Source organism: Leptidea sinapis, chromosome 46, assembly GCF_905404315.1.
Source record: "Leptidea sinapis chromosome 46, ilLepSina1.1, whole genome shotgun sequence".
Classification (NCBI taxonomy): domain Eukaryota; kingdom Metazoa; phylum Arthropoda; class Insecta; order Lepidoptera; family Pieridae; genus Leptidea; species Leptidea sinapis.
The window spans coordinates 2,767,494-3,048,331 of record NC_066310.1 but is presented as its reverse complement, the minus strand read 5'-3'; the positions used below and the strand labels follow the sequence as shown (position 1 = coordinate 3,048,331).

General features: G+C 35.8%; 8 protein-coding genes and 1 long non-coding RNA gene across 17 annotated transcripts; 5 read left to right on the top strand and 4 right to left on the bottom strand.

The window, feature by feature from the left end:
• Positions 1 to 49,365: 49,365 nt before the first annotated feature.
• LOC126977916 (uncharacterized) lies at positions 49,366 to 84,611 on the top strand. Its single transcript, XM_050826604.1, has 3 exons — positions 49,366 to 49,471; positions 79,759 to 83,207; positions 84,135 to 84,611. The coding sequence occupies exons 1-3, from the start codon at positions 49,454 to 49,456 to the stop codon at positions 84,466 to 84,468; spliced, it is 3,801 nt and encodes a 1,266-aa protein (XP_050682561.1). The 5' UTR covers positions 49,366 to 49,453; the 3' UTR covers positions 84,469 to 84,611.
• A 2,459-nt stretch (positions 84,612 to 87,070) lies between these two features.
• LOC126977932 (oxysterol-binding protein-related protein 9) lies at positions 87,071 to 175,053 on the top strand. Of its 3 annotated transcripts, XR_007732454.1 has the most exons (17): positions 87,071 to 87,264; positions 107,767 to 107,895; positions 110,080 to 110,253; positions 110,937 to 111,014; positions 114,266 to 114,316; positions 116,720 to 116,786; positions 121,519 to 121,608; positions 125,509 to 125,620; positions 148,292 to 148,395; positions 152,630 to 152,736; positions 155,383 to 155,468; positions 158,805 to 158,982; positions 159,756 to 160,015; positions 164,032 to 164,254; positions 165,501 to 165,728; positions 169,237 to 173,139; positions 173,174 to 175,053. XR_007732454.1 is itself a non-coding variant. In XM_050826625.1 (16 exons), the coding sequence occupies exons 1-16, from the start codon at positions 87,163 to 87,165 to the stop codon at positions 169,342 to 169,344; spliced, it is 2,097 nt and encodes a 698-aa protein (XP_050682582.1). In that variant the 5' UTR covers positions 87,071 to 87,162; the 3' UTR covers positions 169,345 to 175,053. The 3 variants fall into 3 exon arrangements, 2 of the variants coding, with proteins under 2 accessions (XP_050682582.1, XP_050682583.1); XM_050826625.1 differs by having other exon boundaries at positions 169,237 to 175,053; XM_050826626.1 differs by lacking the exon at positions 121,519 to 121,608 and having other exon boundaries at positions 169,237 to 175,053.
• On the bottom strand, positions 87,817 to 105,819 carry LOC126978007 (elongation of very long chain fatty acids protein). The gene is made up of 6 exons (XM_050826741.1): positions 105,771 to 105,819; positions 98,402 to 98,592; positions 94,024 to 94,155; positions 93,218 to 93,332; positions 89,711 to 89,853; positions 87,817 to 88,023 (listed from the first exon to the last, which is right to left on the bottom strand). The coding sequence occupies exons 1-6, from the start codon at positions 105,817 to 105,819 to the stop codon at positions 87,829 to 87,831; spliced, it is 825 nt and encodes a 274-aa protein (XP_050682698.1). The 3' UTR covers positions 87,817 to 87,828.
• LOC126977968 (L-dopachrome tautomerase yellow-f2-like) lies at positions 175,048 to 199,952 on the bottom strand. Of its 4 annotated transcripts, XM_050826690.1 has the most exons (11): positions 199,688 to 199,952; positions 199,067 to 199,274; positions 198,721 to 198,804; positions 198,297 to 198,365; positions 197,770 to 197,859; positions 184,852 to 184,973; positions 182,604 to 182,827; positions 179,651 to 179,762; positions 178,138 to 178,218; positions 176,856 to 176,966; positions 175,048 to 175,309 (listed from the first exon to the last, which is right to left on the bottom strand). In XM_050826690.1, the coding sequence occupies exons 7-11, from the start codon at positions 182,771 to 182,773 to the stop codon at positions 175,124 to 175,126; spliced, it is 660 nt and encodes a 219-aa protein (XP_050682647.1). In that variant the 5' UTR covers positions 182,774 to 182,827; positions 184,852 to 184,973; positions 197,770 to 197,859; positions 198,297 to 198,365; positions 198,721 to 198,804; positions 199,067 to 199,274; positions 199,688 to 199,952; the 3' UTR covers positions 175,048 to 175,123. The 4 variants fall into 4 exon arrangements, with proteins under 4 accessions (XP_050682647.1, XP_050682643.1, XP_050682645.1 ...); XM_050826686.1 differs by lacking the exons at positions 197,770 to 197,859; positions 198,297 to 198,365; positions 198,721 to 198,804; positions 199,067 to 199,274; positions 199,688 to 199,952 and adding exons at positions 193,342 to 193,545; positions 195,893 to 196,193; XM_050826688.1 differs by lacking the exons at positions 197,770 to 197,859; positions 198,297 to 198,365; positions 198,721 to 198,804; positions 199,067 to 199,274; positions 199,688 to 199,952 and adding exons at positions 193,342 to 193,545; positions 195,740 to 195,851.
• A 5,433-nt stretch (positions 199,953 to 205,385) lies between these two features.
• LOC126977873 (uncharacterized) lies at positions 205,386 to 209,464 on the bottom strand. The gene is made up of 2 exons (XM_050826504.1): positions 208,504 to 209,464; positions 205,386 to 205,495 (listed from the first exon to the last, which is right to left on the bottom strand). Exons 1-2 carry the CDS (start codon positions 209,309 to 209,311, stop codon positions 205,386 to 205,388), a joined length of 918 nt encoding a protein of 305 aa, XP_050682461.1. The 5' UTR covers positions 209,312 to 209,464.
• Positions 209,465 to 210,501: 1,037 nt separating this feature from the next.
• On the top strand, positions 210,502 to 223,157 carry LOC126978017 (RING finger and CHY zinc finger domain-containing protein 1-like). Its single transcript, XM_050826752.1, has 5 exons — positions 210,502 to 211,017; positions 213,506 to 213,667; positions 220,085 to 220,243; positions 221,308 to 221,490; positions 222,363 to 223,157. Exons 1-5 carry the CDS (start codon positions 210,928 to 210,930, stop codon positions 222,381 to 222,383), a joined length of 615 nt encoding a protein of 204 aa, XP_050682709.1. The 5' UTR covers positions 210,502 to 210,927; the 3' UTR covers positions 222,384 to 223,157.
• Positions 223,158 to 227,139: 3,982 nt separating this feature from the next.
• Positions 227,140 to 231,100, top strand: LOC126978032 (uncharacterized). Its single transcript, XR_007732458.1, has 5 exons — positions 227,140 to 227,589; positions 228,000 to 228,202; positions 228,465 to 228,533; positions 230,049 to 230,122; positions 230,893 to 231,100. It is a non-coding gene; the product is annotated as an uncharacterized LOC126978032 (long non-coding RNA).
• An 8,512-nt stretch (positions 231,101 to 239,612) lies between these two features.
• On the top strand, positions 239,613 to 258,436 carry LOC126977991 (RING finger and CHY zinc finger domain-containing protein 1-like). 3 transcript variants are annotated; one of them, XM_050826721.1, is made up of 8 exons: positions 239,613 to 239,814; positions 239,962 to 240,091; positions 241,798 to 241,959; positions 242,617 to 242,775; positions 243,718 to 243,900; positions 245,684 to 245,779; positions 248,319 to 248,404; positions 252,068 to 258,436. In XM_050826721.1, exons 2-8 carry the CDS (start codon positions 239,987 to 239,989, stop codon positions 252,264 to 252,266), a joined length of 990 nt encoding a protein of 329 aa, XP_050682678.1. In that variant the 5' UTR covers positions 239,613 to 239,814; positions 239,962 to 239,986; the 3' UTR covers positions 252,267 to 258,436. The 3 variants fall into 3 exon arrangements, with proteins under 3 accessions (XP_050682678.1, XP_050682679.1, XP_050682677.1); XM_050826722.1 differs by having other exon boundaries at positions 239,613 to 240,091; positions 252,085 to 258,436; XM_050826720.1 differs by having other exon boundaries at positions 239,613 to 240,091.
• Positions 258,437 to 262,199: 3,763 nt separating this feature from the next.
• LOC126978015 (ceramide-1-phosphate transfer protein) lies at positions 262,200 to 279,674 on the bottom strand. 2 transcript variants are annotated; one of them, XM_050826749.1, is made up of 4 exons: positions 279,495 to 279,674; positions 279,208 to 279,419; positions 276,479 to 276,654; positions 262,200 to 266,397 (listed from the first exon to the last, which is right to left on the bottom strand). In XM_050826749.1, the coding sequence occupies exons 1-4, from the start codon at positions 279,611 to 279,613 to the stop codon at positions 266,269 to 266,271; spliced, it is 636 nt and encodes a 211-aa protein (XP_050682706.1). In that variant the 5' UTR covers positions 279,614 to 279,674; the 3' UTR covers positions 262,200 to 266,268. The 2 variants fall into 2 exon arrangements, with proteins under 2 accessions (XP_050682706.1, XP_050682707.1); XM_050826750.1 differs by lacking the exon at positions 262,200 to 266,397 and having other exon boundaries at positions 276,473 to 276,654.
• Between the last annotated feature and the right edge of the window lie 1,164 nt (positions 279,675 to 280,838).

Sequence of the window (280,838 nt, the reverse complement as noted above, 5' to 3'; positions counted from 1 at the left end):
ATAAATATAAAGGTGTGTATGAGTGTATGTGCGTATGTCTTAAGTCGTTTTCAACTCTTCGATTACAGTATACTTAAAATGATTTCCTTTTTGAAAGAGCTTTTAGTATGGACGAAAATATCTGTTGGTAAGAAATATTTATTATAGCAGCTAAGGGTACGGCAGACCACCGAATTCTGTGCATAAATAGAGTGAGTAATTGGGACATTAAAAAGGGTGGTATGCCTTGTACGCTTATTCGGGATTCTAAATTGCATGAATGAAGATGTAAGCTCGGGGCAGTCAATTTTGTTGTTGCACACGTCATACAGAAATAACATATCTAGTAAAGTTCGCCGGTCTTTTAATTGCATTAATTTATGGTGGCTGCAGGATTTCTCATAACTAGAACCATAATGCTGAAGGCGATATTCTAATACCTTTACAAATTTTGATTGTATATTCTCTATTTCATCGATATATATCCTATAGTATGGGTTCCAGATATTACAGCAGTATTCTAAGACGCTACGAACATATGAGAAATAAAGAACTTTTATACACTCTAAACCTGAAAAAGGTTGACTTACACGTATAACGAAACCTAGATTCCTGTAAGCTTTTTCAGTTATTGCAGCAATGTGATCTGACATTGACATTTTTGTATCAAACACTATTCCTAAGTCCCTAATGCTATTCGTTCGTGTTAAAGGAACATCAAGTAATGTGTATTGGTATTCTAATTTATTACTTTTTCGCGTAAAGGTGATTTGAAAACATTTAGTTACATTGACTCCAATACGGTTGTCATGATAATAGTCACACAGTCTGATTAAATCACTCTGAAGGTTTATTGAATCTATTTCAGTCTTAATGCGAGCGTAAATTTTAGTGTCGTCAGCATACATAAGAAATTTAGCAAACTGGAAACAGTCGCCAATATCATATAAATAAGATAAATATAGTAATGGTCCCAAAATTGACCCTTGCGGAACTCCAGAAGGAACATCCACAAGGTCAGAACGATGCCCAGCCAAGACCACAGCTTGCGAACGATAGTACAGGTAAGACTCCATCCAACGAAGAAGATCACCACGAATCCCTAGTTCCTGCAACTTGCGTAAAAGTATAATATGGTCGACTCGATCAAACGCCTTCTCAAAATCAGTATAAATTACGTCAATTTGATAACCATCATTCATTCCACGCTGAACGTAATTAGTAAAAACAGCAAGATTGGTATTAGTGGAGCGACCATGTTTGAAACCATGCTGCTCTAGAGGTAAGTGACGAATGATTATGGGGTACAAGTAATTGTGTGCTACCCTTTCCATTAATTTACCTAACGTATTAAGTATTGATATAGGCCTATAATTTTCAACAGATGCTTTAGACCCTTTTTTATGTATTGGTACAATATTAGCAGTTTTCCATATTTTTGGGAAATATCCTTCAAGAAAGCAGCGATTAAAAATTAGTGAAAAGCACTACAAAAGGCCAAAAACAAAAGTTATCGAGTACAGTATTTGCATTAATGGCCCAATAAAGAGGCTAAGTACATAAACAGGCCAGTCAAACTAAGGGGGTGTCCATAAATAAAGAGAGGTAGGTGATTTTGGCAATCTTTTGATATAGGGTTACCATCCGTCCGGGTTTCCCCGGATTTGTCCTCGTTTAGAAGGCGTCAAGGGAGCGTCCGGTCGGGGTTTTCATTGTAGTCCGGGTTTGAAAAACCGACACACGACACCACAGTATAGTGGATTAAAGAAAGAAATATTTTCTTGAAGAAAGTCTCTGTGAAAATCTGGATTACTTGGCATTGCGTAAAGACGTTGCTTCATTGTGTGTCTTCTACCGCATTTATCACGGGGAGTGTTCCGAAGAGCTGTTCAACCTGATTCCTGCCGCCGAATTTCACCTTCGCACGACACGCCACAAGTTACGATATCATCCCCACCATCTGGAACACATGCAGCGGTCCTCCACAGTGCGGTTTTCAAGGAGCTCTCTTCCACGTACTACAAAGCTGTGGAATGAGCTTCCTTGTGCGGTATTTCCGGAACGATACGACATAAAAGTGCACCTTCAAAAAAGCGCGTACACCTTCCTTAAGGGCCGGCAACGCTGTTATTCCTCTGGTGTTGCAAGAGAATGTAGGTGAAGTATAACACCAGGTGACCCGTACGCTCGTTTGTCCTCCTTTTCTATAGAAAAAAGACTAAATTTAGTTTATAATTAATTGTATGAAAATAAATAAGCTGATTTACAACAATAATTAATGCTGTTTTTATTTTACGGAATAACTTAAAAAAATACAGTTGACATGTCCGGGTTTTGAGCTCCTAAATCCGGGGTTTTCACGCTTTTTGTCCTGGTTGCCAAATTTCAGAGATGGCAACCCTAACCCTATACTATATAAGAGTGTTTATAGACATCAAATGTCACCATTAGTAAAGTACCGAGATAATTTAAGAGACAATTAGAAACTAAATAAATGCTCCATTATATCTTTAACTCTTATTAAAAACCCAATTTTAATTGAATACAAAATTGATAATATACTACCACTTCAGCGGAAGTTTGTTCTACGGGATCTAGGTGTTGCTTTTGACTCGAAACTTACTTTTAAATATGACTATGAAGCAATAGCCAAGAAATGTAATAAGCTATCTGGTTTCATATGTAGAACTACTAAAGAATTCAAGTCACCAAATAGTTTACTGTTACTCTATCGAGTACGCCTCCATTGTCTGGTCACCTCAATATAATACATATACTGATATGCTTTAGTCTATTCAAAGACGTCTTCGCCTATTGACGATTAGGTTTGGTCTAAAAAGGGAGCTGACTATGACATATGAGGAAAGGCTATCTTCAAGTTACTGAGCCTCGAGAGTCGTCGAAAATTGCATGGCCTAACGACTTAAGGACGCGTTCTCAAAACAGAGAGGTATCGAATCGCACCACTACACTGACACCGCTCAAACACATACACGTACTTAAAGCTAATAGCGGGAATCAAATGAATTTGATACTTTAGCAAGTTTGAATTTTGTTTTTTTTAATACATATGTATTTTTGATAATTGGTTGGTGTATTCATTTAGTAGTTAAATATTGAAACTTTAGATGGCAGTTCCGTTGCATAACGTCGTGTGCAGAAAACGCAGTTTTTTTTAAATCCAAGATGGCTGCCATGAAAAATTATGATTTCAGCAATATGGGTATCGTATCCAAGGTTATCGAGGGTGCAGAGAACGATTTTGGGATCATTTTTTAAAACCAAGGTGGCCACCGCGCAAAATTATGATTTCAACAAAATGGGTATCGGATACGAGGTTATCGAGGGTGCAGAGAACGATTTTGGGATCATTTTTGAAATCCAAGATGGCCGCCGCGAAAAATTATCATTTCAGCAATATGGGTATCGTATCCGAGGTTATCGAGGGTGCAGATAACGATTTTGGGGTCACTTTTGAAATACAAGATGGCCGCCGCGCAAAATTATGTTTTCAACAATATGGATATCGTATTCGAGGTTCTCGAGGGTGCAGAGAACGAATTTGGGATCATTTTTGAAGTGAAACTTCTTTGCCCTCATGAGAGTAAATTTTTTACGGATGAAAGGGAATAATGTGTCACGAAAATGAAGAACGTTTTTATCCAAGAAGAGGGGAGGGAGATTGAGTCTGATTGAGATAGAGTGAGAAAATGCGAATGTAGTATGAAGCAGACGTTACCGCTATGAAGTAAAACAAATTTACTACTAGCATTGTATCATGTAGGTTTAGCGCGCGGCCGCGAGTAAGTAGAACATCTTCCCTACTAGCTTTGTATTGTGCAGGTTTCATGAGTAATAATAATTAGTAAAACATCTAATAATTTCTAATATTGAGAAAAATACATTGGTTTAGAGAACAGATTAGGATAATTATTAATATAAACGAGATTTAAAAATTGGTTTTCACAAATAAGTTTCAATTCTGACCTGTGTACTTTGTACGCACGCCATTTCTTGTGTTGTCTGGTGCTTTGGACGTAGCTTCCTCCCTAAGGACACCTCCCCTACAAGTGGAGTTGAAAAAATACTGGGGACTAACCTTGTGGGGTATCGTTGGATAGGTCTTTGAAAGTTAGATTCAGGTTTGATACATGACATTTCCTTTGGTCTTTTGAAAATAATGCGGGATTAAGGAAGATATACGTTACATTTATGTAATAGCTTATACCTTATGATTACAATATCTATTGAAATAACTCTTCTTGACTTAATATGGTGGTAATAATTGATAAGAAGGGTAGAGCTTCTTGTGGTTGAAAAGAGGATGAAAATTTTTTTTGCATGTAGGGTATCATTAGATAGGTCTTCCAAAATAAAATTTTGAGATTTTTTAATCAGATTGGTAACGGAATGTGTTTTGTAAATATTGTGGGTGAAAAGTCGAAACGTAAATTTTATAGGCGCCATCTTGGATTTCGATTTTGACCCGATATTCGTTATTCTTGACCCCGAAAACCATGAAAATGACACCCATTAAGAGAAATTGGTAAATTTTATAGGCGCCATCTTGGATTTCGATTTTGACCCAATATTCGTTATTGTTGACCCCGAAAACCATGAAAATGACACCCATGAAGAGAAGTTGGTAAATTTCATAGGCGCCATCTTGGATTTCGATTTTGACCCGATATTCGTTATTGTTGACCCCGAAAACCATGAAAATGACACCCATGAAGAGAAGTTAGGAAATTTCATAGGCGCCATCTTGGATTTCGATTTTAACCCGATGTCGATTTAATATAGACCTTATATTTAAACAACACCCTAACAATAGTCAACTAGAAAAAGATTTTAAAACAAAAAGAGACAACCTAGCACAATTAATAAGGAAGACAAAAGAAAAATATTACTACGGAGAATTCTCAAAATTCACAAATAACCCGAAAAAAATGTGGAAATTAATCAATACCCTTTCTAATAACAAAACTGTTCATAGTTGTGCTCCTCCAAACCTAACCTCTGAAAACGGCACTGTTACTACGGACCCAATAGAGGTATACGAAATTTTTAACAATTTCTTTGCAAATATAGGGACAAATTTGGCCAACAAAATACCCAAACAGTTTCATAATAGTAACACATACACACTACCCATAGTTAACCACAACACCAAACATCATAATTTGTCTCAATTTACTCCGTGTACTATAAATGAGGTTTCCAAAATTATAGACAACTTAGATCCCAACACGAGTACAGGACTGGATGGTATAAGTACCAAAGCCATAAAATGTATCAAAAATCTTATAATAAATAAATTAACAAAATGTCTAAATCAACTTTTGGCTGAAGGTATCTTTCCGGACAGTCTAAAAGTTGCTAGAGTTACCCCACTGTACAAAGCAGGCAATAAATCTAACCCTGGGAACTACCGACCAGTTTCAGTTCTACCGACATTCTCAAAATTTTTTGAAAAAATCATATATAACAGATTAGAGAAATACCTAACTGAGATAAACTTTATATATGATAAACAGTACGGTTTCCGGCCAAAATCAAATACAGTTGGTGCCACCATTGATCTAGTAACCACAATAAAAACCAAAATAGATCAGAGGGAAGTGGCAATAGGAGTCTTTATTGATCTCAAAAAGGCTTTTGACACCGTCAGCCACACCCTGCTCCTATAAAAACTGCAACACATCGGTATAATAGAAACCGCACACAAAATCCTAGAGTCATACTTAAAAAGTCGGTACCAGATTGTAAAAATTGGAGCTCATCAAAGCAAATCCAAGCTGGTGACATGCGGGGTTCCTCAGGGATCCCTTCTAGCACCTTTATTATTCCTGGTGTACGTAAATAACATACATCAAGCAGGTTTGCAGGGTCATCTTACCCTTTATGCAGACGATACATGTCTATTTTACTTCGGCAAAAACTTAGAAGAACTAATGGGAAATGCACAAGATGATTTAAATATACTGCAAAAGTGGTTTCAATGTAACCTTTTAACTATCAATGCCTCCAAAACATCATATATGATATTTAGTGCTAAAAATAAAAAACTACCTAACATTCCTAATCTTACCATCAACGGAGAAGTATTGCAAAAGACTTTTGAAGAAAAATACCTTGGATTGACACTCAATAAACACTTAACATGGAAATCACACCTAATAAATATAAAAAACAAACTTTCATCTCTAGTAGGCTCTCTACACAAAATAGTTCGGTGTATCCCAAAACAAGCTCGACTATTGATATATAATGCCCAAGTTAAGCCACACTTACTCTACCTCATTGAAATATGGGGTAATGCAGGTAAGACTAATATAAAACCAATCCAAACGCTACAAAACCGAATAATATAAATTTTACATAATTATGACTACTTAACTCCTACAGAAACTATTTACAAAGAAACGAAACTATTGAACATTACTCAACTTTAAAACTACTACACATGCATACTTATATATAAGATAACTCATAGACTCATTCACTCAAATACAACATTCACAACAAAACACAATACCAACAAATATGGTTTACGTCACGCCAGACACCTTGTATTACCTAGTATTAGAACCAACTATGGTAAAAATAATATAACATTTGCAGGAGCACAGCTATACAATAAGCTTCCGAAAACTGTAAGAGAAGCGACTTCGCTCAACATCTTCAAAAAAAGGCTGCTATATCATTTACAAAGCAATGAATAAAAACATCTTATCATAATAACAATAAACTATATCTTGTAACTTGGACCACCGCCTTAAAAAACCGGAAAGCAGCAATGAGCAAATTCGCCTCTCACTCACTGATTTTATGTTCTCATGTAAGTGACGACAGTCTTAATGAGAAATTAAAGTTCTTTAAACCGATATTTAGGGATAAACTTAAAAATCACTAATTCTACAAAAAATAAGAAACATAATTTTTAGAAAATCTGACTGCTTACAAAATATGTAAAGTATCAAAGACAGTATTCTATAGCTTATACAAAATATTCATGTTCGTACAGCGATCTTTTCGAGTACGAGCTACTGCTTACAACTGACACAGTGTCTACACACGACGGCGGCCGAGCGCGGACTCACGGTGTTTCGATAGATCTTTCTGTGGAATGCGTACGGAGTGACAAAATAAAATAACCCTTAATACCACACTTTAACGCTCATGCTTTTCAGAAAAATATATGAATTTTAGACGATTCATTTATATTTTTTTCCGACATTATTTATAACATATTCATTAATTTATTTCCCGTGTTTTTGAAAATATTATATCTGCATTCCTTACGTAATTTTTGAGAGACAAAATTATGTAAGTAGTAGCAGAATGAATGAATATAATGAATGATCCTGAATGAAGCCCCATTTCGTCAATTTTGTGTGAAGAGGTAACGGATAATCGTTTTTACGACATAAAATATCAAAATTTCAAAGCAAAAATTTCCCGCTAGTTGGATATAAAGAAGTAATCTATTTATGGCAATTTTTAGTATTGTTAGAATTAGTTTCATTTCATCACAAACTCTACCGAAAATTATCTTATTTTTGTCGGATTCGTAAACGCGTCCTTAATTCAAAATACTCGATGGCACAAGTTCTACTACCCTCTTGTCGGATATTCATCTAAGAGTTCCCAATCGGTCTTCAAGACATGAACAGCCTTGATATAAAAGAGTGGTAATGAGTTTCTTGCTACTTCTTCTCATTAGCTCAACCCTTTACGAAGTAGCGGTAGATTCAATAAGAAAAATATTTTATTTTTTTTTGACATTCATAAGTGTCAATTTCTTGACCTACTTGAATAAACTGATTTTGATTTGATTTGATTTTACCATTCCGTTCTGTAATAATGACGTGCCATCCCATAACCTTAATTATAGAATTGGTCGTCAATACAATTCTCTACTACTCGAAAATAGTGAAGTACCTGACATCCGCAGTACATCTGTTTGTAAATGGAAATCTTGTTTATATTAATTCCTTAATTAGTTTAAATTATTTAAAATAAAATCTTAATTTACCCTTACCATAATTATTCACGTCTATTTGTCCAAGTATTTATTTTCTCTGTGTTTTTCTTTTATAATATTACATTACCTAAAGCTAGTTTTAAAATCGCTACTTTTATTGTATTTTAAGTTATTAATTTATGCTTAACATGCTGTATACACACCCTCGTGGAGTTGCAGCCTATTTTGTATTTAGCTGATAGTTTTTTGTTAATTATGTATTTGTTGTAATTCTGTTGTGTGTACCTATTAAATAAATAAATAACGTCAGTCTGTTATTTTTAATGTCGGTGTGCGCACGCAATCTAAAAATTCACTCTCATTATTTTTTCCAAACGCGCCAAATGAAATATAAGTTGACATTAGTAATAAAACCGTTAATTATAAAATACATGGCGTTGTTTAGCGGTTACCCAATTTCACTTAATTCTTTAATACATAAACCCACCTTTAACCTTGTTAAAACAACGCAATAACAAACACCCATGTTTAGAGAAGACACCTACAATTTTTTCTATGTATTAATATATTTTGCCTTGTTCGTCAGAAGGTTTTGTCTCATTGCGTTTTATGACGGTATAATGAATAAAAATATGATAAATGTCAAGTACCTTCTGACTTGTTGTGAGATCTGTCTGTTAATTAAAGAAGACGGTTTTCATAACCAGTGACAAATAATTATTATCAAAATATCCCTACTAATATTATAAATGTGAATGTAAGTTTGGTTGTTACGCTTTCATGTCTTAACCACTGAACTGATTTTGATGATATTTGGTACTGATATAGAGCTTGTTAAAGGGCATAGGGTACCTTTTATGGTAAAAAGAGCATGAACGGTTTGAAATTAGGGATGAAAGTTTGCATGGGAATTCGTTTCTTTTTTTCAGAGATTAAGCATGAAACTTTGTATAAAGCACTGGAAAAGAAGTAGTTTATAAACATTCGTTCGAGCACTTATGAATTTTGACCTACATAGGGATGAAAAAGATTGTCCCCAATAACAAGGGATGCCAGCAGTGGAAAGAGCAGTTTATAGTTGAAAAGATTCCTAAAAAAAAATCTGCCCAAAATAACTATTTCACGCGAACGAAGTCGCGGGCAAGCTAGTTCTATTTAATTATAGGCTAGTCTGCTGATTATCTCATTTTGCGACAAACGCTACGATCCGAGTAAAATTCAATTCAACAATTTTTCTAATAAAATCATAGATTGCTTGATCAGCAGACAAAAAAAAGCAAACAGCCCCACCTTTTAAAGCCACCTTCACAAAGTTGCTGTTATATTATTTTTTCCCTATCATCTTCACTATTAAAAATATTACAAGGATATTAAAAAAAAAGTTTTGTGCGTTGTTCTTTATCATTTTCGTATACAAAAATATTTTTACTTAATTGCGAAGATCCAAAAAAAATTTGAAAGTAAATTACGTAAATTAATTTTGAACGATTGTGCACATTTGCTGCTTATTACATACACAAACCACGCGGCTTTACCGCGTGGTGTCTGTGTGTTTTGATTATTTTATAATAATGTTGACACAATTTTATACAAATTATCCTGCCCCAAACTAGTACATACATAGATAGCATGTGTTAACACACTGGGTGCTGAAACACAACAGCTGGGGCTTATCGACCTTCAGTGTGGTGTGTTGTTCAATCTTTAATCTCATCTAGCACTATGACGGTATTTTTGTCTGCATCAAACCAATAAGGACGATTTTTCGAGAAAATATGACGAAACGAGAAAGATTTCACGGTGGACCTAATGGAAAGTGAAAGCCATTACAATGCAGTTCAGACTCAGGATTATTTAATACAAAATGTTTGTACTCATCACTTTGACACAAGATGTTTTTTTTATATAGGTAAGTGGAAGCAAACGGGCAAAAGGTTCACGTTATGTTGAGTGGTCAGGCAACCGCCCATGGATATCCGCAAAACCAAGTCAAGAGATGCGTTGCCGGCCTTTAGGTTCGGGAGTACGCTCTTTTCTTGTAGGTGCCTAATTCGTATTGGTTCGGGAAAACAGCATCCGGTTGATTCCACAAGGTGACGCGAAAATGCGCGATCGTGGAATACCAGACGTCAGGGTGGTATTTTGGTGGAATTCAGCCGCTGGTATCAACCCAAACAGCACCTCTGAGCACTCTGAGCGGTAGAAGATGCAGAGAGAACTATCTCTATATCTAACCTCTACGCAACGCTAAAGAATCAAGCCGATCGGAGATGACTTTATCTTAAATTAGCTTACGGCCGTTCCCAATATTTAATCTATCTCTTACTTGAGATAAAAATCCAAAATTCTACAAATGCCCTTAAACATTCTCCATTATCAAGGATTTGTTCTGAGTACAATCGATTTTCCGCGTCCATAAAAGATTTTGATATTTTTCATGACACAGTGACAATTCTGAAAAAAAACTAACCGCACATTTCTGTTTGTAAATAATAATAATATGTTAGTTGATATTCATACAAACTATTTCTTCGTTATATTGTATCTATTATTGTTAGTAATCTGCTTAAAATCCTTGTTAAATTTGTAGATCGAACTGTATTTTGTATTTAAATTAATGTCTTGCAATGAGAGTGGTGTATGCACCAGTACCTGGCATTCATACCAGACTATAAACCTATAAGACCATAATTATTTTTTATATGTAATGCTGTTGGTGTGTCAATAAATAAATAAATAAAATCGTAACTATCGTTGACTTCTCTCTCCCAAAAAACTTACCGACGGTAACTCAAGGTGAGTTACACGCTGTCTATCAATGGGACGACGTATAGCTTACCAGCGATAGAAGTTTGTATGGAAATTGCAATTAACGCGTCCTAATATACGAGTAAGGCGATAAGAATGACTTATCGGGTATATTGGGACAGCTTCACATTACTGACAGTAGAAGGTAGTAATTTATCTCTATCTGTAGTATATTGGAAACGGTCGTTAGTAATGTCACTAGCTACGGCACCCTTCAGACAGAAACTATAATGCTTACACACGGTTGTGGTATGTCGTTAAAATAATATAACCGACAGATAGTTAGGAAATACGAAGCTAACTGACTTCACCTCGACGACATCGAGCTGTCACAGGTCAGCTCTTGGTTGCGAAACTAACACTTTGGTAATTTTCTTAAAACAATAGCGTAGGAAGGTACGTTGTGACTACTTACCTCACCTCATATTGTAACGAGTTGATGGATACATTTAAGTTGCATTCAGATATTTTCCAAAACATAATAAAAGTTTGCTTGCGTCATAGTTTCTTGTGTCAAAATGAAGGTACTGTTAAAAATATTATTAACTAGCTGTGTCCGCAATTTGTTCACGTATATTAGGCTGCATTCGTATGAATGCTTGTTTTTTATGTAAACCATTCAAACAATAACATTTTTTTTAATTTGGCGAAATTCTGTCCAGTACTTACAGAGATTAGCTTTAAAAACTAATAACTTGTAAGATTAATCAGTTTTTGATTATCTAAGAACTTTCAGTTCGACCTACGTAGGTCGGGATAAAATCTCTTCGCAAATAGTATGTAAGTATTGAGTTTGTAATGAGATCTCTTTGGCTGTACTTACTGTTGGTATCTGACTGGTTTTGATGACATTTTAAATTAAAAAAAAATCAAAACTTTGTTTCCAGCAATTCTTCATTTGTTTTCCTTTGTTTCAAAATGAGTGAAATGTATGCGAGTGTAATTGCAAGATATTAATGTACTACAAGAGACTTGATCCTGCAGACAAATTGTCCAAACAGTTTTTCGGGACTTTGTTTATTTAAGATTTTTCTGTAAATGATAGTATAAATAAATAAATATTGAGGAAATTTGCACAAAGTTGATGTAAGTCTTTTCGATCCAGGAAGTTTTGATGTCAAGGATGCATTTCGCGGTCTTCCTGTTGCGGATAAAACTGACACCATTTCTCAAAACACAGAAGCAAGATCAGAACGTCAGTAGTTACGACATAGCTGAAGAGCTAAGAATTGACTACAGAACGGTTTTGACCCATTTGAAAAAGATATCAAACACAAAAAGGTCGAGTTTTAATTTGGGTGCCTCATGCGCTTAATGAATGTAGCATAGAATTGAACCATGTACTCACGATGTGATTATTTATTAAGATGTTATGAAACCGGATAGTCTTGAAGAGATTGGTAATTGGTGATGAAAAGTGGATCACGTACGAATAGGTCGTGGTCAAAGGTCGATCAGACTTCGCAAACAGTGGCGAAAACTGGGTTAACTCGTAATAGGGCAATGTTGTTTGTATAGTAGGATTGGAAGGGCATTGTTTATTAAAAGCTCTTAGCAGCGCGGGGAACCATCGCTTCGGATCTCTACTGCCAATTTTAACAGTGGAAGGCTCCTTTGTACAGGAAGCCGGCTAAATTTTGGGTACCACCACGGTGCCTATTTCTGCCGTGAAGCAGTTATGTGTAAACATTGCTGTGTTTCGGTCTGAAGGGCGCCGTAGCTAGTGAAATTACTGGACAAATGAGACTTAACATCTTATGTCTCAAGGTACGAGCGCAATTGTAGTGCCTCTCAGGGTTTTCAAGAATACTGAGCGGCACTGCATTGTAATGGGTAGGGCGTATCAATTACCATCAACTGAACGTCCTGCTCGTCTCGTCATCTTAAAGTTTCGCTCTCATAATTTATTCATAACGCGCCTAAAGAAGTATAACTTCAAAAATAACGAATTTCGCAAACGTCAGACAATTTTAGGAACCAACTTCACCCTGTTACTGTTGTGTTACAGTGATGCACGCGATTCTTATAATTTTACTCTCATAATTTTTCCATAATGCGCCTAAAGAAGTATAACTTCAAAAATATTGTAAAAATCTTGCAACGATGGCTTTCAATATTAATTATTGAATAACGAATACGGCTGTACGGGCTTGAACCCTTTTCCTATCCTATAATGGACGAAGAAACCAAAAAAAACGAATGTCACTAACGTCAGAAAATTTTGAGGAACCAACTTCACCATGTTACTTTCTTATAATTTTTTAAATTTTTTATAACGCACCTAAAGAAGTATAACTTATTACCTACTTAGTAAACTTATTACTTACCTAATTAGGTACGGAAATATGACTTCCTTAATAAATAAAGCTTTAGGTATCTATCGGATCTAGATATTAGATAGAGACAAAACCTAGCACTGTGAAAGGCATGAACATTATATAATAGTCTTTCGAGTTTACATTTGAGTTGCCTAACAATATTATTGGCATGTCTGCTTATTATAAAACATACTTTTACTGACTGTTTCGTATTCCAATAATACCGTTATTTTAACACAAAGAACATTATCATACAGAAGACAAATTAAAAACATAACATATTGTTTACATTTACAAGAGCGACATCTCAAGTCAATTTCCTAATATGCAAATATTGGGGTTGATCAGGTTATCAACTGTAAAGTAGATCCTGTAGAATGTAGATGAAGCCACAACCTGAGAGTTGAACAAAGCAAACAGAATTTTATAACGAGGCGGTACTCGAACGGTTAGCTCAGTTGGTTAGAGCACCGGCACGGAACGCCGGAGGTCGTGGGTTCGAATCCCGCATCGTTCATAAAATTTTGTTTTTCAAATTTTATTTGTGTATTAATAATCCTAGAAGTCAGGGTTATCACTTTAAAAACATAACATATTTTTAGAATAACATCACACAAAATCAAAGTCAAAATATAAACTTTATTCAATTAGGCTTAAACTAAGTGCTTTTCTATTAATCGTTATTATAAATTGTTCTTTCAAATTACCGAATCGGAAAAAGTTGTGGTCGTGAGAAGAACATACGACAGTGAACTGTCACTCTCTTAAATTAATAAGAGTATAATATTATATGACTGTAAATTGTAATATAAGTAACGCTTTTATAACAATAAAATATATTTTTTTTTACACTATTTTCAATTTAAATTTATTTTCTATTTTTAGTTGAATTTTATATAAAGCGTGCTTTTAAGTTTTTTTAAACTATTAAGTACTTTAACATCAATGCCTTATCGACTATAGATTGAAAAATTGTATAAATTGACAAAAATCTTAGTTTGCAAATTGAATAATGGAATAATCTTATCAAATTTATGTATGGTCATCGGTCCTCGATAAATCTACAAAGTTTGAATGAAATCTGGCCGTTTAAAGTGGGTCAAAATCGCGTCTAAAGGAGTCAGTTACAAACATACAAGTGAAGCTAATATAAAGCGTATAATAACATAAATTGTAAGATCCTGCAACTAATAAAAGAATCGTGTTCGAAGTTAAAACTTAAAAATAAAAAAAAACGTATATTTTATGCAGTACCCACTTTTAGAGCTTGAATTCATTGTTTGTGTTAGGATGCGTCGTGAACATGATGGTCGTGATTATTGTCATTATTAGTAATTGCATCCAACAAATACAATGATTTATTCACTATAACAGGTCGACCTGGCACCACAAGCACCACTAGTTCCCTAGTTGACGCATGGAACAGCCTTCATTCCCTTCTCTCATATTTGTGGGAAGGAAACGACCCGGCACACGACGCCGTCGCAAGCAATACCATTTCTTTGAGTATGACGAACCGTGCTATAGCATACACATGATAAAAGCAACACATTTGGTATTCGAAAAAACATGCGGTTTTCGCAGATAATGTGTTAAAATATAGATTTACAATATACCAGTGTATGTACAAACAATGCGTGCCAGAGAGAACAACAACTCTAACGAAGATACAACAAAGAATGCTAAAGGGCCCATTATAACCACAAAAATTTGATAACCTATGTATTTATCTTTTTAGTTATTTGCAAATTTTATTTTTTGCTCCAATAGAGGATTATTAAAGCAATTTATAATATGCGATAAGAGACTCGCTTCGAGAAACATTCAAGTTGATAAACATTCTAACCTAACTATGAATATAATGTATGTTAGAAAAATATAACTGAATTTAAGCAAAAGATTTGAATTCAAAAGCTTATTAAGAGTGACCTATCTACAGCCTCAGAATGTAATACCTAGGTAGTCTTATATAATAAATTGATTGGAATACTGCATTCACAGATTTGTAATTAATATAAATAGCTCGTAATTTACTAATTTAAATTAATATTTTTTTATGATTTCTTCTTACTAATAATTTTTGCAACGCAAAGCATGCTGTGATTACCTTTAATTGTAGGAAAAGTTAAATTTTATAAGTTAATGCAATGTTATTATTAAAACTGTAACTACTATTTCTTATGTTGGTGATCCATTAAAAAAAAAATCATTCAATGCAAGAAGAAAGATTAAAGTTTAATTAGAAAGATTAAAATATTAATTTTATAATAAACTACCAGACAGTAAACTAGGACTCACTGAGCTTAAATTCAAAACATATATTAAAGCTTCTTTGACAAAGAAGGCTTACTATAGAATAGAAGGCTATATAAAGGATAATGATGTATGATTCTGCTCAGACCACCACAATTCTATTCTATAGTATTAAGTATCTATTATTATATTGACACTAGAGTGGGTCAGGGATTGGAAATAATACTCCGCTTATAGGAACGAGTCTTTGTTTGGGGTTCACTTTTTCTGAACTTGCACTTCGCCGGTCTGCCGCTGCTCCTCTTGTGATCGGCGGTACCTTCAACGCGTCACACCGCACCGAACACCAACTCTCTTCTATCTTCTGCTTCTTGGAACACTTCCACTTTTCACTACTTCTTCTTTTCTTCTTCTTTACACTTTCGAGTCAGAACTAGAACTGCCGTAGGCCATGCTTAGTACGGCTTATATACCCCTGGATCTGTTCTATTTTCAAAATGATTCCCCCATTCCATCTTTAAATTTAAATTGTACTAGAAAATTCTTTTAACTATTTTTATTCTGCTTACACATTTCCCATCCCCTTTTTTTCTGTTCGATTTGATCCTGAACTTACTAGAAATTTCCATTAACTTTACAGAACCCAAAAAATTCCATACACTGGTAGGTGTATCGAACCCGGGTCTACAGGGTCTAAAGTAATAGTTGTTTATGCAACTGTTGTGTAATAAGGGGTATTAAAACATGAATGTGGATAATAGTATCACATGAGTGTTTTAATACCTAATTATCAACAGTTGCATACAAGACTTTATCTACACCCAGAATATGAATCCTCTAAAAGATTCTGGAACAGTAAGCTTACTGCTAACATTAAAACACCAGTCCTAGTAGTAACCTAATATCATTCCTTACTGATTATATACAAATAAACTAAGTATTAATGAAACAATTATTTATTTTAGTAGTAATTTACATTTTGTATAGTGCAATAATTAAAATTCACTCGAATATAATGTTCTTTTGCAGCGTTTAAAATGAATCGCTCATTTTTTGTAAACATAACAATAAAAATATCGAAGAAAAATGGCGGGGATTCGAATAACCTTCCTTTTTTTACAGCGCGCGATGTTCTGGGAGTGTAGAGCGCAAGTAAACGAAAATGTTCTTCTTTTTTTGAAATTCATACAGCTACCACGCATCGAGCAATAAGAATGTGGCTGTATGTTGAAACTCTTTGAGCATGAAGGGATTGAAAAAAAAATAGGAGTGTTGTTATGAAATTCAGTACAACATTACAACACTTATGGATTATGTAATGGTTATTAGAACATTGGGTGTTTTAATGTTGGCAATAAGCTAACTGTTTCAGAATCTTTAATAGAGGACTTAAAGCATGGGTGTAGATAAACACTTTTACGCTAAAGCTACGAGTATTGCTGACGGAGCTGTTGAAGTTATCAATGTCTTGAAGTTTGACAACTCTAGTCATATTCGTCGAAGCGTTGCTACGCAACAATATTAAGTAGGCAAGTGTTATATGATTTAAAATATGAGCTGGGAGTTACTTATCAGTCCTCCTCCCCATCTCAAAACCCCATTACGAACTGATGTAGCTTCACAACATTGACCAAGTGTTGTTGCAATATGCTATGTTATTGTCCCTCCCATAGTAAATAGGGATTTATATGATTTCTATTCTATTATTGTTTCTTAGTTTGAGGTAGATTTAAATTCCTACTTACAGAATAACAATTTGATTTTGAATATCGTTGTAAAATGAACTTTAGATGACGCTAAAAATTGGCATTAAGTCAAACGCATCACAAATAATAGAATCAACAAAAGTTTATTAGATTAAAAAAAAAAACATTTTTAATTAAAAAAAACATGATATTCACACGTGGTAGAAGTTAAACCTTCCAAACATTTGGTTTCAAGATAATGAGACGATTGTAAAATTTCAGGAAGAAGAAAATTATTGTAGGTCGTAGTAATGAGCATAGTGATAAAAAGTTTGATAATTATTTCACAATTTATTCGTATATATTACATAGATTTGTTCAGGCTAAGAACTTCCATTTTCGATAAATGATACAAGAGACTTATGGTACTTAACTAAAGTATGTAATAAATACTTTGATTTTAATATGCTCAATATATCGTTGAAATACTGCGTCAATTACTGTTTTTGATCTTGTTGTTGATACAGTGCGACTGCTGTACATTTTCAAATTTAATTTGGCGTCCAACAACACAATCCATGGAATCGCTGTATTCAATGCAAAATTTACTAAACCTCTAAACTGCACATGAAGTCCTGGTACATGTTGCTAGAATGACACATGATTTCAACCGCTTTGAAAGACTTTAATTACTATCACCGCTACAATACTTACGTTCTCCTCCAGTAATACGATGTGCGAATGACGTTAGGATAACATATTAAGGTATACTCGCGTCATACATAAGACAACTCTCCTTCAACTATGATCACCTGGTACCAAGACACTGTATTGTGCTTCCTATCTCATTTTCTCCCACGAAATCTTATGAATTTATCTGTCTCTGTCTCTTTTTACTGTCTCGTTTTTCGTTTCATCGACTTTCTAATCACAACGATGCTAGAGAAGTTTTTACTTCAAAAAAAACTACGTTTAAAAAAACCGACTTCAAAAACTGAAAAGTATCAAATAACTAAAAATTTAATTTAATACACCTTTACCTTTAATATTAATAAAATGCTATTATTTATATGTGCTACATATTGATAGGTTTTAAGTCAGTGCCAAGCCCTAAACAAAATAAAACTTAATATTATAAATAGCTTACTTACTGTGATTAATAAGGTTGTCTGGCCACGCGTGTCTGTCCGCTTGGGTTGTTTAATAATACATTTGAATAATATTAAAGGTAAATTAAAAAAAAAAATTTTAGTTATTTGATACCGTTCAGTTTTTGAAGTCGTTTTTTTTAACGTATTTTTTTTATTTTTTACTTTTTATACTTTTTAGTGTCAGTTAATAATTATAATATATAATCAACCTGAATGAAAACTCCTAAAAAGCCGTTCACAAAAACAATTATATCATCGAGGTAAACAAAAATTTTCATAAAAAATGTTCATAAAATGAAAACTACTGGGCCAAACTATGTAAAATTTTTATGGGACCAAATGGCATCTATTCTGCATCGAACTGAAAACCATATCGAATGAAAAATTACGTAAATCACAGAGTAGTCGGTGTACATACTGTATAAAAAAACACCGATCGAATTGATAACCTCCTCCTTTTTGTAGTATATTGATCGTATTTAAATAAGCAAATCCAGTTGTACATTATAAATTAAAATGGCAACATGCAAAACTGATGCCTCTTCAAACGCTAGGAAAAGACTTTCACTTAGCATTTAGCCTCCATATTCAACGCGCGTTCGGCACAGAATTTCAATGACCATATTGGCCATACGACATAAGCATAAAATAACAATTTTAATAAAACAACAGGATTTCACGAAAGTTTGCGGCATTTTATTATCATTTTGATGTTAATAGATTTTAGAAATTTAATACTGTGTTAAAAAATTAATAGGCGATTTATTACATCATTAGGTACCAACTTAATATATGATAATATTATACTAATAGTCTTATTCGCAATGGCGCATGGAATATGCGTTATGATTTCAATTTAACTTAATAATTTATATATGAATATCATTATCATTTTACCCGGAAGACCTCATTCTTCTTAGTCGGACACTCTTGTCAGAGTGGTCGTGGTTGCGTTGACGTGGGGTGTTCGGTGGGTCGATATCCTTTCTGAGGGTAGCTCTCCTGGCGATGTGCTTCCATTTCTGACGGTTAGAGGCGGTGCGAGTACACTGGACCATGGTGGACTCAGTAGCCTTTGTGACGGCGTCTCTCCAGAGGGTTGGCGTTCGACCGCGTGCTCTCTTGCCTTCCACCTGGCTCTGAACTACCAGTCTCTCCATCGAGTTCTCATTTCTAGAGACGTGACCAAAGAACTTCAGTATTCTTAGTTGCACAATTGACGATAGTCTGTCTTTAATACGAAGCTCCTTGAGGATGGATACATCGGTGCGAAATGCCTTCCACGGGATCTTTAGAAGGCGTCTCCAGCACCACATCTCTACTGCATCGATTTTACGGCGACCCTGCAGTCTTAGAGACCAAGTTTCGGCTACATATAGAGAGATTGGAAACATAAGGCATTTCATCAATCTGACTTTAGTCTTCTTGGTAATCCTCCTGTCCCTCCAAATCTTTCCCCGTCGTTCCACTGCAGACCTGGTGATAGCGCACCGTCGTCTGATCTCATCGCCACATCCTCCAGTACATGATATAGTAGAACCAAGTTAAATATAGTTCTGTACCACTTCACAGTTAGCTATATAGCGTACGTTGGTTTCTCTAGAAGACCTCGACTGCTGAGCAAAGGCCTTCCTCAAAGATCGCCATGATGATCGGTCCTGCGCTGCCCTCATCTAACGTATGCCGGCGATCTTGACCAGATCGTCGGTCCATCTTGTAGGGTGCCTACCACACTTCTTCATCCGGTACGTGGGCGTGATATGAATATGTAAAATAAATAATATAATAAAGAGGAAAGAAGGAAAAATAGACAGAGCCTTGCCTTTTACTCTGCGTGTCACACAAATTTATAATGAGGTACCTACGTAACCAAAGCAGTCTGTATTAAGACATTAATACATATGTAATTTAATTATACTTTTTAATTTCCAAGCTGGATATTGGCCTGTGGTTGTTAGGTTAGACATTAATGTTATGATTTTTTAAATGTATATTAATATTGTTAAATTTTGCATAGCTTCTAGGCCGGTGCCTTATGTACCTAAGGCTTTTTATTGTTACTTACATATTTTATATATCACTGTTATGTTATTGATGAAGGACTAATTAAATATTGAATTGATTTTTAAAATATTATTAGAAATTTTTATTTTATTATTTTGACATCTTAGCTTTAATCTAATGATGAAATATTATTACGAAATTTTATTCAAAACAAAACAATATTTATAACTAACTATATTTACAATACTTACCTAATGATTACATGAAGTAAAAGCTACTAAACGGTACTGGCAGCATTTCCCCGTTGGATAGCTAGCGGTTTGCAGCAGTGCTTGGATTTCCAGTAGCCCTATTAATAGTAGTAGAAAGTACATTGTACATTCTTCGCGCCGTTGGGCCAATTGTCTCGACACCAAACAACACAGACTCACTGAGACCGACATATTTTAATAATAATTGTTATTTATTTCAGGCATTTAAAACCCATTACAATAAATCGAATAATATAGAATAAGATACAATAAAATGATTTTACATGACAGTACTTAATAAGATAAAATAACTTAAAACTAAAATTTCCCCAAAGGGGGATTCGTACAAAGAATAATATACTGAAAAAACTATATCCGGTTACTGTCACGATGCACCGAAAGCCGGTATTGGAGTATTCTCCGGGAACTCAGAGCATACACTAAGAATTTCATTTTCAGATTCGCGAAATAATCGGGGACTCTGGTATCGGCAAACATGCTGCATTGCAATGTTTGGGCAGTCTTATGAGAGTGCGGTATGCAGTCTGATGCTACTTCGTGCACTTTTGGTGCAGTTGACCCAAAGCTGACACGTGTAGAAGCATTGACAATAGGCTCTAAACAGAGTCAGCTTCGCCTCAGAACTGCACCGTGCAAGATTAATTCTTTTGGTGAATCTTATTATATCCCCTAATATATAATAGGATTCACCAAAAGATCCCTTTACCAGTGGGAGGCTCCTTTGCGCAGGATGCCGGCTAGACTATGTGTACTACATATGTTTATTACAACGGCGCCCTTTTTCTGCCGTGAAGCAGTTTTTGTATAAACATTTCTGTGTTTCGGTCTGAAGGGCGCCGTAGCTAGTGAAATTACTGGGCAAATGAGACTTAACATCTCATGTCTCAAGGTGACTGGAGCAATTGGAGTGCCGCTCAGAATTTTTGCGTTTTTCCAGAATCCTGAGCGGCACTGCATTGTTATGGGCAGGGCGTATCAATTACCATTAGCTGAACGTCCTGCTCGTCTAGTCCTTTATTTTCATAAAAAAAAGATTACGGCTAGTAAAACCATTTGAATTCATTGTTTTATTTAAGACTTCAGAAGTCGTCAAACCCCAATCAGTAATCAATCTTGAGTCCTATACTACACTTTGTGAAATGATGGCTTCTTGTTGACGTCACGGTTTTGTCCTTATAATTAATTAATATAAGAAAGTAAAAACAGCAAAATTTTAATATTTTATCTGCTATTTCTATGTAAAATATGGTAGTTATGCATTCAAAATTGTTTCTGTATATCCGAGTGCTTACATAACGTTTACGGAGTCGTAACATCTAAATGTCTCCATTATAAGGCTCGTCTCTTTATGCCACATAATACTAATTACACATAATTTTATTACATATTTTCTTGTCTTGTTAATTTCACTTAAACGATGGCAGTTAGCTTTTAATGAGATCTTGATAGCATATAAGTGCAGCTAGAACATCGTATTTATTAAGATGTTTTTAGCACCATTTTGATTCTCAAAGGGAGTAATTTTTATGAATGAGAAGGGCAAATAATATATCGGAGAGCGTAAGAAATACAATTAAAATAAATATTATTGTGGATTGAATCAAAACCACTAAAGCAAGTAGACTTTTCCAAAATATTTTAAGCATTTCGCTGCTAAGCATCGCAATATTTGTTGTGTTCAAATTCAGGGTTAATTTAGTACACTTAGTCGTTGGGAAAATGGAATTTGGCCACGTCTGTACAGCTTTAATCTATTTAGAACGTATGCCTTTTAGATATCTTGAAAGTTTTATTATAAATACGTCGCAGCGATAGTAACATAATGTACTTCAAACAATCCATCCATCTTTGTGTTGCCAGTGATGACATACGGAACGCAGACGTGGTCGCTAACTATGGGCCTTATGGGGCAGCTCATCGTCGCTCAGAGGGCTATGGAGAGGTGGTATCGAATCAGAAATAAGGAGATCCGTAGAAAAACCACAATCACTGACATATCCCAGATGGTTACGAAATATAAGTGGCAGTAGGCAGGGCACATAGCTCGACGGACAGATGGCTGTTGGGGCAGTAAATTCCTTGAATGGCGACCACGTACCTAAAGACGTAGTATTGGTAGGCCACAAGATGGACCCACGATCCGGTCAAGATTGTCGGAATACGTTGGATACAGCGCAGGACCGATCATCATGGTGATCTTTGGGGGCGGCCTTTTCCCGGCTGAAATGATGAAGAGGAATCCATGTGGTGTGTATTCAATTGTGGCCTCTGTTACCTAAAGGCCGTTAATGCCCCTGTTATTTCTCTGGTAATGGGTGATTAGGGTTGTCGTACTCTATTTCATGTAAAAGTTCTTCATAATCAATAAAATACAGTATACCTTAATTTTGGCAACGTATCTCTTGACAGTATGCCGCTTACATAAAAAAAAATCAATAACACTGAAATACTGTTTCACATAAACTGACTCATAAGCACGTTTAAGAAATGGTATTTATAAGTTCTGTAGTTTACAAGTTATGAATTATTAAAACTGTTTTTGCGTTCTAGTGCCAAGTTTTTATTTTTCGAGTTACGACAATATTCCTTTTCGGTGGCGATATATTTATCCTGTTTAAAATTAGACATACCTACTCTATTTCTTCCAGGAAAAGTTGAAAACCCAAGCGGTGATATCTAGCCATAATGATGTTAATGATTATATCCTTCTATCGCAAAAGGCATTAAGGCGACAACTAAATGCCAGCGACCTTGAGCGATATGAGTTCACGGCTGCCGGCCCGCCATCTATGTAACAAAGCCAATATTTTCAAAATTCTTGGGTGGAAAACAGTTTATATGCTTACAATCCTCGTTATTCACTACTAATCTGAATAAATGAACCTAGACAAAAAAGTGCAAGCTACAAGAATAACTTTTCTGAGAGAAGTACCAAAAAAATGCGTTACGCCATGCCAAAAAACTTGTTTAACTTCAAAGAATAGTGGTAGTTCAAAAAGGCTCGGCAGTGTTAACTATAACCAGCAGCAAGCATTAGCAGCCTACAAATAATACTTAAGGATATGTGTAACAGGATTAAGTAGTGTTCATAGCTCGGAATGCTATACTTTCACCACAAAACTTGTCTAAAAACACCATGTTTGCGCGTTTTCTGCTTACTCTTCCTTACTTTTATCATAGCTTTGTTATTAAATAGCAAAAATGTTTGCTTAAAGCGTAAATACCCAAAATCTACGTAAGCCGTAAAAACCCTGGATGGTAATAATGATAATCTCCCAATCAATGCGGAATTACGATTGTTATAGTCATTGGATTTCATTTTATTAAACTTACTTTTATATACATTTAACGTTATCATACAAGATTGAGTTGCCGCGAATTTAAACCGATTTTATTATACAACTAGCTGACCCAGCAAACGTATTGTCATATACAGTAACAAAAAAATTAAGTATTTAAATTTTTTGGGGTATAAAAAATAGATGACAACCGAATTTCAGATCTACCAAATATATCGAACATTAAATTTATCGTACTACAATAATTAATAGATACGTTTGCCATCTCGCAACCCTATTGCGGATCTGTGGATGGAACAGTTTAATATTAAAATCGCGATACAAAAATAATTGAAGAAAATTGTGAAAAAAAAAGTGAAAATTTGAAGTTGTATGTATTTTTTAATGCTGAATCATAATAAAATTAAAATAAAAAATGTTGTCATAAAAAAGTATTTTGGGGTGGGTCACCCTTATCAATTAGGGGTATGATAGATGTTGGCTGATTCTCAGACATACCCGACATGCACACAAAATTTTATACAAATAGGTTTAGCCGTTTCGGAGGAGTTTGGTAACAAATACCGGGACACGAGAATTTAATAAGATGCTTATATTACATACATTATTATTGCTATAATATGGATTGTCACATTATTTATATACCTAACATCACTACAGACTGTGTATATACTTGTCATAATCTACCGACAGCTGTAAAATCGTGCTATATCTATACTAATATTATAAAGCTGCAGCGTTTGTTTGTTTGTTAAAACGCGCTAATCTCTGGTACTACTGGTCCGATTTGAATGATTCTTTCAGTGTTGGGTAGTCCATTTATCGAGGGAGGCTATAGGCTATGTTTTTTTTTTTTCAAAATTAGGGATCCGTAATAAAATTGCTATTTTGTAACACAAGGTGTAACATCGAAAACCTATTTTTGCGTGCGACAATAGAACAAAATGATGTACAGGCTATAATATAGGCAATATTTTATTACTTATAAAACTATCGCGTGAATTATACTTTATATGGCAAAACAACGTTTGCCGGGTCAGCTAGTTTTATTAATAAGACCAATCTTACATCGAGATACAAAACGAATATTGTGACCATAGACATACAACATACTGGCGTATAGACAAACGAAGTGTGTGATTGAGAAGAACATCTCTAACGGAGATACAGTAAGATAGTAAAGAGAAGCGGGTCTATTGTTACTGTAACCTATTTTGATTGACAGGTCGTAAACAGTCAGCCACTCTTCATCAAAATTGGTCACGCATTGTCGGGCTGGCAGGTCGTGTATACTGTATACAAATAAGACTAATTGAGATTTATTATAAAATATTCACCAGTGGGAGGCTCCTTTGCAGAGGACGCCGTGCTGTGAAGCAGTAATGTGTAAGCATTACTGCTTTCGGTCTGAAGGGCGCCGTAGCTATTGAAATTACTGAGCAAATGACACTTAACATCCTAGGTATGTCTCAAGGTGACAAGCGCAATTGTAGTGCTACTCAGAATTTTTGGGTTTTTCAAGAATCTTGTACGGCACTGCGTCGTAATGTGCAGGGCTTATCAATTACCATCAGCTAAACGTAGCAGTTGAATTAAAATCAAAATCAATTAGATTATATTTCTTATTATGGTGGAACGAAGAGCTGAGAGAGGTTGGACTACACCTACTACTAAAGTATCACTATGTAAGAAAGTACTTAGCATTGGTGTGTCGAGTCCACGCTTACGTAAGAGCGGCCATCCTTTCACCTCACCGACCGCCGCTCGCTCGCTGACATCCGTGTGTACAATTCTCTCATCTGATACACTAGACTGGCACGAGCAAAACGATCTAATTATTATGATATTATACAATACTTTAACAGCTACTGTTAAACCATACTCCTACAATACACTGGCATATAAACAAACTAAACGCGCGAGAGAGATCAACATCTCTAAATTAGATACAGCAAGATGGAAAACATAGGCGAATCTTATCGTGACTGTAACCGATTTTGATTAACAAAGACGTAAAGAGTCAGCAATGCTTGACTTGGCTTTGACTTGATAGCACAGTATTTTGAATATTATGGAGGATATAGGCAAGGAGTATTTAGAGCATAAGTACTTTGGGCACGTAACAAGAAAACAAAACTCCATGGAATGACTCGTCGTCCAAGGACGAGTGGAAGGCAAGCGGTCACGAGGCTGGTCACCTACGATTTGGACAAATCTGATAAAGTCTGCGACAGAAACCACCACAGTCCAATGTTCCCGTAACGCTGAAGACCGTGGCAAGTGGAGGCGTTTTGCGAGGGCTGCATCATTCACCATGCGTCTTGTGTGTACCTACAGTCTCATCATGCAAACACGAGCACTCTGTCAAGAGTGAACGAAAAAGGAGGATAGGCAAGGAGAATCATCTGTGTATATGCAAAAGGCGCCACAGTGTAGCATCAGGGTAAATCTTAAAAGAAGCGCCAAATATAAAATAACTATCCGTTAATCTTATTACAAATACAATAAAAAAAATAAGTAGCCATAAACTTCGCATCAAATGGTGGTAGTTTCATGTCGATACGATCAGTAGTTTAGGCGTGATTGAGTAATAATTCTTACATTATTGAGGTTATATTTACTACATTATTTTGTACAACGTAAGTTGTTGAAATATTCAATAATGAACTACTTTAGTCGACAATAATATTATTTTATTGAACTCTGCATACTTCAATTCGTTTACAATTGTTACATTCACCATACTTCATACCATACCCTGTGCCTATACCAGCGGCAGCGGAAGCTTTTTGAACTGTTATTTACAGCATAACTTGGACACTTTTTCAAATACGCTAGTATTTTCTAAGTTTATGGTTTTAGTCATCTTGATAGCAGTGATGATAATACGTCATAAGCGAAATGTATTTTTTTCTTTATTTTTTCTGAGAGTCTATTAGTCATACGCGATGAGGTCTTCCGAGCTCCCTGTAGACTTTAAAGACTCCTGCAAGGGACACGAACGTGGTGTTTCCAGGATAATATGACATGGGTACCTCAAAAAAAAGCGCGAATACTTTCCTTAAAGGCCAGCAACGCTCATGTGATTCTTTACCATAAGATGGTCTTTCCTCCTCTTCCATAAAAAATACATCTCACATTTACAAGCGTAAAAGTCAGATGTTCAATGAACAGGTTAGTCCAGAACTGGTGGCTGATTAAGAAATTGTTCTCGAATTTGTCCCAAAATATTTTAGTAGGTACAGTAACTCTAATTAGGCACGAGCAATTACAAGAAAGAGGCCAGAAAAGAGAAAGCCTGGGCGGCTTTTGGCAGCGTGCTACGGATAAGGCTATACTTGGAATTTCTCTGAAGTATCGAATAAGAAACGAGGTGATCCGACAGAGAACTAAAGTCAGCGACATGGCCCATCGAATAAGCAAACTGAAGTGGCAGTGTAGTTGTAGAAAAGAAAACCGCTGGGGCCACGTTGTTCAGGAGGCGGCCTCCAATTTAGGAGGAGGCGAGGATATACAACGAGTAGCTGGCAGCAGATGAGAACAGCTGAGAGTGCGCTGAGAAAAGCCTGTGTCTAACGTAAGTATTGTATGTTACGTGTGGGTGAGCCCTCTTTCACGAATGGGATCACCCAAACACAATGAAACGTCGAACGTCTCTTTATAGATAGTTTATTCATATACTGTTACATATTTTTACTATCTTATATTATTTAGTATTATATTAAATGTCTCCCTTCATACATGAACTCAGTCTAGCGAAACTCTCTAAGAAAAAAGCGATTCACCCGACTGTATGAAACGCGCAGTCATTTAAAGATTGACAGATGACGGCTATAATCTTGTAAAAAACGGAGATAGCCGAAATCCACTACGTTTTAAACAACTGTTCGCTTTCAAACTTAGCCGGATTATACTTCGTCGCCCAATTGGTATAACCTTTATAACAATTTCAAACTTATGTCAACGTTTCATACTAAACTAAATTTCAATTTTTACTTAAGCAGCCTCCCGCCTCTTATTACGTAGTATTTACATACTCTTTGCATGATCTGTCTCCTTGATTGTATATGTTGCACGTTCTAAGTTTTAAATTTTAAATAATTCTTATTCCACCGTTACAGCCAACGGTATAACATTGAGATTTTATATGCTAATACAATCTTGTTACATTATCCTATCACTACTCTGTGGTCCAATCGTGCACTAATACATGCTGATTATGATGAAACAGTAAGTAATTATCAAAATAAACATTATGCAGTCGAGGTGCCATACCAGAAGGCTATGAAACATAATTAAATGTTACAAGTATTATGTATATTATGAAGTCGCTTTTAATCGTGGCTTCACTAAAAAAGCTGATTTAAAAAGACTAAGATATAAGAGCAGTAATATAGGTTATGTAATAATTTTGACAAAAATTTTGTTATAACTCATAAACGATCGTTTAGAAAGATGTTTTCGAAAGACGCCATGTAAAATTATTATCATCCGTAAATCAACTTGACAGTCAGCCAATTTTTTTTAATAAAATGTAATCTATCTCCTTTTCCGTACCCCTGACAATGTGTAGCTTAGCCGTAAAAGCGTTACAAACAAACAAACTTACATTCGCATTATAATATTACTTATACTTCCAACCGTACATTCAATTTGAAAGTAGCTTTCAATGCACTCGGAAATATCGTAATAGGTCGTCTCCGTGACCTAACTTTAACTTAATATACTTACCTTAAATACTTATTGGCAGCGTTCTTCTTATTAACACTAATCTAGTTTTAAATTAGTATTAAATTATTACTTCTATTGGCGCGTTTGGAAAAAATGATGTGAGTTAATTTTTACGAAGCGCGCGCATACCGACATCTTTAAAAAAAACAGGATGAAGCTGGTTTCGAAATGTCTCTTAAATTATTCATTAATTTACTTATTTAATGACAACTAGTTACTCTAAAAATAATCTTAATATAAGTAAGTTTCTAAATTTTCAAAAATAATTTGTTATAAATATATCATTAATTATTTATTAAAAATTTCACCATTATGGAGTGGACAGTCTCCATACTAATATTCAAACTGGTTATTCAATATTTATGAGTCTTTAACACACGTGTTCAGTATTAATGGAAATAAAAAATAAAAACATACATTATATAATAATATCATAGTTGAATTCCCAGAAAATTTATGTAAAACATAAAAATCTTTATTTTTATTGCAAGTTCATACTGCTACCTTTTTTGGCTTTTCAATAAATACATAATACTAATAGTCGAAATATTTTGCTCTGCAGCTTAAAGAAAACAAAACATAATATTACAAACATATTCTGTATATATAATAAGTTATTCAAATTCAAATTCAAATTCAAAATCTACACATAGACAATGTGAAAATAAATCAAGTGTTGAACACAATATGATGATTTTAATGATGTATAAATAAAAAAAAATGTGTAATAATAACTGAATGCATACGCTTGAAATTATTATAAATAGCAAAAAAAAAATAAGCAGAATCCATTCTCTAGCGACACTAAAGTTTTATTTCATTAAAAAATTAATATCCCGTGATTACATGAACTGAAAACTAAATAAAAATCCGTAGGAGAACCAAAGTCACTGACATAGACTAAATGATTGCGAAACTGAAATGGCCAGGGCACATGGTTCGACGACTACGAATGGCGACCACGTACCGGAATACGCAGTGTTAGTAGCCCCCCACAAGATGGACCGACGAACTGGTCAAGATAGTCGGAATACGTTGGTTGAGGTCAGCGCTGGACCGATTGTCGTGGAAATCTTTGGGGGAGGTCCAGTAGTGGACGTCTTCCGGCTGATGATGATGATACACCCGAAAAAGATCTTGCTCAAAGATCGATCAGGCTTCAGATATTGTGGCTAAACCTGGGTTAACTAGAACAACTGGGTTTGGAAGAGTATTGTTCGTTATGACCTCTTACCACTGGACAGAACCATGGATTCGGATCTCGACCGCCAGCAACTGATAAGATTAAAACATTAAATCAATAATTAAAAGAGTGTGGTCTTTCATCACGATAACGGTAGAAAATAAAATAAGAGAGTTTGTTTAGGAGGTCTTTTTGTTACCGTGAAAAAGCTGACCTTGCACGAATTAGGAGGTAAAATATATTGTAGTTTATAGAGCTTTAGTCCACGATTATAATGCTACCACTCTTATTACAAAGGTTACAAAAAAGCATTTTAACCTAACCTCAAATTATAACATTCTTAAGGGTTGGAAAGGTCCCCCCTCCCTTATTTGTAAATGGGGAGGAAATAAGGGGAAACGCCTATAATTCGGTTCTGGCACTCGCCGGCCGCTGCCGCGGCACGCTACGCTTTATAATTATTTAACTGTCAAAACTTCTTGTCGCGTTAATCAGAAGTACCAAAATTTCTACTTCTATTTTTTTTCTAAAAAAAAACTCTTGAGAGAAAAAAATGCGAATAATTTTTTTTATGAAAATAAGGGACGAGACGAGCAGGACGTTCAGCTGATGGTAATTGATACGCCCTGCGGCGTCTTTCTGTTCTGAGCGGCACTAAAATTGCGCTCGTCACCTTGAGACATAAGATGTTAAGTCTCATTTGCCCAGTAATTTCACTAGCTACGGCGCCCTTCCGATCGAAACACAATAATGCTAACACATTAATGCTTTACAGCAGAAATAGGCGCCGTTGTGGTACCCATAATCTAGCCGTCATCCAGTGCAAAGGAGCCTGGTAAAACATATTTTCGCCAACCTATAAAAATGCTAAAACCTTTAAACACACACACGGGTTTGGATCGACCGGGGGCATCGTGAGAGTAAACGGTTATGCGTATTGCGTCATCGACACTTTTTTTTTTCTTTTTCACTAATTTATACAAATAGAAAGCAACACAATGCAATAAATCAATCAAATTATCGGAAACTAATCGTTGATTATATTTACTATAGGCAAAAACATCTTTAATTGCCTCGCATCATCGCCCTCCGTATGGAGTTATATAACTATAAGCTACTCGGCCGGTTTTGATATGGTTTTGTGCATTGCTTACATAATAGGGTCAAAGTATAGATTAGCTGTCTATGTTGTAAGTTAATGTTTCATCATTAGCTGCTAAGGTATTAGTTAACTTGCATAATTTTATTAACATTAATCTTAATACAGTATAAAACATGGAAGCATTCTTGTCATACTATCTACCTTTGATTATAAAAATTCACACAATTAACTCACAGCATGCCTATTTCTGCCGTTAAGTAGTAATGTGTATCAATTACTGTGTTTCGGTCTGAAGGGCGCCGTAGCTAATTAAATTACTGGGCAAATGAGACTTAACATCTTATATCTCAAGGTGACGAGTGCAATTGTAGTGCCGCTCCGAATTGTTGGGCTTTTCATGAATCCGGAGCGGCACTGCATTGTAATGGGCAGGCGTATCAATTACCATCAGCTGAACGTCCCGTATTTTCATAAAAAAAGTGTTATTAATTTGCATAAAGAAGTGAACGCATATAAAACATGCAAGTAGTCATACTACGGTTGATTATCAGCGCCAAAAATTCACACAATTAAGTCACAATACAGTTAATTATCAATGCATAAAAAGGAGTATTATTAGTATTAAAATAGGTCGATAATTAGGATGTGCTTTGTCAGTTACTTTGTCAAGCGCCAAATGTTATTAACGTGATTGGTTCTCGCCCAGACATGGTTACGGTTACTGGTTCGCGTGCTTGACATATTGTCAATGTTTGTCAGCTTAGATCATTTATACCTCTAGATAGACTATGCCAGCTGTGAAAACGTCGTAAATATAGACTTGAGAACTAACCTCTATTTTGAGGAATACACGCACACTAACACAAAGTGTCATACAAATCGTGAGTGTAAGTAAGACGTAGCTGACACTAAACTAATATTATAACCAATATATATTTTTACAGATCGATCCCAGCGGATACTCCATAGGGAGTGCCGCTTGCGCCTCCTCTCTCTCCCCAAGAGAAGGTCTCCTACGATGTAGGCTTAGAGGGCACTTGCCCAAAGCCAACCTCAGGTGGTGTTTAGTGGGTTGGCACTTAGGTTCTTACGTGAGTCCCACATAACCAATACAGACTTATGCTGCGGTGGTATGCATGAGCATTCACCACCTCCCTCCCGTCGTTATCGCGGAGGGTAGCCCTTTCCCTTTGTCTGGGCGCAAAAAAAAATGTAATAGCAAGAGACTCTAGATATATATCTAGACGTATAAATTATCTAAGACGTGGATGATATATGCGTTATGTATGAGGGGATTAGTCATAATAAAAGAAATATATTTTTGAACCTTGAGATTAGTACCTTTAAAACAGGGCATACACTTTTCTATAAGGCTGGCAACGCATCTGTGATTATTCCTCTGGTACTACAGGAGATAGTGGCCGGCGGTGATCACTTAACATCAGGTGACACGAACGCTCCTTTGTCCTCCTCTTCCATATAAAATACCTTAGTTATTTCAGAAATTATATATACTTACTAGCGGACCCGACAGATGTTGTCCTGTATACATGTATTAAATTTGAAAAATTGGTCCAGGCGTTAAGGGGGGAGATCACTAACATACGTAGGAGAATTATATGTCGACTGTATTGAGAATCTAAACCAATCTCAAATTCACTGAAACACTCTAAAAATATCATCAAAATCGGTCCAGCCATTTAGGAGGTAGTTCAATTGTGAATCTAAACCATCCTCGAATCCACTTGAACACACACAGAAAATTTCATTCAAATCGGTCCAGCTGTTTAGGAGGAGTTCACTGTCAACACACGTACAGAAGAATTATATATATAAAGTTTTAAAAGTGTGAGATTCGAGTGTTTCTTGAGTTAAAATGATTCTGTTATTCAATATTTGTAATGTGTGATTGAAAAACTTATAAGTATTTTATTTTTAAATAATAAATGAATTGTCACTGGGATATTAAATTGATTTGTGTAAAAGTGTGTGTCAATATTGATGAAAATAATGCACACAAAACATACAAACAAAATTGATATGGTTAAAAAGAAAAATATAGAGAACCTTTTATTGTTACAACACTGAATATAATTCTATGTTTGAAATATTTGCGGGCAGGGAACGATGACTGGTCCATGCGTCAACTTGTGAACGGGTGCTGCATGTGGTGCCAGGTCGACTTTTTTGTTAGATGCAATTATTACTAATTATGACATTGGTCATGACCATCATGTTCACGAGATATTAATAATTCTTAATTACTTTTTGTAAAGTAATGTATATTTTTAAACACGACTCATATATTGTATGCAGCACCTTACAAAGTTATTTGTTATGTATATTACAGCCATTGTAAAATACTCTATTTGATTGAAAAGAGTGGCCGTTGAGTTTCTTGTATGCTCTCCTCATGAGCTCAACTTTTTACGAACATAATATGGTAAATTCAGAAATTTAAAAGTAATATTTTTAGTGAAAATTCAATAGCGCTTAGTTTAAGCCTATTTATTTTTGACTTTGACTAGCTTTTACAACTATTTTTACTAGCCTTAAATTATTAGAATTTTGCACATAAAAATATAACAAAATAAAACTTTTTTTTTATATGAAAATAAGGGACAAGACGAGCAGGACGTTCAGCTGGTGGTAATTGATACGCCCTGCCCATTACAATGCAGTGCCGCTCAGGATTCTTGAAACCCCCAAAAATTCTGAGCGGCACTACAACTGCGCTCGTCACCTTGAGACAAGATGTTAAGTCTCATTTGCCCAGTAATTTCACTAGCCACGGCGCCCTTCAGATCGAAACATAGTAATGCTTACACATTACTGCTTCACGGCAGAAATAGGCGCAGAAATTGTTGCCAGAATTAGCTATATTCAACTTGAAGTTTGAAAGCTACATTATAATTGCAATAAGCGTTAAGTTTATGTTTTTTTTTTATCTCTGTCGTTCCCACATTCAATATATGACTTCAACTAAGTAATGAAGGTGTATGTATATGGTCTCCAAGGTTTAGTTACTGTTGAAATGCTCAAAAGCTTAGTTTCACAACAAGAGAATGTAGCGTTGTGCACGCGTTACTTTAAAAGTGTTTCTCGATTCGATAATAATTTTATGTAATACTAGCGGACCCGACAGACATTGTTCTGTATAGACGTCATAAATTTGAAAAATCGGTCCAGCTGTTAGGCTCCTCCTAACAGCTTCACTAACATACACATTATAATATATGGACTGAATCGAGAATCTAAACCATTCTCAAATTCACTGGAACACACAACAAAAATCATCAAAATCAGTCCAGCCGTTTAAGAGGTAGACCAATTATGAATCTAAACCATTCTCGAATTAAGAATGAAGCCACCTGAAGACACACAGAAATTTTCATAAAAATTGGTCCAGCCGTTTAGGAGCAGTTCAGTGACAAACACACGTACAGAAGAAATATATAAAGATAATAATATAATGATACAAACGGAAATTAAATAAACACTTTCATGCTTATTCAAGTTTAAGTTATGATTTGGACAGGATGTTACATTACTTATTTAATAAGACGAAATAAAACTGCCGGTGAATTTGTGAAGTTTAATTGAACATAACATGAATACAATTGTGTCTTGCTCACTTATACGATAGTCGACAATATCATAAACGGCAAATATCTTATATCTTTAAACGAGCAATTCTTGTATATATATATATATATATATATATAATCTGAATCTCGGAAACGGCTCCAACGATTTTCATAAAATTAAATATGCAGGGGATCTCGGGGCTGATAAATCGATCTAGCTAGGTGTCAATTTAAAAAAAAATAGTTTTATCCATGTTTGAATGAGAAACAGCTACAATAACATTAGAATACAAAGGTAAATTTCGCCACTATATACAAGACTATTATAGCTCAGATGGGACATTGGGTGATTCGGAAAGCAGAAGACCCCGGTTCGAATCCAGATGTCCTATTAGTTTTTTTTTTTGTTCAAGTTTTGTACATTCTTAAAAATCCGAGCAAGGCTCGGTCGTCCGGATATTAATAATTAATTATTGTTAAAGGTTTAAGTAATAAAAGCGATAGCCACAGAACTATGGAGGGTGGAAGTAAGGAGAGGTGCATGTTTCCCTATAATCATTATTCAAGGTTATACTTACTACATTATTTTGTACAACGTTAGGTGTTGAAATTTTCAATAATTAACTACTGTAGTCGACCATTATATTATTTTTCTCAAACATGCATGGAAATATTGTCATTATTTTCGAAGAAAGAACACGCGAAGTATCGTATTTTTGGACAAAGAAAATCAAATCCATTGCAGGAGCATTTTTTGAATTTGGAACATTAAAACGCTCCTGCAATGTTGTATGAAACGGCGTGATGAGGTATATATATTAAATACTCTTTGATTGGATCTCTTTTGTCATTCTTGGCATACCTGTCTCTTTGCGTTTGCCTGTCGGCACAGATGATAAAATAAATTGGCGGCAAAGCTGAAAATTCGTTCTTGATTTGTTATTTACATACCTACTTATTAAACATAAATTTAATAATAATTAAAATAATTTTCAACGGTTCAGAGAGTGAACTGGAGATTGATTGTATTCTACCAGATTTAAGATCAAAAGCCAAATTGGCAATGGAAAACCTGCTTCCAGCGAAGTCAAAAGAAAAATACATGAAAGTATATGAAAATTTTATGAGTTGGAAAAACGAGAAAAAAGTGAACATTTTCTCCGAAACAGTATTTTTGGCATATTTTAATGAGATTTCTAAAACTAAAAAGCCATCAAAAAGGCAAAAATATTATGGGCAATTTATTCCATGCTGAAATGTAGTTCATGTTAAAAATGGGATAAACTTGAAAAATTATAGGAATTCAACTACTTTTAATGCAGGGATATATTCTGCCCTGCATTCTTTTGAGAAAAGCACTACATATGCCTCGGCGGGAAATGGCAATTGCCTATCTCGTATTTAGTAAAGTCCTCGCTTACGGCTCGCCCTCAAACTCATACTCGACCTGCAATTGCCTACTTCCCGGCTTTTGCAATAATGTACTATTGTTTTTAACTCGGCATACTTCAATACGTTTTTAATTTTCTGGGATGAAAAGTATTTAAGATGTTCACCGAGGATATAAAGTATCATCATGCAAAATTAAATCGGTCCTATAGTTTCAGAGATTAGCCCGTACAAAGAGAGAAAGAAAAAATCAGGACTTGTTCTATTTCTCTTCTTACATCCCCCTTAGTCGGTTTTAATATTTTTTTTTTCTTTGTACAAAAATTTGATCTCTACATATATATTATAAGTATAGATTGTAGTACGATAAATTTTATGTACGATATATTTGGTAGGTCTGAGAATCGGTCGTCATCTATTTTTTATACCCCAAAAATTTTAATTATTGAATGAGGAATGTCGCTTGTATTGTATTGCACTAAATCTTGATACCAACATAATCAACTAATGACGCAATATCAGAGCTGCCAATATAATAAATATATAGGGTTGGAATCAATACATAATTTTTATCGATAATTAACTAATATATATATATGTATATATAAATTAATACAAATAATGTCTAATTTTAAGGTTCTCTTTTGTTAATTTTAATATTGACCTAAGCAAAGTCTAACTAGTTTAAACTAAGGAATACGTTTTAGTTATGTCAAAGGAAAAACAATTAACATAATATTTTATTAATAGTTTTGTTTTGCGTTGTAGTGTCGGTTTAGACAGTCTTTCGTATTCGTTTTTCAGATGTTGCAATAAAGTCGTAGGCGCCCCTAATTAATAATTTAATAAATTTTTTTGCACATCATAACCATAATATTATAATATAATAAAAAGGATTTCAAAGGTTATTAATCAAACAAAACAAACTTATTAATCAAAAATATTGATACCATAAAAATGAAATAAGTAAATAATAATAAAGTTAAGAATAATTTAAAATAAAATATCGACAATCGTTAAAAAAGTGTACAACACTACAGATAGATTACAATATTATAATTTTTATTCTAGATGAATTAAATCAATACTATATCACTTTTAATCACTTTAAGCATTCTTTATTAGCTTATTATTTGTTCATAAGTGCTTACCTTTCTTTATCCAAAAATAATTTAGACATGAAAATTCTCTATAATTCCCATCTGACCAGCCAAATTTTAAACCACATATTTTATTATATAGTATAGCTTAGCAAGTCTTACGCATTTATTATATAGATAATTAAGCACATTACCCTGAATAATACACGAATAAAATAAAATAAAACGAAAATTCGTAACGAAAATTCGAATTGTTAAGTCACTTTTATTTTGAATGAATGACATGTCACATGACACTCAAACCAAAACAAACAAAAGAGTCGAATATATGTTAGAGCGAGACAGCGTTTGCCGCCATTATTTTTAGCGCAATGCCATACATATTCGAGTTTATAAGAGAGTTGCACCAGGCTGGTCCATACATAATCCATAAAAAACAAATATTGGAAATAAAAATAATTATCGGTCCCAAATCGAAATAAAAACTATCCTATCTCTCAAGTTGGACTAAACTATACTGCATGAAGTAATCTACATTAAAATCTGTTCATTAGTTGAGGAGTTCATTGCGGACAAACAACGTGACACGTAATTTATATAAAGATAAGATAAACCCTAAACGTTATGCAAGAAGCACTATATCATGCTAAAAGCTATTCAATTGTCTCAGCGACCTAAACGTATTTTGACCTCCAACATGAGAGCTTTTCACAATATACATATCCTGTATGTACTATTTCAAAATTGCAAGCGTAACACTGAGTCACTTAAGTCGTGAATCACTTTACACCGTGTCTAGTGAATTTCGACGCTTAAACGGTCTTGAATAACAGTAATTCTGCAAAATTTAATATTGCAATAATTGTCTAGTATATTGAACCTGTTGTATTTAAATGCGTTGGAGCAGTATTAGAACTATGTGATATTAACTTGTGCGTCACGTCAACAAGCAGTCGTCAGTTTGCAAACGGAACTTTAGATCCCTGAGTTTTGTAGTTTGCCTCAAATACCATGACTTTACTAAGATAGTGGCCTATCGTCTTCTTATCGCACGGCGATGTATATAAATTCCAAAATCTCACTCTTATTTTCCAAACTCATATCGTAAAGAAAATGCTTATCAAGTTATCTGTCATATTCATACAAATAACAAGTAAAATAAGTTTTTTTTTGATAAAAAGGGACGAGATGAGCAGCACGTTCAGCGAATGGTAATTTATACGCCCTGCCCAGCATAATGCAGCGCCGCTCAAGATTATTGAAAAACCCAACAATTCTGAGCGGCACTGCAACTGCGCTCGTCAGCTTGAGACATAAGATGTCAAGTCTTATTTGCTCAGTAACTTCATTAGTTACGGCGCCCTTCAGACCGAAACTTTTACACATTACTGCTCCACGGCAGATAGGCCCCATTGTGGTACCCATAATCTAGCCGGCATCCTGTGCAAAGGAGGCTCCCACTGGTATAATTGGTCCCAAGTTCACCATAACTTTAAAATGTCAAGCAGGAAATAGAATCTCCGAACAACTAATTTATGATTGCGATTTTATATAGTTGGATCTTGGATCTCTGGACTTGATACATTCATCATTGGCCATTTTCTTGTACGATATAATTGGTCTAATAAAAAATATATATCTGGATTTGGTAGGAATATATGTAAGGCCTTTAGGCCCAATGCAATTTTAATTCGATGTTTTTAGATGAGTTTACTGTTTAGGCGATCGAATATTGCAGTTACTCAGTTTAAATAAACATAAAGTCAAACTGACCTGCATTGGGTTTAAGATATTGCTATCCTTGCGTAAGAATTTCATCTAAATTTAATTCAGATGTGTCACGTTGAGTCATAGATTATGGATAAATCAGAACCTGTATTTCTACAGATATTGAAACCTTTCATTTAAATTTAAATACAGGAATAATAAAATAATAAACACATACGATTAAAGTAAAATTAATCCAACACATTAGCCAAAGTCAGTTTTCACTACAAGAAAAGTAACAAATAAGCGTTAATGAATAATAAATATAAAACATAGAAAAAAAAAACAAATATAGATGCTCATGTCGAAGTTCTAGAGATGTTAACTTAGTCTAAAAGTCCTTGAATTTATGTTTCATCCTGTTCATAGACTTATTTTGATGATAAAGAAAAGAGGGAACACCCTCTAAATGATATTTACACTAAGAATAAAATGGGACCCGAATACTTGTATAAAAAGATAAAAGCAATAAGTTTTTCGAAGTTAATGGATTGGCGAAAAACGAAATCAGTCAGTTTGTAGATGTGATCTTTTCAGAATGAGGTAAAGGTAACAGTAGGTAGCTTACTGTTAATTAGTACAGCTAAGAACAGGTTAAAAAAGAACCTGGGGTACTTTGTTAATTCTTACATTATTAACAGAGCTTACAAAGTTAATCGGATTCTTTTTACGAAAAATTATAGAATTGCATTTATTTACATTTAGTTATAGTTTGTTTTCAACACGAAATTCGTTTAAGGCATTTAATTCCAATGAATTAAGAAAGGAAAGTTTTAAAGTGGTATCATCAGCGTGAAATTACAGCCTTCAGGTATTGAAGCATTACTTTACGTTGTTGATAAAAATATTAAATGACAAGGGTCCTAAATGGGAGCCCTGAGGTACACCTAATGGTAAAGGGATAAAAATAAATGTTAGTCCATTAATAGCAATAGCTTGATATTTATAACGCAAATACGAAGTCAGTCGTCTTAGATCACCCTGGATACCACGTTTTTCAAGTTTTTTATAAACGAATTGTGTTGAAAATATGTCAAAAGCTTTGGAAAAAACTGTATGGTACACAACGTCAACCTGATAACCCTTTTCTCATGCTACTAAAACCATTTTAACCGCTTAAAATACATGATTTGATATGGTTGTTTAAGCATTATAATTTATAGTATAGAATTATTTATTGATAACTTAATTGAAAACTTGCTCTTTGCCTGGTATAGTAATTTATTCACGAGCGTTTTACCGCACATAAAGTTCGAAGTACTTTCAATCTATGTTAAGTATTGCTTCATTATATTGGTCGGTCAATAGATGATTCAATAAATATTAAATATGAGGTACTCGAAGGTTATAGAGTTTTCAGTGAATGTTTCTACACGTTATTAAAAAGGTCATTTTTATTGAAAAGGTCGGCAGTTTGCAGAGAATAGGTAAATAGGAAATATAAAAAATAAAAAATAAAGTTTTTTTAATAATTATCCTGATTTCAAAATATAAAACAAATTTCATGTACAATAATTTAGATTCAAATACAAGGGCGTATAAAATCCAATTTTTTATCTCCTATTGACATTGATAGTTTTTTGTATGCAATGTATTAGTGATAGGTTGCCTATAAAAAGTGTCCACAATTACCTGCAATTCATGTATAATTAATTTTCTGATGATTATTTGAAGAATTGAAATAAATTTGGTTGCTAGCTCTCAGTCAGCCGCAACATTAGGGTTTGCCAGGTGTAAAACAGGTACATTTTTTGTTGATTATTTAAAGTTATCTGTTTTTTTTAGTACAAAATTGAAGTTTATATTTACTTTTTACGATAAACCATGATTGCCACTTAAAAAATGGCCCCAAGCAGAGGTTGCCATGATCTCAATAAACGATTCTCGCTATAGTTAAGTATGAGCAAGTATATGTTTTTTAATCAATTTTACGTCATTGTCAAAATTTTTTTGTAAATTGAAAAAAAAAATTTTTTTAATTATAATATATCCTTATGCCTTCACGGTTTTTTAACATTAACATCGCACATAAGATATTATGTTTGAACCATTAAATCGTAAACATTATTGTCAATCATTTAACGAACTTCACGATAGTCGTGAACGGTTGTTGTTGCAACTATATTGCTATAATCTATTGAATGTCTATAAAATCAGGCTTTAACGAGTAATCATCTCAATATTGCGATACATATTACGTAAATTATAAACACTTGAATAATACTGGGCGCCGTTCACGTTAGTGGAAGGTCGATAGAATCATTAGAAGAAGTGATTCAATAATAAAATAAAATTTATAAGTGCTTGTTCGATTCTGGCAAAGTTAGTCTGTCTGTAGTGTCAGCATTGAGAACCTGACATACTCAAGGTTACGTTACTCAAAGATATGTTTTTATGACTTTTATATTAGCTTGACCTGTACTATCTATGCAACGAAACGCTCAAAACATTTGATTAATTTGAAACATTGCACTCTTATTACTGATGACAATCCAGTTATTAAAATACATAGTTTCTCCGATACTCGGTAATTTTTTTGGCAAATACCATGGCACGTGCTTTGTACGTTGCTAGAAGATTATCATCAAATTTAAGACTAAAAAAGCAATACTTACTTTATAAATGAGCCTATTCAGTAATTTAAATAGTCTGTCGAATACCCGGTAGTTTTTTTGGCAAATACCAAGGCACGTGCTTAATATTTTGCTAGAAGATTATCATCGAATTTAAGACTTAAAATGCAATAAGTACTTACTTTGAAAAATGAGACTCTTCAGTACTTAAAATAGTTTCTAACAAACAAACAAAAAAACTACCGGGTATCCCCGGTAGTTTTTTTGTCAAAGACCAAGTTGCTAGAAGATTATCATCGAATTTAAGACTAAAAATGCAATACTTACTAATACTTACTTTAAAAATGAGACTATTCAGTAATTAAAATAGTTTCTCCGATACCCGGTAGTTTTTTTGGCAAAGACCAAGACACGTGCTTAATACCTTGCTAGAAGATTATCATCGAATTTAAGACTAAAAAAGCAATACATACTAATACTTACTTTAAAAATGAGACTATTCAATAATTTAAATAGTCTCTCCGATACCCGGTAGTTCTTTTGCCAAAGACCAAGGCACTTGCTTAATATTTTGCTAGAAAATTAAAAAAGACTAAAAATTATAATTAATATACTTAAAAATTTACTCTACTTTTACCAATATCTGTCAGTAAAATATTTATAGCAATTGACATTAAGCACCCCATGCATTTAACAATAAAATTAAAATATTTTTCTTTGTTCTTTTCTAGTTTTTAGTTTGGCTGTCTATTGTAGCTTAACCTTGAGTTTTTTTAAGTCTTATTTCTTTTCTTAAGTCATAAATACTTAATTTAGAACGTTTGTTTGTCAATGAGAAATGCAACGGGCGATGCCTCTGATATGTTAAAATACAGTCCAATATCACTTGCCATAAATAAGGAGACTAAAAACTGTCATGAAATGATTTTGTTTTCTTCGTAAAATATTAGGACAGGCAAAGGGTTCAAGCCCATACTCCCATAAATTGGATGAAAAACAGTGAAATGAAATGTAATAAATAGTCTGTGACAGATTAGACGGCTTCATCAATAATTATTTTTAGATAAAAGGAAAACATTTATAAAAGGGTGCATTGTTTATGTTCATCAATCCCCAAAGCTCTATCAACTACAATTTATTAAAATTGGCTAGGTTAGGTTATGTTAGAACAGTTAAAACAACGCACGATCCCAGCGTAGCGTGCTTCGGCAGCGGCCGGCGAGTGCCAGAACCAAATTGTAGGTGTTTCCCCCTCCATTAACAAATTAGGGAGGGGGGAGGGTAGAATTATTTTTCGTTTTTTCTTGGAAACTGTGTATTACGTTGTAATAAGAGTGGTAGCACTATAATCACGGACCAAAGCTCTATCAACTACAATTCATTAAAATTGGTTAGGTTAGTCTATGTTAGAACAGTTAAAACAACGCACGAGCCGAGCGTAGCGGGCCGCGGCAGCGACCGGCGAGTGCCAGAAACGAATTCTAGGCGTTTCCCTTTCTTTCCCCCCAAAAACCTGTTCCAATCATAATTTGAGGTTAGGTTATAATATTTATAATGCTTTTTTTTCTGGAACGGTGCATTACCTTGTAATAAGAGTGGTAGCATTATAATTGTGGACTAAAACTCTATCAATTACAATATTTTTTTCCTTATAATTCGTGCTACGGGATACTAAGTTTTAACCTGGACACTTTGCTTGATAAGCATTTAGCTCAACACCTCGATCTAAATGATGCACAATACCGTTTCAAATATGGGCTTTCTACAGAGAGTGCTATTTTGTGACTCAAGCGAAGTGTTCACTGCCATGTATATACAAATAAAAAAAAGCTTACATATTTGCCCCTTACAACATTAATTATATTATGTCTAGATAGACTCTGACAGCTGTGAAATTGTCATTTTGAACAATTCACGCTTGTAAGACGTAGCTTGTCACGCACACTAAACTAATTTTCTGGCCTGTTTTCATCGGTTGTCTAACAGCAAGAGATTCTATCTAGACGTATAAATTATCTAAGATATACTTTGTGATTTTGTTTTATGAAAACAATTTCATCTAATCATATATTACTTTTTCTAGGTGTAATATCGTTTGGGCACAGGTGAAACAATTACTGTTGTTCAGTAAATAGCACTCCCGACCAATAACCGATTGAAACTGGCACTCCCGCTTTTTTTTTGCGCCCAGACTAAGGGAAAAGGCTACCCTCCGGCATTACGACGAGAGGGAGGTGGTGAATGCTCATACATACCAACGCAGCCTAAGTCTGCTTTGGTTATGTGGGACTCACGTTAAAGTCCATAGTTTCTCAACCTTATTTTGCTCACCGCCCACTTTGAGAATATGTTTTTTTCTAGAGTATTTTCGTGTATTTTTTTGCCTTTTTAGACTATATTTTTTAATCTACCCACGCCCCATCTGCGCCATCTCAATGCCCCCTTATTTTCTCTGGATCTTCTACTGCCCCCCCGAAAGTCTCAAACTCCCACAAGGGGGCGTTATCGCCCACGTTGAGAACCTATGCGTTAAACCTAAGTGCCTCTCCATTAAACACCACCTGAGGTTGACTTGGGCAAGTGCCCTCTAAGCCTTCATCGAGTGCTACCTTCTCTTGGAGAGAGAGAGGCGCGAGTGGCACTCCCAATGGAGTATCCGCTGGGATAGTATCCGCTGAGATAATCACTCCCGCTACACTGTGCATTCCTTAAATAACCCCAACGTCACACGGTTAATGTCATGACAATGACAATGATTGCTAACACTTATTTAATTCAGATTATATGTCAAGACACTACACTAAGTTTTAAGCAATTTAATAAAATATTATTCAATAATAAAAATGAATTATACTGACCCAAAGAAGCCGTCATTGTTTATGTAGCCTGATAACTTTATTTCCCAAACATTACAATAATTAATAATAGTATTACAAGATACAAATGTTTCTAAATTATATTATTAACTAGCTGACCCGGCAAACGTTGTTTTGCTATATAAAGTATAATTCACGCGATAGTTTTATAAGTAATAAAATATTGCCTATATTATAGCCTGTACATCATTTTGTTCTATTGTCAATAGTTTTTGCAGCGCACGCAAAAATAGGTTTTCGATTTTACACCTTGTGTTACAAAATAGCACTTTTTTACGGATCCCTAATTTTGAAAAAAAAACATAGCCTATAGCCTTCCTCGATAAATGGACTACCCAACACTGAAAGAATCATTCAAATGGGACCAGTAGTACCAGAGATTAGCGCGTTCAAACAAAGAAACAAACAAACAAACAAACACTGCAGCTTTATAATATTAGTATAGATTATTTACATACAATACAGGGAGCAAAGACAGCTAAACTAGTATGAACTGTGTTTCAGCTGTCAGAGACTTCTCGGTACCAGACATAATTACCTACATAGTCAAAACAAATTATCAAAATTAGATAAGATAAAATAAAAATACTGTCTTAAATAAAATTTGAAAAACAAAATTTTATGAACGATGCGTTCCTAGAAGTGAGGGTTATCACTTTAAAAACATAGCATATTGTTTAGATTTGCCGGTGCTCTAACCAACTGAGCTAACCGTTCGAGTACCGCCTCGTTATGAAATTCTGCTTTGTTCCACTCTCAGGTTGTGGCTTCATCTACAAGATCTACTTTATAGTTGATAACCTGCTCAACCCCAATATTTGCATATTAGGAAATTGAATTGAGATGTCGCTCTTGTAAATCTAAACAATATGTTATGTTTTTAAAGTGATAACCCTCATTTCTAGGATTAATACACAAATAAAATTTGAAAAACAAAATTTTATAACGAGTTGGTACTCGAACTGTTAGCTCAGTTGGTTAGAGCACCGGCACGGAACGCCGGAGGTCGTGGGTTCGAATCCCGCATCGTTCATAAAATTTTATTTTTCACATATTGTTTATACTGTCTTAATACAAAAGTGAGATTAAAATTAAATAAGGCTGAGATGTAATTAACAGATGTAGTCACACTAACAATTATTTCATTAAGTATAATTAATTGAAAAATATCTTTCTTAAAGCTGCTGGCTATTAGCCATATATTACCCAAAAGCTCGTTAACCCTGCACAAAAATTGTAATAAAATTTCGACCATTCTCGATCAACATCTGTACAAATCTTAGATTAGATTGACTTTGATTGATTAGATTAGACTTAAATAAAACACGCGTTACAATTACACGCGTTTTAATCCTTTAAAAGTGTTTTATTTAAGTCTAATCTAATCAATCTAAGTCAATCTAATCTATGATTTGTAGAGACGTTGATCGAGAACGGTCGTAATTTCATTACAATTTTTGTGCAGGGTTAACGAGCTTTTGGGTAGTATATGGCTCATAGCCAGCCGCCTTAAGAATTATATTTTTCAATTATTTATATTAAATGAATATTATTGTTAGTGTGACTACATCTGTTAATTACATCTCAGCCTCAATTAATTTTATTTAATTGTAATAAATTTTAATCTCACTTTTGTATTAAGACAGTATTTTTATTTTATCTTATCTGATTTTGATAAATTTTGCAGTGCCGCTCAGGATTCTTGAAAAACCCCAAAAATTCTGAGCGACACTACAACTGCGCTCGTCACCTTGAGACATAAGATTAGACTAGATTAGACTTGGAATATAATAGCGTATAGGTGACCTGACAGTCAGATAATGACCAATACGTGATACGTGACCAATTTTGATGTGTCAATGTGTGCGTTAGCTAGTAGTTTGATATTCATTATACTAAGGAGCTAACGCCAAACGTGGCTGACTGTTGACGACTTGTCAATCAAAATAAGTTACAGTTACAATAGATTCACTTTCCTTTCCTTCCTTTTCTTGCTTTATCTCCGTAATAAATGTTACTGTTTACCAGTGGGAGGCTCCTTTGCACAGGATGCCGGCTAGATTATGGGTACCACAAAGGCGCCTATTTCTGCCGTGAAGCAGTAATGTGTAAGCATTACTGTGTTTCGGTCAGAAGGGCGTCGTAGCTAGTGAAATTACTCAGAAAATGAGACTTGACAACTTATGTCTCAAGGTGACGAACGCAGTTGTAGTGCCGCTCAGAATTTTTGGTGTTTTTCAAGAATCCTGAGCGGCACTACATTGTAATGGCAGGCCGTATGAATTACCATCAGCTGAACGTCCTGCTCGTCTCGACCCTTATTTACATAAAAAAAAACTCCCGCACTCTTTGTTTATCTATGGGCGAGTGTATTGTAAATGGATGGATTAGATTACTACAGTTAATAATCGAAACAGACTCTGTCAGTGATTGTAATCTCCTTGACGAGTGATTAATAAGGTCTTATTGTGGAGGAGCAATATTTCACAACACACAATAATTGCGTTATTAAAGTAATTGTTACATATTTGCCAAGCGAGCCGATTTAATATCAACTGTACATTTGAAAGGACTTTAGATGGATTGCCAAATCTGCACAGAATCCAGCCCACATTCTAGCGCTCTACAAAGCGCAGGTCCTGACTCCAGCCACATACACAAAAGGAGTTTAAATGGGGCCTTATAACGAGTCCATTCACAATATTTAGGAGCCGCAGTAACGCTTTATAACATACCTCAAAAAAATAGAAAAATATTATTATTTTTACTGTTATACGTGTATGTATTTTGTGTACAATTCTAACTTATTCGCGGAACGACAAAGATTTGAAAAAACCTCACTTATGAAACAACGTGAACGAACACTTACTTTTTCAAATTAAACGTTTAAAAATGGTAAATAGTAAAATTTACAGAAACGGCTCAAAGTGTGCTCCGCCTTGCTCAATACACAACCTCGTTCGTCGGGATATGTCTTGTGTGGTATTTCGTACGATCGTCGGTGTTATTGATGCGAAAACCGATCCAACACGCTGTTCCATCTCGGCAACCGTTGGGCAATCGGAGAAATACACTCTGTCCTTCACAAAACCCCACAAAAACAAGTCCAAGGGTGTGAGGTCCGGAGAACAAGCAGGCCATAGCATCAGTCCCCCGCGGCAAAATGTGCCGGAGCTCCATCAACATGAAACACCATGTTTCTTTGGTTCTCAAAGTAATCCCAAGAGTAAGTAAGTAACAAACATTTATGAATGAAAAATAGAAAAACAATTAAAGCAGACAATGATTAGGTAAAATAGGTTCGTAGGTCTTTCTGTTTAATAATCTGCTTCCCTGACATGAAACACAGCTTACTAGGGTTGTCAAAATTTTTGGCTTTGATGATTAACTATATAGTTTTACGAGGTATTTTGTAACAGGTTGTATAAAGGTCTTTTGGTATGGCGCACCAAAGTATCAGCTCGAACTATTTGACCGCGTGCTACCCAGTACTGGTTGAATTATTGGGGTTCCAAATTCCAATGCTCTGTGAACGGTTGCCTGATGACTTGGCGTTGCGTAGAGAAGTCGTTTCATTGCTTGTATACTACGTTTATTACGGAAAGTGTTTCGAAGAGCTGCTTGACCTGATTCCTGCCGCTAAATTCCACCTTCACACGACACCCCACAAATTAGGATATCAATCCCACTTTCTGGATCTGTGGTGTTCCACCATCTTGCGGCTTTTAAGGAACTTTCTTCTACGTGCAATCAAACCATGGTATGAGCTTCCAGGACGATACGATATTTTAACACCTTTCTAAATGGCCGGCAACGCTCCATTGATTTATCTGGTGTTGCAAGAGAATGTGGGCGGTGGTGATGAATTCACATATTCAGATGACCCATACGCTCGTTTGTCGGCCTCTTTTAACTTAACTCTAACAAGCCGACTCTTACAGACACGGCATTATGTGTGTTGTATTTTTCCTTTTTAGTCGTAAAGTCTATGTATCGAATTTCTTCATAAGATTCACTCATTTTGACGGAAATAAAAGCGAATACAGAGAGGATGTAAAAACGACGTAATAAGAAGCGGATCTGCCCAAGCACAAATTGAAATTTAGTGAATTAAACGTGCAGTGATTTGAAATATTAATAACAGTATTATGGCGATGAAGTATGATCCGGCTAAGTTTGAAGGCAATGTGATGCTTAAAACGCAGAGGATCTCCGTTTTTTACATGATTATAGTCGTCATCTGTCAATCTATCAATGACTGCACATTTCATACAATCGCTTTTTTCTTAGAGTGTCGTTAGGCTGGCAAATGAAAAATAGCTGGAAACAAGTTTTTACTAATTTGTGTCTTTTTTTAAATATTTTTAAGTGTCATCACGCCAAGTGTCATCAAAACCAGCCAGATACAAATAGTACATACAGGCAAAGAGATTTTCTTTAAAGTTTATACATACTATATATTTTTTTTAATTTATTTAATTATAAAAGTATGCACAGTTGGCACTTTAATTTTACATCTTGCCAAACTGTTGCAACAGTTTGTTGGCGAATCTTCGCTCTTAGACTATACTATTATGCATCTATACTAAATTATACCTAATTTGTTTATTATTATACACTATTACTAATACACACATAATATATTACTTAGTTATTAATTCATAATATGCCTAAAATTATTATTATTAATTTTACTATGTAAAATCTTACCTCTATACATATAACAACTAAACTATACTGCTAATATAAATATAATATATAAATACTAATTAAATATTAAGGCTTACGTGGAGACGTTAAGGAAATGCTCTTATAATTTTTTCTAAAGCACTCCTTTACAGTCTTCTTTATCCTCTTTTAACCATTCTATACTGTTATAAAGTTTAGGCACCACATATTCCCTTAATCTTTCCCCGTAATAATTACATATTTTTGGTATTATATATCTATTCCTAATATTGTTTGTCAAATTGTCCCTCAATTAATGCGTACTAACTTTACCCCAACCAATGTATGTACAAAAACAAACCAATTGCAATAGAGTCGATTGCAGGCAAATGAAGTTCTCACATAAGTCAGAAGTCACTTTCATATCGCCCATAAATCTAGCAACGCGTTAATTATATCGGTGTTTTCGTCAGTCCATACTGTGAGAACGTTTTTTTAATCTCATACTGCCATCGATAAAACAATTCCCATTCGAGACGACCTTCTCCTAATTCTCGCTCCGTTTCGGCTTTACATAATTCGAATGTGAAGGTCTGGTGGGACTTTCTTTGGCGGGGAGGTTGAAGCGTCGAAGCCTTCTCGTCAGTAAGGAAGAAAGCGCGTTTGGTCGCGCTAGTGTAGTGACTGTTTTTTTAATCCACTCGAGTGCGTTTTGGATACAATGAGGTTTTTGTTTTGGGTAAGCTTTTTTTTTCTATAACTTTATTTTAAATTTGATGATACTATTTATATACAATATCTAATTATACATAAATACATTGTGACTTCTCTACTTCGGTTTGAATTCGTGGAAGTGTTGAAAAAATAAGATTTACGAAAATTTTATTTTGACAAAAAATATGATATTTTGATATGTCTACACTAGATAAACAACTGAAACTTTGTGGTTCCGAGCATTTAAAAAAGCAGGATATTTAAAGTAAGATTAATTATAAATACTACGTTATTGTATTATATAAATTCGCGTGTCCGGTAAATACTAATTCGAATGGTTCGAGAATATGTTTGGTATACGTTATGGTTATGGTATATGTTCACGAATTAAGCCTAAAAATAATAATACCTTGGTGTTTTATATCTCTCTATTCATATCAAAGATAAAATTATTAATTAATTATCTCTTATTAGGAAATAATAGGAAATCAATGATATTTTTAATGTTTTTTTAAAACAAAATTGATATTTAAAATATTGAATTCAATACGTAGATATATAAAACGCAAAATAATAACTTTTTCGTGACAAAATTCTTAAATAAGATAAGTAAGTCAATAATCTGTTATTTTCGAAAAATTGTGCTTTTTTTATTAAGTATTATGGCTAGGGTGTTATAAAACGCCCTTCATATAAACACCACACGGCGTGATTTTTAAAAATAACATTAATCTTTCCTTATTACAATATTTTATGTATATAATTTGGATGCATATGTAGGTATGTATTGTATTGTAATTAAGTTATTCGACAAAGGAGGACAACTCTTGCAATATTATACAAAATAGGCAACATTCACCAAATGTTACTGTTACTGCCAGGGATAGTCATAATATAAAGCTCATAAATATTGTTCACCAGAACATACAAGGTATCTCAAGTAAGGAATCAGAAATTGAACTGTTTTTGAGCTGCTGTAAAATACATATATTGTGTATTACAAAACATTGGCGTAAAGGTCATCAGGTCCAGTTTAGTTTTAGAGAACATAAAGTTTTATAGAAGTAGGGATACATGGAGGTACTAATTATTATTGATATAGATTAAAATGTACAAATAGAAGAGCTATTACCTAACAACGGTAACGGTAAAAGGCATAAAAAGGCATAAAAGGCATTTATTTTTTTCAAAATTGATTCCTTTACAAATCTGTTCGATGTCATTTCTAATAACTACTAGATAGGTAACTATTAGGTAAGAAGACATTGTTCTGTCCTTAGTAATAAAAAGCAGAACTATCAAACTGTACTTGGTAAATATAATTTACTGTCACATATCGATATAAAAACTGTTTAATTAAATTGTGTTTTTTTATTTATTCTTAACGATACTTAATAAACTCTAAACTATTATTTAAAATGTTACATAGGACGATTAACTTAGTGTAAATGGTTTGGGAATAATATCGCCCGAATTGCCTTATTCATTTATGTGGTTAAATACAATATTAATTTATTGCGCTATCGTACACAAAAATGACAATTTGTATTACATACAAAATTGAACACTTCAGAACTACCAACAATTAGTTTACATTAAAAAGTTTATCTCTCAGAAAAATCAACTTTTATCCATAATTTTATCGACTGTCTTACTAATTTTCAATCTGGTCACGTGTCCTGACGCGAGTTCATCATTTTATACCCGTCATCAAGAAAAGTGCTCAACGCAGCTAAACATGTTTTCACTTGAAAAAATGTCTATAACATAACAAGGTGTGACATTGTTTTTAGTTCTTATAGTATCAAAATCAGCCTGGGCAAAGTAAAGGCTGAGACTAGTACAATACACTGACATTTTAGTAAAAATTAATACATCGATGGCTCTACGGCCACACCTGTTTCATATTGAAAGTCTAAGCCGAAAACAAGCCGAAAACGTGCTTTCATAACTCGAATATTATAACATGACTAAAAGGTTACTCAATAAAATACACATCCTTTCTACGGAATTGCGTAAAGGTTGTAAGTGTGCCACTGTGAGAGTCGGTGAATTTGCGAACGGAACTTACTTTATAAAGATCGTTTCCTCTTACAGCGGAGCTCAACGAAGCTATACTTTCTCAATTATCTTATTTTTAGTAATTAATAGTAATATATTCATTGAAACAAAACTTTAACAAATATTTTAGCTATATTTACAATACTATGATTACTTTAAATTATAACTATAATTACGGGGAAGCGTACCAAGAATCCTGGCACCATTTCCGCGATAGATAGCTATCCAATGGCTGATCTGTTTACCGAAATAGCTGCCAGCGTTTGGGTTTCCAGGAGCCCTATTGAGGTGCAAAGATAGTACTTTAACCATTCTCCGCGCTTCTGGGCCCCACGGGCCAAGGGACTCAACACCAAATACCGACATATTTGCGATGCTTACTGTTAATAGTCATTTAAGCTTTAAACTTTTGAAAAGTTATTTTATAAAAATATATGAATAATATTTTTATTACGTATTCAGGAAGTAAAGGATATAATAAGATTGTTTTCTTAAGAAGTAAAAAAGAAACGGTAATAGTACTATGAAGGCTTAGTAAGTGTAATTTAATATTAACGCACATATTATTTCCATCAAGCATAGATTTTAATTAAATTTATAGAATATAAAATAAGTAAAAAATTACACATTTAAGTCAGGTGGTAAATCAGTTGAAACCTTTGATTTTTTGTAATATTACAATTTTCAACATAAAACTGCATACTTTAGATAAAAATACAATTTTTGACATCCTCTCCAGGGAGTAAAACGATTTAGGTGACGATTTTGTAATTATAAACATAAATATTATAGTATTTATTACCTCTTTAGTGCCTGCAGTGGACGAGTGATAAAAAAGTATTCATGATATAAATTAGTGATGGAACCTTGTCATTAAGTCACGTCAGTAAGCAGTCATCAGTTTGCAAAAAGTATTTTTTAGCAATCAGTCAGTTATTATCATTTATTATTTTCAAAATGCTTATAACGCCCCCATTTAAGTGCTAACCGGCGATGTAATCAATAACATGCCATAGCAATGTCATATTTAATCTTATAGCCCCTGTGCTGGACAACTACCTTTATTATAACCGACTGGACTGGTGTAAATTTTCTCTTTAGTGATGCCGAGACAAACTTGTACAGACCAGCTTTATCACATCGGCTCTCTTTTGTTTACCGCATAAATATTAACATTGTAAATGGACTAGAAAATCGTATTAGGAATACTATTAAGTCGTGGCTATTTTAAAATCGGACAGCTTGCATAAGGATTTAAGAATTGGGTTTCCTTTAAAGACAATTTTTTTTTATAATACGGAAATAATTATTTGATTTTTAAATTGAAGCGCTTTTAAATTAAATTAATAGTTTAACTTATGCTTTGATAATTTATACAACACTTATAAGCAGCCATGAAGTATTAAATTTCCATTGCCAAGTAGATCAATCAAGCTAGAGATCTGAAAATGTGGATATATCAAATCACCAACTGTTCAAATTTTTAATAAAAAATATCGTCTTCCGTGTGATAGTTATTATTGATAAATCAATGTTTAATACTTTAGTAATAGTACTCCTATGGTTGTTACTGCAGCCATATATACCACAGAACATCTGTGCACCCCTTCATTTTTTCGTGATGATGTTGTCAACCCTACTATATAATATTTAAGGTGTCAACCTACTATAATTTTAAAAATATAATATAGTAGATGAAAGTACTATATCTTATCAACATACAGAGCGTAATTTTTCTGTGATGAACAAAATAGAAAGATGAGCACAATAGAGTCAGTATCCGCAAAAGTATCTATCTGAGAAAAGTAGAGTAAATGGTGTTTTATACCTACAATTATATTGTAATAATAATAATAATAAAAACCTATTAATAAAAGCTCAATGTAGTACAAAAAGCATATGAATAATTGAAAACTATATATATTATACAGTTATCAAGTAATTCATTGTCTACAATATTTTTTGGATACTGTATCCAAAAATACTATAATAATATTCGGTTTGAAAAAATTGGCAGCCCTGGCCCTTTATATCCGCGATAAGCCCCATGCTTTAGGCCTTCTTTGATGATAATCTTCATTTCTCGTAATATACTTACCCAACCAGCGATAGAAGATAAAAACCGAATGACCATTTATAATTAAACCACCGCTAAGCGAATTTTGGTTTCAATTTACCTTATGCTATTGCATGCACGATGCAATATACGTTATTTTTTATTATTATTGCATAAAAACGACGTTATTTTTTATTGGTATTTGATGTGTGGGCTCCAAATACAATAAACATTTCACGCTCACATGTCGATTTCTAAAATAAAACAATTCATAAAAGTTTATTTGTAAAACAACATCTCTTCCGGCGTTCTTCGTTTACATAAATGTCTAGATGTTAATGATGTAACTGTAATTGTATATAATTTGAGAGATGTTTTCGAGATGGAGTAATACAAATTGATGTTACGTGTGCTGTGAGTTATGACATACTTTAAAATACTTTATACATGTTGTTGTGAGATGTTGAGCTAAGTTCATTAAATTCATTTAACAAACGCAGGAACGGATCATTTGGGATTTATCAGTGTGGCTTCTATGCACAGGTACCACTACGACACCTATTTCTGCCGTGAAGCAGTAATGTGTAAGCATTATTGTGTTTCGGTCTGAAGGGCGCCGGAGCTAGTGAAATTACTGGGCAAATGAGACTTAACAACTTATGTCTCAAGGTGACGAGCGCAGTTGTAGTGCCTCTCAGATTTTTTGGGTCTTTCAAGAATCCTGAGCGGCACTGCATTGTAATGGGCAGGGCGTATCAATTACCATCAGCTGAACGTCTGGCTCATCTCGTCCCTTATTTTCATATATAAAAAAATACTTTATGTGAAGTGATCACCACCCGCGACATTCTTTTGCAACACCGGCGCCGTTGCCGGCCTTTTAGAAAAGTGTACGCGGTATTTTTAAAGGTTCCCATGTCGTATCGTCTTGAAAACACCGTACAAATAAGCTCATTTCACAGCTTGATTGTACGTGGAAGAAAGTTCCTGGTAAATAGTAAATAGTGGCGTATCATGCGAAGGTGCAATTCGGCGGCAGGAATCAGTTCAATCAGCTCTTCGGAGCACTACCCTTGATAAATGCGGCAGAACGCACAAGCGGCGTCCTACGCAACGCCATGTGATCTAGCCGTTCACAGAGCATTGTATCCCTAGCAATTCGAGCAGCTCTGTGTTTCACGCGTTCAAATGGTTTTAGCTGATACTGAGATGCGCCAGACCGAGATAACAGCAATTCTCTATGTGGCCGGACTTGCGCTTTATAGATCGCTCAAATGTGGGCTGGCTTGAAGTATTATTTATTATATTTTATGACTCCCAGCTTTTTCGAAGCCGATTTGACTTTCCCTTCCAGATGACCGCTGCATTTGCAGTTGCTCAAGATTTCTAGACCCACTATTCCGATACTTGGCGGGTGTTTAAGGGAAGTGTTGTTGATGAACAATATTGTTTATAATGGCGTATGATTTCCCGCCGTTTTTAATCGAACCATACTACTTAAATTTTAACCTTAAAAATTTCTTGTAAACACGTGAGATAAGATATAGGATATTATATTTCATTATAATATTATTGATTTTAATGGCCTTTCACGTGACCATGAAATTTTACTTCTTGAAAATTCATTAGGGTGTAATAACTTGTACTTTTTACATCCTAATGAATATTAGTAAATAAATAACTTTTGCCACGATTTACTTTATAACTTAACCTGAATATAAAAACATTAACTTATTAATAAGTAGTTTGGCGCTAAGTTTAAGTTAACACAAACACGTGATCCCTTCACCTGGTGCTTTAGAAGTTAAATATTACCTAATACTTAAATTAAGTATTGGTGAATGGATTTTATCTTTTTTTTTTCATTTAAGGAATCCAAAAATAGTCGTAAAATATATTAAAATTTAAAAGTATAGTTAATTTCGAACTACAATAACTATTAAATTCCATTTGATGAAACCCTTCCGTGTGAAAATCTTACGAGTTCTTTATAAAGGCTCTTTCATAGTATTCTTTTTGAAGCATGTTCAAATTTGTTTTTATTTTAATGAGCCAAGTACCTGTAGGCAGTGGCAGGAAGTGAAACAGGTGCGTGACGAAACTCCTTGATCACTTTTACCGCGTTTTTTGTCCCACTTTATAACGAAAGTTGTTGCCAGTTGAATTGGACGACCTCACACGATTGAACAATGTTGTATCTGTGTTAAATTTTGATTTAATCAACAATTTTTTATCCGAATATTTATATATATTTATTTAATTATTATGTATGTTTCATTTATATATTGTATACTAAACAAATCTTATAATTATATTAACAATACTATGACTACATAAAATTAAAACTATTGTTACGTGGAAACGTACCAAGAATACTGGCAGCATTTCCGCGTTAGATAGCTAGGCTGATCCGTTGACCGAAATAGCTGCCAGCACTTGGGTTTCCAGTAGTCTCATTGAGGCGCGAAGATAGTACTATGAACATTCATCGCGCCTCTGAGCCCCACGGGCCAAGTGTCTCGACACCAAACGGCACATTGATGTATGACTCACTGAGACCGACATATTTGCGACGCTTGCTGCATTCGACAGTCAAAGCAGCAGCCCCAGCACTAACGTAACTTGGACATGAGAAGGAGCCAGAGAGTCCCACACCAGCGCCCTTCCTCGTGCCTAAGCCACCAGGGTCATCACGTCAGGACGCTTACCATCGCGACGGGTAATAATACCATTTGGCCCTAAAACAGCTGGTATATTAAGAGCGGACATCCTTGTGGATGACTTCAGAATATTTATATAAATCTCTCTCTTTCTCTCTAATTACATTAATCTCAGATTTAATTACAGAATAATATCAAATTATACCTAAATTCTAATATATATAAACTTCTCGTGTCATGGTGTTAAACATTGGACTCCTCCGAAACGGCTCGACCTATTCTCAAGAAATTATGAGTGCATATTGGGTCTGAGAATCGGACAACATCTATTTTTCATCCCCCTAAATGTTAAGGGTGGTCCACACGAAATTTTTTTTTTAATTTGTTTGATTATGAGTCAGCATTAAAAAAAATACAACTTCAAATTTTCACCCATCTACGATCAACAGTTACTTTTGTATCGCGATTTTAATATCGGCAATACAACGTTTGCTGGGTCAGCAAATAATATAGTAAAAATAGGTTGTTATTTTATGAGTGTTTATGGATTGAGCTTTTCACGAGATTGTTCGAAAGATATCTATTGAAATTGTATTATAGTTACTGGAGGATAAAGTCCAAGATCTTGATATTATTTCAACTCAATTAGCTGACAGTACTTAGGACTACTTATAGTAGTTTTTGACGTTCAATAAGTGAGCTAACTTGGCCACTCGTTATTGAACTGTATATTCTAACCCCCTTATTCATAATGGTCCGCTAACTTTAAACAGCCGCTTAGGAGTGTTTTTTCTTATTCTGACTTAGGTCAATAGAAGAAGACAGAGTGAGAATTAGCAATGCTTTAAGTTAGCAGACTATTATGAATAAGGGGGTAAGGCTATATATTCAGGTATATTTTGTCTCTTTTATGCACAACTATGAGGACAGGGACAAAACACGCTTGATGCATTTTATTTATTTACTTTATTTCAGGCACATTGACATGTTAGATACAGACCTAAGACTGTGGAATATTGAGTGTTGGTACACAATGCCGACCAAGTTCTAGAAAGTAGACAGGGAAATGGTTTTCAGGCCAATTTGCTATTGCCATATTTTGTATGATTTAAGTTGCGGTCTGCTGTTGAGGGCCCCAAACACCTAATATTTTAGTTGAACAAATATTTTTAACTTTACGACGACCGATATAGCCGAATTTAGTAGCCGTTAGTGACCCTGACTACTAAGCTAGAGGTCCCGGGTTCGAATCCCGGTAGGTGCAATCATTTATATGATGAATATGGATGTTTGTTTCCGAGTCATGGATGTTTATATGTATTTATGTATGTTTAAGTAAGTATATTGTATTAAATATATCGTTGTCTTGTACCCATAGTACAGGCTATGCCTAGTTTGGGACAAGATAATTTGTGTAAGAGTGTGTCAATAAAAAAAAAAAAAATACATAGATAATTAATTTTTTTTTTGTATCTTATGTTTATGATAATTATACTTTCTTGCGTAGGTAAGAATAAGAATAAGAATAATTTATTTAAATAGATCTTTTTACAAATGCATTGTCATTAAATTACATTAACTTTAAATATTTTACAAGCTTATATATAAGTATGACTAAATTATGATTGCCATTGAATCACCACACTAGTCGGAGACTGTATCGTGGGATCAAATAAAGGTATGATTAACAGTAAACTATTATCTTGGTAGTCATCATTGGCATTACTATTACAAATTTTGAAGACACTATATACAACTGTAAAATAATAATTTAATTAAAAAACTACAAATTTATCAATACTAAATTTAAAAGAAAGTAAAATAAAATTAAAGTAACAACATGTGTGTGTGTGTATGTGTGTGTAAAATTAAATACAAGGGATCAAAATATTTTCAGTTTTTTCATAATCTAATTCTCCTAGGTATTTACTGGTTTTTATTTTCATATTTTTTGTACTTAAGTCTAATATACCCAACATGTTTATGCATAAAATTATATAAATATTTAGGTATATAAGGTGCCAGTCGTTCCGAAAACTTGGTATTAACTCTTGGGCGAGTTATGTTAAACGTGCGTTTCATTTTTTTAGTGGCAAAACCCGGAGTATTGAGAACATTTTTGTGCTCCTTCATTACACTAGCCAATATGAATAAGTGTCGAACTCTTAGCACGCCGCATTCCTTACACAAACTGCCCGTAGGGTGTCGTCGTGGCTTCCTGCCATGACTTTTCGAAAGGCTCGTTGAGCTCTCTCTAATATTATTAGATGAGATTTTGCAATAATTATAGGTTATAGGTAATTTTGAGAAATAATTTTTAATAGTTAATAGTTAATAGTTTTATTATACGTCGAATAAACATACATATGAATTCAAAAACCGAAAACACAGAAGCACGTATCGGGTGAGGATCGAACCGGGGGTTCCGTGGTGAGAGTCAACGTTTCAACCTTTTGCACCAACGATACTTAACAGCCTTAAGCGTAAATGTTTACACTTTTATAATAAAGTCCCAGCCACTGTTGAGGCATTATCTGTAAGTAAATTTAAATGTTTCATTAAAAAATGGCTGTGTCATAAATCCTTCTACTGCACAGCTGAATATCTAAGTGGTCCGATAGCCTGGGACTATATTATGATTATGATTATTTTTAGCCGACTTCAAAAAAGGATGAGGTTCTCAATTCTTTTTTATTTAAAAGCTGGTGCTTCCCGTGTGGTCCCATTGCAATTTGGTCCAGATCTGATAATGGAAACCATGAGATCAAAATAAAAGTCTTTAATTTGCTATAAGTATGTGCCCGACACGAATAACTCAATATCGCGCCAACCGATATCGATAATTCTTTTTTTATTGGAAGAGATATACTCAAAGGAAGTTTGGTGAGAGTTTGGTTAGGTTATGATTATGGCATCCATGACAAAGTAACGGAACTCTTCAATTCTTAGGAGCAAATTAACGACACGGGCCAAATCTTTTTTATGCTATCCGGATATTTGGGTCACCTACCAGAACGTCTAATTTAACGTATATTTCATTAAAAATAGAGCAAAAAATAATGCTGGGAGAGTTTCTTGCGCCGCTTTTTCTCTCTCAGAGCGCCATTTGTTTCCGAAGCTGTAGTAGTGTCTAGTATATTAGAAATGACATCAAAAAGAATTGTAAAGGAATCAATTTTCAGAAAATGAATGCCTTTTAACGAAGCTTTCAAATAGTTAAGATAAAGTGTATGATTGCATTTTCCTAAGTAATCAACAATTATAAAATGTGAAAGGCAAATTAATGTAAGTTTCCCTTAAATACAAAGATTTAATTAAACGCTTTAATAAATAAATCATACCATCGCTGCTCCGTTCAGTCTATTTATATATCCGCTATAAAGTAGGCGAAAAGTGAAACAGACTTGACATTTCTCCTAAGTGGGTCTAACGTTCCGTTAAATTGTGATTACGTGCTATTGAAGTCCGACACACTCCAATAAATACCATGGCATTGGCCAATGTCAAGGCCGAAAACAGAAGTATTTGCCTGTGGATTTCCTGTAGTTATTGTTTATTTAAAAAAATATGAACCACAGAGAAAGTATGAGGCAGTTTGGTGTTTATGTAGTCTGTGGTCATTCTTTAGTGGTTTTTGCGGCTTACAAATAATCGACAGACTAGTCATTAGACCGCAGAGGAGCCATATTCCATAACTTGTTGCGACTTACGAACATGTGCATTGATGAAATTAGAAAAAAATTTTTACTTAAGTAGATAATTTATACGTCTAGATAGACTACGACAGCTGTGAAAACGTCGAAAAACATTATGTTTAGAACTAACCCATATTTTGAGCAATTCACGCACACTAACACAAAGTGAGTGTAAGACGTAGCTACGTAATGACAAGCTTGTCATTACACACTTAACTAATATTCCTGGCCTGTTTTTATCGGTTGTCTAACAGCAAGAGATTCTATCTAGGTGTTTTTTTATAAGAGGTAGTGACGATACGAGCAAAACGTTCATCTATGGTACGATGGTGATACATAATACGCCCAGAGACTTGCAATATACTAGCGTATAAATAAACAGATCGTGCGAGGGAGAAGAAGCATCTCTAATGGTGATACAGCAAGATATAAAAGGAAAGCGAATATTTTTGTACTGTAACCTATTTTGATTGGCAAGTCGTAAACAGTCAGCAACACTTGGAATTAGCTCTTTAGCATTATGAATATTGAACTAGCTAACTCACACATTGACAAATCAAAATTGGTCATGAATCTAACGAACGAAATCTTCTAAGAAAAAAGAGATTCACTCGATTGTATGAAACGTGCATTCATTGATAGATTGACAGATGACGGCTATATTCCTGTAAAAAACTGAGATAGCCGGAATCCACAACGTTTTAAGCATCTGTTCGCTTTCAAACTTATCGAAGGCACGAAGTATTATACTTAGTAAGATACTGTAATTACTACTATTTCAAAGTTATGTCAAATCACTGCACGTTTCATACTAAACTAAATTTCAATTTTTACTTAGGCAGTATCGCCTCTTATTACGTAGTATTTACACCCTCTTTCACCATTAAGATGATAATTCAACTGAAATACAAATAATAGTTACTTGCTTATAACTGTTGGAGGGCAGAACGAAGCACCGCTATGGTATCCATCTAACTGACATCCCGTGCTAAGAAACTGGTAAAACAGAAAATCCGAATGGCCATTTCAATATATTCCAAAGAATGATCAAATCATTATCTACATTTTATATATAACAATGTAATCAAGAACTTAATATCGGCGTTTAAAGTAAAGCTATTCCTTTAAAGTAAAGTTCCATAAACCATAGAAAAACAAAAAAAACTGTAGTCTTATAGTCTGTAGTCAATAGTACGGTCTTGATTGTAGTGGTTGATTTGATTTTATTTGTATTTATCTCTGTTAGAGGTCATTCAAGGGCACTCATACACAGGACAGTAGGTTTAATTTGGTTCCAACGCATTGTTGACCTTCCGTGGGGTATTATGCCCTCCCTTTTACCTTAGACGAACTGGCTGCACCCTGGAAATTCTCTCCACGATACTCCAAGCATCATTCTTCAGCGACATGTGCCAAACGACAATCTTTTTGTTTTTATCCTTTTGCAAGTTCCAAACGATAGGTTATTATTATTATTTTATTAAAGAAATTAAAATTTGATTTATTTAAAAAAGTTACGAGACGCATAGATGTGCTTAAAATTATGTTCGTTTCTTTATAAATTTACAATAAACATACTGAATTTGAGACCGCCAAATTATTATGTAGCGATCTCAATTTTTAATCCTAATACAAAATACGTTGCATTTGCGTCGTTTTGTACGTTAAAAGATATTTAATAAAATCTAACAAATTATAATAATTATGAATTACATAATTTTATATTTGGTTTGAATTTAAAAAATAAGTAGTATTAAGTCAATTTCAATATTCTTTATATATCTGTCTAATATCATAGTAGATATATAAAGTATATTCAAATGAGCACGGCACCACGTCAATAAAGTAATTAACGAGATAGATATGAGCTGAATTTTGATCAAAATGATATAACTAGATTAGATTCGATTAGAAAGTAATATTTAATCGGACTGGTTTCCGAAAGTAAGAGTAAGTAATGCAATTAATGGAATTTATTAATAATTAATTAGAAATTGCTAAAATAGGCTAATATGTGAAAGTATTTCGTATTAGTAAAAATATTCATGTAATACGCATATTTTAATTTGTCACTGTCGACCTTGGTAATAAAATATCTGTATTATAATACTGTATTTATGTGGTAACTGTTTAGTAATCTGCGGCTGTATGGAGGTCGACCAATAACAGGTAGGTTCGCTGTAGAAAAATATCTCTACTGTCAACACAATAAATTATCCAACCAGGTTCGTGAAGGGGCAAGCTAATCACCAAATTACACTCAGAAACTAAAAAAGTATCTAAATTCTAATGTAACATAGGCTCTCGTATTCTGTGTTTTCTACTCACAAAAATATAACAGTTTAAGACTTTAGGTTTAAAGATATTTATTTTCTCATTAAAAACATAATATTGTCACTTAAATGAGAACATAATATGATTTAATTTATTACTATTATTAATTTATCTACCGTGTTCATACATATCTAGATACTAACCCCCTTATTCATAATGGTCCCCTAACTTAAAACAGCCGCTAAGGAGTGTTTTTTCTCATTCTGACTTAGGTGAATAGAAGAAGACAGAGTGAGAATTAGCAATGCTTTAAGTTAGCAGACTTATGAATAAGGGGGTTAGTATATTCTTCTTCACATAATAATAACAATACACTTTTACAGGTCACTGTCGTATAACAAACTATGACAGACATGTTTTTTATAAAAACTTTGAAATAATGTAGTCTGATAGCTCACATTTAAATGTATGAAACGACTTACCCCCTTATTCATAATGGTCCGCTAACTTCACACAGCCGCTTAGGAGTGTTTTTTCTCATTCTGACTTAGGTCAATAGACAGAGTGAGAATTAGCAATGCTTTAAGTTAGCAGACTATTATGAATAAGGGGATTAATCTTTTTAAGAGATGAAGGTATTAAAAAGTTGTGCACCCTCATAAATAGACCTTAGACATGACATGCGTTAAATTTTTTTTCTGGAGGGGCACAGTTGGTCGGCTGCTTTTAAAAGTATATTAATCTCATGGCTCCTCTGGCGCTGTTTTTTTATTTCCCAGTATTATAAAATTCTAATATCTATTATAAAATTTAAATCAACTTATCATAACAATAAGTATCAGTAAAAGGAAGTGCCGGTAAGACTTGTACACCAATTATTCTAATACCATAGCGGCGCCTCTTTCTGACGTGATTATAATGTGCATGTAATATTGTTTCGTTCCTAACTTTGAAGGTTGTAACTAGTGGAACTACGGGTATGTTCCGATATGCACTGCGAGCACTGCACAGTGCTATCACTGTAGAAAAATTCGTTCGTTATGGACTGCTAGTATACTGCCGCAGTACCCTAGGGAAATATATAACTTCATAAATCGCCGCCATATTCTACTGTGAGCACTGGCGTTTTCGAGGTAAGGTACTCGCAGTACTTTTATCACGTGGTCATTCAAAACCACTCGAGGGCCTAATGTTTACGCTTAAGTGGCTAAACAGACTTAGCTATTTTCTTACTTTTTACTTATACTATTATTAGTGGCTAAACAGACTTAGCTATTTTCTTGCTATTTACTTATATATTAAGGCTATTTTCCGATATGCACTGCGACCACTGTACAGTGTGACGTCAATTTAGTATATTGTGAAGTCGTTCCTTTATAGCCAGTTATATGGGTTACTATTTCAAACGGAACGCAATGCCGTATACTGTCAGCCGCCATTTTTGACGCAGCATTCAAATGAGTGTATTAAAGTTTTCTAGTTCATTAAAAAAAACTGTTATTGGAGTACTGTCAAAATAAAAATATTTGGATTAAACTGTAGGTATTGTTTATAAAACGTTAGGCACTCGAGTGGTTTTGACTGATCACGTGATCAAAGTACTGCGAGTACCTTACCTCGAAAACGCCAGTGCTCACCGTAGAATATAGCGGCGATTTGTGACGTCATATATTTCATCGTGCAGTGCTCGCAGCGCATATCGGAACATACCCTATGTCTCAAAGTGATTCAACCACGAATCATGGAGCTGTACTGCACAAAGAGGATGTAAATACTACGTAATTAGAGGTGGGACTGCCTAAGTAAAAATTGACATTTATTTTAGTACATACAGTGATTTGACATAAGTTTGAAATAGTAGTAGTAATTACAGTAAAGCGTTTAGCGAAGAAGTAATCCGGCTAAGTTTGAAAGCGAACAGTTGCTTAACGGCCCTTTTCAATGACTTATCTCTACTACGGATACATTGCTGTCACCGTTTAATGACATGATCTGATCAATCCATAGTTATCTCCAATATAGATAAAAGATCAATGCTTTATGACAATAGGTTATTGAAATGTAAGTAAGCGTAAAAAGATAGATTTATCTACCTCTAGTAAGTTAAACTAAGGATAGATAGGTTATTGAAAACGGCCGTAAAGCTTTGTGGATTTCGGCTATCTCCGTTTTTACAAGATTATAGCCGTCATCTGCCAATCTATCAATGACTGCACATTTCATACAATCGAGTGAATCGCTTTTTTCTTTGAGAGTTTCGCTAGGCTGGAACTGCAACGTCTTGATCGTCTCGTGAATAATTCTCACAAAACAAATACTTGATTTCTTAGATAATTTTACGTGTAGATTGAGCCTTTTGTTGCAAAATTACCGATGAAAACAGTCCAGGATTATTACTTTATTGTGTGTTACAAGCTACGTCTTACACTTGCGATAAGTATGTCACTTTGTGTTTGTGTGCGTGAATTGCTCAAAATAGAGGTTAGCTGTCAAGTTCAAGTTCTGTCAAGTTTTTAGATGATTTCACAGCTGTCACTGTCTATCTAGACGCATAAATGATTTAAGCTTGATTTATTATCAATCGTATGAATTCTAAGACAATATTTTTTATATAAATTTCATCTTACTATCTCCAATGTAAGAAAATGAATTTGTCTATTTAGCTGTTTGGGCATTCAAAAACCGTTATGAATTTTCTGTTATAAATAGTTCCAAAAACGATTTATAACAATAACATATTACCTAACCCACATCAAATGAAGACATTCGGCCCAACGAAAGCGAACATGATATTTGTGATGACTGTTAGCGGTTACAAAAAAGTAAAAGTCCCATGAACCGCGGTCCATATCACCATTGCGTAAGGTTCATAATGGTGTTATAATTCATATTAATTCACAATTATGTGCGACGTCTTGTGGCAAGTGATTTTGGAATGTACTTTCTCGGAAGCCACGTCAGGGTTACGTAATGGCGGACCGCAAATAATAGCTAATTGTAAACGTTGATAATGCTGGGAAGAACACGAATTATATGCAAATAATGTAATTATTTGATGATGAGTACTGTTTTGGAGTTTTAGTTCTAATTACAAACTACGAAGTGAGTTTAATAAAACTTAGTTTTACTTAAACCAGTTCAAATGGCAGTCTTAATCTCGATTAAGCCGATTTCACACTTAAGTTTTAATCGTGTGCACAAAATCCGAGATTATATGTCATAAACAATTAAGGAATGTATCAAATAGATGTATCAAAATTATTATATTACAATATAATATATATATTTATATATATATAAGGTGAAATACTTGTTGAAATTTTTACTCGTTTAGAGGCGTACACTTAGTTAAAATGGTTCTAATCGCGATCTACTACCATGGTAAAATCAGCCCTTATACATCAAATCTAATATAACTAGTATTTCCCTTTATTTACGTAATATATGCCCGGATACTCAAATCAAACATCAGTTGACGGCCTCTTAACTTTTCACGCCCTCTTATTTTCAAACCAAATACTCAAACGTCATATTGAGATCTTGATCAACTGAGATGCTCTCACGCAATTTCGTAATGGCAACATTTACGGAAAACAATGTAAAAACCTAAATACTCGGTGGTAAAACGAAAAGTTTTACAAAAAAAAATTCTATGTGTACAACGAAAAAAAAGTTAATAAATATGTTGTAATATGTTGTAAATATTATAAGAGAAACATGCACCTTTAAGTACTCCCAACATACCTGAGCCCTGTATATAGGGTCGAACGTCCAAGGCATAAGATCAGATTAGTAGAAAAATCGTTAGAAAAACTCGAGTGGGTCTAATTGAGGTAACCTTAGTTAATTACATGCAGTAATGTGTGCATTTCAATAAACAACAATTTGAGCGTGATGTAAGGAAATCAGAAAGTACTCCACTCAATTGTCATATTATTGGTCAGGACGACAAGGACATAAAAATGAACCATCTGTATGATAATCTCACGCCCCGTATTTCATGGTCACGATTTTTTTTGCATTCTCAAAAACCAGTCGTAACTTTTGGTCACGTCCAAATCATCAGTCTTTTTGAATACGAGCTACAATAAGTTCAATGACTCGCTGTATAAGATTTTTTTTCTCTTCTCTGCCCCTTCGAATGGCCACCCCCACCATGCAAACTGGCAGACTAATATTTCTCCGTTGCAAAAACACATGGGGCGTATACACTATCAATATCTTAACGCATAAGAATCATTACCGATACTAATATTTTAATCTGTTACCTACTCTTGGTATATCAATAATCGTTTTGAAGGTTTGGGTGAACTCCTTTAACAATCCATCTATGGAATTACGTATTAGTATTTTCAGGTTGGTATTTGTATAAATGTAAGAGTTTATCTAAGAGGATTTAAAAAAAAATTGTTGTACTAATTGAAACACAGATTCTTAATCGATTATCGGGTTACGTAAACCTGGATTTTAAATAATCGTTGCTTAGAGATCTGATATTGGAACAGGCTCAGAGAATCCGATAAAAGCTGTTGATGTGAACGTAGGGCGAGGGAATGAGGTCAGACGATATTACGGTAAAATTATACAAATTATGGTGCGAAGCGAAATTTCCTAGTGACATTACTTATACTACGGAGTAGATTATAATTATTTTGTTGCGAAAGCTGTCACCACAGCACCAGTGGGCTAATTTGCACAGGAAGCCGGCTAGATTATGGGTATCACAACGGCGCCTATTCCTGCCGTGAAGCAGTAATGTGTAAGCATTACTGTGTTTCGGTCTGAAGGGCGTCGTAGCTAGTGAAATTACTGGGCAAACGAGACTTAACATCTTATGTCTCAAGGAGACGAGCGCAATTGTAGTGCCGCTCAGAATTGAGGTTTTTCAAGAATCCTGAATGGCACTGCATTGTAATGGGCAGGGCGTATCAATTGCCATCAGTTGAACGTCCTGCGCGTCTTTCCTCATAAAGAAAAACATAAAAAAGCTGTATGGCTTGACAACGAGTTCAAATACATGTTAATTCTTGATAAAGTTAGTTTAAGTTTGCTAAAAATATGTTTGATGGTTCATTCGATTTGGAATGACCTCTAGAAAAATCAAAAGTATTTGTTAGGATATCAAAATAGCATTGTTATTAACAAATAAAGATGAAAAATATAGCATTTAGAATTGTTAAAAAAATTGTCAAATTAATATTTAAGGAATTTTGAAAAATTATCCTTCAAGAAGAGACATTTATTTCTTTTATTTATAATTTTAATTCATTGACGAAAACGGGGCTTCGCCCAGCTGTAACTACAGGGGCCCACGACCGCTAAAGACAATGTAACACAAAATAGTTTATTTTAGCAACAAATATTAATTTAAAAATTTGAATCAAATTCCATATTATCCAGACACTTGAAAGAATTAATTCCCATTGGCAAGTAAGTTAAAGAAAAATAACAATTTAAATTTAATTCAAAGTTCAAGAAGTATATATATATATGCTATTATTTTTTCCAGTCTCTGTTACCTTAAGGCTTAAGTCATTATTAAGTTTAAAATTTAAATAATATATAAATTATTGGCTTCGTGGAGGCGTTCTTATACATATATTTTACAATATCACGTGATAGAAGTTAATTAAAGTTTATTATTTTGTTTATAATATTATTTTAACAATAATGTAATTATTCTCATTTAAAAAAAGAGCGCTAAAAATAATGCTGGGAAATTTTCTTACGCTGTTTCTTCTTTCTCATACTTGACATCAAAAAGTATTCGGGAATCAATTTATTATATAAACACCTTTTCATTACCGCAGTTGGTAATCTTCCCAGCTTGAGCCGCAACGGGCCTTAAATAATATTGTCCAGTATATTAATAGTCCAAGCAGTCAGTAGGTATGTGAGGGCCTTTTCACTCTCGCTCCAAAACAGCTTTGGACTTGTCCATCCGGGGACCGGAATGCTGTAGAAAGCATCGCATCATAATAACTGGGTGTGTTTCGGACGTACAGACACCGAGGCGCTATTTTAAAACGTTCATAAATCTATTTTTATGAATAACATTAAAGCCTCTTAACTCTCACGGTTATGTATTTTTTTATTAATTCACTAAGAAATATTTTATGTCCTCTTAACTGGTTTTGTAGCTCCGTAATGTTTCGAATGGAATTTATTATATTTATGTTCGGTTAAAGTAAACCTCGTGAGAAGAACATACAAAAAACTCAACGGCCACACTTTTAAATTTATTTAAAAAAATAAATAAATATAAAACAATAATAATTATATACTAGTCTACATACATTGTAGTCGTAAGCCAAACAAATCAAATCAAATCAAAATCACTTTATTCATGTGGGTCACGGAAATGACACTTATGAATGTCAAAAAATATTTTTTCTTATTGAATCTCACGCTACTTCGTAAAGGGTTGAGCTAATGAGAAGAAGTAGCAAGAAACTCATTGCCACTCTTTTATATCGTGATTTTACATTTTCTTAGATTTACAAATCATTTCAATTACTGTATAATATGTAAAGTGATGCAACAAACATACTCAAACGTCAAATAGTCAATGGGTTACAAGAGTAAGCCAAAAAAGTAAATGTAAAATAATACAAAAGTTAATAGTACAGTAGCCGCATAATCCACACACACCGTTAATAAATAAAGGTAAAACTTAGCTGGGTGTAAGCTTCGCATAAACTTTGATTTCGATTTTATAGTCATTTGACAGCTGAATTTACGCTAAGACAGGCCGATGCAAAAGTCAAGTTCACGTGCTATCACAATATCACTTACGTACACACGTACGCTCTATAGACTCAGCCTTAGACTTAGAATCGCTGCTATAAATACCACTGCACAGGCTGTTCCATATGTTTGACAGAAAAAAAATTGTGCCTATTTGAAGCGCCACTCGCGAGCAGCGTCCAGAGAACTAATTTTGACGTATAATACAAATAATGACTGCGAAGGAACGTACAATACTCTGAAGTATTTTTGCATTTTGAATTAATATCGATCGCTTCCAGTGTTATTTAAACTTCAGGAATCAACGTAGTAAAGTACACATTTTTTTTTGTAAATAGTTTTCCTATCTATGTTTGTTTAACTGATGTTGTCATCACTAGTTTTAGTGCCGCAGACTCTCGCTATGGCCAACAGCGCCAAAATGGCGAATATCAAACAGGCACATAAGCACTTTGACAGCCGCCAGACCAGTGACAGCTAGATAATGCGAGACCTATTTTGATTTGTCAAAAATTAGATATCTGTGCACTAGTTAGTATTAAAAAAACGAAAGAGCTAATTCCTAGTTTGGCTAACAGTTAACGACTTGTCAATAAAAATAGTTTACCGTAACAATAGATTCCCTTTTCTTTTTCATTTTGATGTATCTTCGATAGAGATGTTATTCTCTGTGGCAAGCTTTGTATGTCTGCGCTAGTATATAATAACTCTTTGATGGAAAGTAATTAAGAATGAAGCGGCGGCCATGCCTGGGGACTAGCAGCAATTGGATTAACAGAAACAGGTTTTTATTATTCCTTGAGCCGCCACCCAGCCGCGGTCACTTCATAAACCAGAAAGGTTTATTATCCGTGGACTTATGTTTATGTAATATAACGTGTTGGGCTCAATTGATGGTAAGAGGAACGCCCACGTAAAGGTGCTCTTATCTTAGGAGAGATAAAGTGAGGCCGAAAAGTGTAACGTATACTTATAAATTTTTTGTGTATGTTTTGTTTTTGTGTATTTGACGTACATGAAACAACGAGATTCACAATCAAGTTCAATAATTTTCTGAAACTCTGCCTACGAGTTTATTAGGCAGAGTTTTCGTTCAGTTGTGTTTCGAGCGCATTTTGAATACAACGCCAGGCAACGACTTACAACATTATTCATAATGGTCCGCTAACTTTAAACAGCCGCTTAGGAGTGTTTTTTCTCATTCTGACTTAGGTCAATAGAAGAAGACAGAGTGAGAATTAGCAGTGCTTTAAGTTAGCAGACTATTATGAATAAGGGGGTTAGTGTTTAGTCTAAGTACTGTCCAAATATCAACATATCCAAATTTAAAAAGGATAGAGTATCGTATTTCAGGTAATTGCCCCTTTAAATTAACAAAATAGTGTTACTAAATTAAAAGGCAAAAAGGCATAAAAGGCATTTATTTTCTCAAAATTTATTCCTTTAGAATTCTTTTTGATGTCATTTCTTATACTACTAGATACTACTACCGCTTCGGAAACAAATGGCGCTCTGAGAGAGAAGAAGCGGCGCAAGAAACTCTCCCAGCAAGTTGACGTTATTAACCATTTTCCTAAATAATTTCAATTCCTAAAACAAAATGTTCTTGCCTCGTGGTCGCGTCAGTTTAGATAATGAAAGACATTTTAATAGGTGATTTAGTTGTTTATATTACGTCAATGGGTTACTTCTAAAAATAAATTCTTTTTTTTTCGAGACGCGGAAAATACATTTACGTATTCACCCCGAAGCGGGGCCCATCTGTCGGGCTCGGGTGTAAACACCCCCTACCGACTAATAACCTCCTCTGTGCTGATAGCCCTAAAGGCTTTTACAGCGAAGCCGGGTGGGGGCCTTGGAGGCCGAATTCTTATTGTTTATTAGATTAAGATAATTTGATGACAAAGTTGATCTGAGTTGGAGTAAGATCTTCTAAAAAATCTAATGTTAATAAGGATGTAAAATCTCGCTCGTCACTTGGTCATAAGATGTGAAGTCTCAATCAGGTAATGTTATAAGTCACATACTACAGCGCCCTTCATACATAGACACAATTAAAGGTTGAACATTTCTCTTTGGCAGCTGAAAAAAGAGCCGCTGTACCTAGTAGACACCTAACTGAAATCCTTTACAACGAGCTTGCCACTAGTAAAAATAAAATATGAGGAGTTTTGAGACATGATATGTGATCGTTTTGTTATTTATAGATATTTTCTTTCAAATTCAGATTTATTTTACATAGAAACCATTACTCCCGACATCTGGTTGAATAGCGTTCCTCCACAACGTGGTTTCAAAGAACATCCACGCACAACCACTTATAGAATGAACTTCCTTGTACTATAATTGCACTACAATACACGCTACAAGTTAGGATATCATCCTCACCAACTGGATGTGTGGCGGTCCTCCACAGTGCGGTTTTCAAGGAGCTTTCTTCCACGTACTACAAAGCTGTGGAATGAGCGGTGCGGTGTTTCCGGGACGATACGACATGGGTAACTTCAGAAAAGCGCGTACACCTTCCTTAAAGGCCGGCTACGCTCTTGTGATTCCTCTGGTGTTGCAAGAGAATGTGGGCGGAGGTGATCACTTCACACCACCCGCACGCTCGTTTGTCCTCCTATTCCATAAAAAAAATACGAGATGGGTACCATCAAAAGTTCCTCTGGCGTTGCAACATCAGGTGAACCGTGTACTCGTTTGTTCTCCTCCATACATTGATATTCTCTTACCCCTCAAACCATTCCTCTTATGACTTAGAGCAGTGTTTTTTAATCTATGGATTGGAACTTGAAAGACCACCGGCAGAAGGAAAAACGGCAAGAGAGACTACAATAAAAAAGCAATTGTAGTGAGAAGGATTGCCTTATATAATCTTCAAAAAAATTTCAAATCGTGGTGCTATTTTTGTTAAGTTATCAAGAAATCATTTTCTAATTGAAATCTATATTTTATCTTCAAAGTTTTAATGTTCCTCCAAAGTTCCACCATTGAAGAGAATGTCAGTTTACAAAGATATCAAATGGCAAATGGTACTAATAATTATTGTAGAGCTTCCGTTGCCAGCTCTGGTTATTCTTGTTTTCTTTTCATTCAAAACATTTGGACACGTTGTGCATTAAATGACTATCGTAGTCTTTTAGAATTAAATTATAAATTATTTATCCGACTGACAAGGGGGTCGCCAGCCGTGAAACAGTAATGTGTAAGCATTACTGTGTTTCGTAAATTACTGGGCAAATGAGACTTGACATCTTATGTCTCAACGTGGCGAGCGGAGTTGTAGTGCCGCTCAGAATTTTTGGGTTTTTCAATCATCTTGAGCGGCACTGCATCAATTACCATCAGCTGAAGCGTCCTGCTTGTCTCATCCCTTGTTTTCATATTAATAAAAATGTGTAAATCTGTAATGGGGTCGTGAAATAGGTAAATAAGGTTGAAAATCACTGACTTAGAGGACATGAACATGGCCTCGGGTGCCATCAACGATATTTTCTCACAGGTCGGTTAGAAAGTTCGCTCGATCCTACCTCACGACTTGCATGCGATATTTCATTGCATAAATAATTTCCTTTAAGCGCAATACATACAGTAAAAGTTCCGCAAGCCTTTTAATACCTGGATATAATTGTACAGGTAACGGTAAATCTATCGCCCGTTCTGAAATTTATATTCAAGATCATGACACCATGTTAAATGGATAACTGGTGAGCTGGTGTATCACCAGCTTCTTCTTCACGTGCACCTCTGACTAGCGAAGGTTGGCAGTCAGCTTTGTAATTTTAACTTTTTGTTCTTCGCTAGGCGAAAGAGTTCTGCGACACTTGCGATTCCTGTGCACTCTCGGATGTTGCGCAGATAAGACTTTTTTCTGCGACCTACACCTCTTCTTCCGGTGGTCCAACTGGTGGGAAGATCAACACAGATCTAGCTCCTTATTACACCTGAGGAATCATTTAGTTTGCCCCCTCTTAGTAGGAATAAAATCTTAGTAGCACAGGATGCCTGCTAGGTGAAAACCACAGCGCCTTCTACTGTCGTCAAGCAATAATACGTTTCGGTATGAAAGGCGCCGTTGCTAGTGAAATTACTGGGCTAATGAGAATTAACAGCTTATGACTTATGTCTATAATGTCATATCAATGTCAGTCATTCTGAGCGGCACATCGTTGTAATGGACAGGGTGTAACATACCATTAGGTGAATGTCGTGCTTTCCCATGTGATTTTAACAAAAATATCTGTGTTGTCACTAATTTCCGAATCTATCGACCTAACTGGTGACCGTATAAGGATACATTTATCCAAATAATGTTTATTATAAGAATACATTGTCATCTAAACTGAACCAAAAAAAGGACTAGAGATAGTTCTAATTCTGGTTAAGCTTGCAAGATTTGATCTAAACAAACGAATACACAAATATTGCAAGGTCGATAAAAACTTATAAAAACAATATTGGAATAAATAACATTAACTCTAGTTTTATTCAGTGTGTACATGGCATTATAAGTAATAGTAACCTTAACATATCTCTACTTGTTTCTTGCTGAACTTGAAATAAATCGTACTATCGCTACATTCTGAGGACCGGATTTTATTTAATTCAAATTAGGTAAAATAACTTGAACATAAATCTAATTACCCGGAAAATGGAATAGTAGTTGCACAAATATGTATATTTAAACGTAGAAAATAATACACAAAATAATTAGTTCAGCAGTGAGATTGGACTATAAAATGACTTATTTCCGGAGTGAACGAAGACTTTGTGCGAAGACTATTGTTAACAGATACTAATAACTTTTGCCGCCAATTATCACCTTCACTTTTAACTGTGTGAAAAGTGCGTAAAACATTTTTTATATACATTCACGATTAATGATTGATGAATTGCGGAAGTATTGAGTTGAGGATTAGAAGGAAATACGCGAGATGAAGATAAAAATTTAACTATTGTTACTGCTAATCATGTGCAAGTACTTATTTATGCAATGTTTAGTTGACCTCAGACCCGACTCATTTATCTATTTGCTCGGAACTGCAATAGTTTTAATTAATATCTACTTTAAATAATAAAAGGGCATTTAATTAACAATATCATCCGATATTTTCTGTAACCATCTTGCACAAGAAAATGTCCTTAAAATCATCTTAATCTAGATCTATGCTAGAAAGCTTTTTAACTGTTAGATTTAATAATTGTATAGGTTCATAAATATATTAGGTGCGCTATTACTTTTTTTTTTGTAACAAATTCGTAAACGAATGAGGAATGCGTCGAAATAAATATCAAATTTCATTTCGACAAAATTCTTAAATGCTTAAATAAACATGCATGTTACTGTCAATAAATTAAGTATTGTAATAGCTTACAATACATTAGTTATAACATTAATTAGGTCAAGAGTCTGCATTATGTTTCTATATTATTATCTTAAGTAACATATCGTTTCCCAATGTATTTTATAAGTAGACGTAGGTATATTTACACAGCCTTGGTTGCCAAATTAACACCAGATACTTTCAAAAGTAATAAAACCGTGACAATGTGTATTTCATGTATTTGTAAGATGATACTAATGTTGTAATACAGGTGTGTTGCATACCGCCATATTGGATTTCTGAATGCACTTAGATATTTTCTACGCCACAATATTATGTATGTATTTATAGTATTAAACTAAGTAATATTTATGTTCGTAAACGTAACATATTTATCTGTAAGAACTTATTTTTTGTATGTAAGGTTTTAATTTTTAAGTTATAATAGAGCCTTAGATGGATTGTTCCGGGTGGTCAGCGAAATATTGCACATATTTTAGATAAAATATTAGCATCATTTTTTGTTGAAGAGAAAACATCCTTAGCGGCGTTGATCACTTTTCTTGGGATGGGTATAAAATGTTTAACTAGCGTCAGTACACGTGGCCTGATCGAAAATTCGTAAGACAGTCGTTGAAATTACGGATGAAAGTTGATTTCTCTGAGAAATAAACTTTAAAATGTAAAACAATTGTAATAGTTCTGAAGTGTTAAATTTTTTATGTAATATAAATTGTCATTTTTGTTTACGATAGCGCAATAAATGAATATTGTATGTAACTAGATAAATGCTAGTATTATTCCCTAACCATGCCAAAATATTTAAAAATGCACAACGTTAATGTTCCAGTTTTCACTTCTGCCGGCACTCCCGGAGTGCAACCCGTATTTTTATTTGTTAGTGATAGATTACTTCAATAACAACTTTAAAAGGCTTTATGATGCATGGCTTAAATACAAATCTGACAGCATAAGCGGAAAATCAAGAGTCGGAATCAGAATAATTACTACCCAGTCAATTTCCAAAATTTTATTAATTTGGATTCGTTTTGGAGGATGACATAATCGAGAATATGATTTTCAAGTTTTCTATTCATGATTTTAGTCGTAGCTGCAGTAATTGTCCATTACTTACTGATATATTACTCACCCGCGTTTACGGGCAAGAAAAAAATATTCAGAATTGTTAAATCTGAGAATGGCTTGAGATAATCTTCAATATTCGTGACGAAAGCTACATAACTAAACTATAAGAAGATATTATTTGAACAGCAACCTAGAACATACGAGAAACAATTCGCTTTTTTTTTAACTAATAATAAACTTATGGGATTAATTGCACAAATTTAATTTCAAGATTTTTTTAAGATGAAGCCACAATCTGTGGGTTGAATTGAACAAGAGCGCTCGAAAGGAATGCGAGAGGTTGCGGATTAGAGTCCCGCATCGTTCATAAATTTTGTTTTCAAATTTAATTTGTGTAACACACGAGAAATTTCCTAGTTCATTAATAAAGCTGTGGATAACTGCGTAATAATTGAAAGCATAATAAAAAAAAAAGATATATAATGAGGTATGTGGGCGGGGCACATAGCTCGACGGCAGGTGACCGTTTGGGCAATAAATTCCTCGAATGGCTACCACGTACCGGAAGACGTAGTGTTGGTAGGCCCCCCACAAGATGGACCGACGATCTCGTGAAGATCGCCGGAATAGGTCGGGTGAGGGCAGCGCATGACCGATCATCGTGGAGATGTTTGGGGGAGGCCTTTGTCCCGCAGTGGACGTATTCCGATTGAAATGATGATAATGATAATGATTAATTAAATTCTCATTTCATCATTATGCCTTAAATAGAATAGCAACCAAATCACTTTTAAACAATTATCAATAATGTTTAAAATCCTTTACCTACAAAATGTGAATGTATAGGCGAATAAGGTATAATCAAGTTTGACTCTTTCATAGCTGAACATATGATTGAATTTTGCTTAAGCCCACGGATACATTTCTCTTGTAAGGTGCCAGAGGTTATGCAAACTTTGTTTTTGCAGCGGAGTGTGAATGTCTGTGAGATAATAATGTTATCAGATAGCTAGCTAGCTGCCCGCGATGTTACCCGCGTGGATGTTATGGAACAGCAAAAATGCAATTACTGAATCTAGCATTACAATATATATTGTAGTCCGTACCTTCGCACAGGATGCGAGCTAGATTATGGGTACCACAACGGCGCCTATTTCTGCCGTAAAGCAGTAATGTGTAAGCATTATTGTGGTTCGGTCTGAAGGGCGCCGTAGCTAGTGAAATTACTGGGCAAATGACACCTGATATCTTATGTCTCAAGGGGTGTCTCTTGTTCCGTCCGAGCGCTGAGTGAACTGAGTTGAACAAAAACATAATAACAAGATTTATGAACTTTACGCTGAGAGTTGAACAAAAATATAGACAAAAATTTATGTCAATCGAACGGTTGGCTCAGTGGAAGAGCGCTCGCACGCAACGCGAGAGGTCGCCGCGCGCATCGTTCATAAATTTTGTTTTCAATATTAATTTGTGGAAGTATAATATTTTCTAAGAATTTTAAATAAGTTTGAGGTTTCATGTTAATACAAAACAAAGATCGGCCGAGACTACAATAATAGTGTTATTGACCTCGTAATATCAACTCAAGTGAAGTAACGAAAGATCGCTCTTATTATTATTGGAAACTTTCACATTATGAAATAGATAAAGATGAAATATTGGATAGATTGTGAGATGACTAATGTGTTTTACTACAAACAAACTTATTATCTCGCTTCATAGAGCTTTTAGTCTCTGTAAAGCCACGTTTTCACTAGGGGACATTTGTCCCGCGACTCTGTCGCTCGACACGAAATTCACGTGTCCCGCGCGATGTCGCCCAACGTCGCGTCGCTTGGGACATTTACGGGTCGCGCGATTTGTCGCTAGTCGATGCTTTGCGAGCGTCGCGTAGAGGCGCGCGACCTTCATGTGACGTGTCCTTCGACACTCAACAGTCGCCGGACATCCTTTGAGTGGTGAGAACGTGTGTCGCTTTGTGTGTCGGGCGACATACTGATCACGACTGGCCAATGTGAACGAGTCATAAGTCGCGGGATTTTGAGCATTGTCCCACAACTTTTGCAGAGACAACGTGAATGTCGAGCGATATGTCTCTGCGACATGTCCCCTAGTGAAAACGCGGCTTAACTTGATACCATTCTAAACACAGATATCGCTACACGTTATTGTTGTGTCTATATTTCTCCGTTTTTAGAGCCAAGTACATGTGATCGCGTTAGTAATAAGTAAGAAGTATCCTTTTTGAAGTCGGAATATTTTTTTTACGAAACCCATGCTTTTAGTCCTCTATTAAAGATTCTAAAACAGTTAGCTTATTGCCAACATTAAAACACCCAATGTCCTACTAACCATTACATCATCCAAACGAGTGTTGTAATGAAATTCAGTACTACATTATATCATCCGTTTTCTTAATAACACTCGTTTGGATGTTATTATGGTTACTAAGACTGGCTTTTTTAATGCTAGCAGTAAGCTAACTGTTTCAGAATCTTTTATAGAGGATTCATATTATGGGTGTAGATAAAGTCTTGTATGCAACTGTTGATAATTAGGTATTAAAACACTCATGTGATACTATTATCAAACCCACATTCGTGTTTTAATATCCCTTATTACACAACAGTTGCATAAATAACTATTACAGTATCTCAAATAAATACTTTTAAAAATTAAGTACTACGCAAAAAAAAATTAAATATTGGTACGAATGTAAATTATCATAGTTACACCCTTACCTACACTACAGTGCTTTTACAACATGATAACATTACAGTGCTTTTACAACATGATTCCAGAAAATGTACAAAAAAAATGTGTTACGAAATTCAAAAGAATTGTATAACACAATAAATCACCCTCCTAATGAAACCACCATGCACCTTCAGGCTATTTTCAGGCGATTTAAATTTTCGGAAGAAAAAGAAAAAGCCCACTGAGTTGTTTGCGATCGTTCTTCTCAGGTTTGAGGCGTAAATTTAAGAATGAGTGGTAGATTTCTATATAAAATCCTGAATAAATGTTTGAATTTGAATATTTTAAATAGGAGAGATATGTTTGTATCTTTGTTCATAATGAATAACACACATATTATAATACTTTGAATGAGTTTTCTTGCGATATGACATAGTTCAGGTAACCAGAAAAAACCTTACCGTACCTACAACTTCTTAACTATCCGGCAACGCTCCTGTGATTCCTCTGTATTTGCAGGAGAATGTGGGCAGCGTTGATCACTTGACACACGCTCGTTTGTCCTTTTTTTATGACAATAAGGGACGAGACGGGCAGGACGTTTAGCTGATGATTGATAATTGATGATATGCCCTGCCCATTACAATGCAGTGCCGCTCAGGGTTCTTGAAAAAACGTAAGATGTTAAGTCTCATTTGCCCAGTAAAATCACAAGCTACGGCGACCTTCAGACCAAAACACAGTAATGTTTACACATGACTGCTTCACGGCATAAATAGGCGCCGTCGTGGCATCCTGTGCAAAGGAACCTTCCACTAATAAATTACTCTTCCATAAAAAATATTCGACCGATTTTAGTCATTATGTTACCAAGAGAATGGTGTGGGTAAATTTCATATAATACTAAGTAAATCATCGTATCTAATTATGGTTTACAACACTTCACTGTTAAAAATAGATTTTATATTTAATAGTATAGAAATCAGGCAAAGCGAGGTCAGTGCGAGGAACTAGTATGTAATTAATTTAATACAACTGCAACACTTAATTAGTATCTACAACATATATTATATATTCAAGGACTCTATAGGACATTAAACGAAAATTGTTCCAATTTTAAAACTTCAAATGTTTTCTATGAAAAAGGTATGGTATGAAAAAAATATATTTTTTTTCAAAACTAGTTAACGTGTACTAAACACTGAAGCAGGATTTTTAAATTTACTGTATTTTTTTATGGTGAAACAAATTTCTGAATATGTTTGTATTTTAATTTCGTATGCCAAAACACTAAAGCATTATTTAAAAAAAAAAACAAAAACCTAATAATTTTTAAGCAAATAAAAATCCAATAAAAATATAACTTCGCTGGAATTCTCAGTGCCACCGCGCTCTCATTTATATAAAATATGAAACTAAATTGCATTTCTGTTGTGCCATATGAATCCTCTTAATTAGTTATGTTCACTTAAATAAAACGATAAATTATCAAAATTAATAACCAACTGCCTAACTAACACGACAAATTATTACTAACAAGCCCACAGACTAGAGTAAATATATTTTGTAAGCATTCGAAAAAACTTTCACCTTGTGCATCTTACATACACATGTCACGTATGCTATGCTCGTAGGCTAAGATTTTCAATATTTTCATTCCACATTGTACTGTATTCAATATTTACTTATCCCTTCTTGTTTCCTTTCAGGTCACAGCCTTGGCTGTGCTCAGCTTATCCTACGCGAAGAATTCGACAACGAAAACGAAACCGAAAAGACAACTAGATAACATTAGAACGCCGCAAAATCTGCAATACTCCTTGGTTCTTCCTCATTCAAGAGTATCACATTTTCGATCCATATCTAGTAGCCGAAGAATATCTAATGGATCGCCACGGGGCCGATTACCTCCGTATGCCGTACAAATGGAACCAGTCGTACAATACTCACAGAAGGATCCACTTTATGATCCAAAACTTGACAATTACGACGATGCCGTACTTCATAAAAACGACATTGCTCAATCGAAAATATTGAACATAAATGATCAAAGTGCTGAAGGTTCTTATGGACCTCCTTACGGTAGCTTACCAACCGCTCCTCTGTACAGTAACGAACATTCTCATTACATAGAAGCCCCAGAACCAATTATAGAAATTATCATCAAAGAATCAAATGAGTCATTACCTGCACCACCTCCCGCACTTATTCAAAAAAAGAAAAAGGAGCCTGTTCAAGTATTTTACGTTAAATACAGCAAAGATCCTCATTCTCATGATAAGGTTATCTATGAAAAGCCAATACCAGCTATAACTCCTCCATCTAATGACGAAGATGACCACCACGACTACGTAACAGTAACACCAGAACCATATTATGTGCCTCCTCAAACAACAACACTTCGAGCAATTATAAAACCGGAGTCTGAAATATACCACACGGACAGTAACGTAAAAGTAACTTTTGGTAATGAAGGCCGTCATTATACTTATAATAGACGAGAAGAAAGTCCGACTGAAGGCCATGAAGAAACTGCTCCTAGACCAGCTATTGCTCTACCAAATTCGCAACCCACTCAAATACCTTTGGAACGATCAATATCATCGAATTCCCAATATCAAGACCATTCGCAAAGAATAGTACAAAGTTCCTCTCAAACCTATCAACCTGTTCAAGGAAACCAAAATCGTTTCCAGCAGCCCTATTTAAACCATGAAAATACGTTGCCCCGGCAAAGGCCACCGATTGTACAATTTAAATCAGAAACACCAACACACAGGCAAAACACTTTTGGACCCCAAACATCCCCAAACCGCGCCGTTTTTTCAAATACTCCACCTACATCTAATAACCACTATTCCAATACTGGACCACCAATACCTGGCCCAATAGGTCCAATTCTACCTACGCTTTCTAGACCTAACAGCCCACCTTCATTCCATACCAGATCTAACAATCAGTTCTCACAAAGACAACATTTTAATAGTCCTTCTCGAACTACTTTCCACTCCGGGCCACAAAGGCCAATACATTCTCAACCTCAACCATATTTTGATGAAGCTAAATATCTTCAAGAAAATTATCACACTATAACTACTGACAATGTTGAGCCATCCAAGCAACAATTACTACCAGCAAAACAAACTCAAACATTTAATCTTGGTGCTAAGGCTAGTAATCAAAATTCCAATCCAATTATATTTAATGATCGTCCTCACTCCCTTATCCCGTACAACCAGCAGTTGCCACTGCAACGACCTTCTCAACACTTTGATTCATCAAACAGAGTCACATTTGGTGCTGCGCCAACAAGGCCTACATTCTTTAATCTCAAGCCGTCGCCTCCACAAATTGACAACAACCGGCCTCCGTTCAACCGTCAGCCACAACAACAATTCAGTTTTCACCAGGGCCCCCAAAATGTCCCAAGACCTTCAAATCCTGATCATAATCAAAATTCCTTTTCAGCGCACAATGTAGTATCACCATCTCCATCTCCAATCCCTCAAACACAATTTCTTCCTCAACCATCTTCACCTCCCTTGTTTAGTTTCCATCCTCAGCCATCATCTCCACCTCAACAATCTGGTTTTCAATCATCAGAAAGGCCGTTAAACCAAGACAATCTACATCAACAGCACATATCTCAATTTATTCCACAGAACGGTGAACTTGTACCTGCCGTATCAAAATACGAACAACATATAACAGTCAGTGACCCAACTGCACAACCTAATTATAGTGGATTTTCTGGTTTTCAAGCATCAACCAATCCTAGTCAACCTCAACTACAATTTTCACAGCAACAGTTGCAACAACAGATTCGTATAGAACAACAACAGCAAGAAGCTCAGACACAACAGCGTCAACACGAGGCTCACCTTCAGCAACAACATCAGCAAGCGCAATTACAACAACGTCAACACGACGCTAACATACAACATCAACAGCAACAACAAGCTCAATTACAACAGCACCAGCAACAGGCTCGCTTACAACAGCAACAACAATCTCAACAAGAACAACAGACACGTAGTGAATCTCAGCAGCAATACGTTGATGCTGAACAAGAACAAGTAAGACAACAGTTAGCTCAGAATGTTCGCAAGCAACAAGAAGAAATTAATCGGCTCCAAAATCAGCTAGCACATGCACAGCAACAACACCAACAGTATCAAAATAATCAGTATGAGAATCAATACAGTCAGCAGCAATCTAATTCGCCACAGACACAATATGTCCAAGAGAGGTCGAGACCACAATCTAATTATGTCACTAGCACACCTGCATCTCCTTATTATCAGTCTACTGCCAGAACCGTAGAAATCAAACCAACTCCAAAATACATATCTTCATCAACAGCAAATTCAATTAGCACAACCCCTGCACCAAAAAGAGACGAAAAGAAAAAGCCGACGATTGAACTTCCCGATGAAGTGCCAGATGATCTACGTCAACAGTTGTTATCTTCAGGTATTTTGGATAATGCTGATATCAGCGTGCTTGACTACGATAAAGTTGGCGAAACACCTTTAGAGTCGTTACCGCCCGACCAACTCGCTAATTTCTTCAGTGCAGGTGGTGGTCAACAAATAGCCGCAAGTGAACACAAACCAATAGTTGTTGCCCCAAATGGAGATCAAATCGAATCGCGAATAGATGAGGATTCTGACAGTGACGACCAAGACTTATCAGCATCTGAAAATGTGGAAACATATGCCGAGCTGCCTGAGAACAAAGATGTTGAAATGAAAGTGGTACATTTTGATCCACACTCGGCAGAAGGACAAAAAATTGCGAGTGACTACGTTAAAGAAGATGCGACTCAAGTAGATCCAGTAGCTTTGAATGATAAGAAATATAACCGGTATTTACCACTTAAAGTTAGTGGAAATCAGTTCCCTATTCCCGATATTGTTAAGGGTAGGAAAGTGACGTCTGTAGTCGTATTAGCACCAGTAGAAACGGAAAATCTAAGTAAGGATCACACCCGAGAAGAAAGAGCAACACGAGATGGTCTAAGAGGAATTAAATTTATTGCTGGTGACAGTTTACACAAACTTTTAAACCAACCTTCGAGAGATAACTTTAAGAAATGGTTGGATGTTGAAAAGAAGACAGTCACAGATCAGCAATCAGTTGTTCTTCTGGTAACTGAGTAAGTAAATATATAATATTCCCGTTAGATTTTTATCATATATTATGAACCTGAAATTAAATACAACATCTTACATTACAACTTAATAAGAAATATGCTCTTATATTTAGTCATAGTAAAAACTATAAATGTTTTATCAGAGTTGCCCTACGGGGCAGCAACTAATACTTACAATAGATATATATATTTTTGAGCCGGCTCGTATTTTGCCGAAACTTTTTTAAGATTTCGTAGTATACAAAGATCCTTCATATTTATGCCACATATATACGTCTGTGTCTGTCAGAACACTTAACAGTTAACACAAAGTCATCAATTCGGGGATCCGTTTGAGATCTACAAGCTGAAATGGTTGCTTTTGGTCAGCTTTAAAGATAAAAGGAGAACTGTCCCACCCAGGTGGACTTTACAAGTAAAAGTTAGTAATCTTTCTCCTTTGATAACTACGAATCTATATTTGCGTGATGGAACGAGCTGACGTGCCACCTAATGCAGAGTAGTATCATCTGCCTATATAACAGTTATTGTATTACGATACGATACACCGCTCACATCACATGGCGCTCGTCATACTGACACTCAATACAGATGGTCTTATATTTTGCTTGATATTTTATGGGCCCGTGTATAGACGATAGTAGCGCCTAGCAAAATGAATTTGCTCAGAGTAACTAACAGAGAGCTCTGTTCTAAACAATCATAAACTAGCAATTGTAAATTGAGAGCGGCTGTTAATCTGCATGTTTTTACGAACAATGACAAACACGTATTCACATCACGTGGCATAAAACATATATCGATTAAATGTAATTATTTTATAGGATCATTGTGTTATTACCGTTAGTAGTAATTAACCTGTTTTATGTATATTATGTATTAAAAATTACTAAAATTTTATAAAATTCACATATTTTGTAAACATTTCAGAAGTGAAGACCCTAAGGAAGAGAGAGAAATATTCATGTACGACATATCGTCAGGCAGTGTCAACAAATTAAACGGAGAACTTTCGAATGCTTTTGTTGAGGCAGCAGAGAATAACTCACTAAGTAAGGACATAGAAAAATTGGCAATCGAAGGTGATGGCACCCCAGAAGACTTTAGGAAAGATAAGAGTGATATAGAAGCAGATGGATCAGAAAATGTGCCATTGTTTGTTGATATTTCTGGTCTAAGCTTAGACCAAGAGAGTAGCCAAGTATCAATAACATCCGGGTACAGTAAAACGAAGCATGGAAGGGAGTTAAGAAGACGTATTTAATTTTAGTTCAGCTGCGACTGACGTTTGTAAATAGATAGTGTTAGTATTACTAAATTATAACGACGTGATGTTATGTATGTATGTCGTAACTTTTTCTAGAGAAAGTGATAATCGAGCTGTATATAAAAGATATACCTAATGAATATTTTTTGTTTTATTTCTAACTTAAAATTTTAATTAATTCAGTATACATCGACAGACAGTGACATTAAATAAACACACGGGTAGACATACTTAACCGTTATCATTAAAAAAATATTTAAAAAATAAAATACATAATTCACCTAAATAAATCATCCATAATATAATTTCGGAACACCTGTAAGAAATCTATCAGCCGCGCGCTAGCGTAGGCACTGACACCTACTTTGTGTCGTCTTATGCGACCACGTAAGGATAATTAAAGTTTTGTTTCCAAAATATACAATTTGTTTGTTTGAAAATTTCAATTATATACTTACATTTTAGAATTATTTTTTTACAATTAAGGTTAGATTGCTCTACCCGTGTGTTCATTTAGTGTCGCCACTATAGCGCCACGCTGTATAAATTATAAAATATTTATTAAATGAAATAGAATTATTTCCAAAAAAAATCTAGATTATGTACAAGTATATAATATTATTGTTATATTTAGAAACATACCAAACCTACTATATATGGAAAGTATTATAAGAATAAAGAGGAGTTCTTATAATGAATAATGTAGGGAAAGGAACACGTTATTAAACCGTCTCAAAAAAGAAGTTCGTTTATAACATGGCAGGAAAATAATATGTGGTCAACATCTCCATAATCATATATGACATTCACATAAAGAATTGTATATTAAATAAAACTTTGCAAGTTGGGCTGATCAATTTGTATGTCCAAGGCGCATTCTTAACAACATGGTGATAACGATTTAATCAATTTTACCTGACAGAGAACCATGGATTTTAAGGAATTTGCTGTTGAATATTGAAATAATGTTTGCCTTTAAATAAGCTAATTTCTGCTCTCTAGGAAAAATGGGTTTCGGTCTGAAAGAAATTTTCAAAAGTTTACTCCTCGCATCTTTACAAAGTACAACATATTCTAATGCATTAACGATTCCAAGATATTTAGGACTATTTGACCATTGAAGTAGAAGGCGACTAGAACATTTTAAGCTAAATTTAGACCTGTTAAACGAGTTTACAGAATCAATTGGAATTCCCAACCCGACAGTCATAGCCTAAACGCGCTTAAAGCCTAAACTTCAACCGACTGATGAATTTCGGACGCTTGATCGCTCTCAAGAGCTGTCACTGTCGTTATCGTATCAGAAACGTTGACATTAATTTTGATTTGTTTTGTTCTTAACGATAATAGTTTTCACAGCTTTCTGATCATCCTATTGCTTCAAGTTTGCGCGTTCACCACTAAAAAAGCCCATTTGTCGTATCACCCCTCTTCGAGGACACTTCCCATAATGCCACGCCTAATATCGGAATAATAATGTCTCGAAAGAGTGTTAGTAGGATGCAAAAAAATACCGCATGTCATCTCACCCTGCTGACCTATAGTGCCACACATGGCGGTAACCAAAAAGGAGGGCCGTTTTAGGCACGTGATCGGCACAATGCTCCAGATCAGGCAGTGGTCCGACGAACCCAGAGGAGGTGTATGATCTACCACGTCTGGGATTCGCGTTGGCGCAATAACCAGATTATAATAAGCTAAGGCGAAGAATCTCGTGCACAGATCCCCCTGCTTGATAGCCGTTCGATGTTGTGGGCGTTAAAATCGCCAAGAAACACGATCTCTGCTGTGGGGATGTGCTCCAACTCGGTATCTGTAGCCATTAGGATGTGCTCAATGAGCCGGTCAGTCTCTGCGTCCGCTATGGGACATATATAGGCATGCGGATGCGGATTCGCGGATAGTCGTCGCAGTCTACGCGCAGCCAGATGATGGATAGGTCCTGCCTTCAAGAATACTCAGGCGTCGAGAACAGATATCCTCCCTGACCTAAACGCCCGTGGTATAAAGGAATGTTCCAGATTATACCCCGGGTACATGGTAAGATGTGAAGATGATGAGGCCAGAGAGGATATCTGTGTTTCGGTCAAAAAAAGGGCAGCGCCGGCTTCGCCGTTTCAAGGTGGAAATGAACGGCATTTAAATTTGAGCGAAGCCCCTTGTTGTTGTTGTGAGAGCCTCTTGCGGCAGAGCCGCAATTTCACTCTGGTTTAAAGTGGGAGAGGTTATTCTCCGGGCGTGCCTGCCTAATTCGGTTGTGTCCCTTAAGACCCAACATGACACATAAGACTAGACTAGATTTCATGGCTCCCGCAAGTAATGTAATACCTTTTGATATATGTAGTTTCCTAAGACTCGCAAAATTAAAGGGCTCTACCAAGGATCTCCCCAAGGAAGTATACCCCAAAGTACAATATTACTATTGTAGTAGCTTCAAAGAAAACGGGTGTACATTACAAATTCAAAAAAAAAATGCGATAAAAACAACCAATTAATTTGACGTTTCTCGAGCTTATCTCATGCAGTTGCCACTTGTCAATTATTGACAACAATCAACAGTCACCGATAAATGAGCCGTCATCACAGCTGTCAATGTCATTCGTATGGATTCCTGCGGTGGCTCGCCAGCCGCTGAAAAAAATTCTTCGTCTTTAGTTTTCATGAATTTTTAAGTTAATTTTGGTGTTAATAATGATGGAGGGGTCTCTAAGTAAATGGACAAATGTGATGAAGGGGTGGCAGTATCGCTGGTTTGTGCTGGACGAGAATGCTGGTTTACTCTCGTATTACACGGTAAGTTTGTGACGTTATCCTGCATTCGAGTAATTGTTTTTTTTTTTATTATTATTATCGTTTTGTAAAAAGATTTGTTTACATTCAACCCTGCCAAGAAGGTAAACATACTTCTTACAACTATTATTATAAATCTTTTACATAATAATATGAAGTTATTTAACATTCAAGAAAAATTTATGATAAGACACAGGACCCATTGAAAATGAATAAGAGCAGTTTATTGTGGATAGAAAGATATTTAAATTAAAACAACAACAACGGCTTATGTCGCTACACAAAGTAATTATAGCTGCTTATAATATTTGGTTATTAGGTTAATTGTCTATTGACTTGTGCTTTTTAAATCTAATGCAACAATCATTAATGCATAGTTAATTTCATCAAAATCTTTTGAAATCTTAAAATAATACACGGTTTGCTGTTTTAGTAATATAGAATATTTTCTTTTTAATCTTAAGTTTACTTACATTTATGTCCAAAAAAATCTGTACATTTATTTTAATACACAATTAAAATAATACTTTTTTTTTTGGATTTTATGGCCTGGTAATTAAAATAATACTATTTAAAATGTTTACTCTTTAAATTGATGCCGTTAATTTCATTCCTTTTGATGTAATTATTTTTGAAGAATTCATAAAACATATAGTACACAAAAATAACATTAGGAAAATACAAATACGCAATGCCAATAGGTGCAGGACAGCTTGGCAGAAATACTGGTGCACAGTACACCAAAAATATTGTAAATTGGACCTGGAAAAGAAGTTTCACCTTACTATACTGTTATTAATTATATTAACAACTAGCTGACACGGCAAACATTGTTTTGCCATATAAATTATTTCTAGTGTTAGACCTTTTCTTGGACCTTGCAACATTCCTTTATTTTTCTGAAATAATAGATTTTTTCTAAAATAAATGTGCCTAAGTTACTCCTTATTACATCAGCTACCTGCCAATAAAAGTCCCATCAAAATCGGTGGTCCAGCCACTTCAGAGATTAGCCGGAACAAACAGACAGACAAAAATTGTAAAATATGTTATTTTGGTGTATGTACCATTTATATATAGTCCAGTCATTTAAGCTTAAATTAGGTATGAATCTCGGAATTCGAGATATCCAGCTGTAAGTAAATACTTGTATATTGACACCCCAAAAGTTGTCTCAAAACCTACATATAGTAGGAAAGGAAATTGTATTTAGCAAATCATGTCAATCAATCAATGCATGAAGAAAATGATAAAATATAATATAATAGTTAATAAAAATTCACAAATATTTATAATTGATTTATTGATAGTTCATCAAGTATATATCGCCACTGGTTTACCTGAAGTGATGCTGTGAGCGGGCGCTCTCCGCCCTCTATCTCGAAAACGGTTCACAGTATAAAAAATTTTTTTAAACAAAATTTGTAGAGAATTTTGGGTTCTACAATATTGATAATATATATATATATATATGAATTGGTGTTCGTTACTCTCGCTAAAACTCGAGAACAGCTGGACCGATTTGGCTAATTTTGGTCTTGAATTATTTGTGGAAGTCCAGGGAAGTTTTAAAAGTTGAATAAATATGAAAGTGTTCGGAATTCAATAAAAACAACAAGTTTTTCCTTTTCCTTCCGTCGTTCAGAAATCAAATCGAAAGAATAGTTTAAAATGAATAACTAATTAGAATCTTTATATTGTTCGAACTTTCTCCGGATGTAAACAAAAAACTTAATTTTAGCTACCTATAGTTGGTAGATTTTATGTACGATTAAATATTTGGTAGGTCTGAGAATCGGTCGTCATCTATTACCCCAAAAATTTTCATTTTTTTTCTTATTACTTTATATGGCAATATAACGTTTGCTGGGTCAGCTAGTTGATAATAAATACAAATAGCAAAAAACGCATAGGAAATGAGATATTTACAAAAAAAGCGCAAAAAAATGTAGGGTTTGAGACAATTTTGGGGTGTCAACATACAAGTATTTACAGACTTACAGCTGGGTATCTCGAATTCCGAGGTGAACTTGCTATAATGACTGGACTAATATTCATATACATGAAGTAAAAAATAGTTATTTCAATATTACAAACAGACACTCCAATTTTGTTTATATGTATATACTAGCTGACTCGACAGACTTTGTTCTGTACATAATAAATAAAATACTGTTTTTATGAAATCTGTCAAACCATGTGTCAATAAATTCTCTTATACAAAATATGTCCATACAAAACTATCCTATCTCTCAAGTTGGACTAAACTGCACTGTATGAAGCAATGCCCGATTTTCATTAGAAACGAATGAATTCATTAGTTTAGGAATTCACTGGAAACAAACATCAGGACACTAGATTTATATAATATTAAGATATGGTATATTTCCAAGTGTCTTCAACAAAGAAGAAATAAAGTAGAACTTCAATAGCAGCAACCATAACATACCATTTGTAAAATAGTGAGCCACTTCTTATAACGAATTAGAAAGGCTTTCACTGTGGGGCTTCCTTCGGCTGATAACAAGTAGTAGCTGTACATAATGACATGTACTGTATTGTTTAACATTGCCGGAAATGATGTTAGCCCACCTGAAAGTTAATAAAATAAATCAATTTATGAATATTTAGTAGCAGCGTATTTCTTATGATCAGTAAGGCACATTTGGTAAGACATCAATCAATTACTGGGAAATGAGACTTGACATCTTATGGCTCAGGGTGACAAACGCAATTGTAGTGCCACTGAGAGTTTTTGGGTTTTTCATGAATCCTGAGCGTCACTGCATTGTACTGGGTAGGGTTTATCAATTACCATTACTTGAATGTCCTGCTTCTTCAAATATATATATATATATATCAAAATATATATACATATTTATATATATATATATATATATATATATATATATATATATAATATATATATCAAAAAAAATATCACCCAAGCGAATACATGCATCACTAAAGTAAACGGTCTCTAAAATCGGATTATCTAGTCAAATGTTTGATCACAGAGAGCAGTTCATATCATTTCCGTATAAGAAAGTGTTATGCTACTAATTTTTCAATTGCTTTTGAGACTGGAATTGGTCAGACCGACTGTATCTATAAAAGTGACACAATATTCCAATTTTGAATTCATTAAATTAATTATTATGTAAAACTTCAAAATGGCTTTGCAAATGTATATTATGTGTTGTACCTTCCCAGTAGGTATTGTTTTTTTTTTTTTGTTTTTTGAGGGCTAGTTGTGGGAGATTGTGTTCTTTGGGCACATGATATTTAATCCCAAGTGCTAAAGAGGCAGACAAAGTGTGATGATGTGATTAGGATTGTAACGACTCAAATTGGAAGGTGGTGAAAATTATGTAGATAGATTGTGTTACAAAGAGAACTTAGAACATGCCCCGAGTAAGTAGAACATCATCCCTACTGGGATTGATTGACGCAGGTTTAGCTCTTTATTTATTTATTTAAGATTACCTACAGAAACTACAAGATACATTCCACTATAATTACAACATACTTAAAAAAATGATAATTAATTTTATGACGATTGTTTGTCAACAAATTATATAAATGTAACAAATATTTAACATTTACTTCTACACATATAAGAAGAAAAATATATAAGAACAAATTTAAATTAAATTAGTAAATAAAAAAACACATACTTTTTTGACGTTAATTGTCGGCTAGATACTAATAACGTATTATATAAATCTAAAACATATTCTACAACTATTTCTACACAAATAAAAAGAAAAGTACACTTAAAGAACAAATTTAAATTAAATTATTATTTAAAAAATTACAAAGCCTACGCCTAAATTCATTTTGAGAATTATGGTTGTTGTCTAAACCCTCAATCCTTGAAGATAGATAATTGTATGACCGCGAAAGCCTTACTAAAGTTGAATTGGCCTCGTTCTGCAGAGTGGGATTTTAAACAATGCAGTTGCCTTACGAGGTGGTCGATGGGGAATATTGATGTCAAACAAACTCAACAGAGCAGAGCAGCAGCAACTCTTAAATATTAATTCGATAATTTTTGTCCTTAGCTTCGCGATCTAATTTCTTAATTCTAAGACACAGGTATACTTCTGTGAGTTTTTAATAAAAAGTCAAAACTAACCTAATCTAAGTATTTTAAAATTATTATTATTAAATTATCATATTATTAATGTAATTAAAGACACTTTTTAACAGAATATTCAGGGTGAGACATAGTTTGTATGTAGGTAAGTTGTAACTTCCGTCCGACAAAATGTTCAAAATACAAAAAAAAAAAAACAAATGACGAACGCGCGAGACGTGGATTTTCATAAAAGCTTCAGAGAGTGAATTCAGTTCGAGTGAACGTGATATTTTAATCTTGTGTAATTATGCAACACTCAAACGAGAGACATCCTAGATGCTTCTTTCTTTTGTACAGAGACGCTTCACTTTGAACAAATGTGCTTCTATATTTTCACATGTTGACTGTAGTATTGCTCGCAGGGATTGTATATAAACCATAGGGTTACGATATAATAGCGTATAGACCACCTTACAGCCCGATAATGTGTGAGTGTGACCAATTTTGTGTGTTGTATTTATTTATGGTGTATGTGGATGATGCAGCTACTGTACTCAATTCTATTCTATTCTATTCTTCCTACTGTGGCTTCTGTGGAAGATATACCACAGATTTGCCAGAATCACGTTAGATTAGACTACCAAGCTTTGAGTATGTGTCTTCTAAGTTTAACGGTAATAATCGGTGTTCAGATTACATAAAGTTTAATTTTCTAATAATATCTGAAACTAATGATATACATGCTGACTGTACTCAATAACTTTTGTAATAATTTAAATTTACTTTTTTAACTTACTCGTGTAAGACATTGACTATTTGACGTTTGAGTGTGTCTGTTGCATCATTTTACATTTTACATATTATATTGTAATTTGAAATGATTTGTAAATCGATGTACTTAAATGTAAATCTTGATATAAGAGTGGCAATGAGTTTCTTGCTACTTCTTCTCATTAGCTCAACCCTTTACGAAGTAGTGGTAGAAACAATAAGAAAAATATTTTATTTTTTTTTGACATTCATAAGTGTCATTTCCGTGACCTACGTGAATAAACTGATTTTGATTTGATTTGTGCGTTAACTAATTTAATATTCAAAATACTAAGGAACTAATTCGAAGCGTTGCTGACTGTTTACGACTTTTCGAACAGAATCAGTAACAGTATGATATAATATTTTAATTACATGTTAATTTTGTTAGTATTTTTATTTAGTTCAGTATGATATAATATGTGTACAAAATTAGTTCGCCTAGGTCTAGGTCTCGCCTAGACCTAGACCTAGGTCCTACGGTCCCTACGGGAAAGAGGCGTGATTTTATGTATGTATGTACAAAATTAGTTGTAAATGTTGATTTTAAAGATTGGAAATTAGTTTCTTGCCGCTTTTTCCGAAGTTATGTTGAATTGTCTAACTTTTGACATTTGTAAGTGTTTTTTATTTGTGCTAAATGAATAGTGATTCTTGATTATTTGCCGTTTGCGCTGTATTTAGACAAGGCCGAACGCGACGTTTTCTTAACCGTTTCAGTGGGAGGCTCCTTTGCACCGGATGCCGGCTAGATTATGGGTACCACAACGACGCCTATTTCTGCCGTGAAGCAATAATATGTAAGCATTACTGTGTCTGAAGGGCGCCGTAGCTAGTGAAATTACTTGGCAAATGAGACTTGACATCTTATCTCTCAAGGTGACGAGCGCAATTGTAGTGCCGCTCAATCTTTGGGGTTTTCAATAATCCTCATTCCTGAGTGGCACTGCATTGTCCGTCATCTCGTCCCGTATTTTCATTGAAAAACCGTTTTACCACAAAATAACTTGAGTCAACTTGAAGGCTGAGTGGGTCTCCTACTTCGTAAAATACGGGTAAACTTACCCCCAACGTACTTGACAGCCGACCAGATAATAATGAGCGTGCTGACATGGTGGTACACGTGCAGGAAAGATGCCTGGCGCTCCTTCTTCCTCAGCAAGAAGAAGACCGTCTCCAACTGTGATAATCATAATGTTAACACTAAAAACCACTGGCCTGTATAAATACCACTGGACAGGTTTCCATATGTTCGACGGCAAATTTTTTGTGCCGGTTCGAAGCGCCACTGGCGAGCGTCCAGAGAACTAATTTTGACGTCCAATACAAATGGCTGCGAAGGAACGTGAAGTATTTTTGCATTTTGAATTGATTTCGTTCGTTTTCCGTGTTATTTATACTACAAGAATCATCGTTATAAAGTTCACAATTTTTTTGTAAATAATTTCCCACCATCTATAGATGTTTGCTGAGGTTGTCACAACTAGTTTTAGTACCGCAGACTCTCGCTATGGCCAACAGCGCCAAAATGGCGAAAATCAAACAGGCACAAAAGTACTTTGGCAGCCGCCAGTCCAGTTGTAGGTATATAGTAGAGGTAGTATACTAAGTGTTCAACAAGACATACCAAGATTTACGATCAATTCATCACTCGAACGGTTGGCTCAGATGGTAAGACCGCTCGGAGGGAACCCGAAATAGTTCATATTTTTTTTATTTGTATAAAAATAATTAAGAAGCCCGCTCAGTTTCTTGAGCCCATTCTTTTCATGTCGGAGGAGATAAATTTTCCAATGTGTGGTAGTTTTTGACGTTCAATAAGTACTCTTAAAACCTATATCTGAATTAAAACATTTGAATTTAAATTCTACCAGTTCCAACATCTTCAAGATGATCGTCCACCAGAGGAAACGCAGCATTCGCAGCGCTTCCGGGTTATCGGAGAAATCAGGAAGAATACAGCCGTAAGAGGCATAGGTAGTTGTCCAACCCGATGTCAGTATCTGTAATCAGATATATATTTTTTTCATTTAATAATAATGATACAAGAAAATTTATTGAATTAGGCGTTACTTTGCGGAAATCCATAATTATACAAATGATTTAAGTTTTCTTTAGTGTTAATTCCGCCAATATTCTCTCTCTCTCGTGCCAGATTTTGGCGAGACAACACGTCCTGAGGATGCCTCGTGTAGAGGCGATACACGTGTCGAATTGTTTTTAAAACAAATATTGGCGGAATTAACACAAAAGAAAACTTCAATCATTTGTATAATACTGACACGCTCTTACAGAATTATCTTAGCCAAACTAGGCATAGACTGTACTAGAGGCAACGATATATTTAATAAAATATATCGTTGTCTTGCACCCAGCAAATGCAATATACTTACTTCATCATCATCAGCTGAAAGACGTCCACTGCTGGACAAAGGCCTCCCCCAAAGATTTCCACGATGATCGGTCCTGCGCTGTCCTCATCCAACGTATTCCGGCGATCTTGACCAGATCGTCGGTCCATCTTGTGGGGAGCCTACCAACACTGCGTTTTCTGGTATGTGGTCGTCACGCGAGGATTTTACTGCCCCAACGGTCATCTCTCGTCGAACTATGTGCCCTGCCCACCGCCACTTCAGTTTCGCAATAATTTGGACTATATCGGTAACTTAATATACTTATACTTACTTAAACATACATAAATACGTGTGGGTGTGTAACTGTTCCTTCAAGGAGGAAGCTGCTTTTATAGGAGTCCCATTTGTGATTTATTTTTTGTTGATTTGAGCTTTCTAACATTTACTGGCTTCCATACGCGAGTGTTACACATTTTACCAGTGGGAGGCTCCTTTCACAGGATGCCGGCTAGATTATGGATACAACAACAACAACAACGCGACTATTTCTGCCGTGAAGCAGTAATGTCTAAACATTACTGTGTTTCGGACTGAAGGTGGCCGTAGCTAGTGAAATTACTGGGCAAATGTGAATTAACATCTTATGTCTCAAGGTGACGAGCGCAGTTGTAGTGCCGCTCAGAATTTTTGGGTCTTTCAAGAATCCACAGCGGCACTGCATTGTTATGAACAGGGCGTGTTAATTACCGTCAGCTAAACGTTCGGCTCGTCTCGTCGCTTATTTTCAAAAAAAATTGTTTAAATATTTAAACTTTATAAAGAATTGCAATGCATGTAACTGTATTTGTATTTTTTCATCAGACGTTGTAACGTTACATTTTTATTGTCATTTACTTTAACCACGACCTTTGAGGGCTCGCTTAACAATTCCTCGCCATGTCTCGCCTACCACAGCACTCCTAGCAGATTCATATCGTATCGTATCAGGCCATCAAAACTGTTTTTTTCCCCACCTCGATGTAAAGCTCACTTTTAGTCCCTGCTAGGAGATAGAAAAGTGGCCGATTCTTTCTCAGCAAGACGACTTTTGTCCCTCGTACCAGGGACTTAAAGCGAGCTTCTCATCCAGGTGGGAAAAAAATCGTACACGCACCACGTGAGATAAGTAGGACATTACCACTCGCGATTGTCAATATTCCAAGGGTGCGAATGGCCTACTTTTCTCCCTATGTGCGTAATATACTATTATTTGGTCAGTCCATCACATTCTAGTATATTCTAAACCCCTTATTCTAGTAGTCTGCTAACTTAAAGCATTGCTAATTCTCACTCTGTCTACTTCTATTGACCTAAGTCAGAATGAGAAAAAACACTCCTAAGCGGCTGTTTAAAGTTAGCGGACCATTATGAATAAGGGGGGTAAGTCTTTTTAAATAACACGAGTACCAAGTCCCCTTCAGGTATGTAACGAAAGTTAATCAAAAATGTTTACGAGATCCTTCGTAACTCGTAAAAGAGGGCACTGTGTCGTGTGAACCTTTTGATGACGCAATAATGTTTATTTGTTTCCTGTTCCGAAAGATTAACGGCCGTTCCCAATATACTATCTGCAGATAGAGATCAATAACTACCTTCTTCTGTCAGTAATTCGCTGTCAATAATCTGAAGCTGTCCCAATATACCCGATAAGTCATTCTTACCGCCTTATATTGGGACGCGTGAATTGCAAATTCCATACAGAATTCTATCGCTGGTTAGCTATACGTCGTCCCATTGACAGACGGCGTGTACAGCTAAGGTGAGTCGACAAGTTTATTGGGACAGAAAAGTCAACGATTGTTACGATTTTTATCTGAAGTATAAGAGATAGGCTGACTATTGGGAACGGCCGTAAGATGCCATTTGAAAGTGAAACGTCATCGCGGGAAAGTTTCAGCTATGCCATCTGTTAATATGTTTATCTTTGTGGAAGTTTACGAGTGAGTGACCGATATTATTATCGGGTGAGGTCACCAAAGCGTGTTATCTTGGTGCTTTGATGTATTTAGAGTTTCGGCGAGAAAGCTTTGATCGCGATGCTCGAGGAGGTCGTTTACCGATTGCGAAATTTGGATTCATTGCCTTTCTTTTTATTTACTAGCTGACCCGGTAAACGTTGTTTTGCCATATAAATTATGTTTTTGAGTTAGACCGTTTCTTGGACATTGCAACATTGCTTTATTTCTCTAAAATAAAGGAATTTTTCTAATTATAAAATAAACATAGCCTAAGTTACTCCTTATTACATCAGCTACGTGCCAATAAAAGTCCCGTCAAAATCGGCCCAGCTATTTCAGAGATTAGCCGGAACAAACCGACAGACAAAAATTGTAAAAAGTGTTATTGGGTGTATGTACCGTATATATTCATATACATGTAGTAAAAAACGGTTATTTCAATATTACAAACAGACACTCCAATTTTATTTATATGTATAGACTAGCTGACTCAGCAAACGTTGTATTGCCGATATTAAAATCGCGATACAAAAGTTACTGTTGATCGTAGATTTGAAGTTGTATTTATTTTTTAATGCTGACTCATAATCGAACAAATTAAAAAAAAAAATGTCAAAAAAATTGGCGTGGACCACCCTTAACATTTAGGGAGATGAAAAATGTTGTCCGATTCTCAGACCTACCCAATATGCACTCAAAATTTCATGAGAATCGGTCAAGCCGTTTCGAAGGACTTTACTACAAACACCGCGACAAGAGAATTGTATATATTAGATATGTATAGATATATTGTTCAATTAGCACGGCAGTGCCACTTACACTAATTAGGCGAAACACAAAAAGGAAGAATTATAAACAGAAAAGGAATATTAAAGAATAATTGAATTAATTATACAATTTCAATGCCCTCCGCGTACCTTAGTATATCAGAAGATAGGGATGTCCACCCATCATTGAATGAATCCCGTTGAGCATTATTGTCCAAGAGCGCGTTGAAAGATAAATAAGTGAGTTTATTTAAATTTTGATATATTATTTTACATCTTATATCTATAAACGAGCAATTCGTGTATTGTTTTATTTATTTATATATTTATAATATTAATCATTTACAGAGAGAATCTTAAAAGCTAACATAGTCCCGCAAAACTGTTTGGACAGTTTGTGTGCAGGATCAAGTCTCTTGTAATACATTAATGCTTATTAGAACATTGATTTTATACATTAACAAATATTGATATATATGTGTATATATTATATATTCTGAATCTCGGAAACGGCTCCAACGATTTTAATGAAATTTAGTATACAGGTGGTTTCGGGGGCGAGAAATCGATCTGGCTACCTTTCAAATTAAAAAAATGTAGTTTTTTCCGTGTTTTAATGAGAAACTGCTACAATAACATTAGAATACAAAGGTAAATTTCGTCACTACACACAAGACCCCGGGTCGAATCCAGAAGTCCTATTAGTTTTTTTTTTTTTGTTCAAGTTTTGTATATTCTTAAAAATCCGAGTAAGGCACGGTCGTCCAGATATTGATTTATAATATTAGAAGACCAAAACGGGCATGCTAACCTTTGTGAAACGCCCCCTTTGAATATATATGCCCTAGCGTAAAAAAACTCCTGCAGACTGCTAAAAGCCTTAAAAATATATATCAATAATAATATTTCACACACGTTTACACAAATTATCTTGCCCCAAATTAGGCATAGCCTGTACTATGGGTACAAGACAACGATATATTTACTTAAACATACATTTGAACATCCATGACTCGGAAACAAACATCCTTGTCATCATATAGATGTCTGCACCTACCGTGATTCGAACCTGGGACCTCTAGCTTAGTAGGTAGGGTCGCTAACCACTCGGCTATATCTTCAATAACTTACCCCGTATGTGACGACAGCGTTGGCAACAATTTGCAATACGTTGTACCATCTGATAATACTGCGCAGGTGGTAGGGCCGTCTGTTAGCCATGTACGGTGGTAGCACCAGCTTCACCAGACACAGGTACGTGGCTATGATCCAGAATAAAGGCCATGGTGACGTCATCAGGAGCCAGTCCTTGACTCGAGGATCTAAAAAAGATATTTTTTGATTTTTTTTTTATGAAAATAAGGGACGTGACGAGCAGGATTCAGCTGATGGTAATTGATACGTCCTGCCCATTACAAACAATACAGGGCCGCTCAAGATTATTGAAAAAATCCCAAAAAATCTGAGCGGCAATACAACTGCGCTCGTCACCTTGAGACATTAGATGTTAAGTCTCATTTGCCCAGTAATTTCACTAGCTACGCCGCCCTTCAGACACAGCAATGCTTACACATTACTGCTTCACGGCAGAAATAAGCGCCGTTGTAGTACCCATAATCTAGCCGGTATCCGGTGCAAAGGAGCCTCTCACTGGTAGACGTTATTTTGCGGAAATCTATAATAATTATAATAGTTAATAACATTTGAATAATTATTAACCAAATGTTTCGAGTTTTTCTTGAGTGTTAAACGTTTCCGCTAAGTTATGCCACCAATTCGAGACTCGTTTTTGTCTATGTCTCGTTTCAGTATTCGGTGAGTCAACATCTCATGAAGACGCCTGGTGTTGAGAACCAAAACACGTCTCAAATTGGTGAAAACAACTTAGCCAAATAACCACTCAAGTAAACGTATAAAAAATGTTTAGATTTCAAAGAAATCTTATTTATAACGAGCGGCGACAGTAACTCTCGTAAATTTTGCTTTTTTTTTAAAATATAATATTGACGCACTTTTAGACAAATTATCTTGCCCCAAACTTGGAATAACCTGTACTATGGGTAAAAACAACGATATATATAATAAATATACTTATAATTTCTAAGGTTTTATTTTTTGTGTGAAACTAATTTAGTTAAGTAGCCTAGAGCGGGGTTTTCACTGTCTGTCTGAGTTCATTCGGACCGAGTGCACTCGTTAAGGTAATTCATTATAAATGCAGTTAAACTACGAACAAATTCGAACAAAATTATTTTTGGTAAGGTGTTTGGAGCATTACATATTTAATAGCTTTACCTTTTTCTATGGTATTATAACTTTTTTACCAGCCTTCTTTGCAAAGGATGCTGGCTAGATTATGGCAGTGGCTAGTACCACAACGGCACCTATTTCTGCCGTGAAGCAGTAATGTGTAAGCATTACTGTTTCGGTCTGAAGGGCGGCGTTGCTAGTGCAATTACTGGCCAAACGAGACTTAACATCCAATGTGTCAAGGTGACGAGCGTAATTGTAGTGCCGCTCAGAAGTTTTGGGCTTTTCAAGAATACTGAGTGGCACTGCATTGTAATGGGCAGGGCGTATCAATTATCATCAGCTGAACGTCCTGTTCGTCTCGTCCCCTATTTTCATATAAAAAAAGCTTTGATGAATATATTCTAAATAAATTGTATGAAACGCTAGTCGGTTCGAATATGCAGTATATAGACTGCCTATTAAAGGGTTTTTGCGTAGTAGTTGTGTAGTAAAATTTGTGAAAATAATACTACAAGCAATAAGAAAGACACTCACATATCATCAGTAAGTATTTTGTATTTTATTTATTTCAATGTAAAATAACACGAAGCGTATGTTACAAAATTTGAAAGATGCCATTGAGTGCCAAGATACCACGCAAACAAGCATCTAATAGTTGCCGCAATAAAAAAAAAACTATTGTTCTTAGGTAGTGCGGTATCTAGTTGAAACGCAGCGACAACCGATCCTTAATCTAAGTATGTACTATATATATGGGGACAAACAATAGCTAATTAAATACCCCATGGCGATTGCTTGTAATTAAGTATCGAGATAATACGATTCGATTACGATTATGACTCGATACAATCGATCGTACCGGACTTTTGATTGAATTTCACATCGAGAATTTACACTGGAGAACAGCACAGGTCAATGTATTATAATCGCATTAATAATTTACGCTCATGTTAATGATCAGGTACGAAGTGCATTGAACGGGGTTAATAGATACTTTATACTAAGACTGGCCATAAATACTACAAACTGTTACAATTAAAAATAAACAACATGTTACATTTGAATTTGGAATCTGTCATTTTTATATGATTGTTCTTTGAGTTTTTTTAGTTTGGCGCCAATACATTGTACAATTTATCAGATCAATACATATTAAAAAATCGTCACTAATGGCTGTCTGTACATTGAAAATGAATAAGAAAAACTATTATTGGGGGCCTTTGTGAACGTAATTGAACACAAAACAAAGATTTTTAGAATTTTTGTCTGTTTGTAGGTACGTTTGTGCACGCTTATATCAGTAACGGCTTAACCTTTTGAATGCAATTTTCACTGGTGCGTTGCGGTTTGTTCCACATAAGATTTAGTGTGTTTCAATTAAATCGGTTCATCGTGAAAGTTATATCAATATAAAGAATCGCATATAAAATGCAATAAAATAACCAATGATTTGAATTTAACGCCAATACATTGTACAATATTTAGCGACATTAAAATGAGAGTGGGGTGATAAAGAGAACCGAATCGCTGTGATTGTATTACTCAAAGTACGTAAGCAAAAGATTTTATCTCGGGAGATGAAGATAGCACCTAGAATCATGTCGCGTATTTTAAAAGATGACTTAGGACTTGCAACCTATAAGAGACGCACTGGTCATTTCTTAACTGATAATTTAAAAAAGATAAAGTAAACTCGAAACAACTACTGAAGCGCTACGCAAAGGCAGGTCACAGAAAAAATTTGTTTAAGAATGAGATTTTTTTTACAACTAAGCAACATTTTAACAAAAAAAATTACCGTATTTATGCTCAAAGCTCCAAGTAAGCTTCCCAATTAGTTGACAGAGTTCAACGCATCAGTGAAAATTGCATTCAAAAGGTTAAGCCGTTACTGAGATTAGCGTGCACAAACGTACATACAAACAGACAAAAAATTCTAAAAATCTTTGTTTTGTGTTCTAATACGTTTACAAAGTCCCCCAATAATAGTTTTTCTTATTTATCTTTCATGTACAGACAGCCACCAGTTAATATTTTATTATATGTATTGATCTGATGATAAATTACGCTGCTGACAGCCCTTTTGTCATCATCATAGCGCTTTCCGAGAGAATGTAGTATGTTTTTTGTAACTAGTTAATATAGATTACCAGTGGGAGGCTCCTTTGCACCGGGTGCCGGCTAGATTATGGGTACCACAACGGCGCTTATTTCTGTCGTGAAGCAGTAATGTGTAAGCTATACTCTGTTTCGGTGTGAAGGGCGCCGTAGCTACTGCAATTACTGGGCAGTAGTAGTGCCGCTCAGAATGTTTGGTTTTACAATAATCTTGAGCGGCGCTGCATTGTAATCGGCAGGCCGTATCAATTACCATCAGCTGAACGTCCTGCTCGTCTCGTCCCATATTTTCATTAAAAAAAATGTGCATTGTAGTTCCTAGTTCGTATTCGTTGAGTAACTTATTATTATAAAAAAGCTATAAAAGTCCGTGTTGTACAACTTTTATCTCGCCACAATCGCTGGCCAGTCTATTCACAAGAGCTTCGAACTTCGAAGCTCACCGTAACTGATCGAGCTCAGATTCTATCTGGTGCTTAGCTTGCATGGCCCGTACTTGTTAGCTCACTCGCCCACGTCGACCGATATTTCGATTTAATTCTTTTAGGTCAGATATTTTGCATTATTTTCGTTTTTGTTCTTTTAGGTTAAATAATTTTCATGATTTTCGTTTTTAGTTCTTTTAGGTTGCATATTATATAGCCGAGTGGTTAGCGACTCTACCTACTAAGCTAGAGGTCCGGGGTTCGAATCCTCGTAGGTGCAAGCATTTATATTATGATGAATATCGATGTTTGTTTCCGAGTCATGGATGTTTATATGTACATATACAATATATGTTAAAGTAAGTATATTGTATTAAATATATCGTTGTCTTGCAACCCATAACACAGGTTACGCCTAGTTTGGGGCGAGATAATTTGTATAAAAGTGTGTCAATAATATTTTTCAGTACTTTCGGTTCAGTTCTTTAAGGACAGATAATTTTCAATTTTTTCGGTTCAGTTCTCTTAGGTCTGATATTTTAAATTTTTTGGTTTTTCAAATTTACTTATTATATCTTAAATTAAGATGGCAAGATAGATTAGATTCCACGCTGATGTTGTAGCGGGCACAGCCAGTATACCTATAATCACTTTCTCTGTAAATAATTAATTTCCTAAAATTCCTGGAATTTCCAAAAATTTGCGCTTAGAAATTATCTACACGGGAAACTAAAGTAAGACGTTTAAAATCAAATGGGAAATGATTAGGAATTAGATAAATTCGAGGTATAAATTATAGACTGGTCAAAGTTTATATTCCTATTAAATTTCAAATCAAATGCCGTTATATAATTTTGGGTAAGTATCCTAAACTGTGCTGCAGGTAGACGTAAAACCCAGTATCTCGAGGTTTTTAGTTGTAAAACGTTTATTTTTCACAAAAATATATAAATATACAGAATAAAATAAAAATAGAAATAATAAAAGCAGTAAATTTTGGGACCCCATGCTTAGAACTGAAACTCATTTTTTTTTTATCAAACCCACACGTGTGTATAGGTCTTCAAAAATGATATTCAGGTTTCTAATACAATTTTTTTCTAAATTTAATTGTTTGCGCGAAAGACACTTCCAAAGTGGTCTTCCACCAAAAATTAGTTGGAACGAAATCTAGTAAGAAGTTTTTTTAATACGTCATAAATCGTAAACCTACCAAAAAAGTTATATATTTTTTTTATATTTAGGCTGCTTTTTTCGCAATAAATGCACTTACTTTCGGCCCAGTTGTCCTATAAATATGGAGGCATTTTTCGGGAATGTGTAGTATTAATAATTCATATTGATGTTAGTGCCAAAGTTATCTTGAGGTGTAGTTAGCAATACAAGTTGTCATCGCATAACGTCTCGTGTTTAGAAAGTACTCGTGTATCGCGATTGTTGATGAAGACAATCGCGGCTCGGTGACATGTTGTGTGGTACAGGGTCCGAACTTCAGGGCTGTCACCGTATACATTCACCTTCAAATAATAATTATTGTAAAGGTATTCATTATTCACTTTATACAATAATAAAGGATGGTGTGATTTTTATTCTTTATGTATTTGTTGCAGTAAAATTTTATGAAGCAAACGATTAAGTTTTTTTTTATATCATTCTTAGGATTTTTTTAAAAAAGTAGTTGAAATATTATGTATATTAATATTATTTATTGGAATGTGTGATACTTGCGTTGATCAAATAAAATCATTGCTCGGGAAATATTATGAACTGAGTCTGAAACGTACAATCGGTAATACATAACATTTTCACAAACTAAAAATACTCTATTATCATTACAAGTACAACAAGCGTAGAGTATTTAGCCCGCTGGGATAGATTTTTGCTTAATAGCTAATAACTCATAACATTTGTAACAAGCGAGAAGGTGTACAAGCATAGTACATGCCTTCCACAATTAAAAAGATCGCAAAAAATAATGCTGGGAGAGTTTCGTGCGCCGCTTCTTCTCTCTCAGAATTTGTTTCCGAAGTATGATAGAAATGACACCAAAAAGAATTCTAAAGGAATCAATTTTGAGAAAAATAAATGCCTTTTATGCCTTTATCTCGTGTCTATTTACATCGAAGGAATTTTTTTGGCTGCTACCGTAAATGCATTACATTGAACTCGAGCGGTCTTTTACACTGTTTGCTGCATATGTATAGTGAAATAAACAAAATCCTATGACTAGTTAAAATTAAAAATCGTTTAAGTGAAAAATTCTTGCACTCGCAAGAAGATTTTATTTAATACCAGAGCATTGAATAATAAGTCTGACTGCGAACACTTTTATATTGTAAGGAAATAGCGAATGTTTAATGAATTTGATGATGTAATTAAAATAAAAAGTAAAACGATCAATACTGATAAATCACGCTCAAATTTGAACAGATCTAAAATAGTTTTAAGTAGTGTCATAATAATAGTTTTAAGGAAATAGCTAATATTTAATGAACTATTCTGGGTCAAAATGCAACTATTTCTAGGCTATGTAGGTCATATAACTCACTGGCCATATCGCAGAACATTGATTTATTCACTCCGCTTGCTCAATATAAAAAGAAAATACTTAATTTACACACGTGACTTACAAACCTTGTTTTCATATTTCATTTTTATTTTAAACTAGCTGACCCGGCAGACTTGGTACTGCCTCAATCGATAAATAGAAGACCTAAACTTTTGTATAAAATAAACTTAATACAAATAAAAGGAATTCTTTTTTATTAAAACAAATAAAAGTAATTGCTCGCTATGAATGAAATTTTATTATTATTTTCGATTACACATGATGTTGCATACTTTCAAAACAGAGTTTTCATGAAATACTAGCTATTTATAAGGTTTCAATTTGATATTGACAGACACACACAGTTATGATACAGTCTGGTAATCAATTTAAAGCTTTCTGATAAACTATATTTTTTTTTGTTTTGTGGTGCGGTTACATTCAGAAATTTAATTTTTGACAAAACTTAAGATTTATCAATGTACATAAAAATAATCTGAGAAATAGTAAACAGCTGTACTTTTCTACCAACTATAATATCTAAAATTAAATTAATTTTTTACCTCCCGAGAAAGTTAGAAAGATATAAAAATTCTAAATAGTTAATAATTTTAAAATATTATTTAACTTTGATTTCTGAACGACATCAAAGGAAAATCAAAATCGTTGTTTTTATTTAATACCGATCATTTTCATATTTATTCACCTTTCAAACTTTCTATCGACTTCCACAAATATTTCAAGACCAAAATTAGCCAAATCGGTCCAGCCGTTCTCGAGTTTTAGCGAGACTAACGAATTCATTTTTATATATATAGATTATACATTACAATATTTTTATATTTTAGTTTATAAATTGATAAATTACTGTCCTGTTAATAAATTAATTATAAATAAGCGTAGTAAAAATTTTGAATGCTGTGGTAGCTTATAAGTGAATTAACTCTTATCCATATTATTATTATATTTTCAGTTTAAGCATGTAAAGAGTGTAATATGTTAGTTGCCAAAATCTATAAATAAATAAACTTGATGATATTATCAAAATAAATAGTAAAACGATCAAAACTGACAAATCACACAAAAATTTGAACAGATCTAAAATAGTTTTAAGTAGTGACAGCCCTACTTCCGTAACTTGTATTAATATAATTACCTGCTCTATCGTAGAACAATATGCGGTACGCTCTCCGGATAGTATCCATTGCGCAACGCGGTCCGAGCTCACCAATACACTGATAACGAACATTGTATTTCGATCAACTATAATAATCGTGCGTCGAATTATGTTAATGATTGCATTGTGAGTCGGTAATGTATGCGCGAACCTGATGGTGGATTAGGTTCCTGACATAATATTCTAATAGTGTCGAGCGTGGACTTTAATCTGTCTACAGATAGATATAGATTTTATCAGTGGGAGGCTCTTTTTCGCAGGATGCCGGCTAGATTATGGGTACCACAACGGCGCCTATTTCTGTCGTGAAGCAGTAGGTAATGTGTAAACATTACTGTGTTTCGTTCTGAAGGGCGCCGTAGCTTATTGAAATTACTGGGGAAAAGAGACCTAACATCTTATGTCTCAATGTGATGAGCGTAATTGTAGTGCCGCACTGCATTGTAATGGACTGGGCGTATCTATTACCATCAGCTGAACGTCTTGCTCGCAAGGACGAAAGAGAAAAGAAGGAGAAAAGGACGAGACGTCCTTTATTTTCATAAACAAAGACATATTTTCAAAATCGTCATACTTCCCCACCTATTAATAACACGTCTGCCAGTCTTAGATATATTTTGAAACAATAATTGGACCAGTGTAAAACACCAATTTTTTTAATTACCTATCCTTTTCAAAAAATACCCTCAGGACATGTTGTCTCGCCCAACTCTGGCACGAGACTCAAGCCGAGTCTCGTGCCTCGTCTAGAGGCGAATTACGTGTCGTGTGTGTTGTTTAAAGACAAATATTGGCGGAATTAACACAAAATAAAACTCTTAACAATTGGATCATTGTAAATAATTTATAGTTAACTGTTTTTTAATTTTAATACAAAAATAAAGTTTAATATTTACGATAAGCCAGAAATATGGCCGCAAGCAGAGGCATAAAATAAATCAGTTAATATTGTTGTTAGTTTTTATAATAATTTAATTTAGTACTGCACGTTCCTATTAAGAATGTATCGTGGGAACTGTTTTGTTTTCCGTAAGAAATAAAATAAAAAGCATAACATAGATTTTTTCGAGACTACTATTGTATACTTGAAAAATATTCCAATACAATAGAAATCATCAATAACATAATTGGTCTGTCATAAAACAAATATTTATCACATAATTTGAAATTGTATCAAACATACAGACAAAGCCTACAGATTTATATATTAGTATAGATGAATGAGGAATTAACTACCTTGTACGGTGTTTCCGAGATGTTACAACATGGGTTCCTCCAAAAAAAGCGTGTACACCTTCCTTAAAACCCGGCAACGCCCCTGTGATTCCTCTGGTGTTGCAAGAAAATGTGGGCGGCGGTGCTCACTTAACACCAGGTGACCCGTACGATCATGTGTCCTCCTTATTCCATAAAAAAAATAGATTATTGTCATAAGGTACACCAAGACCCACCGAACCAAACAGCCAGTAAGCAAAATTTAATACTAGAGTTTGTCTTCAGTTCCGCTCTTGCGTTGACCTAAAGATGCTGTGTTATTTATAACTGTTTTTTTCTCAAACAGTTCTGCCGCGTATGTGGGTACAGATAACAATAGAGAATTAGTAAGACAGTGATAATCTATTGGCTAAATAAAAAAAAACCATAACATATTGTTTAGATTTACAAGAGCGACATCTCAGTCAATTTCCTAATATGCAAACATTGGGGTTGAGCAGGTTATCAACCGTAAAGTAGATCCTGTAGATGAAGCCATAACCTGAGAGTTGAACAAATCATACAAGATTTTATGGTGATACGTCACTCGAACGGTTAGCTCAGTTGGGGGAGCACTCGCACGGAACGCGGGAGGCCGTGGGCTCGAGACCAGCATCGTTCATATAATTTTATTTGTGTATTAATCCCAGAAGTGAGGTTTATCACTTCTGGGATTTATTTAACATAATAAATTGTTTAAATATTTTGTCTCTGGTTTCAGTCAAAGGAGAAGATGACGCGCGGCGTGAGGCGTGGCTGCGTGCGGCTGAGGGCAGCGGTGATCGGCATCGATGATGAGGACGACTCCACCTTTACCATCACCGTTGACCACAAAACCTTCCATTTCCAAGTAAGTCTTTGATGTTGAGATTTGCCGCCTGATGTATTGCGGACACTGACGTCTACTATAATAATAATAATATAATAATATTGACACACCTTTAAACAAATTATCTTGCCCCAAATTAAGCATATAGCCTGTGTTATGGGTTACAAGACAATGATATATTTAATACAATATACTTACTTAAACATACATAAATACATATATACATACACATAAACATACATAAATACACATAAACATACATAAATACATCCATGACTCGGAAACAAACAGTTATAGCGATGTTGGCCATGTAGCGAGAGTCTACGGTACTAAAACTAGTGATGACAATCTCAGCAAACATCCATAGATGGTGGGAAACTATTTACAAAAAAAATGTGTGGGTACTTTATTACATTGATTCTTGAAGTATTAATAACTCGTAAAACCAACGAAAATTATTCAAAATACAAAAATACTTCAGAGTATTATACGTTCCTTCGCAGCCATTAGCTTTATTATAGCCTAGACGCTCGCGACTGGCCCTTCAAATAGGCACAAAAAGTTTGCTGTCAAGTATATGGAACAGCCAGTCGAGTGGTATAACTTGAAAGTCCGTAAACCACTTACCCGTTTGATTTCTCTAAAACAGAAGTTAACCATAATTATATCAGGGTCGCCCATGTGCAGAGGCAGATTAGGGGCAGAAGAAACTGCAGCCCATTTCTGCTAGAATGCAGGGTGTAGTGCCTGAGCTAACCAGGCGTTCTTTGGATGGTCTTCGGCAACGATAAAAACTGGGAGACTTCCAGGAAGAGCTTGGCTGGTCGTAGTAGCCTCTACCAAACTCGCACGCAAAATAGGCGCATATGGCGACGAGTTACAAGTTCCCGTACTATTATGAGGCTTTTTACAAAAAGCCGAAACGCCGGGTTTTGTTCGAAGACTGACCCGGCGGGGGCCGGACCCGGAGTGCTTTTTTTTATATAAAAATAAGTTACGAGACGAGCAGGATGTGGAATTGCTGGTAATAGATACGTCCTGCCCATTACAATGCGGGGCCGCTCAGTTTGCTAGAAAAACCCAATAATTCTGAGTGGCTTTACAATTTCGCTCTTCACCTAGAGACATGATGTTAAGTTTTGCCCAGTAATTGCACTAGCTACGGCGCCCTTCTGACCGAAATACAGTAATGTTTATAAATTACTGCTGAAATGGGTGCCGGTGTGGTACCCATAATCTAGCCGGCATCCTGTGCAAAAGAGCCTCCCACTTGTAAATGGCTTCTCTAAGCAGGAAAAAGTTATAAGACTGCAATAAAGGTTGCACATATTTATAAGAGTACGAAGATCATGGTCTCGACCATCTATAGGTGGATATATGCATAACTAATTGTATAGTACAAAAACATGACCCAAAAACTTAAATATTCAACATGATTCATACCTTTCTCCTCTCGCATGTCCATGTTTTTACAAGACAACGATATTGTACACGAACCATGAATACTAATGTATGGAGATGCCTCTCCGCGCCCGCTACATCAGTTTTGGCACAAAAAGTTACTTTCGATTAAAGTTCGCTGCATACGTAATGTGATAATACCTCGGACGGGACATGAACGGGACGGAGACGTAACTGAAAATGTGGTGTTAATAAATGCATGTGTCGATGACTCGCATTTACCGTGCTAATGTTGTGAACAATCATCGTCTATCTACCGAACGAGCGGAGTGACTGAAACGATATTTTCAAATCTTCCAGTCCCGTCTCGTCCACTTATGAAAATACTGCCACGTGTGTAGCGGCCTTTATTGAATACTAGTTTTTACCCGCGACTTCGTGCGCATACAATAGTTACTGTGGGCAACATTTTTTATTTTATTTATTTTATATTTACTGTTTATGATAAACCATGGTAGCCAGATAAAAAACATATTTTGTCAGTGTGACTATGAAAATACGAAACATTGTGAAGATTTTTTTTTCTTTTATTAAAATAAAGGACGAGACGAGCTGGACGTTCAGCTGATGGTAATTGTTACGACCTGCCCATTACAATGCAGTGCCGCTCAGGATTATTGAAAAACCCAAAATTTCTGAGCGGCACTATAACTGCGGTCGTCACCTTGAGAGTTGAGACATAAGTTGTCATGTTTCATTTGCCCAGTAATTTGCTGTATGATGAGTAAAGAGTGTGGGTTGCAGGCCAGGGACGGTTCAGAGCGCGAGCGCTGGGTTCGCGCGCTGGAGGACACGATATCCCGGCATGGGCGGCGGGAGCGTTGGTCCCGCTGCGTGCCCGCGCCCCGCCACGGAGACCTGGAGCGACGCATCTCCGAGGCCGACGCCTACCTGCAGATCATGATCGAGCTCGTCAACGTGAGTCCACTTGTCTCACCCGTCATCTAAGTGACGTCATTTTACGACGTGAATTAGCGACTTAGCCACTATGTTGGATGTCTCTGGGCTATCCGGAGAATACTCCAGGACGGGCAATCCGAGGTCCAACTTGTTGTTCAGCCGTCATGAGAATCGCACAGGCCGCCATCTTAGTGACGTCATAGTACACAAAACTTCCTACACCAACGTGAAATAGCGACTTTGTCACTATGTTTCATTTGGTGTTTAGGCTGTAGACTACTCCAGGATGGCCATTCCAAGCCCTTGTAATCCCAGCGCGGGTTTGTCAATTTCACACACAACCATTGAATACCTCCGCAGATATGTATAGGTTTCCCATAGGAATTCGATATACCAAAAAAACATTATTACGTGCTTGACCTATTTCCATAGGACTTGCAGTTTTGCCGGAAATTGAGATAAACCGTTTCTTACCCTTAATCACCCCCCCCCCCTTTCCACTGCGGGCGATCGAAGGTCGATCATCCAATTTACATGCGTGAGTGTATGTTCGTATAGGTGCGTGCGTGCGCTTGCGTTTGTGTGTGTGTTTTATGTGATAACATTAGGTATATGAATGCTAACCTATTGCGATCCTATCATACAAGTTATTTGGATACTTCACATTAGATTTTAATACATAATGGTCTATTTCCTTACAGAAAGTTAACACGAGAGTGACAGAGCTGCAAGATCCGCACGAGAGAAACAAAGGACAAGTTATACTGGACCACTCCAACGTAAGTTATATTCGCAGGAGATACTCAGATGTACTCACACAATATAGCGGGGTGGTGCTTTAAAAATAATAATTGATAATAAATGACCCACTGACAGGAATTGTCCAACATGAAATTAGGCCACTGACCTCTACTATATACCACTGGACTGGCGGCTGTCAAAGTGCTTTTGTTCCTGTTTGATATTCGCCATTTTGGCGCTGTTGGCCATGTAGCGAGAGTCTGCGGTACTAAAACTAGTGATGACAACCTCAGCAAACATCGATTGATTGTGGGAAAATATTTACAAAAAAAAATTGTACTTTATTAAAATTTGAAAAATAAAATTTTTTGAACGATGCGGGATACTCAGTTAGTTAGAGCACCGGCACGCAACGCTGGAGGTCGTGGGTTCGAGTCCCGAATCGTTCATAAAATTTTGATTTTCAAATTTTATTTGTGTATTTATACTAGAAGTGAGGGTTATCACTTTAAAAACATAACATATTGTTTACTTTATTATGTTGATTCTTGAAGTATAAATAACACGGAAAACGAATAAAATGAATACAAAATGCAAAAAATGGTTCAGTATTGTACGTTCCGTCGCAGCCATTTTTTTTTATGGAATAGGAGGAGAAACGAGCGTACGGGTCACCTGTTGTTAAGTGATCACCGCCGCTCACAATCTCTTGCAACACCAGAGGAATCACAGGAGCGTTGCCGGCCTTTAAGTAAGGTGTACGCGCTTTTTCTGAAGGTACATTTGTATTATACGTCAAAATTAGTTCTCTGGACGCTCGCGAGTGGCGCTTCAAATAGGCACAAAAAATTTGCTGTCAAACATATGGAACAGCCTGTCCAGTGGTATTTACACAGGTCAGTGAATTAGGCGCATAGCCTGTATTCACCATAGACTAAGAATATACTAGCGTCCTCTACACGCTAGTATATTCTTAGTATGTTCTACCAGGCAGCCCGTATAACGAATTATTTCCCCGAGAATTCATTTTGATATCAATGTGTGATAATCGTAATGTTGACACTAAGAATTAACATAAACTTGTTATATCTACCACTTGAGTTAGTTAGTCTGATGTGGGCCATATGATTTTACAACATCATCCCAGAATATGTTCAAAAACTTACTTACTTACGGAATTAAAAAGAATTGTATTAATATCTTTATGTTAATTTATTGAATTTGGCGTTATTTTGCGGAAATCCATAATTATTCAATTGTTGTGCGCCTTGAGTGTAAATACCGCTAAGATGCGTCTTCAATTAATTTGACGCGTGTTTCGCCAGAATTTGGCGAGTCAACACCTCCTGAGGATGCCTCGTGTAGAGGCGAAACACGTGTCTTATTGACTGTAGACGAATCTTGGCGGAACTTACACTCAAGAAGGCTCACAACATACGAATAATAGAAAACGAATAGACCTTTATGTGGTAAGGTTACTATAACATAAATGACTTTATTAATTGCGTGGGTTGATGTAGAATGCTATTATTATATTTTTGTTGCTAATATAATAAGTATTGTGCCCTGTACTTTCCCCGGGGCGTAAAAAGTACAGTTCAGACAGAAAACTGTTAGGCGAGCTCTGTTTTCGTTGGACGTCAGGAAGTCGAGCGGGCCGGATGGCATTTCTCCAATCGTGCTTAGAACGTGTGCCCCTGAGTTGACGCCGGTGCTAACGCGTTTATTCCGGCACTCTTATTCCAAAGGCGTAGTCCCTGACTCATGGAAGTCAGCCCTTGTCCATCCGATCCAAAAAAAAAGGAGACAGTTCGGATCCGGCGAACTACAGGCTTATTGCTATCACCTCCCTGCTCTCCAAAATCATGGAGAGCATAATTAGCCACCAGCTTTTAGTATACCTAGAGGGTCACCAGTTGATCAACGACCGACAGTACGGCTTTCGCCATGGACGGTCGGCAGGTGATCTTTTGGTATACCTAACACATAGATGGGCGGTGGCTATTGAAAGCAAGGGGGAAGGCCTGGCAGTTAGCCTGGATATAGCGAAGGCCTTTGATCGTGTATGGCACAAGGCGCTCCTCTCAAAACTTCCATCATTTGGGCTTCCCGAGAGCTTGTACAAGTGGACCTCCAGCTTCCTCACTGGGCGTAGCATACAGGTCGTTGTCGGATATTGCTCGAACCCGAAGCCCGTGAATGCTGGAGTGCCCCAAGGCTGTGTGCTATCTCCTACGCTGTTTCTTCTGCATATCAATGATATGTTGGACACCTCCAACATGCATTGCTATGCAGATGACAGCACTGGTGATGCCGTATACACGGGCCATGCAGGTCTCTCTCGGGAAATCGTCGACCAGTGCCGGGAGAAACTTGTGTCTTGTATCGAGTCCTCTCTCGAGAAGGTCGCGGAATGGGGTAAATTGAACCTTGTCCAATTTAACCCCCAGAAGACTCAAGTTTGCGCGTTTACCACTAAAAAAACCCCATTTGTCGTATCACCGCTCTTCGAGAATACTTCTCTTAAAGCCGCGTCTAGTATCGGAATACTGGGTCTCGAAATCTCGAGCGATTGCCAATTCCGTGGCCATCTGGAGGGCAAAGCCAAATTGGCTTCGAAGAAGCTGGGCGTCATCAATAGAGCACGGCAATACTTCAAGCCGGCCCACATTCTAGCGCTCTACAAAGCCCAGGTCCGGCCACACATGGAGTATTGCTGTCATCTCTGGTCTGGTGCACCCCAGTATCTGCTCGATCCATTTGACCGCGTGCAACGTAGAGCAGCTCGAATTGTCGGGGACTCAGTGCTCTGTGAACGGCTGGATCACTTGGCGTTGCGTAGAGACGTCGCTTCATTGTGTGTCTTCTACCGCATTTATCACCGTGTTCCGAAGAGCTGTTTAACCTGATTCCTGCCGCCGAATTTCACCATCGCACGACACGCCAAAAGTTAGGAAATCATCCCCACCATCTGGATGTGTGGCGGTCCTCCACAGTGCGGTTTTCAAGAAGCTTTCTCCCTCGTACTACAAAGCTGTGGAATGAGCTTCCTTGTGCGGTGTTTCCGGGACGATACGACATGGGTACCTTCAAAAAAAGCGCGTACACCTTCCTTAAAGGCCGGCAACGCTCTTGTGATTCCTCTGGTGTTGCAAGAGAATGTGGGCGGCGGTGATCACTTAACACCAGGTGACCCGTACGCTCGTTTGTCCTCCTATTCCATAAAAAAAAAATATTATTATCAGTATCACGTTGTGTAATAATTAATAGTATTTGTTTTGTTTCGCAGGCCATGTTGGATAACATTAAGCATTCCATAGTACTACTTCAAATAGCTAAGGTAAGAGACACGGTAAGAATCTCATTATAAAACACAGATTATCTTTTTTTAAGGTCGAGCCAGTAAAACGTCGTCTTACAATAAGCGGTTTATTAGAATTTACATTAACTCCTTATATTACTTCACTTAATGTACGAATATGGTATTAGAAGGCAACCATTCCATGCGACTGTTGTAGCTCGACTGGCTTGATGAGCGTTTGCTTCGTCTGAGGCATTCGTTTTGGAATGGGTGGTAGTTTTTTGACATTCAATAAGTGATGTCACATCCTATTTTGAATGAAAATATTTGAATTTGTGTTAAACACGTTATTAGTAACCGATTGACAGCTTACTGAACAACGATGAGGTTAAGTTGTAAGGAGGCAGATTAGAGAGAACCAACATTGTCTATGGAATTAAAGTAAAGTAGACTTAGGGCCTCGTTCACCATGTCCAAGTAAAGCTGTGATAAGTAACTTCTCAATTAACGTTAATTGGAAGCTACATGTTATGAGTATCTTTTGCCAATTTCACAAGCGAAAATTATTATGTGTTGAGTTACTACTGATTGGTTTAGTGAGGAATGAATCTATCACACGTCATATTCGTTCAATTTTTAGGTGAAATATCACTTTTCAAACGTCATTGCAGATTGTCATTTATGATTTTGTTGAATGTTGAGCGTTTGAACGCAAACATCTGGATGTTTGTTTGCTTTTGAAACTAGTAAGCATCTGGAAATAGTATAATACAGTTTTTGTCATTTAGTGGTTATTTGTGTGTTGATAAAATTAAAAGAGAGAGAAGTGCATACTTTACACGAGAGGGATATTTTGTTATTATTAAGTAGAAATATGGTGATATCTTGGAATTTAAATATACGCATACTTGGTATTTGTTCCATGGTAGAATAATCTAACTCGATCAATTGATGGTCAATCAAATCGAATAAATCCATATCTAATATTTTATTTTTATGCTACTACCTGTGAAAAGATGCACAAAACAACAAATGATAATAACAGTAGGCACATAATATCATGTAACTGTCAAGTAACCGTGCTAATTGGCAGAAGATGTGGCAAGTTAGTTACGGGACAGTTAATCTTAAGATTAGTGTTACTTTAAGGTCGTGAAATTCGCATGCTATGTTACTATTGACTTTACTCAGTTACTTTAGATAGTTTACTTGAATGTGGTGAAAGAGGGCCTTATGGTTTTAATATTTGTAACACTTTAAAACCGTTCGCCGCTACACAAGTGTGTATGCACTACTTGTGTTTCGGTTTAACAGGTGCCGTAGTTACATTTAGAACAGGCTGGCTGACCCGACAAACGTTGTTTTGCCATATTGTATTAATTATTTTTAGAGTTAGGCCGTTTCTTGGACATTGCAACATTACATTTTTTTTGAACTCTTTTATTTTTTCTAAAATTTTTCTAAAAAGCTATGTTACTCCTTATTACATCAGCTTTGCACAATTTTGGATATTTCTAGTATGCTGAGCGGCACTGCGTTGTAATTGTCTTTTTCAAAGTGAAACTTTTAATAAGGTTCCAAAACCACACCTGGCATAGATTTTTTTATAACATTATATTTTTAATTCATGAACATGTGAGGCATCTATCATCTGAAGGTGTTTGTTACCTAACTCCTCCGAAACGGCTGAACCGATTTGTATGAAATATTGTGTGCATCTCGGGTAGGTCTGAGAATCGGCTAACATCTATTTTTCATACCCCTAAATAATAAGGGTGACCTCTAAATATATTTAATTTATTTTTTTATATATTTTTTATTGTTCTTTTATTATGATTCAACATTAAAAAATACATACAACTTCAAATTTTCGCCCTTCTACGATCAACAACTATTTTTGTATCGCGATTTTTATATTATTCTGTTCCATCCACAGATCCGCAATAGGGTTGTAAGATAGCAATTGAATACAATAAATTTTATGTATTTTTTTTGTTACTTTATTTGGCAATGCAACGTTTGCTGGCGCAGCAATATATAGAATTGTTTTTTCTTCTTTGCTGATATTAATATGCTATGTGTCATAGAACCACTTAATTTATTTTTGTGTAATGAATTGTACTATTTAAAAAGTTTAAGTGTCTGTTTTGTGTGGTGGTACTTTATTATAAACAAATTTTCTGATTGAAAATAATTAAAAGCCGCTTCGGAAACAAACGACACTCTTAAAGGGAAGAAACGGTGCAAGAAACTTTACCAGTAGGTATTCTGTTATGCGCTCTTTTTAACTTGACTTAAAATGGATTGCTTTTGCGTCTCATGTGGAAACCTTTTATTATGTTTGTAACCAGTAAAAATATTAAACAAATTATTACTTTAAATCACCGACACACCCTTGAAATGTTTTCACAAAATGTTAACATTATGTAATGTTGTCAACAGAACACAGTAAACCCCGTGAACGGCGTGTACCAAGGACCAACAACGTTATCACAGTCACATATTAAAGGTATTATTTTATTTATTTCTGTCAATTTAATTGTATAAACCTGTATATATATAAATATGTGCTCCTGTGACAGCTGTCAAAAAACTACCAATATCTGCTTATCCGTAGACAAAAACACCAGAGAGAATTTTTTATCGGAAGTAAAAGCCATAAAACAAAGCGCAACGCTTTTGAAGAAAAATATATTCGTATTTATTTGAATTTAGCTGGCGGCGGCCATTTTTGTTTATCCAAATGTTTTAAATTTTCTTTAGTGTGAATTCCGCCAATGTTTGTCTTTAAGCAATGTCTCGTGTCAGAGTTTGGCGAGTCAACATCTCCTGATGATGCCTCGTGTAGAGGCTAAACACGTGTCGAATTGTTTAAAGACAAATATTGGCGAAATTAACACTAAAGAAAACTCAAGAAATTTGGTTTATTATGGATTTCCGCAAAGTAACGCCTACTTCAATAAATTTTCATTTTTGTTTAGCATACAACGGGAACATTATTTTGTGAAATTTTTCTAAGAAAAATAATTTTTTTTTTTAAATCATAAGATCATATTATAACGTGTCCACTATAGTAAAAATAAGACAAAAAATTCAATTGCATATACAGGGTGTCCCGTAATCAGTGGACCAACGGGATACCCGTGATAGGGGTGGTCATCATCTATCGAAAACACCAAATTTTACTGTTCTAGGGCCAGTAGTTCAAAAGATATGATTTTTTAAGCATTATTTTGAAAATTCTACCCTTATCAACACAAAAGTTGAAAAAAAATATTTTTTATTTTTATTTTGCCCTGTTTCTTAACTTAAGGTGGCTGAGGAAACATGTGTCTTCACAATTAAATCCATTTTTGTGAATAAATATTGCCAAATTAAAAATTAAAAACCAAAACATGCGCAAATATCAAATAACTAAATTTGCAACGTGATGTTTGAAGCAAGCTAGTGCAAAAAAAATGTATGACAGCCTTGCGGACCATTATTTAAAAAACATCTGCAGTTCATACTGATTCCAAAAAGGTATAATTAATCATTATTGTGAAACAATAAAAGACAATAATTATTTTAAATCAACATTAGATAGCAATTTCTTGGCGGAATTTACAATAAAACAAAAGTAAATAGTTAGAATTTTTTTATTTATTTCTTATAATAAATGTTCGAAATGTCTTCGTCTTACTCTAAGGCATAGCCGGCATCTTCTTATAAAATTTCTTTTTAAACTTTTTAACGCCCTTTCATTATTTTTGACTTTTTCACTCACCACATTCAGTTTTTGTCTTAGCTGTCTTTCGTTATCGTTAACGGTTTCATATACGGATTCTTTAAAATATCCCCATAAAAAATAATCCAATGGATTAAGATCAGGTGATCGAGCTGGCCATGGGATTGTACCTCCTCGTCCAATCCACCTACTTGGGTAAGACTCGTTTAAATATTCCCTCACTTGTCTGCAATAATGAGCGGGTGCGCCATCATGCTGTAACCACATCCTCTCACATACCTCCTGTGGTACATTTGCTAATAAATTACTTAAGTCATTTCTTAAAAATTGCAAGTACCGAGCACCATTAAGCCTCGGTGGGAGCTCAAATGGACCAATAAGTTTACCATCTAAGATTCCAGCCCACAAATTGACTCCAAACTGGTGCTGGAATCTATCTTCTCGTACAATACGTGGATTCACAACAGCCCATTCATGTAAATTATGAATGTTAAACACTCCAACTCTTTTAAAACACGATTCATCGCTCCATAATATTGAATTGAAAAATAGTGGATCTTGTCGGCATCGGCGAAGCATCTCTGCACAAAAATCTATCCTCCGTTGATAATCAGCAGGTAATAGTGCCTGCACTCGTTGAATATGATAAGGGTATAAACTGTTTCTTTTTAAAATGCGATGTACTGTTGTTTTTGCTATACCAGTACGTCTTGAAATACGACGAACACTCGTAGAAGGTTCTTCTGTCACTTCGGCCAGTATTTGAAGTTCATCGACTCTTCTAGGTCTTCCCACGTTGTTTGCAGCTCCGGGAATTCTGCCTTCTAAATACGCGTTATTTACACGGAGAAAAATTCGATGATCCGGATAGCGGTCGCGATTAGGATAGCGCTCACGATACGTACGGGCTGCTTGCCGAGCGTTTGCATTACACAGACCGTAAATAAAATACATCTCAGCATATTCACGAGGAGTATAGGTATTAGGCATTTTATAAAATCCGGGCAAACAGTATCCAAATCACAAAGACAAACAAGGTCCAATTCAAGCGTCAGTCACCAAAAAAAAGAGTCGTAATGGTAGCGAAGTAAAAAACACGTGTGCAGCTACGAGCTATGAGCAAGTCTCTGATGAAACTAAGAATAATTTGAAAAATTAGGGTGTGGGGATCATAGGCGTCGGCCAATAGGACCCCGTAAACGAAAAAGGTACCTGAGCGAGAAAGAGATAGCATATTGTGTTATCTCTCTCTCGATAACAAAATAATTCTCAGAATAGATAGCGCTTAAATGTTTCTCGCAATTGGAGTCTAAAATTGGTTATTAAGTTATTTTTTTTGTAAAATGTAATATTGTTATACCTTTTTGGAATCAGTATGAACTGCAGATGTTTTTTAAATAATGGTCCGCAAGGCTGTCATACATTTTTTTTGCACTAGCTTGCTTCAAACATCACGTTGCAAATTTAGTTATTTGATATTTGCGCATGTTTTGGTTTTTAATTTTTAATTTGGCAATATTTATTCACAAAAATGGATTTAATTGTGAAGACACATGTTTCCTCAGCCACCTTAAGTTAAGAAACAGGGCAAAATAAAAATAAAAAATATTTTTTTTCAACTTTTGTGTTGATAAGGGTAGAATTTTCAAAATAATGCTTAAAAAATCATATCTTTTGAACTACTGGCCCTAGAACAGTAAAATTTGGTGTTTTCGAGAGATGATGACCACCCCTATCACGGGTATCCCGTTGGTCCACTGATTACGGGACACCCTGTATTTTTATTTTGACGCGTTTAGCAAAATAGACACAATTTCTTATACAACTCTGAAAGAGCGATCACAGCACGAATCTATCATAAATCACGTTTATTGTTTACAATAACCAAGCTTGTTTATCTAGTAACCCGTAACATGAACCGCTTAATGATACCTCGGCTAATGTAAACACAAGTGGCTATAGCATCTAAATAAAATTTTATTTTTGTTTAGAATAGGTACAACGGGAATATTATTTTGTGATTTTTTTTTTAAGAAAAAAAATTATTTTTTTGATTAAAATCATAAGATCATGTTATAACTTGTCCACTATAGTAAAAATTATACAAAAAATTCAATTGCAAATATTTTTATTTTGAAGCGTTTAGCAAAATAGACACAATTTCTTATACAACTCTGAAAGAGCTGCGATAACACAGCACGAATCTATCATAAACCGCATAATGATACCTCAGCTAATGTAAACACAAGTGGCTATAGCATCTCATGTAACCGCGCTGGGTTTGGCGCCAAAACATCTGAGCGGGTGGCGTCTACGGGCGCTTGACGTGACACCATAGCTTAGGTTGAAACTGAAGAGCATAAGTTGCCACCTCATGGTACTTATGTAATCACCGCTATCTTAATAACAGAGCAAACACAAGAGCGTTGTCGATCTTACAAAGTGTCAAATAAACATATTATTATGAATTTGAAAACTTAAAACACGTTGATACATGACGGGTGAAACTCGACCGGTGACGAACGTTGTGCCTTTTTTTTATGAAATAAGGGATGAGACGAGCAGCACGTTCAGCTGATGGTAACTGATACGCGCTACCCGTTACAATGCAGTGCCACTCAGGATTCTTGAAATGCCCAAAAACTATGAGTGGCACTACAATTATTGCGCTCGTCACCTTGAGTCATAAGATATTACGTCGCATTTGCCCAGTAATTTCACTAGCTACGGCGCCCTTCAGACCGAAAATAGTAATGTTTACACTTTACGGCTACACGGCACAAATAGGCGCCGCTGTGGTACCCATAATCTAGCCGGCATCCTGTGCAATGGAACCTCCCACTGGTGTTTCTATTTTGTATGTGATTGTATGTTGCAGCACATACCTACTGTTGTCGCTACTCATGCAATGCATAATAAAGAAATTCACGATGAAAAAAGCCTCATTGCATACACCTTCACTACCAGATGCACAAGTCCCTCAATATCCGGAGCGTTGCAAGCGTACGTTCTGCGTAGCTATGTTATGTATAGGCGAGATTCGTACAGATAGCGTGAATGGATAATGGACTCAAATAATTACATTTCATACCACCCGATACCCTAGCCCAGTTAAAAAAACAAAATAGGTGTTCCACATTCGCACGACACGCCACAAGTTAGGATATCATCCTCACCATCTGGATGTGTGGCGGTCCTCTACAGTGCGGTTTTCAAGGAGCTTTCTTCCACGTACTACAACGCTGTGGAATGAACTACTTGTGCGGTGTTTCCGGGACGATACGACATGGGTACCTTCAAAAAAAGCGCGTACACCTTCCTTAAAGGCCGGCAACGCTCTTGTAATTCCTCTGGTGTTGCAAGAGAACGTGGCAGTGATCACTTAACACCAGGTGACCCGTACGCTCGTTTATTATCCTATTCCATAAAAGGTGTTCTGATCGTAAACAATAACAGAGGACTTTCTACAATTATTATTATAACGAAGTGATAAACTGTACCAACATGTTGGCAGGTATTGATTTGTCTCCCCGCGTCGAGCTGGGTTCAGAATGTCGTGAGCTGGCAGCACCGACGATGCCGCTATCGCCCATAGATTCGGCAAGTATGTAATTTATAAACTAACTCTTGCGATCCATGTCACAATTCAAATACAAATATTTTTATTCAAAATAGGATTCAAAATCACTTATTGAACGTCAAAAACTACCAGCCATTCTTCTCATATCTCCTTCAGTCAGCAGTCTTTGAGAAGAATGGTCGCAAGAAACTTTTTTTAATATAAAAATATGGATTACAATGTGATATCGTACAATAAACATTTATAATTAAAGAGCCTGAGGGTGTTCGCTTCAATCCCAGTCAGTGGTGTCATTAAGAAAATCATTTATGCTATAGTAACCTTTCCCGCACACACGTTTTTTAACAATTCTTTTAAAGTTCGTAATACATTTGTTTTGTACATTTTCTGGGATCATATTGTAGAAGCATATACATCGCCCAACAAAAGACTTACTAACTCAATCCAACCGAGTAGTAGGCATAACAAGTTTATGTTTGTTCCTAATGTTTGGTACAATAGACCAAAGACTTGGAGACTATAATTTGGAACCACAGGCTTCTTTGCCAGGAGCCCGTTGGTTGCACCACAGCGGTGCCTTTTCCTGCCGTCAAGCATTCCGGTTTGAAGGGTGCTCTTGCTAGTGATATTGAGATTGAAAATATATTCAATAAATTAAAAGTAAAGATTACAGACCATCGGCCATGTTGAGTGATACATGATGACGTCACACCTCATCATCACCGCTTCGCTTGAAGTTTTGGTTTCTGTATTTCGCGTTATCCGCACCAAGTCTTGCAAAACCAAACCCCCGGAATAATGGACACTAAATAATGCAGTTTAATATAATATGTATTTCTTGTGAGATACATTGTGTTGTAATTTAAAAAAAAAAACACTGTGTTTTAACGCGAATGGCTGATTTTTAATATTGATATTGTCGCTATCGCGTTGTAAGGTAAGCTTATTACATAATTTCGCAATACAGAAGGACCATTGAGTAGGGACTGAATAAATTAACTGACTTGGTATTACATGGATCTCACGACTTTTACGGTAGAATAACTGAGCTGCGAGACTTGGTTTTTTCTACAAGTTATGTTTTTGATGGCATCATTGTGTTCTGAAGCATGAGCGTGTGTAATTCGTGTGTGTTTTCTCTTAAAAATACGTGTCTTTCCACATTGTCAGGTCGGAGATACCGCCATATTCTATATACCCCGGATTTGAAATTCGGTTAGTGTTTAAGAAGTATCAAGCTAACACATTCACTGCTATCTTCAGATATATCTTCTGTGTGGAGTATCTGCTACTCTGTTTTAGAGTTGCTTGTATCGTCGACATCCTAGTTAGGGTTCTCAGATGGTGGACTCAAGCTTGACGTTGGGAAGACAGTGATCGGCTTGTTCTGGACCCTGATGCCTTCTTCCAAATTCGCACCACACTCAACAAGTGGGAGGCTCCTTTGTACAGGATGCCGGATAGATTCACAACGGCGCCTATTTCTACCGTGAAGCAGTAAAGTGTAAACATTACTGTGTTTCGGTCTGAAGGGTGCCGTAGCTAGTGAAATTACTGGGAAAATGAGACGTAATATCTTATGTCTCAAGGTGACGAGCGGAATAATTACTACAATTATTGCGCTCGTCACCTTGAGACACTCAGAGTTTTTGGGCTTTTCAAGAATCTTGAGTGGCACTGCATTGTAATGGGTAGGGCGTATCAATTACCATTAGCTGAACGTCCTGCTCGTCTCGCTTATTTTAATAAAAAAAAAAAACAAACTTAACTGTCATCCTCGCGATCAGTTGGATGTTACGCGTTCTCCCATAGTGCGGCTTTCAGGGAACCTTCGTAACAATATACAAACTTTAGCATATATAAATAAATACTCATAAGCATGACTCAGAAACAAACATTCATATTATTTTTTTTATACAGCGGGGTTCGTACCAAGTACCTTAAAATTTTCGTAATGAATGCCGATTTTGTGAAAACTATAATGTAAAAATCTGCAAACAAACTCCTACGATTAACCTACGAGGATAGCCTCGAGAAAAACGCCCTAAAAAATTATTTTGAGACGTGCTCCATCACCTAGAACAGGTGATGGTAATTCAATAATGCAGTTAAAATATTAGGACAAACTCCTGATTGTTTTCTATGTAGAATATTTAAATGTATAAAGCACCTAACCACAATATAAATTTTCGATAGGAACCCCAAATGTGTCAAACACTCACTCTTCACATGGCACTCCATCTCGGACAGTTTGCCATCAGCCCGAGGATCTCTTACGTGCTACATGCCAACTGAGATCGACATCCCCCAGCGGTGACCCTGATCAAATCCTGAATATTGCGCAGCCAAGATCACATCCTACTAGCAGCACGCCTCTTTCCTTCCACTCTTCCCACCAACCCGAGGAGTTGGTACCTGACATGTCGCACCATGTGGCCCAGGTAACCAATCTTTCTTAATATCATCTGTCCTTAAACCAATTAAGTCCTAAATCAACATTTCACATCCACGGTACATCTGCTATTAAATATGCACGTGCCTTGAAATGCGTCTCTACGCCTAAAGCTGGCGTTTGTCACTCTGCTCTTTAAGTACGAAAACATGCCTACGGGCGCGAGGGAACCTCCAGGTAGATAAGCGGTAGGGTTGTCAATCGCTCGAAGCAACGCGCGTGCTGCCCTTATTCAAGCCATAATTATTTTCTTTTCGTTGTTTATTTGATCGGAGAAAAAGTCTTCTCAAACATGGAAGCATAAAAAAGTTTTAGGAAAACAAAATAAATGTACACAAGGTAGTTCTTTCTTTTGTCAACGTACGAGTTGGTAAGTACTAGTAGATCGTGGTGTGCGTAAAAACGCTAAACTAAACAAAATTATCAATGTGTTACTAATCCCACGCATTTACGAACGAAGTACGATTAAAATAAATCTTATTGGCTTGTTTCTATAGTAGCTATTTCTTTAAGAAGTGTATTTAAATGAAACTTCTACAGAAGTAGGTACAGTATAAAGAGTAATAGAAAACTAATACTCTTAATTCTGTATAAATTTTTTTAGAATATTAGAAACAATGATGTAAAACAAAAAAATGTTTAAAAAACATTCTCTATCTTGGATTTCCTCCCCGAGTCCTAATGACTGCCTCCATGCCAACAAGTTTAAGATTTTCCTTTTTATTTTCATAGCCGAATATATATTTTTGTAGGCGTTGAACACGAGAGCAAGTAAAACACAACCTTAAAAACGTACAACAATTACAATTGTAGTGGTAGGTACATTTCACAAAGCCTTATGATAATGTAATAAGAACGCGGCGCTCCCGGCATGCGCGTGCGACTCAACCGCCACGCTCGATAGTTCCTAACTGACTGCCTGCTCGGCGCCCGATCTCGACCGCCTTTGCACCGCACGCCACCTGAGCCAAGACGTGTAGTCTGAAGGGCGCCGTAGCAAGTAGAAGTAAATATAACATTCAGTCGCTTGTTGGACTCTCAAAAGAAGTGTTCCGTATCATTGCATCCAAAGAAATCTAAATAAGAAGGTACCAGTGGGAGGCTCCTTTGCACATGATGCCGGCTAAATTATGAGTACCACAACGGCGCCTATTTCTGCCGTGAAGCAGTAATGTGTAAGCATTATTGTATTTCGGTCTGAAGGGTGCCGTAACTAGTGAAATTACTGAGCAATGAGACTTAACACCTTATGTCTCAAGGTGACAAGCGCATTTGTAGTGCCGCTCAGAACTTTTTGGGTTTTTCAAGAATCCTCAGCGGCACTGCATTGTAATGGGCAGGGCGTATCAATTACCATCAGCTGAACGTCCCGCTCGTCTCGTCCCTTATTTTCATAAAAAAATATACATAAGAGCAGTATACCGATCATTAAGTTATTACGTGTTGAAGGCTAACAATGTGTTTGTGTACAGGACAACCGATGTCGCTCCTGGTACCAGACACATCGTACTCATCGTCGGAAGGTGAGGAGGACTTCTACGACGCTGACGAGGAGCCCAATACGCACACTGACCCAGCGCCGAGGTAGGTCTATCTTATACTGGTGGAAAACAATGCCGGATGCAATAGATTTAATACCACGAAGAACTAACCTCTATTTTGAGCAATTCACGCACGCTAACACAAAGTGTCATACAAATCGCGAGTGTTAGACGTAGCTTGTCACGCACACTAAACTAATATTCCTGGCCTTTTTTTATCGGTTGTCTAACAGCAAGAGCTTCTATCTAGACATATAAATTATCTAGGGGTTTTGGTTTAAATTAAAAGGCGCCGTAGCTATAGTAGAAACTGGAGTGTAGTGGCTATAGTGGAAACCACAGCAGTATCATAATATATGTCAAGGGGACGATTGCCACAGTAGTTCCGCTCATAATCTTAGGTTTAAGAACGCTTTTTTATTGTAATAGGGGGCAAATGCGCAAGAGGCTCACGTGATGGAAAGCCGCCCTTGGACATCCGAATCATTAGGGGTCAAGACATGCGTTGCCGGCCTTTTAAGCTATAAAAAGCCATTTATTTTCTCAAAATTGATTCCTTTAGAATTCTATTTGATGTCATTTTTAATATTCTAGATACTACTACTTTAAAGTGGGAGTTTATTTATGGAATAGGAGGACAAACGAGCGTATGGGTCACCTGTTGTTAAGTGATCACCGCCGCCCACAATCTCTTGCAACACCAGATGAATCACAGGAGCGTCGCCGGCCTTTAAGGAAGGTGTACGCGCTTTTTTTGAAGGTACCCATGTCGTAACATCCCGGAAACACCGCACAAGAAAGTTCATTCCACAGCTTTGTAGTACGTGGAAGAAAGCTCCTTGAAAACCGCACTGTGGAGGACCATCACACATCCAGATGGTGGCAATGATATCCTAACTTGTGGCGTGTCGTGGCGTATGCTCTAATCTTGAAGGTCCCTAAGTCATATCGGTTCGGGAAAATAGCAATCTGTAATTGATTCCACAAAGTGGCTGTGCGAGGCCAGAAATTTCTCGCCTTGCAACCCCTCGTCCACTACAATGCTGAGCGACTCTGCATTGTAGTAGACGAGGGGTATTACTAACCACACACTATCCTAAGCGCGTTGGCATGCAGGTGGGACTCCCCACTGCTGAGGCATTGGATAGGTTTGCATGCGCCTCTAGCTAGGTGCAACTTATTGTGAAAATAACTAACCTTACTAACATAATTTTTAAGAAAAATTGTAACTAACATACAATTACTAACACTACCACTAACATTACTAACCTAGTCTAAGAATAATTGATACTAACTTAATAACTAATACTTATGGATGTATAGTGTCCGAAATAAATGATTATTATTATTACTGTGGTTCTAACTAGTCGTAGTTGAGCCTGGAGATTGTTTACCGTAGCTATTTAAGAAAATATATGAGTAGGGGTTCAATAGAAGCTTGGTTTTAAAATAACGGAGCAAAATCAAACTAAATTAACTTTAACGCTATATTTATTTAGTTTCATAACGAAGTAGGCACTGCCTGATTGCTTATATGATATGCACGGCCCTGCGACACCAGGTTTTTTTTAAAAGAATAGGCTTTAAGGCGAAGGGTTAAACAAAAAACACACAAACAAGGTGTTTTTAGACAAGTTTTGTGGTGAAAATATAACATTTGGAGCTATGAACACTACTTTATCCTGTTACACATACCCTTAAGTCTTACTTGTAGGTTGCTTATGCTTTCTGTTTGTTAAAGTTAATACTCCAGAGCTATTATGAACTACCAGTTTTCTTTGCAGTTAAACATGTTTTTCTCGGCACGCTGCATTTGTTTAGTATACTACTCTCATAAAAATTGTTCTTAAAGCTTTTAATTTTTTTGTGTAGGTACATTTATTCAGATTAGTAATCAATAATGAGTATTGTAAGCAATTGAACTGTTTGCACCTGTTAAAATGTTACATTTTCGACGCAAGAATTTTGAAAATATTGGCTTTGTAACCTAGGAGCCGTGAACTCATATCGCTCAAGGTCGCCGGCATTTAGTGTCGCCTTAATATCAAATTTTTATACAACAAGCATGCCCGTGACTTTAATCGCGGTAATTTCGCTTTTGGAATGAAAGAAAGACAAGATGTTGCGTTTTGGTCTCGCTTACACATAAGTTATTTGTATTTTTTTCTTACGACACGGTTATCATATTTTTGATTGTTTGGCGACACAAAAATAATGATCGGCTTTTTAATTTATTATTTATATAATAATAATTTGTGTTAAAAATATCCGATTAGCCTTCTGGGAGAAATGTTTACGCAAATCAGACTCACTTAAGAAGATTAATTATTGCAAAAACATGGACCCCCTTCCTGCTCGCTTAAATGTCACTGCTTGTGGCGGCGACATGGGACGGGTCGTCCCCTTCACTAAAATATGGTTGAGGGAGGCGATGGCTGGCTCATGCATCATGCTCGTGAACGGGCGCTGCTTGTGGTGGCGAGATGATCCTGTTGCCGGGGACTCGGTTTCAGATTTTTTAAAGTTATTATGTATATATATGTATGGATATATACATGTTTATTTATTTATAATCGCTTATAAAATGCTCACAGAATACCTTTATTGATTTATGGTGTATGTGGATGATGCAGCTACTGTACTCAATAACTTTTGTATTAATTTACATTTTTTTTGACTTACTCGTGTAAGATATTGACTATTTGACGTTGGAGTGTGTTTGTTGCATCATTTTACATATTACATTGTAATTGAATTGATCTGTAAGTCTTGATATAAACGAGTGGCAATGAGTTTCTTGCTACTTCTTCTCATTAGCCACCCTTTACGAAGTAGCGGTAGATTCAATAAGAAAAATATTTTTTTTTGACATTCATAAGTGTCATTTTCGTGACCTACTTGAATAAACAGATTTTGATTTGATTTGATTTGTACCTTGAGAAAAAGATGTAGAAATTTGTCATATCCCAAGCGAATGCAATACATTTCACACTAAAGTCTGTCTTTCTCTCTCCATAAGTAATTCGTGATCAAATATATTTCGTCTCTTTTATGCTGTCTATGAAAAAAGTGACAAAGCACACTTTCGATGACGTTTTGGAATTACTATTATTACCGTCTGGAATACTGGATTTAGTATAGACTCCTCCTGCAATCGGCAAGTCGGCAATGTAATTGTAGCCTTCATGAAAGAATTGCATAGATGAGGTGGGTAATAAAACAAAGGATAACAGTGTCTGTAGAGTGTCCTCTTTGCCTTCATAAATAAGTAAATAAAACATTCAGTCGCGTGTTGGACTCTCAAACGAAGTGTTCCGTACCATTGTATCCATAGAAATCTAAATAAGAAGGTACCAGTGGGAGGCTCCTTTGCACATGATGCTGGCTAAATTATGAGTACCACAACGGTGCCTATTTCTGCCGTGAATCAGTAATGTGTAAGTGTGTTTCGCTCTGAAGGGTGCGGTAACTAGTGAAATTACTCAGCAATGAGACTTAACATGTTATGTCTCAAGGTGACGAGCACAATTGTAGTGCCGCTCAGAATTATTGGGTTTTTCAAGAATCACGGGCGGCACTGCTTTGTAATGGGCAGAGCGTATCAATTGCCATCAGCTGAACGTCCTGCTCGTCTGTTACTGTCATAAAAAAGAATACTAGAATTAGTGACATATCCATGTTAAACATGTCGCGTCACAAGTCACTCATAAACCAGCAGCGAGTCAGTAGGGATTTGGCAGTAATCGAAACGCCGGAACTTTGAATAAAAATATTTGATTGTGAAAATGAACACCTCACATATTATTTATCTTAAGTTTATATATAGTAGCCGTTTCGGCCCGAATGGGCGAATTTAAAGATTAAATTTTATTCATCTTATTACAAATACAATAAAAAAAAAATAAGTAGCGATCAACCATCTAGGATAAATTTCGGATCGGATGGTGGTGGTGGTAGTTTCATGTCGATACGAACAGTGGCTTAGGCGTGATTGAGCCTCAAACAAAGACCATTTTCATCTATCTATATATATATATAAATGAATTACTGTTCGTTAGTCTCGCTAAAACTCGAGAAAGGCTGGACCGATTTGGCAAATTTTTGTCTTGAATTATTCGTGGAACTCCAGAGAAGGTTTAAAAGGTGAATAAATATGAAAATGCTCGGAATTACATAAAAACAACAATATTGTTTTTCCTTTGATGTGTCCTGCGTCGTTCAGAAATCAAATTGAAATAATAGTTTAAAATGAATAACTAATTAAAATCTTTATATCTTTCTGTCTTTCTCAGGAGGTATAACAAACATAATTTTCGCTACCTGTAGTTGGTAGATTTTATGTACGATTTAATATTTGTTAGGTCTGAGAATCGGTCGTCATCTATTTTTTATACCCCAAAATTTTTAATTCTTGATTTTTTCTTTTTACTTTATATGGCAATACAACGTTTGCTGGGTCAGCTAGTTATATATATAGAAGATATAGGTATGGCTGGAGCTATATGTTTATAAACCATCAAATAATCGTAATTTATCCATCCATAGACATCTATTAGACACAGACATCGAAGGGTTATGTTATTGGGTTTAATTTGAACCTTTTAAATATACTAAACCCAGAAAAACATTATTTTAAAATCGTATAATACCGCCACACTTGTAGAGTTTGTATCGACCGCCATTCAACCCCATGGAAATCGTTTATATTGTCCTTGAACCGGCACAGCTTTTCCAAGGTAATCAGACTAATGGTTGGTATTAAGGTCATACGCCTGTCGTAAATATGAGAGATGTTAACTGCGGCGAAATACTCAAATCAAATCAAAAACATTTTATTCACGTAGGTCACGGAAATGCCACTTATGAATGTCAAAAAATTATTTTGCTAAGGGCTAATGAGAAGAAGTGGCAGGAAACTCACTGCCACTCTTTTAAATCAACATTACATATACATTTTCATAGTTGATCGTTACTCGTCGATGAATTATAGAACAAAAGAGCTATAGTGTGGTTTTATGAAATCATGACGCAAATGAAACTTTGTTTTACAAATAACATATTAATATCAGCATAATAATAGAAAAAACACATTTGTCAGGTGTGGGGCTCGTACCCACACTCCCCCTCAGGAACCACAGCTTAAATCTGGCGCCTTAGACTACTCGGTCCACCTGATTTGAAAATTGTAGTTTAAATAAATGATTCAGCTCCACTTGTATAATACAACAGACACTCCAATTTTATTTAAATATATAGATAATTCACACAATATTTTTATAAATTATAGCCTAAGTATATGTTATTCTGGTGTGTAAGCTATATTATTGTAAAGTTTCATCAAAATCCATTCAGTAGTGTTTGCGTTAAAGACGTTCAAACATACATCCAGACATACAAACTTTCACATTTATAATATTAGTAGGATAATGCTAGGCTTACACTCCGCTTAGTTTTACGTAACTAATGTCTGAGCAAAGTCTAGCTATATAGAATTCATGGTTGTTTTGGAAGAAAGGGCGATTATAGCCCTCCATAATTTGAATTACACATAGGTATTGTAGCGCGTGTCCTCCTCACACGCGGGATCGTTGCAGAATAAAACAATCATCTTCTTTTAAATTATATTCTTATTTATACACTCTTTCACTTTGTATTAAGGCGAAGAGTAGGCAGAAAACACGCAAACATGGTGTTTTTAGACAAATTTTGTGGTGAAAATATAGCATTTCGAGCTATGATCATTACTTAATCCTGTTACACATATCCTTAAGTCTTGTTTGTAGGTTGCTAATGCCTGCTATTGGTTATAGTTCGCACTCCCGAGTCTTTTTGAACTACCACTTTTCTTTGCAGTTAAATAAGTTTTTTGGCATGGCAGGACGTATTTTTTTAGTATTACTCTCAGAAAAGTTATTCTTATTGCTTTTACTTTTTTGTGTAGTAACATTTATTCAGATTAGTAGTGAATAACGAGGATTGTAAGCAAATAAACTATTTTCCACGCAAGAATTTTGAAAATATTGGCTTTGTTACATAGATGGCGGGCCGGCAGCCGTGAATTCATATCGCTCAAGGTCGCTATCATTTAGTGTCGCCTTAAATATTGGGCCGAAAGCCGACCGTTCTTACTTTACTTCATTCTCTATTCTGTGTTATACGATTATTTTCTCATCCGCGTCAATGTTCAAATTTTAAATAAAATATTATTCTTTAGCTTAACGGCCAACCTTATAATAATGAGTTCTTATGTACGTATAAGAACTCCTTGTTACAGTATTCTTACTAATCAACCCAATTCATTTATAATATATATGGATAGTTTATAATAGATGGAATGAATACATTCGAAATTATCACTATTCCAAAAACGAGACTTGGTAAAATACAAAACTCATTTGTATACATGTCTCAGTGTGTAGTTCTTTAATAAAATTTCATATGATGTCAATATTAAAACTTTCGTGAGTAATTATTAAATTATTTACTAATACGGCTTTACTCCCATTTTTCTCGGTTTCGATTCCAACTAGTTTCGGACCATTCGGAGGTTCTTCATCAGGGTGAGTGTGGTGGGTTCGCGATAACGTCCCACCTCTTACTGCGGACTTGGGCTCGTAGGGCGCGGGGTGCGCCGGTAATGACGAGCACGGTATCACTGACACTACGTCACTATTGGTGTCCACGGGTGCACAGAATGTACTCACAATGTCCACTACGTGATCATCGGCACTATGGGTCTTATTGCGATACGCGTTTTGTACTCTGAATGGTCCGAAACAAGTCGGAATCGACACCGATAAAAACGTGAGTAAAGCCGCATTAACAAATAATGTCTACCTCCTTCTAAATTAAAAAAATATATATAAAGAATCGCCTTATTCAAAAAGCCTACTATACGATTAAATAATAATATAGAGGATAAAAAAGTATGGCAAATAGGTGGACCAAGAAGATAAATGTAACATGAATACAATATATTCTTTTGGTTTATATAAAATTCACTGTAATTGCATTACATACAACCATTTTTTGGGCTTGCCTTGCAAGCATTCTTTTTATAATTTTGTAGCTATCATGCGTATGCGTTAAGTATATTCTTTATTAATAATAATAATAATATAGCCTTTATTCAGATCTTAACTATCATAAATAACTAACAATACTCTAAAACAAACATAAAACTTTAGAAACAAAATAAATTATTCTAGTATTTGTATTTTTTGTGGATCTGTTTGCCAATCCGCAAAGGCCTCCTCCAACCGTTTCCATTCGTGTCTTTCTTGAGCCAATCTGTTCCACGGCACTCCTGCCACTGCCCTGATATCGTCATCCCATGTTTTCTGGGGTCTATATCTTTTTGTTAAACACTCATTTGATTTGAAAGAGTGTACGTGGAGTCAAGAGTATAAAAATAGTCTTGATAACATGATTCATAAACTGCTTCTACGGAAACCAGAAGCGAATGCTACTTCCTCTGTTTTGCACTTTTTAGTTCTGTGTTTTTACACACACAATTTTCAATGTTGTTCGTTTGATTCAGAACATAAAATTTATTATATTAAATGTTTTTATCATAAACAATGCGCGAAACAGTGTCGGGAACATTTTATAGAGATGTGACGGATTGCTTATGAAAGTACGTTTAGATTTGGCAAAGACTATGGATATATCGTAGATACGGTTAACAGACAATAAATCATTTGTTGTTAGGCAACCACGGCAGTTTTTATTAATCTCATCGACAATTCACGAAAAGGTAAAGAACAGATCTATAGGGGCACTTACCGTCTTTTCTAAACGATTTTCTTATTTTTAAGATGAAATTTATTAATACTGGAATAATATTGTAAACATCAAAACAGGGAATATATATTTATATAAAATATTAAAGGGCTCGTTTGACAGGCATCCAAATATAATATGAAACATTGTACTCGACAGTAGATAAAAACTGGAAATATTATTGCTATAAGATCCCTTCTTAAATTAAACGAGATACATTCTCAATGAGGTTTAACGTTTGATATTGTAAATCTACGTATATCGACCGATGCGTACGTATACAATTGATAATGTTCCACTAAACATCTACTGCCTCATGTCATAAACACCGTTGCTTCAGTTTTGTGTTCATGTATCATGGGAGGGCAGGACCTTAGTTACGAGTCAGCTGATATCTATCTGATGATTATCAATGATTATTTTAGAATTAGAATCACATAAGCTTTGTCGACCCTTTAGAGTTTAGGGTGTACTCCTTAATAAATCTAATGTGTATTTATTTATTGAAGTCTGAGAAATAAACCAAAAAGAATTATATTCATAATCATAACGCTTGGTTTTAAATGCAGGCCTTTATTCTGTCTGGCAATAAATCTATGGATTTGGAAAATTTTGTCACTGCTTCTGCTAGCTAGTGATTTCTTTAGCTACCCAATGTTTGCGTCTCATTATGAGCAGGCAATGTCTTCAGTTTTTATAAAGTCCGGAACGTTGACCTTTCAGCCTAGATTAGGTAGTTCTTGTATTATGACCAGATGCAGTCTTGCTGGAAAGACCAAGGTATATTTTTAAAAACCGTATTACTCAGAGGGATCTCAACGCGATCTGAGACAGTCTCTTCATACACCTCAGCCGAAGCTTTTAACTAATAAAAAATAATAGTAAGTAATAATAAGGTAAAACCAAATTATTTTTGAAGTTGCACAATAACTTATACCATTTGTATATTCACAATGAAACATTTACATAATAAGGTATTACTGCTTTCCGCTAACCGCTAAAACATGGTTAGTGTCCGAAATATGATGGCTTATTGTACAAAGAGCAAATGCAACATCTGTTTTATTAATCAATGACTCCCGTCCCACGCGAGCGCCTCAGTTTGCGACGGAATTCGCCGCGGACCGCACTCACCTCGTCCACGGGCGCTGTGCGACCGATCAATAGTAAACGTTCTGCCATTTCAGTGCGTGTTTATGTGTAAGATACGTGTTAAGTTTCATTACGGGTCTGCGCTTTAAGTTTATCTTTGGTATAAACTGCGTTGAATACATATTGATAGCAGTATTGTTTTATAAATTGAGCCTAAAAGCTGAGGAATATTTTAGCAGGTTTAACCGTGGTCTACATGCGTAGTTCAAAATTGTGAATATAATGCTGATTTGTTTTGACTTGCGTATTATTTACTTATAAATTAGGAGCAGGCAAATACTAATTAACTGAAATTGTTTCCTTTAGCTTTATACGTTATAGATGTTATATTTTACGAACAATTTTAATTATATTAAAATATTAATCCGGTCAATTTAGACATTCGAAGGTGCATAAAATCCCAACAAGCTGAAAATCAGTAAAATTGTTCAAAACATAATCATAAACAATATTTAAAAGTTCCCCATCATTCCCGTGTATGGAAAAAAGATATTCAAGGTCAAAGGTCACGAAAATGAGTTTTTCGCGATTTTCAGCAAAATGGTAAGTTTTCTCATAAAAGTACTTCAGACAAAAATTGTAGATCATAAAATTATCTATAAAAATGTATCAATACTTTTTTTCTATGAGCCACCGTTTCTACGATATAACGATTCAAAAAGTTGTTAACGTCTTAATATGCACGCGTTTCCACGCCACCTATGAAGTAGTGTACTAAGCGCGCTGAACGACGTCGTTATAAGTTTTTGAATCGCTATATCTCAGAAACGGTGGCTAGTAGGAAAAAAGTATTGATACATTTTTATAGATAATTTTATGATTTACGATTTTTGTCTGAGATACTTTTATGAGAAAACTTACCTTTTTGCTGAAAATCACGAAAAACTATTTTTTTTTACCTTTGACCTTGAATAAATTTTTTTCCATACACGGGAATGATGGGGAACTTTTAAATATTACCTTCACTCTCATTTATTGGTCTAGATTGACCGGACTATATGTAATTTTTAGTTTTTAGTAATGATTGACATAATTATTCCTTCAACTAAAGGAACTAACATAATATCTTTGAAAATTTGTATTATTTTGTGGAGTCAATGAATCCTGAAGGTATTCCGTTTGATAGAGAACAAATTTGTGGATCCAGTATTCTGTTAACAGCCGATTTCCTTTGGTAGAGTCGCTCGCTCTATTCAAGCGCTAGTATCATGGGTTTCCGAAGAGCTATTTGATTGATTCCTTACGCCGAACTCTAACATCGCATGATATGACTCAAACATAGAGTGAGATACTCAGAAAGAGAAACTTTTGGGGAGTGTCTTCTTTTTGAGAGCGCAATTCGGTAACTAAAACGGTGGTAGTGATTAAAATTGTTTTTTTTTTTAATTAGGAGGTGATAACTGAGAAAGTCTCCTTTGCACAGGATGCCGGCTAGTTAATGGGTACCACAACGGAGCCTATTCTTCTAAGTTACGTAGTTTCCGACTTGGCCATCACCGCCCTTCTCAAAAATACATCCTGTATATGTTTATAGCGTAGTTCCAACTCCGCTCCCTTATTTTTGACATGAGCTTTCCAGCGGAGCTTTGCGTCCCATGTCATGACCATGATACTTCTCTGAAAATTAGTGATGTACATGACTTAAAAAGGGATTCTCAATAATTAATCACTGTTGAAGTAATACACAACTTTTATGTCTTCTTAATAATAATTATATACAGTTTTCTCCGCCTCCAAGGGTATGCCCTGTCTATTTTGCGTTTGTTTTACGTTTACCAGTTTGGTTTGATTTCTGATTGTTGTTTTTCTTATTTTTAATGCTTTATGTCTTTATATTATCTATATATATAAGAATGAATTGCTGTTCGTTAGTCTCGCTAAAACTCGAGAACGACTGGACCGATATGGCTAATTTTGGTCTTGAATTATTTGTGCAAGTCCAGAGAAGGTTTAAAAGGTGAATAAATAGGAAAATGCTGCTAAGTTAAAAAAAAAACAACAAATTTGTTTTTCCTTTGATGTGTCCATACATAATTTCTATGAGAGAATTTATTGACGCACGGTTTGACAGTTCTGCTGTGAAACAATTTCATTACGACAGCAGGGTGCATATTTTACGAAGTAATTTTTGATGTTATGATATATTCTTGACAAATTCATTTTAAATATATATTATGTGTATGTTATTACAGTTTATAGCTGAAAACTTTACAAAGTGTCTATTGCTATATCCGCTATAAAAAAAAATAATAAAAAGAAAAGTCGTAAGTCAGAAGAAGATAAAAACTAATGAAGTAAAATGATAGACACAACAATAATACCTTTTTTTCATGAAAATAAATGGTAATTGATACGCCCTGCCCATAACAATGCAGTGCCGCTCAGGATTCTTGAAAAAACCCAAAAATTCTGAGCGGCACTACAATTGCGCTCGTCACCTTGAGACATAAGATGTCAAGTGTCATTTGCCCAGTAATTTCACTAGCTACGGCGCCCTTCGGACCGAAATATAATTATGCTTACATATTACTGCTTGACGGCAGAAATAGGCGCCGTTGTGGTACCCATTATCTAGACGGCATCCGGTGCAAAGGAGCCTCCCACTGGTAAAATATGTAAGATAAGGTCGGCAACGCTCTTGTGACTCCTTGATAGTGCACATATTCCATCAGGCCTATATGTATATGCACATTGGTCCTCTTTCATAAAAAAAGTTTGGAGTAAAAGTTGCAAGAAATAAAAATTATTGAAAATAATCCTTCACAATTACCTACGTAAGGAAAATAAAATTAGGCAGATGCATTACGCTATTAACTATCATAAACAAAAGACACATAATATTTTAATTAATTATCTATGTATTTTCTAGCTGGCATCCTGTCTGTGCAAAGGAGCCTCGCACCTTTCATCAATAATCGATTATAAAGTAGCAATTGATAGTATTCGAAGTAGCTTCTGTGATCTATTATGTGGTCAGGCCGCGCCTGTTTGGGGAGGCGGGTCGTTGACCTCGCGCGTGATACATAGAGCCCTTGAGAACAAGTTCGATACTAAATACTAATCCAATACGGACAATAGCGTGACAGCATGCGGTATAATATGGAATGTTTGAATACTTGAATACGTCACTATATCAATGTGCCTTCGTCATGTCATTGTCTTGTGTTTTTGGGTTCCGTATCTCAAAAGGAAACAACGGAACCCTTTTCATAATATAATTTTTTAACCGAAAACATATTTATTATTTAAACACTGTTTTACTATTTATAGGAACCCCGAACTAAGCATAGCCTGTTCTATTGGTGCAAGACGATGATATACATACTTAAATATACGTAAATACATAATATTATGTTGGTACGTTGCGGGCGGGGCTCGAACCGGGGCTCCGTGGTGACAGTCAACTGTCCAACCTACTGCGCCACCAACGCAACATATTCATTTGTGATTTTTATTAATTATTCGTTACAATTCTAAGCAACTCCACAATGCTAATAATCCAGGTAATCCAGTAAAAAAAAGAGTCCACTTTTCCTTTTCGTGCTTTTGGGTTCGGCAGGATTAATTATTGCTTTTAATGTGTCATTATTCTGTTATTTACTTTTATCATTATTATATTATTATCTTTAAAAGTAGGTCAAACAAACAAAAATATGATTGCACTCGTAATTCTAATCTTTATCGATTCGGGTGCAAACGCACTGCGTTATGTCATTTGAAAGTAATGCAGATATAGTAAAGATAATAGATAGAGCGAATGCATAGCATAAAACGAAAAAATCGCCATTACAATGGGTTACAGAAAAAAAAATCCGACATATCGAAAATACCTTTAAAAAAAAGTTTTGACTTAACTTTACTCGTAGGACTCCTTAATCAGGTCAATGCAGAATTAACCTATAATCATTTCATTTATTATTTACACCTATTTATCTGCGTAGTGTTAAAAGTGTGATTAATGCATAAATAAATTTTAAATTTGCTTATGAGCAACGAAATGCTAGGCATGACAGCGAACGAAAGCTAAAAATAGTCTGCCATCAGATTTCTAGTTACTAAGTTTTTTATTGGGCTATGTAAAAAATATTAAGAAAAAACGTTTGTGTTAAAGGTTCTTACAACAAACCCAGCGACCGACCTCAGACTATTTAAATTATAAAGTTGATTTTAAATTAGTTTTATAAAAAAAAAGAATCCCGCTGAGTGACTGTTCTTCTCATTTTCGAATGTGTGGGTATTTTTGACGTTCAAGAAGCGATTCCATGTTCGTTAGCTTACTTTTGCCCTCGTTCATTGTAATATTATGAGAACTCGGCCTTAATTGTTTGTGTCTTTTCACTAGATTTATTTATTAATAAAATATTTATACAGACACAGGGAATTTCAGACGTTAGTTGATCAAATCTACCGCCACCAGTATGTTATCACACAGATTATCAACGAAAAAATCCTATTTCGATTAGATTTACTTTAAAACAAACCCCTTTCTTGTAACAAAGCTTCGTGTAAGTTGTGATATTGCATTTTTGTGAATACTTTCGTTTTTGATGTTACCGGTTCCAATGAATGAATGAAAATTTCATCACTGAATATCACGACAAAATGCGGTATATCACCCGCTTTTTGCCTCGCACAGCTAGATTGTGGATTAATTGGCTGTTCAATTTCAGGGATCTTCATTTCTTGACCCTAAATAAACCTAGTTCCATTTCTCATCAAATGAGCCAATTGACCGTTTGCCTCCTCTAATAGAATTAAAAATTAATCGCATAAAATACACATAATATTATATATAAACGCTATAGTAAGTGTAAGCCATGGGTCACAATAGAAAAAATACAATACAAATGATTTAAGTTTTCTTTAGTGTTAATTCCGCCAATATGCAATCTCGTCGAGACATGTCTCGTGCCAGATTTTGGCGAGACAACACGTCCTGAGGATGCCTCGTGTAGAGGCGAAACACGTGTCGAATTGTTTTAAAATAAATATTGGCGGAATTAACACTAAAGAAAACTTAAATCATTTGTATAATTATGGATTTCGGCAAAGTAATTTAATAAATTTTCGAAAAAAAACAAAACGATTGACGATTTTATAATCTCGATACACACTCTGTCTATATTTTATTGTTCTGAACTAAAAGGAATGTTTATCGTAGAGTAGAAGCGCGGTCGTGTTTATTAGTTCAGCACTGATTGATTACGTGGGGTTTGTTTGATAACAACACTACCTAAATAATTACGTAGTAGTTCATTAATTGTTGTTCAATGTTTTACTTGTTTGAGCATGTTATCAACTTCTGGGTAGTTTACCAATAAATTACTAACAGTGTTACGTAATTTACTAAACAGTTTACAAAAAGGTTAGAGAGATTTTTTTAAATATTTACTATCTTGCAATCTGCCTAATCACTTGGCATTTAGCTATAGGTTACACAGTTCTAATTATTAGACTTGGAATGGTATATATATATGTTATGCCTACTACTCGGTTGGGTCGAGTTAGTAAGCCTTTTGTTGGGCGATGTATATGCTTCTACAATATGATCCCAGAAAATGTACCAAACAAATGTGTTACTTAACTTTAAAAGAATTGTTATAAAACCTTTGTGTGGGAACGATTTCCTTAATTACACCACGGACTGGGAATAAAACGAACACCCACAGGCTCTTTAATTATTAATGTTTATTGCACGATATCACATTGTAATCCATACTTTTATATTAAAAAAAAGCCCGCTGAGTTGCTTGCGCCCATTTTTTTCAGGTCAGTCAGTCTCTTTTGAATGAGTGGTAGTTTTTGACGGTAAATAAGTGATTTTGAATCCTATTTTTAATAAATATATTTGAATTTGAATATTAGTCCAGTGATCAATCCATTTTTATAATGCCAATATCTTATACAATATTGAGGTCTTGAGGGGCTTTTCTCTTCAGTCTGTTGAAAGTACTTCTACTCATCAAATTAAAGGCGAATGTGTTTGGTTGGGCTTTAATATGTTTTACGTAAGACTTGAGTTTATTAAGTATTATGAGTATAGTGAGAAAATTTGTGGTGACCAATCGTGTGTGGTGTCCAACATTGGCTTTCCGTCGCGATAAGCACTGTGGATCTTACTAGTCGCGCTTAGATAGATAGCTAGAAAGCCATTTCTTATGGCCGTTCCCAATATTCAGTCTATCTTTTACTTGAGATAAAAATCGTAACTATCGTTGAATTTTCTGTCCCTAACACGACATGGGTACCTTCAAAAAAAGCGCGTACACCTTCCTTAAAGGCCGGCAACGCTCCTGTGATTCCTCTGGAGCTGCAAGAGAATGTGGGCGGCGGTGATCACTTAACACCAGGTGACTCGTACGCTCGTTTGTCCTCCTATTCCATAAAACAATAACAAATAACGCAGTAAGATGGTACGGCCCACGTGCTTAAAATTATACCGGCATATCATATTATACTACCTCGTATAATGTAGGTGACGAATTACCACGCTACTGTTCGTCGAGGTAAACGATCTTATCGGTAAGGCTTCGCAAGCCGACTGGGCTATTATTTAACTATGGCATAATGAACTTACACGCACAAAAATTTATACACTTATTTCCGGGCTCAGTTAAGAAGGGGTCAAATGAAACCGTATTAGTGATGCTTCAATATATATTCTTATCATTATATAAATACAATTTTTTTTATGTAAATAAGGGACGAGACGAGCAGGTAGTTCAGCTGATGGTAATTGATACGCCCTACTTATTACAATTCAGTGCGGCTCAGGATTCTTGAAAAACAAGATGTTACGCCCTTCAGACCGATACACTTCTTCACAGTAGAAATAGGCGCCGTTGTGGTACCCATAATTTTGCCGGCTTCCTGTGCAAAGGAGCCTCCAACTGGTGGCTCGTCTTAACTATTTTAATAAATATTTCATGAAAGGAAATACGATCCTGAAATAGTCATGATTGTCATATCATTGTAAGTATTACAATTTATGATTTCCTCGTCACAATAGAGAATAGTAATAATATATGAATAATGTAAAATAGCCTTTTGACGCAGGAAGCAATTGACGTCACAAAGAGTTCGCTTTTCAGTAAATTTAGGTCATCTGAAAATTGTATAGTCGCACCAAGCTTACAGCTTGGGGTACTCGAATTTTATACTGGGTCAGGAACAATACGAAACGGTGTTTTAGGTTTTACGATCCATGATTCTCACTATTATGTCCGTTAATGCGTATTTCATGATCATGACTGTTCTGACACTGTTTTAATCACTGATTACGTATTGAAACGCGTTCTGAAAACGTGTACTTATAACTATACCTACTCGCTACATGGTCGAGCCACAGAGTAGGCCTTAAAATATTATCTTCTAAGTGCAACCAGTGGGAGGCTCCTTTGCACGGGATGCCGGCTAGATTATAGGTACCACTACGGCGCCTATTTCTGCCGTGAAGCAGTAATGTGTTAACGTTAGTGTGTTTCGGTCTGAAGGGCCGCCGTAGCTAGTGAAATTACTGGGCTAAATGGACTTTATTAATTCTGAGACAATCCCTTAATAATAATAATAATCTCAAGGTGACGAGTGCAAATGTAGTGCCGCAAAGAATTTGTTGGTTTCTCAAGAATCCTGAGCAACACTGCATTGTAATGGGCAAGGCGTATCAATTACCATCGGCAGAACGTCCTGCTCGTCACGTCCCTTATTTTCATTTAAAAAAAAAAACAAAATTTTATTACTTCTGCACCTTTTCCTAATCCATATGACAAGCGATTCTCTAAAAATAAGTGCAAGCACACCCCTTGTGATTCTTTTGACCAGCAAACTTGTTTGACTACCTTTGAAATAAATATAAACGAACTTCAATTTTTTCTTCTGTCATCGTGCGTAAAAGATGTTAACTGAGTGAGTTCAATTCAATCCTTGTGTGTGTGTGTGTGTGTCTATGTTTTTGATATATGTGTCACACCTATAATTAATCCAACACTTAGAATTTATTACTTACTAGCTGATACCCTTATGAATCTTTATTTCTTATGACAAACCCAAGATTCATCGTTCATAAAAATTTTGTTTTCAAATTTGATTTGAGCTAAAATTAAGTTTATATTTTACCACCTGAGAAAGTTGGAAAGATATAAAAATTCTAATTAGTTATTAATTTAAAACTATTCTTTCAATTTCATTTCTGAACCACGGGGGACACATCAAAAAAAAAAACAAAATTGTTGTTTTTATTTAATGCCGAGCGTTTTCATATTTATTCACCTTTTAAACCTTCTCTGGACTTGCACAAATAATTCAAGACCAAAATGAGCCAAATCGGTCCAGCCGTTCTCGAGTTTTAGCGAGACTAACGAATAGCAATTCATTTTTATATATATAGATTGTAATAATTATATTATTCTTTTGTTAGTGTTTGTCTTGTTGGTATTAAATAAATAAATAAACAAATAAAACTTCTGAAATTTTCCTGTTTACTCTGTGCCGTAGCCACATTACAAAGTTGATGAGGAATGACCTTGACCCGACCCTCGTGAAAAACAGATTGCGTGAACGAAAACAATACGCTTTTATTCCGAATTCATACTTGGATTGTAACTATTATAACACTGTATATTCTTTTGACTTGGGTCATATTTGAAACATCGCTTTTTTATGAAGATAAGGGACGAGACGAGCAGGACTTACGACGTACATTTTTCTCTGCTAGTAATAAAAGAACCTTATTTATAAAAAAAATGCTTTAATTTCCACCTACATCGGCCGTGTAGTAAGAAAAATACATGTTAGGATATTTTTCTATACTTAACTGATTATTTTTATCAGAACACAGGCTATAATAATATTAATAAATTAATTCAAATTCTTCTTAGTCGGACACTCTTGTCAGAGTGGTCGTGGTTGCGCTGACGAGGTACATGGTGGAGTGTTCGGTGGATCAACATCCTTTCTGAGGGTAGATCTCCTGGCGATGTGCTTCCATTTCTGGCGGTTAGAGGCGTTGCGAGTACACTGGACTATGGTGGACTCAGTAGCCTTTGTGATGGCGTCTATCCATCGGGTTGGCGATCGACCGCGTGCTCTCTCGCCTTCCACCTGGCCCTGAACTACCAGTCTCTCCATCGAGTTCTCATTTCTAGAGACGTGACCAAAGAACTTCAGTATTCTTAGTTGCACAATTGACGATAGTCTGTCTTTAATACGAAGCTCTTTGAGGATGGATACATTGGTGTGAAATGCCGTCCACGGGATCTTTAGGAGGCGTCTCCAGCACCACATCTCTAATGCATCGATTTTACAGCGGTCCTGCAGTCTCAGAGACCAAGTTTCGGCTCCATAGAGAAAGATTGGAAACACAAGGCATTTCATCAATCTGACTTTAGTCTTCTTGGTAATCCTCCTGTCCCTCCAAATCTTTCCCAGTTGTTCCACTGCAGACCTGGTGATGGCGCACCGTCGTCTGATCTCGTCGCCACATCCTCCAGTACTTGATATAGTAGAACCAAGATAAATATAGTTCTGAACCACTTCACAGTTGGCTATATAGGGTACGTTGGTTCCAATTTGTTCGGCCCGGTCTACTATCATCACCTTCGTCTTGTCTCGGTTAATAATAAGTCCGAATTGGAGACTGGTACTTTCTAGACGGTTTAGAAAATTTTCCATATCTTCTCTAGTCTGTGCGAGAAGGGTAGTATCACCAGCGTATCTGAGGTTATTTATCACGCGACCCCAACAGATATTCCTTTGTTCCAATCTTCCAAGACAATGCGCATAATATACTCTGTGTAGATGTTAAAGAGTAATGGCGATAAGATGCATCCTTGTCGTACACCGGCCTCAGTCTTGAATTCGCTTGAAAGGGTATCATCCACTCGTACTGCTGCAGTACCGTGCTCATACAACCTCCTCAATAGAACTATTAAATGGGGTGGTACACCCATTTCCGCAAGTATCTTCCAAAGGTGTGTCCATATGACCGTGTCAAATGCTTTGCGAAAGTCCACAAAGCATATGTAAAGGGTTGTATTGAATTCTCTGGCCTTCTCAATAATCTGACGCAGTATAAGAATTTGTTCGCGAGTGCCTCTTCCCTTAACAAATCCGGCTTGCTCGGGTGCAATCTGCCTTGAGAGGTAGGCCAACAGCCTTGTATTAATTATGTGGAGCATCACCTTACTTGCATGAGATATCAAGGATATGAGTCGGTAGTTGATGCATTTCTTGGTGGACCCTTTTTTGCAGTGGAATGAAAATGGATTTTGACCAATCGTCAGGCCATATTCCAGTCTCCCATATTTTACAGCAGATGGTATATAAAATATCAACTCCAGGTTCTCCCATCGCTTTGAGGACTTCTATTGGGATCTCATCACAACCTATGGCTTTATTGCATTTGAGGTGTGTAATTGCTGCTCGTACTTCATCCCGCATGATGTCGGGTTCACGGTCAAGTATATTGTGGGGAGAACATGTGAAGCTTAGTACCAAATTATTGGAAAATAGTGATTGACAATATTCCTTCCACACATTCACAATATCCTTTATCTCCGTAACCGTATTCCCAGCAGAGTCCTCAACAGCCCACGTCTTAGGTTTAAATTGGCGTGTTATGTATCGCACCTTATCATGCAGATCTTTGGTTTGATATTTGTCGGAGTGCTGTTCCAGTTCATGACATATCTTACTCTAGAATTAATTCAAATAGAATATCCTATTTAATATAATAAAAAAATAAAACTTTTGAAACTCTAATAAGAATTCAATCTTTTTAGTTTATTCTCTTTTTGTACTATTTTTAGACGGTCACTTTTAAGACCTATAACAAAAGGAACCGTGTTGTCTACGGCTGCTGTCAACAGGTCGACTTGGTAGGTACCTACTGAAAACCAGTGTTGGAATTGGGGTGATCCTTATTTCAATTCCAAAAACGCAGAGTGGGTGTCCTTTTGATGAGATCCTATTTTTAATTTATTAATTTTACTATGTATATAATATGTTTTCTGTTGTCATGAATAAATGCTTAGGTACTTTACTTTATTATATTACTAGCTGACTCGACAGACGTTGTTCTTATATATACTATATAAAATACTCTTTCTTATGAATTTGTAAATAAAATTTCATAACATCAAGAATTATTTCGTAAAATATGCTCCCTGTTGCTATAATGAAATTGTTTCACAGCAGAACTGTCAAACCGTGCGTCAATAAATTCTCTCATATAAAATATGTCCATACAAAACAAATATTAGAAATAAAAATAATTATGGGTCCTAAATCGAAATAAAAACTATCCTATCTCTCAAGTTGGACCAAACTGCACTCCATGAAGTAATCACCATTAAAATCCATTCTTTAGTTTAGGAGTCCATCGCGGACAAACAACGTGTCACGTAATTTATATATATTAAGATTATATAGTGCGAGTGATGGACACAGTACTACATTATATCTAAACTATGAAGTTGCTTCGAATGAAATAGCAGACTAAATTAGTGTTACATATCTGAGTGCTAATAATACCGGTGATGCGTTACTTAACGTCGTGTGACGAGTGATGCTAACAAGTGACAATAACAGCTTTTAATGTGATGACTGATGGTGTAGTTATGTGATACGTGTCATCTGGTGTGATGTGAACGCGTGAACCATGTTCCGGGCACTCACTTCGAGGAAGTGGTCTCTGCGAAGGGACAGCGAGAGGTGAGATCAATGTCAAAAACTAGATGCCCGCGAACTTTAAATCATCATTATGTATCGTTGGTTGTCATCATTTTATGCTGGTCAGCTCCACCCATTTTGAAGTGAAACTTCTTTAGAATCGTTGTGATTTCAAACCGGATGCAACGGAAAAAACGACAGGTAAGAGACACAAATACAAAATGTGTAGGATGAAGCCGGCAAAGAATGAGACAGAAATATACATACTATTTTATTCTTATGTATGACGCGAGTAGGTATACCTTAATATATTCTAATGTCATACGCACAACTTATAACTGCATAGACACCAGGAGAACATAAATATGGTAGCGGTGTTAGTAATGTCTTTCATAGCGGTTGAAATCATGTGTCATCCTAGCAACATGTACCAGGACTTCATATGCAGTTTAGAGGTTCACGCACAATGCAGGTTTCACTTCTGACATGTGTACTTTGTACACACGCAATTTTTTTTTATGGAAGATGATGAAAACCAAGCGCATGGGTCCACCTGGTGTTAGGTGATCAACGCCGCCCATTCTCTCTTGCACACCAGAGCAAATAGAGAGATGCCAGCCCAAGATAGCTAGAGATATATTATGCGCATTTATAATGGTAAGGGTGGTCATTTTTAGGTGGTAGTATTATTAAACTTATAGTCAAATATCACAACCAGTCACTACACCTAATGTTGCTACGTAATCATAATAAAAATATTTATATACTTTATACGTAAATATCTTGCCGCATACGATATATGATCACGGTCGCCAATGGAACATCCATTCATTATCATTTGGCATCTCAATTTATCAATAAACTAGTAAATAATTACCTTTTGATATTAATGATGTGTTCATCTTTAATAGTTACATATATCAGAATTGTTCCCAGCATAAGTTTATATAAATGTGTAATATATGTAATGATGATGATCCAAATAAATAAATAAACAAAACAAAAATCTTGTCTTACACATTCTAAACATGAACGAAATTCAATGAGCCATCAACATAAACACAATACGAGAAAACATGCTTATTGTTAAACAATACGAGAAAAAACACGCTTATTGTTAAATAAACCGAGAAAAACCATGCTTATTGTTAAATAATACGAGGAAAACCATGCTTATTGTTAAATAATACGAGGAAAACATGCTTATTGTTAAATAATACGAGGAAAATATGCTTATTGTTAAATAATACGAGGAAAACATGCTTATTGTTAAATTAACGACAAAGAAATGCTTATTGTTAAATAATACGAAGAAAACATGCTTATTGTTAAATAATACGAGGAAAACATGCTTATTGTTATATAATACGAGAAAAGCGTCCAACTACTGTAATAATGCCACTATAACTATTTTTTTAGATTTATAAAGGTGTCGATAATTATCAAACCATTTTATTCAGACCTCTGTATTAATCCTTATCTTTTTACCTTATAATAATCCATGCATTTGCAATTGGATCATTTGACTCCACAGATTAATGTGATTGATATTGTGATTTGGAAATATTAAAGTCTTATTACGAGTAGTTCCATCACTAGGTGCATTCGCATTGTTCGTTTTTTTAACAATAGCTGAGTTTTATCATCTGATTTCACGCTAATAACAAAATTTCACAAAAGAGCGATACGTAATTTTTTTTTAAATAAAGAGATGAGACGAACGGGGCGTTTAGCTGATGGTAATTGATACGCTCTGCCTATTACAATGCAGTGCCGCTCAAGATTTTTGAAAAACCCATAAAATTCTGAGCGACACTACAATTGCGTTCGTCACCTTGAGACATAAGATGTTAAGTCACATTTGCCCAGTTATTTCGCCGTTGTGGTACCAATAATCTAGCCGTCATCCTGTGCAAAGGAGCCTCCCACTTGTGAACTCTTTGCATGCACAACAACTTTGTTGAATCATCTGTCTGCATACTCTCACGCCGAAAAGCGTGAACGCATATTTAAGACCTCGGGTATTGATAAAGCGACTGGCCCGTTTTCCCCTCTACCATAGTAACAAGCTGGTCTTTTCAAATCTTTCTGTAATCTTCTGTAATTGTTTCAGTGGCAGTCGAGCGTGTAGTGCGGCAAGTGCTGCAGAAGACGCGTCACCTTCGCCGGGGCCGGTCGATCTTCCGCGCACCAGGGATGGGGAGATCGATTACGATGGTGAGTGAGAAAAAGAGATATTATCAGGACTTGTTCTTTAACCTTAACACATCCAACGTTGGTCGTTCTTATTTCTGTCCACTTTTGAGTGTAATTGTGCCATCGAGTATTTTGAATAAAGTCGTTAGGCCATGCAATTTGCGACGATTATCAAGGCTCAGAAACTTGAAGTAAGATAGCCTTTCGTCATATGTGGTCAGCTCCCTTTTAAGACCAAACGTCAATACGCGAAGAAAACGTTTTTGAATAGACTCAAGCATATCAGTATAATATTATATATTATATTGAGGTGACCAGGCAATGGAAGCGTACTCGAGTTGGCTCAGGATTAGCGACTTATAGAGTAACAGTAAACTATTTGGTGACTTGAATTCTTTAGTAGCTCTACACATGAAGCCATTACATTTCTTGACTTTTGCTTCATAGTGATTTTTAAAAGTAAGTTTCGAGTCAAAAGCAGCACCTAGATCCTGTAAAAACAAACTTCCGCTCAAATGGCATATCATCAATTTTATAGTCGTTATGTATAACTCCACAAATTATATAAATGCAAAATTCCACCCGCATCATGATGATGTCTGGCATTCTAAATCCGCGCGTTTTGCGAAATTTCATGCCTTGCACAGCCACTTTGTGGAATCTGTTACCGGCTACAGTTTTCCTGAACCGATACGACTTAGAGCCTTCAATAGTAGAGCATACTCCCAACATAAAGGTCGGCGACACATCTCTTGTCCCCTGATATTGCAGATGTCTATTGGCGGTTGACTAACCACGTAACCTCTCGTGACCCTATTGCACATTGCCTATTGTTGAATAACAAATAGAAGTCTAAAAAATAGTGTGACTATAAAATTTGCAGGTTTTTTTGGGGTAAGAGTTCAATATTATTTTTCTACGGACTCTGCGAACCTCGAATCTATTGTGTCCTTGCCTTTGTGTATTCAAATTAAAAAAAATGGTTTTTAATTTGAATTCAATGTTGCGTGTCACCATTACAAAATTCGGAAAACACCAGTTTAGTTTCGTAAAAATATAATACCTACGTGTCAAAACAGTCAGCAGTAGGTATACTTCTAACTAGGTAGGTGTAGCTCGCCTTAGTTTAACTTACGGATACGTTGCTGTCACTGTTTAATGACAAGATCTTATCTATCCATAGTTATGCGCAATATAGTTATAGTCCAATGCTATCTGTCAATAGGTTGTTGAAATGTAAGTAAGCTTAAAAGGATAGATTTGTCTACGTCTAGTAAGTAAGCGGCCGTAAATAGAACACCAGTAGTTGCGTCGCTTGTTTTATCGCACAGAATGTTCACTTTGGTCGCCCAGCTACACTCAGTATAAAGAATTAAATGCGCTTCTATATATTCACCTAATTATTATTTATTAATGTTATCTACCAGTGTCTTAAAATGAAAATCAAGAAAAAATAAACAATTTAATAGTTTTAAATACAGGGATGCTAACGGCAAAAAATACCATGAATAGTTAACAACAAATTGTATTTTCTTTCGTACTTGTAAAGGTTAGAATTTAGCTTTAGACGTGTTTCTATTGAAAAACGAGTGAAACAGCGAACTCGATGCTCGACACCGTCCTCGACCTGTTAAGTTATTTTGTTACTTTGAAGTACGGTTCCATTTCTATTAATAATACTTTGTCTCACAGTAAAAGAGATGTATAATAAGGCGAGATAAAAGCTAGGTATAGAAATAACGAATAGAGTGAGTGGCGGTATGAATGAAGATAATGTTAAAGAAATCAAATATAGATGCGTGAAAGCGAAAGTTAAAGAATTTATAAGGAAGAAGAATAATGAGACAAAGCTGAAATATGAAGGACAATTCGGCGCAAGTTTCTGAGATAATATAAACTGTTTTCGAAACTAATAAGCGCGGGGCGAAAATATAAATACATCGATGAAAGTGATTAGGAATGAACGAGGTGAGGTCATAAATGAAGAAAGTATCATACTAGAGTGCTGAAAGAATTATTTTGAGAGCTTATTCGAGAAAGATGTAAGTGAAATAGAGCAAGAAGAAACGATAGATTTGTTTGTAGACCCGAGTGAGGAAATTGGAATGGATGATATAATGAAAGCTTTAAAGGGCATCAGGAATGTCTGCTGGCTGTGATCGAGTGACGACTGAAATGTTGAAGGCTTGCGATGGACTATTAGGAAGCCTGCTGCATCGCCTTTCTAATCTGTGTTGGAAACAGGGTCAGGTGCCAGATGATTGAACGAAGGCAGTAATTTTCCCAATTTATAAAGGCAAAGGTTCGCAGCGGGAATGTCAGGTAATTCGCGGGATTCTTAGTGTCGGTGGATAAGTGCATGCCAGAATATTGATTGAAAGAGTAATAAATGTGACTAACAGCAAGGTATGGGATATGCAAACGGGATTTCGGAAGGGAATGGGTGGACGGATCAAGTAAATTCCTTACGCTGCATCACTGAAAAAAGGCTGACAAAAAACTTGAAGGTATATTGCGAGTTCATAGACTTGGAAAAGGTTTATGATAGGGTGAATAAAAAGAAAAGGTTTATGAAAGGAATTATGGAAGTGTGTAGGGGTAAGTCGATCGCAGGAGACCTCGTAGAATATTCATCGACCAAATTGGGGACGTTTTGAGAAAAGGAAGGTCTGAAGCACCCGGAGCATGTATAAAAAGAGTAATGAATGTAGAGGAAGTGCGTGAGGTTTGTAAGGATAAAAGCAAGTGGCATTCTATTGTCTCTGCCTACCCCGACGGGAACAAAACGTTTAGTATGTGGGTGTGTGTGTTTGCGTTGTCTCAAATGAAGTATGCCGTTGTGTTTTGCTGATTTATTAAAAGGCATTTATTTTCTCAAAATTGATTCCTTTAGAATTCTTTTTGATGTCCTGTCTTATACTACTAGATACTACCGCTTCGGAAACAAATGGCGCTCTGAGAGAGAAGAAGTGGCGCAAGAAACTCTCCCAGCATTCTTTTTTTTGCGCTCTTTTCAATAAAAATAAACAATATTGTACAGTCGCTATAAAATAATCACAATCTAGTCCCAGGCTGTCCGATCATTTAGATATTCAGCAGTGGAGTAATAGGATTTACGACAGAGCCATTTTTTTTATAAAACATTTAAATTTATTTATAGATAATGCCTGAACAGTGGCTGGGACTTTATTGTAGAAGTGTATACATTTACCCTTAAAGCTATTATGTATCTTATGTTATTGGAGTTTACTCCTTAAGATTCGATTTTAATATAAGGCGCCTGGTATGAGAAAAATATGGAGAGTTAAACCTACTCATCAAATGGGATAGTAACGTTTTCCTCATTTAAATAAAACTTTGTCTGCTTACAAATCAGGCAACAATTAGCATTGTATTTTCCTGTCGGCCACCTAGCGATACTTTAAAATTATTTTATTTTGCAATAAGAAGTGTTGTGGCTAATGTACGTTAGTTTCCTAAACTTTATTAGATGGCGTTGAACCACAGACACCCCATCTAAATTCAAATTAAAAACAAATAATACTAGTCATCGAGTGCCACTTTCATAAACTATTTTGTATTTCTAAATCGAACACTGAATCTATCCAGTAATACGACAATATATCGGTTTTCGATAGATGGCGCTGATCACAGATTTTAATAATTACGTACCTGGCCATAAGAAAAATCGCTATTAACTATGAAGTTATTTTATTTTTTTATTATCTATTATTATCTATATTTTTTTAAATTAATACGCTTTTATTAGCTTCTGCTGTATGTCTGTTTGTAACCGACTCCATTGGACTTAATTTTGTTTAGTACCTACTTGTTCAAAGAAAATCGTTCTTTAGGAGTAAACTCAAGTCGTGCGTCGGAGCTGACACACACACTTTTTTTTTGCAAAGGGAGGTAATAGTAACAAAACCGGATCATGATTGGAACGTGGAAGAGAAGAAACGAGCGTATGGGTCCACCTTTATTACAAAAGAAGGGGCAAGACACGTGACAGGTAGTAGTGAGACGAGAGGTGCTCTAAGCTGAACTGTTATTTATACGCCCAGATAAACTGCGACAGCTGTTGAGGTAGACAGTTAACCTCAATTTCGAATGACGTGATGCGAAATGCCACCTGATGATAAATGATCCCCGTATTTTCCGACAAGGCAAAGTGCGTTTCCCCATAGATTATATTTAAATAGGTTCGACAATCAGCCATCTTCTAATAATTTGTAATTCATCACTGCGGTTTCAGCTCTGTATGAAGATGACTCGGACAGTGACCTGGGCTCGATGGAGAACCACGGCTCGGTGGTCACACACCTCCTGTCGCAGGTCAAGATCGGAATGGATCTCACAAAGGTAACGATTTCCATATTACTCATGTATATATTTATTATCTGCCTATTTTAACTCCTTATTTAAATTCAAATTTTTTTATTCAAAATAGGATGTGGTATCACTTATTAAAAGTCAAAAACTACCACCCATTCCAAAACGAATGCCTCAGACCTGAGAAGAATGGGCAGAACAAACTCAGCGGTCTTTTTTTTCATCGAAAATAATATGTTTGCAAAGTAATATTGTAAAATTAAACTTATTATTTAATAGCCTGTGGGCGGTCGCTCCATTCCCAATCTGTGTTATCATTAAGAAAGTCATTTATGTTATCTTTATCACACAAACGTTTCTAAGAATTCTTTTGAATAACGTAATACCTTTGTTTTGAACATTTTCTGGGATCTTGTTGTAAAAGCATATACATCGCCCCACAAAAGACTTACTAACCCGACTTAGCCGAGTAGTAGGCATTATAAGTTTGCCTTTCCTGGTCTTAACATTATGGTTATGACAGAATATATTTTTTGTGACTATACGGTCGATTCGTAAAGATGCACGTGTTTTTTTTTATTAGAAGGGGCTACTGCTTATGGATAGCTTGAAGGTCGTATCGCTTCGGGAATCTGGAACCGATAAAAGGTTCCACATAATGGCTGTGCGGTGCAAGAAGTTGCTCGCAAACCGCGCGATTTTAGAATGCCAGACGTCAACATGGTGCGGGTCGAATGTCCGGCGAAGAAGTTCGAAGAATCGACAAAAAAGTTATACATACATACACACACTCACGCCTTGTTCCCGCCGGGGTAGGCAGAGACAATAGAATGCCATTTGCTTCTATACTTTCAAACCTCACGCGCTTCCTCTACATTCATTACTTTTTTCATACATGCTCGCCGGTTGCGGGTGCTTCGGACCTCTCCTTTTCTCAAAACGTCCCCAATTTGGTCGACGAATGTTCTACGAGTTCTCCCGCGACCGACTTGCCCACACACACTTGCCTTATATATTTGATGCGTCATTCTTTCTTCACTCATTCGCTCCACGTGTCCAATCCATTTCAGCATTCCAAAAAAGTTATGTGATCAAATTAAAAGCCGTTCTGAACTGGTTTATTCAACACAACTATAGTCAATAACCGTAAAATTGAAAGGTCAAACGCTATAAAATTTAAAACCGAATGAAAAATTTTTTCGGTTTCCATGCCTTTTTTTGCGGTTTATTTGTATCATTGTAACTCAGTATATTAAATGCTGGTATTTGTCTATTTCTTGTCTTAATTATACATTTGCTTTAGAGCCTCAATGTGGATTCTAATCAGACGAAGTCGCGGGCACTAACTAGCACCATATTCTAATAAAACTTTCGCGTTCGTTCTCTCTGGTCGTTATCTCGAGCCTTGTTGCTATTTGCTTTAATCCTTCACCAGTGGGAGGTTCCTTTGCACAGGAAGCCGGCTAGATTATGAGTACCACAACGGCGGCTATTTCTGCCGTGAAGCAATAATGTGTAAGCATTACTGTGTTTCGGTCTGAATGGCGCCGTAGCTAGTGAAATTACTGGACAAATGAGACTTAACATCTTATGTCTCAAGGTGACGAGCGCAATTGTAGTGCCGCTAAGAATTTTTCGGTTTTTCAAGAATCCTCACTGCGGCACTGCATTGTAATAGGCATGGCGTATCCATTACCATCAGCTGAACGTCCTGCTCGTCTCGTCCCTTATTTTAATTTAAAAAAACTCAATGGCGCCACAGATTATCATCAGTTATTAATATATACATTAATTGGAACAACATAATCCATTTTATATGATATTGTTTCGTAATTACTGAGATACTTTTAATTGATTTTGGTTGCAATATCATGATGTGTATTACTATTTTGTGTACAATTATTATCATAATTATTAATCTGTCGCACTCTATGCAACAATAATAAACAATTAAACGGTACTGAACTTTTAATTAACAGTAAAGACTGCTTTATAAGGAGTGTTAATAAAAATCTAAGGGAAGCTCTATGACTAGTAAAAAAAGGAGGACTCCGCGCCGTGATATTAGCAAGTGAAGCACCTTTATGCTAGTGTGTGTGCGGTTACGGGGTATACCAGATACACAATTTTTTCTCCCTTTAATAATCATATATCCACAAATACTTATATATTATTGTTTTTACACGTTTTCACAACGCACGACGGCATTTTTAAAATATTTTGTTGCGACACAAACTGATCTGTCACAGACGAAGTCAAATCTCATAATGGCGCCCAAGCGGCTTGTATTAGTGTAAGTGTATGCGTGGAGCTATGTATTTACACGTTTACCGGCTTGTTTTGGTGCCTCACTGTTATGTAAGGTGACACGGACTCCTTATTTTTTTTTTTCTCGTCTGTGAGGGAAGGTATAAATTAAAAGTAATTTACATACACACACAACACAAACACGTACCCACACCAAACCACACATGTGCAAATACCACGTCTTATTAATATAAAGATTGTACCTTAATCCATTATTAGAAGTAAGTTCTAGAATAGTATTATTATAACCTAACTTAAGTTCTGTGGATTTTGTGATGTTATAAATAAATAAATATATCGGTTACGGCTAGTTAGTCATAATGTATAAACACAGCTGATGACCAGGTGTTAATGTGACGCTGTTCGCAGGTAGTGCTCCCGACATTCATACTGGAGAGGCGGTCACTGCTGGAGATGTACGCGGACTCGTTTGCACACCCCGACCAGTTTGTTAAGTGAGTATCACACACAAACATACAACATCTTAGTAATCAATTTAGTGTCTATTCCTCTCCTCCTCGCGTCGGTTTAGTCAGTGCTGAGGGTCATGATCATCTCGACGGAGTACTTTTTTGCGTATTATTTGCCGCCATCTGCCCCTGTCGGAAGCAGAGTGTAAAGCGTCGTGGACAGTGGTTTCAAGGGCAGTGCTAATCTGATCGGTCCATCGCATGGGGCTCCTTCCACTTGGTCTTCTTCCCTCCACCTTCCCTGTTACCATCAGTCTCTCCAGGTTGTCTTCATCCCTTCTGGCGATGTGGCCGAAGTATTCTAGGACCCTACGCAAGCAGATGGTAGAGAGCCTAGTCACAATGCCCAGCCGTTTCAGGATCGACACATTAGTTCGGTGTGCTGTCCAAGGTATGTCCAACATCCTTCTCCAGCACCACTGTAGTGTCTATTCTGTGTAGTGTCTATTAGTCTCCTGAAAATTGAACCACGTTTGAAAAAGTATTTCTATCGTTAGTTTTCTGTGTTTTAACGTATATTAATTAGAAATATATTGGTGTCGTGTTCTGTATAAGATTATGTTTTTACATTTGGCACCAATCCAACTAAAGAAACATTTCGCAGGTAGATACTAACCCCCTTATTCATAATGGTCCGCTAACTTAAAACAGCCGCCAAGGAGTGTTTTTTCTCATTCTGACTTAGGTCAATAGAAGAAGACAGAACGAGAATTAGCAATGCTTTAAGTTAGCAGACTATTATGAATTAGGGGGAATTTCTGCAATACTACTTTCGTGATGTTTATTTTCGTAGAACATAACCACTGTAATACTAAATATTGCATTATAAATTCGCAGTAAACACCCTATTTTCAAAAGATTATATTAATTGAAAAAAATTGTGTTAGAAAATTAAATATTGTACACGTGAATATGACGCCGTTTATCAATATTTTCATAGGGATTGATATAAAGCATAATACTACACATAGTCCGGTCAATGTAGACCAAAAAATGAGAGTGAAGGTACATAAAATCCCAAACAAGCTGAAAATCAGTAAAATTGTTTAAAACATAATTATAAATAATATTTAAAAGTTCCCCATTATTCCCGTGTATGGAAAAAAATTTATTCAAGGTCAAAGGTAAAAAAAAAGAGTTTTTCGTGATTTTCAGCTAAAAGGTAAGTTTTATCATAAAAGTATCTCAGACAAAAATTGTAGATCATCAAAATGTACTAGTACTTTTTTCCTACGAGCCACCGTTTCTGAGATATAGAGATTCAAAAAGTTATAATGTAATATTGTTTATGATTATGTTTTGAAATAATAATATTTTAGTCTAGCCGTAATGAGGAGAGTGTTTGTCTATTACGCTAGTATTAAATTTATGGTTTTCACACAGATGTAATAAATTTATTTCGAAGTAAGAAGGTAATTATTGCAATGGAACTGAAAAACATTTCTCACAAAATATGAGCTTATACGTGACTAATTATTTCAGTTTGAGCACGTCCGTTCAACTTACTGGCGCCGCGTGGTTAATTATTGTTGAATTTATTAGTTTCAAAATTATTATTAGTTAATTCAAACCTCTGTTGGAATACGCTCAAGCGCTTTATCGCCACAACTCGTAAACATACGTAACAAACAACATTTAACTAAAAAAAAAACTACTTTCAATATCTCGTTCAAACCAATTTTCGGTGGAAGTTTGCATCGTATACTTTTTTTAGTTTTATCATTCTCTTATTTTAGATTTTAAGGGGGGGGGGGGGACATTTTACAACTTTGGAAGTGTGTCTCGTGCAAACTATTCAGTTTAGATAAAAATGATATTAGGAACCTCAGTATAATTTTTGAAGACCTATCCATAAGTAGTATTTTTTTTAGTTTTGGAAAAAAGTGGCTGTGACATACACATACAGACAGACAGACAGTTCGGATTCGGCAAACTACAGGCCTATTGCTATTACCTCCCTGCTCTCCAAAATCATGGAGAGCATAATTAGCCGTCAGCTCTTGGTATACCTAGAGGGTCACCAGTTGATCAACGACCGACAATACGGGTTTCGCCATGTACGGTCGGCAGGTGATCTTCTGGTATACCTAACACATAGATGAGCTACGGCTATTGAAAGCAAGGAGGAAGGCCTGGCAGTTAGCTTGGATATAGCGAAGGCCTTTGATCGTGTATGGCACAAGGCGCTCATCTCAAAACTTCCATCATTTGGGCTTCCCGAGAGCTTGTGCATGTGGACCTCCAGCTTCCTCACTGGGCGCAGCATTCAGGTCGTTGTCGACGGATATTGTTCGAACCCGAAGCTCGTGAATGCTGGAGCGCCCCAAGGCTGTGTGCTATCTCCCACGCTGTTTCTTCTGCATATCAATGATTGTTGGACACCTCCAACATTCATTAATATGCAGAAGCTTTCCATTCCATTGCTATGCAGACGACAGCACTGGTGATGCCGTATGCCGTACCGCTCTTCGACAACACTTCCCTTAAAGCCTCGCCTAGTATCGGAATACTGGGTCTCGAAATCTCGAGCGATTGCCAATTTCGTGGTCATCTGGAGGGCAAAGCCAAATTGGCTTCAAAGCCCACATACTAGCGCTCTACAAAGCGCAAGTCCGGCCACACATGGAGTATTGCTGTCATCTCTGGTCTGGCGCACCCCAGTATCAGCTTGATCCATTTGACCGCGTGCAACGCAGAGCAGCTCGAATTGTCGGGGACCCAGTGTTCTGTGAACGGCTGGATCACTTGGCGTTGCGTAGAGACATCGCTTCATTGTGTGTCTGCATTTATTACGGGAGTGTTCCGAAGAGCTGTTTAACCTGATTCCTGCCGCCGAATTCCACCTTCGCACGACACGCCACAAGTTAGGTTATCATCCTCACCGTCTGGATGTGTGGCGGTCCACAGTGCGGTATTCAAGGAGCTTTCTTCCACGTACTACAAAGCTGTGGAATGAACTTCCTTGTGCGGTGTTTCCGGGCCGATACGACATGGGTGCCTTCAAAAAAGCGCGTACACCTTCCTTAAAGGCCGGCAACGCCCCTGTGATTCCTCTGGTGTTGCAAGTGATTGTGGGCGGCGGTGATCACTTAACAACAGGTGACCCGTATGCTCCTTTGTCCTTCTATTCCATTAAAAAAAAAAGACATGACGAATCTATAAGGGTTCCTTGTTTTTGCCCTAACCCTAAAAAGGTAAATTTTATCTTTTACTCGCGTCCGGCGACATACTTTTTCTCTTTTGTTCTTTAGCATTATTTTGCCGTCGTTCGTTATATGTAGATCCGTTTTTAGGGACTTCAAAGATGGCTTCTCATTCCAGGATAGTGGATATGCCGACGCCCCGCGAGCGCATGGTACAAGTAGTGCGGTGGTACCTGAGCTCGTACCACGCCGGCCGGAAGTCGCAGGTCGCCAAGAAGCCCTACAACCCCATCCTGGGCGAGGTCTTCCGCTGTCACTGGGACTTAGATGGTGTGGAACCTGTAACTGAGAACAGAGTAAGTTATCTTATACGCTTCTATCTATCGATATTCATCTTCGATCAAATTTGGTTTTTAAAGGAAGCGGACGTTAAAACAGCACGAGAAATATAGCGCTTCGTTAAATATGGAAAATTTCCACTTTTAAGACACAAAAAGTGTCCGAGTTTCTTATGTATGGCAAATAATATCTAATTAGCTTTTTTATGCCGTCAAGAAGTAATATGCAGGCATTGGCATTATGAACGTTGGTGTAAATGGCGCCGTAGCTGGCACTGACCTCTACTATATACCACTATACTGGCGGCTGTCAAAGTGCTTTTGTGCCTGTTTGATATTCGCCATTTTGGCGCTGTTGGCCATGTAGCGAGAGTCTGCGGTACTAAAACTAGTGATGACAACCTCAGCAAACATCGATAGATGGTGGGAAACTATTTACAAAAAAAAATGTGTACTTTATTATCTTGATTCTTGAAGTATAAACAATACGGAAAACGAACTAAATTAATTCCAAATGCAAAAAAACTTCAGAGTATTGTACGTTCCTTCGCAGCCATTTGTATTATACGTCAAAATTAGTTCCCTGGACTCTCGCGAGTGGCGCTTCAAATAGGCACAAAAAATTTGCTGTCAAACTTAAGGAACCTGTCCAGTGGTATTTATAGAAGTCGGTGGTAGCTGGGACTTAAAATATCATGTCTCAAAGAGCGCAATTATTGTGATGCTTATTTTGTTGATGCGGACAGTTTCAAGTGTAAAGCCGATCATAAATTATGAATTTATTTTTAAAGGAAGAAGTCGGCGACGGGCCCGTGCCGTGGTGCAGCCCGGACCAGCTATCGTTCGTCGCCGAGCAGGTGTCCCACCACCCGCCCATATCCGCCTTCTACGCGGAGCACGTGAACAAGCGCATCCAGTTCGAGGCGTACGTGTGGACCAAAAGCAAGTTCCTGGGCCTCTCCATCGGAGTTCACAACATCGGCAAGGGTGTGGTCACTCTGTTAGACCTGGGAGAGGAGTACACTCTTACATTCCCTAATGGTTACGGCAGGTGCGTATTCTTTAGTTTTTTTTTTATGAATATGAATACGTCTTATTGCTTCATTAATTTTTCGTTCGTTTGGTATTTATTCATTTGTTGTGGTACCCATAATCTAGCCGGCATCCTGTGTGAAGAAGACGGCTGGATTATATCCCACCTCCCACTCCTCCACAGGAAACTTCCAGAGTTGTGCCCTTTGGAGGAAGACTTGACAACTGTTGATTAGTATAGGACGATCTGAAGCTTTAGTTAATTGATGTATCGAATGTTAACTAGTTGATTATTAATGTTGTTATAATTATTGGATTGGATAGTTATAGTCATTATATAATAGAAGTTTATCTCCCAAATTATTTATGGCACATGTATACCCAGAGTGACTGCGGAATTTGGATACCCAGAGAGCTGGGTATCCAAATCGATGCTCAGTTTTCAATGAATGAGCACGTTGATAAAGTAGCAAATAGAGCTTTCAAACAACTGGGTTTCATAAAACGAGTGACCCGTTCCTTCAGTAATGTATAAAAACACTTTACTTTGCGTACGTCCGGAGTATTCTTGAATACGCATCTAATGTCTGGACACCGCAATATATTATACATATCGAAAGGCTTGAAACCATACAGAGACAGTTTATTTAATACTTAACTTTTAAAGATTTTAAAGAATTCAACAGTTATGAGGAAGCGTGTTCTCACTATGGTATCGACACACTGGAACAAAGAAGGAATCAAAGTGGCTTTATGTAAAACCTAGGTTAAGATTGTAAAGATAATTGTTGTGTACGCTATTGATTACATTAATAAATAAATACTGAAAAAGCCATAAAAGGCATTTATTTTCTCAAAATTGATTCCTTTAGAATTCTGTTTTATGTCATTTCTAATATACTAGATACTACTACCGCTTCGCAAACAAATGGCACTCTGAGAGAGAAGTAGCGGCGCAAGAAACTCACCCAGGATTCTTTTTTTGCGCTCCTTTTAATGAAATATACAATATTGTACTGTCAAATGCTATTGCTATAAAAAAATCGTAATCTAGTCCCAGGCTGTCGCTTCATCATTTAGATATTCAACTGTGAAGTAGTAGGATTTATGACACAGCCATTTTTTAATAAAACATTTTCCCTTAAAGCTATTATGTATCTTATGAAGCCTACTAGAATTAGTTACAAGCAATACCTTATTTATACATACATACATACATAAAATCACGCCTCTTTCCCGTAGGGGTAGGCAGAGACCACTTCTTTCCACTTGCTACGATCCTTACATACTTCTTTCGCTTCGTCCACTTTCATTATTCCTCATACATGCTCTCCGGTTTAGGGTACTCTTGACCTGGCCTTTTTTCAAGACGTCCCTGATTTGATCTTGAAACGTCCGCCTAGGTCTACCCCTTCCAACACTTTCATTCACACTGGCCTTATACACTTTCTTCGTCAATCGTTCTTCATTCATTCTCTCGACATGTCCAAACCATCTCAGCATACCTTTCTCAATTTTTGTCACAGCATCTTCTTTCAGACAACAACGTTTTCTTATCTCACTATTTCTTATCCTGTCACTCAGTGTAACTCCTATCATACTTCTCAACGCTCTCATCTCAACTGCATTTATTCTGCTTTCATGTTTCTTCTGCCATACCCAACTTTCACTTCCGTACATGAGTGTTGGAACCAACACCCCCTCATGCACAGCCAAGCGAGCCTTATTAGACACCTTCTGACTGTTCATAAAAGAGTGCAAAGCTCCATTCACCATGTTTCCTGCATTCACTCTTCTTTCAATATCACTCTCATACTTTCCATCTCTTGTAAAATTAGAACCCAGATACACAAACTCATTCACCTGTTCAATTTTTTCATCTCCAATCACGATATTGCAGTCTGTCACTACCTCATCTCTTTCAAGCACCATCACATTCGTCTTCTTTACATTCATCTTCATTCCCTTTCTACCAAAAGCTCCATTCATAGCAGTTACCATCTCTTGCAACTCCTCGGCTGAAGATGCAAGTAATACTTGGTCATCAGCATAGAGAAAACATTTGACGAGTAACGAATTCATTCTCAAACCACTGTCATTCTCTTTTAAACCTGTCAAGCAATTGTTCACGAACAGATTAAACAGCCACGGTGACGCTACACATCCCTGCCTAACACCTTTTTCGATATTAAACCATTCAATGTATGCCCCGTTTATTTATAGTGTTATAAAAATGATAATCAGTATTTAGAGCAAAAAGGTGACGATTTTTGTGAACGTATATTAAATTTTCATAAATGTACTGAGAATGAACAGTCATAATATTTATATCTTTAAGTTTTTCAACTAATAGCAAATGATAATAAATGTAAACAGGTTCACCCGCGGATAATATTTGTTTGCAAAACAACTATTGTAATAAGATACCCATCTTATGGTATCCCGAAGTATATTTTACGTATGAACGTAGTATATGAAAGAATAACAATCAAAAGAATAAAGTAATAAAATATATTAACATATATAAGAGAGAAAAATGTATTGTTTAGTATACGATAAGACGAGTGAAGGAAGGGCTCACACTTTACAGTACTATACGTATCAGTGGGAGGCTCCTTTGCACAGGATGCCGGCTATTTTATGGGTACCACAACGGCGCCTATTTCTGCCGTGTATATGAAAACATTACTGTGTTTCGGTCTGAAGGGCGCCGTAGCTAGTGAAATTACTGGGCAAATGAGACTTAACATCTTATGTCTCAAGGTGACGAGCGCAATTGTGGTGCCGTTCAGAATTTTTGAGTTTTTCAAGAATCCTGAGCAGCATTGCATTGTTTTGGGCAGGGCGTGTCAATTATCATCAGCTGATCGTCCTGCTTATCTCGACCCATAAAGGACTTTTTTTATGGTAATAATATCATAAAAAAAAGTATCACTAACCGTAATCCAAAGCACGCGAATAAAGCGAACTGGAGCGCTTTTTCACCAAAATCAATATTTTATTTTTCCTCATGAATGCAGCTATCATGTACAAAAACAATAATCAAAATTAAATTTGTATAATTATTGAAATACCAACGGATTTTTGGGTATTGCTTACTTATGGGTGTCTCTCATGCAACGTCAGGAATTACACGAGGAATCAGGTTAAACAGCTCTTCGGAACTCGCGTGATAAATGCAATCTTACCAGTTGGAGGCTCTTTGCACAGGATGCCGGCTATTTGGGGTGGCCACAGCGGTGCCTTGTGGCACTGCATTGTAATGGAAAGAGCGTATAACTTACTATCAGGTGAAAAACTTTCAGGGCCCTGCAGCAGCGAAAGACTTTTCGGAAGCTGGTCCCGTTTGATGCCTTAACCCGGCTAACTGCCCAGCCTTCTCCGTTGCTTTCTTTAGCCGTCGCTCACCATAATATATACCAGAAGATCGCCAGCCAAACGCTCATGGAAAAGGACCTACTGTCAGTCGTTGATCAAATGGTGACTCTAGAGTCCAGGTATACGAAGAACAGGGAGGCAATCGCAATAGGCCTGTTGTTAACCAGATCCGAGCTATCACCAGGAGTCGGATGAACAGAGCAGTTTAATTTTGATTGGCATCAAGAAAAAAATATTTTTTTAACGATATTTTACATTCCATTTAACCAAACTACACTCGCTGCACATAAAGGACTTAAAGGAGATCCTCCGTGAATAAAAAAGCATACGGCTGCGAGCGAGTATCGGTAGCTCATCGATAACTTACGTCACGGAGGATATTCTGTAACTGTCTGTGTAAATTTTTAGACAAAGCTATTAGTGAATATCGTTCAAGAGAGTTTTTTTTTAATTGGAGGCTCACATGACGGTGAATGAATAAAACCTCTGCACAAAGATTCTTACACCACCACAGGTATCACAGGATCGGTGCCGGCCTTTTACAACGAAACATCACAATATGGAAACACCACTTAAGTAGTCTCTTTCCACATTTTTTCTTCAGAGCGTCGCGTGTAGTGAATATATGTGACAGTGTGTACTTTTTTTGTCTTTCAGATCAATACTGACAGTGCCCTGGATCGAGCTGGGCGGGTCAGTGGTGCTGGAGTGTGTGCAGACCGGCCTCAGAGCCAACGTGGAGTTCCTCACGAAGCCCTTCTACGGCGGCAAGAAGCACCGCGTCACCTGCGAAGTATTCGCCGGCACGGAGAAGAAGCCCTTCTACAGCGCGCAGGGCGAGTGGAACTCCAGGATGGAGGGCCGCTGGAACGATACCGGGGTAAATAACCGTAAATTTATCTTATTGATTCTTGCTGAATTTTTTTTGATTTCAATCTATACACTACTTAGGTTGGGAATTTAATCGCGCAGAGAGGGAGGCTATTATAGCATTTAAACGCCCATGTTTAAATGCTATAATAGCAGCTTACACTTACAACTTACTAGCGTACGACAAATAAAGCGTGTGAAGGAGATAAATCTATATACGGCGATACAACAAGACAGATTAGGAAAGCGAATTTATTTTACTGTAACCGATTTTGATTGAGAAGTAGTAAATAGTCAGCCAGGCTTGGAAAAGTGCTTTATTTTACTTGGTAACTTTGCTTGAAAAATTGGTCACGCATTATCGAGGTTTCAGGTTGTCTATTTGCTTATATACTCTTATGCTATTGACCTACCGTTGTTTCGACTGATTTTTTTGAAAAATTTTTTTTTTCGAAAATTTGAATTTTTTTCAAGAACGATACGGGACTCGAATCCACGACCTCTTGCGTTGCGTGCCAGTGTTCTGCCAACTGAGCTCACCGTTCGAGTGACGTATCATCATAAAATCGTGTATGCTTTGTTCAACTCTTAGGTTGAGGCTTCATATACAGGATCTACTTTACAGTTGATAACCTGCTCAACCCTAATATTTGCATATTAGGAAATTGAGTTAAGATGTCGCTCTTGTAAATCTAAACAATTTGTTATGTTTTTAAAGTGATAATTCTCATTTCTAGGATTAATACACAAAAAATGTCGTTTATATCAATTATCCTAATCTATTCTAAGCCAAATGTTTTTGTCAATATTAGAAATTATTATTATTCTTACTCGCGGCCACGCGTTAATCCTGCACAACACGACGCTAGTAGGGAATATGTTCAACTTTTTTGTATCCGTGCGTTAAACCTAAAGGCCGGCAACACTCCTGTGATTCCTCTGGTGTTGCAAGAGAGTGTGGGCGGCGGTGATCACTTAACAACAGGTGACCCGTACGCTCGTTTGTCTTCTTATTCCATTAAAAAAATAAAACCTGCATGATACAAAGCTTGTGGGGAAGATATTCTAAATTGTATTATATATAGTCCTCGCCTGCGACTCGGCCTTCAAACTCATACTCGACCTGCTATTGCCTATTTCCCGTCCATTGCAATAATGTTCTATTAATTAAAAATAACAAATTGTTTAGATAAAAAAAAATATACATAATAGCAGTGAAGTGATGGAAGAAATTATTTGAGCATGTTGTTCTGCAGCGGACTGAAGTAGTATTCGACGTGACGGCGATGAGAGCGCGGCGCAAGCGAGTCGCTCCGATCAGCCGGCAGCCCGCCAACGAGTCGCGGCACGTGTGGCGGCACGTGACCGCCGCGCTCAGGGCCGCCGACACCGACGCGGCCACGGCGGCCAAGCGGCGTCTCGAGCAGGCGCAGCGGGACTCCGCCAAGAGACGACTGGACAACGAAGAGGCCTGGAGCACGCAGGTACCCAGCTAACACGACGGCGGCCTTATAACCTAGTTGTCTCCTAATACTTATCATTAGAAACCGGATTATATGCTACAAAGAAATGGCCAAAATATGCAAGTAAAATAGCTAAAATATGCACGGAAATCCATAAAATGGGACAAAATAAGCATACAATTAAACAGGAAAAAATTAAAAGTCATATATTTTAATTTTTTTTTTGTACTGACAATCGTATTTGTGAAAAAAACTTTTACAATATATACCTACTTAGGTAACAATGAAATTTAAGATTTACCTTTAAAAATATGTACTACTAAGTACTGTTCTAAATGTTCTGTAGACAAATTGTGTATACGATTGCTTAATAAATTTTTGTAAGCGGAAAAGGAGCGTAGTACGTTTACTGAAGTTACTGGACAGAATTTAAATTTGAGTGCAAAGTTTGAGCGTACTATAAAAAGCATCGAACGATGAGCGAGATCGAGCGTAAATATGCATAATTTTTTTTTCTATAATATGCAACTATCTCTGAAAAGATGCTAAATATGCAAAAACATATGCAATATGCATTTGCATATAATCCGGTCTCTACTTATCATATATTGGCAATTCAAACAATGCGTTTCCTTGTGCTGTGTTTCCGGGACGTTACGATATTCGTCTACTCCTACATAAAATCACTGAAAAATAACAACAATGGGTATCCTGTAAAACACACGTTAGGACAATCTACATACTCCGATGATATCTCAGTATGCAATGGCTTTGAAAGCGTATTCGTAAAACCAGCGAATTCGAACGATACCCCAAATTTCACAAACATTACACACAACGAAACGATATGGAAAAAAAAATTATTCGAGAAGATGAAACTCTCAAATTGCTAAATTCGTTGGATACAAATAAGAAAGCCGGTAGCGATGGCATTCCCTCAATTTTTCTACATAAATGTGCTTCTTCCTTGGCTAAGCCCCTTTCCATAGTCATTAATCTATCCCTTAACGTTTTCTGCGCCTTCCCTGATAAATGGAAAAAGGCCCCATTCATAAAAGTGGATCAAAAACTAAAATTGAGAACTACCGGTCAATATCAATTCTTAATGGGATAAGCAAACTATTTGAGACAGTTATCTGCAAACGCATAACCCCAACAATTGCTAGGTCTATCCCCTTCGAACAACATGGTTATATGAAGGATCGTTCCACCATGACTAATATTCACCGAATACGTATTAAAGTACATGGATGAGAGGTATCAGGTATATGTGATCTATACAGACTTTGAAAAAGCATTTGATCGTGTGGATCACATAATATTACTCCAGAAGTTAAATGCACTCGGAATTTGTGGGAATCTGAATAGATGGTCCATCTCATATATCACGAATCGTATGCAGGCTGTTATGACGGGTAGCGCCAGAAGCGACTTCGTGTCAATACCATCGGGTGTGCCACAAGGTTCTTTCCTAGGCCCGCTTTTGTATAATGCCTATTTATTCGACATAGGAAGCTGCTTTACTCACAGCCAACATTTAATGTTTGCAGACGACAAAAAAATCTTCCTCAAAATACGTGACATTGATGACTGTTACAAGTTGCAAACAGACCTGAATTATTTGTCTGAATATTATAGTAATAATAGGATTGTCGTTAACATTAAAAAATGTCACTCCATAACATTGACACGTAAAGTAAAACCAATACTTTTCTATTACAAGATAAATGGCGTATCAATATCTAAAGTGAGCTCCGTTAGAGACTTGGGTGTCAAAATGTATACTAAACATTCTATGAACGACCAGGTTAATATCGTAGCAGATAAATCATATAAGCAGCTGGGATTCATCAAACTAAACTACGTAACTAGTAATTTCAGCAACATAGAGTGCATAAAAAGTCTGTATTACAGTTATGTTCGCAGTGCACTTGAGTATGCAAGTAACATCTGGTTACCTTACTATATCATACACACACAAAGGATTGACTCCATACAAAAACAATTCCTAAAGTTTCTAGCGTTCAAACAATTTAAAAATTTTCATGCTATGAAGAAGCTTCTATCTACTACGAAATTGACACTTTAGAGAATCGAAGAAAGCTAAGCGATATGCTGCTATTGCAACCAATTCTAAATGGTAAAATTGATTGTCCCTCCTTATTAGCGAGTTTTTCATTGAATGTCCCATCATTTAGAACTCGTCACACGCACCTTCTGGCTGCACCAAAAGCTAACACCAACTACACACAAAACTCTGTTCTGCAACGTCTGGCTCTCACCTACAATAAAGCTTATTATAATTTAGATATGTTTTACTTGTCCAAAGTACAGCTAAAAAAGAATTAAGAAATATACATCTACTGCAATGATTATCAAAACACAAACACACACACACACACATACTGTATAAACCCTCAATTACACTACATTACACACAACCTTACATTCACACACACACACGCCTGTAACCTTATTTTGTTAAGCTTATTTTCTAAGTAGCTGACTATAGTAATTGTAAATATTTTGTTACCTGATTCTGGCGTTTTAAATCATAAAATGTATGTAACATTTGTTTTATGCCTATATATTGTAATCAGTTTTGGCCTTATTTTTTTTTTCATTTATATTTTAATTACATTGTATATAAATTGTGACGCTCTAGATTACATTAAAATAAATAAATACGATATGGGTACCTTAAACAAAAGCGCGTACACCTTCCTTGAAGGTCGGCAACGCTCTTGTTATTCCTCTGGTGTCACAAGAGAATGTGGGCAGCGTTGATCACTTAAGACCAGGTGTTTGTCCTCGTTTTTCATAAAAAAAAAAACAATTCAGTCATCCAATTGAGGTAAGCGAGTGCGTGGTGAATAGTTATTGGTAAGGTCAAAGGCATTTAAATTAGTCCAACTATATACTATGGAGTCCGCGTCAACCATTTTTGCGAGGCATATGGGCGTGGCGTTCATGAGGCGATCAGAATTAGCCAATCACATCGCTTCTCTCCGAAAGCGGTATGTTTCTTGCTCAACAATGTGCACTGAATATTATATAACGTTCTATGATAATTGTGTTGTGTTAATGCCTAGTAACAGCAAATCTCATGATTTTTTATTATTTCCGACTCCATGTTCGTTTTTAAACTTTTGTGACATAAATTATAATTTTATTTATTAAATTAAACTGTCAGACGCGTCAACCTCGATTCAGTTTTGATATTTCGAAATTTGCGTGTGCCAAGTATATAAGTAATTTTAAAATGGGCAAACGGCTCTTTTTCAACCGCAACAGCGAGCGCCGAGATACTACTTTTCCCACATGAGTAATACAAAATATTTTTTATTTACCAAATGAAAGAAACACCTACGTTTTTGTGTTTAAGAAGCGTGACTATATTTAAAGTTTAGCTATCGCACGTTGCCTGTGGTTCGACTACGTTTTTGTGCTTATTTCTCCCCCAGAATTTTCCCCACTTGAGTCAAACACTACAACAACTATCAAATAATCAATTAATTGTCAATTACAGCTATTCAGTCGAAAAGGAGAAGATGAGTGGGAATATAACACACCGCTAAGAAAACGTATTGAACCCAAATCAACGCCACTCCGCGCAGCCGACACCGAAACTAGATAATGTAGCCCCGACACCCCCAAATTGGACTTTATCACACATAGTTTAAGGTAGAAATTTCTACGAAAGTTTAGATCTATTTATTATTTTTCAAGATGCACTATCGTTAGACGCTTACGAAATTTTTGTGAGTAAATTTCAGTGGTTGATAGTTGTAACTAAGTAAAAAAATAAAGATATCGCAATTTACGTGGATTGAGTCAGATCTTGAGTGAATGAGTATGCAAAATATCGCTTCGCTACTGTTGTAAATGGGAGATTGGGACATTTATTTTATTATAAGTGTATTTTAGAATACTAAAAGTGATCATGTGGTTATCATTTATTAAGATCTACTAAGGCAATTGTCCATGATCTTAAAAAGCACCGCAGATGTTTCTAATGTATACGCGCTTTTACGGACACGTACAATACTGATGCGTGCGCGTCCATAACAAAGTGTCAATGACATTATTACCTATCTTTGAACATAAATATTAAATAGGTCTGTAAGACGTCACAAGTTACAAATCATTGGCTTGGTGAAGTCACGGACTATGGAAGCCTTTAAATAAATAATAACATTAAATCAAAGTTAAGGACGTTAACTGGTCTTTGTACCAGTACTGAGGTAAAACAATATGAAATATTCACTTTTATTTATCCTCTTCAAGAAATACAATACTAATAATTTAATAATATCTGAACAAAGTAATATATACGAATCAATTATAAACCGGCTCCATGCTTGATCTGAATCGAGACCGTACCACCCTAATGGTGAACTTCCGTACAACTGTTAATAAGGGTTTAAAAAACACTCCGTTGTCAGTTAAAGAAAGGGCGCCATCTTGTTAAAATATATGAATTAACTTATTTTATTTTAAACTAATTTAAAATAAAATAAGTTAATCTGTATTTCTCGCAGTTTTACTTTATTTTTTATCTTCTGCTGTGGTGTTCTACAAAAGTAATATTATTTATTGTATAGTGATAGATCTCCCGTACTGTACAAATAAAAAAAACAGCTTAATATAATGAATGTGTGACATATTCAAGCTTCTTAAAAGAGATTTATTAATGTGAGTCTCAGTCCATCTCAATATATTTAAAGATCACTTGCGAAAATAATAAATGTTAACCTTAAAACAAAAACTAGATTTTAATTTTACATTTTTACTTAGTTTATCCGTCTAAATTTTTTTATTATATTATTGTGTACAATTTGTACATGTATATGAAATGAAACGTATAAACACGAAAAATAAATCTGTGAATGATCAGTATATTTTAATTTTTTATTGATAAAGCTGGAAAAGTAAAGCAAAATGGTTATCTCATCAGGTTATACTTCCAATGAGAAGATGTACTATGAAAAAATATCTACATGTACATGTAGTAACATTTTAAGTTCTGATATCGGTTCGAAGGACCAAAAATTTTATGATTCGAACTTTTTACTTTTAAGCCTTGTTATAATTTGACGTGAAAAGCTGATGAATTTCGATGTTTTTTTTTACATGAATTCTTATTTTATTCGTACATTATTTAGAATGCATAGTAAAAAATTCTGTCCAAAGGAACTGTGAAACTGTTTAAAGCCCTTGTTCACGATACTGCGCCAATAAAACTGTAGCTCCAGTCCCGATCATTGGTATCATTAAGAAAGTCATTTATGTTATAGTAACCTTTACCATACAAATGTTTATTTACAATTCTTTTGAATTTCGTAATACATTTGTTTTGAACATTTTCTGGGATCTTGTTGTAAAAGCATATAGGTACATCGCCCCACAAAAGACTTACTAACTCGACTTAGCCTAGTACTAGGCATTATAAGTTTATATCTGTTCCTGGTGTTAACATTATGGTTATGAGATTTTCTAGCAAATTCACTTATCTAAATTGTTTACATTGCCTGGTATGACATTTGACTTCAGTCATTCTTATTTGAATTATCAAATCGACCCATAGGCGGGATGTGAAATTGTCATATTAACGTGTGTGTGACGTCACCGGCAGTCGAAAATCAGCAATCGGTAGTACTGGTGATTTATGAAATGACTGCTTGGAGTCTGACGTCACCAAGATGGCGCCCTGTCCCATTCTCATATACCAGCGTATAGACAAGAAACGTGCGAAATATAAGAACATCTCTAACGCTAATCAGCAAGATAGAAAATGAAAGCGAATATTTTGTAACTAACCGATTTTGATTGATAAGCCGTAAACAGTTGTTTTAGGAATTGCTGTTCAGCTTCAATATGTTCCAGTGGATGTCGACCCAGTATGGGATCATATTGTTATTGCACTTATTTCCTTAATGGGAGCACTTTTTATAATTATTCTACTGAACAACACTAATTATTTTAGTGATTTTTTGTCTTATTTTAATGCTGAACACGATGGTGCAAAAGTTCCAACCATCGGAACCGTTAGACGAAACAATACACTGATAGAAGCTGATGACCAGTATAAAACAAATCAGTCTACTTATTGGCAACATAACAATAACAACTCCAATATAGAACTTTATTTTGATGATAACAGTGATTTAATACAATATGAAAATTGTGAAGATGAAAATCTCGTAAGGGAGATAGTCGATGAATTGAAGAAACTAATAAACGAAAGAAAATCAAGTATTAATTCGTTTGAATTACACAATATAGTATCTGATTAACAAGACACAGAAAATAATCGCAGTAGTAAAGTATTCCTAAAAAAAATAAGTAAAATAATTTAAATGGAGGAGAGAGTAAATAAAGTATTGAAGATATTAAAGCTTACATCACTCTATCTATCATTAAAGAAACCATAATCAGTCAGCCACGCTTGGCATTACCTTCTTAAATATTTAACTCAAATTTGTCACGCAACATCGGGTTGTCCGGCAGTTTATTTCTTTTAAGATAAAATTGTCGTCATCTGTATGTGTTTTAAGTCGACATAGCCACCTAATAATATTAAAGGTCAAATACACACTATGAGAGAATTTGTGATTGTGTGAACGAGACGCACTCATGCACGTCGACTGTTATTTTGTTAGTTAGTTAATAACTGATTAATATAGAATAGCCTGACGGCAGAATCATTTAATATTAAAAGTGCGCAACAACCAATACCTAACTAAAAAGGAAAACTGAATTAAGAATATCGTAAAGTTTTTAATAAAAGGTGACAAGTTGTAGTTTTTGTATCGCCGGGTATTAGAGTTCGAAGTTTAAAATGAATTCAATAGTGAAAATAACGACACCATAGTCACAGTATATATATATCAGCTTAAGCAGTATGGAAACTACGTACAAATGTGAGATACGTAGGTCACACTAAAAGATTTGCGTAACTTAAAAAAACAACATGTTATAACCAAAATATTATGTTTATTGGTTTTCAAAATACTCTCCTTTACATTTTAAACATTTATTCATGCGATCGGACCATTTCTTAAAACAGGAGGACCACAGCCCTTCACGAAATTCGTCATGTAAAGAAACCCGACCTCTCTCAAATTCTGCAAATCATCGCCTCACGGTCCACAAGCGAGGCGCTTCTCTCCCAAAAGCATTTCGAAGACGAGCGGCACAGTCTTGCGGAGAGAGAGAACTTTTAAAATCATAAAAAATCATCGCTCTAAAATCTCTTCTACTTAATTCCATTTTCGTTGGGTACGTAAAACTTTTATGTGTGATAAAAAACAACTGACAAATGATTTCCCGCCATATGTTCTTTTATTACTAAGAAGGTTGCGACGTTTCAAAAAATATGACATTAGAAATTCAAATAGTTCCGATTTGCTAGAAGTGCAAAACTTTTAGTGTGCCCCATGTATAACGCACGCACACATAAGCAGGTGTCATGCATGACTCAACGCGGCACGCGCAGGGCTCCCGCGAGTAAAAACACTGTGATGTCCGCTTATTGCATAGACCAAGTATAGTAACTAGACTAATTGATAGCTTCCGTCTCACTCACACGAGAAAAAGAAAAACTTATGCGAGTCTTATGTAAAGAAATGAGATAGAGTGATTAGATTTTTTGTTTCGCCATGCGTGCCGGTTTTTTTAAGGTCAGCACACCCGGTGTGCTAAACAAACTTGACAGCGCTGCACAGAAAACTTGTGAAACGTGTGAAATATCAACTATTTATTCAACTTCAATGACAATTTTAAGTAGAATCGAAGGAAATATGGTGCGATGTTGTGTTTGTTTGTGTTATATTATGTACCTATATATGATATTATCTGTCTCATGTTGGCCACGTCAAACCGATATCTAGTTACTATACTTGGTCTATGGCTTATTGGCCTTGTTTAGACCTGCGTCTGTATGCGTGCGTCGGTTCGAACGTTTGTGCTTCGTTTCTTTACTGCTTTAGCGTATAATATTATATATATACTGTGCCATAGCCCAAATGAAATCATCAATTTATTATCAGCTTGGGTATTTGGTAGTTAACAGACACTCTCAATCATAATTGTGGCTGTGTTTATAGAATGCGCTGTTAGAGAATCAAAAACAAAATGGCGGATTAGTCGTGTTTCATTTATGGTTGTATTCTTTACCAGCGCTGTCGATATAATATATTTGTTATAAATTATAAGCTAATAGCAGATTTTAAATTTGTAAAAATACTTTTAAGTATTATTTATCTTGGTTTTATATTTGAACAATTATTATAATGTATGTTTTAATTATTGTGAATTATGCTGAATCATAGAAGTTTTAAAGTTATGCACGCCGTTTTTTGGATAAACGTCCTCCTTGAAAAGCTTATTTTCTTTGATCATTTATACATCTAGATAGACAATGACAGCTGTGAAAACGTCGAAAAAAATTGACTTTAGAACTAACCTTTATTTAGAACAATTCACGCACACTAACACAGTGTCATACAAATCGCGAGTGTAAGACGTAGCTTGTCACGCACACTAAACTAATATTTTTGGCCTGTTTTTATCGGTTGTATTACAGCAAGAGATCTCTATCTAGATGTATAAATTGTATAAGTTTATTTCAGTTCAATCATGTTACGGCTTGTATGTTATAAAGCATTCATGTCACAAGTATTGTACAGTGTGAGATTTTTTACCTATTCGATCGCGCAAAAGTTAACTACGATTTGTATGGCATCAAAAGAGCGCCATCTAGTGACTGAGGATATAATCATATCGCTCTTTCGCGCGTAGTTTTCTTTTACGCCTTCGAATAGGTAAAAAATGTCAGTATATTTTCTGAAAAGTATACATACCACGCGTAAGAGTTCTCAAACGGGCCGTGAACAATAAAAGTAAATTATTTCCACGTTCCGTTTTTTTTTTCTTTATTTACTCTATGGTGGTATTGCTAACCAGACAGTGTACATGATACAATATACTTATTTACAACTCTTCAGACTTCATGTCACATTATGCATTTTTATATTCACGAACATTGAAAGCTAATAGTCGTATTATTGTTAGGCGACTATAAAAGCGAAGCACATAAATTTGCGGTCAATGACCCGTTTCGTTTTCTGTTTGTTTTTTACTAAATAATAAAAACTTCTATGATTCAAACAAAAGTGTATTCTATAACTAGACGCACGCAGTCCAATTTGCAAGACACGTTTCGTAAAAAGACTGACGCAACACGATAGTTTGACTGTACACCAACACCGCAACGTTATACGAAGACACAATCAATTTCCATGTTACATTACGTTGAATATTTAAATAAAAATCTAAATTATTTTACTTGATTTTTATTTTACCTTGTAGAAGTGGTAATTTTTAGTCGCCTTTATGTGCCAGAAAAATGTGGGTTATGTATTTTTTATAAAACTGATGGCTTTCTGTATGGGCGACATCTTCTCGCAGGGCGTCCCTTTGATCAGGGTCGACGCTGGCGCCTTCAGTATCCTGAAGTTGACCACGCTGTGGTTTAAGGTGTCGTACAGGAAGCGAGATTGTCTATTACTAAGTATCCATAGGTTATTTTCGTGATCAATCTGGAATATTTAGATGAAAATTACTCGCTGGTTCAGGTGATCACTAAGGTCAGTGACTACTATTTACCACTGGACTGGCGGCTGTCAAAGTGCTTTTGTGCCGTTTTGATATTCGCCATTTTGGCGCTGTTGGCCATGTAGCGAGAGTCTGTGGTACTAAAACTAGTGATGACAACCTCAGCAAAACAAACATCAATAGGAAAACCATTTACAAAAAATTGTGTACTTTATTACGTTGATTTCTGAAGTATAAATAACACGGAAAACGAACGAAATTAATTCAAAATGCAACAATAATTCCGAATATTGTACGTTTCTATCGCAGCCATTTGTATTATACGTCCAAATTAGTTCTCTGGACGCTCGCGAGTGGCGCTTCAAATAGCCACAAAAAAATTGCTGTCAACATATGGAACAGCATGTCCAGTGGTATTTATACAGGTCAGTGCAAGTGATAGATAATAAATAAAACACAGCCAGCTTAGTATGAGCTGTATCCTTATAAGATTCAGCTTCGAATTCTGGATTTAACAGCATTTTTAGTTCTGACAGCATGTGGTAGCCTCGATCTTTTATGGGCTTCAATAGAGGAGGTGATTGGTATATTTATCAATAGCAGTTACGATATAAGAACATACAACTGATACCCATCTTTTAAATTGTCTTCAAAATGGCCAACAGCTCTATACCCACTCAGTGCAATCCCTGCGGTTTTGTTTTCTAAACCCCCATTCTTATTATATTTATTTATTATTAACCTCGAAAAAAATATGTCAATGGCGGGAAATGATTGTTTATAACATGATAACAGTTCCAAATTCGTATTAAGAAAGAATAAAATTAGAAGTTTTTAATTGTGACAATGTTTATGGCCAGACTAGTTAGTTCCTTTACATTTTTAAAACAAAAAATATTTGACCAACAAATATCCCAAGGACAAGAAGTTTGAAAGAGTTTTTATATCATTTGGCTTCTTCGTCGAATGTTAATTCGCACGTACAGTCAACGTCAAAAAGATATTGTCACCCATTGTATTTTAAAACACGGCAACACCCATATAAAATTAATATTAATAACTGAAACATTGTTCTGTCTTCATGTTTACAGTCAATGTTAATATTATGTCAAATGAACTTAAGTTTGTGGACAATCAAAGTAATTTGAATTCTGTAACTTTTCAACGAAAGTTCATTTTCCACAAATGTATCGATATTTTTGAACACTTTGGGTGGATCTATATTTTTCGGTGCTTTGATTATGACGTTAAGGTGTCCCGTTATATTTGACTACTTTGGATGACTATCTATTTGGTCACTTTCGGTGAATCGATGTATATGGTACCGATGGGTGTTGCCATGTTTTTAAATACAATGGGTGACGTTATCTTTTTGACGCTGACTGTATATATTGCAGTATATTTATCAAGTGCATTGCCTTCCCCTATTAATATCCCCTATATAATGTCCAACTATAGGCACTACTCCAATTTAAGCCTTTAGAAAGATTGTAAATTTCTCCAGTAAACTAGATTCTAATCTGTGTTTACCTTAACATCGTTGGGAAACTCGAGTAGCACGCAGTCGCTCAGAATAAGTGGTACGTTCTCTTTGGTCATCGCCTTTTCAGTATTCCAGCAACTAATCCCGTTTCTGCTCAGCTGTAAATATCCAGGAATCATGTAGTTAGTTCACTTCGTACAACAAATGTAGTGGGACGGTGCGTATGTAGTCTGGGGCGTTATGACGTTAACGTACTTTGCTATTTTATAATGAATTAAGAAGATATAGTAAGTAACAGCTACATCCATAAACGAGTACGGCTCGTCAATGCTGATCAAGGATTTGATCAAATACGACTTGAATCATTGGCATTATCATCGCCGTCTGCTCTTTCTTGCAATCACAGACAGAAATAAAAAGAAAATTCTTACTCCCTTTGGACATGGTTTCATATCTTTTAACATTTACCAGCTCCTATAAATATCAGTGAGAGGCTTCTTTCCATAGCGACTTCAGAAGTGTTTGAAGAGCGCCGCAGCTAATACTGGGCTTAGGAGGCTAAAGTCTAAAAGCTATTTTTTATGAAAATAAAGGACGAGACGATCAGGAAGTTCAGCTTTTGGTAATTAATACGCCATGACCATTACAATTCAGTGGCGCTCAGGATTCTTGAAAAACACAAAAAATCTTAGCAGCACTACAATTGCGCTCGTCACCCTAAAACATAAGATAATAAGTCTCATTTGCTCGGTAACTTCACTAAACGGCGCCCTTCAGACCGAAACACATGAATGCTAACACATTACTGCTTCACGGCAGAAATAGGCGCCATTGTGGTACCCATAATCTAATCTCTAATATTTATTTTATTTACCAATGATCTGGCATCCTGTGCAAAGGAGCCTCCCACTGGTAGTAGTTGTAATTACTTCTCCCTTTCGTGTAATTCTGTATTAATAAAGATAAGATAAAGACAAAAAGTTTTAAATTTGGAAAAAGTTTACTTCGCGTTTAATAATAACACAACTTCTCTCATGGTGATGAGCGCAACTGCGATGCCGCTCAGAAAATTGGAGTTTCCAAGAATCCTGAGCGGCCGATCATTGTAATATTCAGAGCGTATCACTTGCTCTCTCTATCTGGTCAAGATCGCCGGGATACGGTGGATGAGGGTAGCGCAGGACCGATCATCGTGCAGATCTTTGAGGGAGGCCTTTGTCCAGCAGTGCACGTCTTCCAGCTTAAATGATCACTTACTCTCAGGTGTAGGTTTTGCTCGACTGTCCACTTATATCATTAAATAAAACCCTATTTTATGTGAAAACTCACCTGGGAATAGAACATAACATTGTGCACAAGGTCTAAGTCAGCCGCGGTAGCTTGGGAGAGTGGTCCTCTGTCACCAATAACCTACGAAAAGAGACTCCGTTATACACAACTAAAAATGATTTATTTTGAAAAGAGCATAAGACAAGTAATCATGATAGACATTCAATTAAATTTGAAAACAAATTTTTATGAACGATGCGGTACTCAAATCCGCGACCTCTCGTGTTCTGTGCGAGCACTCTCCGAACTAAGCCAACCGTTCGAGAGGCGTATCGTTTATAAAATCTTGTATGCTTTGTTCAACTCTCAGGTTGTGGCTTCATCTACAGGATCTACTTTACAGTTGATAACCTGCTCAACCCCAATATTTGCATATTAGGAAATTGACTTGAGATGTCGCTCTTGTAAATCTAAACAATTTGTTATGTTTTAAAGCGATATCCTTCACTTTGGGATTAATTACACAAATAAAATTTGAAAACGAGTCCCGTATCTTCATAAAATTTTGTTTTCAAATTTTTTATGCAATCAATCCCAAAAGTCAGGGTTATCACTTTAAAACATAACAAATTGTTTAAGATTGACATATATTTTACTAGTATAGCTTCACTACAACACCATGTATCGAGGTAATCAATTAAGTATCATTGACGTACAATAAGTAACAGCTAGACTCCCAATCGTCTTAAAAATGTCCGAGCAGAGTTCTATATACGTATCTTATACAGATAACATTAAAACATTCATTCAAATTAACACCTTATTTCGTGGCAGTAATGTTCAGAGTCTGTTGTATACAGACGCGAACACGAGGCAAGAAGATTTTGTTTTAACAATTCAAATTATTTAGAAAAATGGTTAAAAACGTCAACTTAGTCACATAATTTTGTTAATATAAAGGGGCACTTACCTGAAATTCGACTCTCCATCCTTTTTACGTTTGTATATTATGCCGTTGGACAGTTTTCACTGTACACTTTGTCATTGCGTGGTGTTGTATTTAAAGCGCGGTCGAAACTGAACAGAACGAAAACTCTGCCTAATATACGCGTAGGCAGAGTTTTGCTTCAGACAATTTTTGAACGTTATTGTGAATCTAGTTGTTTATTGTACGTCAATGTTGAAATTAAAGAGCATTCATAAGCAACAATATTCCGACATTGTTGTCTATGCTGTATCAAAAAAAAACGATACTCGATAACGTGCCACAGTACTAGTGGCATAAAAGGCATTTATTTTCTCAAAATTGATTCCGTTAGAATTCTAATCTAATATACTAGACACTACTACCTTTTCGGAAACAAATGGCACTCTGAAAGAGAAGAATCGGCGCAAGAAACTCTCCCAGCATTATTTTTTTTTTACGCCCTTTTTAATCAAATACACAATATTGTGTGACTCCTAGTATCCCCCCCATCTATTGCACCCCAGTATTAGCTCGAACCCCAGTACCTACGCAGGATGTTACGATGAAACATCTAATAAACGTTAATAGAAAGTCACTCAAACTTACCTCAACTGCGCCGAATAAAACTTCTCTTGGTATATTCTTGTCCTTCAGCAGCTTGCTGGAGACGCGGAACTGTTTAGTACTTGATGTTGGGTGAAAGTAAATGTCACGATGTCTAGAAACAAAATTCTCTGTCAGATTAAGCATGGCGCACTAAAAAATCTGTTCTATTTTACCGATTTGATCCAAATGGGTCAATATTGTGGGTAGCATCAATCTATGCCGCTGACTCCTCGGTAGTTCACAGTCATTTGATCAATAGTTTCCTTGGTGACTGTCTTCCTCTGAGTTTGTTCTTCAAATAGTAGTATGTATGGAAACGAATATACCAAAAACGCGCGGTGCGTTCATAAGCCGTATCCTTTCCAAACACAGGATTGATTAGTTAGTTAGTAAGCTAATCCATCTTTCATTTAAAACCAAATGGAAAGACAAACAGACCAACGTTTTCTCTTTAGGTTTCCGTAGCATAAAGGCATAAAAAGGCATTTATTTTCTCAAAATTGATTCCTTTAGAATTCTTTTTGATCTCATTTCTTATATTACTACCGCTTCCGAAACAAATGGCGCTCTGAGAGAGAAGAAGCGGCGCAAGAAACTCTCCCAGCATTCTTTTTTTGCGCTCTTTTCAATAAAAATATACAATATTGTACAGTCATTTCTATCGCTATAAAATAATCACAATCTAGTCCCAGGCTGTCCGATCATTTAGATATTCAGCAGTGGAGTAAAAGGATTTACGACAGAGCCATTTTTTTATAAAACATTTAAATTTATTTATAGATAATGCCTGAACAGTGGCTGGGACTTTATTGTAGAAGTGTATACATTTACCCTTAAAGCTATTATGTATCTTATGAAGCCTACTAGAATTAGTTACAAACAATCCCTTATTTCTAGTGTTATAATAATGAAAATCACTATTAAGAGCAAAAAGGTGACGATTTTTGTGAACATATATTAAATTTTCATAAATGTACTGACAATGAACAGTCATAATATTTATTTATTTAAATTTTTCTTTGAGAGACTGTCTATAACCAAGCTGATATATAGCACGAACAGCTCTCTTTTGCAGTGCAAACACTATATCAATGTCAGCAGCATGACCCCATAGTAATATACCGTACGTAATGATGCTGTGAAAATAAGTAAAGTACACTAATCTAGCGGTCGCAACATTCGTGTGCTCTCTAATCTTTCTAACTGCATATGCGGCAGAGCAGAGTCTATCTGCTAGATGGGTAATATGTGGACCCCACTGAAGCTGTTTATCTAACGTGATACCCGAGAAGACCGTGTCCACAAGTTCCAATCTCTGGTCATTTATAAGTACGTTGGTTTGTACCTCCGCTGTGTTTGGTGTAATGAACCGTAATCACTTTGTTTTTTTACTGTTTAAGTGCCGATTATTCGTCTCAAACCAACGCACTATCTTTGAGAGTGCATTGCTTACCTCGTCATCAATATCCGCACGTCGCTTCTCTTTAAAAATAAGTGAAGTATCATCAGCAAACAATAAAATCTCATGGCTATCATCTACCACAAACGGTAGATCGTTAATATATATAAGAAACAAGAAAGGACCGAGAATAGAATCCTGTGGAACACCTATTCCCACAGGTTTACCCGAAGACCGTTTGCCATTTACATCGACTATCTGAACTCTTTCGCTTAAATATGATTTTAACAGATTTAGGGCTCTATTTTTCACTCCATAATGCTTTAGTTTTAGGAGTAAAGTTTCATGGTGGACGCAGTCAAATGCTTTTGACAAATCACAAAAAATGCCCAATGCATCCTGTGACTCTTCCCAGGTGTCAAAGATGTGCTCAATGAGTCTAGTACCCGCATTAATTGTTGATAAGCCCCTAGTGAAACCAAACTGATTTTTGTGCAAGATGGCAAGAAACGGAATTCTTATGAATTCGTCATATCTGTCCGTCCGTATGTCACAGCCACTTCTTTTCGAAACTATAAGAACTTTACTGTTGAAACTTGGTATAAGTAGACGTATTCTGTGAACCGCATTAAGATTTTTACACAAAAATAGAAAAAAACTATAAATTTTGGAAGTTCCCCATACATGGAACTGAAATTATTTTTTTTTTTCATCAAACCCGTACATATCTATGGATAGGGCTTCACAACTTAATAGTTTGTACGAGAGACACTTCCAAAGTAACTTGAGAATGATAACACTAAAATAAATATATGATGTACATTACCATGCAATCTTCCACGGAAAATTGGTTTGAACGAGATCTAGTAAGTAGATGTACGTCATAAATGACTTGAGTTAAAAAAAAATACACTATTATTAAAATCGATCAAAGTTACAAAGAACTTTTACATTATGTTACTTACTGCTACGGAACCCTTCATATTCGAATCCGACTCACACTAAGCCGATTTTTTAAATTTACATTTTTCTATCAATCATGCAGGGCCGGATTTAAACCCTATGCCGCGCCGCCCCTGGGCACGGGACAAACTCATACTTTATATATTTTATTTTTCAAAACTAAAATAACTAATTCATTGCAGAAACTATTAATGTTTTTGTAATATAAAATATAATTATAAATTTTTACTAAACGTGCCAAAATATAATTTACAAATAATGGATAAATTGAATTTCTTGAATTATCAATTAAACCAAAAATTATCAAGTAACAGAATTAATTAATTATATTGAGCAATCTTGATAAGACTAAAAAAATATTTTTTCACTTTTAAAATTTTGCCGCCCTAACAAATTTGCCAACCTGGGCACTTGCCCCAACTGCACCTAGTGTAAATCCACCGCTGCAATCATGTGTAAAAGATTTCATTCTGAAATCTAACACCAAGGAGATTTTATTTTTATTCTAAAACGTCAATATCAGAAGTACTTAACGACGTAACTTTTTATATCGTTGAAATCGTTATTCAGAAATAAATAAAGCTTACGTACCCTTTTCTGGGTGGAGATAACACCGCTGTGGAGATGCCGTCGTTCCAGTAGAACTCCACTCCTCCCACGTTATAGACGCTTGAGTGGGGATCGAAGTGGAAGTATTGGTTCTCTATTCTCCAGGCATCGTTCTGTTCTAAATTATAAACAATGAGAGCGTTGGAGCCCATGTCCGGGATGTACGCGAAAGAATCGCAAGGACAGGGGCCAAGGTTTTCCACGACCTAGAAATAAAATTATATGTAAGTACAAAGCATGGTCTAAAAAATAAAAATTAAACATAATGGAATAATTGAAATTTTCAAACTTTCAAACAAACTAATTGTATACTATTTAAAAAGAACCCCTTTCATTACTAATTTATGTAGGCGCTACTTACCTACAAGTTCTGACAGGCGCCGCGTGGGACAAGTAGGTTATTCCGAAATAATATTATGGAAAATTGATTTGTTTAAGTGAAATATTTTTAAATTTTTGTGTCTACCCGTGCATTCATTTTATAAATAAAAGTCATTGGAAGGCTCTAGGGTGAGGCTTCTTTGCACAGGATGCCGGCTGGATTATGGGTACCACAAAGGCGCCTTTTCCGCCGTGAAGCAGTAATGTGTAAACATTATTGTGTTTCGGTCTGAAGGTTTCCGTAGCTAGTAAAATTACGTCTACGTAAATTATGTATGTCTCAAGGTGACGAGCTCAGTTGTAGTGCCGCTCAAAATTTTTGGGTTTTTCAAGAATCCTAAGCGGCACTGGGTTGTAATGGGCAGGGCGTACCAATTACCATCAGCTGCTCGTCTCGTCCCTTATTTTCATAAAAAAAAAATTTCAAAATGCTTCCCTTAGAATTTTTTTTGATGTCATTTCTAATACCTACTACCACCGCTTCGGAAACAAATGGCGCTATAAGAGAGAAGAAGAAGCTCTCTCAGCATAATTTTTTGCGCTCTTTTTAATAAAATATACAATATTAATATAAAAGGTAGGTACGACCTACTGAAATATACTGTAACCGATTAATGTTTTTAGGGTCCCGTACTCTAAGGGTTTTGTGAATTATATTAATAAGACCTGGCCGTCTTTCTGTCTATCAGCTGGCTGCACGGAGCGTTTTTTTTTATATAAGAGGTAGCAAGAGACTCACGTCATTGTAAGTGGTAAGGAAACTGCCCATGAACATACGCAAAAAAAAAGAGAGATGCGTTGGCGGTCTTAAATTTGGAGTCGTATTGGTTCGGAATAACTACAGCGGATAATTAATCTACAAAGTGGCAGTGCGAGGCAAAACGTTCCTCAACGTTAACAACTAACGTCATATTACGTAGCTTTCTTCCACGTACTACAAAGCTGTGGTATGAACTTCCTTATGAGGTGTCCGGGACGATACGACATGGGTACCTTCAAAAAAAGCGCGTACACCTTCTTTGAAGGCTGGCAACGCCTGTGATTCCTCTGGTGTTGCAAGACAATGTTGGCGGCGGTGAAGCACTTAAGGCGAACAGTAAGCAGAAACACGCAGACATGGTGTTTTTAGACAAGTTTTGTGGTGAAAGTATAGCATTTCAAGCTATGAACACTACTTAAACCTGTTACACATATCCTTAAGTCTTATTTGTAGGTTGCTAATGCTTGCTGTTTGGTTATAGTTAACACTGCCGAGCCGTTTTGAACTACCACTTTTCTTTGAAGTTAAACAAGTTTTTTGGCATGGCGTGACGCATTTTTTTGGTACTTCTCTCAGAAAAGTAATTCTTATACCTTCTACTTTCTTGTGTAGGTCCATTTATTCAGATTAGTAGTGAATAACGAGGATTGTAAGCATATAAACTGTTTTCCACTCAAAAATTTTGAAAATATTGGCTTTGTTGAATAGATGGCGGGCCGGCAGCCGTGAACTCATATCGCTCAAGGTCGCTGGCATTTAGTGTCGCCTTAACCCCAGCTGACCCGTACGCTCGTTTGTCCTCCTTTTCCATAAAAAAAGAGTATAGGCTGTGATCACTTATTACTACCGGGAGGCCCTTACGTTTATATTACTTCCTACGCATGTCTCCCAAAGCAAAAAGGACATCAAAGACCTAGGATACGGATTTCAAATTGTTACTGTTCAAATATACTTTCACTGGCGTCAACCCTTTCCTACAAACTCTATTATTCAAGATACTTACGGGGCGGTTAACTGCCTCTCTGCATGGCAAAATAATTAGTTTTTTGTAGTAGTTATTATTGGTTTTCGATATAATTGGTTACTCACAATTCCTGTTAGAACTGACGATTCTTTGAGGACATCGTCATTGAATTCGTGTCGATGCAACAGCTTGTTTTCATGCAAATCAAATACCAATATCGCTGGAGCTCCAACCTGTCTCACGTTGGCTAAAAAAAATTATATTTTCTTTGATTAACGCGAGTGTTACACATTTAAATAAAACACTTTTAAAGGATTAAAACGCGTGTAATTGTAACGGTTTTACATTAGATGTTTGCGTAAAAAGTTACATTTTCTCTCACATCTCGTTTTCAGGGGGACAAATCTGGAAAGTTCTTGAAACTTCGGGTTAACTAAAATAAAAATGTAACTTTTTACGCAAACATCTAATGTAAAACCGTCACAATTACACGCGTTTTAATCCTTTAAAAGTGTTTTATTTAAAAAAAAATTATTAAGACAACACCTATCGCCTATTGTTTCGTGTTAAAATCATCGTTAAACATGTACTGAATTATTCCTTCGTATTGTGTTAGGTATGGAATTAATTTCTTTTTTATTGCAATCTGTTGATTTTATCTCAATAAAATATTTTTGACTTTGACTTTGTTAGTAGGGGGAAAAGGACCGAATATGGTATACTTAAACAAATTTTAAAAATATCAGTATATGAGTGTTCTTTTTATCAGTCTCATGGGTTATAATTATATGCAGTAATAGTCACTCATAAAAAATAATAATTAAATCATATAAATGCTAAAAGGATGCCTCGTGTAGAGGCGAAACACGTGTCGAATTGTTTTAAAAACAAATATTGGCGGAATTAACACTAAAGAAAACTTAAATCATTTGTATAATTATGGATTTCCGCAAAGTAACGCCTAATTCAATAAATTTTCAATAATTAAATCAACAAATAATAGGCACTTTCTCAAATACCATTAACTAAAATAAATCGACCAAAAATGTGACCCTATTATGGAATATAGTAAGTATTCCATAATAGGGTCTAATAAGTCTTATCAATTAGAATAAAATAATATAATTAACCCTGCAAGCAAAAATCACAAATAAAATCTGCATATTCTGCTCCCGAACCCTGAACGTGGCATCATTGTCCACAGGCAATGCACTGAATCCAATCTTTTTCAGACAAAAGTCTTCACTGACAAAACCAGAGCAGTACATGCACTCGGCAGCATCAGCATTGGGATCGTTAGGTTGAAAAACAGAGGGCTTATCGTCACAATAATCGCTAGATTTTAGATATGGTGGATCTTCATCAGAACATAATCCAGACTCCAACACTGGTTTTCGTGGTCTTTCGTTTGTTTTTCTTACAGCTACTCGTTTATTATACTAACGCTTATGTTCAAAACAGAAAGAGGTTAGTCCGAGATATACTACAGATTTGCGCAGTTTTCTTATAACCCATTGTTTGGGGATTTCACGGCTTCAAAAGCATTTTTCAGATTGGCACTGTCCAATGCTTTTCGGTTTTGTATCTGGTGGGGCAATGTTGATTACGAATATAATATCTTCAAAAGAGAGACATAGTAATCATTAACCAATATAAAAACATGATTATGATATAATATCAATATAATATAGTTGATGTCCTAATATGGAATTAATTCTCAGTATGGGGGTACCACAAGGGTCTATTCTTGGACCCTTCTTCTTCCTTATCTATATTAATGATCTTCCTAATCTTATAGAGAAAAAACAAGGTAGTATTGTTTGCGGACGACACTTCACTGATTTTCAAAGTGAAAAGAAACCAAGCTATTTATGACGAAGTGAACGATATTCTATCTGACATCGTGTACTGGTTTAGAGCTAATAACCTATTGTTAAATAGCAAGAAACATAAATATATTAAATTTACCGTACCAAATGTCAAAAATGTAAATGCAAATGTTTTGTTAAACGGAGAGGTGATAGAACCGGTGGAATCTGCTATATTTCTTGGCATAACTCAAGATTACAAATTACAATATTGAAGGATTGGCGAACAGACTTAGTTCTGCAGCATACGCGGCTAAAAAGATTAGACAATTAACTGACATAGATACTGCGCGACGAGTATACTATAGTTATTTCCATAGTATTATGTCCTATGGTATATTGCTATGGGATTCCGCTACCTGCGCTTGAACGGACGAGACGTGTTTGCGCGCTGGTTTTTGTGGAACTTATTGTCGCAATTCCGAGTATTATTAATTACACGCGCCCCTTTGGCGCGCTTTTTAACGGTTTCGAAGCAGTTGATTAATTAGTGTGTTGTACTCTGTGTCGCAGGACATGAAGAGGGGCTGCCCTAGCGCCGGTGAGCAACCCGCGGCGAAGGTGATCGCCGAGATGGATATGGACAGCCCGGCCTCGCCGCCGGAGCGGGAGTCCGGCCAGCGGCTGCACGGCGCGCGGCCGGACTGGATCGCCGTGAGGCGGCGGCGTGCGGCCAAGCCGCGCCCGGACAACGGACGCCCCAAGCCGTTGGCGACGGCCAACGTATTTAAGCCGCTCCCGGTACAGGAGACACCGGGGGCCAAGGTAACGGCCAAGCCCTCACAGGCGAGGCCTACTCCAATTATTATCTCCAAGGAGAACTTTGATTTTGAAAGGTGCCGAGCGGCGCTTCTCGCCGCGGGCATTAAAAATTTTAATTTCAATATCCAGCCACATATGGCACAGCTGTCCTGCAAGACTAAGGCCGATAAAGAATCGGCCCTTGCAGCGCTCAAAGGTGTGGAACGTTTGCAGTTCCACACATACACTGACAAGGACGACAGAGCTCACATCTCTGTCGTCCAAGGTCTGTACTACAGCTCCGCAGAGGAGCTAGGTAGTGCACTCCTGGAACTGGGGTTCAAACCCACAAAAGTGGTCGCCTTCAAGGGCGATGCACTGGTACCAAGGTACCAAGTGACGCTCCCGAAGTGCACTGATATCGGTGCCTTCAGGAAAATTAAATATATTTGTCACCAATCGGTGCGAATTTATAAATATAAATCCAATAATAAATACGGCACCATGTGTTCCAGGTGCCAGACATTCGGACATGCAGAATGGAACTGCAACCGGGCCGCCCGCTGCGTCAAGTGCACGGGAGCCCACCTCACAGCGGAGTGCGACCGGAAGGAGGAGGCTCCAGTCCGGTGCTGCAACTGCGGCGGAGAGCACGCGGCCTCGTACCGCCAGTGCCCCCAACGCCGCATCTACCTTGCGGCCGTCAAGGAGCGCCAGGAGCGCTTCCAGACCCGCCAAAGCGCACCACCACAGCCCCGCCTGTTCAAATCGAACATGGCGAACGGCCGCGGGTGGAACTCAGTAATGACAGGGAACGCCCCGTCACCGTCAGGCCTTCAGCCACCCACAACGCGGTCCACTGTCGGACCGCCGCCCCTCACGGGCACCCAGTCCGGAAGACAAATCTTCCCAGGCCTTAGGCCCACTGGCCCTTTGCCAGGTGGCTTTAAAAGAGTCGAGACAGACTCGGCCCCCTTTAAAACAACCGAAGAGCCAGACTCTGAGGAAATGTCAACCCATGAAATTATAAAATTAATTAAAATCGCAGGTCAGCTGAAGCCTCTGCTCCGCCGCAGCATGAGCTACGAGGAGCAAATCATCACAGTATTTGAGTTCCTGAGCATCCATGGATGAAGAGACGGCGACCCCTCCCCCGACTGGCACTGCTCGTCCTCTACGAGTAGCGTCGCTTAACATAAACGGTATTGTGAGTAGGAAAAGAGAACTCATACATTTCCTAGGTACACACAATATCGACATTACACTCATACAAGAAACACACCTCGTTCCCGCACGACGTTTTTCAATTCCCGGTTACACCTGCTACAGACGTGACGGACAGACAGACAACCGCGCCCGAGGTGGCGTCGCAATTTTTGTCAAGTCAAATATATCGCATCATTCACTTCCACCGGTGGAGCATGATATATGCGATATAATTGCAATTAGATTAGAGTCTCACCGCGGACAGACACCCGTCACAATAGTTAACTTTTATTGCCCTAAGCAAGACAGTAGAATCACGACAGCCATCGCAAAAGCTCTCTCTCTCGGCAACACCGTCATCTGTTCCGGAGATTTTAACGCCCGCCATAGACACTGGGATTGCAATCGAACAAATTCCAATGGATCGCGTCTTTTTAATCACTTTGCAGGTCACGAATATAATATTTTAATTCCGGACAAAGCGACCCACCTCCCCTCCAACCCTAGGCACTCTGCCGCTAAATTACAACTCACCCTTGCCAAAAACATCACAAACATTACAGACCCACTGACTTATGACGTTATCTCGGACCATTGTCCCATTATTTTCGAAATTAATAGCCTCATCCCGCGCATCTCGCGACCTATCTTTAAATACGGTAATGCTAAATGGGACACTTATAAAAAACATATTAACGAAGCCCTCCCCTCCCCCGGCTCCTTAAAATTACACCGACCCGAATTAGTGGACAACGCCATACAAACACTGACTGACGCTATAATCAAAGCCCGTAACGCGAATCCCGACGTTCACACCGAAACAAACAAACAAACTTCCACACGACATAACAAGACTTATCAAACTAAAAAACCAATACCGACATCACGCACAGAGACTTCATACGCGTCGGTTTAACACGATTATTAATTCACTTCAAAACCAAATATCTTTTAAAATAAAATCTCTCACTTCCAACGAATGGAACAAAATGCTCGAATCGCTTGACACCCGCGACAATTCCCTCTGGCTTAATACTTCTAAAACACCTCCCTTCAAAAGCAATAGACACCTTAGTTAATATATTTAATGCGTGCCTTCGTCTTACCTATTTTCCCTCGTCCTGGAAAATAGCAGTAATCACCGCGATACACAAACCGGGAAAAGATCCCACCTCCCCCGCGAACTACAAACCAATTAGTTTACTTTGCACACAAAGTAAAATATTAGAAATTTTAATTAATAATAGAATAAACTCACTTATAGAATCAAACCTACCTGAGGAACAATTCGGTTTCCGAAGGTCACACGCGACTACTCACCAACTGGCGCGCGTAGTCGAACATATAACACACCAATTTAACTTGAGACACCAGACTGGTATGGTTCTACTCGACCTTGAGAAAGCCTTCGATACCGTCTGGCATGATGCCTTAGTTCACAAATTATTCGAAGCACAAGTCCCCTTTGAATATTGTAGAATAATAAAATCATTCCTTACGAATAGATTTCTTAGAGTTAGAGTCAAAAATAGTTTATCCCCCCCACATCCAGTAGTAGCAGGTGTTCCACAGGGCTCCATCATCTCACCGAGGGCATTTTTACTCTATATGAGAGACATCCCAATACCTCCGAACACGGTCCTCGCCCTGTACGCTGATGACACAGCTTATCTGTACAGCAGTAAGAACATCAAATCTATAGTCTCCCACCTTAATACAGCCCTACATTGTGTAAGCAACTACTTCTCTAAGTGGAAGCTTAAAATCAATGACACAAAGACCGAGGCGGTTCTTTTCTCATACAAAACTTCCCGTAAACTCAATATCTCTTTAAAGCCACATATTAATAACCACCCGGTCGAATGGCAGTCACAGGCTAAATACCTAGGACTTATCCTCGACCGGAAACTTTTCTTCACGCCTCATATTAATTATGCCCGCACTAAGGCACTTACTGCCTTGAGCCTGTTGAGACCCATTTTCTATAGGAATTCCACTCTCTCAACTAGTAACAAGCGTCTACTATACCAGTCGTACATACGCCCGGTCATGACATACGCAAGTCCGGTATGGATTAACACAAATCAAAACAACTATCGTAAACTACAAACTGTGCAAAATAGATCCCTTAAAACCATCTACCGGACCCACCCGGGTACAAATCTTAAACGACTTCATGTAAAGAAAAACATCCCAACACTAGAACAACACATACAAGAGATATCTCATAGCTTCTACAGAGGGCTACGCCGACTGAAGGACGGAATAAACCCCGCCCTCCGGTCGACTTGTAGTCGTAAGTCACAGAGTACTGCCTCAGCATAAAACGTTATAAACATGCATTACCACATCACAACTGGTTAGAGCTCACAGAACACTAGCGTATACACAAACACACACTCACGCACACAGAGTTCTAGCTAGGTCTGAATAAATGTAAAACCAATATATTGTAAATTGGTTTAGTTATAAGAATTAAATAACGGCGAAAACTGGCCTCCTATTCCCTCTCCCTCCTTCCCTTTCCCAAGATCCCCCCCCCCCACCCCACACCCCTCTTATATTTATATATTATATATGTATGTATACATATCTATGTATTTATTTACCTTAGTTTTTAAGTTAGTTTTTAAGTTCTAGTCATTAGTCTTAAGTTAGGTTAAGTGATAGGTTAATATTACGTTATATCAACAGCAAATAGACAGGTTTTCCCAGTTTCCTGGATTCCCCCCCCCCCCCCCCCCCCACAAACCTCATGTATTAGTTTTTTAAGCATAATAAAGTTTTATCCCTCAATGCGTAGATAGGGTTGTAGAAATAAGTTTTCTGATACCTACATATATAAGGCTTAATTGTAAATTGCTTTAATAAGTAGATTTAAGTAATTTTGTATATATAATTTAATACCAAATATAGAAATTTTGAATTTGAATTTGAAAAAAATTTTTTTTTTTTTTTATATTGCTATGGGGCAACGCTGCCCATATTAATACAATATTTGTGCTGCAGAAGAGATCTATTCGCGCTATTTATAACCTAGGTCCTAAAGAATCATTGAGAGAAAAATTCAAAGAAATTAACATCTTGACTGTTGCTTCTCAATATATTTTTGATAATGTAATGTATGTTCATAGGCACATAAGTGAATTTGCCAAAAACTGTCATAACCATAATGTTAACACCAGGAACAGACATAAACTTATGATGCCTACTACTCGGCTAAGTCGAGTTAGTAAGTCTTTTGTGGGGCGATGCTTTTACAACAAGATCCCAGAAAATGTTCAAAACAAAAGTATTACGTTATTCAAAAGAATTGTTAAAAAACGTTTGCGTGGTAAAGGTTACTATAACTTAAATGACTTTCTTAATGATACCACAGATTGGGAATGGAGTGACCGCCCTCAAGCTATTAAATAATAAGTTTAATTGTACAATATTACTTTGTTAACATTTTTATTCGATGAAAAAAAAAGCCCGCTGAGTTTGTTGCGCCCATTCTTCTCAGGTCTGTTTTTTGACTTTCAATAAGTGATGTAACATCCTATTTGGAATAAAAACATTTGAATTTGAATAGACACTAACGATAGGTCACCGACCTGTATAGTATCACTGAACAGGCTGTTCCATATGTTTGACAGCAAACTTTTTGTGCCTATTTGAAGCGCCACTCGTGAGCGTTCGTAGAACTAATTTTGACGTATAATACAGGCTGCGAAGGAACGTACTCTCTGAAGTATTTTTGCTGAGGTTGTCATCACTAGTTTCAGTAACACAGACTCTCGCTACATGGCCAACAGCGCCAAAATGGCAAATATCAAACAGGCACAAAAACACTTTGACAGCCGCCAGTCTAGTGGTAAAAAGTAGAGGTCAGTGCGATAGGTTAGTGATTTAAAAATGATAACCAAGATATTATCTTAACTAGATCCCTCAAAATCTGCTGGTCCGGATGGAATTAGTCCATTACTCCTTATTAAATGTTCCAAATCAGTAGGAATTCCACTTGAATAACAATAAAACATTAAAAATAATTATTAATTTACTCTTATCAAAGTTTGGTAATGTTTATGCAACGCATTGTCACCGCACTGTCACGGATTACAAGCTAATCGTGGGGCGCGGACGTCCTAAGCGACAATGGAGACACACGGACCTGTTGACGCTTGCGTTTAACTAAGGTTTAACTTTAGCACAGGGTGGTTGTGTATCCACACTTCATTTATTTACAGTGGTGGTGACTGAGAAAAAGAAAAAAAAAAGCGTGTGTACAAAGTACACATGTCAGAAGTGAAACCTGCATTGTGCATGAACCTCTATACTGCATATGAAGTCCTGGTACATGTTGCTAGGATGACACATGATTTCAACGTCTATGAAAGACATTACTAATACCGCTACCATATTTATGTTCTCCTGGTGTCTATGCAGTTATAAGCCGTGCGTATGACATATGAATATATTAAGGTATACCTACTCGTGTCATACATAAAAATAAAATAGTATGCATATTTCTGTCTCATTCTTTGCCGGCTTCATCTCACACATTTTTGTATTGGTGTCTCGTACCTGTCGTTTTTTTCGTTGCATCCGGTTTGAAATCACAACGATTCTAAAGAAGTTTCACTTCAAAAACTTTTGCCATTGGTAAATGACATTATTGGAGCTATATTTACAAAGTAATTTTGATTTGATTTGATTTAATCATGCAGACATAAATGATAATTTAGGTAGCAATCACAATACGCGGGAGCTATAGAACTAAGCTGAATTAGATAATGGATAATAAATATAGCTTCTTACTTAACATATCAGCGACCCCATTATCAACTACCCACAGTCTGTCACAACTATCTACATGAACTCTGAACGCTGAGACCACCGTGCTATTGGACCTGGTGCGCCTGGCTTTTCTTGATACGAAGGCATGCTCCCAGCTGGGGTACGGATTGAGAGGCTGCGACTGGCTGCCGTTCAAAAAAATGTAGTTTAAAGATGAGGGTATTCCTAAAAAACATTCATTATTTATAAATTCATTTGCTTGCTATTATGTTTAAAAATGTCGAAGAATCTAAACTATTTTTTAATCATAAGTACCCACCGGCGTAAGGTAATCTCGACTTTATCACTCACAAACTAAGGTTAAGTATGACATAAATTATTGCTTTTACAAAAGCAATGTGCACCAGTTTATACTTTCTTGTTTATTAGTTATGACACTGTTCGACATCATTTGCGAATAATCCTTATGTGAATAAACGTATATAGACTCAATTGATCAGTTTATTGTTTTTGTAACTGAGCGATAAAGTGAATATTCAGTCCAGATAGTTCAATTGCTAGTGTGTTATTAGTGATCTGTTTATTTGTAACGAGTTACTGGTACCTATTTAAAAGGACAGAATTAACTGCTGCGACGAGAAATAAATTATTTGCGGAATTATGCTGGTCACCTTACACGCAACAACATATTTCAAGTCTTTTTACAAGTTTTTGACAAGTTTTTTTAATATTTAAATATCTTGTACGTGAGCTATACTGAAAGTTTCTGGTCTGGTCATGTGCAGGCCTGTGTCACTCTCCGTGTAGGTATCGATATCGCAAGTACGTGAGGCGACCTCTACAGAGTAGGCCCGCTAGTAGGGATTTACGAGTAGCGAGCAGTGACGCACAGGGGGGTGCAACTTCCCTACATTGGCACATGAAAAAAATTTTCATTGAAAGTGCTGCCACCTATACTATTAGGTACGCTGCAACTTCACCACGATGGCGATAATTTAACATACATGATAGATGGATAGATGCAGCTAGTGATAGCAAAAAACTCACTTAACTTACTTATTAAAGACTTGACTATGTTGTTGTAATCATTAATGGCTCTCCTTCCTTCCGACGATAGCTCAACACTTTAAAGAGATCTCGCGACGCATCTTTGACAAGGCACCTAACCATCCCAACATCTTGGTTAGGAAGGCATGTGGGTACTCCCCCTTCACCATAGTCTCAACCTACATTACACACTACTTACATACATACAAACACACATACATACAATCATAAACACATACATACACACTTACATACATTACACAAAACATCACCACACTCGCCGGCGAGTGTGTTCTTCTCATCTTTTCATCTTCATCTTCATTCTCTCTCCTTCCCACAAGCACACAGCCTGTCTGAGGTTCGAGTCTCCTTAGGAGACGCCCCGCGACTGTTGTTGCGTAGTCTTTGCGTCTCCACGGCCCACGTCCTACTTCGCTGTGAACGCCAGGGCTAACAGCACAGAGGAGGTTTTAGTCGGTATGGGGTGTCCGCTTACGCGGACACTCGAGTAGGCGTAAATACGTAACAGTATTTCCTCCTCTCAAAAAAAATGCATCTCCTTATATAAAGGTGACTGCTGAACTTAATTAACGAATAAAAATTTCCACCCACACAAAACAAACATCAATATGTATTCAATATGGTCTACAACAATAGTAAAACTAAAAAGTAAAAACTATAAACATAATTAGCGCCATCTAGCGACGGTACGCTAAGAGCGTAAAAATAACGCAGCGCCATCTCTTGGCCTGGGTACACTGATTTTACAAAATAAAAACATGAGTTGCACATCTATCTCTAGTATATAGTGTATTATCATTATCTATGGTGACGCACGCGCGAACTTTGTTGTCATCCACTTCACAGATCTGATTGATGTTTTAAAAATGGAGGAACATAAATTATACAAAGTATATCAAAGGTCATTGCAATCATTATTTCAATTTTTTAAGCTTCTAAAGACGGTGATGTAATTTAAAGTGATTATTATTATAATGAAATAACCATTCATGATAGCTACCTGTTTATTTCCTATATAAGTATGTTTGACTATGTCGTGGCCTTCCATAACTATCTGCAACTAATATAGGTTTGACAACGATAGAATATTGATTTAAAATTACGATTTCAAACCTATTTATATTACAGAAAAAACTGAGCTATTTTTATAAGATGACCTCAGACGATGTAGGTACAGTTTTAGGTAAAGAAGTCAATCCTAGTGTCGTCAGAAGAGTATATATATTCTTTGTCATGTGTAATACAATTCCCCTCCCCCTGTCTAGTTTGTAAATGGGGAGGAAAGGAAGGGAAACGCCCATAATTCGGTTCTGGCACTTTTGACTTGTAAATCATAAACGTTACCTCGTACCTCCTAGTTTATCTTTAATTTTCGGTAATCGCGGAAACTTGGACCAGCCGTGGAAGACACAGTCTACCATCCCACCGTGTCAAATCTGACGCGCAAGTAAATTCTAATATCATTCTCGGTCTCCCCGATTATTAGTTTAAAATGCATCGTCACCTTCTTTCCATCGTGGTATAGTAATGAACAACTTATCATGCCATCTTGCAATACCAGCTGGCATATTATTTTCAGGTATGTAGTCCCCTGAACTAACTGCTGCCTCTCGCGTGTTGAACTTCCATGCGAAATCTACTGCCTTCCATTGAAATTCAGGAGGCACTAAGGCAACTGATAAATGAACTATGATTACTAAAACGAACCACAGGAGCTTCATTTTCTAACTAATGTAAGGTAACTGAGTAACTATTATTTACTTATGATTTTTCGGCATTTTATTAAGTTTGGTTGTTATAACAAATATAAATTGTCTAACTAAATCAATGACAGTCACAGACTCATTACAAGCCTAGCCCATAGACTTACAATATGCTAGCGTAGAGACTGACAGACCATGCGAGATAAAAGAACTTAATTAACGAACATACACCAATATAAGAAAAGAAAGCGAATCCATTGTTACTGTAACCCATTTTGATATTTAGGCATCCAGGACATAATACTTTTACTAAACAGGACTGATTACTGAAATGAACAGTACTATACAAAGAGTATAATAATATATAGGGAAAAGAGAGCCCTCTCTACGCATTATGAGCTGTCTATTTGAAAACTAGCGCCATCTGAATATTGGCCCCGAAAATAACTATAATATATTAGCTCAAAATTATGAAATTCATTTTTAATGTTGTGACACAATTAAATAACTAAGTCTATATTTTAATGTAGGTATTGCAATTTTTTACCATGTTGAAATTGCGCGTAGAGTTAGTTATTTAATTTTGCCACAACATAGAACATAAAGGATAGGATTTAGTAGTGTTGGTATGAGTAATTGAAGTTATTGGGTGGGAGAAATAAAAAGCAATGTTTGCATATTATTTTTTATTTTTATAATGTTTATGTTTATCATAATATTGTTGGGCAGCTGTTTTTGTTTCGTCTTCACCCACATATGTTAATTTTCCGGACAAAATTCGATTGATCGATCTGCACCACCTAACCTTTAACCTTGCTTTGAAAGATTGTCCTTTTTTTCGCAAGCGCGATATATCTGCTTGAAGATGCTTGATCTTTGTGCACTGCGGAGCCATTAGATTTGTGAAAGAATGTTTAATTTACAAATTGTATAGTATAATATATGTATTATATGGTATTAAATAAATGGACAATATGAAAAGGGATTCAGTCTTAAAGTCTATATATAAAAATGAATTGCTGTTCGTTAGTCTTGCTAAAACTTGAGAATGGCTGGATCGATTTGGCTAATTTCGGTCTTGAATATTTGTGGAAGTCCAGTAAAGGTTTTGATAAGAAGTAGAATTTAATATGTACAGCACGACGTCTGTCGGGTCAGCTAGTAATGAATAAAAACATATTCAAAATTTCATTCCTACACGGACATTAGCCGTTCTCAATCCTATCAGGTACCAATGCAGCCTTCATCAAAAAAGGCATTCGGCTCAATAGTCTTATGTCATTTCATGCATTAATCTGCTGTTATAAAATTACTGTCACATTTATGGTTAATGTTTGTTAAATAAAGACCTTTCGAATTTCTTATTATGTTTAATTTCTTGTGAGTGTTGTAATATTACATCAAAGCCCGCCATTGTCAGGTGTGCTACTTCCTAACTTTGCTGACTCACATACTACAAAATAAATGATGGGCCATTTACAAGAATCTTGCTGATTTTTGACCCCAGCTCCGGGACTATGAGGGAACTACTTTGCCCACCTAGACAAAAGATCATAAACTATGCCAAATTTCATACAAATTTATTCAGCACTTTTTGGATAAAAAAGTATAAAAACAATATGTTCAAAAGAAATCAGAATCTTTCCCATTTGTAATATTAGTATAATAATATTAATACCTTTTCAAGCTGTTCCTTTAGGCTTGCTAATAAAACTATAATTATGTACCAGCATCAAGCACCTTGCTGAAATAAATTGTTGAGATCCATCTGAAATTGGAAATAATACTTATGTAGTTTGTTGCCCACTTTTTCAGAGTGAATTTTAACTATACTTTTCAAATCTTTTCAATCAGACGATAATGGAGAAAAATAAAAATAAAACCAAAAATCAAATCATAATGAAGTAGCACTCAGAAAATGTAGAACCAGGGCAGCATTTCTTAAGAGTCTAGAGCTCAAATTAAATCACAAGTTGAAATAAGCTGTCAAACAAAACTATTATAGAAAAAAAGACATACCAACACTACTCACAAAATTTAAAATAAATTTTGTTTTTATTTATGGTTTAGTTGTGTATAATATATAGAAATATATTATATTATATAATATTTTGGTATGTGTTCAAAACAAAATATAATCATTAATTTATATATTTATTATTATTGATAATAGCCAACAAATTGAAAAAAATATGTGAATTTTACCTGCAGCCACAGGTTCGAATGTTGTTGAAGTTGATGCTTTTTCTAAAATAAAGTTGCTCACATATGGCTCTGTAAATAATAAACATAATAATAGATTAATGATTATTTATTATTTGTGTGCCACAGAGAACCGGAGAACTTTTATTGTGATTTGTAAATGAAATGAAATTATGAAGACTATATTATATGAAAACATGACATTAAGATCAAGATCAAATGTGGGATTTTCAATCAATAACATTTTATGGGCGGGCTTCTTTTTTTTGCATAAAAATATGGTTACAATGTTAAATCATACAATAAAATTTATTATTTAATACCCTGAGGGTGGCCGCTCCATGCCATTTCTGTGTTATCATAAAGAATGTCACTTATGTTATAGTAACCTTTACGACATTGTAAATAAGTTTTAAAAATTATTTACCTGAACTGTCTTGCTGTATTATTGTAGGCAGTAAATGTTGTGTGGATGAAGCTTGTTCTAAGATTACTTGACTCTGTAGTTGTCCTGAAAAATAATGTGAATATGTAAAGATTATGTTTCATTATAAAATGATTATCATTGATAATGAACCAGTTTCAGCTAGAAATGCAACCATTGAATTTTGTAATCACAACTGTGTAAGAAAATCAGGTGTTTCCAGAATGATACAATATACCTTCAAAAAAACCATCAACTCAACAAAGATTCTTAGTGGTGTGACTAAATCTGACAGAATAAGGAATAGAATCGAATATTAACTCAATATGTGTTAAATTAGGGGACTTACCAGGCAGATGAAGCATCGGAACTGCCAATGTGCTTAGCCGTTGTTTATGATTTCTGTGTCTGTCAGAAAAGTGTATATCACAAATTCTCTTCTTATTACATTCAAAATCAGATGTTTAAGGGTTTCCACTTTCCACCAACAAGACTGACCCAAGTTTTAAACTGCTCAGGAAATTTGACAGCATCTGGGAAACGATGCATTGGAATCTCTGAAAATAATAAATAACATTATTAAATAAATTGAGTGACTATTAAAGCCATCAGATAAATTGTGATAACATAGTGTTATGACCATTGGGCTAGTATTAGATTTTGGACTCATATATTGACTTTTCTCTTGATAAAAATGGTGTTAGAAGCCAGCACAGCTGTCAATTATTATTAAACCATATGAGTCAGGGGGAGTCTGAAGTCTGACATAAGGTGATTTGAGGGATTGGAGTTTAATCTTTGGGGCAAGAGTAGAAAGAGTAGAAAACCTGTATGTTTATAATAGTTTTAACCATGATTGCAAATTCAATCTACGGACCGGTAGTAGAACAAACCTTAATATGATACTTTATTTATCACAAGATTAGTCAATAAACTATACTGTTAAGATTTAAGAGAATAATTTACTTACCACGGAGCGCACAACCGAAAGCACAACGTCTCGGCATTACACCAAAGTTCATAAATTCCACAAACAAGTGTCTCTATCACAAAAAGCAGAAATTCACAGAATAAGGAGATTTTTGGAGTGAATTCGCAACAGCAAGGCGGAGGAACACAAGGCTCGACTCGACGCACTTACACTTCGATTTCAATACCAAAAATATGCAAAATGGAACACGAGAGCTACATACATGTGCAAACTGCAAACGCTAGAAGTAGCCGCCATTTTATGACCAGTGGGCAGGTTTCAAAGCGAGTGACAGCTGGCAAAGCTTTAATTTTGGGGTCAACTATCAGATGGCACTACAGTTTTCTGAAAACGTCTCTATAAGGCGACTGTCCCACCCCTGGTACTATACCTATTCTTTGCACCTTACAGATCTCGTTAGAGTAAAAGTGTTCTGTGTTACAAATGAAATTTATCCGAGCCAACTCCTAAAATCGATATTCGATATATCGTGGCATTACTAGTGTCGAATCCTACTCTTAGTTACATCGTATTCAATGTCGAAACGATGATTGAACGAACGAAACATTTTTCGATATTAACGGTCTAGCCCTACTCTTAGTTGAAAATGACAGAGACGAATAGTCGTATTCGACAAACAATCAAACGTCACTTTTACGATAATCTCAACGACACCTTATAAGCTGTCGTTGATATCATCGTTTTGTTGTATAAATATATTTGCCATACAATATACATACTTAATAAATATAATTAAAATAATTATATATGATTTAATATTCAACAGGATTTATTTACTACCAAGTAATTTAAGTCATTTTGTTGATCGTTTATGCGTAGAAAGTAATGGAAATGGCTGCCTGAGAAATAGGAAATCAACGAGAAGGCTTGTTACTTTTTTTTTTTAATTTTATTATCCGCCAGTTTTGTAATATTTTTTCAATTTTAAATGGTCATATTATATTCATTACATAATTTTTGAATATTTACATTTTGTGTAAATGATGCAAATTGGTGGTGCAGAGTCTGGCATGGTTCTAAGCGCCTAAGCTATGTTTTGACTTTTGAAACTTAGCAGCGACATAGCACAGATTATACATAGTTTGCGCATAATTCAGCATTCAATATTAGTCTATGGTTACGATGTTGTTAATATAAACGATATGGAATCCGAACATATTTAGTTAGAGTAGGGTAGGTGCGATATATTCGTGTTATTATTGTATCGTTCCGAATATATCGTTGTCGATTTTGCGGGTAGACCTACCACAATGTTTAGCGTTAATATTCGAAGATCCGAGCCGAGATTGATTTCCATAACTGCCATAACATTTTTAATGGACACTAAAATGACATTCAATGAACACCTATCAGAAATACGTCACCAGGTCATACAAAAATTTGGGATTTAATCTGCGCGTCAGTAAACCTTTCTCAGACATAAAATGTATTAAAATACTATATTATGCTTACGTAAGAAGTATTCTTGAATATTACAGCAATATATAGCTGATGATATGAAGATATATAAAACAATAAGTAAACCTTCGGATTGTAGCTTATTACATGATTTGAATGAATTGTGTAAATATTGCAATGATAATCTCTTACAACTTAATATTAAAAAATGTAACGTAATATCTTTTTCTCGCAAAAAAAATGCTATTAAATTCAAGTACACTTTAAATAAAAATCTTATTGAACGGGTTTCATGGGTGAGAGATTTGGGCGTTCACCTTGACTCCTCGTTAACCTTTATTCACCACTATAGATGTGTGCAAAAGCCTATCGCATGCTTGGGTTTGTTCTTAGAGTCAGTAAAGATTTTAAACATATTACCACCTTGATTCTTCTATTTAATGCATTTTTTCGTTCTTTACTTGAATTCGGCTCGGTAATTTGGAATCCTCATTACAATGTCCAATTGATTCCCATTCAAGAAATAGAGAAAATTCAAACGAAATTCTTAAAGCATTTAAAATTTAGGTGTTTCGTTATCGATTAATATGTTCCTAACTTAATCCCTCTGAAAAAACGTCGTAAGGTAAAGGAACAAACATTTCTGTTAAAATTACTTCATAATATGATTGACTCTCCACTTCTTCTTAATTGCCTTAATTTCCGATGTCCAAGACAATCTTCGCGAATTAAATCTTTATTTAATTTACATACTACACGCACTAACTATGCACAAAATGCCTTCATTCATCGTTCTTGTTTAGTATACAACAAAGAATTCTGTTCAATTGATTACTTTTCAGGGTCGATACAGAAGTTGATTGAACAAATTGGGAAAATGTCTTAGTTTTAATTAATTCTCATTAGTATTATATATAATAAATATTGCATCTCTTTATTAACTTAAAAATGTATGCTATTATTATTAATATTATTACTAAAATCATATATAATTTTCTATAAATATTTTGTTATTTTCAATTCAATATATTTAATTAATATTTATTATTTTCATAACAAATAGGTACTTTTAAATTGTAATTAATTTTGGTCTCCTTTTTCTATGTACTATTTAATTGTGGAAACTTTTATTGGTCAGTGATTTATATTTTAAGTTTTATTTTTTAAGTGTATTGAGTTGTACTGTTTGTTTCCCGAATAAAATAAAATAACAAGAAATTTAAAACTGAAGAATATCGGGTAGTAGCCTTTCCGCATCGGACGTGCCCGCGGGCACTGGTAATTCAAAAAACAATGAGAGCGGCTGTGTCGCGGGGCACTCTTTTACCTCATCCAGTTTTCACCCTTATTAGGTGTACAAGATGGTTTATTTGCCTACGCAGTTATGAACGAGTGAAGTCCCATACACATTTCGATCCGATACGATTCAAGGTCACCAATATTCGACGTCATAGCTTTACGGACAAAGCACTTATGTGTCCACTTGTTCCCGGCCGGCGCAGCGAGCGGTCGTTATCAAGACTTTACACGAAGATCGTTCTTTGTGGAGATTTAAGCTTTATTTTTTAATGAACATATACTATTCATTACAAAAACATAAAAGGAAATAAATAAAACAAGTAATTAACAATAATAACAATATTTATTTTAAAATATACCTATTTTTACACTTTTTTTCGAATGAAAAGTCTGTGTGAAATAAAAAAGAAAGACAATATGAATAATTTATACATGGTCTTATAGCTTGTTTCAATAACTTTCAGTGACAGTCACTCAAATCACCCTAGTTATAAGCATTTTATAACTACACGTAAAATAATACGCACGGGGAAAACGCTGCGCAAGCGCCGAACACTTGCCGATCTAAGGTGTACATCGAGCGGCGGAGCGCGCCGATCCGGAAAGGGTAGTAAATAAGACACGGCCTTCCGTAACGAGGTTTTAATTGTGACTAGCAAAGAGAATACAATCACTACGTTCTGGAGTTGCGTCAAGTGTGATCTACAATTCTATACATTATGATAATACCTTTAAGTACATACATCACACCTCTCTTCTAAATCAACACTAGGCTAAGTGATCCACCTAAGATTACAGCTAACAGATTGTGTACGTGTTATTAATCTAATCACATTCATTGCTTACTTAACTATGCCACCACCAAATCTAACTTATTACTACGATTAACAATTTAAATAGGTTACTACTAAGACACTGTAGCCGTTTAAATGGCTATCTACTTATACTCGTATGTATGGGTAAGTACAAATTTATATTATATACTAACTTATTCCTAGTCATCGTACCCCAGTCGCTGTACTGGTTTCCTATCCCTTAACGGCCGGCGGCGACCCACAGGGGGCGGTGGCATGACACACGGTGGCGGCGAAACCCGGGGTGATTGTAGAGGTGAGGTGACTACCCTAGAAGATTCTGAATCTTCATTTAACTGACTTCTCCTCTCCTGCACATCTGTTCCCACACCATACCACCGTAGGTTTGGTCAGGATTACGTCCTCACCCCCAGTCGAAATGGCATCGTTAGACTCTGAGCAAATTATACTTGATGGTCGTGCTCTGCGCCTTATTTGATTTATATGTTTTGATACTAATCGACCGTCACCGCTATTAACAACGTAACAACTATTTGTACTTTCCATATCCTCTAGAGTTCCCCTATTCCATTTCTCCTGATTACCGTAATCGCGATACCAGACAGGGTCGCCCCCTATAAAGTTCCGCTGTGTTCCACCCGCGTTTGTTAGTTGTCTCTCTAGTGCTGTGCGTACTTTACCCTCCAGCGTTTGGTTGTTTCGCAGCAAATCTAGGCGATTCCTCAAGGGCCGACGTTGTAGCAACATCGCTGGACTTTGACCAGTCGTGCTGTGAGGTGTATTCCTGTACATAAGCAAAAAGGCTTGTAACGCGGCGTCTAACGTCTAACTAAGAATACTTTATTCTTTATAGGCCCTAAAAAATCAATATGTACTCTAGACCAAGGGAGTGCAGGGAAGGGCCAGGGCTTAGGCGGCGCGCGCGGCGCGCGCTCTCCCTCCACGTCCTCGTCGATGCGCGGCCACCACACATAGCTGCGAGCTAAGCCCTTCGTCTTTAGGATGCCCATGTGACTACTGTGCAGCTGACGTAATACTTGCTTACGCAATGACGTAGTGATTACCATCCTATAACCCCACATAATACAACCGTTCTCCACGTACAGCTCATTCCGTCTTTGGAAGTAAGGTTTCATACTTTCATCATCGCATACTGAGGGCCAACCTGATTATATGTATAACATGAGCCTACTCAAACTAGGATCTTTCGATACCGCCTTACTGACATCGCTATTAGTTATCGGTAAGAACTTTTCGACATAATTGACGTACGTCGTTTCTTTGATCTTACTATCCTTCTTGTCTTTACTCGGCATCCGGGATAATGCATCGGCACAATTCTTACCGGACGGAACAAATTCTATTTGGTAGTCATAACCGGTTAATAACACTGCCCATCTTTCTAAGCGTGACGCGGCCATCACCGGAATCCCTACCTTGCTACCTAGTATATAAGTTAAGGGCTTATGATCTGTTCTTAGCACAAACTTCCTACCATATAGGTAATGATGAAACTTGCGCACTCCGTAAACAATAGCGAGTGCTTCCCGGTCGATCTGCGCGTAGGCACGTTCAGCCGCCGTGAGAGAGCGCGAGGCGTACGCGACCGGCCGCTCGCCTGCCTCCGTCAGCTGCGACAGTACGGCTCCCACGCCCACGCCGCTCGCGTCCGTCGTCAGCATGACCGGCAGATCTAGAGAATAATGTACCAATACTTCGCTCGAGCACAATGCCTCCTTCACTTTTAAATGCCGATTGGCAATTATGACACCAATGAAATTTAATATTAACTTTTAATAAATTGTACAATGGTGCCATTATAGTACTAATATTTCTAACAAACCGCCCGTAATACATTACCATGCCTATAAAAGCTCTTAACTCTGTTACGTTCGATGGTGCTGGTGTATTTCGAATGGCCAAGACCTTGTCAGGGCACGTGTGTACGCCATTTTTGCTAATAACGTATCCCAGATAATTGATCGTATCCTCAAACCGTGCTAGCAAATCCTCAACGCGGGGCAATGGGTAACGGTCCACCAGTAAAACTTTGTTTAACGTTAACTTAAAATCTGCACAAATCTTTATAGTGCCGTCTTTCTTTACGATGGGTACGATGGGAGTAGCCCAATCCGAACGCTCGATGAGGGTGAGCACGCCGTCACTTACCAACTGTTCCAGCGCGCGCTCCACTGGGGCCCGCAGAGCGTCAACGGCCGCGCGCGCATGAACACTGGCCGCGCGCCCTCGCGCAGTTGAATACTCACCAGCCCGCCTGTGAATCGCCCCAATCCGTCTTCAAACACTTTAGAGTATCTGGAACTGAAATTACAAAAATTGAATTTCTCATTAGTGCTCAGCGAGTTACATTGTGCCTTAGTTATCTGTAAATTAAGTTCTAATATCCACTGTCTGCCTAGTAACATTGTTTTAGCTCCCTTAATAATAAACAACTCCAATTTCTTTGTTCCATTTTTATACTTAAGGACGCGTTTACGAATCCGACAAAAATAAGATATTTATCGGTAGAGTTTGTAATGAAATGAAACTAAATCTAACAAAATTAAAAATTGCTACAAATAGATTACTTCTTTATCTCCAATTAGCGGGAAATTTTTTCATTGAAATTTTGAAATTTTATGTCGTAAAAACGATTATCCGTTACCTATTCACACAAAATTGACGAAACGGGGCTTCATTCAGGATCAGTTTTCTGCCACTACTTACATAATTTTGTCTCTTGAAAATTACGTTAGGAAAGCACATATAATATTTTCAAAAACACGGGAAATAAATTAATGAATAGGTTATAAATAATCTCAGAAAAAAATAAAAATGAATCGTATAAAATTCATATATTTTTCTGATAAGCATGACTTTTAAAGTGTGGTATTAAGGGTTATTTTATTTTGTCACTCCGTACGCATTGCACGGAGAGATCTATCGAAACAACGTCAGTCCGCGCTCGGCCGCCGTCCGCGTCGTGGGTAGACACTGTGTCGGTTGTAAGTAGCAGCTCGTACTCGGAAAGATCGCTGTACGAACATGAATATTTTTTATAAGCTCTACAATACTGTCTTTGATACTTTACATATTTTGTACGCAGTCAGATTTTCAAATTTTGTGTTTCTGTATTTTTTTTAAGAATTAGTGATTTATAAGTTAATCGAAATCCAAGATGAAATTAACGAACTTCTCTTCATGGGTGTCATTTTCATGGTTTTCGGGGTCAACAATAACGAATATCGGGTCAAAATCGAAATCCAAGATGGCGCCTATGAAATTTACCAACTTCTCTTCATGGATGTCATTTTCATGGTTTTCGGGGTCAACAATAACGAATATCGGGTCAAAATCGAAATCCAAAATGGTGCCTATGAAATTTACCAACTTCTCTTCATGGGTGTCATTTTCATGGTTTCGGGGTCAACAATAACGAATATCGGGTCAAAATCTAAATCCATGATGGCGCCTATGAAATCTACAAAATTTTCTTCATGGGTTATATTTACATCGTCTAAATTAGAATTCATTCATAAACGTAAATTATATTATAAAAGGCCTGTCTATCAATATCCCACATGCTAAATTAATTCTTCATTCCATAAATGTAGAAATATATATATATTTCGACTTTTCACCCACAATATTTACAATACACATTCCGTTACCAATCTAATTAAAAAATCTGAAAATTTGACGTTGAAAGACTTATCTAATGATACCCTACATGCAAAAAAATTTTTCATCCCCTTTTTAACCACAAGAAGCTTCTTATCAATTATTACCACCATATTATGTCAAGAAGAGTTATTTCAATAGATATTGTAATCATAAGGTATAAGCTATTACATAAATGTAACGTATATCTTCCTTACTCCCGCATTATTTTCAAAAGACCAAAGGAAATGTCATGTATCAAACCTGAATCTAACTTTCGAAGACCTATCCAACGATACCCCACAAGTCTCCAGTATTTTTTCAACTCCACTTTTAGGGGAGGTGTCCTTTGGGGGGAAGTTACGTTTAAAGCAACAGACAACACAAAAAATGGCGTGCGTACAAAGTACACATGTCAGAAGTGATACTTATTTGTGAAAACCAATTTTTAAATCTCGTTTATATTAATAATTATCCTAATCTGTTCTCTAAACCAATTGATTTTTGTCAATATTAGAAATTATTAGATGTTTTACTAATCATTATTTCTCATTAAACCTGCACGATACAAAACTAATAAGGAAGATGTTCTACATACTCGCGGCCGCGCGCTAAACCTGCATGATACAACGCTAGTAGTGAAGTTGTTTTACTTCATAGGGGTACAGTCTGCTTCATGCTACGCTCGAATTTTCTCACTCTATCTCAATCAGACTCAATCTCCCTCCCCTCTTCTTAGATAAAAACGTCCTTCATTTTCGTGACACTTTATTCCGTTTCGTCCGTAATAATTTTACCCTCATGCGGGCAAAGAAGTTTCGTTTAGAAACTTCAAAAATGATCCCAAAATCGTTCTCTGCACCCTCGAGAACCTCGGATACGATATCCATATTGTTGAAATCATATTCTTACGCGGCAGCCAATTTGGATTTAAAAAATGATCCCAAATCGTTCTCTGCACTCTCGAGAACCTTGGATACGATACCCATATTGTTGAAATCATAATTTTGCGCGGCGGCCATCTTGGATTAAAAAAAACTGCGTTTACTGCACACGACGTTATGCGCCAGAATTGCCATCTAAAGTTCTAATAATTAACTACTAAACGAATACATCAACCAATTATTAAAAATAGATAGGTATTAAAAAAAAACAAAATTCAAACTTGCCAAAGTATCAAAGGCATTTGATTCCCGCAATTAACTTTAAGTACGTGTATGTGTTTGAGCGGTGTCAGTGTAGTGGTGCGATTCGATACCTCTCTGTTTTGAGAACGTGTCCTTAACTACCTGCTTAATCACTCCCACCGGTTGAACGATTTCTCCCATATAATACCTTAATAATAATTTACTAGGTTTCATTTCTAAATCGCTTAACTGATTTTTATATAGTTCATAACTTATACACGACACGGCACTGCCTGTGTCGCATTCCATTTCAACGTCTTTTCCGTGCACATTAATTGTTATTAAAATAGGTTTACACTGCGTTGCTGATAAGGTATAAATACCTACACAAGTTACCTCCTCGCTGCCGTCGCTGTCTGACCGTATTGACGATGGACTGCCGCCGTAGTGCGCGCCCTGTGGCCCATCGTGGTGTGATGTACCGCTGCCATGGTACACATCTTCTTCAAGTGCCCCTGTTGGTTACACACCCTACATACGTATCTAGCGAATTTACACGTGGTCGTGCTGTGAAGACGTCCACACGCTTTGCACTGCTCCTGTCGCTGCTGATAGTTTTGGGGCGGTTTGCCCCAGGCCCGCGTGCCCTTACTGGCCCCTCGTGACGTCCCTGCTCCGCCGGCGCCCGTGTATGCGGCCGCCTGCCGACCTGCACTCCACTTGCCACGCCACTCCTTGCCCACTGCCATGGCATGACAATGCGCCGATGCCGTCACTTCCCCGTGTACATCTTGTCCCTCTACTACCGCTGCATTTCTTTCCGCTGCTTCTGATAAGATGTATGCTTTTGCGAAGCCCAACTTTTCCTCAGCGAATAAACGCTGTCGAATAGCTTCACTCCTGACCCCACACACTAACTGGTCCCTCAAACTTTCTTCTAAGCCCTCTCCAAACTCGCATCCGATCGACATTTTTTTAAGTACCGCTACGTAGTCTGCGATGCTCTCACCGTCCTTTTGTTTCCGGTTACGTAACTTGTATCGTTCCGTTAATGGGCTGGGTTTGGGTTGTAAATGTTTTTGCATTATTTCCGCTATTTGAGCAAACGTATTTGATTTGGGTTTATCTGGGGTACATAAATTAACTAGTAATTCGTACCCTTCTGCCCCCATAACGGTAATTGATGTCGGTACTTGCATATCCGCCGGAATCTTATTCACCACAAAGTACTGTTCTAGTCTTTCTACATATAAGTTCCAATCATCACTATGCACTTTGAACTCGTTCATTTTACCAATTGACATTATGAAGACTGTTTTATGTGTAAATTGCACACGTAACTTTAGTTTATCTCGTCGCCACTGAAGAATATCGGGTAGTAGTAAATAAGACACGTCCTTCCGTAACGAGGTTTTAATTATGACTAGCAAAGAGAATACAATCACTACGTTCTGTGAGTTGCGTCAAGTGTGATCTACAATTCTATACATTATGATAATACCTTTAAGTACATACATCACAAAAACATACAAGCAAAATTTTTAAAACATATCAACTATCGCGCACGAGACAATTATGTGGACTACCCCGAATCTTGCAGGTTTCACAATATAATGACACTTGAGGACAGGTGCAAGGTTCTGGATCTCTCTTTCCTTCATAACATAGTTCATGGTAGGATCGACAGTACAGAGCTAACTGAACTATTCATACAATTACGAGTGCCGTCAGCTCGCACTAGACACACGCCTCTATTCCAAGTCCCGCTGAGTCATACTAATTATTATGAAAATTCGGTAGTCTGTCGCACTCTATGCAACTATAATAAGCAATTCAACAGTAATTAACTTTTTAATAACAGTAAAGGCTGCTTTAAAAGGAGTGTTAATAAAAATCTAAAGGAAGGTTAAATTTAGAGTAATTCACAAACACAGACACACACGCATGCACACACACACACCCGCACTCTCACCAAACCCCACACGCACAAATATCATGTCTTATTATAAATATTATAAATCCGTTATTAGATGTAAATCCTACAAAATAGTATTATTATAACCTAATTTAAGTTCTGTGGATTTTGTGATGCTTTAAATAAATAAATGAATAACAGAGACCGTGTCTCCATGTCGTCTGTGTGTAGTAACTTAGAATGTAAGACTCCGCGCCACCTTTACTGTGGTATCATTAATACAGAGATTCTGATCATAGAAATCATCACCAGTATAAATAATAAATCGGCTGACATTTTGGTAATTATTAAATCTTCTCTAGGTAAATGAAAAAATTCTTGACCATACCAAGGTCGAAAAGAAAATGACACTATTGTGTACTTCATAATGCACTTTATTTTATTGTAAATTCTGTAGGAAATGTGTTATTTGTTATAAGAGGACTACTAAAGGACTTGCAGCCTGTGAAATTTATTAAAAAAAAATCAATGCGCAATGTCAATTGCCAATGCTCATGTTTTAACTTTCAATGCACTTTCATGTTTCACATTTTGCAATTTGCATGATGCATCTGTTAGTTCCATAATCCATTACAGTTAACTTTGTGCTGTACAGCATATAAATTTTCATTGTAATATTTGATAATCTATCTTTGTACATTTAGTGTATTGCTCCTTTTTCATTATATATGAGGTGAAATAGTGTACGATAATAAAGTGCAGTTTATTAGTTCTTTGTTTACTTAAGAAAAACGAAATACCAGTGACCAGACTTTACATAGAAAATATAGTGCTAAATTAGTATTGAATACTTGTGAATTTGACTAAAATCAGTCGTTGTGTAATGTGTTTAAGTAGCTTATACACCTACCTACTACCTACTATACCTACTTGATTGATCAAAGAGCACACGCCAACCATTTAACTTTCGAAGACACTGATAATCAATAGATCGATTCTAGAAAAATGTCAATTATAAAAGAAAAACCCGCAATGCCCGAACCTATCGTAAAACATGTTGGTTGCGCTCATTATAAACGTCGTGCAAAGTATGTTGTAAGTATATTTGCATGTTTTATTGACGCGGCGAACACAAGGTAGGCTATTATTAAAACAACCAACGCAGTTCTGCAATGATACGATGAACTTTGTAGTATTCATTGACATATTATTTGTTATTATTTTGTAAAATGTGTTGTAGACTATAATTATAATATGTTCCAGGGCATTTTACAAAAATCATATAGGTTTGCTTCATTATATTAAACTATCAAACTTATTATTTGTTTCTAACTATCTGTTAAACAATTCTTAATTGATTATTGCAGACTTTCAAATTTTTCATACTTTTTTTTCACCGGTTTTAGTTTTTAACTCACTTTTAGATTTGTAATAATGTATCGAAAAGCGAAATTAGCATGTAGTGTTTGCCTTTAAATGATTTTGCATACCCTGCACATGTAATTTAAATTGTTAAATGTTTAAGAAATATTTTTATGTAAAATCGCTGATAGACCAATAAATAAATAAATAAATCAATAGTTCTATAATATTATCTATATAATATACAGTTAATCATTATCTAAATAATTGAATAACTAATTTCAAATGCTAACAAATTGTGTAAAAAAGAGAGCAAATTTTTACACAATATGTGAATGTAAAAGGTTAAATATTGTAAATTGATCAAAATTGTGTTAGTTGCCAAATGGATTTTTAATTTTCCCACTAGTTTTGACAAGCAGAGATTTTCTTTTCATTCATAATGGAGTTGTGTGATATAATATGTTAAAGAAAAACTAATGTTTGTTTGTTCATATTTTATGTATTGGTACCATTCTACTGGCTTTGCCAACCTATTGCAAATTTGCAAAATGTTCATAGGAAAGCCCAAAATAAAAAATCTGATATATAAACATCAATCATATATTTTAATGTGATTTTTATGCAAATGGTTATTCTTTTTCTCAGTGAAAATAAACCATATAACATATTTTGTTTAGTAGGCTATATTTTCCAAACACTTGCAAAATCTCAGTATATCATGATATAACTATGTGGTCCCCATAGGGACCATCTCTTTCCATTCTTTCCTATCTGTAGATTTCTACAGATAGGAAAGAATGGATGACTATTTAGTCATCCATTCTTCATACACTTCTTTCCCCATTGCCTATTGCTCAAATAGCCCAATATAGCCTATTTTGTTGTTTTCAGAGTTTTCTCTTATTATTGCTGGCAAAATGTACAATCCATCTCCATTTGCTATAAATAAATAAAGAGCAGGGCACCTTGTAGGGAATCAGTTTGAATTTCTGTGTTTCTTGTAAACTTCTGAGCTTGAAAATGCTTAAAGAAACATTTGGAGAGCCATTGTATGTTGCTTTATACTTAGCTTTTCCAGAGTTAACATATTCCATATATCAGAGTAAATCATGTAATATGTAACTCTACCTGCCATTGTGTACAGGCTAGTGCCAATAACTTATTGTTGAATATCATGAAAACATAATATAGAAAATTTACCTAGTTCCAATGTAAAAGTAGATGCATGTGTTTTGTTACAATGGGGAGGAGATAAATCCGGCAGAAGCTACTATCTTTCTTGACTATTATCTTGATTCCAAATTACAATGCAGTCCCCATGTTATGCAGTATATCCAGTTTACAAGATAAGACAATTAGAAGAAGAATATTACGTATGAGGGTAATATCATTGGGCAATGCAACTAATATTAATAAATGAGCCCACATCCATTGTTCTACCATCAATGCTCACTAGATACAAGCTCTGCATGATGTATTGCTTACTGCCAGATGCATCTCTGTGGTTTCCACAGCAAGTCCACTGCCTTTATATACTTAACTAGCTGAACCGGCAAACATTGTTTTGCCATATAAAGTATAATTCACGCGATAGTTTTATAAGTAATAAAATATTGCCTATATTATGGCCTGTACATCATTTTGTTTTATTGTCAATAGTTTTTGCAGCACACGCAAAAATAGGTTTTCGATTTTACACCTTGTGTTACAAAATAGCAATTTTATTACGGATCCCTAATTTTGAAAAAATACCTAGCCTATAGCCTTCCTCGATAAATGGACTACCCAACACTGAAAGAATCATTCAAATCGGACCAGTAGTACCAGAGATTAGCGCGTTCAAACAAACACTGCAGCTTTATATATTAGTATATAGATATACTTCTCTGGATAAATTTATGACTTCATTGCATAGCTTTTGAGGCCAAATTGTGGCACAAATTTGTGCCAATTTTATTAGCAACTGATTGTTTTCAGTTGTTGTATAATGTAGAATGTATCATACAGCAATTTTTATCACTGTGGTTCTAGATGATCAGATACCAATGCCACTAATTTTTGTTTTCCTCAATTCTGGTGTCAATGTTTGGAATACATGAAAGAGTCCCAATTTCCCAAAATTCATTATGAAAATGCAATTCGTAGACATAGTAACATAATTATTGTGAATACACTGCACCCCCACTGAATCCCCATTATAAAAGTGATCAACTTTCAGACACCATGCTGCAATAAGGTCTACATGTGCCTGTACTGCCACGATGAGAATGAAGTGCACTACTTCAACAAGAAGTCTGTGACAGAGCTGATCTGCACTGAGTGTGACACAAGGCAAAAAGTGCGGGAAGAGTGTGAGAGCTGTGGTGTAAGATTTGGAAAGGTACAAAGAATGCTAATTATAATTGCAGGAAGCCGGAGGGGGTGAAGGGGAATGGAATTCAGTACTACACTAAAATTATACCACCACGGGTTCGCTTTAGGTAGAACGTCAATTTATTGGATATTTAATTATGTACTTACACATTTGCATTAAACACCAATAGTGTGTCTTAATAATATTGTACATTTTAGTACTAGCAACATCTAGTCATGGCTATGGGAAGTAGAATTTAACTGCGGTTACATATATGAATGGTTAAATTCAACGTTAACATACCGCCCACCAAGGGCAAAGTAGACTTTGTCCCTTTACCTATGAAAAGTGAACATACATGCCGCCCACCATGATCTAGCTTATTTCTTATTCAACTACTTATTACACAGTTGATTACACAAGACATCTTAAATCAGAATTTTACATAAAATAGTTGAATTTTTTGATCTTAAAAACAAATATATATAGGAACACTTAAAATTTTAAAACATATATCTTTAAAATTACAATTTTCTTAAAGTTAAGGTTATATTACTTATTGATAGGTAAAAAACACAATTTTGAGAGAGGCCTTTTCAGAATGCCATTTTTAGTTTTGAGAGTGACTACTCTAACAATATTGTCTTCACCGGGATGGGTAGCAATTATTCGTCCGTACAACCATTTACATGGAGGTAAATTGTCCTCCTTAATCACTACTACATTCCCGTGATTAACTTGAAAGTCTTGATGAGTCCATTTATGCCTAATTAATAATTTATTGCAAATTGTTTCATCAATCTTATCAAAATGTGCTTTTACCACTTCCAGATCTTCTATGGTTTTTGGTTTCCGTCTCTTTTCAGCTATGTCTTTTGAAGCTGTTACTTCTGAGTTCACCACTCCAGATAATATACAGCCCAGATTGGTTGCTTGCCACAAGCGTACCAACTGGACCTTTTTTCACTCCTTCCTGAAGTATTTGACTATACACTTCTGCACCTAACAGAAGGTCAATACAGTTAGGCGTATAGAAATCTGGATCTTCAAATTCTGAAGTTCTTCCCACTCCAAGGCTACTCTTCTTGTTGGAAGAAGAGAAGTTATATTTTTTAAAACAGAAGCCTTCACCGGTATGATTATATTGGAATCAATCCGGGACTGTATGTCGATGCTAACCATTGTCTTCGACACTACATTTTTGTTTCCTCCTAGGCCAGTTATTTAGCTCCTTATTGGCATTTTCTTTAGGCCTAAGTACTGAACTGTTGATTCAGTTACGAAGGAACACTGTGAACCTTGATCTAAAAGTGCACGAACCTCATGACTGTCTCCGTGTCGGGACATAGCCTTCACAATCGCCGTGGCGAGTAAGACTTGTTGTTGTACCTTGTCCGTAGAAAAACAGGAGACTATTTGCGTAGAGTCGAATGTATTCACTTCTGAAGCAGTGGCAACACTCCCACTCGTTTCATTTTTATTTATATTGGGATTGTTACTTCCCGTGGGATGTAATATCGTGTGGTGCCTTCGCTTACATATGCGACATTTAACAGCGATTTTGAGCGACAGTCTTTGACCGAATGGTTGCTACCCATACAATTAAAACAAATATTATTTTGTAAGACAAACTTGCGACGAGAATCTACAGTTAAATTTTGGAATTTTTTACATAATGGTATATTGTGATCAGACTTACAGAATGGGCAAATCGACATAACGTCACTTACATTTCTAATATGCAGCGATTTTACCTTAGCTAATTGGCTATGCCCTGACGTTGGCTTGGTACCAAAAAATTCAAGCGCTTTAAATCGATAAGTTAAAAATTCTTTAAATTCTTTATAAGAAGGCAAATCATTAGTCACTTTAGTTATGTTAAATTCCCATTGACGCCTTGACTCTGTGTCCAATTTTAGTGTTAAGATGTGAATAATTATAATATCCCAACTAGATGTATCAATGCCTATATTATTAAGGGATGCCAAACAATCGTTTGTGGTATTTATTAAATCTTTTAGCCCATTTGCAGACTCCACTAATAAATTCTTTTGGCTAAACAATCGTTTCAACGCGTGGTGAGAAATATGTCTTTTGTTGTTGTACCTCTCAACCAACAATTCCGAACACCTTTCAAAATTACATTCCTGTATAGGAATGTGCCTTACCAATTGTTCAGCCTCGCCCAGCAACGAACTTTTTAGGTAGTGCAATTTTTGAACATTGCTTAATGTACAGTTATTAATAATAAGTGAACTGAACAAATCTTGGAAAGAAGACCATTCAGAGTAGGTTCCAGAAAAGTAGGGATATTAATTTTTGGCAATTTCACAAAACTTTGATTTTTACTAGAGCTAGAATTACATTAAGATTCTTCGATTTTTGTATTAAAGCCTGAAAGTGTTTGTTTTAAATCAGTTTTTATTCTATAAACACGTCTTCTGTCTTGTCGTATACATCATCCGGATTATAATTTTTAAGTTTTAACTCTTTTGAATTATATTTAGAGATCAATTCATTATGACCTTCTTCGAACTTTAACCATAGTGAATTTAAAGCTTCTAATCTCCCTTAAAGGTATTCCTTAGATATCCGATCTTTAGGAGATTTTTTAAAGTTACTGTGAGCCCTATATACTCTTGATTGTAAATATATTTGTAGATTCCAATGTACACAAAAAATTAAAAAGTTAAAAATTCAAAAAAATATTCTAACTGTCAAATAAAATTGATGAAATTTTGGTGTTGTGTTTGAACACTCTTTAACCGGAGAAAAATCGAGCATAGGTTCCCCGTATCATCAGATTTTAGAAAATTATTCTAAGTCTAAACTAACATGCAATTAAAATTAACTCCTTATTGCTAAAACTTAAAGTTAACACACGAGAAATTATAAGTTCAAGAACACGAAGAGAAAAAAATTGCAAGTTCCAAATTGGTAAGTTTTATAGTTCAAAATTGCAAACACTAAAAATTAACAACACGAAAAAATTACAAGGCCCAGAACACAAAGTAAATTTTCAAAACAAATAATTCTAAGTTCAAACAGGATGTAAGAATAGTTAAAGTTCCAGAACGATAAGATTTAAAGATCAATATTGCAAAGCAAATAATATTCTTTCAACCTTTCACTTCACTAGTAGTGTAAATATAGCTTTTTACTCACGATTTCACCACACCAAACACTTATCTCGAGACCTTCCAAGAGTAACTTCCTCCCGGATCCTGACGTTGCTGCAATTCCACCACGTCCCTTTCGTCCAGACACGAACGCTCCCGGCTGCTTGCTCACCAGACAGTCTCGTCCCACGAGGATACTGGCGGACACTTAGCCGGATGGCTAGTCTCCCACTTGCGATTGCGGCAGCAACCCACTGCCCGCAAGTATCTCACAAAAAGCTGGCTCCGTCTATATGACAGATCCGGCTCGAAGGACCATGAAGGAAGCCAGAGGGGGTGAAGGGGAATGGAATTCAGTACTACACTAAAATTATACCACCACGGGTTTGCTTTAGGTAGAACGTCAATTTATTGGATATTTAATTAAGTACTTACACATTTGCATTAAACACCAATAGTGTGTCTTAAAAATATTGTACATTTTAATACTAGGCTAAAAAGGCATAAAAGGCATTTATTTTCTCAAAATTGATTCCTTTAGAATTCTTTTTGATGTCATTTCTTATACTACTAGATACTACTACCGCTTCGGAAACAAATGGCGCTCTGAGAGAGAAGAATCAGCATTCTTTTTTTATGCGCTCTTTTCAATAAAAATATACAATATTGTACAGTCATTTCTATCGCTATAAAATAATCACAATCTAGTCCCAGGCTGTCCGATCATTTAGATATTCAGCAGTGGAGTAATAGGATTTACGACAGAGCCATTTTTTTATAAAACATTTAAATTTATTTAAAGATAATGCCTGAACAGTGGCTGGGACTTTATTGTAGAAGTGTATACTGAAAAATCTGAATATTTAACACAACATGGACTGTCTCTATCAACATCTAAAAGTAAGGTAGTTTTATTTACAAATAAAAGAATTCTTCCACCTATTAAAATTTATAATGTTGATCTACCAATTGTTAATAATGTTAAGGTTTTGGATATTTGGTTGGATCACAAATTATCTGGCGTCAAGCATTTTGATTATGTCTCACAGAAATGTGAGAAAAATATTAATATTCTTCGCTCATTGTCTGGTGTCTGGTGCTCACCCCGTCACTCAAAAATTACTATACAATGCCATAATTCGCACTCATTTAGATTATGGCACTATTTTCTTAATCCCAGCAAACAAAGTGGGTCTAAATAAATTGGACAGAATTCAGGCTAAATGTTTACGTATAGTACGGTAGCTATGAAATCCAGCCCTATTAATGCAATGCAAGTAGAATGTGTGGATCCTCCCCTCTCACTACGTAGACAATTCCTTGCCAATAAATTTTTCTTTAAACTAGCTGGCTGCCGAGCTCATCCCTTACTCCAAAAATTAGAACAATTAGCTGTTTTATACAATGATAATAATATTGTACCTGAAGACAAAAGATCTTGCGTTATAAATAATTTTCTCAGCTCTCTAACCCTCTCTTTCAATATTCTAAATTGCCTTTATTTTCTATGCCTTTCAATGCTCTTAATTTCCAACCCTCAGTAATTTTAGACTTAGGTGTTGAAAAGTTTTCTATAGAAGCAAATAAAACTTTTTCTCATATTTTCTCTCAGATTTTCTACATTGGTATAAAATCTACACGGATGCTTCAAAAACAGACATGAGTCCGGTTGGGGCTGCAGTATGGATTCTCTCAACAAGAATTATACTGAGTTATAGCTGCCCACCTACCACTTCTGTGTTTACAGGGGAATCAATGGCCATACTTGAAGCTATTCTATTTGTTAAGTCATGAACAATTCTATTATCCTTTCAGACTCTAAAAGTTGCCTCCAATCAATTCTCTCAAATCCGTTTAAGTCAAAAAGTCAGTTTCCCATCATTCGCAAAATAAGAGAAACTTTGAAAGAGTGCTATGAACTCAAAATTAAAATTGTTTTAGCTTGGATTCCAGGTCACATGGGCATCTCTGGTAATGAAAATGCAGATGCCTGTGCTAGATCAGCTGCTCATTCAGGTTCCTTTCAGTATTCTGAAATATTCACTCATGACTTGTGCTGAAACCCAAGATGTATGAGAGTTGGTCAAACATTTGGCAAGTTTCCAAAACTTTAAAAGGTAAATTTTATGGAGAACTCCAACCAGAAATTCCTCAAAAACCTTGGTTCTCAAAATTTAGGATTCATAATAAAACAATAATCTCAACTATATGCCGCTTACATTTAAACCATGCCTGCACTCCAGTCTTTCTAGCTAAACTTAGAATTAGGGATCATTCTCTATGTGATTGTGGCCTTGATGAGGGATACATGGATCATTTATTCTTTAGTTGTCCCTTAATGCAATCTTCTCTGCACAATTATATACCCACTGAAGTCCCCCGTCCAACCTCCGTTAAATGTCTCCTCTCCCTAGTTTACACTCCTTTTGTAAATATTTTATGTAAATATATTAAAATAAATAAGATTAAGTTGTAAATATTATTTAGTACTTATATTAATTAATTATTTAAGTATTTCTATTTGTGTATGTCATTTATAGTCTTACAAGCATGTATATTATTTGTTTCATATATTATTAGAAAATTAAACTTTATGTAATCTGAACACCGATTATTACCGTTAAACTTAGAGAAGACACATACTCAAAGCTTGGTTCTCTAATCTAACGTGATTCTGGCAAATCTGTGGTATATCTTCCACAGAAGCTACAGTAGGAAGAATAGAATAGAATATATCGTGTAACGGTCCCAAATCTGGCGCTGTCGTGTAGCGCGTGGAGCGGCCCGAACGTCCGTATAAAAAGTTCGCTTCGAAAAATATTTATTGCCTTCAATTAAAATTACACATTATACAATATCAACTTTGCTTATGATCCTTGAAATAATATTTCATGACGACCTAAAACAGACCAAGCTTGTGTGATGCGTTTTTTCTGCAAACTTTTGCTGTTTGTTTCTTTAATCCTGGTGTCATGAGGTAACACTCCGATGACGCATTATTTACTTAAAGTCAAAGTCAAAGTCAAAAAAATCTTTATTCACTGTAAAACTTTATAATTTATTATATTTAGATGTTAATTTATTTTTTACGATACATTTAATTTTTTTAATAGGTAACATTTTAATTTCATTTGGGAGTTTATTATAAAATACAACACAATCCACTTTAAAAGATTTAGCAATTTTACGGAGGCACTATGAAAGTAGCTGAAATATACAAGTCTAGCCGTTTCAACATCTGTCAGCTGCCTAATTTTTTTTATCGCAAATACTTACGTGGACAGTACCTATCGAGCTGGATCACAAATATGTTTGATTGTTCCAGTACACATGTCTGATCTGCAAACTGTTCGACGATGAGGACAAGGAGCACTACCATTGCGAGGGTTGCGGGATCTGTCGCGTGGGCGGCCGCGACAATTACTTCCACTGCGAGCGTTGCAACATGTGCCTGCCTGTTGAGCTACAGACAGTTGGACATAGGGTACGTATGAGGGATTTAAACTAACTATATTATCAGAAACCACACCAATCTATACTATGGGTGCCCGACATATAAATTATACATGTTTGCACCTAACCCAATTGGGGTACTAAGTTAGTATCCCGTAGTAAGTAGTAGGGTTAGTACTACTAACCCTGCCATGTTGGAGGGGACTTACCAGTGCGAGGCACCTTTGCACCGGATGCCGACTAGATTATGCGTACCACAATGGCGCCTCTTTCTGCCGTGAAGCAGTAATGTGTAAACATTACTGTGTTTCGGTCTGAAGGGCGGCGTAACTAGTGAAATTACCGGGCAAATGAGACTTAACATCTTATGTCTCAAGGTGACGAGCGTAGTTGTAGTGCCGCTCAGAATTTTTGTGTTTTTTCAAGAATCCTGGTGTAATGGGCAAGGTGTACCAATTACCATCAGCTGAACGTCCTACTCGGCTCGTACCTTATTTTCGTAAAAAAAAAACACTGCTATGGGTTAGATTTAGCGTGTGGTTACTAAGTCACTAAGCTATGTGGTCAACGCCCCTCTGACATCTGGTGTTGCTGATGTCCATGAGCGGCTTTTTTTTTCCTCAATCAGGTAAACCTGTTTATATATATCTCTATATAAATAACGACTATTATATATTTCGTTATCCATATCATCTATATACAGGGTGTTTTTAACTGGGACAGTATGGGGATGTCCTAATCCAGAAGACATACAGAAAAAAAATATCAGGCACCGATGCTCTATTTTTATGAATACAATTTTGGCGTAGTTAATCTTTTGGTCAAGCGCGAGTTGTGATGAAACGTTTTTTAATGCTGTTCGACTCAGTTTCTCGGAGGTAATTTCATTGTATTGGAAGAAAAAAAAATCTGTGCAGCAGAAAAATGTGACCATACTTCACTCACTTGTTATGTTTTTAATGTGATAACCCTTACTTCTGGAATTAATATTTTATGAACCTCATAGAGTTCTCGCACCTCGTAGAGTCTGGGTTCGAGTCCCGCATGGTTCATAAAATTTTATTTTCAGTTTCATTTGCTACCATTGTTTTCTAGTGCGTGGAGAACGTGTCGCGCGCCAACTGCCCGGTGTGTTTGGATGACATCCACACGTCCCGGATCCCGTGCCTCATCCCGGCCTGCGGGCACCTGCTGCACGTGCCCTGCTTCAAGCAGTTGCTGAATTTCGGCCACTACGCCTGCCCAACCTGTCAGGCCAGCATGGTTGAAGTTTCTATAGTAAGTTTTTTTTATGACAATAACGGACAAGACGAGCAGGACGTTCAGATGATGGTAATTGATACGACCTGCCCATTACAATTTTTTACTATTACCCTCAGGATTCTTAAAAAAACAATCATTTTGAGCGGCACCACAACTGCGCTAGTATCCTTGAGACGTAAGTTGTTAAGTCTCATTTGCCCTGTAATTTTACTAGCTACGGCTTTATCATGATGTAGAAAAAGACCTAGGCGAGGCCATTCAGGCCATGAAACACAAAATTTAACATTTTGTATAGTGCAGTGATTAAAATACACTTGAATATTATGTTCTTATGCAGCGTTTAAAATATTAGGCGGTGTGCTGTCAAAACTTGAATCGCTCATTTTTTGTTAACAAAACAATAAAAATATCTAAGAAAAATGGCGGGTATTCGAATAACCTACATTTTTTTACGGCGCGTGACGTTCTGGTAGTGTGGAACGCGCGTAAACTAAAATATTATTTTTTTGAAATTCATACAGATACTATGCATCGAGCAATAATAATGTGGCTTTCTGTTGAAACTCTGTGCATGAAGGGATCGAAAAAAAACAAAGGAGTGTTGTTATGAATATCAGTACAACATTACAACACTCGTTTGGATGATGTAATGGTTATTAGAACATTGGGTGTTTTAATGTTGACAATAAGCTAACTGTTTCAGAATCTTTAATAGAGGATTTAAAGCATGGGATGTAGATAAATTAACATTACCTCACTACGTAAAACTTACTTTAAGTTACATAATACATCTGACATTGTTGTGATCCATCTCCAGTGTTATTTTTAATTATAATAGAAATGTGAATTGATTATACCAAAAGTAATTTATTTGTAACTACTTACAGGAATCTGAGGAAGTGTCGTAAAAGAAAGAGATGTTTAAATTAACAAAGGAGACAGATAAATACCCTTTCATACATTATTGGGCCAAGATGTAAAAGGATGAAATTAGTGTCACTAAATAGCTTATAAATTAAAAAAGCATCACTGAAAATTTGAGGATTTTTGGCAATCTGAAAGCTGAGTTATAAAAGGTTTTGTAAAATTAAGGTTATGCAATATATGGGCAACAACCTATATTAAAACAGCAGATTTTTTATTTTGTTGTATGATAATGATTCTACAAGTTTTGCAATATCAGAAGTCAAATAGAGAGAAGGAAAATATCAATAAAACAACGGGAAACACTCAAATGACAAATCGCGTAGTTATGAAACGAGTGATTGACAATTGACGTTCAAGACAATTCTGTGGCTGTCACTGTCAGCACAGATAAAAAATACAAAACGAGATTCTGGTTCTCCAAATTTAAAACAACAAGTCAGTGATATCAACTATTTGTCGTTTACGTTTTAATCAGTACCCCAGTAATTTTGGCTACACTAAGAATAAGGGACAACTCCCTTTGTGAATGTGGTCTAGATGAGGGAAACGTGGATCATTTATTCTTCAATTACCCTTTAACGCAACCTTCTTTGTACAATTTTATACCTCCTGAAATTCCCCGCCCAACTTCCTTTATATGTCTCCTCACCCTAGTTTTCACTCCTTTTGTATATATTTTGTTTAAATATATTAAAGTAAATAAGATTAAGTTGTAAATAGCACTAAGTAATTATATTAAATAATTTAAGTAATTATATTTGTGTTTGGCATTTATAGTCCTAACATGCATATTTGTATGTATGTATATTTGTTTCAGGTATAAGAAAATAAAACTGTTTCAATCTTAAGCACTGATCACTACCATTAAAATTAGTAAAAGAAAACTCTAAGCTTGGTGATCTACCTTAACGTGACATTGGCTAACTTGTGGTATACCTTCCACAGGAGTCATAGTAGGAAGAATAGAATAGAATTGAAACGAGATTCAGAATAGACTTTTTCTTCTATCGATTTCTTTATAATACTAAGTTGATATTTATTTTTTTATAACGAAAGACATTATGTTATGTTAATTAAAATGTAATATATTTACTAAGGTACTCTTATTGAATCAATCACCTGGTGCACTTGGTTTTGGGTTGAATTGTATGACCTCATTCACATTAATTGATTATAGTAATTGATATCCCATTCTAATCGTGAATTTTAAGATAATGAAAACTTAATTTTAAGACTTCTCGTTTTCTAGATTGTGAATTAGGCTAATTTTGTATATTTTAAAATAGAAAAATATAACAATTTTTTAAAACCATATCTCAACTTATTACATTTTGGCCCACCCGTCTCCTTTAACTATGTTCCAAGAATCAAAAATATTGCAGATGAAGAAATGCATGAAAAAGCAAATGAAAAGTACTCAGCAGTGCAATTTGAATGATTGCTGAGAAATCTTAATATAAGTTATTACTTAATTACCCTATAAGCATTTCCAGAATTTTGTTATTGGCTGCTCCTTAGCAGAGACATATTTACTCAATGTGAATTTTTATTACGATACAATTATATTAAACAACTACTTAAAAGTCAGCAACACTTGTGTGTTTAATCGGGTGTTGCAAGAATATGCGAAAGGTGGATATCATCATTGGGTTATTCCACAGAAATAATGCGAGATATAAAGGCCAAGTGGGCGTAGTAAACGTGCCAAACGTTATCTAAATATTGCATATCATTCTTAACATACACTCATAACATAGTTAAAATGCCATATAATACAGTTGAAATTTTTAAAATCAAAAGTGTTGAAGTTAATATGAAGAAATGACATTTTATATGATCGGTTAGTATTTTATTTTCAATAAGAAATTAGTTTAACAGGAATCTAGAAACATTCAATTTTTACTATGCTCATCAGAAATTAGTTCCATTATCTATCTAAGTCATTGTTAAGAAACCAATCCACTCCATTTTCTATACATTAATTGCACAAATAACCATACAGACGCAATGAATTGGTGTTAAGTACACAAATGGAAACACTCAAAATATTATTATATCAACAACAAATTACCATGACTCATTCTCCGTCTTGGCTTAGCTGTTATTGGTTCTTGAGTTGGTGGTGCTAGAGACTTACACTTACAAATTAATGTTTGCAGTGCTCATTTAGATTTATTATTATGACTAAGTTATATTATTACATTTAGAGCAAATATAGGTTACTTACAAAAAATTAATATTATTTTTCTATGTTAATATGTAACAAATATAGCAATAAAAATAATATGTAGCTTTCTGAAAAATTCATTGGAGATTTTAGTCCTGTACGTTAACTAAGATCCCGTTCTCGATCTTAAATGTTCATTGTACAAAAATGGCTGAGCACATCTTAATGCAATAAGTCATATACATAGATATCCCACGGATGAGCCTTATGCTTATCTTATAGGCTCATTGTAACATGTGGGAGAGTAGTTAACTATGCAAAATTTTGCAATAGGGTGGAGCTCGTAAAAAGGGTTTATGAAGGGTATTAACGCAAGAATTGACATTCACACTATACTCGAACGCTCTGTACTTAATGCAAATTATCACATACTCTGAAGAAAATAAATATGATCATGAAATTAATAATAATAATTAATGTGAATTAATTTTTTTTATATGAAAGGGGGCAAACGGGCAAGAGGCGAGAGGGGAGAGGTGAGGCAACTGCCCATGGACATCCGTAAAAACAGGTGTGTCAAGAAATGCGTTGCCGGCCTTTAAGGTGGGAGTATGCTTTTTTCTTGAAGGTCCCTAAGTCGTATCTGTTCGGGAAGACCGCTGCCGGTAGTTGATTCCACAAAGTGGCTGTGCGAGTCAAGAAATTTCGAACAAAACGCGCGGTTGTGGAATGCCAGACGTCTAAGTGATGCGGATGGTACTTTGCACGTAATGTCCACCAGAACAGCTCCTCTGAGCACTCCCCGTGATAAATGCGCAAGAAATGATCAACGCATAATGCAACATTACAAATTTCACATACGTATTTTGAACGTTTTTCTTGGTTGGGTGTACTGCAGAATCTGCAACGTTTGAACGTCGTCAATTTTAAAAAATGTTGTCCTCGCCGACTCAACCTCGTCAGGCCCTCCAAAAACTCCGCCTTTCTTATTTTTGAACAGCACTGGATCTTGTTTTTTTAATGATAGATGTGCTGACTTCAGACTTCTCGTCAATCGCTATCTAAAATCCCGGTGTATATTTTGTCGGGTTTCATAATTGTGCTTATACAAAATATATGAATTAAATACAGCGCTCTCGAACAAGAACCAACAAATCCTAAACCAAGATTTTTTTATTAGACCTACGACCAATGCTATAGGAGCTGCGGAAGTGATCGAAATGATCTACTCTACCCATGTGTCTGATGTATTCTGCAATTGCAGATGGGCACATCATGTCCTTTTTTTGTCCGTCCTTTTGGGTTCTTTGGATTATTTCAGTCCCTTTAGGATCTACTGCAGTGGTAATTACATAAACGTCTTTTGTGTCTCTCCATTTTATAACCGCTGAAGGAGGGCAAACGCGGAATGTAAATTCACCTGGTGCGAGTTTATTTTCTTTGATCTGTTGTCGCTCTTCCGGAGTTTGAGCTTTTTGAATTTATTCAAATTCTAGGGAAGACCTTTACGCTGCATCCGAACAGTTGCAATCGCGAAAAGTCCTCAGTTATAAAGGTATTCCATGAGAGCTGCGGATGAAATAAATTGTCAAATACCAATAGTTTAATTCTTGGTAGCCCTTGACTTAATTTGTTTATGACTCTATAACCCAGCCCTTCTTCGGTGGGTTACATATCTTTGCCTACGTATATTTCGCTTTGATAGAGATACCCAGTTTCTGAATCACAACGGCACCATGCTTTGAACACCCGTTTTATAGGCTTATTTGGCATATATTGTTTTTTGCTATCATGCCCCTTGAATTTAATCATGCTTTCGTCTATAGACTGCCTTTGTGAATTTATTGCATACTCCTGAAACGTCCTGTTTAGTATGGACAGCATAGGTCTTATCTTTTGTAGTTTATCGTGATCTCTGTGATTACGGGGTAAATGGGTTGTGATATCACATGCGTGTATGTTTTCCTGAAGTATTGTGAATCGTTTGCAAGTCATGGTACTACTAATTTCAACATTGTTGTAAAATGGATCTGAATTCCAATATAGTTCAATATCTGGTAATGGGTTTAGGCACATGAGAATTATTATAGCAAGAAATGCTTCAAGTTAGTGTCTTTCCAAAATTTACTCCGCTTTACTGCTGCATATTTATTTGTATACAATACAATCATTTCAAAAAGTTCTTCTGGAAATATGTTATTGAAATAATGAATAGGAGTACTTCTATGATCATATTCTTTTGTCACTTCTAAGGCTTTGGTGAACTGAGGTTCCATCCAATTTTATGCATTGGTGGTCCATATTCTGTTTCGGGATTGTAACTGAGAATATGTTGGAAATACAAAAATATCACGTACTGCTAAATCAGCATTAGCAGACAAAGAAGGCAACATTTCCTCATCAGCAACAGGGCTTGATAAGGACCAGGTAAAGGCGGCGGCATCTCTTCATCGGCGGCAGAAGCAAGGGCTTGAGAAGGACCAGGTAAAGGCAGCGGCATCTCTTCATCACCGGCGGAAGCACGGGTAGTTTTCAGCAAAAAAAATATTTAAAAATCACATACACCGCCGGGTTATTACAATATATTTTTACAACAGTATAACACATAATAAAATTTGCCGCTAGACTGTTATAATCAGGGGTGAGTCAGTCGCCTTATAGAGACGTTTTCAGAAAACTGTAGTGCCATCTGATAGTTGACCCCAAAATTAAAGCTTTGCCAGCTGTCACTCGCTTTGAAACCTGCCCACTTGTCATAAAATGGCGGCTACTTCTAGCGTTTGCAGTTTGCACATGTATGTAGCTCTCATGTTCCATTTTGCATATTTTTGGTATTGAAATCGAAGTGTAAGTGCGTCGAGTCGAGCCTTGTGCTCCTCCGCCTTGCTGTTGCGAATTCACTCCAAAAATCTCCTTATTCTGTGTATTTCTACTTTTTGTGATAGAGACACTTTTGTTTGTGGAATTTATGAACTTTGGTGTAATGCCGAGACGTTGTGCTTTCGGTTGTGCGCTCCGTGGTAAGTAAATTATTCTCTTAAATCTTAATAGTATAGTTTATTGACTAATCTTGTGATAAGTAAAATATTATATAAGGTTTGTTCTACTCTCAGGTTCTACTACCGGTCCGTAGATTGAATTTGCAATCATGGTTAAAACTATTATAAACATACCGGTTTTCTGTATCTTGCCCCAAAGATTAAACTCCAATCCCTCAAATCATCTTATGTCAGTCTTCAGACTCCCCCTGACTTATATGGTTTAATAATAATTGACAGCTGTGCTGGCTTCTGACACCATTTTTATCAAGAGAAAAGTCAATATATGAGTCCAAAATCTAATACTAGCCCAATGGTCATAACACTAGGTTATCACAATTTGTCTGATGGCTTTAATAGTCACTCAATTTATGTAATTATATTATTTTCAGAGATTCCAATGCATAGTTTCCCAGATGCTGTCAATTTCTTGAGCAGTTTAAAACTTGGGTCAGTCTTGTTGGTGGAAACCCTTAAACATCTGATCTTGAATGTTATAAGAAGAAGAGAATTTGTGATAAACACTTTTCTGACAGACACAGAAATCATAATCAATGGCTAAGCACATTGGCAGTTCCGATGCTTCATCTGCTTGGTAAGTCCCCTAATTTAACACATATTGAGTTAATATTCGATTCTATTCCTAACTCTGTCAGATTTAGTCACACCACTAAGAATCTTTGTTGAGTTGATGGTTTTTTTGAAGGTATATCGTATCATTCTGGAAACACCTGATTTTCTTACACAGTTGTGATTACAAAATTCAATGGTTGCATTTCTAGCTGAAACTGGTTCATTATCTATGATAATCATTAAATAATGAAACATAATCTTTACATATTCACATTAATTTTCAGGACAACTACAGAGTCAAGTAATCTTAGGACAAGCTTCATCCACACAGCATTTACTGCAAGACTGTTCAGGTAAATAATTTTTAAAACTTATTTACAATGTCATAAAAGTTACTATAACATAAGTGACATTCTTAATGATACCACAGAAATGGCATGGAGCGGCCACCCTCAGGGTATTAAATAATAAATTTTATTGTATGATTTAACATTGTCACCATATTTTTATGTAAAAAAAAGAAGCCCGCTGAGTATCTTGTGCCCTTACTTCTCAGGTCTGAGGTATACTTTTTCCAATAGGTAGTACTGACTTTCTGTAAGTGATATTATATCCTATTTCAAATAAAATATTCAGAAAGAATATAAAGTCAAACTCAGTCAAAGGGCATTGACAATTTGATTTTGTTGTGCTTTGAATCCCATGTCTTTTATGTATCTTCTTAAAATTATTGATATTTATGGACATACATATACAAAATTTTGATGTATTTCTTGGTTGTAATTTTAAAATCTTGGGCCCATAAAATGTTATTGATTGAAAATCCCACATTTGATCTTGATCTTTATGTCATGTTTTCATATAATATAGTCTCCATAATTTCATTTCATCACAATAAAAGTTCTCCGGTTCTCTGTGGCATACAAATAATAAATAATCATTAATCTTTTATTATATTTATTACTAGCTGACCCGGCAAACGTTGTTTTGCCATATAAAGTATAATTCACGCGATAGTTTTATAAGTAATAAAATATTGCCTATATAGCCTGTACATCATTTTGTTCTATTGTCAATAGTTTTTGCAGCGCACGCAAAAATAGGTTTTCGATTTTACACCTTGTGTTACAAAATAGCAATTTTATTACGGATCCCTTATTTTGAAAAAAATATATAGCATAGCCTATCTTCAGCCTTCCTCGATAAATGGGCTACCCAACACTGAAAGAATCATTCAAATCGGACCAGTAGTACCAGAGATTAGCGCGTTCAAACAAACACTGCAGCTTTATAATATTAGTATAGATTTACAGAGCCATATGTGAGCAACTTTATTTTAGAAAAAGCATCAACTTCAACAACATTCCAACCTGTGGCTGCAAGTAAAATTCACATATTTTTTTTAAATTGTTGGCTATTATCAAATATAATAAATATATAAATTAATGATTATATTTTGTTTTGAACATATACCAAAATATTATATAATATAATATACTTCTATCACACTAACTACTTCTACTTCTACTACACAACTTCTTCTACTACACAACTAAACCATAAATAAAAACAAAATTTTATAATTTTAAATTTTTTTGAGTAGTGTCGGTATGTCTTATTTTCTATAATGGGTTTGTTTGACAGCTTATTTCAACTTGTGATTTAATTTGAGCTCTAGACTCTTAAGAAATGCTGACCTGGTTCTACATTTTCTGAGTGCTACTTCATTATGATTTGATTTTTGGTTTTATTTTTATTTTTCTCCATTATCGTCTGATTGAAATTCACAATTGATAGTATATAGTATAGTTAAAATTCACTCTGACAAAGTAGGCAACAAACTACATAAGTATTATTTCCAATTTCAGATGCACCTCAAGGTGCTTGATGCTGGAACATAATTATAGTTTTATTAGCAAGCCTGAAAGAACATCTGGAAATGGTATTAATATTATTATACTAATATTACAAATGGGAAAGATTCTGATTTCTTTTGAAAATATTGTTTTTATCCAAAAAGTGCTGAATAAATTTGTATGAAATTTGACATAGTTTATGATCTTTTGTCTAGGTGGGCAAAGTAGTTCCCTCATAGTCCCGGAGCTGGGGACAAAAATCAGCAAGATTCTTTTAATGGCCCATCATTTATTTTGTAGTATGTGAGTCAGCAAAGTTAGGGAGTAGCACACCTGACAATGGCGGGCTTTGATGTAATATTACAACACTCATAAGAAATTAAACATAATAAGAAATTCGAAAGGTCTTTATTTAACAAACATTAACCATAAATGTGACAGTAATTTTATAACAGCAGATTAATGCATGACATGACATAAGACTATTGAGCCAAATGTCTTTTTTGATGAAGGCTGCAATGGTACCTTATAGGATTGAGAACAGCTAATGTCCGTGTGGGAATGAAATTTTGAATATATTTTTATTCATTACTAGCTGACCCGACAGACGTCGTGCTGTACATATTAAATTCTTCTTCTTATCAAAACCTTTACTGGACTTCCACAAAAAATTCAAGACCGAAATTAGCCAAATCGATCCAGCCATTCTCAAGTTTTAGGAAGACTAACGAACAGCAATTCAGTTTTATATATATAGACTTTAAGACTGAATCCCCTTTCATATTGTCCATTTATTTAATACCATATAATACATATATTATACTATACAATTTGTAAATTAAACATTCTTTCACAGATCTAATGGCTCCACAGCGCACAAAGATCAAGCATCTTCAAGCAGAAATATCGCGCTTGCGAAAAAAAGGACAATCTTTCAAAGCAAGGTTAAAAGGTGGTGCAGATCGATCAATCGAATTTTGTCAGGAAAATTAACATATGTGGGTGAAGGCGAAACAAAAACAGCTGAAACATAAACATTATAAAAATAAAAAATAATATGCAAACATTGCTTTTTATTTCTCCCACTCAATCAATTCAATTACAGTAGAACTCCAATTATCCGAACTCCGACTATCCGAATCGCCGATTATCCGAATCACTTTCAGAAAAAAAATTGTCCAAAAAAAGTCTAAGTGCGCTATTATTCTTCCCTCCGCGAAGTCAGTGTAGGCACAACACGTGGTAGAGGTGGGCAAGAGAATTTTGCTAAACTCAATGTATTTTTCACTGGTTTTAAATAACATCTGGAAGAATTGGAAAAGGTTTATTGAAAAAATGTAGGAGAGTGGATGGCTTGTGACACGTCTGACCCTGGTTTTCAAATTCTCAATGACGATGAAATTGTTGAAAGTGTGAGAGAAGATGTTGAAGTGGAAGTGGAAGAAGAACTTTCTGCTGATGTTGAAGTAGACGCTGGACCATCAGCTAGTGAAGCATTTGCCGGCCTCGAGACTGCTTTGAAGTGGATGGAGCGTCAGCCCGAGTGTGACCACTTGCAACTGCTCACCGTCAAGCGAATGCGTGACCTGGCTGCCCGAAAACGGATGAAGACCGCAAAACAGCTTACATTGACGGAGATGTTTGAAAAACAATGATTTTTATTTCTAAACTTGTACATAAGTATATTTTATTTATATTTAAAACATGTGAAAATATCATGTTTCTTTCATTTAATTCAATAAAAAATAGTGCAATATCAAAACGTAGCTTTTTTTCTCTCCAATGGCAATTTTTAAAAAAAAAACTCCGATTATCCGAATATTTGATTATCCGAATGGGTCCCGGTCCCCATTAATTCGGATAATTGGAGTTCTACCTGTACTCATACCAAACTACTAAATCCTATCCTTTATGTTCTATGTTGTGGCAAAATTAAATAACTAACACTACGCGCAATTTCAACATTGTAAAAAATTGCAATACCTACATTAAAAAGTAGTGTTAGTTATTTAATTACGTCACAACATTAAAAATGAATTTCATAATTTCGAGCTAATATATAGTTATTTTCGGGGCCAATATTCAGATGGCGCTAGTTTTCAAATAGACAGCTCATAATGCGTAGAGAGGGCTCTCTTTTATATATATTATTCTTTAATTCTATATATTATTATACTCTTTGGTTATAATATATATAAATGGTTTCCGTACTAATAAAATTCGTTTGAGATTTAATTACAGCGCCATCTATGTACACGAGCGGAAAGTGGTGCGTTTCAGCTGTCACTCGCTTTGAAACCTTTCAACTTTTCTTTATTTGTGTCACTGCCGACTGGTCATAAAATGGCGGCTAGTTCTAGCGTTTGCGCATGTATGTAGCTCTCGTGTTCCATTTTGCATATTCACACTACTAAATCTATCCTGTATGTTCTATGTTGTGACAAAATTAAATAACTAACTCTATGCGCAATTTCAACATGGTATAAAATTGCAATACCTACATTAAACAGTAGAGTTATGTATTTAATTGCGTCACAACATAATAAATGAATTTTATAATTTGGAGCTTTTATTTTCGGGGCCAATCTCCAGATGGCGCTAGTTTTCAAATAGACAACTCATAATGCGGCATTTCCCTGTGTATAATATACTCTTTGCTCAAATGGCTGCCAGTGTCAAATACTTTCGGATACACTGAGTTTGCAAAATCGGAACCACAGAGTAAATATTTATGATCAAATTATGACAGATTGTGGGCTTTACGCTACCATAACCTGGCTACGGCATCGAAAAATCTATGTGGGAAGCATTCGTCCGCGGCTTGTTAAAGGGTTAAACTACTGAGCAGTGCAATTTCAATTATTGCTGAGAAGTCCATAAATAAAAACCTCAGGAAAGGTGGACAGTAGACAGCAAGGCTTTTGCTATAAGCATTTCCAGAATCTCGTTATTGACTGCTAAGGAGATTAACTCACTGTGAATTTTTTTTACAATACAACTACTTAAAATTTGGCCACACTCCTGTGATTAATCTGGTGTTGCAAGAGTATGTTGAAAGTGGATATCAATATTGGGTTACCCCACACAAGTACTTCGAGATACAAAGGCCAAGTGGGCGTAACACTGCGCCATACGTAAGCGATATATTGCACACCATTAGAAACTTACGTACACGCATAACATAGTTAAAATGCCATATTACTCAGTTGCAAACTGTAAAATCAAAAGTATTGAAGTTAATATGAAGCAAGGGGGAATGTCGTATCATCGGTCAGTATTTTATTTTCAATAAGAACTTAGTTTAACAGGAATCTAAATAAACATTCTATCTTTACCATGCTCATCAGAAACTAGTTCCATTTATCTAAAACATTATTAAGAAATCAATCCATTCAATTGTACAAATTAGCATTTTCCTTGCGACAAAATGGCTGAGCACATCTTAATGCAATTAGTCATTACATATCTCATGAATGAGCCATAAGGATAAGCTCTTATCATCCTTATATCATGTGGGTGGGTAGTTAATATGCCAACTTTTGCAATATTGTGCTGCTGGTAAAAAGGGCTTATTTTGGGTATTTACACAAGAATTTACATTTCACTATATTCAATGCTCTGCACTAAAGCAAATTATCACATAGTCTTAAGATAATTAATATGAACACGAAAATAATAAATAATATGTCACACGCATGAACAAGCTCAGAAGATGAGGTTATTTTAAAGTATAAGGATTCCTGAAGTTCCGGTTCATGGCTTTTACACAAGAGCAATAAGGAGAAGAATGTAGAAGACTTATTTGTGTCACAGCGGCACTGGGAAGCTGGCTCGAATTGTTTGAGACCAAGAGAAATACCAGAAGGTAAGATTTTTATGCTTGGCTTTATAAGTTCAGTTTCAGTCACCGCACGGTCTTTGCTGTGTGCGCACACGTACAGGTGCTCCGCGTGGTCGGTTCATCAATATGGATATCGTGAAGTGTAAGAACTGTAACATAGTTATTTGTGAGCTATTGGCTTTTGTGCAAAATTAAGCTGATGTAATGGATGAAGACAGTATACTTCGTCTGTGTTCTACTGCGTTCACGACGGATGAAATCACACAGGCCATAAAATTACTTTTCGAGTCTGTACAAAATACAAATCGAAAGGTAAATAGGAAAGGTGAAGGAAAAAGTAAGCGGAATATCGAAGGTATGTGTGATCAAAGAAACAGACCCTGATTTGGTACCAATTTTTGTGGCAAGGGACTTACAACGTCTTCCCCCTGTCATATTTGACTATGTAGATGCCACGAGATTGTTAAGGGACATTATTAAACTGCAGGATAGTGTGTCGTTTATAAAAGGAAACTATGCAACAAAAGAAATGGTTTTAAATCAAATATCGGAGATTTATGTAAACAAAAAGAGAGGGGCTCCTAATTTACAAGATAGTTTTGAGTGCAATAGTGGTCCAATTGGTCTTCTGCATATTTCAACGGAAGAATTTCAAACCGATTCAATGGATGTAATTTATACTTCTTGCATTGACAACACAAAGGTTCAACGCCCGGTGGCTCATTCAATGTTATCTGATTCGCTCGCACGCAAGGTAACTTGTCATAGCGGCCTCTCATTTTCGCGTCCAACCGAGCGGCCGAGAAACGGGTTCTAGAGGTAAACGACCGGCGGTGTCGCCTGCACGTGTAACATTGTCAATGAGTCTGCCTAGTAAGAACTCAAATGCCGAGGCGGCTGCGCGCGTGCCTCGGGCTTCGGAGGTTTCGGGTTCGAGTACTAGCGCGAGTAATGGGAAAAAGCGGGTAGTCATTATAATACATTTAAAGCGGCAAATACCAAATTATATATATATAAAATATTGATATTAGTTGCGAGACTGAAGATATTTCTAATTATATTAAGACCAAGACCGGTGTTTACATGCAATTAGAGAAAATAAATATGAAATTTAAAAAAGATTACGGAGGGTACAAGTTTATGATCCCTTAGGATAAATTATTGATATTTATGGATGAGAATTTATGGCCTTGTTGGGTATCTTACCGCAGGTTTGTACAGTTGAATAACCATTGGAAAACAAGTGATGAACAGAAATTAATTACCCAAAATGGATAAAAACAACCATAATTCACATAAAATTGTGAGTTTCAACTGTAAGAGATCTATGGATTTCATACGGCTACTGAGTAAGCAGGTGGATATAATAGCACTCCAAGAAACCTGGCTATTACCAACTGAAGTACCTGATTTGGGGTTGGTAAACAAAGACTTTTCTTATTTTGGTAAATCGGCGATGGACATTAGCAGTGGGTTATTGCGCGGCCGTCCTTATGGTGGCGTAGGCCTGTTATGGAGAAATGATTCATTTCAATCGGTGTCTGTGATCCCCTGTGTGAGTGAGCGTATTGTCGGGATCAAAGTGTGTACCGCGCACCGGTCTATGTTATTTTTTAATGTGTATGTATATGCCTACAAACGAGCTTGATAATTTATGTGAATTTGTTGAATGCCTTAGCGAAATATCTGCTATAGTTGAGAATGAAAATATTGAATCTATATATGTGTTAGGAGATTTTAATGCTCATCCTGGCAAATTATTTGGAAATGAAATGTTAAGCTTTTGTGCGGAGCAGAATTGGCTATGCGCGGACATTGAGAGACTAGGTATTGACTCTTATTTATACACTTACACTAGCGATGCGCATGGTACCTGTTCTTGGCTCGACCGTTGTTTAACTACTATGGCCGACTGGCGTTAAATGTAAAAATACATTACGCTGTCTTCTGGTCAGATCACTTTCCACTGGAGGTCGAATGTAATATTGAAAGAGTTAGACCCATGACTATTCCGCATAATATTAGTAATGTAAATAAAATTATATGGGGTGAACGCACAGGAGATCAAATTGATATGTATTTGAAATATTGTAATGATAAATTAAAATTAATTGATTTTTCTCTAGACTTAAGCAAATGTTGTGATAAAATGTGTATTAATGTGAATCATCAATCTGAGATAAATAATTTATATATGTGTATTATTAATGTTTTAACTGAAGCCTCTGTTAATTGTTATGAGAATTTTAGTAGTAAGTGTGGAATAACCCATAGGAGTATTCGACCATTGATGGGATCGAACAAGCACGTCCGCAGTGCTCACCAGGATGCGAGACAAAAATTTCTTTGGTGGGTGTGGAACGGGAAACCTCGGAAAGGAACTGTTTATAGGGATATGGTGGAATCGAGGAAACTATTCAAAAAAAGAAGGTTAAATTTTGTCAAAACCATCAGGAGCAAATAAAAATGAATATTCTTGCCACAAAACATGAGCAAAAAGACTTCCGAGGTTTCTGGAAACAAACAAAGGAATTGAGTCCGAAAGCTGGTATTCCGGTAAGCGTTGATGGCGAGTGTGAGCCTGTTTTTAGTTTAAGAACCATTTCAGTTAAGTGGAGGTGCTGATGCTGGGGTGGTGGACCCGAATCGACCCTTGCAAGTACCACCTCCGATAACAGCGAAGGAAATAAGTAAAATAATATAGAATATGACCTAGGGTAAGTCTCCCGGTCATGACCACCTCAGCATTGAGCACTTTCAACACGCTGGTCCGCATTTAATTCGATTGCTGGCGCTCTTGTACACCTTCTGTATTAGACATTCGTATCTGCCAGGGGCGTTAATGAGAACGGTTGTTGTCCCGATTTTAAAAAACAAAATAGGCGACCTATTGGATAGTAACAACTATCGGCCGATCTCCCTGGCAACCATAACTGCTAAGGTACTCGATGCAGTACTCGAGCGGCAGGTGAGTAATCATCTTAAATTAAGTGATGCTCAGTTCGGCTTTAGACTGATGTTATCTACCGAGTGTGCAATCCTGTCGCTAAAGCATGTGGTAGGATACTACACGAAAAGAAATACGCCTGTTTATGCAGTGTTTCTCGATCTTTCGAAGGCTTTCGACCTAGTCAGATACGACATATTGTGGGGTAAGTTGAGGCAAACGGGAGTACCGTGACCTTACGTGGACTTGTTCATCATTGGCATCAGACCAATCAGGTAAGATGGTCAAACACACTGTCGGGAGTACAGGTTGGAATGCGGGGTGAGGCAGGGGGGTTTAACCTCATCGGCCGGCGCTTTTCAACCTGTATATAAATGAGCTGGTCGAGGAACTCGGTGGCGCACGTGTTGGCTGCTCGATTGATGGTCACTGTGTCAACAGCATCAGTTACGCTGACGACATGGTGCTGTTGAGCCCATCGATCGGTGCTCTCCGGCGGTTGTTGTCCATCTGTGAGAGGAACGCGGAATCTCACGGGCTCCGCTATAATGTTATAAAAAGGGAACTGCTCGTCTTTAAGGCAGCAAAGAAAAAGCCGACTTATGTGCCACCAGTAACGCTCGGAGGTGTTACTGAAGAGGGTTACTGAGTTCAAATACCTTGGCCCAAGACATATCTTGATTTTTTTTTGTTATACTTTAAACAATCACAATAACAAAACTATTCGGAGTATAAGGATAAGGAGAATAGGATATACTCTTATAGTATCAGCAAAAATTTTATATATTATGTTAATGAAAAAATGTAAAAGGGTCAATGGAGTCGAATAACATTCAATGTATATGAAAATGTATAGTCCTGGGGGCCTACTGCTAAAATCGAAATTCGATAAATCGTGGCATTAGTCATGTCGAATCCTACTCTTAGTTACGTCGTATTCAATGTCGAAACGAAGATTGAACGAACGAAACATTATTCGATATTATCGGTCCTAACCCTACTCTTAGTTGAAAATGTCATAGACGAATATTCGAATTTCACAAATAATCAAACGTCACTTTTACGATAATCTCAACGACACCATCTAGGCTGTCATTGCTATTATCGTTTCAAGTTGTATAGATATATTTGCCATACAATATACATAGTTAATAAATATTATTAAAATAATTATATGTGATTTACTATTCAAGAGGATTTTTTTACTACTAAGTTATTTAAGTCATTTTGTTGATCGTTTATATTTTCGTAGAAATAATGCAAATGGCCGCCTGAGAAATAGGAAGTCGACGAGAAGGGTTGAGTTACTTTTTTTTACATTTTATTATCCACGAGTTTTGTATTATTTATTCAATTTTTAATGGTCATATTATATTCATTACATATTTTTTTAACATTTACATTATGTGTAAATGATACCAAATTGGTGGTGCAGAGTCTGGCATGGTCCTTAGCGCCTAAACTATGTTTTGACTTTTGACACTTCACAGCGACAAAGCACAGATAATGTTTAGGTTTGAACATATTATATTCACACTAACATCGTAAAAAAGTCAAAATATTAGTCTATGGTAACGATAAACGATAAGGAATTCGAACATTTGTTAGAGTAGGTTAGTTGCGATATATTCGGAGTATTATCGTATCGTTCCGAATGTATCGTTGTCGATTTTGCGAGTAGAACTCCTGATACAGTAGTTTTTCCATGATTTCACCCCAAAAAATATGACATGAGAAACATAAATAGAACAAAGTATATTAAAGGACATTGCGATCCTTATTTAAATTTTTTAAGCTTCCTAAAAATGCTGAAAAAATTAAATTTAAAGTGATTATTAATATAATGAAATTACCATTAATGATAACTACCTATCTATTTCCTATATAAGTATGTTTGACCATGTCGGGCCCTTCCATTATTATCTGCCAACTAATATAGGTTTGACAACGAAAAAATATTGCTTTAAAGTTACGATTTCAAACCTATTTATATTACAGAAAAAACTGAGCTATTTTTATAAGATGACCTTAGAGGCCGTGTCTCCATGTCGTCTTGCCAGCCTATAAAAATGATTTTTGATCAAAAATTTTGCTAAAAGAACTTAATTGCAACAAATATTTAAATATTTTTTTATCAATTTTATATCACCATACTACTTACAATCGCTTTTTCCTTATAAAAGGTAATATATTTTTTTTTGTGTATTATTTTTATTTCTTTTTCTTATCAGTAATATTATGCGGCATTGTCTTCTCTTTATTTACGTCAAATTCGTTCTTAGTATATAGTAATGTTATTACTCGAAATGATGAAAAAGCGTTGCGTTTAGCTTTTAAGCAGATAACAGAAAGTGAAAGAGATACCTATCACCAGCATAAATAATAAATCGGCTGACATTTTGGTTATTCTTAAATCTTATGTAGGTAAATGAAAAATTTCTTGATCATACCAGAGTCGGAAAGAAAATAACATACACACTGTACCTAATTTGTAAACCATCAGCGGATTTAGAACAAAATAAGATTATGAAATGTCATTTGATTTGCCCATAACAAAATGCCCATGCACTCTACTTTTGAAGACGTATTGTGTACTTCATAATGCACTATATTTTATTGTAAATTCTGTAGGAAATGTGTTATTTCTTATAAGAGGACTACTAGAGGACTTGCAGCCCGTGCCATTTAATAAAAAAAAAAACAATGCGCAATGTCAATTGCCAATGCTCATGTTTTAATTTTCAATGCATTTTCACTTTTCACATCTTGCAATTTGCATGATGCATCTGTTAGTTCCATAATCCATTACAGTTTATAACTTTGTGCTGTACAGCATATAAATTTTTATTGTAATATTTGATAATCTTATCTTTGTACATTTAGTATACTGCTCCGTTTTCATTGTGTATGAGGTGAAATAGTGTACGATAATAACGTGCAGTTTATTAGTTCTTTGTTTACTCAGGAAAAACGAAATACCAGTGACCAGACTTTACATAGAATATATATGGTGCAAAATTAGTATTGAATACTTGTGAATTTGACTAAAATCAGTCGTTGTGTAATGTGTTAAAGTTATACATTGCTTGTACAACTACCTACTTGATTGATCATAGAGCACACGCCAACCATTTAACCTTGAAAGACACTGATAATCAATTGATGGATTCTCGAAAAATGTCAATTTTAAAAGTAAAACCCGCAATGCCCGAACCTATCGTAAAACATGTTGGTTGCGCTCATTATAAACGTCGTGCAAAGTTTGTTGTAAGTATATTTGCATGTTTTATTGACGCGGCGAACACAAGGTAGGCTATTATTAAAACATCCAACGCAGTTCCGCAATGATACGAACATTTGAGAGCATCGAACATTGTGCCAATGAACTTTGTAGTATTCATTTACATATTATTTTGATTTTGTAAAATTGTGTTGTAGACCATAATAATATGTTCCAAGGCATTTGGAAGGGTTTTACTCCATTTTATTAAACTGTATCAATAGTATAATATTATTTATATAATATACAGTTAATCATTATCTAAATAATTGAATAATTAATTTCAAATGCTAACAAATTGTGTAAAAAAGAGAGCAAATTTTTACACAATATGTGAATGTAAAAGGTTAAATATTGTAAATTGATCAAAATTGTGTTAGTTGCCAAATGGATTTTTAATTTTCCCACTAGTTTTGACAAGTAGAGATTTTCTTTTCATTCATAATGGAGGTGTGTGATGTAATATGTTAAAGATAAACTAATGTTTGTTTGTTCATATTTTATGTATTGGTACCATTCTACTGGCTTTACCAACCTATTGCTTTCGCTTGCAAAATGTTCATAGGAATGACCAAAATAAAAAATCTGATATATAAACATCAATCATATATTTTAATGTGATATTTATGCAAATGATTATTCTTATTCTCAGTGAAAATAAACCATATAACATTATATTTTACATATTTTGTTTATTAGGCTTTATTTTCCAAACACTTCTCAAAATCTCAGTTCCCATCTCTTTCAATTTTTTCCTATCTGTAGCAATAGTCATACATTCTTCCTACACTTTTCCCCATTGCCTATTGCTCAAATAGCCTATTTTGTTGTTTTCAGAGTTTTCTCTTATTATTGCTGGCAAAATGTACAATCCATCTCCATTTGCTATAAATAAATAAAGAGCAGGGCACCTTGTAGGGAATCAGTTTGAATTTCTGTGTTTCTTGTAATCTTCTGAGCTTGAAGATACTTAAAGAAACATTTGGAGAGCCATAGTATGTTGCTTTATACATAGCTTTTCCAGAGTTAACATATTTCATATATCAGAGTAAATGATCTGCCATTGTGTACAGGCTAGTGCCAATAACTTATTGTAGAATATCATGAAAACATAATATAGAAAATTTACCTAGTTCAAACGTAAAAGTAGATGCATGTGTTTTGTTAAAATGGGGAGGAGATAAATCCGGCAGAAGCTACTATCTTTCTTGACTTTAATCTTGATTCCAAATTACAATACAGTCCCCATATTATGCAGTATATCCAGTTTACAAGATAAGACAATTAGAAGAAGAATATTACGTATGAGGGTAATATCATTGGGCAATGCAACTAATATTAATACATGAGCCCACATCCATTGTTCTACCATCAATGCTCACAAGATACAAGCTCTGCATGATGTGTTGCTCACTGCCACAAGCCTCTCTGTGGTTTCCACAGCAAGTCCACTGCCTTTACATACTTAATATACTTCTCTGGAAAAATCTTCTGGACTTCATTGCATAGCTAGATGATCAGATACCAATGCCACTAATTTTTATTTTCCTCAATTCTGGTGTCAATGTTTGGAATACATCAAAGGGTCCCAATTTCCCAATATTCATCATGAAAGTACAATTCGTAGACATAGTAACATACTTATTGTGAATACACTGCACAATCTCCATTATAAAAAGTAATCATCTTTCAGACACCATGCTGCAATAAGTTCTACATGTGCCGGTACTGCCATGATGAGAATGAGCAGCACTACTTCAACAGGAAGTCTGTGACAGAGCTGATCTGCACTGAGTGTGACACGAGGCAAAAAGTGCAGGATGCATGTGAGAGCTGTGGTGTTAGATTTGGAAAGGTACAAAGACTATTCATAATATTAATAATAATGATAAATCCTTTATTTTCTATGATTACCATGCAATTCTAATAAGGAAAAAATACTGAGGTTCGTTTGCACAGGATGCCGGCTAGATTATGGGTACCACAATGGCGCCTATTTCTACCTTCCCACTGTCTTTTGGGTCTACCTTGACGCCTTTTGTCACCAGGTCTGTGCCACATTATTGTTCAAGTTATCCACCACAATTGGGATAACAATTATCTGTGTAATGTGAAATGTGGCCTGCCCATTTCCATTTCACTGCCAGCACATGTTGAAGGGCATCCATAAGATTTGTAATAGACTGAATAGTTTCATTTTGTATTTTATAGCTTTTGCGTACATAATGCAATATTGTTAAAAATCAGCGGAACTCGTGGTTTACAATGCATGTATTATAATTTTTAGAACTCATAATCGTAAATCGCATTCTTATATAAAAAGCAAATAAGTACATAAAAAAGTAAAATTTCTATGTTTTAAAAATTCAATCACAATTAAATTGAATTACAATACATACATAATTAAATTATTAATTAAAATTAACCCAGTAAAGCCAGTGTCATAAGGTGACACTCCAATTACATGTTATTTACTTACATGCACAATTATAAATATGTTTGATTGTTTCAGTACTCATGTCTGATCTGCAACCTGTTTGACGATGAGGACAAGAAGCAGTACCATTGCGAGGGTTGCGGGATCTGTCGCGTGGGCGGCCGCGACCGTTTCTTCCACTGTGAGCGTTGCAACATGTGCCTGCCTGTTCAGCTACAGAGAGTTGGACATAGAGTACGCATTTGAGATTTTAACTTACTTAATTATCAGAATCCACACCAATCTATACTATGGTTGCCCAACATATACATTCATATTAATTATACATGTTTGCACCTATCGGGATTCTAACCCTTAATATAGAAGACCAAAACCCAACCGGGTACTAACCCTGCTATGTTGAAGGGGACTTACCAGCGGGAGGCTCCTTTGCACAGAATGCCGGCTAGATTATGGGTACCACAACGGCTTGGTCAAGCGTGAGTTGTGATAAATTTTTTTTAAGCTGTTCTACTCAGTTGACTCAACTCATGTGAGGTTCATTTCATTGTAATGTAAGAAAAAAGATTGAGTAGCAAAAAAATGTGGCCGTGTTATTAGAAAAGTGCTGCCATTAATGATTTTCTAAACGAAACATACGAAAATAAATAAATATTTGGGTCTCTCTACTACAGTCGTGTTGTTCAGACCAAACAGCGACACCCAAACTGGGTAACCATGATACTACTTTGTACAATCATTTACTCCAAATGTTTTTTTATGACAATAAGGGATGAGACGAGCAGGACGTTCGGCTGATGGTAATTGTTACGCTCTGCCCATAACAATGAAATGCCGCGCAGGATTTGAAAAACACAAGAATTCTGAGTGGCTCCTCCATTGCGCTCGTCACCTTGAGACATAAGATGTTAAGTCTCATTTGCCCAGTAATTTCACTAGCTTTGGCACCCTTCAGACCGAAACACAATAATGTTTACACATTACTGCTTCACGGCAGAAATAGGCGCCGTTTTGGTACCTATAATCTAGCCGGAATTCTGTGCATAGGAGCCTCCTATTGGTATTTAAGGAATGTATTTATAGAATTGCAATAAAATTGAAATTAAAATGTGACCGTACTTCTCGTACCATTTTAAAGGCCATTTGCTACTATTAATACAGATATTGTTTTCCTAGTGTGTGGAGAACGTGTCGCGCGCCAACTGCCCGGTGTGTCTGGAAGACATCCACACGTCCCGGATCCCGTGCCACATCCCGGACTGCGGGCACCTGCTGCACCGGCCCTGCTTTGAACAGATGCTGAAGTCCGGCCACTATGCCTGCCCAACCTGTCAGACCAGCATGATTGACATGTCTCATGTAAGTTTTTTTTTATAACAATATGGGACAAGACGAGCAGGATGGTCAGATGATGGTAATTGATACGCCCTGTCCATTACAAGGTAGTGCCGCTCAGGATTCTTGAAAAAATGAAATGTTCTGAGGGGCACCACAACTGCGCTCGTCTCCTTGAGACATAAAATGTTAAATCTCATTTGCAATCGTACGGGCTATGTCGGTGACTTTGGTTCTCCTACGGATCTCCTGATTTATGAATCGATCTCGCAAGGAAACTCCGAGCATAGGCCTCTCCATTGCCCTCTGAGTGAATGGCCATGAAAACAATTTAAAAAATATAAAAATCTTATGGTGTGGAAGTGAAAACGTGGGTGGCGGTGATCACTTAATAACAGGTGACCCGAACGCTCCTTTGTCCTCCTCTTTCATAACAATAATCTGAAAACCCCTAAAGATAAATAAAATACCGAAAACAATTCTCAATATATATAACTATTACTAACATTAACCAGTTAGAATTATGTTTCGGTTTCCAACCCTTATTTATAAAGAGTTCTGACAATATAATAGATTAATACTTAAATTTAAAAACCAAGTTAAATACTAAAATATTTATACAGGGTGGACCAAAAGTCCGTTTATAATTGGAATGATGATTAAAAAAAACTAATTACAGTTGATCAAAATTGTTGAAAAAAATACTGGGTTGGTGTCGTAAACTTTAGCCTTAAGATATCCCCAAAGAAAAAAATCCATTGGTGATAGATCCGGGCTACGAGGCGGCCAGTTAATGTCCCCTCTTTTCGATATCACTTTTGGGCCAAAAATCTCCTGCCCTTAACGAGTCATTACATGTATGACAAGTGGCTCCATCTTGCTGAAACCATGAGCGTTGATTAAGACCCACAAAATCCTGCAGCGCGGGAGCGAAAAAGGTTTGTAACTTGGTGATATACCGCTCGGAATTCACTGTAACCGCACGGCCTCTTGAGTCTTCAAAAAAGTATGGACCAATAATGCCTCTTGCTGATAAAGCAGCCCATACTGTGACGTTGGGTGAATGCAGGGGTTTTTGATGCTTTAATTTCGGATTAGTGTCACTCCAATAACGACAATTTTGTGTATTAACATGCCCATTTAGGTGGAAGTGTGCCTCGTCTGAGAAATAAATGTTTGTAAAACTGGTGAATCGCTCTACCATTTCGTTCGCAAACTGCAACCTAGTGGCATGGTCCTGAGGCCTTAATTCCTGCACCATTTGGATTTTATAGGAATGTAGACTTATATCTTTCTTGAGAATGTGGTTAAATGATGTTCTTGGCAGGTTAAGGACAGCAGACCGCTTTCGTGTTGAAAGTCCAGGTTGGTCACGAACAGACGATTATACTCGCTCCACGTTTTCGGGGTCCCTCGACGTTCTAGGCCGACCAGATCGAGGTAAATCCATTGTTGAACCCGTCTTCTCAAACTTGAGCACCGATTTTTTAATTAACACACCTGATGGAGCTTGATTTTTTTGACGTATATTGTAATGATTGCAAAACTTTCGTTGAGCTAAGGTCGCGGAATCGTTGTATCGATAGTACTCGCGAACACAAAACGTACGTTGACTACCGCTGAACGACGCCATGGTACTAAATTCCCATTAACCGCTCTTGCAATGCGTAACCCCTCCACCCCCTTCCGCCGCCGTTGCTAGACGCGGCAACCGATTCAAATGTTAACGGACTTTTGGTCCACCCTGTACTATCCTTACAGAAGGGTTAGTTGTATTCTAATATGATTGTCATATTTTTTTGTTTAGCTGTGGCACTATTTGGACTCGGAAGTGGAAGCCACACCGATGCCACCAGAGTACTCCGACTACAAAACCACTATACTATGCAAGGATTGTCATAAGGTAAAAACTTATTAGTAGGTAGCATTTTTCTTAACCAAAACAAATAAACATTTATTCACTTGGATCAAAAAATGATACTTAAACACAAGTTGTATTTCACGAGTGTGACAGATAGACTACCCAAGGTTCCCTCGCAGATTTGTTAAAAGGTATTTATTTTCTCAAAATTGATTCCTTAAGAATTGACCTTGCTGTTATTTCTTACGCTATAACGGCTTTGGGTACAAATGGCGCTCTGAGAGAGAAGAAGTGGCGCAAGAAACTCTCCTAGGTTTTTTTTTTGCCCTCTTTAGTTAAAATTTTCCGTAAGGCAATCAATATAATAATGTCGCGTAGCAACGCTTCGACGTATATGACGAGAGTTGTCAAACTTCAAGACATTGATAATTTCAATAGCTCCGTCAGCAATACTCGTACCTCAACGGAAAAGTGTTTACTTTAGACGCTGTAGACCCGGGTTCGATACACGTACCAGTGTGTGGAATTTTTTGGGTTTTGTAAAGTTAATGGAAATTTCTAGTAAGTTCAAGATCAAATCGAACAGAGTAAAGAGGACGGAAAATATGTAAGCAGGATAAAAATAGTTAAAAGAAAAATTCTAGTACAATTTACATTTAAAGATGGAACGGGAGAATCATTTTTGAAAATAGAACAGATCCGGGGGTATATAAGCCGTACTAAGCGTGGCCTACGGCAGTTCTAGTTCTGACTCGAAAGTGTAAGGAAGAAGAAGAAGAAAACAAGAAGTAGTGAAAATTGGAAGTGTTTCACGAAGAAGAAGATAGAAAAGACTTAGTGTTCGGTGCGGTGTGTCGCGTTAAAGGTACCGCCGCCGACAAGCGAAGTGCATGTTCATAAAAGTGAACGCAAATAAAGACTCGTTCCTATAACGGGAGTATTATTTCCAATACCTGACCCACTCTCGTGTCAATAATATAATTAAAATCCCAATTCTGGCCGGAGTATGGAGTATTGCTCTCATCTCTGTTCAGCTCGAACCAATTGACAGCGTGCAAACGCCGAGCTCGAATTCCCCAGGGCCCTATGAACGACTCGACGTCGCATAATGTCTTCTAACGTCGCGCGGGTAACTGTTTCACCTAATTCCTGCCTCCGAATTCCACCTTCGCATGACACGCACTTGAATATTACTCTCATTAACTGTGTGGTTTTAAATAAACATTGTTCACGTACACCCAAACTACACAATGCTCCCTTTCCCGATATTTCCAGAACGATACGACATGAACCTTCAAACAACCGCGTTACCTTCGTAAAACCTGGCAATGTTCCAATAATTCCCTTGGTGTTATTTGCGAATGTGGGCGGAGGCAATGATATTATAATATTAAAAGAGGTAGATATGTCACTAGTGCGCCGAAAATGAACGCCTTAATCGAGCTAATTGGCGCATGGGCTCGTAGTCGCTCTCTCGATACGAAAACGGTACGCACGCGTTTGTTGTTGACAGAATTGCTTACAATTTGATATAGGTACACCATTAAAATGCCGTCTTGTGTTATAGGAAGCTGCAGTAATTACAAAAGTAAAAAGAAATCATAGATTTACATACCACAGTTAAGAAATCATGAATTGTAACATTTTATTTGATTTCATTAATTCTCTAACAAAACAAATATGACGACATGACATCACCGATCGCTGCCAAGCCGAGTCAAGCCGAATGCCGCAACGTGACTCGAGTCTCGAGTGCGGGCATAGATTTATCTCTTTCTCGCTTGCGATAATTATATCATGCTATGCTTCTTTCAGTATAATTGCAATGTAGTGTGCTATTGAAATGTTAAATGATTAATGTGTGCGTAAGTGAATCATTTTTAAACATCGAATTAAGTCTAGGTAACCTATCTATACTTTTAAATATCATTGGGCGGACGTGATAACTTAATAACATGTGACTCGTACGCTTTTTTGTCCCCTTTTTCCATAAAAAAAAATCCGGTTGTGAGATCAATACGGGAAATTCTGGCACGAGACAGTCTCGAGAATTTGGCGAGTCAACCTCCTGAGGCTGCCTCGTGTAGAGGCGAAACACATATCGAACTAACTAAAAGCCAAATCTTAGCGCAATTTACATTGATGAAACCTCACAAAATTTGGATAATTAGATATGGATTTACGCAAATAACGCCTAATTTAAATTAAAATATATAAAAAAAAAGTGTGTGTATGAGTGTGCGGGCAAGTCGGTCGCGGGAGACCTCGTAGAACATTCGTCGACCAAATTGGGGACGTTTTGAGAAAAGGAAAGGTCCGAAGCAACCGGAACCGGCGAGCATGTGTGAAAAGAGTAATGAATGTTAGAGGAAGCGAGTGAGGTTTGTAAGGATAGAAACAAGTGGCGTTCTATTGTCTCTGCCTACCGCGACGGGAACAAGACGTGAGTGTGTGTGTGTTAAAAAAAATCTTACAAGAAAACTTTATTATTTCTATGTTGTTTCATTTTTGTTATTTGTGTGTGTGTATAAATAAATATTTTTCTTTCTTTCTTAGCATTAATTGTATTAAATAATTGTAGGTGTCAACTGTGAGATTCCACGTGGTTGGACTCAAGTGTCAACACTGCGGCGCCTATAACACGTGTCAGACCAACGGAGTCCGCAAGTACCTATTTATCTATCTTCAATCTTTTATTAAATACATGTGGGAGGCTCCTTTGCACAGGATGCCGGCTAGATTATGGGTATCACACGGTACCACACGGGACATGGGTATTGTGTTTCGGTCTGAAGGGCGCCGTAGCTAGTGAAATTACAGGGCAAATCAGACGATATATATATATAACATCTTATGTCTTAAGGTGATTAGGGCAATTGCAGTGCCACCGCTCGGAGTTATTGGGTTTTTCATGAATCCTGAGCAGCACTGCATTGTATGGCTCAGAACGTCCTGCTTGTCTTGTCCAGTGGCGGATTTACAGATTTGCCGCCCGCAGGCTATTCAATTTTTGCCGCCTCAAAATTTTGATATCTTAGTCCACAAAATCATATCAATTTTCTTTCGATAAATTTCCAACTTTATGATTTGTGCTCCATCACCCGCGTTACATCAACTTTTCCCGTATGGTTAGTATCATTGAGAACTATGGTACCGTGTTAGATCATTAATTTTTATAATAACGCAATAGCGATTCGATATTATTTCAGGGTGAACACATTTGTCGTTGCCATAGATAGACTCATATCGGATTTAACGAGAAATTGTTAATTTTAATTAATAAAGCGTTTAGCAATTGTTTATGTAGAGATACATACTTTATAGCATATTATTTAGTTTATAGGACTATATTTAGATTTTTGTGAAATATTATTTCTCTCCAATTTTCGAAAATCGTATTTTGTGAACTAAATTTGCCGCCCTAGGCTCCAGCCTACTCAGCCTGCTGGTAAATCCGCCACTGGTCTTGTCCCTTATTGTCATAAAAAAAAAAACACTTTTACAAATTGAGAGCTGCAGATATTACCATTCTATTGATTCACTACTAACACTTCTCATTAAAATGGATGAGAGAGTTTGCACTAGAAGAATAAATTTCACAAGATACACCCGTAGTACTTATTTGTCCTGTGCATATAAAAATAGCATTCATACATTTGTATTTCTGTCATCGCGAAAAGATAATAATTTTGTCCCAGACTGTCTGGTTGTTTTGATATTCTTTAGTTGAGCAGTAAGATTTATATCAGAGCTTTTTTGTTAGAAAGTTCTTACACAAATTAAATTTGCAAAAAAAAAAATATGAACGGTGGGGGCTCGAACCTACGACTTCTCGTGTTCCGTGCGAGCGCTCTTGAGAGTTGAACAACGCATACATATTGTTTTTCAAATTTTATTTGTGTATTAATCCTAGAAGTGAGGGTTATCACTTTAGAAACATAACAAATTGTTTAGATTTTCAAGAGCGACATCGCAAGTCAAATATTGGGGTTGAGCAGGTTATCAACTGTAAAGTATATAATAGATCCTGTAGATGAAGCCACAACCTGAGAGTTGAACAAAGCATACAAGATTTATTGACGGTACGTCACTCGAACGGTAGGCTCAGTTGGAAGAGCGCTCGCACGGAACGCCAGTGGTCGTGGGTCCGAGTCCCGCGTCGTTCATAAAATTTTGTTTTTCAAAATTTATTTGTGTGTCAACGATATGTCACTCGAACGGTTGGCTCCGTGGAAGAGCTCTCGCGCGGAACGCAAGAGGTCGCGGGCTCGAGTCCACTAGGAATTACTGAGCACAAATTTAAGAAAAATTGTAGAGATTATTTGACAAAGAAGGCTTACTATATATAGTATATTCATATTTATTTATTTGCTATTAAATAGGGTGGTATAAATTTGGTCTTACGATAGCTTAAAGTTATTTAACGATTACCAAGCATGCAAACTTGGTCTTGGGCAAAACAAACAAAATTATAATTTGATATACTTAATATAAAAAAATATTAAAGTCAAGATAAGAATAATCCACTTAGAATGCAATGTCAAAATCCTTTACTCTTTGTGGTCAAAAAACTCTTCTATAGAATACAATGTGTTTTCAAGAAGCCAACTGTGTAAGGATACTTAAAATATGATAGCAATGCCATGATAGCCAGATACTATGGGCAAAAATCTAGGAAGTTCATAATATCATTGTTAGGAATATACGTCCTACCGGAACGACTCTAGTCACTAACCTATCATCTTTCCTAAGTATTCTAGTAGTACTGTGGGTCATATGATTTTGCTGTAAGTATAGCACTGTGTAATATATCAAATCAAATCAAAATCAGTTTATTCACGTAGGTCACGGAAATGACAGCTATGAATGTCAAAAAAAATTTTTTCTTATTGAATCTACCGCTACTTCGTAAAGGGTTGAGCTAATGAGAAGAAGTAGCAAGAAACTCATTGCCACTCTTTTATATCAAGACATTTAAGTACATCGATTTACAAATAATTTCAAATTACAATATAATATGTAAAATGATGCAACAGACACACTCAAACGTCAAATAGTCAATTTCTTACACGAGTAAGTCAAAAAAGTAAATGTTAATTAATACAAAAGTTATTGAGTACAGTAGCTGCATCATCCACACACACCGTAAATAAATAAAGGTATTCTGTGAGCATTTTATAAGCGATTATAAATAAATAAATATGTATATATCCATACACACAATAACTTTTAAGAATCTGAAACCGAGTCTCCGGCAAAAGGATCATCCTGCCACCACAAGCACCGCCCGTTCACGAGCATGACGCATGAGCCAGCCATCGCCTCCCTCAACCATATTTTAAGGAACGGGACGACCCGTCCCATGTCGCCGCCTATAGAAGAGAATGCATGATTCTTGACTAGTTCTGTAAAGACCACTTTAATTGGTATACTATTACTAGCTGACCCGACAGACGTTGTTCTTTTCATAATAAAAGAAACTCTTGCGGGTGGAATTTCGTAAAAGCTGACCTCTACTCTGCGAAAGGAATATTCCTACCAAATTTCAAGTCTCTGGGGCTAATGTTTCGAGAGATACGAGAATGTATTTCACCCGCAAGGGAGGTTGTGGGGTTATTAAAAAAAAAATCTAGCACTTAAAAACTTAGGGCGGATTCGACCAACCTGGAGTAAGTTTCTACTCGCGAGTAATTACTGCTAAGATTGAAGCTAATTTTGTATTTTTCTAACCTAATAATAATATTGTTAATCGCGAAAAATATTTTCACAGACGATTTTAGCGGTATAAAAGGTTAAACTAAGAATAAAAGCTGTCAGAGGAGAGATGTCACTTGTCAAACATTTAACATCATCTAATATATAAAGTTTTCGTGTCGCGGTGTTTGTTAGCAATCTCCTCCGAAATGGCTGAACCAATGTGTATCGGGTAGGTCTGAGAGTCGGCCAACATCTATTTTTCAAACCCAATTTTTTTATATAGCAATACAACATTTGTTGGCTCAGCTGCTTTCACTCTATCATCCTACAAAATTGAATTGTTATGGCGTTACATGTCACGTTAGAAGAAACAGTGGAACATTGAAATTTGTCGGTTAGTACATTTGTTGATCATTCACTTTTAAACTATAGGATAACAATACCTTCCTAGGAGTAAAATTATCCCCGCATAGTTATCCTCGTGTAACATTTTGTTTGGTCGAATCCGCCCATACAGCCTACATATTATCTCGATAAATGCAGGCAAAGTATGTTCTCATAAAGCATGCGTATTCATAATATGTGTTAACCATATTGCATCATTAACACTTACAAATTAATTTCAACATTTAGTCCACATTATATGGCAGAGAGAGCGCGGGGACAGAGGGAGACTCCAGCTCTAGCTCGTCGAGCGGCCGTGGCATTGCCCCGTCTCCATCCACGTCCGCACCTGCAGCTTCGTCCACGGCCTCAACCTACGAGGACGGGCGTGGAGAGCTACCGCGTGCAAACCCGCTCGATGAGCCGCCGCAGGCCTGACCCTTGCTAACTCACTGTATATCGTACATCATATTACTACTGAGAAGGATTCATGTTATGGCTAAACAATTCAAATAACGCTGCTCTAGTGTCTACAAAATTAAATTCTAGGAAAGTAAATTTTATTCCAAAATAATAATCCCGTATGGAGCTGACTCGAAGTCAGAAATTAAAATAGTCAGATTATTTTTTTTTTAAGTTATACTTCTTTTGGCGCGATGGAGAAAAATGATGAGAGTGATTTAATGCGATGCGCGCGCATGACTGACACCTGAATTATTCTACATCGTGAAGTGAGTTCTAGGTGGCGTGAAAATCGATAACTATGTTCAAGTTGTATATTCTAGTATTTTTATATTTAGAACACGTGTTTCGTAACAGTACAATTAAACATTGTGAATAAATAAATATTATTTTGTGTTTTTATTAATTCAATTTCATATACGACGGTGATAGTATATCTATATATATTGAATATTAGTGATAAAACTGATTTGAATAAACTGTTTGGAGTGCATATTTGAGGTTAATTGTTGGTATGTATAATTTATTTACATCGTTAATTAAAAATTCATATTATCTGAAAAATATTTTTATTCGTTTTGTTTTATTTCTGGTATAAAAATTAAATTAATTTTCCTTAAATGTTGAGTGTTTATACTATCTTTGATCTTAACTATTTGTTAAAATTTGATTTATTTTTCCATAGGCCAAAGAAGTATAACTTGTAACGCGTGTACATAAGTACACTCACTCTTTTTTTCATCATGAAATAAATTTGTAAGTCAATAGTGTTTAGTTATTAGTAGGTAAGTACATATTATAATCTAGCATTGAAAAAAAATATGCGTGTGTGTGTACACAGGTAGGAAGTGGAACTTCTTTAAGACAGGTTTTTTTTTTCTATTTACAACTTGATATAAATTGTGTTGGTAAGGCTTAAGGAAAAAAAATCCGCATTAAATTAAAGCTATTTTATTATTATATACATGCATACAACTGTCTTTTATTTTATCACTTTTAAACTAATATATTATTCCTTACGTCACTGGTCTGAACTTTGATAAAACAAAAACAACATGGCGCGTAACCGAAAATCGAGACGACATTGCTGTAATATTTCTCTCAAACGTTTATAGAGAAGTTTCACTTCAAAAATATTTTATTCATAATATTATGTAATCCATAGAACTAAATGTTTGTGTGTAGTTTTAAAAAATATGACGATTCGTTTAATGTCTTATAGATTCCTCTTAATAGACGCATTCATAAGTTAATTCACTTACGCCCGTTCTCTATAGGTGTAACACTCCTGTCAGCCAGCAAGTGGTCGCGTTTTAATTCGTTTGTATTGTGTTACGTAGTTGCCCAAATAGCATGGACGAACCAGTCAAAAGTGGACCCCCATACACTTACAATATACTAGAGTATATACACACAGAGTGTAATATGGAATAATTAAAAATTGAAGTTTTTATTTACTATTTACGATAAACCATGGTTGCCAATTAAAAATGGCCATTTAAAATCAGTTTTATCAAAAAAAAACATACCTGCAGAATTCAGCAGTGGGTTCTTAGACTATCAAGTCAATATAGAATATTTGGTTGAAGCTTTTGACATTCAGCGACATTTAACATTAACTAACAATAGCTTTAACCGGTGAAGGTTGGACGGCTTCGGTTAACAGTTAATGAGACGTCATTTAAAAATTGCCAAACGGTGCAACATATTTTTTCTTAACCGGTACTTTCACATGTTTGTTATTGCTAAAGTTAAAGCTAAACCCAGCTGTAGTATTTTGAATATTAAACTAACTAACGCACACATTCACAGGTCAAAATTGTTCAAACATTATCGGGATGCCAGGTTGTCTATTCGCTAGAATATTCTAAGTTTAAGAGGATTCTTGACCAACATTAATTGAACGCGTGGCAACCTCTGTCTGGCAGGACCTTTAAAGTCTTTAAACCCCTTTCTGTTTCACACGATTTATTTATAATAACAAACCTTCATTTCTTGTATAATAATTTTACATAAGTGTTGTATTTTTAAGTCTAGCGTAATGGGTGTATTAATAGACATAAAATTGTTTTTTGTAATCGTTTTTCGAAATGTATGTGATGTGTTAACAGCTTCTAAGCTAAACTAATGACTGGTCACTAATCTAATTCAGCCATAAACATAATCGGCCTTACAAATAAGATTGGCATAAAGCTATAACTAAGCATAAACCTAGAGTATGTAAAATGTTTACAAATTGACATTTTGCTTACGAATGATTTGTTCGGACGTATAACGCTTCCCGCGTTTATTTGCAAGGCAGCTTGTCGTTAGGAAAACTTTAGAATTATCATTGTATTGACAGTGTTGTCAACGATGTAGATTTATATATTATTAAATAATGTCGCCAACATACCAAATTATGTTATTATTTTAACAAGGAAACGGTAATAGCTTGAATTTAAATACCTAGGTATATGTTTTTAAATTTCCATTTGCGCAAAATATCAAAATTGATGTTCTCCTTTTCTACGTCATCTGATCTGCAATAAAACATTCAGCAAACATGATAGTGGTGAATTAGCTTAATTTTTAAAATAATTTAGTCGCATTATATGTACTAACCAAAGGTGGTGTAGATCCAGGATAGAGCCCTTTTCAGACGTTTTGGTGGATTGCCATAGAGTAACACATTCGGGTGAGTCCTAAATCTAGATTTTTATTTGGAGCTGGTATATCTACATATACAGGGTGGTTTTTTTGAGAAGGGTGGTGATGGCCAAGTGGGAAACTACGAGACTTAGAGAAAAGTCGTCAAAGAAGTCATGCTCTCGATTTATAAGAAACCCATAACTGCATATTTAGTTTTTAAAACATTCTTGAAGATAGGTATTTGCTGTTTTCAAATCTTTAGGCTATCATGCAAATAAATAGCTGCATTAAAGCTAATAAACAAGAAAAAGAGACGATACAATAACAGCATTTTGTCATGGCTGACATCATGATATTAGAACTTTACCACTGTCCATATTTATTTATTCATTCGGTACCACCATGAAATTTATGCATATTATAATGAAATCATAAGCTAGGTACTAGTGCTGTGTGTTCTAACAGCTTCACGTAGCGGCAGCAGCTTGTATACATATAATACACTCAGATCATTTATACGTCTAATGGCCGTTCTCAATATTCAGTCTATCTCTTACTTGAGATAAAAATAGTAACTATCGTTGACTTTTCTGCCCAATAAACTTATCGACGGTAACTCACCTTAACCGCACACGCTGTCTGTCAATGGGACGACGTACCTATAGCTTAACAGCGATAGAAGTTTGTATGGAAATTTCAATTCACGCGTCCCAATATAAGGCGATAAGAATGACTTATCGGGTATATTGGGACAGCTTTAGATTACTGACAGTAGAAGGTAGTAATTTATGTCGTACATAGTATATTAGGAACGGCCGTAACAAGCTGTAAACAAGTCGAAAAAAATTGTTACTGTAACTGATTTTGATTTACTAGTCGTAAATAGTCAGCCACGACTGACATTAGCTCCTTGCTATTTTGAATATTAAACTGGATAACGCACACATTTACAAATCAAAATTGGTCACGTATTACGTGTTTTCAGGTCGTCGTTACTATATTATAGCTAGTATTTTATATAATAGATACTAGCTGACTCGACAGACGTTCTGTATATAATAAATAAAATGTTTTTTTATGAATTTGTCAATAATATATCATAACATCAAGAATTACTTCGTAAAATATGCACCCTGCTGTCACAATGAAATTGTTTCACAGCAGAATTGTCAAACCGTGCGTCAATATATTCTCTCATAGAAATTATATATGGACACATCAAAGGAAAAACAAATTTGTTGTTTTTATTTAATTCCGAGCATTTTCTACATATTTATTCACCTTTTAAAACTTCTCTGGACTTCCACAAATAATTCAAGACCTAAATTTGCCAAATCTGTCCAGCCGTTCTCGAGTTTTAGCGAGACTAACGAACAGCAATTCATTTTTATATATTTAGATTAGATATGTGACTTCGACGACATAGACGTAACATCTTGTAATTATTTTCTAGAAATATTCATGTAATGTTGTATGTTCACTGTGACAGCAAGACGCTCTTACGAAAAGAAATGTTTAATCTATTTCCATCTTTATATATGATTTGTAAAATAATATATAATAATTGTGTCTACTATGTGTACTACAACAAGTATAATTTATATTTTAAGTATGTGTAAAATATGGCTTTCTTTGTAAGATTTGAAATAATATTTCAATATTAATATTAGTACATTATTAGGTTTTACATTATTTTAGGAGCCATAGCAATGCTTACAAAAGTATACCATCATATGGCTTGTGTTATATCTACCGTGATGAGAGCTTATTCGCACGAGGATTCACCGTGTTTTTTACTCTTTTCATCACAATTCGTGATTTTTTTGCACTTGTCCTGGCTAGCACTATGTACAACGAAACGTCACAAAGGGACGGGTATGTCTTCAAATCTAAACAGACCTACAGACTTACAGTTCTCGTTCGTTAAAAAATATGAATCGCAGAAGGTTATTTTGTCCAAGATTGAACTGTCAATCTGGAACCAAGTATGAAAATCTCGTTGTATATTTTGTGGAATCGCGAAAAAACTCAATTCCTTGTCAATTGTCGATTATGGTCCTGTGTGAATGAGTCCTTAGTATTTTTTGTCAATTCTCGAAGATGCATGCATCCAACATGCACATGCATGCACATTCATGCACGGTTAGAATTAAATTATTTCATCTACACCCATGCTTTAAATCCTCTATTAAAGATTCTGAAACAGTTGCTTATTGCCAACATTAAAACACCCAATGTTCTAATAACCATAACATCACCCAAAAGAGTGTTATAATGTTGTTTCATAACAACATTCCCTTCATGCTCAAAGAGTTTTAACAGACAGCCACATTCTTATTGGTCGATGCGTGGCATCTGTATGAATTTCAAAAAAAGAACATTTTGGTTTACGCGCGTTCCACACCACCAGAACGTCGCGCACCGTAAAAAAAAGTAGGTTATTCGAATCCCCACCATTTTTCTTCGATATTTTTACTGTTTTGTTTACAAAAATCAGCGATTAGTTTCCAAAAGAACATAATATTCAGGTGAATTTTAATTATTGCACTATATAAAATGTAAATTACTACTAAAATAAATAATACTTAGATTATTTGTATAGAATTAGTAATGGGTGATATTAGGTTACTACTAGGACTGGCTGCTTTAATGTTAGCAGTAAGCTTACTGTTTCAGAATCTTTTAGAGGATTCATATTTTGGGTGTAGATAAAGTCTTGTATGTAACTGTTGATAATTAGGTATTAAAACACTCATGTGTTACTATTATCACACTCTGCTTCGCCTCGTGAGATAAATCCACATTCGTGTTTTAATACCCCTTATTACACAACAGTTGCATAAATAACTATAAAAGTATCCTCCAAGGATTTTATAATATAAGTGTAGATCACTTTTTTTGATATATTATTATTTTAGTTACACTTTGTTTAGTATACTTGCTTGTTAAGCGTGCCAACTAATATCGCGATATAACAGACATGGATTTCCAAATGCAGTTGGCATTGTGTCATCGTAATCATTATTATTAATGAATAAATCATAAAATCGAAAATAATCTTATAAAAAATTTATTCATTTAATAATATCATTATTAATAAATAAATTATATGTAAAGTTTTTCTGCTGCTCATTGTTTTACAATGATTTTTATGAAATTACCTTAAAAAGTCTATGTATTTTGTTTTAATTACTTGTTAAGAATGTTTTTAAATAAACAATCATGGCAACCCCGAACTTCTAATAGTTATTCACTTTATACGCTATAGTTAAGTATAACTTAAGGTTTTTTTTATGAAATATATATATATAATAGAAATATAGATTGTAGCAGTCAATACCGCGATTGCGGTGCGCAGTAGCGGTTGACCGCCTGCTAGTGTGTACTCACCTTAATTTATTGTATTTAAATGATATTGCTTTGTAGTAAGTATACAGTGAGCTAATGTAGATTTCATATTATATTACATACTTTTTTATGGATGTCGGCATCCATTCTTTTATAAAATAAATATGAACGTCATGACCTTTGTTTTATTTCAACGTCATTAATTTGCTGCACTTACTTTATGTAAATTTTGTATATTGGCCCTGTATTGCTTATAATTTTAGAAGGTTGGATCTGCATCGTCGTGTCCTTGCGGTGCGACGGGAACTATGGCTAGTCATATTTTGGATGCAAATAATTTGTTCTGTATATTAAAGCTATTGTAAAATACGTATTTACAAGCGTGGCCGTTGAGTTTCTTGTATGATGTTCTTCTCACGCGCTCAATTGTTTCCAAAAGACCTTGAACTTACTATTACTCACACCGTTGCTAGGACTGGTGCCACACTATCTGACTGAAGCTTGACACTGTAACCATGTTCTTACCTTTAATCTTCGACGGTGGCAACCTAGGTACACACTCGTATTGGAAGATATTTTGTGAAATAGCTACCTACCTAGTTATGTATGTGACTATATTTTTATGGAAGAGGATAAAACGAGCGTACGGGTAACCTGATTGAGTGATAACCGCCGCCCATGTTCTCTTGCAATGTTTGATTTTGAACTGAAGTATTTGATCTTAATAGGGACTTCCGAGGCCCATAGGTATCGCGAAGCAACTCAGGGAGCCTACCCCTAAAATCGATATTCGCTAAATCGTGGCATTAGTCGTGTCGAATCCTACTCTTAGTTACATCGTAATCAATGTCGAAACGATGATTAAACGAATGAAACATTCGATATTATCGGTCCTAACCCTACTCTTAGTTGAAAATGTCAGAGACGAATATTCGAACTTCACAAATAATCAAACGACACTTTTACGATAATCTCAACGACACCTAGGCTGTCGATGCTATAATTATCGTTCAAGTTGTATAGATATATTTGCCATACAATATACATACTGACACGGGAGTGGGTCAGGAATTGGAAATAATACTCCGCTTATAGGAACGAGTCTTTATTTGCGTTCACTTTTTCTGAACTTGCGGTTCGCCGGTCTGCCGCTGTCCCTCTAGTGGGCGGCGGTACCTTCAACGCGTCACACCGCACCGAACACTAAGTCTTTTCTATCTTCTTCCTCCTGAAACACTTCCAATTTTCACTACTTCTTCTTTTCTTCCTCTTGGAACACTTCCACTTTTCACTACTTCTTCTTTTCTTCTTCTTCTTCTTAACACTTTCGAGTCAGAACTAGAACTGCCGTAGGCCACGCTTAGTACGGCTTATATACCCCGGGATCCGTTCTATTTCCAAAATGATTCTCCCATTCCATCCTTAAATTTAAATAGAACTAGAAAATTCTTTTAACTATTTTTATCCTGCTTACACATTTTCCATCCTTTTTTTTCTGTTCGATTTGATCCTGAACTTACTAGAAATTTCCTTTACAATACCCAAAAAATCCATTCACTGGTAGGTGTATCGAACCCGGGTCTACAGCGTCTAAAGTAAACACTTTCCCGCTTAGCTACGAGTATTGCTGACGGAGCAGTTAAAATTAACAATGTCTTGAAGTCTGACAACTCTCGTCATATACTTCGAAGGGTTGCTACGCAACAATACTTAATAAATATTATTGTAGTAATTATATGTGATTTACTATTCAACAGGATTTTTTTACTACTAGTCATTTTGTTGATCGTTTATGCGTAGAAATAATGCAAATGGCCGCCTGAGAAATAGGAAGTCGACGAGAAGGGTTGAGTTACTTTTTTTTACATTTTATTACCCGCAAGTTTTGTATTATTTATTCAATTTTAAATGGTCATATATTCATTACATATTTTTTTTAACATTTACATTATGTGTAAATGAAACCAAAATGGTGGTGTAGAGTCTGGCATGGTCCTTAGCGCCTAAACTATGTATTGACTTTTGACACTTAACAGCCACATAGCACAGATAATGTTTAGGGTTGAACATATTCCATTCACACTAACATTGTAAAAATATCGAAATATTAGTCTATGGTAACGATAAGGAATTCGTTAGAGTAGGATAGTTGATATTCGGAGTATTGTCGTATCGTTCCGAATGTATCGTTGTCGATTTTCGAGTAAACTTCAAGGCTCTTGGATGTTTGAGTCCTGTGACGACAGCATGAACGAGTCTGACTAGACCGGATAAGTTGACACACTTCGATCGAGTATTCTCTGGAGACGGTCGCGGCATGGGGTAAAATAAATACGGAGTCTTGAAATCTCGTGGAATTACCAATACTGCAGTCACCTCCAGGTTTACCTTACAAGAATCTGGGGGATATTAATATTATGAATTACTACTCTCATCATTCCTCTGGTGCATCCTTCATTAGTTCGTACTACCGCGTGCAACACAGCGATTATCTTTTCTTTCTGAAGATTTGTTTGACCTGATTAAGACCCACTTTGTAGGTACGAAAAAATATTTATTAAATTTCCAAAACAAATAACAGAGGAGACAGTGTTAAATAGATTTAAATTATTAATGCTATTAAAAATATTGTTTTTTACTCAATACATGAATATTATCAAACAAGGTGGCTACCTGGCACATAATTCATATTATTAACATGTTCGTCAATACATCTGCCTACTCCGAAATTTGTAACATTTGATTGTAAGCTCATCTTTGCAAATAAAGAACTTTGATTTTTCTCGTCAAACCCCAGCTTCCAATCGCCATAAATTGGGATATCAAACTCACCATCTGGAGAAGAGAAACGACACCGATCGGTTTTCAAGGAACCTCTGGTAGTGGCCGAAGTTATGTGCTTCCTTGTTGTTGTGATTGTTTCCGGGACAGAGTTGTATAAAATAAATTGTGTCTAAAGCCGGTATACGGTTGCTATTTCTACATGTTGAAAATATCACGGGTTAAAGTATGAAGTTGCCGATTTGTACTGAAATATTGAAATTCCTTTTTTTTTTAATTTAAGATATTTATTTTATGAAAATAATTACCACTATCCATACATTGCTGCCATCTAATAGAAAGGTCAATTATGCCTTTGCGATAGAACTGTGGTGATCAAGTTTCGATAAATGGGGTGAAAGCAATTAGTACTGCCTTCTGAGACTTTTCACGTAAAAAATTATCCAAATCACGAAAAAAATGGTAGGTAGTCCGTTGGAGCAAGGTCTGGCAAATACGGTTTCTAATTGCAGTTCCTGTAGAGTTACAACGGTTCCTCGTGCTGTATGAGGTCTCGTTATCATGGAGCAATTATGGTGAAGATCGATTCATGAGTCCGGACTGTTTCACTGCTTGTTTTGCTATCATTAGTAACGGCAGCAGACATCTGCCCTTATTGCTTGACCAGATCGGAGAAACCTATAGTGAATAACACCATGCTGAGACCATCAAATAGTTACCATTACCGTTTTATTTGTAAGCTTTGTAGCACTGTTGTGGCGTTTGACCTGGGGTCAGCCTTTGAATTTTTCATGTACGGTTATCGTAAAGAACACAAAGACACTTTTCATCGCATGTCAGAATTCGATGCAATATTCCTTTATTTCTGTATCGATTCAACAAGGCAACACGCGTTTCTTTTAGTTCCGCGTCGGAACGTACTCGTATACGTAAAATCTCAAACCATTAAGGTTCTATGTCAATTCCAAGTACCTATTACAATAAAAAGACAATTTAATACTTTAACCCCTATTATAGTTATTATTTAACTGCCTGGCACATTTATATAGGCTTCTATAGAAACTTGCTCTTTTCTGTCCATCTGGGCCTGTTTTAAACTAATAACCTTGTACCTGACAATTGCTAGGACGGGAATTCTGACGAAAAATAAAATACCAGACAAGCGAAAAAAACATTTTAATGTACAAATAGCTTTCTAATCCTTAAGGATTTAATACGGGGAATGTTCTCAAACACTTACTCTTACAACTAGCAAAACTAAAACAATACTTGAACCAAATATAAACTATTCGCCATTTTAACAAAGAACCATAGCCTTACCATATCACATAGACAGAGCATACACAAACAACCGAAATAGCAATACAATAATTACAAAGCTCCTCTCAGTTGTTTTGCAGAAATGGCATAAAAACAAAACACAGATGTTTATACATATTTTATCTGAACACATCCTTTAAATCCTCTATTAATGATTCTAAAAGTCAGTTTATTGCCAACATTAAAACACCCAATGTCCTATTAACCATTACATCATTCAAGCGAGTGTTGTAATGAAATTTAGTACAACATTATATCAGCCGTTTTTATAATAACACTCCTTTGGATGATATTATGGTTACTAGGACTGGCTGTTTTAATGTTAGCAGTAAGCTAACTGTTCCAGAATCTTTTATAGAGGATTCATAACATTATAGTTGTAAATAAAGCAACTGTTGATAATTAGGTACGTAAAACACTCATGTGATACTATTCCCGCGGCCCACAACCCACATTCGTGTTTTAATACCCCCTTATTACACAACAGTTGCATAAATAACTATTACAATAAAGTACTGTAAAAACGGTAATACTTCTTTGGCGTAGAAAAACAAAAGTAACTTTAAAACTTTAAGATATATAAATGAAATGACGAATCGCTATCTAGACCAGTCGCGACAACGCAACAACGACTGCAATCAACAAAGTGGGCGAGGCAAGAACAGAAGATCCAGAGAGAACCGAATCTCTACGCAAAGCCAAAGAATCAAGCCGATCAGAGATGACTTGATCGTCGATGATTCGAGCCGTTCTTCGTTGTATGCGGTCAAATGGAAGAAGCTGGTACTGGGGAGCACCTGCCCAGAGGTGAGAACAGTACTCCATGTGAGGCCGAATTTGCACTTTATATAGTTGCGGCTTGAAGTACTGTCTCACCCTACATAGGACACCAAGTATTTTAGAGGCCAATTTAGCCTTTTGTGTTAATGTGCCATAAGAAGTAAAACTTTGTTTAAAAACTTGTTGAAGCCACTCCAAAAACTGCGTTTATAAATTTTTTAAAGTATATAAACACTTTAAGGCGCATTTTACTAGCGTTTTGCTTATAATACATTATCATGTTTAAACTAAGTATGAAATCAAAATTTTATTGGTAAATAAAACTCTACTTTTCACTAAACTTACACTAAGACATGATTTTTTATCCAGCTGTATATAAAACTAAATATCAAATATGTACTATTAAAATGTTGGCTACGATTATAAAATGCAATAAATGTATCTAAATTCACACAATAATCAAATTATGTATTCTTATTCTGAGCTTTTATGAGCAACAGTTTCATAATTGAGCTCATAATAAATAGTATAAAAATCTACACTTACGACTAATCAAAGTGTTATCTAAGCTGGTATGCGATATATTAACAAAACATCTAAATTAATCTTACGTTTCAATATAACCACTGAAAAAAACTAGGAACTCGGATATACAAAAACATATACATAACTTAAAGTTAATACGATAATATATAATTTGTTATATAAACTGCTACTTCTGAAGGCTATGTTTTGAATGATAAGTTGAAAGACGCAACGCTTATCGGACTTGAAGTAGTATTGCCGATATTGCGCTCTCTCTCGCACTTGCGAAAAATTCTTTAAAGCTCTTTGCAGACTACGCCATAATATAATAGCATATAGTTCATAGCACAACAATATCGCGCACCACACATTAGGACACGTTCACACTTCACTGTACGAAATATTATTGGGTTACTATACTCAAGTCCTTATTTGCTATACTATATATCACAATTATAGCATAGCGTAGCCTGAAAAGGGCTTTAGAAGGATGCAGTGTTGCGAGATATTATTATATTTTAAGCCCCCTGTAGTATAATTAATCTTTTTCCTTTTTTGTAATATTTGTAGCAGTTTTAAATATTTCAGAATCCTTTGTTTAGCTGTATTTTAAGGTAATTAATGTAATTATTATGTTTACGACTAGAAACTCACATTACAAGAGATAACTAAAAAAAAATATGAAATAAAATTTCTTCAGTGAAAATTAACAAGAATGTAATATAAATTTTCAGTTATATGTTACTAACTAACTTGAATTTGTTTATATGTTAATAACTAGCTTGTAAGTACTCATCAATTTTAGGTACCGCCTGCAATTTCTCATTGTAAAAAATTAACTACTTAATTCTATTCTGCATCGATAGATGGCGTGATCATGGCCTTCTAAATTCCCGCGTCAGTTGACTATTTATTTAAATACCTACGATTTGGGCGTTAAATATTACTTATTTTATTTAGCGATGTAAGCTATCGATTAGAAATGTAGAGAAATTACATGCATATTCATTGAAAAATTATTAAACTGGGTACCTAATTAATAATCATGTCGCATTTACCTTACTTATCACAGGTACTATCGACAAAATTGAATCGTGTGTCTTAATGTCATTTTCCTAAAGTCATAATCGAAATTCGCTTGAAACTTAGATTAATGATTGGTAACTGCTGCGCTCCAACTATATACCGCTTTAAGAACAACAGGTTTTTTATTACGGCAACTATTAGATGCACACAAGCGAGGATTTTCGACACTCAATGGCATCTTTCAAATTTTGAAACATACGCTTCGTATTATTTTACATTGAAATTAATACTTAATACTCACTGATGATATGTGATGCCAGTGTCTTTCTTATTTCTTGTGGTATTATTTTTTTATTTTAAGTTTTACGATGCAACTCAGCATTTTAGTTTCAATTATTGGCAAAGTTTAACAGAATGTGGCACGTAAACGTCACACATTGTTCGAGGCTGGCTCGAGTACGCCCACTTGGGCATAGAATTAGTTGCCGCACTTTGCGACTACGCCTGGGGTATATAGTTGGAGCGCAGCGGAGATCATTCCTAAATTTAAGTAACTGTTATTATTTTATAAGACAGTGACAGTCCACCAATTAATTATTGTCATACAATCTTTTTCGTTGGAAAATAAACTGTTTTTATGATTTTAAAAGACTTATCAGCAAATTGGGTCTTCAATCAATTTTGTCGATGGTACATGACACATTACAATAAACTGTTACATTTATATTTCCGGAGTAGACTAACCGAAAAGTTCTATCGACGGTATTTAACAATGAAACACAACCCTACTTCATTGTAAATAATGCGTTTGTAAGTTGTTTGGAGAAATGATTCGCTGAAGATGATCTCATGAAGAGTAACAACGTATTAATATAAAGATAGGGTAAGTTATTAATTAAAACAGGTTTCTTGACGGCCACAGTGCTATATAATAAGGTGGAATCATGTTTCGCGATTCACACATACATATTTATTTCCAGAAGCACTTTATTTATATAAATCCAGTGTCCTGATGTTTGTTTCCAGTGAACTCCTAACGCCAATGAACGAATTTAAATGGGGATTACTTCATGGAGTGCAGTTTAGTTCAACTTGAGAGATAGGATAGTTTTTATTGCGATTTGGGACCCATAATAATTATTTTCGTTTTCTATGAGAGAATTTATTGACGCACGGTTTGACAGCTCTGCTGTGAAACAATTTCATTATAACAGAAGCATATTTTACGAAATAATTTTTGATGTTATGCAATACTATTGACAATTTCATAAAAACAGTATTTTATTTATTATGTACAGAACAACGTCTGTCGGGTGAGCTAGTATATTATATAGTTTCTGCAGTAGAATAATTTATTATGACAATTACAACATAATATTATAAATTATCATATTATATAATAAATTATACATTTACTACGTTTGGATAAACCGTCCAAAATATACGACGTACCATAAATCATCATATTTATCACTTAGGTACGATGGAGTTGAATTATCTTATGGAAAGTTTATACCGGTATCATACGATGTCCACTAGGGGCTTTGGAGCAATTCTCAGGTTTGGCAACACTCGGCTCAGGGGAGGTCGTGGAAAGCGAAGTCCGCATACAGTTGGTGGACCCGCTGGTACACCTCGTCACAGGACTGCAGCGTCTGGGGCAAGATCGACATCGCTTCCGTCAGCTTATCTTCCGAACCGAATATCTGCAACGTGGCGTTCAAAAGTCTGTTAACTTACCTGCGGTCTATGGTCAATACACTGCTAATATCTCTACTCTGTCAAAGAATATGTAATAATACAAGTATAGAAGTCTCACTCAGCAAAATCAAAGAAATAGGGACTCTTGCAGCCATAAAATAAGGAGGGATTCAGATCGCACAGCGATATTAACCTACATTTTTATTCACCTAGAAGTTGCCTCTCTTTCTATCGCGTGACTCTTACCTCTTCTGACGACATTAGGGTTGTCTTCTTTACCTACAACTGTACCTACCTAGTATAAGTTCATCGTATAAAAATAGCTCAGTTTTTTCTATGATATAAATATGTATGTAACTTGAAATCAATATTCTTCTTTTGTTAAACCTACATTAGTTGTAGGTATGCGTTGGCAGACCACGACATAGTTTATTATTCCTATAAAAGGGGGAACCATTTAATTAGATAGGTAGGTAGGTACATACGAGTTTGAACAGAACCATGACGTCAGCTAGTCTTGTACACGTCAATGACATGACACTTATATAGACAGACAAACATCCGTGACACACCCACAGGCAATATGCGTTGTTTCACGTCCGCCGTTCCGAATTATACTAAATCACTACTCACCGGCTGGTGGTCTACAGCACACCTGTGAATCGACATGTTTAACGCGCCTACGTCACTTCTAGTTTTCTAGCTACTCACTGGAATTTTCAAAGCTACACAATTCACAAATAAAATTTGAAAACAAAATTTTATGAAAAAAGCATACAAGATTTTAACTTGATTTGATTTTTAAGCCACAACCTGAGAGCCTCAGGTTTACTCAGCCAATATTAAGTTTTATTTTACTTAGGGCTTGGCACCGACTTAAAACCTATCAACAGTTAGCACATACAAATATATAATAGTATTTTATTAATATTAAAGGTAAAGGTTTGCATAAGAGGTGTATTAAATTAATTTTTTAGTTAATTGATACTTTTCAGTTTTTGAAGTTGGTTTTTTAAACGTAGTTTTTTTTATTTTTTACGTTTTAGTGTCAGTTAATAATAATATATAATCAACTTGAATGAAAACTCCAAAAAAAGCCGTACACAGAAAACAATTATGACATCCAGGTAGACGAAAATTCTCATATCTATAAATGTTCATAAAATGAAAACTACTGGGCCGAACTATGTAAAATGGCATCTATTTCGCATCAAAAAAAAGAAGAATTATGTAAATCGGATCATAAATCTCAGAGTAATCGGTGTAAATACATAAAAAAATACCGATCGAATTGATAACCTGCTCCTTTTTGAAGTCGGTTAAAAAAAATAAATGCCGTCGAGACAAAAGCCACTGTGAACAATACAAAGCCTTTCGTATATCAATTACACGGTTGAGACGTTTAAAATAAAAATAGCAAGAATTATAAATGAATTACTATCAGTGTGATAAATAGATCACGTAATCATTGAGTTGGGACTCGCGTCGTTTACTATTCATTAGCACACAACTAGTTCGACCTTCAATGTAAACGCCATATTTGCGGATCGCGAATTTAAAAGCGAACCTATTGCAATTTCTTCTGCGTGCGCAAAACGATAAGGTTATGTACTAGTTATTCATATAACTAGCTGACCCGGCAAACGTTCATTTGCCTTATAAATTATTTATAGAGTTAGACCGTTTCTTCGACAATGCAAATTTGCATTATTTTTCTAAAATAAAAGAATTTTTCTAATATAAACAAAGCCTAAGTTACTCCTTATTACATCAGCTACCTGCCAATAAAAGTCCCGTCAAAGCCACTTCAGCCATTTCAGAAATTAGCCGGAACAAACAGACGGACAGACAGGCAGACAAAAATTGTAAAAAATGTTACTTTGGTGAATGGTTAGGTACGGTTAATTCAATATTACTAACAGACACTCCAATTTTATTTATTTGTATATTACATATAACGATACAATGTTATGATTAAAGAACGAAAACACTTACAACGCTATAATATGGCTACTGCAAAACGCCCGTTCAAGCCTAGAGCGCATTCCTACCTTAAAGACCGGCAAAGCATCCCTTTACCCTGGTGTAGTGAATTGGCGGTTTCCTCACCCCGTCCTATCACGTGAGCCTTACACCCATTTGCTCATTCTTATATATAAAAAAAACATCAACAACTTCGTGTTTCTATAGTTCCGTACCTCAAAAGGAAAAAACAAAACCCTTATAGGATCACTTTGATGTCTGTTTGTCAAGACCCTTTACCTCGGGAACGCGTATAGAGTTGATATTAAAACTTCTATACTCTCATTGAAGCTGTGAAAATATCAAACCTATAAGTTAAAACGTAAAAAAGACACGACCGTTTATGCTGCAGTAAACGTATGTATATTTCGACACTCTAATCAAATCAAAATATTTTATTGCAAGTCACATTTTACAATAGGGTGGTACACTATATAGGGAGACAATATGTGACGCCGTGCAAGGGCACAACAATTTTTTACATAATATAAATAAGTCTTATACATTTTATACATTCTTATGATATTAAAAATACAGACAATACCACTATTATTATAACTAATTATTTCTATATAATAACTTATTCTCAGACTTAGTGTACTTAAAAAAATCGGGTAAATCGTAGAAGCAATTTGAAACTAAGAACTTTTTAAGATGTCTTTTAAATAGAGAAGGCTTCTCTTTATTTTTAATTTCGGGATGTGATTATAAATTTTTATTGCCATGTGGGCTCGATGACACTAATGACATACTTTTTTTGGGGTATTTTTTATTTGTTTAAATTTCTATTATTTCGCTTGTTATTTGGTAGCGTTGAGTATAAGTCTGAATGTTTTTTAACAAATGCTTCTAGAATCTAAATTGAAGTAAGAGTTAAAACTCATAAGCATATGTAAATATATACGGAATTTTCCAATGACCTGGAACTATGAAATTTGGCAAGTAAAAAAAAGTAATGGTACCGTCTTATACAAAATTCTGAATCCCATTACTTAGCGAGGCATTAAGGGGAATGTTTATGAAGGGCGGTGATACTACAAATTAGGTTTTACAAGTGGTTACCGTATAAACTTGAGTCTTCTCGTGGTTAAATTGAACAAGGTTAATTTTATCCCATTCCGCGACCTTTTCAAGAGAAGATTCAATCAATTCAATGTATGTGGACCGGGCCATAGCAGAACATCTTTTGGGGTTTTGTGCACCCACATATACTCAACTGAGGAACACTATATTCAAAGATTAGTTCAGGAGGCCATTGAGATCTGGAATTCTGTTGTGTAGGCGGAGAATTATAACAGTACCTCCCGTATATGTCATTACCGGTACTCATCGACGTTATACCCTTACGGCCGTTCCCAATATACTATCTATAGATAGAGATAAATTACTATCTAGAAGGTTATTAGCTGTCAATAATCTGAAGCTGTCCCAATATACCCGATAAGTCATTCTTATCGCCTTATATAGGAACGCGTCAATTGCAATTTCCATACAAACTTCTATCGCTGGTAAGCTATACGTCTTTCCATTGACAGAGAGCGTGTACGGATAAGGTGAGTTACCGTCGATAAGTTTATTGGGACAGAAATTTATTGGCGGCGACGTGGGACGGGTCGTTCCCTTCCCTAAAATATGATCGAGGGAGGCGATGGCTGGCCCATGCGTCCTGCTCGTGAACGGGCGCTACTTGCGGTGGCAGGATAATCCTGTAGCCGGAAACTCTACCTCATGGTTTTAAAATTAAAAATTATATTTCTTATAATTGCTAATAAAATTTTTGCATCTACTGTACCATGGCCTAGTATTATTGTTGATACAGTAGTAGTCGGCCGTGACTGTACTCAATACACAGAATACCTTTATTTATTTATGGTGTGTGTGGATGATGCAGCTACTGTACTCAATAACTTTTGTATTGAAATAATTTTTGACTTACTCGTGTAAGACATTGACTATTTGACGTTTGAGTGTGTTTGTTGCATCATTTTACATATTATATTGTAATTGAAATGATTTGTAAATCGATGTAAATGTAAATCTTGATATAAAAGAGTGGCAATGAGTTTCTTGCTACTTCTTCTCATTAGGTCAACCTTTTACTAAGTAGCGGTAGATTCAATAAGAATTTTTTTTGACATTCATAAGACGTGTCATTTACGTGAATTAACTGATTTTGATTTGATTTGATTTGAAAGAAAAGTCAACGATAGTTACGATTTTTATCTCATGTAAGAGATAGACTGAATATTGGGAAAAATAGATCTTATTTAAATATCCAGTTGTAATTGTTTGCGATATATTGTGATTATTACCTGACCTATTACAATATGCCGTGATGGCTGGACCAATGACCATTGCATTGAGTACGCCGTGCCCGCTCACCGCAGTTGGTTAACTTAATTGTTTGCAATGCGAATAAATTATTACTAGGATATTACTTCGTAATGTCGATGCCCGTAGTAGGTAATCATGATAGACTCCGGCGGGAGGCTCCTTTGCACGAGATGTCGGCTAGATTATTAGTACCACAATGGCGCTTATTTCTACCGTGAAGCACTAATGTGTAAGCATAACTGTGTTTTGTTCTGAAGGGCGCCGTAGCTAGTGAAATTACTGGGCTAATGAGACTTAACATCTTATGTCTTAAGGTGACGAGTGCCATTGTAATGCCGCTTAGAATTTTTGGGTATTTTAAGAATCCTGATCGGCACTGCATTGTAATAGCCAGGGAGTATCAATTACCATCAGCTGCTCGTCTCGTCCTTTATTTTCATAAAAAAAAAACTTATTAAGAGACTGACAAAGAAAGTGGAAAGATACAGTTTATGACAATAACTTCAGCTGGTTTGTGATAATGACGCTTTTATCAACGTCATTAAAGAAATACCGGGAAACCCGAATATCCTCAATGCATGATAAAAATTATCAATAAGTTCTATGGTTGTTTTCAATTATATTCAAGAATGTTCGATAAATAAGTACCTAATGACTGATTAAACAGAGTTAGGGTTGATAACCTCATCAAAACCACTACTAAGTTATCCTTTAATTAGCATCCCTTAATTAAAATAACTTCGACCGCGTTCGACGCAGAGCAGCTCGAATTGTGAGGGATCTAGTTCTCTGTGAACGGCTGGATCCTTTGGCGTTGCGTAGAGACCGCGTCGCTACATTGTGTGTCTTCTACCGCATTTAACACGAGAAGTGTTCCGAAGAGCTTTTTCACCTGATTTTTGCCACCGAATTCCACCTTTGCACGACACGCCACAAATTACGATATCATCCTCACAATCTGGATGTGTGGCGGTCCTCCACAGTGCGGTTTTCAAGAACCTTTCTTCCACGTACTACAAAGCTGTGAAATGAGCTTCCTTGTGCGGTGTTTCCGAGACGATACGACATGGGTACCTTCAAAAAAAGCGCGTACACTTTCCTTAAAGGCCGGCAACGCTCCTGTGATTCCTCTAGTGTTGCATGAGAATGTGGGCGGCGGTGATCACTTAACACCAGTCGTTTGTCCTCCTTTTCCATTAAAAAAAAAACATTTTGTTCTATAAAAGTAACTATTTTATTAATATTATTTTTCTGTTCACTTATCGCTATTATCAAATGATCATAATTTAATCAAAATTATATGATAATGTACATTTTATGTATTATGTGTATTATAGGTTTAAACGATAAGATATGAACCTACATCACACGTAAGATAACAATCAGAAAGTAATTTTATAATGCAGCATATTATCCTATTTTATTATGTATACAAGGTGGTTTTTTGAGAAGGGCGGTGATGGCCAATAAACTACGAGACTTAGAGGAAAGTCGTGAAGGGAGTCATGCCCTCGATTTATAAGAAACGTATGACTGAATATTTAATTTTTTAAATTTCTTTAACTTTTCACACGGACGAGTAAAAAAAGAAGGACAAAAACAAAAGAGTGATATTAGCAAGTGAAGCACCGTTATGCTAGTGTGTGTGCGGTTACGGGGGATACTAGTTACACAATTTTTTCTCCCTTAAATAATCATATATGGCCACAAATACTTATATAGTATCGTTTTTATACTTTTTCACAATGCACGAGGGCATTTTTTTAAATATTTTAGTAAGACACAAACTGATCTGTCACAGACGATGACAATTCTCATAATGGCCTATCGGCCTGTAGTAGTGTAAGTGTGTGCGTGGGGCTATGTATTTATACGTTAATCGGCTTGTTTTGGTGCTACACTGTTATGTAATCTGACACGGAGTCCTTATTTTTTTACTAGTCCGTGACTTTTCACAATAATCGACCCGAATGATTTTTCAAAAAAAAATACAGCCTGTATTATTTAACCAATATACTCTGTTGCTGATAAGGATCAATCTTTGCAAAAATATGTATCACAAAAATTAAAGCTAATAGAAATTTTGTACAAATTGCTTTTAATATCTCACTTTTACCTAACTAATAAGTTGCTCAAAATGGTTTCCGTTGACTCCAATGCATAAGTCTATATACGTCTCTATGAAGACCTTACTGCATTTTTTACCACGACAGAATTTATCCTCGACCATAGCAACAAAAAAAGGTAAGATTTCTAACAAAAATTCTGAATCGGAGGTGAGTTTTCTTCCGTGTAAAAATAATAAAACAGAAAATTTGGTATTTCCTTTCATTTTTAGTAATACCTTTCTTTGCAAAAGTTAGGTTAAAAAAGGCTAGTTGCATATCACTTCTATAATAAAGTCCCAGCCACTGTTCAGGCATTATCTATAAATAAATTTAAATGTTTTATAAAAAAAAATGGCCCTGTCGTAAATCCTATTACTCCACTGCTGAATATCTAAGTGATCGGACAGCCTGGGACTAGATTGTGATTATTTTATAGCGATAGAAATGACTGTACAATATTGTATATTTTTATTGAAAAGAGCACAAAAAAAGGATGCTGGAAGAGTTTCTTGCGCCGCTTCTTCTCTCTCAGAGTGCCATTAATTGTTTCCGAAGCGGTAGTAGTATCTAGTAGTTATTAGAAATGACATCAAAAAGAATTCTAAAGGAATCAATTTTGAGAAAATAAATGCCTTTTATGCCTTTTACAGCGGCGCCTTTTTCTGCCATCAGCATTAATTTGCAAGCTTTGTTTTTAAGGTTCCGTAGCCAAGTCCGTGTAAGTCACAGTAACTTTTTTCCACAACCATAAGAACTATACAGTTGAAACTTGGTACGGATTCTGTGAACCGCATTAACATTTTTACACAAAAACAGAAAAAAAAAACAATAAATTTTGGGGGTTCTCGATGCTTAGAACTGAAACTCAAAATTTTTTTTTCATCAAACCAATACGTGTGGGGTATCTATGGATAGGTCTTCAAAAATAATATTGAGGTTTCTATTATATTTTTTTTTCTAAACTGAATAGTTTGCGCGAGAGACAGTTCCAAAGTTTTTTCACTTGTAGGACGCCGTAGCTAGTTAAATTACTGGACCAATGAGACTTAACATATTATGTCTCAAAATGGATAGTGAGATAAAATAAATAAATAAAAAACGACCTATATAGCCGAGTGGTTAGCGACCCTACCTACTAAGCTAGAGGTCCCGCGTTGGAATCCCGGTAGGTGCAAACATTTATATGATGAATATGGATGTTTGCTTCAGAGTCATGGATGTTTATATGTATTTATGTATGTTTAAGTATATCGTATTAAACATATCGTTGTCTTGCAACCCACAACACAGGCTATATATGCTTAACTTGGGGCAAGATAATTTGTGCCAATATTAATATTTAAAAAAAGGCGTAATTAATGTGATGCTGCTCAGAATTTAGGGTTTTTCAATAATCCTGAGCGGCTCTACATTGTATTGGATAGGGCGTATCACTTACTATCGATGAATGTCTAGCTTGTATCGCCTCTTATTCTAATAAAAAAATATCCACATCTTTAAATACACAATTTCTCAAAAGAGATCGTTACTTGTGGTAAGAACTTAACTTCCATCAATCATCATCAAACTTAATTATTCGTTCAAGTTTTTAAAGCTAATGTTTGTCAGTACTATTGAAAATTACATAAATGTTTTTTTGTTACGTTACGTTACGGCACTCGAACGGTTAGCTCAGTTGGTTAGAGCACCGGCACGGAACGCCGGAGGTCGTGGGTTCGAGTCCCGCATCGGTCATAAAATTTGGTGAATTTCAAATTTTATTTGTGTATTAATTCAATTCGTATTGTCATCGTTTTGCACAAGTCCCCCAATATCCGGACTGTTGCAAGCGTTAAGTTAAGGTTCTAATTAAGTTGTACTATTTATAAAAAAAAGTTTACACAAATAAAATTTGAAAAACAAAATTTTATGAACGATGCGGTATTCGAACCGACGACCTCCGGCGTTCCTAGCCGGTGCTCTAACCAACTGAGCTAACCGTTCGAGTACCGCCTCGTTACAAAATTCTGCTTACATTGTTCAACTCTCAGGTTGTGGCTTCATTTACAGGATCTACTTTACAGTTGATAACCTGCTCAACCCCAATATTTGCATATTAGGAAATTGACATGAGATGTCGCTCTTGTAAATCTAAACAATATGTTATGTTTTTAAAGTGATAACCCTCACTTCTAGGATTAATACACAAATAAAATTTGAAAAAAAAAATTTATGAACGATGCGGGATTCGAACCCACGAAAAAAAATTTAAACTGATAAGGAAGCAGACAGTTTGACATAATTAGGGCTGAACAATGTTTCCTAGCGAAATTGAAGTGGCAATGGGCAGGGTGCATAGTTAGTAGCAGTAAAGTCCTCGACCACGTACCGGAAGACGCAGCGTTGGTAGGCCCCCCCACAAGATGGACCGACGATCTGGTCAAGATCGCCGGAATAGGTTAGATGAAGACAGCGCAGGACCGACTGTCTTGTAGATCTTTGGGGGAGGACTTTGTCCAGCAGTGAATGTCTTCCGGCTGATAATGATGATGATAAATGTTTCCTTGCAGTGTTTTCGCTTACACATCGTGTATCTACAATAGTGACATTGAATGTACGCACGGGTACTTAACCGTAATCATAAAAAAAATACAATCACCTAAATAAATCAATTTTAAATACTATCTATAATACATATATATTGCTATGGGGCAACGCTGCCGATATTAATACAATATTTGTGCTGCAGAAGAGGGCTATTGGCGCTATTTATAACCTAGGTCCTATAGAGAATCATTGAGAGCAAAATTCAAAGAAATTAACATCTTGACTGTTGCTTCTCAATATATTATGTGTATATATATGTATGTTCATAGGCACAAAAGTGAATTTGCCAGAAACTGTCATAACCATAATGTTAACACCAGGAACAGACATAAACTGATGATGCCTAAACTACTCGGCTAAGTCGAGTTAGTAAGTCTTTTGTGTGGCGATGTATATTCTTTACAACAAGATCCCAGAAAATGTTCAAAACAAAAGTACTACGTTATTCAAAAGAATTGTTAAAAAACGTTTGTGTGGTAAAGGTTACTATAACATAAATGACTTTCTTAATGATACCACAGATTGGGAATGGAGTGACCGCCCTCAGGCTATTAAATAATAAGTTTAATTGTACAATATTACTTTGTAAACACATTTATTCGATGAAAAAAAAAAGGCCCGCTGAGTTTGTTGCGCCCATTCTTCTCAGGTCTGAGGCATTCATTTTGGAATGGGTGGTAGTTTTTTGACTTTCAATAAGTGATGTCACATCCTATTTTGAATAAAAATATTTGAATTTGAATTTATCATTTCGGAACAACCTGTAAGTAATCTAGAAGCCACGCTAGCGTAGGCAACGACTCCTACTTACCTACTTGTCCCACGCCAAACCGCAGCCGTCCAGAGCCCGTCCAGGAGTAGAACCTCATCATCAATCATCCTCATCATATCAAACTATACATTCGAAATAGCAATTCTGGAATGATCTGAGCTGGTTGGTATAAGAAGACGAATGAACGCGCATAATGGCCCAATCAAGAGTATCAGTGCATTAATAACCCAGGTAAACTATATATAAATAAAAAAATTATCATACCTTTTTCAATAAATCAGGTCTTGAAGGAAGAGCATGCATAGCTAATGTAGCTGCCTTCCGTATGTACCACGGATGAAATTCAGCCAGTGTCTCGTTGTAAGAGCCTTGGCATGTTGTACAAGTGTTTACTGTTTCTTCAGCATCACTGATTCGCTTTAAGAACAAGCGAATAAAGTCTACAAACAGAAAATCATTTTTGAATTTGACATTGTATCTGTTTCTGAATAATCAATAAATAAATTTAAATCTTTTATTAAACGCAGACTTATGTCGAAGGCTTATTACAGTATTGAAGATCACGTAAACAATATTACAATGTGGAATTGAATATGTATTATAGTTGTTTTTTTTTTATGGATTTTATAGTTCAGCCTTGTATTGTTTTACTGGTTTGCATTATTTTAAAAATATGTATATGTTTAAACTTTTATATAATTAAATAAACAATTCAGATACATAATCTGAATTGTTTATTTAGTGATTGATTTAGATAACTTTGACAATATTTATGTCAGTAAAATATTTTTGACTTTGACTTTAAAAATTGTTCAAATGCATGAAGAATGAAGTACCTACCCACTTATATCCCATGATAACCAAAGGGCAAGCTACACTTAATAAGTAACTATAAAACTGACGATCTTCACTCATTTACTAGAAACAGCCACTGAGCTTCCTTGTGTGTTCTTCTGGGACAATATGACATGGGTACCTTACAAAAGTATACAATGCAGGTGAATGTGGTTGGTGGTAATCCATATGCCTTGTTTTTTCTCTTTTCGATAAGAAAAATCGTACGGGTTACATGTTGTTAACCAATCAACGTCGCCTCCAATACCAGAGGAATCACAGGAGCATTTCCGGCGCTTTAGTCCCAAATATTATCGAGTTCAAACCAAGGAAGGTCATTTCACAGTTTGGCGTACATGCTAAAAAGTTCCATGAGAACAACACATGAGAATGTACAAGGCATACAAACCTTTGTTTCTTTTCCTCTTCTATTCAGTAAAAAGTTTACCCGGAAATAAATTTTCAATATAAAATGTATTGTAAGTATAATTTTCGTCACTAATAACTCGATATTCATTTTAGAAAACTCAAATAATTTTTTACTTTCCACAATAATATAACGAAAGAAAAGCTAATTCATCAATCATTTGCTTGAGTCACATTTTTATAATAGGCTAGCAGGGGCACAATAAGGCTCTATTAGTGGTCCAGTTTCAACCAACAAGCTTTTCATAAAATCATTACAGAAAACCTTAACCTGTTAAAAAGGCTTTCATTTTCATAGAAATTACTACACAACCAAAGGTTTTATATATTTCATTTTTATTTGATGGCATAGACTTGATATGTTAAAATTATTTTTCGATGTAAAAAAAGCCACTACCATAATTGTGTTGTGTTGGTACTAACAATGTATTGATATAAATTAGAACAAGCGAATAGTAACAATCATTATCCTCACATATTATTGGAGGAACTGGCTTCTATCATTATTAACCATAAACATGAAAACAAACTTAAACATATTATGCCCACTAATTGACTAAGTTGTGTTTTTGGGTATGTCTGTGGGGCGATGTAAATGCTTTAACAAAAAGATTTCACAAAATTATTACGAAATTCAAAAGAATTTTTAAAAAATGTTTGTATGTAAAGGGTACTATAACATAAATGTTATTCTTAATAATACCACAGACTGGGAATGGAGTGAATATCTTTAGTCTATTTAATTATAAATTTTATTGTACTATATATAACATATTGTAACTAAACTTAAAGAAAATGCCCACTGAGTTTCTTCTTCATACTATTTTGACAGGGTGGTAATTTTTTACTTTCAATAAGTGATTTTAAGTCCTATTCTGAATATAAATATTGTAATTTGAGTTATGATATCAGTGATGTGAATTCAAACATTTAATTTTATGTTATTGTTTTGTTTCTAATGTTGTTCTTCTCTTTCTTCATTTGCTTTTGTTATTGATTTTTTTATATATACAACATGACCTTGGTTTTGTTGCTGAGTTTTGATAGTATTATGCTATGTATAGATAAAAATGAATGGAAAAATAAGTGTAAGGCTTTCTAGAATTGGTTAAAATATAGCAATAAATGTTAATAATTATGTAAACATTTGATTTTCAGGACATTTGGTAAAAATCTAATATTGTTTGGCAGGAGTTGGAGTGAAAAGGTATTTAAGCCAATAGGCGTTATAAGAAGATACTGTGTATTTATGGAGAAATTTCAAAACCAAATCTTGTGGCATATGACCCAAATGGCATGATAATTATGTATAGTGGGGAGACTTTAAAATTTTTCAAAGACGAAGCTTAGACTTTGATAGATTAATAAATGAAAAAATTACAATTATTTTGTGGTTTTAATAATTTTAACAGCAAATGGGCTCAGAAGAAAGTTAAGTTCACCCCCCACTGATTGCATGTGTACAAAAGGCAGTACCACTACAAATCATAGGTACTTGTTTTACTACAACATCCTATCCCAATTTCTTACACGATTTAAGTGAGTTCTTGACAATAATAAACTAAAATTAAATTTGTAACCAAAACTTATGAAAGATGCGCTACGAATTTTGTTTACAAATTTAATTTAATTAATCAGAGAAGAGAGGGATATCACTTTATAAATAACAAATAATTCATTGGAAAAATAAACTTAATGTCCTTAAAACAAAGAAAGTAGTTTACTTAACATACCTAATCCTCTGTGTAGTCGCAACATTGTCCTTGATCCAGACACAAAATCATTCTTTTCATACAGATTTGTCTCTTTTTCATACTTCATCATTTTCTTAAAAGATTCATAATAGATTGAGGCCTCTCCCACTCTAAGCTTCTCCATAATTTTAATTTTACTCCTTACATCGCTACTTACGAAGGAAAATACTGTCCCAATTAAGTTCAAGAATCTAAACAAGAGAATTTGTATGAATACTAAAAACATATGGGACACATAAACTGATTAACTATAAGTTTATACTTACTTTACTAGTTCATTGTAACCATCTATATATGATTCAATTTCAACGTCATCATCATCCTTTAAGCTTTTTTTAAAGCTTTCGTGTACATACAATAGATCTAAGGTGTTCTCATTTGACATTTTCCTTTAAAATTTTGTTTAATTTCCACAAACACAACAAACCAACACCTCGTCGAACACCTCTTGCCGAACTGATGCAAAGAGAATTTAAACACTACGTTCAAACTGATTTTTTAAAATTATTTTGACATTTGAAACATAATGTCAGATGTCTTTTTACGAACGTTTGTCACCAATTATCTGTTAGGTACACGTTGGCATTTGGCATAAAAGAGGAAGCAAAAAAATATATTCTTTTCCTTTTCTGATACTGCACATTTTAAACATTATTGATATAATGTTTATTTTGGTATAATCATGGTTGATTCTTCAGCCATTATGTAGATTCTAGTTCTTGAATAAATCTGTAAATATATTACGTTGTACAGTTATCATCTTAGAATATTAACACTACTGAGTATTGCTGTCATCTCAGGTCTGGCTCACCCCAGTATCAGTTCGATCCATTTAACTGCTTGCAACGCAGACGAGTAAGAATTGTCGGGGACCCTCTGTGAACTGTTGGATCACATGGCGTTGCGTAGAGACGTCGTTTCATTGTGTGACTTCTCATTTATCACGGGGACTGGAGAGTGTTCCGAAGAGCATTTTCACCTGATTCTTGTGAGAGAATTCCACCTTCGCATGACACGCCACAAATTAGAATATCATCAAATCATAGAATGTGTGGCGGTCCTCCACAGTGCGGTTTTCAAGGAACTTTTTTCCACGTACTACAAAGCTGTGGAATGACGATGCGATATTACAATACCTTCAAAAAAGCGCGTACATCTTCCATAAAGGCCGGCAACGCTCCTATGATTCTGGTGTTGCAAGAGAACGTGGGCGGCGCTGATCACATAAGACTAGGTCCTCCTTTTCCATAAAAAAAACGAATGTCGCTAACGTCAGAAAATTTTAGGAACCAACTTTACTTTCACTCTCATCATTTTTACATAAGATTTTTTTACACAAGACAAGTGCTGACCCGACAATACCCCGCGCCCGCTCATTGTATGATTGAAATGTCATGGAATGAATTAGTTGTATTGCTAATTTATAGGCATTTCTAGGTAAAAATAAGTCACCAACATTATATACTAACTTAATAATCTTCTCCGAAACACGCTGCATATAATGGCACAAGAATTATTCTGATCGGTTCAGTAGTTTTCGCAGTATAACCGAAGGAAAACACCAGCCATACATTTAGTAGTACAATATAGATTCTTGGGATAGACTCTGA

Coding starts and splice junctions, on each gene's coding strand:
- LOC126977916 (XM_050826604.1), top strand. Junction 83,208..84,134: donor GTTGTTCTTCTGGTAACTGA/GTAAGTAAATAT, acceptor TAAACATTTCAG/AAGTGAAGACCCTAAGGAAG.
- LOC126978007 (XM_050826741.1), bottom strand. CDS start 105,819: ATGGATACTATCCGGAGAGCGTACCGCATATTGTTCTACGATAGAGCA. Junction 98,593..105,770: donor ATTGTTCTACGATAGAGCAG/GTAATTATATTA, acceptor TATCTTTTTTAG/ATCCTCGAGTCAAGGACTGG. Junction 93,333..94,023: donor TCTTGAAGATGTTGGAACTG/GTAGAATTTAAA, acceptor TGATTATCACAG/TTGGAGACGGTCTTCTTCTT.
- LOC126978015 (XM_050826749.1), bottom strand. CDS start 279,613: ATGTCAAATGAGAACACCTTAGATCTATTGTATGTACACGAAAGCTTT. Junction 276,655..279,207: donor GCGACTACACAGAGGATTAG/GTATGTTAAGTA, acceptor TTCTGTTTGTAG/ACTTTATTCGCTTGTTCTTA. Junction 266,398..276,478: donor GACCTGATTTATTGAAAAAG/GTATGATAATTT, acceptor GCCACGTTGCAG/ATATTCGGTTCGGAAGATAA.
- LOC126978017 (XM_050826752.1), top strand. CDS start 210,928: ATGTCAATTATAAAAGAAAAACCCGCAATGCCCGAACCTATCGTAAAA. Junction 220,244..221,307: donor TACAGACAGTTGGACATAGG/GTACGTATGAGG, acceptor ATTGTTTTCTAG/TGCGTGGAGAACGTGTCGCG. Junction 221,491..222,362: donor GCATGGTTGAAGTTTCTATA/GTAAGTTTTTTT, acceptor AACTACTTACAG/GAATCTGAGGAAGTGTCGTA.
- LOC126977873 (XM_050826504.1), bottom strand. CDS start 209,311: ATGTCAATTGGTAAAATGAACGAGTTCAAAGTGCATAGTGATGATTGG. Junction 205,496..208,503: donor GGGGCACTTGAAGAAGATGT/GTACCATGGCAG, acceptor GGCGATTCACAG/GCGGGCTGGTGAGTATTCAA.
- LOC126977968 (XM_050826686.1), bottom strand. CDS start 196,109: ATGAAGCTCCTGTGGTTCGTTTTAGTAATCATAGTTCATTTATCAGTT. Junction 193,546..195,892: donor TATACCACGATGGAAAGAAG/GTGACGATGCAT, acceptor AATGTTTTTTAG/GAATACCCTCATCTTTAAAC. Junction 178,219..179,650: donor TTTTATTCGGCGCAGTTGAG/GTAAGTTTGAGT, acceptor CTCTTTTCGTAG/GTTATTGGTGACAGAGGACC.
- LOC126977932 (XM_050826625.1), top strand. CDS start 87,163: ATGATGGAGGGGTCTCTAAGTAAATGGACAAATGTGATGAAGGGGTGG. Junction 87,265..107,766: donor GTTTACTCTCGTATTACACG/GTAAGTTTGTGA, acceptor CTCTGGTTTCAG/TCAAAGGAGAAGATGACGCG. Junction 125,621..148,291: donor CACACTGACCCAGCGCCGAG/GTAGGTCTATCT, acceptor TAATTGTTTCAG/TGGCAGTCGAGCGTGTAGTG.
- LOC126977991 (XM_050826721.1), top strand. CDS start 239,987: ATGGATTCTCGAAAAATGTCAATTTTAAAAGTAAAACCCGCAATGCCC. Junction 240,092..241,797: donor AACGTCGTGCAAAGTTTGTT/GTAAGTATATTT, acceptor ATCATCTTTCAG/ACACCATGCTGCAATAAGTT. Junction 245,780..248,318: donor TATGCAAGGATTGTCATAAG/GTAAAAACTTAT, acceptor AAATAATTGTAG/GTGTCAACTGTGAGATTCCA.